Source organism: Rhamphochromis sp. 'chilingali' (assembly GCF_963969265.1).
Source record: "Rhamphochromis sp. 'chilingali' genome assembly, chromosome: 16".
NCBI lineage: Eukaryota > Metazoa > Chordata > Actinopteri > Cichliformes > Cichlidae > Rhamphochromis > Rhamphochromis sp. 'chilingali'.
In genome coordinates this window covers 9,722,814-10,008,829 of record NC_137943.1, presented here as the reverse complement: position 1 = coordinate 10,008,829, position 286,016 = coordinate 9,722,814, and the positions used below count along the sequence as shown (strand labels likewise).

The window sequence follows — 286,016 nt, the reverse complement described above, 5'->3', positions numbered from 1 at the left end:
AAAAGATACAGGTGCATTAAATGTGCATTTAAACTACAAAAAGAAGAGAAAAGAAGCTCAGATTTGTATTTTTTTTCACTAGTGATAAGTGCATTACCAAAAGAAGTCAGCATACCTCATCCGTTATTTGGAGTACAAGAGTGCTGCAGCTTATTGATGTGCTTTTTAAAACTCTGTCTAGAGACTGCTGTGTACTGAAGTGCAGCTCATCCCGGCTATGTGGAGTATAATGTAGGTCAGATGTGTGAGCTGCAGTGCCAGTTCACAGCGATGACCCAGTAACGAGCCCTCTGTCCTGCTTGCTGTCAGCCCACCTTACCTGGCACAGAAGGTTAGGCTAGTCCGTCTGTGTCATGCAGGAACATCCAGCTGTCTGATCATCTGCTGGATCAGCAGATGAAGGCATCCAGGATGTCATCGTGTTGACAGCTGGTTTACCAGTATAAGGTCCAAAAGGAGGGGGAGAACAGCAGCCGTTGATGATTTTCATTAAATTAAATAATTATTCATTAAAGACTTTTTTAAGGGTTAAGGCTGTGTCTGTGGTGATATTTTACCCAACATAAGCAAGTCGGTGGAGCTTTTAATTATTCTGATAAAGTCATTTTGCACCAGTTAGCTCAACTTGTCTCTTTGCAATAGAGAACTTGACTTAACTGGTTGTCAGCTGGTTGTATTCTGGTTATATTAGTAAATAAAAGCAAGCTTGCAGAGCGCTCATGGAGTTAAATCACAACTATGCCAATATGTGTGGAGGAATTTCTGAATTTCTGTTACAGGTCTATGAAGTCTGTGGATGTAGATAGCAGCAGATTTGCAGTTCACCAGTTTATCATAAGATCCGCTCTTGCCTTTTTATCGCCGTCTTGACACGCTAAAATCGCTTTGAATACAGCAGTATTTCTGTCCCCGAGTTCGAAGCAAAGACTGTCACATGACTGCAATAATTTTAGTCATGCTGCGGCCTCCAACCAAAGACAATAATTATTTAATTATTTTCCCAAAGCCAATCAGAGGCTTCCTTTAGCAATAGAAGTGTAGAAAGTTGTGGTTCAGTTCAGTTGAAAAAAAAATGAAACCCCTATCAAGAGAAAAATCCACTGACTGATTTCTCACAAAGGCTGAAAACAGCTTGGTCCTTTAATTAATTAAAGCTGCAGCTACAACAGTGTAATATAACCGCTCCAATCAAACTATTTGAGCCAGGGTTGCACTAATCAAACCTGTCCCAATTTTCAGAAGCAACATAAAAAAGAGAGGCTTCTTCTGTCGCACACATATCTGCTGCTTTGATTTCACAGGAGGACCTTAGTCGCTTTAATTAAGTGCAAGAATAAACAAATTCATACGTAGACCAGTTCATAAGGTTTACATATGAATTTGTGTATGATATAAGGTCTACAGTGTAGCTTAAGCTGGTGACTCAGATGAATTTATCCTCAGCGGCACAGAAATCCAGGGCCGATATGCGCAGCTGTGAAACCTAATGTCTCGAAAAAGGTCATCCTCTGAACATTGCAGTAAAAAGCGTAGATGTGGGGGGTCTGTGTGTCCTTTTCGTCACACCTGTTTTTTCTCCTGTGATAAATTGAATTAGCAGGTGGTACATTAAGCATCTTATGTTTAGTTTATGATGATAACACTCCCCCCCAAACCTTTTACACCTCAGTTCCTCAGTCCCACTTTTTCTGGCGGATGTTTAGTCTCTTCCCTTTGCTCCACCTTACTCCTGTACCTGCCTGCAAGGCTCCACGGTGGCTCTGTGTGTCTGTCGACTTAACGCTGAAGCAAGGCTCTAATCTGCCATTAAAACGGGGGTGGTGGGGCGGGGGTGGTGGGGGGGGGGGGGCTTACTGGTGTTTCTCTTACAAATCCACTTCCAGAAAACCCTGGCAGAAATGCTGCACCACATCCCAATGGATTAGCAGTGGGGCTACTGCGAGAGACAGAGGAGAGGGGACAGGATATAAGAGAGAGGGAGAGAGAGGAAGGAAGACAGAAGAGGTGTGGAAAGAAGAAGAAGAAGGAAAGAGAGGAGAGGAAATGGGTTGAGAGGAGGAACTTAGAGGACAGGAAAACGAGGGGATGGGAGAATAAAGGAGGAACAAAGGTCAAAATAAAATGATGTGATGGAGGAAAGGTGAAAATAAAAAGACAAGTGGACAGGTAGACAGCTGCAAGGACAGCCGAAAGACAGACGGAGGACCAGAAGAACCTGAGTGAGAAAATGAAAGTGTGGGTTTTTTTGTTTTTTGTCCAAACACATCATTTGTGTGCGTGCTTACGTGGGAATGCTCAAGAGGGAGAAGTGAAAAGGAAAATGACACAGAAGGGGAAGGGTGTAAGAGCACAACAAGGAGGACAAAAGGTAGAACAGGGAGTGAGAGAGATGGTGGTGCTGCGTGGGTGTGCTGGTTGTACAATGACAGTTTTGAGCTGTAACGTTTAATATCTGCTATCCACACAGCGTTTACTTAATGTTGTGGGCAAATATCAGTTACCGACAGGTCCCTGCTCTGCGTCTTAACCCCTCTCAACCTGTTCAAATATAAAACACATTTACTCTTGCGTTACTCCTCCGCTCTACCTTTTTTCTTCACTCTGCTTTTGGTTTAGCGACAATCAGGCTGCCCGGCCCTCCCGGTGTCACAGCCTAGGCATGGGTGACACCTTTCTGAAGGCTGTCCATCTGTGGTGGGAACACCGGAGAGCCAGAGCAGGGGGCTGAAATGAAGCGCTCCTGACAGGCAGATGGCTCAGCTCCTCTGTGCCAGGACTGTGCCCAGTTTCCTCCAACCTCACCCCACCCCACTCCCTCTCTTGACTCAGCCCATCTGTGGATTGGAGTTGAGGGGGCAGGAAGGTGTCCTTCCCTGGACTGACCACCCAATATGCACGATGCTCATTTTGTTCTGGTTCTTTTTAATATGTTAGAGGTCGGTCGCAGCCTAAATCACACGCAAAACCACCCACGCACATCCAAGTAGCTGCCCTTCTAAAGGTAAGCGAAAGGTCTTTCTTTCTTTCTTTTTCTTTTTCTTTTCTGCCCAACACTCTTGGCTTTCCGTGGGCAGTTGCCATGGCTACGGCAAAGTAAGCGACCACCTGTGGGCTCGCTTCTGATGTAAAACGACGGGAAAAAAAGGCGAAAAGAGACAAATCACCAGACTGCAGACTGATTGACCGAGAGTACCCTGGAATGAATCCAACATTTCGTCTTCTCTGATGTTTCAGTACATTCAAGCAGGCAGGTTAAAAAAAACCCAAAAAACCCCCCAAAACATCTTGATTCAGCAGACAGCAGAGTCCGCTGATCAATCAGATAGGAGCTCAGACACAGTGGGCACGGCCAGCAGATTTTTCAGCCCGGGTCAAAGCAGCCCAAACCCCCCAGAGCAACTCACTCCACAGATTCTTCTCCTGCTGGACATCAATCTTCAGAGCTGCTGTCTTGGCAAAGAGCAGATTTGATTTCTCCACTGAACAGTACTCAACCCTTGACCTCCCTCCCCCCAAAGGCATGGTACTTCCAAGTAGTTGCTATGGTTACTGTAAATCGGGTGGTGGTAACGGTTGCAGCCCTGCAGGATGCAGAGCCACTGTGAACATTACAGGAATGGATATAAATTTGTACAAACCCCTTGCGAAGTGTAATTGAATGTAGTCGGTGAACCCACCCCCTGCCAATAAATTACCTGTTTATTTCTGGCCTTGAACAAGGTGACTGCCTGCAATATGTGCCAGTGTTCTGTGCAGCACGATGCTCCCAGCCTGGTCAGGGGTTGGATCCTGTTTAAAAACTCAGTCATGTCTGAGTGCTCTGCAGTCCCGTGCAGACGCAGCGTGTTTTTCTGTGCACGCGTGTCCACGGGAGCGTGTGCTCTGTGTGTACGTACATGTGTCCAGGCGTGCGAGTATGTGTTGACTTGGTGCCAGTGGGTTCCTCGTGCCAGCACCGCAGTCTGGTGAGGCAGAGCGGCATGTCGGCTGCACAGCTGCGCGCGGCCAGCTCCCATTGGCTGAGGTTAACGAGGTAGAGAGCACATCTGCATCGGAGCAGGCCACGGATGGGTGAGAATGCAGCGAAGGCTGTTTTAGTCTCTCGCTCTAACTAGACTGTGTGTCTGTGGTAGACTGTGTGTTTTTCTCATGTGCGTGAGAACGTGCATGACTGTGGATTTATTTTTATACCAGGAAGGGTGGAAATGTGTGAATGGAGTGAAAATATAGTTTATTCCAGTACAGGATTCAAAACATTCACTGCATGTACAAACAGATATTCTGTAACAGCGTAAAGACCTTATAGCAGGAATAGATCAAAAGTTTCCATCATATAAAAACTTGAATTAGTTTGGCTGATACACGTTGAATGTGTGTACACTTTCCTTACAGGATGGGAACTTGCAGCGAGTTGGATCACTGCACCATTTAAAGACGTTTACGATCATTTTCTGTGATCTGTGGCGCTGCATCGTCTGGTTAGGTTATACACCAATAATGCATAACATTATGGTGGGTGTTCATGGATCGGACTTGATTGTCAAGCACATCTTGTTGCTGTGCTCCTCAAACCATTCCTGAACCACTTTTGCTTTGTGGCAGGGAGCGTTATCCTGCTGAAAGAGGCCAGCAACAATGCTTAAGCACATGGTACGTGTCAAAGTAACATCCACCAAATTGTAAAAGAAAAGGAGCTTCATCAGATCAGGCCACCTTTGCGTATTGCTCATCGGTCCAGATCTCATCCCGAAATTCTCATTGTTTATGCTTTGGTAGTGCACAGGGGTCAGCATAAGGACCCTGACTAGTTTGCAGCCATGCAGCCCTATTAGCAGCAAACTGTGATGCTCTGTGCATTCTGACATCCTATCAGATCCAACCACACAGGCCAGCCTTCCCTCCCCATGTGCATTAGAGGGCCTGGGTGCCATTGACTCTGTCCTTGGTTCACCACTGTTCCTTCCTTGGCCCATTTTTCATAGATACTGACTGCTGCAGATGGGGAACACCCCACAACTGCTGCAATTTTGGACATGCTCTGACCCAGTTGTCTAGCCATCACAGCGTGGCTCTTGTTAAACGTGCTCAAATCTTTATGCCCATTTTTCCTGCTTGAAAAAAGTCAACTTTGAAGACAAATGTTCACTTGCTCTCTAATGTTTCCCACCGACTAACAGGGGCAACAATGAAGAGATAACCAGTGTTACTCACTCATAATGTTATGCCTGATCAGTATATATCAGCAGTTTTTAAAAAGTCACTTGCAATATGAGTTGCAATCAAAAAGTTCAGGGGCTTACTAGTAAAAATCAAAAACCTTACCTTATTTAAATTTCCTTATACCTTCTCTTGTACCTCTTGTGCTTTTTTTTGGCCTGGTTTTGCTTATATTTCTTCATGAAAGTCCTCTTCTGATCAGTAGTGCGTATCCAATTTCACCCAGGAACTCAAAGTTCAGCAGAGAACAAGCAACCTCTGTCTCAATGTGACCCAGGTTTCACCTGCAGGATCGTCAGCATAGTTCAGCTGCTGTTAGGTGTTCTTCTGCAACCCAGCAGGTGTCATTAGATTTCAGTTTGAGACTGAAAGTGGCCCAGCCCTTTTTTACCTGGAGTGGCACATCAGGTCAGAAACATTGTTCTTTTCCAACATGATGGTTGTCCATCCATCCATCCATTCACTTCCGCTTATCCTTTTCAGGGTCGCGGGGGGGGCGCTGGAGAATATCCCAGCTGTCATAGGGCGAGAGGCAGGGTACACCCTGGACAGGTCGCCAGTCTGTTGCAGGGCCAACACACAGGGACAGACAACCATTCACACTCACATTCACTCGCACATTCACACCTAGTGGCAATTTGGATTATCCAATTAACCTATCCCCACAAGCTGCATGTCTTTGGACGGTGGGAGGAAGCCGGAGTACCCGGAGAGAACCCACGCAAACACGGGGAGAACATGGAAACTCCACACAGAAAGACCCCGGCCTGATGGTAGAATTGAACTCAGGACCTTCTTGCTATGCGGCAACAGTGCGAACCACCGTGCCACCGTGCTGCCTGGTTGTATACTGTGAATTTGTCACCCAAGGTCAGACTAAGTTCTAGTTTAATGCCCCCAAGGCATACAAGCGAGTACATTCATCAAAACAAGCTGAACTGTGGTATTAACATGTGTTGGTACACTATATAATTTTGAGGTCAAACCAACAAAATCATGAAAGGAGATCCAGCACACATCACAGAAGCACAACGATACAAATGAGGACTTTCACAGTCACTCCTGGAATTACATGTGCATCAGACAACTCAGCTTATCACAGCAAGAGGTGCAGTCATGCAAAGGGAATCATTTAAGTGAGCAATGACGAAGAACTCCTTGCATTGTTACATACATACAAGGTCTTAAATAATCAGGCCCCATCTTATCTTAATGACCTTGTAGTACCATATCACCCTATTAGAGCACTTCGCTCTCGCTCTGCAGGCCTACTTGTTGTTCCTAGAGTATTTAAAAGTAGAATGGGAGGCAGAGCCTTCAGTTTTCAGGCCCCTCTTCTGTGGAACCAGCTTCCAGTTTGGATTCGGGAGACAGACACTATCTCTACTTTCAAGATTAGGCTTAAAACTTTCCTTTTTGCTAAAGCATATAGTTAGGGCTGGACCAGGTGTCCCTGAATCCTCCCTTAGTTATGCTGCAATAGACGTAGGCTGCCGGGGATTCCCATGATGCATTGAGTTTTTCCTTTCCAGTCACCTTTCTCACTCACTATGTATTAATAGACCTCTCTGCATTGAATCATGTCTTTTATCCTGTCTTCCTTCTCTCACCCCAACCGGTCGCAGCAGATGGCCGCCCCTCCCTGAGCCTGGTTCTGCCGGAGGTTTCTTCCTGTTAAAAGGGAGTTTTTCCTTCCCACTGTCGCCAAAGTGCTTGCTCATAGGGGGTCATATGATTGTTGGGTTTTTCTCTGTATCTATGAAGCGCCTTGAGGCGACTTTTGTTGTGATTTGGCGCTATATAAATAAAATGAAATTGAATTGAATTGTTACTGAACATTTTTGGGAAGCTTCAGCTTAAAGATGAAACTTTTGCAGAGCCATTGCCCCGTATCCCGCAACTATTGACCCAAAAAACAGTGGGTTGAATGACTGTACTCTGGCGTCCCCCTCCTCATCTGTGAACTGATCTGCATGAGAGTTCACGCTCGTTTCTGCATGTGCTGTCCTGTGTACTCACTACTACGTCCAAACATGATTGTGAGTGCACTCGGTCATGAATAAATATGCTTTTGTGCTTAATGGTGCTGCAGCACACAGTAGTATCTATCTAGGACAGTAGCATGTCGTGATTGTTGTTTACACAGCCTATTTACATTAGAAAGCCCCGTAACAATAAGCAGTCTCACCATGTAGAGCCGATAGCCGGGGGTTTTCACGTTGAAGCCCATCGTCCTTATTGTCTGCCTCACCCGGGGAGTGTAGAATTAACAGATTAGCCAACTGGAGGGGTGGGGTGGGGGGCCTGGTGGAGGAGAAGAAAATGCCTGCATCTACTGTTTGAGTTCGAAAAGGAAAAGCAGCCGTGATTGTTTGAGCGAGCATGTATGAATTCATATGTCTATTTGAGGATAATAACTGAAATCGTATGCGCACGGCACCTGATGAATGTAAGCAGGCCTTGATAATGTGCTAAGCCAAGTGTCTTCCAATCTGTCTTGACTATTTGGGATTTATTTTTCAGTCTGCGTGTGCGTTTGTGAACTGACACACTATGAAGTGACATGCATGTGTGTGTGTGAGATAGGAAATCAGACGGAGAGAGCAAGCATTGAGATGTGAAGAGAGAGGGCAAACATATTCCTCTTTACCTTGGATCCACTGGCTGAGTCACTGCAGATGGAGGGCATTTTTCATGCTGCATTGCTACACAGTTCCCTTTACTGCGTTATTTTTTATGACACTCCTCCCCAAGGATGCTGGAGTCTTAAGGAGGCCTCTGACTGTGATTAATATAACAGCCTTCGATGCTGCCTGACATTTGAGATCTTCTCCTACATCAATGCACATCTGTCTCATTCTTCACCAGGCGGGTGATGGCGGCAGCCTCGCGTCATGCTAGGGGAGGCATGGTGGTTAGCAGAATATTCAAACCTCCATCTGGCTCTTTTTGTCTTTCTTTCATTTTACCCCCACTGTCTTCTTCTTTTGCCTCTCTTCCTGTCATTCACTGCTTCCCTCAGATTCGGTTTATCTCACTTCCTTTAAACACACAGGTAGTGTCTCTCCCGCTCCTGCTGATTTTTCACGTGCCTCTGATGCTTCTGTTCCCAGTGGGTTCTAGGTATCACTCTTGGTTGGCCGGCTTAAATAAAACTCAGCCATCAATTATCAAACAACACTTGTTTGTCCCGGGAAACTTGCTGGCGTAATTATACAGCAGGCGTTGGAATCCAAGGGGTATTTTACTGCAATGTATCACAGGAACACCCCCCACCCCCCCGTAGAAGAAATCAAAACTGGGTCAGAGCTTCAAAATATCAAAAGAGGAGCCTTATTATCATTTCTGTGTATTGTTAAGCTTCGTATTCTGCCAGAGAAGAACTCTCTAAACAATAGGATAGCACATCTAGGATGGAAATTAGGATACAGTGGGAGGAGAGGGATACCAAGACTCCAGATGTCAGGGAAGAAGGCTCTGTCGTGGTGTGTGTGCTTGTGTCCAAAGCAGCCTATCGCTTTTAACACATATTCAACGTTTCAGTGGCTCCTGCATGGCGTTTAAAGCCTTCAAATCTCGGTCCCTGCACCATTTACCTCCAGAATCTTCAGGGAATATCTTGGACCTGTGTACGTGCAACAGATCTAAGAGGGTAACACATATCTCTTTGTGTATATGTGTATCATGTAAAGTACACGTGGGTGGTTAAATATATATGTCAGTTAGACACAAGCAATGTGCAGCAGCTGCACCCATCTGACTGCTTGTGCTGAGGAGTGTGATGATGCAAAGATGTGTATAGTGCCTGTGAGTGCAGTGAAAGGGAGGTCTGAAGGCATTTGGATTGTCTTGATGGAAAATCAAATGTTCCCCCGTTTCTCTCTTCCTTCACCTCTACTTTCTGCAGTTTTCTTAAAAGGCAGGAAAATTGACCAATCCCAGGGACTCGCTTATCTGGTATCGAGTCTTTGTAAGTTTGATGTTTAGTCAAAAACAATGTATATAAAATATGGACTACAGTGACTTACTTATTTATTAGACAGTAAAAAAACATGGATGTAGCTTCCAGGTTCCATAAATGAAGCCAATCCACAAGTTACTTACAGCTGCATTCTATTTGAAGGCCAGGAGGTGGAAACACCTGTGGTTGCAAAAAGACCTCTGGTCCTAAAGAGTCTATGGAAAAACAGCTTTCTGTCTTGACCTGTGTACACACTTTCCTTTTGAGTTTATAGGCTCAGTCACTCACTTTAGGACATACTGAACAAAAATTAAGCCTATTTTGAAAATTTCAGTCATGCTGCGTTTCAGAATGTATAATTGTCCTTGGTATGAAACCACAAGCTCACTGGCTAGTAATCACAAGTCAGTAGCCAATGAGTGTGTGGTTTCACAATCAGACTATATCTTTTTTGCAATCAAGATGGCAGAAATGCCCATCTCAAGGCTTCAAAACAGAACTTCAGAAACCAGTGGGTGATGTCGCCATAGCTACATCCATCTTTTACACTGTCTGTGATGCTGAGTCATTGGCTACACTAACAGGCTTGACTGGCAGAGTGCATCCCTAGACTGTATGGAGGAAAGGGAGAGACACAGATACCTGTAAATTGCTGATAAACTACACATGAGTATTAAATTACTACAATATGGAGATCACACTTCTCAGCACAGATGCTAACAGACCAATTATACAGGAAGACATGAGTGAGGTATAATTATTAATAATGCTCTAAAAAGTACCAAAACCACAAACAAGATTGAAGCTGTCAATCAATGCATCCATGCTGCTAATAGTGCATAAACTATGGCCTTACTAGAAGTCTACTGCACCACCAGGTTAGCACTGTTGCCCCACAGCAAGAAGGTTGGAATCCATTTGCCAGCTCGGACCTTCCTGTGTGGTGTTTGCATGTTTTCTCCAGAAACTCTGCCTTCCTCCCAAGAACCCGCATTTTAACCAGTGTTGGGGAGTAACAGAATACAAGTATCAGCATTACATATTTAACCTCCTAGGACCTGGCATCCACATATGTGGACATCACAATTTGGGTTGTCTAGACCAAAATACTACATTTTGCTCTACAAGGCCTGATATCCACTTATGCGGACATTATATTGCCACTGTTCTATTGAAATTTTAAACAAATATCCTCATATGTGAATATCATTTTTCTCAGAAACAAAGATTAGGTCAAATAAAATCTGTTAGTTCTTTGTTTTTACATTCATCAGGTGCCAATCAGCCCAAATATCAAAGAGAAATTTAAAATGCATACTATGGAAGAGTTCAGGTCTTAAGGTTAAAATACAAAATATGAGTAACTGTTACTGTTACAGTTACTGTTTAAAACAGTGATAATTAGAATACAGTTACTTTCTTGGAATTATTGGATTATACTGCGGTCTTTCCGTTTCATATGTTAGGCTATCCCCTCTCTAATTGTGGTAATTCCACGCATTGCCAGAAACCCAAACAAAACACAAAATAAGAGGCTTTAATGTAAGCGTCCTGTTAATGTTGGTGGCGTCAGTTACACAATGAACCCGGAAACGGCACAAAAGTTTCAGCAGTGCACGGGCAGGAATGCATTCCTTGGAAATTCCGACACCACTTCACATTGAAAGAAAGGGATGGGCAAAATCTGACCGTGCAATGCAAACTGTTTCCCAGCAACCAAGTTGCTCTCAGTGTCAAAAGACTCCACCTCCAACCTAAAGAAACATCTGGATCAGTAGTTTAAAACTACTGATCCAGATGTTTCTTTAGGTTAGTCAAGTCACAAGTCTTAGAACATTTTTTCAAGTCAAGTCTAAAGTCATAAAATTAATGACTCGAGTCTGACTCGAGTCCAAGTCATGTGACTCGAGTCCACACCTCTGGTACATTCATGTAGTTGTAAAAAGCATGACAATATAGTAAGTGATCCAAAGTATTTAGAATACGTTACAAATTAAATTTTGGGGCATGTATTCTGTAATCTGTAGTGGAATACATTTTAAAAGGTTACTTTTAAAATGTCGACACTAGCTTAGTCTTCATTTTTCAGCCAAAATTTCATGTCATGAACCAAATCACATTTAAGACAAAAAAGGAACATCATACAGGGAATTGTATTGTGAGGTTAACTATTCAGATTTAATTCTGTTTGAACACCTATATCAGTATTGCAGTGAGAGTGTGGATGCAGATAAGTGGAAATGCCTGCCAAAAAAAGGTCAATCAAAGAAAACAAAAGCCAAACTACACACCAATCAAACACCTGCCTGCTGGGGAGGATGGAGTGAGTCATATTTTGTTAGCAATATTTCATCTTTTAAGTATCATTGTGATCACTGTGGAATCCATGTCCCGAACAAGGATTGTCTGAATCAAAAAAAAAAGGTCAAATCTCCAAACTACAGACACTTTTTTCCCTTCCCACTGGCTTCAAAGACCAAAGGTCTCATCAAGGTGGACATTTTTGCTGTGAAGTAATGGCACGCGCAGCAGGCAGTGTGGGAGGTTTATTTCCAAAAGGGGAAAGGCACAAGTTTATCTGCGGTTCCCTTTCGTCCTGTATTTGCTGTCTGCAGTTAGTCCTTCTCTGATGCATTGCTTTAAAAGGCATCAGGGAAACCCGTCTCTCTCTCTCTCTCTCTCTCTCTCTCTGTGGATTCAATTGACACTAGTTTGTGTGTCTTGGGATTTTCGGCATGTGCAATACACACACACCCACACACACACACGACCTAAAAAAGCGTATCCGCGCACACTCTGAGCCACACGAGGTGAAACACACATACACAAACACACCCCCTCTATGCAGCACAGTAAACACAGTGATTTTGGCTCCATTTTCTCCAGGGTGGTGACAAGTCCCCCCCCTCTCACATGGTTGAAATGAAATCCAATTATATCCGTAATGCCTCTTCAACTGTTCTTCTGCTTTGAAGGAGTCAGCTTCCTTGAGTCACCACTGCTGGACCCGAATGTGCTCGGCAAACCAGTGATGCGCAGTGGTGCAAATGTGCAGTGGAGACAGATGTATTGCGTGTGTGTGTGTGTGTGGGTGTGAAACAGCGGCAGAATTCTTCTGTCTAAGTCAACTAAGTGACTTAACTCCCCGTCAAACTTTGTTACTCTGGTAAGTGTGTCGCGTTGTTAGTGGGAATGGCTGTCTATTTGCATATTTTAATTAAATAGCAGGAATTTAGAATTAATCACTTTCTAAATTTATGGGCTAATTATATGGTTTTTGTCCTTGACATGTCAGCGTCACCCACCCGTGAATAAATTCATCACGGCCAAAGTTACGCTGACACCTGCAAACTTTGCTTCCTTCACTTACCCCTCAATTAGCCTCTTTTATGCTCTCTTCTGACACAATAAATCACATACTGTCACATTGTCTCTGTCATAGCGCCCCTGTGACAGCCCGATCGCGGAGATGAGTGGGCGGAAAATGCACGTACGGTGTGTGCGCACGTGCCCCTGCACGTGCACGTAAAGCGACTTCTGCACACCCAGTGCACTCGCTAAAACAAAAGTAAATAAATTAAATCAAATACAGGCCCTCTTTGATAAACTGGACATGGACGAGGTCTCGCGTGTTCCCATGCCCCCCTCCCCGAAGGAGATGCTGTGTGTTTGGGGTTGCCGATTGAGCAAAGAGCGCGTCGTGTTACCTTTTCACGAATAGCGCTTAAAATGACATGAAAGGGAGATCACCCTTTTTGTCAGTTTAGTTCAGTTTGAAGAGAAAAGTGATCAAACTTGTGCAGATGAGGCTATTAAACGTGCACAGCTTAGTTTGTATGTAAACACGTGACATCTGCAGTGTCTGCGCTTCATTTACACATCATTTGCACACGGCAAACAACCAAATTGGTGCTTGGTGTGCACGTCTCCCCGCGCTGTATAATGTCGTGAAACAACAAGAAGGGATGCAGAAGCAAGAAAAAGGAATGCAAATGGCCCAGAGTGGAGCCAAATTTCTGCTACAGTCAAGATGTTCACCGCAAATAACTGACATAAGATGTTTCTGCACGCTAGCCTGTATCCGAGCAGTGTACAGAGGCAATGTATCCACATTGCGCTTTTAATTAAGAATGCGAGTTTGGCAGATGGGTGTGAATCCAAGTTCCTTTTCCAACCCAAAATGCAAACTGGCACTTGTCATTGTCCATCTGCTTTATTTCCTGTTCTTGGGATTTAATATCAGCGGCTAATAAACCCTCACACCTTGAGCTTGAGCTCCCACCATGTGTATCCTCCACGCTGAAGCTAGACTAACTGCTTCCATGCTGCCACTTGTTATTCTGCATACAGTATGCTCCAGTGTGGTTCAAGTGATGGCTGGATATAAATTCCAGCAGCATCACAAAAATCCTCAAATCCCCCCTACCACCCCACCCATCCACTTCATTGCTGATAGTTTAAAATTCAATATTCATGCACGGTGGGAAAAAAATAAAAAATCCAAGGTTAGTTAGAAAACACAGACGCCTTGTTACACTGACACTAATATAAAGCTGCGGTATGTAGAGCTTCTTTCGACCTAGATAGAAATCGAAGACGGGGTTTCATCTACACAAATTAGTGCGTGCATCTGGATTTGCATGGTCTGATTATTTCAAGATTTATCAGCAAGATTTTCTCCAGACCTCTTTGACCTTGAAAAGACAGCTGCTCTGACTGCACGAGATTAACAAGCCGGTGTTGTGGTGTTCTTGGTTGAGAAACAAAAATGGCTTATAGCAAGACAACAAGGGTAAAGGTGTGGCACGATACTGAAACAAAGTTAAAACCCCCCTGAGCATCGGCACTGCATCTGTTCAGTTGCATGAATCCTAATGCTGATTCACTACCTTTTTGTGGTTTTTCATTTCTTGACTGCTGCTTCAAGGTCACAACACTTAATCCTTTGAGACTGAAGGATCCAGTAATACTTAAACAGTATTAACTGATTTTTTTCCCTGTTTGTTTTGAGCAATATAGGGCAGTGGAGCAAGCTGTTTTCAGCAATGACATAAAACGTGGATATGTCACAGATGTTAGCAAACAGCTGCCTTTTGAAAGCACACAAAATTTAATTTGGAGACATGCTGGCATGCAAATGTTTCCGCTCAAGCCAAAGAAGAAGTGCTTAAAGAGCGTTTCCTGCCTCCCATTTCCCGCTGTGGTCTCAGTATGATCGTGTTGAATAGGACCATACTCAGACCACACTGACTCCGTATGATCTCAGTCAATAAGTTATGATTTTTTTTAAGTTTCTGGGTCTACATTGATGGACAGTTGTGGACTTTAACAAATAGTTGACTTGCATACATTTCCATACTATACTTCCCAACAGAAGCACTACTTCCAAAGACATGCTAACTACCACAAAACAGAAAAAACAAAACAAAACACTACTATAAAATGATATTGGAGGATGGATGAGTCCATTAACTGTTTAGGAAATACAGCCATTTTTATGCACACTTTCTCATGTCTTAATGCATTCAGTCTTGTATTTAATAACTCTATCGGGTTGAGATCCAGTGACTGACTTGGCCATTGAAGAATATCCCACGTCCCTCCTTTGAGAAACTCCTGGGTTGCTTTTTTCCATATGCTTTGGCTCATTATCCACTTTTGTGACATGCTGTCTGATCACTTTTGAATCTGAGCAGAGAGTGCAGCACTGTACACTTCACAATTCATCCCGCTACTTCTATCATCAATCACATCATTAGCAGCCATATATTCCCATGCCATATTACTGCCTCCACCATGTTTGACAGATGACGCGCTATACTTAAAATCACGAGTTGTTTCTCACCGTCTCCATGCTTTTGTCTTCCTATCATTTTGGTTATGCATAAATAAAAGTATGGTTTCATCTTTCCACAACTGTGTCAGCTCTTTGGATGTTTCTTTTAGATTTTGCTTTTCATTTCAAAAATGTACCAAATTCTTGATTTGACAGTCTGTGTATAAAAAAAGCTGTAATTTTTATAAACCCACTTCAATTAAAGTTCAAAGTCTCGCCTTCAATCCCACCATGGTTTTATGATTCAAAATCCACCATGAAAGCGTGCAGAGGCAAAACTAGAAAAAAAGGTGCCTTTGAGCAAAAAGCTATTGACCTAACTACAATAGCAGTGCAGTCCCAGCTCATATACACAATAAATGATAGTCACATTGAACAACTTGCTCATTTCCTTCAATAATAAATATGAGCACTACCACAGGTGTTCTGTCTCAGTCCCCTGAGAAGTGTGCCCCCTAGACCCACAGCCGATGGAGTACATCATGATTACCCGTGGTACCGGAAATGAAGTGGCCCGGGGTGAGAGCAATAAAAGGAGTGGAACTTCTCAGCAGTCGGAGTAGTCAGAGTCAGGGGTCACATGTCATTTATCGATGTCAGGCTTTGCCCCGCCGTGCCTCTCTGAATGCTAATCGCTCACGCTCTGCTGTGACAATACGATTAGACTTGATTAAAACAGTCTATTAGCATAGAACCCACAGGCTGGGCAAACATCCTTCTTTCCTGGAAATCATGCTCACTCTGAGTGTCGAAACTGCAACTGACTGGACGTGCACTTATTGTTCGTGTTTTTGGCAACCTTCATGCCCAGAATCAGAGGCAAATCAGCACTGTGTTGGTACAATAACCTTTTTCTTTGTCCTTGAAATACACATCGTGACCCCGAAGCTGCCGCTCTGACTCAAACAGGGAACTAATTATTGATCAGCTTTCATGCCGAGGTTTTGCAAGGTAGCCACCAGTTACCCATCTCCCCTTAGGGAGCTGACTAATCATTTGCCAGGGTGCGGCGATGAGAATTTTGACTTAACTAATCTCTGGATTGAATGGAGATTAACTGCCACGTGGGGTGACGGCTCTCCTCTTTGTCTTTTTTGTCTGGACGGGGATCTGTTCTCCTTATCTTATCACCCTGCCTCATTTCTCCGGGGCAGTTCCCTGCCGTTATCAATTTGGCTCCATCTACATGGAAATCAAAGCCTTTCCAGAAGTGGAATACGATTAGGGAGGGGGGAAAAGTCTAATCTTTCCCCTTTTGGTTCATGCCACCAAAAAACCTACGATGAACCGAACAAATGAACAACAACAAACACTTCCTGTTATTCTTAATTTAGGGACTGTGTGCGTATTTGCCTAAAGAGAGCCTGTGGAGAGGGGTTTATTAATGCTGACTGGTTGACAGTGGTTGGGAACAGGGAACTGGGGAATTGACAATGGCTGCAGTGGACCCTTTAATCATTTGTAACTCTCAGTTTCACTTCGGCTCTTTATATAACTTCACTCTTCTCTGTGGATGACTGAAGGGTCATCAATAAGACAAACAATAGTTGCCCAGAGACCAGTTGTACCACATATTTTTGACATTGCCCCCATCTGATAACATGTGCTCGCTGCAGGTGGACATTCAACCCACAGCTGCCAATGTACTGAACCATAATTTCCCCTTTACAGTGGAGGTGGATGAATGGGTGAACAAGGTGGCACAAAAGTGACGAGTTCCTGCATAACTCACGAAGCATTTCAACTGCGAGGCTTCTTTTTGTCTCTGGGCCTTGGAAATGAGGATTAACTCTCGCCTCACAGGACACAGCTGCCTGATTCCACTCCTGACACTGACCTCCTTTGTTTCTTTTTAATGACCAAAGAGTAGAGGACTGTGTGTGTGTGTTTGTGTGCTTGTTTGTGTGTGTGTCCAGTAGCAGGGGTGTCCGATAAAGAGCGGGAGGTTTACAGAGGGGATTAAAACCCAAACAGCAGCTTCCCTCCCTGGTAAACAAAAGTACATGGGGATGTGCAGTGTGTGTGTGTGTGTGTGTGTGTGCGCCACCGCTCGTGACACCAGACAAAAAGAGGAAGACTGAGTCCATCTGTGAAAGCAGCAGGATTAAGCTGTGCTCAAGCCAGGAGCTACACGTCAATCAACCGCTAAGTGTTTGTGCGTGTTCTTGTGCCAATGTGCATATATGTGTGTGTGTGTGTGTGTGTGTGTGTGTGTGTGTGTGTGTGTGTGTGTGTGTGTGTGTGTGTGTGTGTGTGTGTGTGTGTGTCACATGCACAACTGTACACCCACATACATGTGCTCTTCTGATCCCACAGCGAGGACCCCAACTTTGCTGAATTCGTTCATAATCTGTGGGATGGAGCGAAGCCAGCGATACGTCCGTCACCCAACATAAAAAAAGAGAGAAACTTTATTTTTTGTGAAATGTGTGAAGTTGGCACCCGAGCATGAATCGTATGTGGCTGACATCTCCTTCATACTGTAATGTGGGATGAAGACGATGCTTTAAAGTGCTTCAAAAACAAGTTTGACAACAAGAGGGCCGACAAAGTACCGAAATAATAATAATAAAAAACATAAATTCATTCTGCAGGAATGTTCTACATCATTAGTGTACAGTCAGTCCCCCCAACACAGGTCACCCCCTCTCAATGGTTGCTGGTGCTCTGTCTCTCTTTGAGAAGCTTGTTGTCTCCTTGTCAGGACCCCCGACTGTTTGCCCATAATGCACCAGCACTCCTGCATGGCACCCTGTGAGGGGTGGTGGTGGAGGGCAAGTCAGAAGCCTTCAATGCGCGGGCCACAAAGACCAAAGGTAGGCGTGTGCTTGGAGAGGTGGGGGGCTTGACCTGGATGTTCCTCAATAAAAGGACCTTGAAGGCAGGGGATCATTACGCCTGCATGAGCCGGTGCGTGAACCTGGCTTTCTCCCCTTGACAATCTTAAGGGGTAAATTAAAATCAATACAGCCTATGATGAGGCGACTGCAGTGAGACAGGGGTGAGGGAAGGTAGGAGGTGGGGGAAAGAGGGAGAGAGAGTGAGCTTGGACTTGATGGATGGCTGGTTAAAGGGGGATGATCAATTACCCTGATGGATTGCTTTTTGGGGATCTCTGAAATGAGACAGATCTCTGCTCTTTAAAGGCAAATTCAGAAGGAATGGAGGCTCCACTCCAGTTTGCATGAGAGCCCTGCAAGGCAGGAATATTATTCACTTACATCTTTGTTGTTGTGAGAAGTGGCAACTGGTCCCTCCTCCTCTCCAGAATCCTTTATTTTTCGAAAATGTTTAATCCCCTTCGTCCCCTCCCCCCTCCACACATTCTCCCTCCAACGGATCCCCTCTCTACATTATTCTCTGTGCATTTTAATTTTTTTTTCCTTCTTCTGTCACCGGGGGCCCAGTTTTTCCCCGCCTACTCTCCTCATTTAAGCTTGAAACTAGAATACTGGAGCCAAGAAATAGTTAATCTCTCCGGCTGCTGCTATGATTGGCCGCTGTATTCAGCGCTTCAGCCTCCTTGAATGAGAAATAGGGGTAACCAAGCAACTTCAGTGCTGGGGAGAAGAAGATAAAAAAAGCAAAAAGATGATAGGGCTTTACGGGATTTTCACAATGATGGAAGAATTTTGAAGCTGTTAACAGAAGAAAGAAAAAAAGAGGAAGAGGCAATGTGATTTCACCTTGAGTGTCCGGCAAATGGAATTAACAAATGGATTTTCTTAAACGCGCTTCCTCCCTCTCTCTCCCTCTCTCGCTCGTTGAGGGGGGGGAATAGAGCGCTCAAATGAAGGAGACACAGATGTGGATTAAAACGCACAAATGGGACACTTCAGAAAAGCATCCACTGAGAAAAGGTGAGTAACATCTCAGCTTTTCTTTCTTTTTTTGAGGGGTGTGGGATGAAGAGGTGCTTCAGCATTAAACTGTGAAACTACAGAGCTGTTTAAGGATGCAAGGCAGCTCAGCGACATGTCAAGATTTATGGATGGGATGCGTTGAACGAAAATGGGTTGCGAACCAGTCCGCTGTGGATGACCGGGATACAAACACACACAGAGTGAAAAAAAAAAAAGAAAGAAAGAAAAAGGGAAAGAGAAACAAATGTGATCATGAAGCTGTGAACCTGATCGTCGGTGCTGCTTTGATGGATTTGAACGTGGAGTCCTCTGAAGCGCAAACGCCGGTCGCCTGTCAAATAACCCGCTGTCCCACGTCAAATTGCGCATAAATTACAAAGTGACGTTTGGGTTTTGATTGTTTTTAAACGATTTCAGCGGGTTAGCTGCTCATAGGGGCTTTTGGCTGTAGGATTTCGTGTAAAGGAACAAGTGTGAGAACAGGCGAAATCTTTTTTTCTCTGCCCACCACGTCTGTTGCTCTCGCCCCCCTCCACAATATTCAAATGAAGAGATGTTCTGCTGCAACAGCAGTAAGTCATCCTCAAACGAGTGCGTGTTAGCCCGCTCCGATGCTGAGCGAATGGATGAATGATGACGCATATGTTGATAAATGTATTGATTTCAGTGCGGAAGCGGTCAGGGAATGCTCCGCGGGCTGCAGTAGTAGGGGCTGAGTACCTGTGGATGAACGGTTGGATGGGAGCGCACAGCGCACAACGGCGCCGGTCTGTCCGGCAGCGGTGAGCAAAAATGTGCCAGAAACCAGTGCGTGGGCCTTCAGTGTGAGTCCTCCGGTCAGCAGCGACGTTCGTGGGTCAGTGTGGAGGTGGAAGCATTCCAGTTAGTCTTGGAAGACGTGGATGAGGTGGGTGGGTGGGGGGTAGCGTGAGACACGACTTCCATTTGCGTCATTTAAACATTTTTATTTTATTTTTTATGTTGATTTTTAATATATGTCTGGATTTGTAGGACTTACTTGCGTTGTATAAGAATGGCTAAACTTTGGTTATTTTATTTTTTAAAAGTCTGTTATCATTCTTGGTTCTATATTTAAAGATAACCCTAAACAGCAAGGTCCATCCCTAGTCCAGAGGCATTTCTTAATTAATTAAAAAGAGCCAAATATTGACAAAAATATAGTTTTTTCTGTTAACTCATTCAATAGAACAGGCTACTGTCCTGGCTGTTTATTATTTTGTTTTTCCCAATCATAACCTCTCAAACCCAACCCCCCTCCCCCTTTGGGTAAAATTGAATTGGAGCCAGTGTTACCAGTTCAAATGCAAAGTTCATTACTGGACCATATGTCAGTCATGATGCTCTGTGTTTTCTACATGGGTGCTTGTATGAGAGCAGCCGTAAATGATGGGAAATGAGCACTGTAGTGGAAATGTAGTAACACAGCAGCCATCAGCTACAGATCAGGGTGCTGCTGAAACACTGTGGCTCACCTGCATCTTGTTCATGCCGTGGTTTGGTGGGATAAAAGCGAAGGTCTGGGGCTAGGATTCTCATGCTGGTGCCAAAGTTCACTGGCGATTTCTGCAAGTCGCCCAAACTATCCTTCGTAATCTCCTTAGTGAGGATGCTCTGCAACAGAGCCTAAGCTGTGCTCAGTAGGTCGATCGTGGGATGGATGTGTTACCACTCTCACACACACATGCTATAATTTCCGGTTGTCACCCCCAGACATTTCTTTGCAGCCCAGTGTGAATTGTGGTGCTTAAGATAGAGCTCAACAAAACACTAGAGAGCATTAACTTCTCCAGTAAGGCCTTCTTTGTTGAGACTCCCAGTGGAATCAAGGCGCTTCATTTAGCTCCTGAAAGCGAAAGCAGCCGGTGCATATGGTGGATATAGCTTATCTAATTAAGACCATAATGAATTTTCCCCTTTTGCATTTGGAGGAAAGGTGGTTTGGGTATTTCTTCTCTGTGTTAACTCTTCACGATTGCATTGCAACAGTGTTGGAGCATTTTCAGCCTGTTGTTGTTTTGCACTTCTTAAATCTTTGGGCTTTTTCACCCCTTTGCCGTACCGTGCACACTCTGCTTCTCTTCTTTTGTTTCTGCTGGAAGCCTGGTGGATTATCGCATTTGTAGTTTCTCTTCATCTCGCAGCGGCATTCCCTCAACACGAACTACCAAGTGCTCTGAGGTAATGCAGTTTCAGACTCAGACACATGACTCCCGGAGTGGCCTGAATCTTTTATAAAAAAAGTAGCTTTAATGAGCAAGATTGTGCCTGAGTTCTGATTTTTGCTGGCGGCCTTATCACATTTAGTCTGTTCATTAATAAAGATGTGGCCCCTGGCAGAGGCAGGTCAGAGGTGACCTCGCTTGCAGGAGTTGAACAAAAGGGGGGAGATTGCTCTGATAACGGTGTATTGTAAAAAGCTGAATGATGCACACGTCCCCCCCCCCCCCCCCCCCCCAACCCGCCACCCTCCTGGGAGTGTAATCACCATGACAGGTGCAGGGAGAGTTGGGGCAACTTAATGTGTCAGAAGCAAGAACTCAGACTACTTGGTGTGAAATCAAAGAGCAAAAAAAAAAACAAACGGCCTTCCATTTTACAGAGTGCCATGTGCTGCACTAGGTTTTGGGATGAGTAACTTTGTTGAGTTTACATCAGCAAACTGGCACCATCTTGAAGTAATCCAACACAACCCCCCATTAAATTGTTTTGTTTTCTGCTATTTTGATGAACAAACAAAGTGTTAAATACTAAACTTTAAAGGTATTGGAAGGAATAGCAAGTATAAGTTGGTTGTCACATTACACCGTGGAATCTGTCAGTATCACACATTTGACCTGACAATATGTCCATTTTTGCTGTGGTCAGTTTGTGGAAAGCACACAAACTTTGAGGGGAGGACACATTTTGTGATTTTCTTGGGTCAGAGTTTTCATGTTGTTGTTTCTGTATTAAAAAATCATACAATATTAGGCATTTAAACTGGACTTTTATTAAAAAGTTGAAGGTAATAGCTTTGATTTGAATCAGTTCTTCACTACCCAACCAAAGCCATTTGGTAGCTAGGTCTCACTGTTACCCTGTGGTTGATTCTTTGTTGACAGAAAGGTTTTTGTTGAGCCATAAACCAGAGGAAGTATGGCTTTGTTGTGTTGTCTGCTAAAACTGATCACACAAAGACTTTATCCCTGAAAAACAGAGGTGTATGTTTGTCATGACTGACTTGTGTGATGCTGAGGGATGTATAGGCTTGCTAAATCACAACAAGCAACCTTATGGAGATCCCAGAAACTTTCCTTACCTGGTTGATCGAGCATGCATAAGGACTTAAATGGAGAGCAGTCAGTTTGATATTGATGCAGTTCATTTTTCTTCTCACTTTTACACCACCTTGCTCACTATTCCTCTGGTTACCTGTTGGAAAATCTTGCAAAAGAAATCTGTTTGTCTTTTAAAATATATACAGAACTTCTGGCCTTTTTTAAAATTATATCAGTGATACATCAGTGGAATTGGTTCTCTGTTGTTTTTGTGGCTTTTATAAAAGTGACATTATTAAAGCACTGAGAATACCTTAATTTCACTGCTCATAATACACAATAATTATCACTTGTTTAAATTCACATTTTAATTACAAGGTGTAATAGATGGTGTTCATTTCTAAATTTACATTTAGAAACACCATTGATAACTATGGAGACAACCAACCCCAGTTGGTGTTCACAACGTGTCATTGATGGTTAATTACTTTGTGATACAATTGACTGCAAAAATGAAAAGGATACCCATGTTTAGCTAGCACCATAAGCTCTGATTTAACAAAGGAATAGTTATTGAAAGCTATTCAATGATCAGCAATTCATGCAAGAGCAAAAAGTGTAACAACAAACCCTGGTCTACCCTACTAGCTGTTTGGCTAATGAGGAACTTGGATAGCACCACAAAGTAGTGCCTTCCTTTTTTGTTTTATAGTTGCAGAGTTGAGAGTTGCATATGGTCACTAATATACATTCATTCCATCCATCATTGTGACTAACAAAGAGCAAAGCACAAGTACTGAAGTCTTCATTCCCGCGCCGGATAAACTTCTGTGCTAACAAGCTAGTGTGCAGCCAGTGGAGCCAAGCTAAAGCTAGCTGTTGCTGTTTGGTTTGAGTCTTTATGCTAAGCTGAGCTCACAGGCTGCTGGCTCCAGCATCTCATGCAGTTTAAGGTCATGTTGCCCTTATTGATTTTTTCATCTAACTCTCAGCATGAAAGCTGTTTTTAACGTCCTCTAGGACAGCCGTCCTGCTAAGAACCAAAATATCAGGCTTGGACAGACTTCACATCAGCAATATCATGGTAACAGGACTCGCTTATTGAACAATCTCTCAGTAGCATCAGCAAGCAGTCATACAGAATATAAAATGCGAAACTGGAAAATGTTCAAATGAAAATACTCTTTTTGGACCTGTTTCAGTATAAAAATTGGAAATAGTCCACACTTTACATCTTCCACAGGACAGAGGCTGTACTGCCTTGCAAGTTTCTGTCTCTCGCTTCATAAAGAGTATCTGAATGGAAAAGCTAATTCTGTTTATGCCTTATTAATACATATGTTAAATTGTTTCCAATTTAGCTATTATATCCAAAATTAAAGAAAGGCTGAAGATATTAAGCAAATAAATCCACTCACATTTACAAACAATCAAACTTATAAACTTCTCCATCCAAAACTATCTCATTGTGATTTAGACAATTGTAGATAAATATGTACATTCTGCAAAAACAGCAATCGAGTACTGCTTTCCTAACCTCTTGTCACTTATCACACTGATCCTTTTGAGCTGATAATGAGGCAGTGACCCTAACAGTATAAACAGTTTCACTGGACTCAGATGGGGAAGTGAATTACCAGTCAGTCATACAGTTATTTCCATTGTGCAGAGGCGGGTGGCTAGTAATCCCTGTGCCTTGGCCTGTAACATCTGGTGAGTGAGTGAAGTGTTCAGTGTGAAGCCAGCAGTGTCAGCCTGCCTCCTCTGTTCAACTGGGGCAGCCATCACTGCCCGCTTCACTTCCAGAGGACTGGGCAACTTCAATGCATCAATGACACCAGCCATCACAAGGGACATGTAGCATGCCAAACCAATGATTCATTAGGACTCAATTAGCTGGGAGGCATGGGGCGCCCTGCCATATGCCTCGAGGTTCAACAGCAATCTGTACCCACTCTCCGTTACTATAATCTCAACTGTATTTTGGCACTGTAAAGTCTGTACATGTGTGCTGTATCAGTGGTGTACAGTAGCAGCACAAGGGCTGCAGTCTGCTCTTTTCCGCAGAGGCATCGTCTTTGTGCTATTAAAACAAGTCAGTAGCAGAGTTTTAGCAGCTCTGTTTCCAGCCGCCCAGCTTTTGAGCTGGAAATGAGTCACAATGACCTTCAGCTCAACTCATGTTGCGCCAGTTGGCACCGTATGAAATACTCATCCATCTACTGAAGTATGAGACTGTGGAGCTCCAGATACTGTAAATCTTAGGAGGTAAGAAAGGCCCTCGCTCAGTATCGACTTCTCTTCCCTTGCCAAGAGGCGGCATGCGCTGCAGACAAGATCTATCCGCCCTCAAATCTAGTTTGTCTTCTTATCTGTGCCAAGGTAAAGGACCCCCTCACCTCATTCCACATGCCCCTGCCACTTAATCAAAGTGTTCCATAAACAGAAATAAATGAAATCAGATAGGAGCAGGAGGCAACCCCTTCGGGGTAAAAAAAAATCCATTAATCATCAATACTTTTGAGATTTGAAAAGCAAATGCTCATAATTTTCTCTATTTTACATTGATTTGTAGAAATTTTAGGTCAGACGTCCTTGAAGGAACGGCTGAAGCAGGTGTAGGGCTTTCTTTAGCGTATATATTTAAAGTGAAACCTCCCATGCACATAAGGAAATTAATGTTGGTCACACGCCTCCCTCCCTCCATATCTCCAGCGTTTTTTCCGGCATATGATGGGACGGCTTAGCTGCTCATCCAAATCACATTTGATTGGATAAATTTATATGTAGGGCAGTGAAAGCAGGATGAGTCACTGAAAACACTTAACAAGAAAGGGATTTTGGTAAGGCAGTGTTCTCCATACAAACAGGTTTGCATCTCACGTGAACATCTTTAGCGGAAACCGGCCATCGTTCAGGAGGTTTTGTTGGTTTGGCTTTTGAATTTTCACATTTTAATTTGTGGAGCCTTTTTTTTTGGAGCAAGAAATAGAAAATGAATGCACGTTTTTGCGCATTAAAGGCCTAACGTTTCAATAATACCAGCAATGAGTGAGGATACAGGCAAAGTAAGTCAAGTCGGAGCCACTCTGCCCCAGTTGTAAGCACGTGCAGCCACCCAACTGCACTCCTCCAGCGTTTTCACCGCATTACCCAGAAACGCTGCGTTCGCGTGACCCAATTTATCAGTCTCTCCTCCCCATTCATCTGCTCTCACAGATGCACTACAGGAGGCTCCATAAGAGCATCCATCACCTCAGAGTAGTGAGATCCTTCAGTTTCATCCCGCTGGCCCGTTCTACAACCCTGTTCCCAACAGGCAGGACAGCGGGTCCATATGTGGCTGGCGATTATAACAGAGTGCCAGGCTGGCCGCAGCAGCCTCGTGTTTCAGTCTGTAAAATATGTAATCAAATATAAGCTTAGCCATGTTTTTCTTCCACTGACAGTCAATTTAAATATTGTCTCTGCCACATCTCCTTACTGCTGTACTTCTTCAGCCCCCTGGAGATAATTGGGCTGTTTAGTTCAGCCCGGAGGAGCTATCAGATTAAGTTTTCATGTGATTTCATCTCCCTCAGATTCATGTCTTTTTTTTTGTTGTTTTCCCCAGTGCTGCCATTTCAATTTACAATTTTGGAGTATCTGAGAAGCTAATTTTTTTTCAATTCACGAAAAGGAGAACTTTATGCCTCTTATGGGAGGCTGTAGTTTGTGTTTCCAATACTCGGGATGCCCTCATTGGTATAAAAAAGGGAATCCTCACACATCTAAAGAAGTTTCAGCAGCAAAGGCTACGCTACAGCATAACCTTCAGGATTCACCGGAAAGCTGGTGTATTAGACTGCATTAGTATCTTTTTGTAGCGGATAAACTGACTACTGAGTGTAGAATGTCTTTCATGTGGCCAAGCTGCTACACCGTAAAGATGTAGAAAAGCATAAACAGCATAAATAGATGCTGTAAAACTGCTGTAGCTCTTGCTGAGATCAAGAGAAATCTTCAAAAACCCAAAGTTCTCATTCTACCCTTAAAAAACAAAAAAAAAGACAGAATTTATATTCATGCGATCGAATGAGAGTACCACCTGAGTTATGCTTTTATTTTATCAGCGTACCGCGTCTTTTAATAACCAAGTCTGCTAAATTAAAAGATGCTGGTGCAGAACGTCTCGTAGCAGCGCCTGCAGGGAAGAGCCTCTGTATTTTTTATTTTTTTTGATGTGGAGTTGCACCGAGCAGCGAGCATCTGGCACAGCGGCGGCGGTCAGCATGACGCCTTCTGACGAGACCCTTTAGATCACTTCTCATCAGAGCATCGCAGTTGGAGACCACCCTGATACTTTGCTCTAATCAGCCGTCAAGTGTCATATTCAGAAGGCTTCACTCAGGCTTGTATCCAGCCTCCACTTTTGGTTTATACAAAACAACACCGAAGGAGCAGCTCCTTGGAGAGAGAGACGACACTTGTGTTGCTTGTGTGTGCATGATGTTTTTTTTGGGGGGTGTTTTCGCGATCTGTGCGAGATCCTGACCTTGCGACGCCATTGTAATGAGAGGCAGTGGAATATTTCACTTATCATTAGCAGCATGATTAGCTGCCAATGGGCTGTGCCTGACGTGGTTTAATCCTCCCAGTCTCCAGAGTGCGATAACATATGAGATGACAACAGTTTCACACCTCCCGTGGTTCCATACGTCGCAGCAGCCTAATCACTCATGTGAGATTAATGAGAGACGTTGAGGTGTGGTGGGAGATTCACTAATTACACCCGCGCATGCTGTAATGTAGTCGGGGGACTGGAGAGTTTGTGTGTCCGAGTGTATGTGTGTGGGTTTCTTAAGCTCTTTTTAATGTACAGTTTTATGAGATACCTGTTACTCCTTAGTGGGCGAGGGTGACCTCGAGAGGAAAGAAGAAATGGCTGTGTGGGGAAGTGGAGTAACAAAGTCAAATCACTGCAAAATATCTTTAAACCTGGAACGTTAACAAGTTGTAGTGTAGAATTATTAAAGGTGCAGTTAGTCATTTTTTCGAGGGGGGGTTATTTCGATGAAAAAAGATTGTTGCACTGATGAATATGTGTGTAATTACGCCTTCAACAATCTGATGCATTCACATAGAAAATGCACAGGAGCGAGTGCAGGTTCCTAGCATATTTGAAGTGGCTAGGAAGGACATCTACCTTCTAATCACATTTCACATATGTGGTTGTTAGAAACATATGTGGTACGCAAAGGAGAAGAAAAGTGTTGTATCACTTGTAGGGACATAAAATTCATGTCTGCGTGAAGGTTCATAGCTACATTTTATTGTTAGAGACGGAGTTCCCTTTAGCAAAGAAGCAAAAAATGCAAAGAAAATGAAAAGAAAAAGAGACAACACCAATAGCATCACACACTCAAGTGTGCATAAACATGTTTGTTTATTCCCATGCTGTCGCACTTACTTATTGTGAGCAGATTAGATTAGATTAGACACATGACTGTTCAGGCTCTGGACTAGATTATAAATAATAAACTGAATATAAGTTAACATTATGCCGGCTAATTTTATGCTCAAATGTCCTAAAATCACACTTTCCCTCTGATAAATTTAGAGTTTATTTACTAACCATCAGATTCCAATCTTAGATCTACTTCAAAGGCAGTTTTGCTAATGCTGGCTAACAGCAGCAAAAACAGCAATGCTTACCAACAGAAAAGTTCAACATATCCTCATCAACTCACCTCAGTATTGCTGTTATTGGTCAGAACTGAGCTTCACTGACTAATCAACTCATGTATGAATCTTTTACAAAGGTTCATAACCTCTTTCAGTGTAAATAAAGGTGGCTGTTTCCCACCCAGCATTGATAGTGGACTGAAGCCTACATAACAGGAAAAACCTCAAAGGCAAATCTGGTCGGTCTCTTTGCTATCTCAGTACACACATTACAGACAAATGGCAGCCAGAGGTTTTGATTTAACTGATTTGATTTAAGTGTTGATATTATTCAAATAAACTCATTACAAAAAGTAAGGACATTTGTGTGTTGTTACAGCGATTATTATGTTGCTGTAATGATTGTTCAGCAGAGTTGAATATGTGGGCTGAATAACTGACCTGGAAAACTTCTCCGTTATCCAGGTCATGATTGTTTAAGGAGCTTGGAAAGACAGAGTATGGACTACTTTAAGTTTCTTGAAGATGTTTTTTTACCTCTCATCCAAGAGGCTATGTCAGTTCTAAAACCAAATGGTGGATCTTCCGAGATCTTTAAATCCTGGGACTGTCTACCATTTGGTTTCAGAACTGAGGAAGCCCCTCGAGTGAGAGGTGAAACATCTTCAGGAAACTTAAAGAGGTCTAGACGCTTTCTTTCCAAGCTCCTCAATCTGCTGCTGAACCCACAGATGCATTACAAATGTGGCACAATTTAAGTGGAAATAAACAGGCATTCCAACACAGTAAGATTTATCGCCAACAAACATTGTTACAACAAAGAAATAATCCACCAAACTCAATTTCCTTATTTTTTGTGCTAAGTTAAAGTAAAAATATAGTGTGTACAAAATGTATTTTTATACCAACAGAAAGAAACACACCAGCTGGTTGCAGTCATCATGGAGAAGTCGTAATTTAACGTTTTTGATCTCTCTTGTCTGACTAAACCATACTATAGATAGGAATATGCATTTGAATTAGGAGGGGTAAGAAAATAAAACTTAGTTGACTGCAATCTGCAATCTACTGACATATATTGGTGAAACTTTACACACTGTAATCACAGGAATCTTTTGGGCAGTAGATTTGGAGGAGCAATCAAATTAATTGCGGCACTTTTAAAGCAGAACAAGGAATGTTTCAGAATCAGAATTCAGTTCCACCAGCTTGATGTGCCATAAAAGTGACGCGTTCGTGTGGAAGTGATTCGTAGTATTTGTGTTGGTAAGAAATACCAGACCTTCAAACTCAATACCAATACACAAGAAAACACCCAACACTGCTTTTCAGACTACAAAGTGGAAAATGACACAACGAATGACATCAATGATAAAATCTAATCTAATTATTAAAAAATCAAATCAATCCCAGACTTAAGGAGAAATCACTTTTTAGACACAAATAATTGTATTATCCTGTTAAGTCACACTTTCTGTTAATGTTATAGACAGGCAGGACTGATACGATATACTGCCCAGCTCCCATTTTATCATTGCTCTTTTACTATTAACCAAAGCTGCTAGCATCTATCTGAATGATAACCTAACTGGCAGCTAATAAGGCTATGCTAATAGCACTGGTCTTTTGTTTGCTACTGGGAATTTCAGACCTGCTCAGTTTTTGTTTTCTACATTGATTTCTGCTATGAAATTCAATTTAAGCTTGCGTGTCATGTTTTTGAGATACATATCAATGACATTTTGACACTTTTGAATATTAACATATATGGAAGTTTAGCAATTTCCCTCCAAAATTGTTGAAATGTGTTTAATCTAAAAGCAGAGCAGAAGATGACACTAGAGATCCGTTAAAACATATTTCTGTCAATTTGACTGAAAATAAAATTAGGTCAGCGTGCTAAAAAATGTTTGAGGCACTTGCTTTTGTCCTTGTACTGCACATCCTTCTCTCGTTGCAAGCACCAGCGGTAGCCACCTCATCATACTCGGATCAAATGTTCACTGATATCGTTTTTTTCGTCGTGCTTATATCTGAATGAAATCTTTCCCCGCGTTCATTGCTGACATCGCCCAGGTTTGGTGAAAAAACGTTGAGATGAGAATGTAAGAAGTGGCATTCTGGGACTCATTAGCTGGTACACGTTCAGCATGCTATCACAAGCTCAGCGTATCTCTCTGCTCTGTGATTACCAAGAAAATTCTGGGTAACCTGCACAAATGTTTCCCATGTTTCTTTTCTTTTGAACTCATCATGAAGAATCAGTTCACACATTTCAGTAAAAACAAACACTTTCCTTAATTTTGATGTCACTTTTCTCGAGATCAAAGTTTTTTTCTTAAATGCTGAAACACATCGCCGTTTCTGTCCAGTCATCCGAGCTGTCTAACACTTGGATTATCATAACTAAACAACTGAACTTTGCAGGAAGAGAAGACGGCACTGTTGGTCAGATGATTAACATCTGATTACCTAATCAGATGTTAATTTTTAGAATCAGCTGGAATCTGAGTAGCATTTTTTTACCACCCTGGTTTGCATATAAAAATTGTATTTCACTTGCTTCGCTTTCAGCAGCTTAGATAAGCCAAATCAGCATTTAGATTGAGATTTCATCTTGCATCCAGCAAATGAAAGTCCAACAAATACCCTTTTCTAGCTCTATTTCTGTTCTCCACCACTCGAAATGGCAAGTTGCTACCTGTTTCTTTCTTTGTGGTCTGCTTGATGCTGAGACATTAGAGTATAGTGGGATTTTCCAAGCGCACCTCTGTGCTGTAACTAAAAATTGCACTATGGCTGTTTTCACACATGAACTTCGGAGGTCAAGATATTGTTTGGAGTAGTCCTTTCTCAAATCTAAGATACCTTCTCACTCCTGAACATACCTCCTTTTGTTGTGGCTCCTGGTTGACTATTCAGACATGTTCTCACATAAAACTCCTTCTGGTAATATAAAATTTGGGGCTATGGCGCATGTGTGAAAATGGCTTGTGAGAACGGTGAGAGTGGAGCAAAAAGATAAACCGTTTAAATCTCAGTAAAGCTGACAGAGCAGCAGGTTTAGCCGATAATTCTCTGCAGGCAGAGCTCTATGAGAAACCCACCTTCACAATATTATTTAATGGTATTTTTGAAATGTAGACAATACTACTTCGTGACTAATATTATTAATCTACACATGTTAGAGATCTGAAGAAACTTTCAACAAATCTTTCACACATCTGTTGATCATTTATTTAGATCTATACAAGGACGTACAAATAATATTCCACATTACTACAAATCACTTCCACACGAATGCGTCACTTTTATGGCCGAACATGAAGATGGTGAAAAGGAATTCTGGTTAAACATTTCTTTCTTCTTTAAAAGAAAGTGCCACAATTTATTTTGGTGCCCCTCCAAATTTCCTGCCCAAAAGATTCCTGTGATTGAAGTGTGTAAAGGTTTCACCGCTATTGCAGTCAACTAATTTCCGTTTTCTTACCCCTCCTAATTCAAATGCATAATCCTAGCTATGGTGTCTTCTATAGGACACCCATTTTAAAATGTATTCCACTACAGATTACAGATTACATGCCCCAAAATGTATTTTGTAATGTATTCCGTTATGTTACTCAATGAGAGTAACATATTCTGAATACTTTGGATTACTTAACATATTATCATGCTTTTTACAACTACATGAATGTACTATTGCTGTGTGATTTATTACTATTACTGAAGGCTATTCGCCATACAAATACTAGATTTTTAAATCTTAATATAAAATGAGTAACAGTAGTGTGGACACAGCGATCTCGTATACAAAACTATTCTGTACGTATATAAAACAGGTCCGCGGCTCTGAACCGTAGTAAAGGGACCTCTGGCTAATACCTCGGGTTCGTGTCGGGCTCGTAGCTGAAAAATAGCTTTACTTTGTTGTCTGGGTCAACTTTGCTAGCAAGAGACAGGGAGAGGCGTTGAAAGGCTGCTCCAACGGAGCTTATTGTTTCAGAGGAAAACTCGAACACAGCGTACAGTCGAGTCTTAATAGCTTACTTACAACTGGGCTACACTGCCCATGAGGCTACATTATTTAGGGCTATGCCTGTAACACTCTGCCTATTGCCTTCATATTAAATAATTTTTTGAACAATAATTTAAAAAAATATTTCTTCACATCATTATGCGGGCTGCAAGTAGAGATGACATGGGCCGCGAGATTGAGATCCAGGCATTAGAGCCTCTTAATGCGTGTTTTGTTTGGGTTTTCATCCGGCGTGGAATTACCAAAAATAGAAAGGGGACAGCCTAACATATGAAACAGGAAAAGACCGCCGTGTAATCCCTTTATTTCAACAAAGTAACTGTATTCTAAATACCACCTTTTTAAACGGTAACTGTAATGGAATACAGTTACTCATATTTTGTATTTTAAATATGTAACGGCGGTACATGTATTCCGCTACTCCCCAACACTGAGGACAAGCAAGTTTAAGTTAGCCAAGGGAGCTTAAAAACATTAAATTAATGCTACTCCATAATGACTGAGGTCAGCCGGTGTGTTCCTATCACTGCTGGTGTAAAAAATACATTTGATTCATGTTTTTTTGCCATTTCAATTTCCCCCGCAAAAGTCTCAAAAATGGTGTTGAATATTTTCTTGGGTATTCGTATTGACTTTGAAGTTCTGTTACTGTGCCAAACCTAATGGAGCCAGAACTATTGTGTTCTTTAAAATCCTAACCATAAGTGCAATATTGTGCCCATCTCAACTTAGGCTTTAGCAAAATGTTGTGACAGCAAGTAGAAACACTAAAAACTTTCATCTCAAGATGGATGTTTTGGGTTTCCCCTCAAGTTCATTAATGTTTTCTTGCAGACCACAGGTAAGGCTTTTGTGCTTGATCATGAGCACTTTAATCTCTGCTACACAGGACTGTTGTTGGGAGTACTCCTCATATACCTGTCAATGATTCTGCATTAAACGTGCGTCTTTTAAGATGCGAATAGTAAGAACAACAAACCGTGAAACTAGTTTCACGAAGAGGCTGCTTGTGTATCTTAATTATACCCATGACCCATGTGTAATTAAAGAGGACACCTTTTGGCTATTTATTTAGTTCAAAGAGAACACAGAGGGAAGAGGGGGGAAAGCCCTAATTGTCTCATTAATTACTCTCCACATGAAATAATGACCAAACCAAGGTATCCACAGCTCTTTTGTAACTGACAAAAGAGAGCAGAGGAGGGGTGGCAGCAAAATAAAACATGCTTTAACCTCTTTTCACAAACAGGCATTGTGTTGGAAGAGAGGGAGACAAAGAAAAAGAGGGCAAATGAGATCAGGGGCAGGAGGGAGGAGAAAAAAAGAGGTAAATACGCAATTGAAAGAATAAAAAAGGCTGAGATTGAAAATTATAAATACAGAGCAAATCAAAGAGAGGGAAGCGAGACAGAAGGAGAAAATATTGGCTGTGAGGTATCGTGGTGTTTGTCCAGGCTTTCTGGACTCTGCCCAGTTCTCTCTCCCACCAACATGGTAAATAGGCTGTTTTAACACACTGTTCAGGCACTGAGACACAAACAAACCAAATCAACACTAAATTAAAGACTCCTCGGGGAGACCACAGACTAACATCAGAGGGGGTGCTTTGGAAAGCCAGATTCAGCAATTAAGTGTTCCAAGAGAGGTCCTGGAGTCTCGCGCCAGTTTCCAGACCTGCTATATTGCCATGGCTGTAATTAGATGAATAAAAGAGGAAATGTAGTGTAGCTTGTTTTCTTGCTTTTGTTTACTGCTACCATTGGGAGCAAGTGACACTTTATTAGCCTGAATATGTCTTTTATTGAGGCAGTAGAGGCCTAAGAAATGAAAACTTCCCAAATAAACCCCATTAATATTTGCATCTTGAGACCTATGCTGTGAGTGTATTTCTTTATTTATCTCGTGAGATACACACACAGACACACACACTCACCCCCTCCTCATACTTGTTTGATCTAAAATGGGCCCAATATCCTCCAGCTAAGCTGGTCAAAAGGATAATGCAGGGGCACTTTGAAGGGCAGCTTCTCACTGCCCTTTGCTTGCCAGCCACGAACATGCTGGAGCCACGCCTTACTGAGTGCACAGCTCAGAGCCCTTTACGGGCAAACTTTAAATCTGCACAGCCAAGCAGCTGCGTAACAACGCTTATTTATACCCTCAACTGAATTTTTTGTATGTATTTTCTTCCCCCTACTTCACAGCTCACACACTTCACTATTCTATCATCAGAGGCCCTCAGTCTTGTCAGAGAGAGGTGAACTAATGGGCCGCGGCTGAGCAGCCTGAGCTCAGAGGCTATCAGTTCCCCCTGGAAGGCCAGGAAGGCAGAGAAAAGGAGAAAGGGGAGGTCCTTCTGTTCTTTAGCCTCTATATTTCTTCTTCTTCTCCTTGGGATCACCAACTGCCCTCAGTCTGTTGGTTATCCCTTCCACCACACTGGGCCTTGCTGTCTTTAGAGCAGGGAGAGTGGGACTGTTTGGGGAGGTTAGCACCAATAAGCTTATAAAGACATAAAATTAACATTGATCAGAATTGTAACTATGGTTAAGGAAGTGATTCCTCCACACGTATCTTCTGTACTGCTATGTCCCAACACAATGCAAAGCAGCTTTCTCAACTCTACTCCCACAGAGGTCCATTATCTTGAGACTAGTGTTATATCCTCATAATACTGTGGCTTATCTGAAGAAGAAGCCAAGCAATAACAGTTGCTTAAGCAGCTGATAACGTGAAAGTTAGAGGAAATGGTCTTGCACTCATTTAGAAGGTCTTATTTTGGCCTCTATTAAAGAAGCCCTGTGTAAAGCTGGAACATCTTTCTATTTGTCACCGACTGAGAAAAACGGTAGCTGTTCAGCACTGTAAATAGAGCTCAGTTGAACCAAGTATTCCTTTAACCTTAACTAGAAATGGCTTTGTGAACTTCTGCACAGGTAAAACTTTAACCATTAGAGATAAAATATTAAAAGCCGTCCCACAGATGTGCCTTTAGGTACAGCAACCCTAATAACTACTGATTCTACTTGGATTCTTTCGCTCTGATCAGTCTGCATTATTTTCAATAATGTCTTCCTTTAAATCATTGATATCCATTTTAGACCCCATTCCTAAAAGACTGGTCAGGTTTCACCATTAATAATAATAATAATAATAATAATAATAATAACAGACTACATAGCAGGCTTTTAAGGTGGCAGTAATGATACAAATACTTAAAAAGGCATCACTTGATTAAGCTGCCTTACCTAATTATAGACAGATTTCTAACCCTTCATTTATTTAAAAAAAATGTTGAACAAGTAGGTGTAAAACAGTTAACTGATCATTTATAGAGGATTTGATTATTCAGTCAGGATTTCGAGTCTTCTTTACACACAAAGGTTTATTATGGAGTTCCACAGGGTTCTGTGCTAGGACCAATTCATTTTACATTATGCATGCTTTCTTAGGCAATATTTTTAGAAAACACTGTATACATTTTGAATGCTGAACAGATAACACCCAGCTTTATTAATCCATGAAGCCAGATGAGACAAATTAACTAGTTAAACTACAGGCATGTCCTAAAGACATCAAGGCCTGGATGACCTCTGATTTCTAAATTCAGATGTAATACTCAGTCCTAGCTGGGACTAGAAAATGAGAGCACATTTCTCCCCTATTAGCTCATCTTTAATGACTCACTGTTAAATTCAGAAATGAATTTAAAACCCTTCTCTTTATATGGAAAATATTGAATAATCAATCATATCTTAAAGACCTCATTTGACCTTATTACCCTAACAGTTCAATATCCTAACAGAGAACTTCACTCACAGACTGCATGCTTACTTGTGGTTCCTAAACTATCAGGACAGACGTAGGCTTAAAACTTGCCTTTTTTGTTAAAGCTTATAGCTAGAGCTGGATCAGGTGACCCTGAACCATCCCTTAGTTATGGGCTAGGCTGCTGGAGGGCTTCCCATAATGCACTGAGCATTGTTTTCACTCACTTCTTCTCGTTGTCTATGTGTTTATACAGAACTCTGCATTTAATGATTAGTAATTATTAAACTCTGGCTTTCTGTCCTGTAGTTTGCCTTTTTTCCTCTCTCTATAAAGTCCTTAAAGTACAGCCTTGCAGAACCATTTCTATGGTGGACCATTACTCTGAAATGCTAACTTTGAAATCTTTAAACATTTTCCCAGTGGCCTTACAGCTATAACTAAGTTTAATGTGATTAACCCTCAGAAAGCCCTGAAACACATGGTCAGAAATGTTAATAGATGCCATGCTACCATGAAGACCCATGTACCAATGAACCACTCGCTAATCAGGAATCTAATTTGTCCAACAAAATCAAATTAACGTTATCATAGATTAAAGGGCCATCAGACTAGGATGACCTTGTTGTTGATTGTGAACCTGTGATAAGGCCTCTTTCAGAATAGAATAAAATGTCCAAATAAAAATTTTCCAGCAGAAACAGTCGGTCGGTCTGTACAACCGTAGATAACACAAGTTAGCACAGCGAGGCTATTCTGAGAGGAGCTTTCCTAGGCCAGGTTGTGACAGTTGTGTCCCACTCCATAAGCTGGAGGCCATTTAGTAACAAAGATGACCAGCGCGAGGTGCCAGAGCCGGTCTGTCGAACAAATGTTCCACGAGCCCCGGGCCACACTAGGCTCAGCTAAGAACAGACAGAGATGGTCCTGGGGACGGGGCCTCCCCGCTCCTCAGCTTCAACGTGCAAGCTGGAGTGCAGGCTGCACCTTCCGTCGGGACCACTGTGAATAGAGGTGTAATTGGCCATATCCAGTCATAGATGGGTGTTCAACCTTTGTTGCTCATCAGTGGCAGGATACACAGAGGCTTGTCTCACAATATGAGGTTGATTGTGCAGTCTATTAAACACCAGTCTCAGGAGGAAGTGTTTCTCCTTGGAATGCTGGAGCTTAGAAGAATCTCCAGAAAGATCTGATTCAAAAATCGGCTCGTGCTCAGTGATTGCCTATTATATCCCAGAGACAGTAAACATGATTTAAAAATTGATCACGCTTAATTAATTGCTTTCCTCAGCAGAGACGACTAAAGAACTAGACTCAGTAAATTGTTAGAAAATCACAACCTTTTGTTTCTCAGAAGCATAAATCAAAGCTGTAAATTATAGTTTTTATTTCATTCCAAACCAGTTATCATGTTATGCAAATTTCTGGTTGTATGATACATGCAATAATTATGTAATTATGGAAAGCATTTCATCCTAATACAAAGAGTCTGCATGACAAGATACAGACACCTGCATGTCGCCCAGAGGGTCTTTTTGAAGAGAAGGTAAATGTTCCTGTTGAAACTAGAAGGGCTGAATGCATTGTGAGCGTCGTGTTAAAGAAGAGTCAACCACACAGTAGGTTTGTGATGTTGATTTCTATAAACCATTTCTATAAACCAACAGGGTGAATATTGAGACACAAACAGGTGATGCACATTTCAAGAACAGAGTTTTGAAATTCAGGCAGATAGAAAAAAATGCCAGCAGGGGATTAGTGGAGGAAAATAAAGACATGCATGAAGAAATGAAATTGACTTTGCTCAAGGAAGTTTCCCTTTACACGTGAGAGCAGCAGAACAAAAATGAACAAATTAATAAATAAGTGGTGGCTTTTGTTGAGGGCTTTTAACATCCCCTAGCAGTTGAGAGAAGCAGGAAAAATGAGCGATGCTCGTTAACTCTGACCCAAATCCTAAGAGACAGTGGGAGCTGTTAAAACACGGAGCAGATTGGGGAGTCTGCGTGACCTAGATAGCATTGGTTTTGAAAAGCAGCCGTACTTCACATTAAATCGCTCCTACGTCTAATATAATGAGGCATATCTCCCTGGTCGGTAATGAAAATTACATTCTGATAAGGTTCTTTGTGACATAGAAAATACCTCTCCCACCACTGACACTCCGAGGCTCTGTCTGAGACGCAGTTGGTAAAGTGCGCCTTCGTCTGGACTTGGGTGGCATTATCTGGCTCGTAAGCGCACATGAATTGTGACACATGGGCTAGACATCCAGAAGAGAAGCGGTAGTGATGAGACAGCCAGTGGCCAACTGTTGTTCAAAGACATTATATGTGTCTACAACTGACTTTGGAGACTAGTGGATTAATGTTACACTCACACTGGGAAAAACAGTGATTGGAAGCCATGGTATGACCAAAAGTATTACAGCTGTGTGCAGTGAACTTGTGTGAAGTTGCATATCAAGGGAGTATATGTGACCAGTCGCAGTCACCTACCATCTTCAATGCATCTTTGGCGTGATGGTAGTAACACAGGAATAAGACAGAGTCAGTCTGCTCTCAGTTTGTGGTCAAATCAGGTCAAGTTGGTGATTATATGCAATCTATTTGTGATAATATGGTAACTGACTGTAAGAAAGTCCATCCAAATAGTGATAGATAGTGATGTGGTTGCTGCAGGGCAGCAGTTTAACTACAAAATGACATAGGTTTTTACTTTTACATAGGAATATAATCATAGTACAACCTCTTAGCAACCAATAGAGCCGAGTCCCATGCTGCAAAGAGATGTGTTGAAAATGAGTTGTGCTTGTCAACGTAGACTGACTCAATTCATTTCAGTTCAGTTTTATGTATGTAGCCCCAAATCACAACCACAGCCACCTCAATGTGCTTTATATTGTACGAAGAACCCCAACAATCAGACAACCCCCAAAGAGAAAGCACTTGGCGACAGTGGGGAGGAGAAACTCCCCTTTAACAGGAAAAAACCTCTGGCAGAATCAGGCAGCCATCTGCCATGACCAGCTGGGGGTGAGGGGAGGAAGACTTATACTGATTTGCAATGTGTGGGCAATCTGTCTGTGTTAATGAATAAGAAGGTAATTATTTGTAAACCTTAGCCAGTCTGTCTGAAAGCGTTTGCATTTGAACTGTTGCAGTACTAGAGCTTTCATAGATAAAGCTGTTTTATTGAGCTTGTGGGCAGACAGGAAACACCTCTAGGCTCAGACAGCACTTATATAAAACAAATGAAAAAATTTATTTTCTAGACTGGGCATAAAAGATGGACACTGTGACTGTGCCACTCATGCGGCAGTATTGCATATATTAGTAGGCAAAATTTGTCCACTGGATACATTGTCTATCCAGATATGATGATTAATAAATAGTATGAAATGTTTTGAAATTAATCATAAAATGACTAACTGATCACACTCCTACTACACAGACAATGTCACACAATGTCACGCAGGACAATGTGTGGCCGGTGCTCGATGGGCTCCATCTCTTTTCAGGACAGCATAGGCTCAAGGCCTCTTTCTCCAACAATGGCACGTCACCATGCCAACAGAAGCTGTGCCAGCCACAGCGTCAGCTTGGCTCAGCCACCGTGTTAGCAGTGGATGATTCAAGGGCATTAAAGCACAGTGTGTGTGTGTGTGGGGGGGGGGTTCTAGTGTATTGGTGGCAGTGCCAGGATTCCCACCACAGTTTGCTCTGAAACAGCCTGTCATTCATTGCTTTCCACTACTTCCCCTCCTCTCATGCTGTTGGCCCGAGCTGGGAGCATTACCAATCCATCTTCTGAAAATTTGTTTTGCATGCACAGAAGCACCGGTCATGCTCTAATGTACTATATTTACTCAGAAGCAGAACATAAAAAACAAGAACATCAAATATTTCCCCACAGGTCTTCTTCAAGGGTGGGCGCCGAACAGCAAGCATTTGCTGCACTCTCATTACGGACTGATGATCCAGAAGAGATAATAACATCTTTGTTGATTTGTTAAATTAGTTCCTGCCATTTCGTGTCTTAAATTAATGTTGTAATGAGTGATCAAGGGGCATGTGTCTTTTTAAGTTCTTACCACCTCCACCTTAAAATTAACCATCACCCCCTGTCTCCTTGTCTTGCAGTGCTCAGTGCAAGTGACTGTGATGGGCTGTCAAACCACATCTAAAGTACTCTACCAAAGAATAATATCCACTCCTGACCTACTCTGAAGAAAAATATTTCATTCGATCAATGTCGCAGTCTCCCCCGCAGGGGAATTACTGTTGAACAATAGGTGAACCCTAAGAAAAGAGCAACACTGGACCATGTGATACTTGACCTTCAAAGAAAGAACTCAGGTGCACTCCAGAAGATGTCAAATCGGATCTGAAGCAGCTCTCAAGAGGATCGCCCAGCTCATAATTCAAGCACTTTTTCATGTTTTGTTTTATCATTACTCAAACACCATGGGCCAAAAGTGACAGAACGTAGTTATTTTGGCTGGATCTTCATCTAATGAGGAGTACCAGACATCTCACCATGGATTTGAAGGAGATTTTCTTCACCAAAGAGCAACAGTGAGAAACATCAGAGTGGGGGGGGGGATTGGACACTGGAGGCTTGGAGGATTAGCTTGGAGTGCTGCTAACCCATGGTGGATCTGCTGTGAGTGGGGAAAGGGACTCAGCGGTGGAGGATGTCAGCAGAGGCCGAACTCCAGCCGGGTGTCAAAACCAGCCAGCGAAAGGAGTCCAGGAGGATCAAAGGTATGTTCTTACCTTTGCAACACCAGAGCGTCTGTAACATAGATGCTTGTAATATATCAGGCTTTATTATGTTTGTTTGTCAAATGAGATAAAGGTCTGAGATATAACGTTAAGGGAAAAGTACTCAAAAGACACGAAACGTGACATGACGAAATGGGAACCTGAAAGCTTTCTTATCTTCATCAGGTGGTGAACGTAACTTTTCACCTTTTGGTGAAACATCTTGGATAGAGTTAAATAACGCTGGGCTGCACGGAAAAAGGCTTCACTCAGTCAGGTTTGCCGAGAGGCTCCCTGTCTCATCCCGGGGATCCAGATGTAGTAACAGCTATTCCATGTAGCCCCAGGCTTCGGTAGCGACGTGATTTAGGTGTCATGGACAGGGTAATTCGCACTCTGTCGCTTTGATGAACAGCATAAGTGAAGTAATAGGACGAGGCATTCTCAGAATGCTCACTGGGAGATTGAAATGGGATTGAAAAGGCTGAGAGGGGGGAGGAATGAGGAGATAGAGGGGCAGAGAGAGTGGGATTCACAGGGAGGGAGAGGAAAGTGAGAAAGAAAAGGATGCTTTCTCTTTCTTCTTCCCCATCTTCATTTTGGCTTTTTTGTTCTCATTTCTCTGTCCACAAATAAAGCCACTCCCAACTAGTCCTGTAAATCTGGCTTCTGCGGGCTCGCTGTAACGAGGCCACGGGGCCAGGTCCTTTGCGGCTGTTTCACTGGCTCTGTCGACTTGCTCAGATAAATGGCCCGCTGGAGGAGGGCCCATCGATTTCAGTTAAGTGGAGGGGGGGGAGTAGAGCGAGGGGGCAGTTGCACACATGGCCATGTGGCTTATTGGTGGGGACTATCAGCACAGGCTATCAGCCCCTGACTTTACCATGCTAATCACATGTGCTGCAGGGACTATTATCACAATCAGCAAACATGCTATTTAGATCCATATAAATGGAAATCAGGCAACATGAATACAAGCAGACTGTCACGCAGCATGGTGACTTTGAGCCAGCTGGGGCGAGGTGAAGGGCACTATCAAGAATCAGGCTGATGACATACAGAGGAGGGGAGAATTATTGGCCACCATGTACATGTCATTTTTTAATAAGTATTTCCAAAGTGCTGTTAAACAGAGCAAGAAATTTTTAACACAGCTTGTCCAAACATCATGGTTTTATTTTGGATGCTTGCATTATTTAGTTTACACACAAACAGAATAATGTCACAAAAACCCCAAACTACAGGTCAACAGGTCAGAATAATTAGCCCTCTTCATGCTAAAAGTCAGTTATGTGGCCTTCTCGCTGGATAACAACCTTAACAACCAACAAGCTTTGTGTTTTGGGTTGTTGTCACGTTGGAAGACAAAGTGATGACCCAGACCTAGTTTTGGTGCTGACTGCTGGAGGTTTTCTTTCAAAATCCTTACCTGTCCTTTATTTTTTCAGTGCCTTTTTAGTGTGTGGGCTGGCAGCCACATGCCAAATGGTTAGAACGCAGCGTTCCCTGTTTGAGTCTCCCCCGTGGCCCTTTGCTGCATGTCTTGCCCTCTCTTTCTCCCTCATTTCCTATCTATCTCAATTTACTATCCAATAAAAAAGGCCAAAATTAAAACTATTTATCCTTCTTTCTTTATGATTCCTTCCACCTTGACAAGTTTCCCAGTTCCTAACGCACTGAAGCCTACCCACAGCATTATACTCCCACCATCGTGTTTCAGTGTGAGGATAATGTTCTTTAGGTTTAACTGATCTCCCATCTTTCTCAGAGAGTCTCTGTGGCCAAAGATCTCTAGTTTCATCCCATCTGACCAAATAACGTGCTCCCAGTATGCATAATCTCTCTCCAGGTTGTCCTTCCTGTAGTTGTTCTGGGTCTTTAGAAACATCTCTCTCAAGTTTTCTTTCCTGAGTCGTTGAAATCTTTTGTTTCCTAGCTCTGTATATACTCTATATCTGGAAAATAACACAGGGGGATAATAATATTGACCCTGGTTATTTTGGTTTTTTATCTGAAACGGTTCACTGAGAAGGGACTGAAAAAGAGATGATATCTAGTGAGCAGCAGTTCTCTGTGTGAAAATGCTTTGATAATGTCGGAGGTCAGAAGAGAATGGCCAGGCTGTTTCCAATAGGAAGGAGAAGCTAACTCAAATACTTACTTGTTACTACCAAGCTATGCAGAAGAGCATCTCTGAACAGAAGACCTCATCACATGTCATGGGTTACAGTTTGTTCGGACTCAACAAAATTGGATAACAGAAGACTGGAAAATGTTGCCTGCTCTGATGAGTCTCAGTTTTGGCTGCAACATTCAAATAGGCTCAGAATTGTGGGTAAAACATCATGAAAGCATGGATCCATCCTGCCTTGTATCAACGATTCTGGCTGGTGGTGGTGCAATAATGGTGTAGGGGAAATTTTCCTGTGACACTATGGGGCCCTTTGTGCCAGCTGAGCATTGTTTAAGCACCACGGCTTATCTGAGTGTTGTTGCTGACCATCTCTTTTTGACCACAGTGTACCCATCTTCTGATTGTTGCTTCCAGCAGGATAACCCGCTATGTCACAAAGCTTAGATCAAATTGGTTTCTCGAACATGACAATGAGTTCAATGTACTCAAATGACCTCCAGATCTTGATCCAATACAGCACCTTTGGGGTGTGGTGGAAGGTGTGATTCACATCATGGATGTGCAGCAATCCTATCTGCAGCAACTGTGTGATTCTATCATGTCAATATGGACCGAAATCTCTGAGGAATGTTTCCAGTAACTTGTTGAATCTATGCCACGAATAGCAAATAGTAATAGTTGTACCTAAAAAAGTTTGTGGTGAGTGTCTGTTTATGTTGATATTGGATAAAATATCTAATCCAGCTTCATTCTGGACCTGGAACCACAAGAGGGCATGACAGTGACAGCCTCATTTATATTTACTGCTCCCCTTCTGCTTTCCCATTCCCATCAAGTTAAGCTTATTTGCAGACTGTTGGACAGATAGACAATGTCTTGCTTTCTTTTCAAGATTGTAAGTAGAACTTTAGAAGTGAATTTAATGAAAGGAAATGACAGAAAAGTAAAGTTTTGGTCAGTCAGAGCAAGAACTGCAAGCCATGGGCAGATAGACAGACAAAATATTGTGTTTTTAGTTAATGACCTTGATGATGTTGTTGTTTTTTAGCAGCTTTGAATTAATTTTATTATTTTTCATCATCTAGCACCTATGTTCCAAGTGCTATTTCCCTGAATTGTGCAAGGACAGGTTTAATAGGCTGTTAGCTTTAACACTAGGTTTAAAAAAAAAGGAAAGAAAGAAATATTTTACTATGAAACAAGAGAATAAATGTTCCTATTTAGCCTTTCAGAGACATGATTCATTCCAAAAAAGTCTCATGGCAGTTTATGACATCTCATCTGCAGAATTACGTTCCTACTGCCCGAACATTCGGTGGTGACCTGGCAGACTACTAGGGGTGCAACGATACACAAAATTGACGGTTTGGTTCGGTTCAATACTTTGGTGTCACGGTTCGATATTTTTTCGATACAAAAAATGTTCATGCCTTTTTAATTTGTCATTTATTAATATTCTGAATATATATTTTTACTCAAAAGTGCAGTTTTTAAATTTAATGTTGCTGAAACAACAAAATAATTAAAAAAATAAATCTATCTGATCGAAAAATCACTCATCTTTGGAAAAAAGAGTTTATTACAGAGAAATGGCTCTTTCCAAAATAAAAGCTATACTATACGCTTCTTCTGGGCTATATTCTCAGCAGCATATTAAACATATCAGGTCCCCATAAGGAGAATCATGTGCTAACGGCTGTCTAAATGACTCGGGTAAAGTTTGTAGCATGCGTGCTTGTTGTTTTTGTCTGCTTCCACTTGTCTTTGCACTAGGATGATGTCGGCGTAAATGTGCTGTCATATTCGTTGTGTTCCCACTAGTGCTGTCAGCGTTAATCTCGTTAAAATGACATTAACGCCATAACGCGGCAAATCTCTGTTAACGAGCTACCGCGGATCGCCCCGTGCGTGGGGCTGGACGGCATCAACACGTTAACAAGCTAACTGTGCTAACACACTAGTTCCCACCAATTGAGCATTGCATGGCACATCCGACATACTGTTTTACTTTTGTCCATGACGCGCTTACCTTCAGGTTCATACTTCACATGAAAACCAAAATAGTTCCAAACACCAGATCTGAATGAGGGTGGGGGAGGTTCAATTTGCCATGTTGCAACGAGCTTAGCGTCTGTCTTGCTAGCTTGCGCTGCGCTCAGTGGATCTGCGCAGTGTTGCCAACTCCTCAGTAAGGAAAATCGCTATTGGCTGTCCTTAAAGTCGCTAGAAATCGTTAAATGACGTCATCGCCTAATTTGCATTGGTCATGCTAACATAATTGTAACCTACGTTGTTGGAGAGAGAAATAACATCATGGAAGAGACATAAAGTGAGTAAAGAACATTCTAAATGCATTTAGAATTTATTTATAACTACAAATTAAATTTATTTTAGCAATTATTGTTTTTTTTAATGTCACAATTCCAACCCTGCTCCTTTATCCGGGCTTGGACCGGCAAAAGTGACCCGAAATAGGCACTCTGGTGGAGTTACTGTGTGTGTGTGTGTGTGTGTGTGTGTATAAGTAGTTTTAAACCTCGTGATCCACAAAACAGCATAACAGTAAAAGAAGAACTGACTGCGTTACAGTCAGTGTGAGAGCAGCGGCTTCGCTCATGCGCGATTCATTTGCAGTTCGGACGCATAGGTGTGAACATCTTCTGCCCTGATAGCAGCTGGGGAGGACTATTCTCCACCGTGAGCACTTTGGAACGGGCGAGGTACCCACGGCAGCACCGCTGCTTGTTGAGAGTAAAAGCGATACCCGCTTTCACGTCAAAAAGTCGTCATAAATAAGTCCAATTACACCAGAAAAAGTCGCCAGATTTGTTGCTAGTTGCTTTTTAGAAAAAAAGTCGCTAAGGGGGTCTGAAAACTCGCTAAATATAGCGACAAAGTCGCTAAGTTGGCAACACTGGATCTGCGCTCGACGGTGCAGCCTAGGCGGAGTAGTCGAACGCAGATCCACTGAGCGCTCAACACAGACAGCATCGTCAGAAGAAAAGTTGATAAAATAAAATAAAAAATTTGTATTGTTCGATACATATGCGTACCGAACCGAAAGCGCTGTATCGAACGGTTCAATATCGATACGAGTATTGTTTCACCCCTACAAACTACATCAAGTTGTATATTATGGATGCAAAAAATAGGGAAAATCTTTGAATCCTTTCAAAATGCCACAATATTGCCACTCACAGAATAGAAATAAATTGGAGATAAGTTGCCCATTACAACATAAAAAGATTTGCCCCCTTAGTCATGTCCTGGTTCATCCACTAATGCATCATAGGCCACTTATTATTTAATTGCTTCTGTATCATTTTCATAAAATTCCGATGTATTTGTGATGAATGCGAAACAATTTAGGGTGAACTTGGTTTTTTGCGTGTCCGTTTTGGTTTTGGCACGCACTTATATCACTCTTCATTCTTCTCAAAACGGTGAGGAAAAATTCAATCCTGACTGCAAAGTCTGCCGTCATAAAATCCAAAGCTCCCCTCTACCCATCGTCAGAATTGCTTTACATGCGTGACTTTACTCTATCTCCATAGCAACTGTTGCTCTACCAGTGTAATCTGTGCACCGAAAAAGAGAAAGAAAGCAAAAAAGATTCATTTCAAAAAGAAAAGCATGGAGTTGAGGACATGGAAGACACTGAGAGCAGGGGAGAAAAGGGCAGAGAGCAGCTAGCAGACAAGCAGCAGAGTAAATCACTGGTTGCCTCCCATACTCTAAGAGGCAATACAAATACTACCCATTCAAATCTATTCAAACACTATTTGCCAAGTCATTTGCAGGTATGCATTTTCCTAACTGTGTCTTGACGTTGCGTCCCCATCAGCTTGGTAATAGCATCATGGAGCCCCCCCTTCCTAAAGTATCATCCCCACAAAATGCCAGCCTGCACACACCGTCTCCTGTGTGTGACTCCACAGCGAGTCACTGATCTATCTAGTGAACTGACAATTTGCACAAAAGCCTTCATTAATCCTGAAACTGCTTTATTGATCAGCCGTTTATAGCCAAACCCTCAATGCTGCGTTTAGTGCCAAAGTTTGGTCGAAGAATTTTCAATGTATTTGTTTATTTTTACATCAGTGAGGGCTGGACGGGGAGAGCACGCACCGCTGTTGAGATTTGTAAATGTGCTTCTGTGTGTTTGCTGAGGCTTGTGAAATTTCTTTTGCGCACATGGGGGGAGGCAGATGGCGCGGACAGATTTTGCTTTTCTCAGACGAGCATTCTCTTCGCTGCTACTTCAGCCTCCTGCGCTGACAGGAAATACCTGTCTTTTTATTTCAGAGAAAATATCGGCTGCTATTGCATATTTCATTATAGCTCGGAGGATGGTGTGTGTGCGTGTGGATGTGTGTGTGGCTACTGGCAAACAGCGACTTTAAAGGAAAAGGACAGGAAGGCACAGATACACACCCAAAGAGGTTCAAAGGTTAAGCTGCCTCTATGCCCAGATCCCCAACAAAAAGTTTCTTGTTGCCAAGTCCTTATATCTGGAGGGGCACTTCTGACTCTCCATCTGCCGCCATCTGTCCCTTTGCTGTCCCCATTCTAGTGTGGCAAGAAGACGGATGCAACACTGTGATCAGACACGAGCCCTGAAACAGTATGGAGCAGGGCGAACAGTAATTGTTCTCTCCATGGTCCTGGTGCAGAGCCTGCGTGTCACGTGGGAGGATTGTAGCGTTTGATTTAAAGCCTCTGACATCCTGGATTTTAATGCCCGACTCAGTTTTTTTTTTTAAATAAAATCTTTGTAAGACTACTGAGAAGCAAGGGATTTTGGAAATATTGGGAAGCAGGAGACGAGGTCTAAATTTTAACCCTGGACACATGCACTTCAGACCACCAGGCACCAGGACACATAGAGACAAACAGCACACAATACTTCAGGCAATCCACTGTCAGAAAAATTATGAGCATCAGCCTTACGGGCCAGAATCATTGTGAGGACCATTCAACCTTGGGTAATTGTAAATCCAGAAAGCCAGAGGAATATGTGTCACCTCCCGTCACGAACCCATACACACACACACACACACACACACACACACACACCTTCTCGCTTCTCCTCTCTTACAGTGTGTAACAACATGAAACAACATGCCCCTCAGCTCTTTAGTTTTCAAATACAGCACACTCGCTCATCTGGATCTGAACCCAGAGCACGTAGTGAACAAGTTACGCCACTGACTCAAGACTCTCATTTGGTATGCAAGGCCTATTTTTTTTTTTTTTTTTTTTTTTTTGAGGATCTGTGCATAAATCTCTAAATCCTTCCTGAAGTGTGAGGAGGGCCGTATGCGGTATGTAAAGAAACAAATGGCACAAAACATTTCGTTAGCTTCATAGCATAATTGCCTAAGTCATTTGACTAAGTCAATGACTTAGGCACTTATGCTATGAAGCTAACGATTTGGTTACAGCTCATCTGAGAGAGTTGCACTGAATTGGACCGATTGTATTTAAAATGCATCTGGAGCAGCATGTATTTTACATTACATTACAGAGTATATGACTCGGTAAAATCAGGGTGGAATGCATAATACTGCGCAAACAAACTGCGGTTGCTTTGTGAGCAATGATAATTACCTTCCGGGGTTTAGCAAATAGGACACGTGTGGCTACAGTTCGTATTTTTAGGGAGTTCGTCACTAAATCTGAGCGTCCGTTTCTTCACACGCTGCGGCTGATGTTCAGATGTGCCCATTAGGTGTATAACTCCTCTGGCAGTGAAATAAGTCTAAATTAGACCCAGATTTGACAGTCGCTTGCTTAGAGACTTTAATGACTTTAGCATCCTCAAGCCCTTCCCCCTTTTAGAGAATTGTGCCCTCATGAATTAGTGAAGAAGTGTGCACAGCCAAGACAAGCACTTACATTTCACTAAGATGGGGTGGTGGGTGGGTGGGTGGGGAGAGAGACGCTTCTTAATCTGCCCTTTTCCGTTGTTTCCAATTTTTGTTTTTGACTTGGAAATTGCAGAAACGGAAGACGGGAATTTGGTTAGATGTGGCAGGCAATGGCATTTCTGGGTGGAATAAGCTGATTTTGGCGTAAATGTGACTTTGGAGCACAGCCTGACAGCCTCTGTTAAGGATGTTACACCTTGTCTCGTTGTCGCCCACAGCTTAGCCAGCCCCTTTAATGTGCTGCTAACTGATGTACTGCATGGTCTCCTGACCTAGATTTGAATGAGGAAGAGACTTGAAACTGTTAAATTCTCCAAGGTGCCGGTGACCTTGATTCGAAATCCCTACTATCTCTTTGTGCGACTGCTGCAGGGAGCCGGTGTTTTGCGAGTGACAAAGCCCGCACAGGTTATACAATGTAGACCTACGAGATAACGCTTGAGGCTTGAACCCACATAATCAAAACAGCGAGCGATGAGACAAAATGAGAAAGGTGTCGGTATCAAGGAGATGTCAGGGTGGCTGGAGAGACAGAATAATCAGGAAGAAGGAGGGGAGGGGATGACAGTATAAAGCCTGAGGCCATCCAGACACACACGTGAACACCCCCCACTGCCCCCAGCGGCTCACACCATCAGCCCGCCACCTTCTTGCCACCACCCTACATCCATCACACAGAGAGGGCTTGGGTGGATTGTGGGTGAGCGCTGGACCGAGAAGATTCCTCTCAATAGGAGCCATTCAGGCTGGTTTGTCGCTACCAATAGCACCCATGGGAACTCCAGCCATGGGTAGCAACACTGGAGTAAGCACCCCCTCCCTTCAGTCCTGCCTTTGTGTGTGAATGCCCTACAATGCTCTGCGACAGGTGATTGTGGCGCTGACTGTTTTTGATGTTCCAGTTGTTTTCTCATTTAGTGCGCCGGCTTTATCCAACTTCATTTTCAATTTCAAGTTCAATTTTCTTTCCATCTTTGCGCGCCGCTGCTAATTTTCTATTCTTTCTGCGTTTCCTATTCCATAAATATTAACACCGGAGCAAAGAGACACACGCGCAAATACGCATGCACCTATGCACAGACACCGCATGCAGAAGCCCACGTACCAAATGTGTTCAATTCAGTTGAGCTCACACGTCCTCATTTCCTGTAATCACTCTCTCGTTCTTATTTCTCCAACTCTTGTCTGTTTCTCTTTCTCTTCCTCTGCAGGTCAGGACCGCAGTGAGGCGGGGCTTATTAAGCGTTTCCGCGGAGATGGCGTGCGCTACAAGGCCAAGCTGATTGGGATTGATGAGGTGACAGCCGCACGTGGGGACAAGCTGTGCCAGGACTCCATGATGAAGCTGAAGGTGCAGACTTCTTTGTGTGTGTGTCTGAGTCTGTGTGGACATCACTGAGCATCTTCAATCATCTCAGTCAGATTTGGAATAAGCATGCTCAGACATGGCTGTGTTGTCTGTTGTTGAATGAATCACAGGAGCTTGTCTTATCCTGTGTATGACTCACTGAAGGTTTGAACTGACCAGATGGAACAAATGAAAGTCCAGCCTTATTATTCCACAGTGTCCTATAGAAAGCTACTGTAAGGTTGGCTTGTGCAAAATGGAAGCGGCTTTCTACTTTATTTTAATAGGCTGCTTTATTTTTAGTGTTGCTCAAAGCACTTCGCATATATTCATATGTCTTTGTTTTTTCTTTACCTCCGGGGCAAACTGGCTCCCTATTCTGAGAAATACTTGAATCAGTATATCAGTTAAATAAGAGAATTTTCACTTTTCCGCATGTGCGAGGAGAGTAACCATCCCATCCCCCCACCCCGATCTGTCTCCTGTATGTTTTCTCGTGTCACTCACACTCTATTTTTACAACCAATTTCATGATGTTACACTTGTGGCACATATGCAAACTGCGATAACATGACCCAGATAATACTTCAGCTAGTTTTCCTTGCAAAATATTGAAAGTAAACTAGCTCAAATTCAGCCAGAGAGACAGAGAGAGTCAGAAAATGCCTGCATAAAAAGTGGTGGATGAACGAGTTGGGTATTCTTGAACTTACTACATAATCTGCGAGTTATTTCTATTATTTTTAAATGGGGAAAAAGTGTCAGAGAAGTAAGGTAAATGGTGGGGCTGTGGAGAAGGCTTTATTGGGGATCAGGGGCAGCTCCAGGGCTGAAATCCCCCCCACCTACAAGCAAGAGGAGAGCGCAGCAGGAGTGAGGCAAATGAAGGGGAGGGTGTGGGACACAAGAAGCAACAACAAACAGGTATGAAGGGCAGCGAGGATTATGATAGGAAGGAGACAGTTTGATGTATGAACTTCTACTTAAAAGGAATTACCTCTATTAAGTCACCTTTCATGAGCTTCTCTCCTCTAAGTGACTGAGCCTGCACATGTTGGATAGACAGATTGGTGAAAATGTTGCCTCTGTTTAGGTTTGTCAATTTAATTTCATGTAAAAGACATAGTAATAAAGACAGAGTACAGAGTAAATCATGTCTATCATTATAATCAGATGCTTAAATCAGGTCTATTTTATTTTTCAGCTTTGTTTTGAATTTTTAGACCGTGGACAGCTTTAGCTTTTGTGGCTCCTGTTGTTGTTGTTTTTTGTTTATTTATTTGTTTGCAGCCAGAAAAAGTGATTATTATCACATGAGTTGTAGTGGCTATTAGCTGATGCTAGCTTGCTTATCTATGTGCATCACACAGACTTGGGTATCTGCTGATGATAATAAGGTTCAATAAAAAAATTATAATTTTACTCAGTAAAAGTGTAAGAAAGACTCTTCGGATGGGCTCTTAGTACTCTTAACATTTCAGCGAGCCATCTTTTTTGGTCAGATAATTAGATTGAGAAATATCTCAGAAAGCATCAACACCAGAAATGCAGTTAAGAGGTCCAGTTCAGTGTATATTAGCTGAGCTGAAGCCTGGCAGACAGCTTGCAGCAGCAGCTGTCTGTTCACCTGCCATTCAAAATGGCCACAAATTAGAAGAGTTATTTACAATTCTTCCCATGCACAATAACTATACCGGGTGAAATAAGGTAATAAGATATTTGAAAGAGACAAAAGAAAATCTTATAGAAGACTGGAAATGCAGTATTATTTTGCTTCAAAGTGTGGCATTTTTGGACAATATTAATGTCTTTGGGGACTGATTCACTATCGAGCCATGAGTTCTGTTTGAAGAAGTTTAGTTTTTGGTATCATTTCATTGGCTTCTTGTCTGTTTTTAGCGCTGAAAGTTGCTGTTTCTTTGAATTTGGCAATTACAGTGATCTGTTTTGGGGGAAACTGCAGCAACTAAACATTTTGAACTGCCTGATGATTTTAAGATTCACACCTCTGATGTGATTCTTATCTTTGGTAATGGTCTTATACAAAATTGATGAATAAAAACCTGGCTTCTCAGAGACAAAGACGATGTACTCTATTGAGGTGTACTGCAAATAGACCGTTTTAATGTAAACCTGTATCATAAAGGCTCTGGTTTTACATTAAAGGAATAAGACAAATGAATGGCAAGTGATATTTATCAGTTGAGCAAAGAAGCAACACGCAAGCATCACTGCAGTAATTGGCTACAGGATAAGCAGATGAACTGTAAATGCATATTCTCAATGACTTTCCTAGAGCTTAAATGTGTGGGAAGCCCCACTGGAAAAGCAGTATAGCCAGAAGGCAAAACCTCTCATTGCCCATACCCTTTTCAAATGATACAGTACTTCTAATAAAGCAACTTTTTCACTGCTTTGATCAGACATTTCTGCAGTGCCCTCCATATGACTCCGGTAGTCACCAGCTCCCAGCCAGTTACAGTCAATGGAGCAGTCGATACAGAACTGCTATTATCTGGACAGGGGATAGAGAGGGGGTACAGGTCTCTATTGAGCTGCCGTTCACTGCTGTGCGGACTAATCCGCCAAATGGGGATGCCGATGACTGATTGACAACATCCATTGACTCTCCTGCCCACCCGCCTCTTTCTCATTTGCTTTATCTCTTTCCTGCTCCTGTTGCTTGTTCTGCTCTTTATCCTTCGCCCTCTTCCTTTATGTACTGTTATTCCTTCAGCTTTTTACTGTATAGTTATTTAAAGCTAGCTCGAAGGTGATCACTGCGATTCAGGCTTTGTGGTTGTGTTATCAGCTAGGCTTTCAAAGAACTTCTCCTCCCCCTCACATGCCCCACCAGTCGTAGCAGATGGCTCCCCTGCCCCGAGCCTGGTTCTGCTGAAGTTTTTCTTTCCGTCAAAAGGGAGTTTTTCCTTCCCACTGTTGCCAAGTGCTTACTCATAGGGGCCCATCTGATTGTTGGGGTTTTCTCTGTGTTATTGTAGAGTCTTTACCTTGCGATTGCCATTGTGATTTGGTGCTATATAAATGAAACTGAACTGAATTGAATTGAATAGCATTGATGCAGTTTTTCCAGACATACTGAGCGCAGAAGGCAAGCTTTTTCTACCCTTATCTCATCTTTCCTCTTCTCCTCTCTTCTATTTTCTCCCAGGCGTTGTTCTGTGAAAGACATGTCAAGCACACAGGTCGCATCAAAGGGAACACGGTGGAAATTTTAATTGTTTTCTTTATCAGAGCTGAGAATATGAGGAAAAAGAAGCTGGTGAGATCCATGGGAAAAACATACTTCAAAGGCTGGATTGGGTGTTCAGTCAGCACTATGTGAAGTTCCCGAAGCGAGCTGACGTCGGTCAGCGGCGCGATCCATTCTGTCAGCAGATCTCACCTTATTGTTGTTAGCTAGCACTTGTGTATTGCCACGTTGAGGTGTAGCACACTTACTTCAAAAAAAGGGAGAGAAAAATGGTTCTAAAGGGGGAAATGGCAATAATAATATAACTCGCTGCACAAGGCGATGTGTGAATTCCTCTGAGAGTGAAGCTTCAAGAAAAAAAGAGCACATGAAAGAACATCCTGTCCTATCACACTTTATGTAACTCCTGTCACCCTGCCCCCAATCTCTACCCCACATCTCCCACTGCCACACTCACCTGAGTCGGAATAGAGGAAGGCTTCATCATCTTCTTTTATCTCCTCATGTCGTTCCCTTTAATCTCCTGCAGGGAATGGCTTCCTCGGCACGTTCCAAAGGGGAGCACAAGCAGAGAGTCTTCTTGACGGTCTCTTTCGGCGGGATCAAGATTTACTGTGAAAGATCAGGGGTGAGTATCACATTAGCGAATAGGCCCGGTTTGGCAGGGCTGCACTGCCAACCTCTGTGCCAGCTGCTGTACCGTGAACCTACAATGCAGGACATCCAGAGGGCAGACGCTCGTACGGCTCAGTTCACAACGGCTGCTCGGGCCGCCATCTTATAAGCCTGACTCCCACAGTTGACATATTCTTGCAGCTGCATTACCTGTAACACATCTTTCAATGCGTTGACCATATTTCAATCTCTTCTCCAAATGTCAACAGAAATCACGAAATAGCATGATTCATACAGGACAGTTTGCCCTTTAGCCCCTAAAAGTTAAACTTGACAGCACTGGATTGTGGGCCTTGCATTTGCTATACAACCCAAAGCCAAGTGGTTTACTCCAGTGCGATTAGGAGAGTGCTGCAGGACCTACTTAAGATCACTCAGGCCCAGTCTTATGGCGATGATATGAAATGGACTGTTTCCGCCTGCATCCTGGCTTCCACCCCCACCCGGCAGACTCAGAGGCCTGCTGTTCCATTACAGGATGATCAAGGGGCTCGCTTCTCCCCCGTCCCGCGGCGTAGTGTTGGCTAGATAGGCCCACTCTGCTCATCAGCGCTAACCGATAATTAGCACTCAGTTCCACCCCTTAATGATCATTGCCGCTAATGCTAATTACACCGCCGGCTCCACCTCAGCTGTCATTAGAGCTAAACTGATAATTATGCAACAGCGCTTGTCCCGTGGCTGCCATCTCCCGCCCGACCACCAACAGCCTACTCCTCACCCCACCAAACAAAAAAGCCCCTCATCTTTTTGATAATATCTCTTTTCAATGTGACTGGTGGTGATAGTAGTACGTCTTTCGCCTCTAATGAAAAAGAGCATTAAGCCTCCTGCCACGACCCGCGCAGCTCACCAGCTTTTTGACATGCTCATTTGTTGCTCGGAAATCATGCCCCCTAATGCTCCTCTTTTTATTTACTGATTACTGGCAGTAAATAACACTCCACACTTAATACCCCTCTTGACTTATTTAGGTGGAAATGGGGATCGCTAGAGCACAGGCTGCGTCAGCGAGCATTTAGATGGAAATGCTTCATGTAAAGCTGATGTGATTTGCCACTGAATTGAGTGCCCGAGTCGTATTAGTTTTGTATTTTACATTAATCTGAGGCATTACCGGCGCCGACACACATGGCGCCGAATATCGGCTAATATTCAAACAAACGCTCCTTCCTGGTGTCTAAGCACATATCTTCTAAGAGAGGAGGAAGCAGATGGGTGTGAAGAGCTGAGTTACTCCTATATACTTACAACCCAAAGTATAGTTTTGCAACTGCTAATATCTCTTGCTTGCTAATTTGGTGTTTTTTCGTCGAACGGCAACTCGAGTCTTGCTGATATCACAATACAGCACAAAGCTAAAATCATGCCACTGGTTTATATCTTTAATGAATGCTAGTTCTGTAGCTACATTATCCATAAAGTTATATGCAGAGATGAGAGCACTCTTTGAAGCACACTCTGTGTTGTGTTGCATTTGGCTCAACAATATGCAAAGATGTTTTAAGTAGCTTTGACCTACTTTGTCTCCCAGCACAGTTTACAGTACTGTGGTCTTTTTTTTTAAGGGAGGATTTTAAATCATACATCAGGTTTTCATTTCTGCATCTTAAAGTAGAAGAAGACAAATAGGACACGTGAAACAGAAGACCTTTTTTTGTTTAGTTTTAGCTAACACTTTCATATTTTTTGCCATCAAGGTGCTCCTTCATCACCACTCAGTCCATGAGATCAGCTACATTGCCAAGGACACCCGGGACCATCGCGCCTTTGGCTATGTCTGTGGGAAGGAGGGCCACCACAGGTTTGTGGCCATCAAGACCGCGCAGTCTGTGAGTACTTTTCCCCACGAATATTTTAATTCTCAGTCATATTCTTTACATTTGGCAGAAAAGAGAATAAGTTTGACTTTGACTCTGACATGTTAGTTGATTAACTTGCCTACAACTCTGTTTAAGTTCTCATATTATGAACAGTGTATTTCATATTTTAAGTAAAACTATTCTTCTAGTTATCAGAATCAGAATCAGAAAGGGTTTTATTGCCAAATGTTGAGCAGGTTTACAACATTAGGAAATTGCTGCGGTACTTAGTGCAAACATACTGTCAGATAACGCTTAAATAAATATAAAAATTAGAAATTAAAAGTGCTAAGTAGATAGATATATACATGAGTAGGGTCATGTGTTAGTGGTGGGAACAGTCATATGGTTATTGTTCATGAGTCCAACAGCAGAGGGGAAGAAACTGTTCTTATGGCGAGAGGTTCTGGTGAGAATGGACCGGAGCCTCCTGCCTGAGGGGAGCAGGTCAAATAGACTGTGTCCAGGGTGAGAAGGGTCAGCTGTGATCCGAGCTGCACGCCCCAGTGTCCTGGAGGTGTACAGGTGCTGCAGAGATGGGAGTGTGCAGCCAATCACCTTCTCAGCAGGGCGTACAGTTTCTGTTTGTCCCTGATAGTGGCTCCAATGTACCACACGGTGATGGAGGAGGTGAGGATGGACTCGATGATTGCAGTGTAGAATTGCATCATCGTCCATGTTGGCAGGTTGAATTTCTTCAGCTGCCTCAGGAAGTACATCCTCTGCTGGGCTTTCTTTATGACAGAGGTGATGGTGGGCTCCCACTTCAGGTCCTGGGTGATGGTGGTACCCAGGAAGCGGAATGAGTCCACAGAGGTGATGAGGGTGTCAGTCAGGATGATGGGGGGGAGTGGAGCTGTGTGCTTCCTGAAGTCCACAACAATCTCCACTGTCTTCTGGGCATTCAGCACCAGGTTGTTGCGGCTGCACCAGGACACCAGACGTTCAACCTCCCTGCTGTAGGCAGACTCACCCCGTCCGAGATGAGTCCAATAACGGTGGTGTCATCTGCAAACTTGATTAGCTTGACAGACTGGTGGGTGGAGGTGCAGTAGTTAGTGTACAGGGAGAAGAGCAGAGGAGAAAGAACACAGCCCTGAGGGGAGCCGGTGCTGATGGTCCGGGAGTCCGAGACATTCTTTCCCAGCCTCACATGCTGCTTCCTGTCCGTCAGTTATGGATGATGGAGTACTATTAGTACTATAGTATACATATATGTATGTATGTATGTATGTATGTATGTATGTATGTATGTATAGATAGATAGATAGATAGATAGATAGATAGATAGATAGATAGATAGATAGATAGATAGATAGATAGATAGATAGATAGATAGATAGATAGATAGATAGATAGATAGATAGAGAGAGAGAGAAAGGTGATACTTTGATTATATACCATCTATTGCTAACCTTTTCTTAATTCAGTCCTTCACCATCATATTCCAATTCTCTCATCCAGGCGGAGCCTCTCATCATTGACCTGCGTGACCTCTTCACACTCATCTACGATATAAAACAGCGGGAGGAGATGGAGAAGAAGGCCCAGAAGGACAAACAGTGTGAGCAGGCAGTGTACCAGGTAGGATTTCCTGCGTGAAGTCTTTGCATTTTCTTTTTTTGTTGTTTTCCACTCAGTTTCATTTCTAATTCGGAGGTGAGATCACACGTTATAACTCCGCCTGCAATTCATTCACACAACAAATATCTTAACACGTTGTAGCTTCCTTTAAAGTGCGATGCTGTTTTGTGTGTTTGTCTGGACCATTGATTTCTGTTCTGAACATCTAACTACAATGGAAAAGCAACAGGTTTTGCTGGTTTGATTTTATCATTATTATTATTATTATTATTACTGTCACGTCTAGGAAATATGTGTTGTTTTGTCTGTGATGTGCCAAATTACTGTTTGATTAAAAAGCAACGTGCTGTCAGTCTATAATTGTGCCTGCTTGCAGGAAATGTCACGCTGCGATGAGTGTATTTTTTTGTTGTTGTTGCTGGTGGTGATGGGGGTTCTTTTTTTATCATCTTCTCTCAATTTATTCTCTAATGAGACTGAAAAACAAAATGTGTCATCTGCCTTCTGTTCCACACACACAGACTATCCTGGAAGATGAAGTGGATGATCCAGTTTACCAGGTAGGTCCGTAGGCACTCAGAGCGGGAGCTAAACACTGCTGACTTTGATGCTTTCTAGCTGTTTTCACTTTTTAAGCTTGGAATAAATATATAAACAAATAATCCTTAATTTATATCAGCCACTGACATGCTTGAATTAATGATTCATAAATATTGCACCATTCCAGTAATACACAGTAGACCATCTAGTGGACAGTTTTGTTCAACCATTCAACACCCATTTGCCAGTGCAGTGTTGTAAAACCATATTTTTTCAGTTGATCTGTGTCAATGTTCTGATTTCTTCCAAAGACATGCCCCCCTCCCCTTGACTGGTTGTTATTCCCGTCCCTTTTGCCCTGTGCATTTATTTGGCTCAACATTTTTTTCTCTGTGTTTGCTCACACTGAATACAGACAACACTAACTCTTACTCTGAATGCTATGTTCAGTGATACGTCCAACCACCTCCCAGTTCACCTCTGTTCTTTGCTCTTCAAGTATGTTTTCACGTATGATCATTCCATTTGCAGCTTTCAATTTATGTTGATGTTGGTTGACAAAACTCCAGCCTGCTCCCAGAAGGAACTGTTTGACATCTGGGGAAACATGCTTAATTGATTTCTTGCGAAGAGTTAGATAAGTGGACCAGTGCAACTCTCATGTCTGTATCACAGACAGTGTAAAAGCTAGACTTAGCAAACATGACTTCATTCATTGGTTCCTAAAGTCTTAGGATCAGTTTTACGAATGCGTTGTGCCAGCACAAATTGGGTTTAGGCGTAAAAACAAAAGGTACTGTTGGCATTTACAAAGACATCACAGTGACAAGATTGCGTGCAAGAGGTGGGAACTATACTTGTTGCACATGTAGTTCTCAAGATGCAAAATATAGGGACACAAATATTTAAATCAAGTGCACAAAATGATGTATTAATGTTTGTGACATGCAAATTATTGCTAAGTGCCAAAAAAAGCACATCTTATTTTTGTGCTTGATATTGAAATCAACTAACTGGGTTTAGAGAGCAGCGCAACTTTTGTAAATCACCCGAACAACTAAGCACACCTATAAATGCTATTTCGGCATTGCGCTCATGAGCTACTTTAACCCATTTAGTTAATCTGGCCCTTAGTTTTGAAGCCTCGAGGTTGGTGCTCTCACCGTCACGATATTGGTTTAAAAAAAAACCCACTAACAACCATATGACCAGAGAGGCAGGTCTCATTGTGAACCTGCTCGCTCACTGGCTAAAAAAACTTGTAAGCCATTGGCCAATAAAAACAATACTGATAGTCCTCCATTCTGAAACATAGTATAACCAATATGACCTGAAATGAGCGACTCAGCCCATAATGTCATCAGGAAAGACTTTGCCGGCGCATAACAGCTAATGACTTAACTTGTTGGCCATTTTGGTCACACTGTAGGGTTACTGTTTACAAGAGGAAAACCTGGTAGCTGGGGTTTGATGTTCCTTTTGTTGAAGTTGCTTTTTCTCTCACGACCAATGGTTTCATGTCCTGTAGGTTCAACATCACTTTTGAGCATTTTGTGGGCTTGAAATCACACATGAAGCCAATATAGGCTCTGTAGTCTTTTTGCAACCACAGCCATCTGGTGGCCTTCTGATAGAATGTGGCTTTGAGCACTTCCACTGGCTTCTCAGCTTCAGAGGATCTGAATCTGTGTTATCCTGCCTATGGTCTGAAAACAGTACCCAAACATGGAACTACATGCCAGTTAGCTTAGCATAAAGAAGTAATAGCTAGCCTAACAACCTGGCTGGGTCTAAAGAAAAGAAATTAAGCTTACTAGCACCTCTTAAGCTCCCTTTTAAAAAGTAAATTGTGTTTTTATTCCTTGGAAAAATCAAAGGGTAAAAATGACATTTTTGCTAATTTTTCCTCTTCGCTAACTGTGCTAACTTTCTTCAGGTGCTGTCAACCAAAAAAACATCCTAGATTTTTTTTTTATAATTCAGTAATTGATATAATACATACTATATAACTTATATCATTAATTAATGTGCTTGTTGCCTGGCTAGCTCTTTTCTGGTCTATATGATAAGCTAATTAGCTGGCTTCAGCTAAGTATTTACAATTGCCAGTGTTATAAAGTTGCAGTTCTCTCATCTTACTCTACACGCAAGATGACTAAGCACATGTCCCAAGATGTGAAACACTTCTTAAACGTTAAAGGAATTAATGACAGATTTTAAGACTTCATTAAAGGACATTCAGACCAGTAGGTCTTTTTTCTCTGGAAGAGGTGGAGCATTTCTGAGGTTGAAGTAAGACCTCAAGCTAAAACCTCTACACTGCCTTGAACTATTGCCTGACCTGTTATACTTGTGCTCTTTCCTCACACCTCACTCTTTTTTTCTCCCTCCTTTCATCTTCCCCATTCCTTTTTCCCATGCCCTATTTTTATACACTTCATATTCCTATCTCATTTCATTTCCCACTTGACGCCATCCTCACTCCTGTGTGCTTTCATGTATTCTTGTCATGTTTCACTACCTCTGTCTTTCTGTTTTATATACCAATCTGTCTCTCTCTGCTCTCTCTCTTCCATCTCATTATTATCTGCACCTATACGCCTTGCCCACTACTTCTGTTCTTTAGTACATAGTGTTTGAGGCTGGACACGAACCCCTCCGTGGCCCCCAGTCAGAGGAGAGCGTTTATCAGGTACAAAGACAAACATTGCCCCCCATTCTGCTTCCCTCTTCATACCCTGTGATAGATAATACAAACAGTACTAATATTATAACTTCGTAGCACATCTTAAAGAATTTAAAAAATGCCAAACTTTCATAAGTACATCAAGCTAATGTTCCTGACGAGGAAATTCTGTTGTAAAATTCCATGCAAACAAAAAAAAAACGTTCATGCTGAATATCATTACACGATGAGCACCAGCAGATCATATTAAAGATGATTACCTTGCAAACAATGATATCTACTAAATGGTAAAGGCTAATGCTGAAAAGTGTCATAAAGATGATGAATAATGTTGAAAATCTCGAGGGCTGTAACTTTAAAGATGCTGGCATTGAAAAGGCATCAACTTTACGTTAAAAAAAATGATGTCAGAGTCAAGGTCAGTTGTTTAGTCTGAATAGTTCACCCACAGCCTGTATAACATTCTGCTTTTATATATCCAATACGATGACCTTTTGGTTTTAGACCATTTGAAGCTCCAACTAGGACTCCAGGGAGCTGGCGTATGGTTTAATCCAATTCCCCAGCCCCCCTTCTCTTTCGCCCTCTCTTCTCTTCCTCCTCCTCTTTTTGCCTCTCTGTATCTTGCCTTCTTCTGAAGATGAAAGATGCAGAGAGAGTGAGAGATTAATCACTTGCCATGCCATTTGATCTCAGAGTGAAACAAGATCAATAGACTCGGGGAAAAAACGTAACCAAAGTTAACCAGTCGAAGGAGCGTGGAGGAGTGGGGGGTGTGACAGATGAGTTTAAGAGCAACAGATAGTTTGGATAATTGTGAACGAAATAAACAGAACAGGCCAGAGCTCAGGAGGTTTTTTTCTTTATATATAGCCAGATAAACTAGTTGAGATGTGCTGTTGCTGATTAACAAATACTCACGAGCCCAGCACATACCTTTCTCAGGCACTGTTTGCAATCGATATTGATTTAAGTAGAATTGATTTGGTGCCGCAACTTTAAAATCTGCATAATCCTATTGCGCTAAACGATGAAAACGCATCTAAATAAATGGCCCAGATAGAAATTGATTCCGACATGTTTCAGCTCTTGTAAGTTCTTGTTCTTAAATACTCAGCCAAGAAAAAAAAAGGTGTTGAATGTGACTTACGTTTGACTCGACCTCCAATCCAATGCAGGTCCCAACCAGTCAGCAGAAGGAAGGGATCTATGATGTCCCAAAACGCCATTTCATGACTGTAGGTGTTTTGTTTTTTTCGAATTATTATTTACTTTTCCTATTTTTCTACTTGCAAACCTCTCTTTAAGATGCTCTTGTAGGAAGTGCCTTAAGCCACCATCCATTTCTAGTAATTTAATCTGCTGTTATCTAATGGTTTCAGTTATGAATTACAGCCGACAGGCTTTTAAAAACAAACTTCTCGAGACAAGGACGAGTCACACAGGGGTGTATGTGTGTGTCTGCGTCTGTTTTTTTTCTGTGACAACAAAGCTACTGATCATGATAAGCATGCTTAAAGAATCGAAACTAATTGATTTGTCAACCAAAAGCATGCATGTCAGCAATTTCACACAACGTTAGAGGACGGGTCTCATAGCCAAAATCTGAATCTTTGCACAATCTGATTCATGTCAAGACAAAGAATCTGTTTGCTGGTCCCAACTGACTGGTGCAGGGGGCTGATTAGATAAACAAAGGAGTGGCTGCTTCATCTTCCTCAGAGGTCGAGGACGAGAGGTTTGTAGGTGGGGGTGGGTGTCGGGTTGAGCTGCATGAGGTGTAGTTGCAGTTACATACTATCCAAGGCCGCCAAACACTCATAAAAGCTTTACTTTAACAAATAGCATCTGACCAGAGAACAGCATAAAAAGAAATGCACTTTTGACCCCATCCCCCTGCCATGTCATCTAACTGAAAATATATTTCATCTCATCTTGCTAGGCTTTATGAGTTCTTCACCGCCATGCAGTGACTACGCTGTTACATCTCTCAAGTCGCTTGTAAAGGATAAAAAACATTTATTCAAACCAATTTTGTCAAGCATTAACCCAGTAAGAACCTCCATGTAACCTCTGAAAACAGCTGCGTCAAAGTGCTCTTCTTCTCCTCCTTCTCCTCGCTGTTTCTGTGCTTGTTGCTCAGCCTATCAGACAGATAAACTGTCCCAGCCCCTGTTGCTATCTCACCTGAACAGCCCATGCCAGTATATTAAGTAGCAGCGCTTCCATATCTCTAAGTGTTACTGCTTGTCTGTTCATTCAGTTGGAGCTTTCTGAGAGCCTCGAGCTCCCCTGATGTGTGTCGGTGCCGGCGGGCAGAGATCTCTGTGTACAGTGTTTATCTCGCTCCAAATTCTGACTCATTCTATCCCCCTCGATGGTTTCGAAATGCAGTTACAATCGGTTATGTCCCAGCTTATCGGAGGAGGACATAAACGCCCTGTCGGCAGCAACGTGGATTGCTGTGATTCCTCCCCCTTTTCCTTTCTTTAGTTTGACCACGTTGTGTTTGTGTGTTTGTCTGTTTCTTTTACAGCATGTAAATCCTGTGTGTTTTTGTGAATCATTGTCTGCTTGTGCATGGCCCCCCCTCCCCTCAGAGACATTTCACGCAACCTAGCCATCTCATAGTCTCTCCCATAGCTAGGTCTCCTCTCCTTTAAGTAGTGTGAGTGGAGGACAGAGGGGACTAGAGCAGGGGTCACATCTGCCTATAGGGTGAGGTGGCCTCATTGCCTCGGTCGGGTGGTTCCAGGAGCTTCTTCCTTCATTCATTTGATGATATAAACACAGTCCCCCCGTGTATGTGCTCACAGAGGGAAATCAGCATGATAAAGCACCCCGAGCTCTCATGGGAGGGGTGGGAGTGGGGGGGCTCTTGATTGGCGCACATAAGAATATCTAATCAGAGTCTGCTTTACAGGGCTGAATAGCCTTTTACCCACTCAATTATAGCGAGCTACGAAAGATTCATTTTAGATCCATTTTCTGATAATGAATCGAGGGGACAGTTGTTTCTTGCCATCCGCGGCACAAACTGCCTTTGTGAGTAACATTCACTTCCCCGCACCTACCCACCCATGCAACCACCGTACCCTATCCGGAGATGAATTTAAGGCTTCATGGTTGTGCAAGTCTCATTTGCGTGATGTATCACTGGCCTTTGTCTTTCTCTCTCCCTCATTCCTCGGTTCGACTGACAGAATATCAACCACTTTGATCTTTTCGGCGACATGTCAACTCCTCCTTCGGTGAGTACTATAACACAAACCCTCTTTCTTTTTTTTTAGCTCCAACATGTAATGTCATTTAATTTCATTAGGTTATTTACTGAGATCTAAATGACCTGAATATGTGGCAGACACTGCAGCCAAAGATATTGTGACTTTTAGGTGACTTTGATAGCACGGTGACATCTGTGCGTGTGTGTGTGTGTGTGTATGCATTTCCTCCCAGATGCCCCCATCACCTGCCAACACACTGGACCCTAGCAGGAGCAGCCGCCAGCAGCAACACACTCCTGCTGAGCTGTACGCCCCCTTCAGCCCCACCTCTGTGCCATCAGGTATCCATACCCAGGCTGAAACGCTTCATCGTTTTCCACAATGCGAGAAAAAATAAAGAACGCTGGTGGCGACGTGGCTCTTTGATGTTCATGACAAATCTTGCCAAGATTTAGCAGTGAGCGACTTTAAGGACCGCACACAGAGATGCAGTTTAATTAGGCTGTAAACCTGTGGTGAGATACAGCAAAGTGGTGTTACTTGAAGGACCACTACAGTGATTTTGCATACTTTACTGAAACAACTGACATTGTATAAAACTGAAGAAAAAAAAGATGTATCATTTAACCAGCAGCTCGCTGAAGAGCAACATCCTTTTAGATGCAAGAAACAACAACCTTCACAATCATTCTTTTCACAGTGTGTCTGTCTAAGATAACAGTGCTTATAATATGAAGTCAGCAGGCCTCATGCAGGAACATTGTTGTAGTTCTTATTTATACTACATGTGCAGCACTGGTTTCCAACTGGATTGTACATTGATTGTACCTCTGTATGTTCTCTAATATACATTTATAGCCAGCCATCTGTCCGATTTTGACTTGGTTTCATTCACAGTAAGATTTAAAGAGTAAGAAGGAAAAATTAAATTTAAGTCATTCTGATGACTTGGAGCACTACAGCAGCAAACCATTTTCAAACAAGTTTGTGACTGTACTATCACAAATAATAGCATAAATGTGACAAAAATATGATTTGGAAAGATTATAGTGCCAAAATGAGGTCGACAAGAAAAGTCCCTGTGAATCTAAGACTGTAAAAAGAATGATCTCCTCAAGTGCATCTCTTTTGCTCTTATGTTCAGAGTTAAATAGCTCATTTTTAAAGATTGGAAGTATTTATAGATTAGTATCTGTCATTTTAATAATGTGCACTAAATTGGTAACCACGGAGACCTTTAATCGTTTCCTTTTCTTTTCTCTGTCACTCTTGTTCCTGTTTCAGGTTATATGACCATGGGCCCTGTGCAGGCAGCACAGTGGGCTCAGCAGCCATTTCCTGCCCAGGCTCAGACTCTGGCCTTCCCTGTGCAGGCACCTCTGCAGGTGGCTCAGGTCCTCCCCAGTGGTCAGCCGGTCATCTGGAGCCAGGCCAACATTTTCCCTGCTACACAGCAGCAGTGGGCAGCTATGGCAGCCTACATGCCGGCCCAGACAGTGGGCGTGGGGGGCCACGCCATCCCGGCCGCCATGCTCCAGGGCTTAGTACCCATAACCACAATGTGCCCCCAGGCCTGCGACCTATCAGCCCCATCCTCAGCCATCACCAGCCCCCAGCATACGGCCGACCCCACCCTGCTCCAAAAGCAGCTCAGCCTGGGTAAAGAAGGCCTCGACTCAGATGCAGGTGAGGGTCCTTCTACATCGGGAGCAGCTGTATCAGTAGAACCTGGTGCTGTATCAGCAGGGGTGAGCAGGTGCGGCACCCCAGGCCTCATGAGTGTACCGGACACACTGGTCTGCAGTCAGCTCCTGCCACCTCCAGCTGCTACGACCCAGGAAGAAGAAGGGAGCTGTAGCGACCTTGATCTCTCTAGGATGACTCTGAGCCCAGGTACATCGACTTCACCGTCTACTGAGTCTCGTAAGTGTTTTATATTATTTACCTTCTACATAATTACTCAAACCGGCAGCTGTGCCACTTTATATGACTAGCTCAATGCATTTTTTTCATCTTCTCGATCCCCTTTTGAAAAAGGTCAACACTTTGGACAACAGTGGGCTTACAAATGTTTGATTTAGTTCTGTGCAGATATTCCTCCATAGAGAATAGAAGTATTTTCTAAATTACTTATATTATTGTAACAATTATATGTACTACCTTAAAATAAGTTACATGCATATATGTTATATGCATATAGTTTTAATACATGTAATTTTTTTAAAAAACTGGCTGCAACGACTTGGCTAACATTAGCTAAGAATGCTAAGTCATTAATCAATGAAAATACCACATATAATTGTACATTTTGTAACATAGTATGACCAAAATTTACAAAATACTTGTACATGTTTTATATTCACTGTGGTACAAATCAACACCCAAGTTAATTAGCAATTAGCTACTTAATTAGCTAATTAATAAGCAATTAGCAACTGGGCTACTGAACAAATGTTAGCACACTAACATTGCTGTACACCTGCTAAAAATCAAAAAGCTAATATGTTAGCATGCAGACATTAGCATTCACCTCAGTTTTATATAGCCTACATAATGTCACAAAACTACTAGCATGTCTGTACATTTTGCCTTGTGTCTTTACAGCTTTAACCGAAAAACTCTGTTAACCTTAAGAAAATGAAGAGGGTTGTCCTAAGTTTTATAGAATGTCAAGTACATTAGATAAAAAGGATAGGTGATGACAAGCAATAAAGGTCATAGTTTTAAACTTACTGCTTCCCTATAAGCACATCCATGCTACCAGCCACGATGCCAGAATACTGACAGAGCAGATTAGCACAAAATCCATCTATAAGTCCTTTTACTGTGTTCTGTGAATATTTTTCTTTCATCTTCATGATTATGTTCTTTTCCTTAGCATCCACTCCAGCCCCACAGCAGAGCTCATCTTCAGACTGCCCCCCTTCCCAAGGCAGTGACCCACCCACAGATCACTCCCCTGTTGACCCTGAGGGCAACTCCAGCAACGCTAAGGAGGAACAATCGGTGAGGACGGCCCCTCTGGGGGTCATGTCAGTCATTTAGATTCATAGATTTTTCATAGAACAGCTGACTAGCATGATGCTACAATCCATTACTGCCACATGGGTGACCTATTCTCAATTATGTAACATGTAATTACGCAGATTAGAATGTCGTGATTATTATGGCCAAATTCGATGAGAGTTTAACCTTTTTTCTAGAAAAATGCCAAGTCAATTAAACACGAAAGGTCAAAAATGATTTAAGTGCTTTGATTAGATCATGTATAATAAGGCAAAATTTCAAGGTAATTAAACTCGATGTCACTTTCCTAAATGTTTTCCTGTTTTTCGGGGAAATGCAGGAGGTTTAACAAGCTGAGGATCGCCTGATCTTGACAAACACGTCACGTCTAAAGGAGAAATTTTATTGTGTTTTCTCTCTCAGGGCTCTGCCGTTGTGCCCAGCGAAGCTGCTGATCCTCCACAGGATCAGACATGTCCACAGGAAGACAGCTAGAGAACATCAGACAGTGAGTTGGTATTTCATGGTTTCCTTCTTTCTCTGATTTTCTCAGTTAAATATCAGCTGTCTTCACATTGTTGCATTTGGGTCCTCTCTCCCCAGCTCCTCTCATCCTGCTCTTCCCTCTCTCTGTCTCTTTTTATTATCCCTGTATTTTCACCTGTCAGTATATCTCCTTTTTCCGTGTGAATGAGTGGCCAGTTGAGAAAGGGCCTTGGTTTAAATTCTGTTTCTGTCCTCCAGCTCTCTGCTTCGTCACAGAAATAAGGAAGGCACAATGTTGCCACCTTGTGACGAAAGTTGTAACAGCACTAGTGCCGCTAAGTGATTTTGAAATTATTGCTGTTTGTCTTTTAGGGTGATGGAAGCTCTAAAGGCCGAAACATGAGCTCACGAGAAAAAGAAGAAAAGAGAGATGAGCGACTGTGAGCAGCAGCATCTCACAGCCTGAAACACAAACTGCTGTTTTTTTTTCAACCTTTAAAGGATATTTTGGCAGTTATTTAATAGCTGGCTATCCTAGGATCTGCTTTCCTCCAGAGGCCGCTTACTGTACTGTACTGTACTCCAGACTTTGGCTTCATCGTCCAATCAATTGACCTTTCAACCAGGAAGTGACCTTTTATCTTTGACCGAAACTGACAACAGGAGGTGATTGCGTCCTCCTGTTCTGGATTAATGAGTTTATATCTGCAATGATGTAAAAGACAAAAGAAAAAAACAACATGGTTACACTGATGATGCAAATTATTTTTTGGAAAAGAGAGAGGAGCAGTGTCCTACTGGATGCGGTTGACCTTCAAGTTCGTCAGCTGCCACCAGCAAACACTGTGCACAGCAGGAAGATTTGCCAAATGTTCTCATAGCGTCGCTCCACCGACTCAGCCATTTGCATGAACAGACCTAACATGGGTTCAGCGGACTCGGCTGTGAGCAGAGCTGATCTCCGCAGCTTCCTTCTAGGCCTGCAACAAATTTTTAAAAAAAGAAAGGTTATTTCATTTTTGTTTTTATTTTATAAGCTGTGAATTCTCGGTTGATGACGCTGAGTCACTGCAGATATCCACATGACTCTGAGGCATCAGCATGGAAATCAAGATTTGCCAAACATCTATTTTGTAAATAAGAATCTTCCCAGTCCCCCACACCCGAGCCTCTGTGCCATAAGATAGCTCTCTGCCTCTTGGATGCCAACTACCTGTGTTTCTCTCAAACAATGCCCTACCAGCACCTCCTTCTTCTTTGTTTTCTTTTTTTTTTTTTTTGACATCTGGACATTTGTTTCACCTTTTTCTTTTCTTTTTTTAAATTTCAAAAACTGTCTTCTGTTCAGTTAGTGAGAAATGAACTGTGAATCTGTGTTACATTGTCATTAAAAAGAAAATTTAAAAAAACTACTAGACCCAGTTTTTGCTCATTTTGAACTTGAAATATGACACGAGCGACGGGGCCGGAACCACAACCGCTTTTTCTTTTTTGTTGTAGTGATAGGACGCTTTGCTTTTTAGATATTTGACATTTCCAACTGAGGTCACGTTGTTTACACTTTGCCTGTCATCTAACCGTATCTCTGGTTTAATAGGCGAGCAGAATCAACTCATCCTGCACTGACGTGGCTCGATCACGCCAAGCTCGGAGACGGTCGATAGCGTTTCAATGCCTTATCGCGTTTCTTTTTATCGTCTTTTATCGTTTTCTTTTTGATTTGTCGGTGTATACAGTAAGCAGGTCATTGTTGTGACAAAGCACTTAGGCATACTGTAGGTCTGCTCCACTGAAGTAAGACGGTTGAAAAGACAGGCAACTTTATATAATATGAACAATAGAGATATCACTATTAACTGCTAGACTTACAAAAACAAATGGTAACTGTACCCCTGCTTGTGTAAGAAAAATGAGAAATAGTCCCAAAATATTTTGTAAATTTTATTTATGGAATTAAGAATTGTCATGAAAAAGGAAAAAAAAAAAGGACTTTTGTACGTCTATGACTTCCCCCATACACTGTACCCATGCCACTGTTCAGTCACAAATAAAATACCATGTGATTCCCACCATTGCCTTTGCTTTTTTTTTTTTAGTGTGTGTGTATGTGTATGAAAAATTACATCTCCATTTTTACAGATTCATCCATATTTAAGCAAGTATTTTAGAGGGGGAAACATTTTGCTGAATCTGCAAAAAACTCATTATCTGGTTTTCGAAAAGTGGTGACTGTTTTAGTGACAAATCAAAAAATTGCTATTGTGCAGTTTGGTGTATCCGAGTTTTTTCTCCTTGTCTCCCTTCGTTAATAACGGCTTCCTGATAGCCACCCTCCCACTGAGGCCATTTCTAATTAAAATTCAATGAACAGTGAATAGATCAGCTGAAGATTCAGATGCGTCTTTCAGGACATGTGTCGGGTCTTTCTGGGATTTTTCCCCCAGCGTGACTTTCAGATACTGTTCGTCACTTTCTTCTGTCTTCTATTTGTCCAGTTTCCTCAGATGTTTGAATAACACACTGCACACCATGCTAAGCTAAGATGTGCCATTTTTTGCTGCTCCTTATTGGTGCAAAAGTATGTCTGTAAAACTGTACTTTGGCATTTTTCATAGATGCAACTAAAGAAATTGGAACAAAATATCATTTAAATGCATTGAAATATCCATAGGTCAGTCTTAAGTGGTTTAACAACAACGACAACAAAGCCACTCATGTGAAAATGATCAGGTACATAGACAGGACTGGAAATAAGTGGAAAAGTAACCAATGTAAGAAAATGTCTAAAGACACAATTTAATTTGCTAGGTTTTGTTATTCTAGCCCAGTTTGAATGAGTAATAGGTCAGTGTTAGTGGCTCAACAAACAAACAGAAAACATTCCTGGAAAAATGGCCAGAAACATGGACTGGACTGAAAATGAGGAGAAAGAAGAACTTTGAAAGACCTTTGGAAAGCCTGGAGAACTATCGCTCAAGACCACTTTAAAACATTACAACAAAGTCTGGCTCCTTCAAAACAAAATAGAAAGAAATTAGGGGTGGCTCAAGACTTTTGCACAGGAGTGTATATACTTTACTACTGTACTTAAATGTCTGCATGTGACTTAGCTTCTACCACTACTATCTTTACAAAGCAGAAGCCTAAATTTTGAATGTATAACATGACAAAGCAGCCGTTGCACACTCAGTGTGAGTAATGGCAGTTTCTTTACTTTCATTGCTTTTCACTAAGTACAGCTGACTCCTGTGGTTGTGTCATTCTGTGAAATCCCGCAAACCAGTCAAGATAAATAAAGCTTAAAGGTCACACGTAGGGAAACATGATTCAAATGACTTTGCTGGAATTTTCTTCATTACAAACTCTTGATATTTCACCACTGGCATATTTTAATGGAAATACTTTATAGGCATCCAGATTCATTGATTCCTACAGATTATACAGACTAAGGTTTATGAAAACTAAAAATACATCCATATAATTTGGGCTGACCAAACCTGCAAGCTCTGCAAATTCTATAATGTTTAAGTAAACTTGAGGTATGTGTCCCAGCCACACAGACAACACCATAACATTGGCTTTGTGGCCCTGAATGCCTGCAGTATTCTGACTCCAGCTCCACATCTGACTTTAATGGCAGCAGTTCATATACAGTCCATTATTGATCAGGCTTTGTTTACATAGAGAGCAGAGTGTCTTCTCCTCATTCACAGTCAGTCACAACACACAAACATGCTTTCTGTGGTGATACAGAGCAGTGCAATCAATTTGCACAGTTGTCTACTCCACGTTACTTTGAGTTTGGTGCTGCTAAGGTAGGAGATTTATTTTTTTTAACTGCAATGAATTGATAAGCTTATTTTTCATTTGCTGAGTAGGTTCCACAGGAATTAATTGTTGTAACTATTTATCTGTCAAAGACCAGCTGACAAACTAGGAAGTTTAGAAGCACCTCATTTGACACTTAAATCTGTGTTCCTTTCACAAGCTATTATATTTTGATCAGATGCTTTTGAAAAAAACACATGACCTTTGCTCCCAGTGCCGCATTGCTCTATTTGTTTTGATGTGATTTTTAATCTGCATGTAACAGTAACTTTGCAGTGGCCACAGGAAGCAATGAAGACCCTAGCAGTCGTCAAGCCCGGTCAGTGGGTGACTCAGTGGTAATTCACCCAGTGGATTGCATTTTGTCAGAGTGGAGCGCATGGTCACGTTGTGACGTCTGTCAAAAGAAGAAAGTAAGTATAATGGCTATGAGATGTTAGTTAAATCAACAAGAACATACAGTGAAATCTGCAGAAATATGACTGGATCTCATCAGACAATCTGATTCATGCAGCTATGCATAAGCTAAGCGTGTGCTGCCTCACAGAGCAGCTGACCAGTGGACAAATACAAGCAGAACTTTAGTCTGAATGCAATGCTTTAATAAAAAATTAGAAAAAAATACAGTCATTGTTAGTCCAAGAATGTGGAACAGCCTGTGATTCAGCCTCATGTGAATTTACCCCCAACAGTGGTTGGTCATTGGTTATACTGTAGACTGCTTTAGAGATAGGGCAAACAAAAAGAGGTATTAAAGACTATTTAAAAGAATTTGTTTGAAAGTAGATGAGCAGAGCGTACTATTATCAAGTCTGAACCATGAAGCTTCAGGCAGCAGTCGGCTAATAGTAGATCATCTACAGTGGAAACGGCTTGCCTGGTTTAGTCCAAATGTAGAATTTGCCTAGAAGACCTATATATTTTAAAAATAAATCTGCTAAATTATGCTAAATATAAAAATGCTAAATTAGCAACTAACTTAGCATTGTTTCAATGGGAATTTTTGGCAAAAGGCAAATAAAATATGTTTCCTAAAATATCAAAAGTTGAAACAAAATCTTTCATCTCAAACTCAGAAATCAAGCAATACTATTTTTAGTTTAACTAACCCACAGAATTACTAGCCAGATAAACTTCTTAAATCAAATGTTACATTTCCACAGATTAGCTTAATTTAGCGTAGTTTAGACTGGATGAATCATTCCTATGGGGCTAGGATTGAGAGCTAAATCTGGAGCATTCTACATTTTGACACTTGTGACCTGTTTTTGTGAAAGCTGAGAGCTCAGTGTCTGGTGAAGGACTCAGCTGATATACTTCAGTGCTCTATTTTATCCACTTTACAAGTAAAGGGATTAATAACCTTGACATGACAAAGTGGAAAGAGCCTGCTAATGTGATTTCAGCTGATAGCTCCCCGGGAGCAGTTTTCAGGCCACCGTTATTGGATACTGGCAAAATCTCTTGTGTTTCTGTGACCCGCAACATCACAGTATCGCTATGCCAAAGTGGAGCAGCCTTCTCAGTTTGGAGGGGAACAGTGCAATTCCCATGCCAGGGAGGAGGAGGCCTGTAATGTTCCAGCCCGCTACACTTGTGACAGTGTTCCTCTCTGTGAGGGCTTCCTCTGCACCCAAACAGGTAACTCCAACAGTCGGAATAGAAATCACACAGCAGTAGTTTTTCAGTGTTTAAGAATTCACATTGCATGGACGTTACTGTTATGTGTTTGATATAATCAAGTCTTCTTTCCAGTCAGAAAATTTCAAATTATCTAGCAATTTAATTTTTACTGGGTTCAGCCACTATATAATCGTAAATTATCTATTTTTAAACAAAGTTTTTGACTGTCCAACCTAGATACAACTTAAATTTTACGGATTGACCTATTTTCTGAGTGACTAGAAAAATGAGATTGTGGGGGGAGACTTGTGGGGATAGGTTAATTGATTAATCCAAATTGTCACTAGGTGTGAATGTGAGTGTGAATGGTTCTCTGTCCCTATGTGTTAGCCCTGCGACAGACTGGCGACCTGTCCAGGGTGTACCCCGCCTTTCGCCCTATGACAGCTGGGATAGGCTCCAGCGCCCCCCGCGACCCTGAAAAGGATAAGCGGAAGCGAATGGATGGATGGATAGAAAAACGAGATTGCAGCACAAATGAACATCCTCCAAAGGGTGACAGGGGGTCAGCAGGGGTCTTGAAATAGAGCGGCTAGTCCTCCAGGATGCAAGGAGCCAGTTGAGGTGATTGAGACATCTGACCAGGATGCCTCCTTAGTGCCTCCTAGGTGATGTGTTCAGGGAAGAGGCCACAGGGAAGACCCAGGATTCACTGGAGAGATTACATTTTGGGATAAGTTGTGACTTTCCGGAGTCAATATTCTTTATTTGGAGCAGAGTCCAACTTGCTTTATTCCCTAAGCTTAGCAAACTGATGACCACCACTTGACAAAGAGACATGTTGAGAATCAAATCAACTCTTCATCTAATTCTTATCTAACTCTTCACTTGAAAGTAAAGATCCACTTTTGAAACACATTTTTTTTGATTTTATGTTACAGATAATTTTGCAAAATGGATCCAATTCTGCAAACATACTTATTCTGCACACTGCCTGTCTGGAAAGAAGTCATGGTTTAACACCATATATTCCTCTACTCTGTCAGGTCGCTGTATTCCTAGAACTCTGCAGTGTAATGGGGAGGATGACTGTGGGGACATGTCAGATGAAAATGGCTGCAGGAAGGTTCCCAAGCCCTGCAGGCAGGAGGCTGAGGAGTACTGGGGAATCGAAAACCTTGCCAAAGGGTGAGCTATGTTTCCACTAGTCTGTCTCTTGTGCAAGTCCAAATTATTGTTATTACTTGTGTTTTATGTACTTTGTACTTCTATCCAAGCATGTTAGGGATAGCTCAGTAGGTAGAGTGGTGGCCCCATGATCGGAAGGTCGGGGGTTCGACTCCACTGAACGGCTACCCTGAGGTACCCCTGAGCAAGGTACCATCCCTACACACTGCTCCCCGGGCTCTGCACTGGTGGCTGCCCACTGCTTCACTGGGTGAATGGGTTAAATGCAGAGGAACTATTTCCCTATGGGGACTAACACGCACACTTTACATGTTACTCTTCTAAATCCAATCCATGCACAGAATTATTGCTGTTCTTTCAGAATAAACATCTTGAACAGTAACCTGGAAGGAGTGGTGCTTGATAACAGATACTATGCAGGCAGCTGCCTGCCCCACTACATCCAGGACGTCAGATTCAGGAAGCCCTACAACTTACAACAGTATACCTTTCAGGTGAAAAAGCAGACAAACACACTTCTGTCCAGTATTGTGGTCTAGTATTCATAAACGAATTCATTTACTAATGGTTTGTTGAAGTTTTAAAACAAAATTGTTGCCATGTTGCCATGTTGCTATGCCATTGTTATATCATTGCAGTATCATCTGTGTTCAAAGTACTCTTAATATGACTATTTGTTTTAAGTTTTTATTATTTTTTGAACATTTAAAGAAACAGTAGGGGTCCGAGGCACTTTCCAAAGTGTTAAAATAAGACGAACACAGGTCACAAGCCCAGTGTTTAACACTGAAGCCTGCTTTTTCTAGCTCTGGCACCTCGCCTCTGTCCCCCAATAGGCACAGTCTTGGTGATCTAGGAAACTTAAATTTCACCCAGCCCTCCATATATTTTAAAACATTTTCCCATATTGGGGAGACCAGTGGATATTCCCACATAACTTGCACTAGCTTACCCTTTGCTTTTTATGCACTTCCAACACAAGTCATGTTTACTAATTTTATAAAGTCTCATCTGTGTGTAATAGTACCTGTTAAGAATTTTATATTGGATAAATTTACCTCTAGCTTCCCTTATGTAAAACCCATTTTCAGAGATGATTGAATCCCATGTTCCCTTATCAAAGGATCAATCCAGATCTTTTTGTAAGTAAGGGTGTAAGTAAAATGAAATTCTCTAGAAGATTTGTCTCCTGAGACAGCTTTATTTTATCTTTCAAACAATCTCTAATGGCCGGGTCCTTCCAAATTAAACTTTACTGTCAGATCATTAAAAGACATGAGCGTGTTCTCTTCTTTTAAATCACTTTTTTGTGCCATTGTGGCCAGTAAATTGTTTGTTTACCTTTTTTAATTTTGGGGTTGTGCCACAGGGGTGCACATTTTTGAAAGTATGGGGACAGATTAAAGCTCTTGTGAATCTTGCCACGCCATTTTTGAAAACTTTAAAATAGGGTTTTCTACTCTACACCCTTTGTTGTCTTGTTTTTGAGCTAACACCTCAATGGGGGTGAACAGAAAGGCCAGTTCACGCTTAATATGACTAATTAACCATTACCATTTAGTTTTCACACAAAACATTTAATTTTTTTTTTGTCCACAGACGAGAGGCTCCTATGATTTTAGCCTGCAGGCTTTTGAATCCTACTCTGACTACATGGACTACACCATGAAGGAGCGCACTAGCAAAACCGTTGTTTCCATCGGCTTTGGCATTCCAGGAATTTTCGAGTTTGGCATCAACTACAATGATAACAAATACAGCAAGTCAGTTAAGAAACTTCGCAGTGCCTCTGGGACGGTGAGGTGTCATGTTTTGGGTTGTTTTTAATGCGTGCAGATCTCTTTACGTTACCTTGAACTTCTCACTATGTTTTCAAATATCCACATATCCAAAATGTATGTTGTATTCTTAACACAGTAGGCATTGTGATAACTTTGACCTGCATTCTCTGATGCCCAGACAAACAGCTTTGTGAGGGCCAAGGCAGAGCTGGAGTTGGCCCAGTACATGCTGAAGCCGGATGATTTAATGCTACACCCCGAGTTTCTACGGCGCCTACGCGCCCTGCCGCAGGCTTATGATTATGGGGAATACAGGCAGATTTACAGGGACTATGGCACCCACTATGTCACCGAGGCTGCCCTCGGAGGAGACTATGAGCACACCATTATTTTGGACAAAGAGAAGCTTGCAAAGACAGGTAGGAGTCCTCAACAAGCTTTAGTTAGGCGTTCTCAGTCAGTTGTTTCCATATTTAGATGACATGACAAGAAATCCTAGACCGTTACTGTTAGAAATAAGCTGTCAACACTTTAAGACTGTTTGAACTAGTCTTTGCTTTATTTCGTGAAAGAAATGGTCTCTGAGGGTTTTTTTCTCTTTATCCCAGAATATTCTTTAGAAGACTACAAGAACTGCGTAGAGGCAGGTTTAAAGGTTGGCGCAAATATAGACGGTATCTATTTATCATTGGGGTTTCACGGAGGATCCTGTGATGGCCTGCTGAACGAGATGGGAGGTGGGATCTCCTGTTTGATCATAGTTCTGTCAGTCTGTCTTACATTGAGCAAATAAGCTTAAGTAAGTAATTTGTCTCTTTCCAGAGGAGAAAAGGACTGGCAGTGTGGTGGAAGACTTTGTTGCTATCGTAAGAGGTGGAAGTAGCGAATCCGTCTCTGCTTTGTTGTCCAAGAAGCTTCCCACCCCTGAACTAATGAGGCTATGGGGTGAAGGTGTGCGGTTCAACCCTGACTTCATTCGCCAAACGGTGAGTTCAGTTCATTTCAGTTCAATTAAATTTTATTTATATAGCACCAAATCACAGTAACAGACGCCTCAATGTGCTTTCTATTGTAAGGGGAAGATACTAAAATAACAAAGAAAACAACAATAATCAGATGAACTTCTATTAGCAAGGAAGAGCCAGGCTCAGGAAGAGCAGCCAGCCTGGGAACCCCCCAGCAGCCTAGGCCTATTGCAGTTTTTCTGTCTATTGCTTCTATTTTGGCTGTGCTACATGCTGGAGTCCCACACATAATACTCTACAATGGGTGTGTTTGTTTTTGTCTATATTTTTTTTTTTTTACATGAATGCAGTAAATAGTTCATTTTGTTCATTTTTTTTTTTAAATATTTCTCAGCTTCAGCTCAAAAATGTGATGGAATTATCCACACGGCATCTGACCTCACTAATTGATGCATGACAAGCACTGGCACAATCACACAGTGGCAAAGTACAAACCGAGCTGATCAATGGCAAGAGCAAACACAAAATGATGCCAAAAAGCAAGTGTGCCAAAGACAAATAGGCTGCCTTGCTGCAGCACAGTCAGGTTTCAGCACTTGTGGAGCTTCCCAGTAAGCTCAGTACAAAAAAGGGAGAGAGTTTTATTTGGACAGTAAAAAGATCCTGGATTTAAAACAGTATTTATGTCTTATTAGACACGGCCACTCCATGAGCTGGTGACCTCCAGAGACTTTTCCCAGCATGCTGTCCTGAAAAGAAACCTGAAGAGAGCCCTGTCAGAGTACTTGGCAGAGGCTAGTCCATGCCGGTGTGCTCCCTGTCGCAACAATGGAGTGGCTGTTCTGAAAGGTAACCCAGTTGTTGTTGTTGAGCAACAACTATTAACATGGAGTGATTCCTTTGTTCCATCTCCATCATTTATTCACAGAAAACTCAATGCACTACTTTGTATCATAAGCTACTTATGATAGCTTTACTTTGATGTAATAAGGATGTGTCTTTCATCAAAGACTCAAGAAGTAATTGCAACATCTTAGTACAATCCCATTTTTCTACTGTTTTGTTTAAGTTTCAGCTGAAACAAAATCTAAATGCGATATCTGGTGATGATTATAGTGATGGCAAATAGTGACAGTGAAGGAAATATCTTTTCTTCTTCTTAACAGGTACAAAGTGTGACTGTGTTTGTCCTTTTGGCTATACTGGAAGAGCCTGTGAGATCACTAATAGGAAAAAAGGTTAAGACAACTTTAAAAAATAATAACAATAATAATAATAATCTGGTAACAGTGTTGTATTTGTTTTATTTATGTCCACTAATTGTGCTGAGACACTGACAGGAGGTATGGTTTGATCCGTTCTGACAGAAATAGTCATTGATGGCAACTGGAGCTGCTGGGGTGCGTGGTCATCCTGCAGCGGAGGGCAAAAGACAAGAAGTCGACAGTGCAACAACCCTCTACCCAGCAATGGAGGCAGGGCATGCACAGAACTGCAGCAAGAGTCTACTGCCTGCTTTTAAAATCCCCTGTCAAAGATGCCATAAAGATTTATAAAAGAGATGTTCAGTGTCTGGTACATTTGTCTTGTATTTGACTGTCCAGTGTGACATGATGATTCTCCTTGACAATGCTTCATCTCCCTATTCAAGTATTAAAAAAAATGTTAACCCCAATGGATTATGTCTTGATTCTAGGCCTCGTCTTTGTATTTTTTATCCCGACCTGTTTCAGATACTTAGCTTCTGTTAACAAGATTCGACCGTCAGATTTAAAGTAATTCACAAAAGTACAATACTGTGCAGCTGGAGGTGCTGGAGGTGCTGGAGGTGCTGGGGTGCGTGGTCACTCTGCAGTGGAGGCCAAAAGACAAGGAGAGAAGTGGTAAATGGACTGGTTCTTATAAAGTGCTTTTAAAAAATAAAAGTATATATATTTATTTATTTTTGCCATACTTGAGCGCTCAAAAAGCTTTTTACAACATGTCTCATTCATCCATTCATGAAAGCACTTTTCTCTACGGCTAACACTCACAAACATTAACACTCAAATGGAACCATTTGGAATAATTTGGGGTGCAGCATTTTGTCCAAGGATACTTTGGCATGCAGGCTGGAGCAGTCCAGGATCAAACTCCCAGCCTTCCATTTGGTAGATGATCTGCTTCTACCTCCTGAGCCAAAAAACACCCCACAGTGGAAAATACGTGCAGAGATTTATTGAAACGTATGAAAGGATCATAATAAATACAGTATGTAAGGCAAAAACAGAGTTTGGACAGTCTTAACAACCATTTCTCATTGGTGAGGATCAAATGTCTTTCAGATACTTTTCATTTGCTGTAGATGGTCTTTTAGGCAAGTTACTTTTTCATTTTTCCTCCACTTGTTTAGTTTCCTCAAATTTTTTATTGACACACTGCACACTGTGGCAAGCTATGGCAATTTTTCAGCTAAAGACTCTTTGGGAATCAGCTTGTTGGTGCAAAAATACCATTTTATGCCTCTCAACTTGTGTTGTCTTTGATATTCTTCATCAAATTGAAAAATAATTAAACAAAAGAAAAGAGAACAAATTAATGTTTTTGTGACAGGCTGCCAGTAACAGTAGGGTGCCTAATTTATCATTTAAAATTTGTTCTTTCATCCTAAATTTTAATATCGTTTCATCCCTTGAGTTAGGTGTCTTTTTTTGCTTACATGACTCAGGTCAGTGTTAAGTGGCTCAGCAAACAATAAAGCCTTCCTGTGAAAATGGCCAGGTACAAAGACTGGACACAAAATCTGCATGAACATACATTTATTCGGAAAAATACAGAAATTCCAATTTTCTCTTTTATTTTTGAGCACTTTAATGTTTCCAAAGGAATACAAAAAATGCTCACTAAGTAGTTAACACATCTTCACTCAGCAATCTGAAAGAAACTTGTGTTTAACAGGGCCAAGTCTGAGAAGCAGAGCCCAAGCAGGTGGCTCCGCCATTCTGAGGTGGAGGATTATTACACACTCGTGTCCTGGTCTTCCTCCTCGATGTACAGGGTGACCAGGCCCCCCAGCAGGACCACGATCCATCTGCCTTGGTTTCTGTTGATAAAAATTAAAGGTGTTGATTATGAACTGTAGGGTGTAGATCCATTAACAGCTAAATTTTTGAGTTTCACTAACAACAGATTAGATGACTATTTGAATATGAATCAGTGGAGAACTATCACCGCAGTCGGTTCATTCTAGCTCAGCTATTATGTTGCTTTGGGCTACAAAAGGCAACAGTCTGCAGTAAAGAGGAGCCGCTCCCTTTTTTCCAAGGGGCCACTACAGCAGATGGAGCCACACATTTTGATTTGGCAAAGATTGCGTGCCTTATGCTCTTCCTGACACAATCCTGCCATCTAACTGGGCTTGATGACTGGCACTAAGCGCACATTACCTTGTGATCCTCCTGAGGCTGGGTTTGTGTTTGCTTCCCTTCTGGAACCAGGGAGCTTTTGGATTTTACGGTGAATGTGTTAACCACTACACCATGCAGCCACACAACAGTCACAGTACTGGGTCGTGTGACCCAGTGTTTAAGTTTTATTGTATTTTGTTATTCATTTGTGTTCTAGTTTCAGTTTAGTTTCTCAAATTAATTTCTACGATGTCCAGGTTGCTGTTCTAGTCCTTTGTTTGTGTTTGTTTCTCCTGCTAAACAGGTGAACATAGATTCAGGAGCAACAGGACTTAGTGCTACTAATTCTTTGATTTTATTTATTTTTTGCTGTGTTTTACTTGCATCTATTTGAAAGAGTGAGTGTAAACACAAAAAATTTATTTTATATGATGGAATATGCAGAAAATAGGTTTAAATGTTAAACAAATTCCTTCAAATCAAATAATGTTATATATAATTTAATTTTTGCTTGATGCAATGTGCATAAAGTTAAAAGATTAAAACTAATAAAACAAGGTTTTAAAAGAGACTTTTTCATTTGATTCAGTTTTATATGATGGATTATTCAGAAAATAGAATTGGGCTGAAAGGTCGGTTGCTTTATTCAGTTGTGTATCATGTTTTTAAAAAAGTAACTAGGCAATAAAGTAACTAATTACTTTTGAAAATAAGTAATCAGTAAAGTAACAGGATTACGTTCTCGACGAAGTAATCCGTAATTAGTAACTAATTACTATTTTCAAGTTACTTGACCAACACTGGTCATATACAAGTGAAGCTTGTCTGCTGAATGTTAAAAAATTACGACTACAATATTTGTCACAGTTGTATTTTTACTTGTTTCTAATGTCTTTTGAAATACTGTGTGTGATTTGAACATGTTCAGCTTGTTCCTGTTTCTTCTTCTCACCTCTTCGGTTGGTCTTTTCGCAGGCATACCCCTGGTAGCCTGAACTACACATGCAATTACAAGACGTGCCTGAGAGGACAGGAATCCCATTGTTGCTGCAGGGGGCACAGCGGCACGGGTTAAACTGCTGCAGATACTCATCAATGGCTCGCTGCAAGTTGGCCAGTCTGTCACCTACGTGGTCAGCAGCTGTGCTGCTACGTACAAGCTCATGAATCGGCATGATCTAGTTTACAGGGCATGTGGGACAGAGACAGGACGAGAAGAAAGAGGAAAGTTCATTACAAGAAGATGTCAGCAGTGTGTTGAGAGAAATGACACTCAGATTTATAACATTTGTTGAAGAGCAAGATATATAATTCATCTTGATTCATACATAATTTAACTTTACTGAGTTACCTCATAATCAATGAGTGCTGGGTTATATTTAAGAGAGAACCCCCACTTCCGGTACATGTCAGGGTTCCTGATGGCGTTCAGACCAGCGCTGCTGTCTGTGATTCCTCCGCTTACTTTTGTGACAACGTCCTCAATAATAGCTGAACTACCTCTTCTATCTGTGCATACAAAAACAAATCAAAAGAAACTATAACCCTGTTTTTGTAAGAAATGAAAAAAAGTTACAAATAAAGCAATTTAACTAGTTAATTTAGATAAAGACAGAATTTCCATTTTTCACCTTCATTGAAATGTCCGTCTTTGTTGCATAATTTCCCTGACAGCTTGGGCTCTATTGCTGCACTGCTGCCAACTGGAATACTCAAACCAAACGAGGCACCAAAGCATGAACCAGCTTCATCAGCGTTAATATCTGTAAACATTGGGGAAAACACAAAACAAGGGTTACTTTACATCGCATGTGATAATGTGGTAGGGTACTCTGATTACAAAATGGAAAACTGCAGTACTTAGGTTTTCCAGTTTTGTTTTGTTGACAATCATGACATGTTCCACGGTTCCACCCATAGTTCCCTCTGTGATATAGTGGGTGCCAAATGTGTTGAAGAAGCGAGAGTACATCCCAAAGTCGTATTCCTCTGGGAGCTCCATGAGTGAAACATAGAAATCTTCATGAAGCATCAGCTTATTAGTTCTCATCTTGAAGCGAGCGGTTTGCACTTCTGAATTAAGCCAAATGAAACCTAAATCCTGAGGGGGAAAAAACAATATAACAACTAGATTTTGCACTTTGAATGTGAAACAACAAATATACAAAGAAACAAAATGTGCCACCCTTCACTTCTTTATATTTTGTTTCTGTGGCAAAGGGGTCTGGGCCAGACTTGAACCCAAGGTGCTCCATTGAACCTTGTGGTTGAACATAAAATAGTGTTGTTGTTGGGTTTTTTTTACTAATCAGGTGATTGCCAAAGTGCTTTTAGCTGATAACTTTTTCAGTTTGTCCTAAAAAAAAAAAAAAAAACTAGAGGAAGAAGTCTACACAGATGAACGATGTCTGAAAGTTATCTTCCCAAGAAATAGAAAAATCCAGCAAAATAGGCGGAGCTGAAAGATGCGTCTTCACTAGATCCATTTGGATCTTGTTGAAATTGATGGAACTATGAACACAGACGAGTACTTTCATATTTTGAGCTACCACACAATACCATCTGGGAAGCATCTGATAGGTAACAGGTTCATTGTTCAGCATGACAATGATCCCAAACACACAGTCTTAATATAACATAACATAATAACATATGTGAATTCTGACCAGTCACAAGAGACAGTTTCACATTGACCTAAGTAACAATTTCATGGTTCAAAGAGTGCACCACTCCGTCTCTTTTTTTTCTTGCCTTGTCTCACCAATATGACAGAAACCATATGGATAAGATGACATTTCCTTAATTACACTTTGGATCTCACATTTAAATGAATGGAACGCTTACTTTGGTCTTCACAGATCACAGCCAAAAATAATAATGATAGCTTTTGAATTGTTTTCTTAATTTGTACATGCGTGTGCTTCTCTAATTATGAGGATCAGCCCAAACTACTTTGGTCCATTAAAAACCAGAATCCTGACAGCATGCCTGCCTCAACATTAACATCACTGAAGCAGTGTGGGATAATTTTGATCATTTTCCTTTGAACGTCCTTCCAGAAGCCTGGAACTATTCCTGAAAACTACTCAAAGACATCTTGTTTAGAGAGTTTAGACTATGTTAAAGAGCAAATGGTAGTCATACCAAATCTTGACTTTCAGACTGATTTGAATTGTATACATTTAATTGACATATTTACCATTTTAATCCCAAAATATAAAGAAGTGAAGAGGAGCTCAATAGTTCCACACAGTACTGTACAATCTTGCTGACACTATATTCTTGTTTGACCACTGAAGCTAATGCTAGGTAGAGTTCTTAGCTTAAGGTACCTGTTGAGCTAGCTAGCTAGCTCAAGCCAGTTGGATTGAATGTGACCTCTTATAAACAATCTAGTTAGCCATAGGTTAATTATTTGCTGGTAGCCTCAGTAGCTAGAAATACCGTAAGCTATTTAACTCTAAATTATTTAATGCTAAATTAAAAACGAATTAGCAGTGATTTCAAATAATGAACATTAATATATTTTAACAACAATATCAACAGTAATTGTTTTCATTTAAAACATTTTAATATTCGGGTGAAAAGAATATACCTGGCTTTCAAACTGTGTTATGTTATTGAGAAATGTATTTTCACTGCTGCCACCCAGTCCCACTTCCACATGGGAGATTCCAAATGTGAAGCCACTTTTGGACGATGACACTGTTTTCCTTGCTTTCAGCAGGCTCAGCATGTCATCAAAATATTCAGAAGAGCCCTTTGATGATGCTTGGGCCTGTAACAGGTTAGATATGTTAAAATATTTTTGTAGAATAAAATAAAACGAAAAATCAGAACATTACAGTACCATAAAATGGTAAGTATGGTAGTTGTATGGTTTTCTGTAGTTTTTTTCATCTTCATTGTAGTGCAGGTTCTCGCAGAATGCATCATACGTGAATTTTCTCCATTCGCCATTATAGACATATTCACACTCTCCTCCAAAATATCTTGGGTCAAGTACATGATCCATTAATTCTCCACTTAAAACATTATAGCTACAAGAAAGAAGAACAGTGCAAATTAAGAAATTACATTCAGATACAGATTTATCCTTTTTCAAGACAAAGAAATAGTGTGATATAAATGCATATCAAAGGTTCAATTGGACCGGCATTTTGGAGCTAAAACTGTTTCTGGAGCAAAGTATTTTGTTTTGGGGGGGTCACAGGGGTGCCTGTCAGTAAGAGGGTCCTGGGTTAAAATTCAGGCAGATGTTTCTGTGTGGAGTTTGCATGTCACCCATGCCAGCGTAGGTTCTCTCTGGGTGCTCCAGCTTCCTCTCACAGTCCAGAGTAAGGGATAGGTTTATTGTCCACAAGTGGGAATATGAAAGGCTGTCTATCTCTCTATGTTATGTATACCTTGCTTTTCATCCTATGACTGCTAGGAGAAGCTCTAGTGCCCCTGTGACCCTGGAAAAATAGATGGTGGAGTGAAATAGTCACAGTTTTACAGCAAAGTAAAAAAATATGTCTTTTAACAATTCTCAACTACAGAAGCAAACTTTAAGAAGAGGTACTTAATTAACGTATTACATAAATATTGATCACCAATTACCAAGTGATCACCAATGGGTGTGAATATTATCAGGGTTGTGATGCACATTTATCCCAGCTACCATAGAGGGAGAGGCAGGGTAAACCCTGGACCTTTTAGACAACACAGAGAGACCGGCAACCATTCGCGGTCACATTCACAGCTATGGGCAATTTAGAATCACCAATTAACCTAACCCCACTCCCTGCATGTCTTTGGACTGTGGGAGGAAGCTGGAGAACCTGGAGAGACACCCACGCAAATATAAGGAGAACATGCAAACTCCAATCAAACCCAGGACCTTCTAGCTGTGAGGCAAAAACGCCACCGTGCTGACATTGTTTGACAACTCCTTCATAAAAAAAAAAAGCAAAAAATGCTTTTATTGTGGCAGGGTCATTTTAATGCAGTTATTTTATTTATAAGGTCTTGAAACAGCTTTGCATTTTATTGTTCACACAAAATATATTATGACTTGAGGTGGCAAAACTGAGTTCTTTTTTAAAATACACACGCAAATAATCTGCTAACAATCTTTTTACTTGCTGTTATATTTTAGGTCCTATTTTATAGCAACTTCAAAAGGTGCAACTTTTACTTTGAAGGCAAAATGTCAGTTTCTGATATGCATCGCATGTGTTTTTTCTTTTTTCTTTAATTAGTTTACAGATAATTGAATAAGCTAATGGTTCAGTGAATGGTAATCCACATCTTTATCCAAAACAAAAAGGAAGGACAACTTTAGAGTGACCATTTTCCTCAAGCTACTGGTTGTGATTAAAAAATAAATAAATAAATAAATCTTAGTATAATACAGAAAATCTCTGTTTGCATGTTTGTTTCTTTGGCCACCAACTCGTCCTACACAATCAGGAGTTGAGCCACCAAACTTGGCGCACAGGTAAAAATTAGGCCCCTGAGGTTTTAATCAATAGCAGAAATTATGCTTCATCGTGTTGCCTAGCAACTACCCAGCAGCATGGGTAAAATGTTGCTGGGTAGTTTTTCACATTTATGCACCTAGAATATTTTGTAAAAACATGACATTATTTTTATTTTACCGCAATTTACCACATTTATATCCATAAAGGGTGAATTATAAATTGTACAGTGTCATGTTGCCTGGCAACCACCTAGCAATGAGCTAAAATTACCTATTTTTTTTACATTTATGCACCAAAAAAACCTTATAAATGCATTTTAATCATTTAAATCTTAGGCCACAAGCAGGCCAAACAATACTGAAAGGTGGCTTTCACCAGGGTCACAGCAGTATGCCCGTTTCAAGGCATAACAATAGACAATATAAAAGATGGCTGTAGCCACTGAGATGCCACTGACTGCTAATGAAGTCACATATTGTACAACTTTCCATAGGTGATGTAAACTACATGTGCATGTGCATTCATCACAGCACATTATTCACCCTTGCGTGCCACGCTCCGCACCAGGGATCGGTATGAGGGTGGAACACTTGTCGTTTCTCTGGTTAACATTTTCACATCCATCCTCATCAGAAAAATCATCACAGTCTGGCTCTCCATTACATTGAAGCGAATGGCTGATGCAACGCCCTAGAAACAAAGTAAGTAAGGACGCACATTTATCAGAATTGACTTCCTGACACACAAATGCTTGCAGCATGCCATGCATGCTAGTGAAAAGACATAGAGAAATCACCTTCAGCATTTGTTGCCTGAATGGTCGTAGATGGTCCTTACCTGTTTCTTTGCAGGTGAAGCTCTCTTCGCAGTAATCTGGGACCAGACACGGCGTGGCTGATCTGGGACACATCTCCCTCCTCCAGAGTACATCAGTACACTCAGTCCCACCAAACTGTGAAGGTTTCTCTAAGTATCGGAAACTGAACTAAAACCAAGTTCAAAATGAGTTAAATTCTCTGAATTCATCCATTCATGCTCATAGTAGAAGAATCGTAAAATTAAAATTGTACAACATTTGATATTTATTGATGAGTTATAAAGTTATAAGAGAGCTTCCAGGAACATCGGGGACAGAGTACAGCCACGGCCCACTTTATTGACTCTCCTGATGTGATCTGAGTTACTTTGCAAAACAAACTGTGAAATGTCAGTGTTTGGAAGAAAGTTGCAGTAGCAAAGTATTGCACAAGCCAGCCATACCAAGCACTGTGAACAACATTAATCATATTTAAATGTTTAGTGAAAAAAGCATAATCACCTTTCTGTCTGTGCAGGAGTCACATGGTGTCCAAGATGACCAGCTCCCCAGTCTACAGTCGATAGGTGTCGGTTTGTTCACAGCTCTGGCCCTCCTGACCCACATAATTATTATTATTATCTTAGTTCCATTTGTAAATCCCATTGTGCATGAGATATGATAAATAAAAGCTATTAAGGTGTAAATGCAAGAAGTGGTGAGGTGAAAAATACTGTACCTGTTTTTAGCTGTTGTCCATGGCGTCCTGGATGCGTCAACAATTGTGTCAGAACTGACAAACAGATGCAGTGTGCATAAACCAAGGAGTAAACGAAGGAATGTCCCCATAGTGAAAATAAACAGCGATTCCTAAAGACTCAGAGCCACATCGCAAATCAGATATTGTGATCCTGAAGGGGTCCTGAGGGGACTCTTGACACTGTTGCCTTGATCAGCCACAGTAAATGATTGATCAAGAGTAAACACATGCGATTACAACAGTTAGGAAAGTTTTTCTCTGTCTTTTTTTAAAATCATCTATTGCAACCTTTTTCTATGACATACTTTACAAATGTGAAACTGAACCTTCACTGTGTGCAAAGTTGATATCCATTTATTTAAATTATGATATGTAATGAAATTTTCCGATACCTCACCGAATTTCATGAATCTTCTTGGAGAGGTGAGAGGTTGATATGGACAAAAGAAGATGCGTTAAAATTAAAAACTGTAAGTGGAAAATTAGTTATCGTTATCAAAATAAATCCCTATCCACGCACGTTGCGCCTTCGACGCTCCTGATTCGTTGATCGAGGAAACGTGAACGCGCACGTAGGTCGAGTGCAGCACGCAGGTGCGTCATTCAGCGGCTCTTTCAAATTGTTTGTTTTAGCCTTCACCGTGATTAACCAGAGCTGTTAGGTCGCTGTTTAAAAAAAATAAAGTAAACAGCGTCTCGGTATTAAAATTGAAACCGTCTTTCAAATGCTCGGTCCTTAACAGCGATGACAGACAGAAGCTACAATGGAAGAGGTAAAGTTACAAGGCTTTTATAGCAGGTTTAATTAGCTAAAGGGCAGTTAAATAGAAAGCTAATTTACTTGTATTGCTTTTCTTTCTGCTAATGTGCTTCTGCTGCTGCTTTACTCTTTCTAACACACGAGTATGGCTTACTTAACTGATAGAACGGGGAAAAAAATACTTTTGAAATAAAATCATCATTTTTACGACCAACCCAGTTAAATATATGAAAGTCGTTTCGGTGCTCACAGTGATAGCAGTTTTTCCTTTTGATCGCTTTTGAGAAACATGGATGTCTTAAATTTTCTACATCTATTATTGATTAAAACAATATATGAAGGCTTAATCTGTTCAGTAGCATCTTAATTAACCAACAAACACTTGGGTTTTAAATGACCAGCGACTTGTGGAAAAAAAAAGCCTCGCAATTACCAAAAGGGTGTAGTTTTGTTTTTTCGGGGAAAAGAAAGAAAGCTTAAAGCAGAGACATTAAATTTAGGTGAGCGGATTACTACTTTAAACTCTGCAGTTAGAAAAATAGTTCTAAAGTACCAAAAAAAGGTACCTTCACGTGTCATTTGTATGATTGGTAGGTAAGGTAGGATTGGAAACTTAGAAAGTTTATTTTCATTCCTGTTTCTCAGCATATGCAAACATTACCTGTTGAATTATAGCAATTTTGTTGGACAGATGGAACGCAAAATTATTTCAGTATCACTTTCAGGGGAGTAAATGAGGAAAAGACGTCTTTTGTAATTTTTGCAGGCTTATCTCTTTACCCCTTGAATGCTGAGCAGCAGCAACCCTTGAAGCTTTTTTTTTTCTTTTTTCTAAACTGAGCAGTTTCTGTCATATTTCGGGCCTGCTTATAGAAACAATGACTGGGTTTGTACCAGAGGTTAGTGAGGGTGGTCTCTGCCCATGTAGCTTTCCTTGGAAAACGACAAACTCTTCTAATGGTTGTCACACCACGTCTTTATAGATATATACTGAGGTGTCAGCGCTCGTCATTAAGGGTTCAGAGGAGGGCATCAAACCTTGTCTTTATGAGGGAAAAGAGTTAAAATGACCATATAACATCTCTTATACTTCTGTGCTTTCTTTTACTTACCTTTTTTTTTTTTTTTTTTTTTTTTTTTTTTTTTTATTTAGGAGGGACCAATCAACTTCAAAGCACTGAGGGCCAAATTTCAGGAAGAGGCTCTCCTGGCTCAATCCAAAACCAGCCGTCCAGCTGTTGCTGAAAAACCCAAACAGATTCTTCCACCTGGAGGTCACTGCACTGTGGTTAGCAGTATTAATACTGCTGCAGAAAACAAGACACCAGCGCTTCCTCGTGTCATTTTCAGAGATGCACTGCGACTGTCTGGAGGCAAGAGGCCGATTTCCTTTCCGCTGCAACCTCAGCGGACCTCCCTGTCATCTCAGCTTACTAATGGAGACGGCACAGCAAGGCATTCTCGATACATGCCGCTGGTGCTTCCTGTCCTGCCCGCAAAACATCAGAAGACAGAAACACCATTCAGGAGAGAGTACAAACCCGAACCAGAGTTGGGGAAGGAAGCCTTGCCACAAACTAAAGTCAAGAAGAAGGCTTTGCTGCTTCCATTCAAATCAGTCAAAGCATCAAAGGTCAGTGCGGAAAGCGGAGATGAGCCCACATATGGTGATTTGACCACCAGACCGTGTAGCGCTCCTGGTGAGTTGCCATCAGTGGAAAAACAAACCACAGAGGATGGGGCTTCACTCCAAAGTGACCAATCAAACAGTGAATACCCCCTCTCCAGTCCAGATGTCCCAGTCACCCCTCCTTCAGCTGAGACCACAGTCGATTCTGACAATAAAATTATGAGCACTTTGGAGAGGGCCAAGAAGAAATTCTCACGCCAAAACATGTTGATCTCTTCCAAACCCAAGAGCTTGCATTCCCCTGACAACACAGGCAAGGAGTTTACTCCACCACCGAGGACCGCTGATCTGCCCACCCCCCCACCAGTGTGTCTTTCACATCTGGCTTGTATCTCAGCCCGGCCTTTCTTCAAAACCAACAACGCTTTATGCAGTAAGCTATATGCAGAGTGACAAATGTCAAAATCTGCAGTTTCATCATGTGTGTTAATGTTATAACATAAATTTTTATATACATTGCTAATACTATTCATATTTAATGCTTTTCCCCCTCAAGAATCGGCACTGGATAAGCAGCTTGGCAGAGAGAAATCTGAAAATATGCCAGTGAAGACTGTTGAACTTCATCCACCATGTGTCCCACTAAAGAAGCCTCTGCCTGATCTGAGAACACTGGGGCCAGTGCCGGCAAAGCCCCTCAGACCTCCATTAGTAGATCTCAGCTATTACCATGCGCCTCTGTTTACTGGTATGAGAGTCTCACGAAGTCTACAGACATGGCCACTGGGAGCAATAGCAGAGAATAGATTTGCGTTAAAAACCTATTAGAAAATGTCAGCGAAGGTTAGCTGATGCGTTTTAGCAAATTCTGTCCTCTCTTGCTGTCACATAGACAGTTTACCTGCATCTCAAACTGCGCATTAGGTGTCAGAATAATCTGACAAATTACTTGGGCTGCGATCAGTCATATTAGAAAACATAGTTGACAACAAAAGGTTTCTTGATCTTAAGAAAAACCTGATTAATGTTGGAAAAATAGGAAAATGTAGGTTTTATTTTATTTTAGGTTTTAACATCAGCTGCTGTCTATATAGCGTCAGTTAGAATGATTATTTATTAGCAGTACTCCTAATAACATCTCAGGTTAAACAGATGCATGTTGGAAAAGGCTATCAGTCTGTTTATAGAGATTAATGTTTCATTTCTTCTTCTTTTTCCTCTTTTTGCATCTTCAGTTCTGTGGCCACAGTTCATGTGCTTAGTCATCAGTGACTTAGCATTATCCTCTCTGCAGTTCACATTATTCCTCTTTTTGTGGTGAGGCCTAACATCTGTTCAAATACTGCTTTTACTTTCTTATTATAGTGGTGTCACCAAACGTTAGCCAAGCAGAGTCTGAGCACCCACCCGTCTCCAACCCTCTGCTGGATGCCCCAGAGTTTCCAGACTTTGAAAATACAGAGATGGAAACAGCAGAAAGTGGAGGTGTTGATGTTGCTGCACTAGAACTGGAGGCCTTAGACTTAGTCGGCGCTAACCCTCACACAGCTGTCGACGCTGAGCATCCACAAGCTGACTTGTCAGCGCACGATCCTGTGGGGCCTCGTGTGAGCTCCATCATCCAAGATCTGAACCTTGGAAGTGAAAACATAATACCCCTTGATCCAGCCAGCTTCTCTGAACCAATAAACTTGTTGGAGTTCCCAGAGCCTGCTATACCACAGCAGAGGTCCCAGAGCAAAGAGGTGCTTGTCGATTCTTTTCCTAAATCTCCGTCTGATGAAACTGATGTGGGAGTTGCTGAGTGTCAGTCTTTCCCAGAGGAAAGAGAGCTCAGTAGCCACTCATGGTAAGTTTTATAGTAACTGGAATCAGTTTTTTTTTCCTTCTTCATATAACAGTGTGCTGTTTATACTTTCCCCTTACAGTGGACATCAACAGGACAGTTACTATGAAACGTATACTAACATATATGAAGATGTTGAGAATATGAACAAATTCACTTTGAGCCAAAACTCCACCAAAAGAAAAGGCGGACTGAAGAGTAAGTACTTCACACACATTTTATTCTTAAAATAAAACCATTTGCAGATATTTATTCTCATTTATAATCACTGTTTGCTTTTGCTTTTTACAGATCCATACGTGGACCACCAGCCAAAGGTAACTCATTTTTAAATCGGAGTATATAATCATCTTAGCAACTTTAAAAAGTGTATTTTACTGTGTATTTTTGTATCTAGTGTTGTCTTTTTTGGGTTTTTTCTCAAAAGGAGTCATGTGTTAAAAGGCAAAAGAATCCATGGTATGCTTTTTCTTTTTTCCCGTCTTTCATTCCCTCCTTCCCTTCTCGTAAACATAATACCTTTGTTCTGTTATTGACACTGTGACATCCATTCCCTTCCTATGGTTATCAAACTGCAGGGTTTGTGTATCGGGTGAACATTTGGCACATAATCATATGCACAGGTATGTCAGACATGTAAATCTTTTTACTTAACATGTGATTTAAAAAACAAGCTACTCAAATCCCTTTTTTTCACATTTTTCTTAGCATGATGAACACTCCCAACCCCGCCGACCATAAAGAACAGAAGAAGCGGGAGAAACAACGATTGGAAAAGGAAAAAAAGGAGCAAAAAGAGAGGGAGAAGAAGGAAAATGAAATGAAAAAGAAGTTCAAAGTAAGGGGGTGATTTGTTTTGAGATGATGACTTTTGATTTTAGTTTCCTTTGGTTACTGTTTATTCAGCTTTTCTAAGTCACAGTTGGGAAATGTTACTTCCTGAATTTTTAGGGTTTTTTTTTTTTTAATAAAACTTCAAACATAGAATCAGTGCAGCATCTCTTCAGAGATGTAAAACATTTTTGTGCTTTACTTTTTTTGCTGCTTAGGTATTTGTAAGACAGTGCAGCTCATTGCTAAGATGTGACTCCTATAATGTATAACAGATGGATGTGGCTTTAGGGTCTGAAAAAGTACCATATACCTTTCTTTCTAATAGCCAGCAGAGGGTGACACCTGTGTTTTCTGGAAATAAAAATAAAAAATCCTTTCATGTATAACCTCAGTAAATGTGTTCCTGATGTGATCAATTTCACTAACTAGAAGTCTAATTTCAAGTCTTTATGAATACAACAAAACAAATATTTGTTTTCAGTTTGCCAGCCTGTGAGTGTGTGACATCCAAGGACAGCTTCTGAAAGTGAAACCAATGCAGAAAGTGTTAAAAACTCCAGTACCTGTAGGAATCCCCATAGTCTCGTGTTAAAATGTCCAACTTTACAGCATTAAAAAGCTTGTTTACAACCTGGTAGAAAAAACAGTTTTCACTGCTGTGGATAGTTCACTTGCTCATAACAACTCTGAGTGGCTAAGTCGATTTTACAGGTGTTCAGACACCGACAGCTGAAGCCGATGAGTAAGTGCTTTGTAATCTTAGCAAGTGTGTGTGTGTGTGTGTGTGTGTGTGTGTGTGTGTGTGTGTGTGTTGCAGCCGCAGGGTTTATGAATGCAGCTTGCTCTCCAAGCTTGCAAACATTAGCAGATTAATTGGCACTCCAGCCTCCGTCCACCCAAAAAGAAAAAAGACAGGGCAGTGGTCAAAATGTTAATATTGAACCTTAAAACTCTAACGTCATTGTTTACATACAGTCTTTTACGTGACCTCGTAGGTGACGGGGGACGAAGAGCCGATGTACCATGCCAAGGTGATGGTGGCCAGTAAAGTCCGCAAGAATGATCTGCCTGTGAAGAGCGGGGACACGGTCAGCATTATCCGCACCACCAACTGCCCCAAAGGCAAATGGTTGGCCCGAGACGCCAACAACAAGTGTGAGTTCACTTTTGTGTTATTTGTAAGTGTGAAATAAGAATGGCTTAATAGCATCTGGACTTTAAAAACATAGCATGGATACAACAGATGTTGATACAACAGGAGTGTTTCCACATTTGGTGTCATTACTTTGCTGCTCTCTCCTTGCAGATGGTTATATTTCAGTGATGAATGTGGAGCTAAATATCAAGGAGATGCTGGAACTCGGCAAGAAGGCTCAAGCAGCAGGGCGAGGAGGCAACGTGGAGGGAGATAACATAAGTATTGGAAGCAGGTACTGGGTAGCACACTGATCAAATTTTTAGTTTCTCAATTAAAAACAAAACAAAACAGTGCCATGATTCACTTTTTTCTTTGTTTTTCAGATCCTCAAACCAGCCTTTTCTAACAAGCAGTTGTAAGTTTCAGGAGGCTCTGTATGACTGAAACTTAGGCTGGATCCCAGCCAGCATCACTTAACTGCTGTCATCTGCTTTACGGCCGGGTGTTATTTTATGATACTGATGGAATTCATGGGCTTTCATTAGCATGCTTGTCAGGCTTCATTGTTTGTTTTATTCCTTTTTCCTTCTTCACACAGTCACAGATGACAGCGAGGAGTGGGCCTATGAAGATGAGACCCTCTCACCATTCAGTGAGAGCCAGTAAGATGTTTGGCATTTATTCAAAGCAGCTTTTTGATCAGTGTCACTTCTAAAAATGACAAATGAACATTAAATATTCTTTCTCTTCAATTTGGGTAGCAGCTTTTCTCAGCAGACGGCTTCAGTGCCCGAGACGTGTGAGTACATTTTTATGTCCCGTCTTTTTGAAGTTGAAATGGGCCAACAGAAGATGCCTACCCACACCCCCACCCTCTCCTGTTTAAAGGGAACTCTGGTTGTTTTATGCAATGGCAGACTGCAGCAGGGCTTTGATGTGCACTTTTACCATATGTTTTTCTTACTTCCTTCCTCTTCAGTCTGCATTTTAACTAACCCCGTTCCTGTCTCGCCCTTCCGCTTACACCTCTGCCCTTCATTTGTTCACTTTGTCAGCATGTGTTCATGCTGGTGCCCAGAACACACCGAATGACGCCAACTTGGATGACCTGCACTCGCAGTAAGTCTCAAACACGGATGTCAGAGCAGACGCATTATTTCCCTTTCAAACCCTTCATAAACATTACTGCACTGCTTCTTAGCAAGGGTATATATACTGTGTTGTGGACTAATTTATGATCACTTACTGTGTTAATGAGCAGGTAAATATTAAAGGTGGAAGAGGAGCAAAAACAATATTGGGACACATTTTACAAGGTCCTTGAAGCTGTAGCGATACAGGGAGTGTTTCTAGAGACCTCCACTGATTACAGGAGCGACTAAAGACTATCATCCAGTGTGGCAATGATAAACTTAAAAATCTTAGCTGATTAACAGTCTGCCCGAGAAAGGCGAATCACCAAACCGAGAAACCGGCTAACTGCTGGGTTCTCTTTTTGTTAACCTGTTACTTGTGTATGATTTTTCTTGATTGGCATCATTTTCTTTTACAAAATGATTAAAAACTCCAATTATAATTATCTGTGAGGTATTCCAGTTTATTCTTTTGTGCGAGCAACTGTATAAATCTAAAAGCTATTCAATTTGTAATCACATCCGACAAAGGGAGGGCGCCAGCTGGTAAAATATTGGCCAATTTACTTGAAATTTAAGCGAAACAATTAATCAGAAGAGAGAAAAGCTGCTGATTGTCTAAGTGAGCAAAGCTTGAAGTCCAAAATATTGGGATATTTTAAATCCTAAGTGGCAGAAATGGTTAAATAACCAACGCTTGCTGTTTTATTTAACCTACTTATCAACATCTTACTAATACACAAAGGATCGCCACTATTAATTTTTGTTTGTTTTTTGTTTTTTTTTTTAAACTGTGGATTTGTAACATAAGTTTTCTTCTTTTTTATGGAACACTGAGTTTAGGTTAAGCCTAAAACTAAATTACAAAAATTGACTTTGATAGCATTGCCTTGAAGGCTTTTACCTTAGCTGAAGGAAGCTTTTTGAGCCTTTTATAACCAGGCTTTTACTTTGAAACCTCAGGCCAATACAAATTTGATAAAACGTTTTGTCTTCTGTTCCAGGAAGTACAAAAAGTAGCCTTTAATAAAAAGCTCTGCTTCAGGGAGGTGTTGTGTTGGGTTCTACTCACCCTGCACAGTCTTGTTTCCGTGGAAGAATTTGGAAGCTGGACAAAATAAAACAACTAATTTTGCAACATTACTTCTGCTCTTCAGAATTAAGCATGAAGCCCTGCAGAAGTTGGCAGTCTTCTTTCACCACACCAAAGATGAACTTGGTGATGTCCATGATGATGATGATGGAGCAAAGTTTACAAGGTTTTATTTTTGTAACCTTTAACCTCAGACACTATTTATGCAAACTTGTCATGTTTCTAGCTGCTTGTCTTTATATTCAACAGCACTGTTCTTTCCTCTTCTTGTGTCCTGTTTAGCCATGAACCTCAGAGTAAGTGGTGTGTTGTTTTTGTTTTTCCCCTCCCATTCTCTGCCATGGCTCCACTGTTGTCACCACATGTCGCCCTCACTGATAATATGCATATGCATCTGGTACACTAGCTGCACAGGGGCTCAGAGGAAAGCACTCCAAGGGATCATTAACACCGCCCAAAAGATCACTGGCTGCCCTCTCCCCACACTGGAAGTTCTACACAACGCCCACTGTTTTAAAAAGGCCCAAAACATCATAAAAGACACCTCACATCCTGGCCACTCCCTGTTCGAACTGTTGCCCTCAGGCAGACGGTACAGGGCAATCAGAGCAAGGACTAATAGACTCAAACACAGCTGTTATCCAACTGCAATAACACATCTGAATACTACAAAAAAATGGCCATCACGCCACTCTTGTGTTAATCTATGCACGGTCTGAAGCATGTGTGTGGGAATGTATGTGAATGTTTTACTGTTATATCTTATTAGTATTTTAAGTATTCTATCTATTTTATTTATTGAATTTTATTGTTTTATTTATATTTTGATATTGCTAGGGATGATGCAATGATCGGGGACCATTCTTAATTTCGTTGTTCTCATGACAATGACAATAAAGTTTCTGATTCTGATTCTAATGGACAAGCTAAACACGGGAGACTTTTTCCCTAATGGAAAATAACTTGAGAAACCTTTATCTGCTTTAAATGACCTGGAGTCATGCTGCTGTTAGTTATTTTGCGTTGCTGGTTGTTCAAAGCTGATGTGACACTTGTATCTGTTCGTCTTTATCTAGACTTCTTGAGTGCGGTTGAGGAGCCTCCATATCCGTAAGTGTCTCCTGTTTCCTTCTGATCAGAAAGCCTAACTTTGTTATTATGACAAACATTAAACTGAGTACCCATAGAAGCATGTACTGTAATACTTAGAAAAAACATCTTACCTAACCCTTTCTCATAAACTGTTGTAATGCCCTGTGTTCTTCTTGACAGTGAACAAGAAGTTGACTTCACAGAGCTGGAACTTCTTCCTCCCCCACCGCTATATGCTGACACCTAATTATCACTTTATGGAGATTGATGTTATGACTTTGACCCTCTGCTGTGAAGAAAAAAACCCTCATGAATACTAATTGAACTGTGATATCACCTACTTTTTGCGAATAGTAGTCGTTTGTTTTTTTTGTTTGTTTTCATTACTCTGGAAGTCACTGAAATGAGTAATGGTGCACATATTAAACAGTTACACTTTGTCTAAATACCAGTAACAGTTAAGTGTTCACTTGTGGTTGCTTAGTTATGACTGTTTCCAGAAATGTTGTTTACATTTCTTTCTTTCTTTTTTTTTTTGCTGTTGTTTCAGTGTAACATCTAATAAATAGTTGACATCGAGTTATGCCTTTATGACACAGTTTGGTTTTCCTATCCTGTTTGTGTACAGTCTTTTCTTATGACTGAGTTTGAGGCAGTGGTGGGGGAACTCCAGGCCTCAATGGCCGGTGTCCTGCAGCTTTTAGATGTGTCCTTGATCCAACACAGCTGATTCAAATTGCTAAATTACCTCAACATGTTTTGAAGTTCTCCAGAGGCCTGGTAAAAAACACATCATTTGATTCAGGTGTGTTGACCCAGGGTGCAATCTAAAATCTAAAATATGCAGGACACTGTCACATGAGACCTGGAGTCCCCCCCTCTGTTAAAGCATCCCAGTACTGAGGCTGTGCTTATCAGGGTTACAAATGATATCTTAAGAACAAATGATATGGGCAGGTGTTCTATCCTTGTATTACTTCACAAATGTGTTCTTTACCTCACGCTGGCGTCCTCAGTCCAAAGACATGCACGCTGGAGTGAATTGTTGTGTTCATTGATATAATTGAATAATCTGGGCTGGATTTAGGTGGTGGCTGTGGCTCAGTAAGTTAATTTTGTCAACTGTAATTAACTTGCATCTATTGCAGTGTATTTAAGAGCATGTCAGGCGTAGGTTAAAAGTACTTTTTAATGAATGTTTGTGTAATAGGTGAATGAGGATGGTACCAAGAAAGCACTTTGAGTGCTCAAATTGCTTCAGTCCAACTGCAACCCTGAATTGGATGAGCAGAAGAAAATGGATGAGCTCAAAGTTTGCAAAATCAAGGAAATTTTCCTACTGGTTTTTCCCTCCATCTATGAGTTATTTAAAGTGGAAAATGAGAACTTGCTCCAGAATTTGAAGGAGGAAAAAAGTTTATTTTTCTTTGCTTTGTTGCTGCTGTTGACTGGGGCGCCCCTCAGCCCTGAGAGGTGAGTGGGGTGGTGGGAGTCCCCACCGGGCACATGAAAGAGGAGGAGCCGGAGGAGGGGTTTTCTTGAAAGGCTGTGACAGGACCTATCCCTGCAGAAACGAGTAAAGGATGGTTAGAGGAAGGTGAGCCATTAGTGAGGAGCGAGTAGTTTCCACAGTGTTTTCCAGCTGACCAAAGAGACTCGCGTGACTGCTCCTACTTAGGATTCCTGTAGAGACACGTGTTGTAGACCGAGAAATAAACTCCAACAGCAACCAATTTATTTTTATTCTGCTTCCTCCTCCTTTTTTTTAACCAAACACGCAAACGCTTTAAATGCAACGCTGTCTGATCTATGAGAAAGCCATGGCAGCCAACACGAAGAACGGCGGGAGTTCGCTCAACAACAACAACTGCAAAGACCACAGCGGGAGGAAGCTGCTGGTCGGAGTGGATCTGTTCTGCCTGTTTTTAGGTAAGAGTCGCGTCACGTTACTGTGGGCACCTTTGGCGGGAAGTTTGCGGCTTCTTGCTCGTTTCATTGTTACTCCTGGCGTGTTTCAAACGGACAGTTTCTCGCTCGTGTGCGGCTGCCCCGGCTTATACTCGATACCAGGGATGCCGAGCTCGTTTGATGTCGTGACACTTTCTTTAAGAGAAAACTAGTTTTTTACTGCACATTTCATTCCCGAGGCTTCTCAATATAAGAAAAAGAAGTGCAGTTTCACGTAGAAATGCTGCAGCATGTCAGTGGAAGAAAGTGGACTCTGCAAGACTCTTTGGGCGGAAATTGTAAGAAACAAATGTGTGAAAGTCCGCCCAGGCTGTCCTGTATTAATAAAGCTGAAATTTTTGGTAATTCATTCATTGTATTTATTTATTTTCTGTGGAGGCGTAAAAAGAACAGGCATGTAGATTGTGGGGAAAACTGAACTTTACTGTCATTTAATGATTTATCGGTAGCTTCATTGCTGTAGTATGTATGGCTGTGGGGGAAAGTCTTAATAATCAGTAGAAAAAGCTGTAGAAAAATTCTGAATATTCAGTTTAAAGGTCAAAATGTATTCCTTATTTTCCAAAGACATTCACATTAAAGTCCTTCCCAGGCCGATTCTAGTCCTCAGACCATATGTTTCACACCACTGAGTAATAATATAAATGTCTTTTTCCTGTAGTTCATTTGTGATATTAAAACACTGCATTTGTATCTCTTTTCTTTATGTCTGCTGTAAAAATGTGTATTAAATAAGACAAAAAGTGATAATATCACACGTGATTCTGCCACACCAGCTTTCACAAACTTTGTAACTGAAGCAAAGCAGTGGCTACTCTGGCCTGTTTATTTAGCTATTAAAGTACATGTGGATTTCCAAAAGTTACATTAGCTTAATCCCTAAAAAATGCAGTCCAAGTGGAAAGAAATTAATAAAGTGCTCCGGGAGGGATATACATTTCTTTGGTCTCCACCCACACCTGTGTGGACTTCTGCTTTGACTGTTCATTTTATTTTCCAGAATGGCCCACATTCCAAAGCAGCAGGAATTCTTCAGATCTGAACATCTGGCATAATATTTCTGTGTGTGTGGTGTAATTAAGGGAAGTGGTGAAAAGGTCAGAGCTGAGTGTGTGTGTGTGTGTGGATCCATTCTGGTCCTGTGATGTTCAGCAGCTGCACACACTGGGTGAAACATTCAGAACATGAAAGTCCCAGTTTTAAAAGTGGGGAGGGTGCTGTGTGGTTCAGACCTTTGACTTCATTTTCTGCTGTGATACAACCACATGTTTGCATTGTGTTGTTCACTGGAATATTGGTGTAAAGTCATGATTGCAAACACCGCAGCAGTGGTAAGATAAAGCCGCAACTATACTGGATAGCAGTTAAGCTATATTTAGTTTAAGTGTAATTTTATTTTTTGTATCTCTGTGGAGGGTAAATCCCCGTCGTTTCTTCTCTATGTACATAACTTCCCACAGAGAAGCTTGTCAACAAACCAGTTTTTTCTGGCTAAAGATGTGGCTTGAACAGAGCAACCACAAGGAGGAAACGTCTGGCCAGCGCTGGTTAATCACCACTTCTCCTTCATTCTCACACACTGATTTGTACTTCTGGGGAAAACTGCATCCCAGGATATTGCTCCCCAGCTCTGTCATGCACTGAGTGAATGTGCTCCCCATGGACCCGTCAGTGCATGTAAAGATAACAACAGGGGAAGTCGGCTGGATGAGAAAGTCATGCTGATTCAGTGTTGACTAGAACTGAATTGGGAGAAGGAAAAAGAAAGATGCCCCTCAATCAGCCCCGGGGCGAGGGGGTGATTGGGTTCACGTTTACTCTAAGCTGTAGCAACTGACTCTCCAGTTAATCGCGTGATCACGTTTACACGTGCCTTCGCCCAGCTTCACAACTAAGCTGGTGATTGGCGGTTAATGGGTAACGATCTGAATTTTTTACCACACTTTTTTTTTTTTTTTTTTTTTTTTTTTAAATCCCTTAAGGCCTGCTCACCAGAATGAGAAAAACAGAGAACCTCACTTTCATAATGCGTTTCATTACTAATTGTAATTGGATGCGTTGGAGGCCAACACAAGCCTCTACAAGCAAAACTGAAACTAAAAGTGTCTTTGTATTTAGAATTTGGTTAAACGGAGCCTTTGGGAATAGTAAACATGAGCTTTCTTTCTGAAACGAGTTATTTCCAGTTAATCCAGTTCTTTCCAGGAACCCGTAGGCTCCTAGATTCCTTCTTGTGACACAATTTCCAAAAAAAAGCTTGACCCACAGACCTTTTGGAAAAGAGAAAAGCACTGAGGTGTTCCAGTTTAATAAATGTTTGTGTTAAATGAAATTGTTAGTCCAGTGTGGCAGTCAAGATGTGAGATTCACATTTGATTTCACTGGGATTTTCATTAAAACCCAAGCAGGCAGACCTGCGCCAACCCCCCACCCCCATGCTGAAATTGTGAAGTAGCTCAATTGCTGTGTGTGTGTGTGTGTGGTGAAAACAACTTCATCTGTGTATATGTCACAGCTGCCTCAGACGTGTATGTATACTTTTTTAGGCCAGCAGACAGCGAGGGATCCCTGCAAGTGGAAAATGTGCGTCTGTTTGTTTTTAATAGCCGTGTTGGCGAATGCCTCCTGGAGTATAGTGAGGATTGAATTCGGAGTGTGCGTTTACCGCATATTTATTCTAGTTTCCACAAGGTGTGGCTGCATGGAGCTGTCAGATCTTGATGATGTGTCTTCTGCCGTGTTTCGACGTTACGCCGCGCTCATTCGTGAGCTGAAAAAGTCATCATCGGTCTTCATTTACGGGGTTGCTTATTTTCACATTTTGTCTCCACAGTTGTTTTGGAGAAGAGGTGCGAGAAGGAGATCATGAACTGCAGGAAAAAAAAATCTTCCAGCATTCTGCTTGTTTTTTATTGTCTTTGGGCCGATGCTGCTAGTGCGAAAGGCAGACTCACGGCTGCTGACTGGTGTTGTTGTTGTTGGCAGTGATGAGGACACCCTCCACCCCCTCGCCCTCCCCCCCTGACTTTTAGATGAGGGGAAAAGGAGGGGAGGGAAAATCCCAAGATGCCACACTCACTGCTGATGCTGCAGCTCTGTTTCGGATGCAGGGGGTCAAAGGACTGTGGAAGAAAAACCTGAGGCAAGCAGGGGTCACATTTCTTCTTTTCTTTTTTTTAATATATTCCAATCACCGCTTTGGAACCGTTGACCTCACGCTGGTTCCTCAAAAGCTGTGACCTCTTAAGTTCATCAGGCCGTTTGCCATCCATTGGTTTCTTTCCATCAGTCTCTGGCCTTGTGGTTTGTGGGTTTGCAAATGTGTTTAGATGCAGTCGCAGGGGTCGGGGCTCTCGGGTCAATGTGCTTCGCATGTAGCATTTTGAGCTTCTGTGCCCTTTTTTTTTTTATTTTTATTATTATTATTTTCCCTCCCTAAATCCTTTGTATCAGCAGTTTGAACAGACTAAGTCCCTGCTTTGGAAAGGCTCGTGTTGCTCTTTTCATAGCCAGACTAACCAAACTGAAGGGATCAGACATGCAGGATTTAGCAGACTTTAAACTGCAGTGTATTTTTACAGTTCCAGAGCTGTTAATATGTCCCACCCTGCGCTTTTTCTTTTTTCTTCTTCACTGGACCTGCTTCACAGCCGCTCCATCCAGGTGTTTGGTTGAAGAACAACAGTGAAAGCGAGAGAATTAATAATGTGAATCCTGCTGAATGTGGCAGGACTTACCCCGGCATTCAGGGTGCCGGAGTTCTGTCTGTAACCTGAGCCCAGCCCACAGCTGAACCTTCAAAGGCACCCCCGGGTCAGCTGTATGTTTGTGTGTGTGGATGTAAAGGGGCTCAGCAGTGACTGGAGCATGTGTTGACATTTATTTTGAGAAATTGTGCCCGCTCCCCCCCAAAACGACCACCAGTCTGCTTGTTTTTCTTTGTGTCTGCAGATCGCGGACGTCTTCAGAGAGTGGCTCGAAAGCTAAACGTTGCTTTGAAGTCGTTTGAAAGTGTGTTTTCCAAATTCTGTCCGAGATTTGAGGCCTCCCCCTGGGTACCCTCGAATATCAAAGTCCTCGCTGAAGTCTGTTAGGAAATTGACGGGGAAAATAAGCTGTTTTGGGGGGGGAGGGGGTTGGCTTGCATCTTAACTACGCCCACTCTGTTTGTTGTCGGAAGACAAATAAGATCTTTTTGGCACTTTTGCCGAAAAACACGCAGTCTATCGGACACAAACACCTCCCCCGAGGCGTCTTTTAAAAGGGCCTTTTTAAGAGTAAGAGCACTTCGGCAGGAAAGGAAGGAGGACTGATAGCGTGTGTTTTTTCTTGTCAGTTAACTGCAGCATTGCCTCCTAAGAACAGGGCCCATCTTACCCTCTTAATGGGAACTTGAAATCATTTGATGCTATTCTCGGCTCAAGCGGTTCACTTAAGTCAAGTGCAAAATGGTGATGATTTGATTTAATGGTTATCATTTTTTCTTCTTTTTACGATAACGGGCAAACGGGATGCGATAAGCTCGTAAACTTACTGTAAATGTTTTAAATGTGTTTTGTTTTTTCTCTCTGTTGATCCAACGTGTCTGTGTTTGTGGTCCTGTGTCTGTCCAACCATGCAGTGATGCTCGTTGCCGTGCTGTTGCACAAATTTCCCTTCCCGCCTTACCAGAGAGGATTCTCCTGCAGTGACAGCAGCATCAATCTGCCTTATAAGAACAGCACAGTGTCCACTGCGCTGCTCACGGCAGTGGGCTTCACTGTGCCTGTGGTCTCAGTAAGTTCCTGCGCGGTGAAGTAAGAAAACGAGAGAACACGTCGGGACGCTCTCAGTTCATTACCGGCTGCACTGTGACACCTTAGGGGGGGTCTGATTGGTTCAGCAGCCTCTCACTCACTCTCAGTGGTTTTGTCTCATTGACTGTAAATCACGTACATTACCGCCAACCATTTTCCACTGCGCGGTATCGTTAACTTTTAGATTTAATTGCTACCCTTCAGGCTGCCTCGGTTTCCATTTATTTCACTGCTTCAATAAAATTAAATATTTTACACGTTTAGAAATGGGACTATATAATAATGCAATTACCAGCAACTCCCTAAGATGATCAAAGAGTCATCTAGTCTATGAAATCTTAAATGATCCTAAAAACACACACAGTTTCCCACACTCTTGCTTATGTACGTTTTTAAAAAGAGATTTTCAATTCACTAAATTTTCTGTCGTCTGCTGGGATTTGGATATATGCGTTATCCCAAAAATAGATATCTGAGCTCGTTTTTCTATCAGAGAATAAGTCAGTTTTCAGCTGGCTTGGAGAGTTACAGATAAGTCTGAAAGCAGTGATTGTCCAAAATCCGTCTTAAAACGTGTTGTATTTTAACAAAACTGGAATAATTTCTCCATCGGTTGTGGATAGCAGCCACAGAATGAACTGAGCCGGTCCCACGTGTTCGCTCGTTACCTCTTGCTTGTATCCGCGTCCTCCTGTAATTTGCGTGGCATTAACCCAGCACCTCCGTCTCTCTTTCTCCCTCTCCCTTTCTTCTCCATCACCCATCCCCACCAACCCTCCTTCCTCTCTGTGCCGCTCGCTGCTTCTTCACACTAGCCGGCCTGCCTTTCTTGGTCATTGAAACCAGCGCAGTTCAGCCTTACCATAGAGGGTTTTACTGCGACGATGAGTCCATCAAGTATCCGGCCAAAAACGGAGACACCATTAGCGACGGTGTGCTTAGCGCTGCTGGCATTCTAATCTCCATCCTCTCTGTAAGTCCTCTCACCCTGACCACTAATGTCATCACCTCCTCTCATGTTTTTGCACCTTGCCCATATACTAGCAGCACCGTTGAACTGCAATTGATGTTAACCACATCCTTTGTCATCATCCATCAGTCTTTATTCATTGTTACAGCCAAGTGTCCAGCACAGACGATTTGTAGTAACGCTGATACACTTTTCCAGCTGTTAGATTAGAACAGTTGTGTTTTTCACCAAGTAAACCTGCAATCTTCTCTGTGCGCTTTACTGTATGTGCTGAGAAATGCGGGGTTTATCGCTGGGCTTTATCTTACAGTTGATGCGTTCTGGCCATAAACTGAGATTGTCCCGGGAGATGGCTGGAACGACGACTCCTCGTACCTGCACCATCACACCTTATTATTCGTTTCACCCCGTTCTAGATAACAGTCAGTCAACATTTTCTCAGGGCTTTGCCTTGGGGGATGAGGGGTGGGATTTAAGATGATTCAGGTGATTTGAGTAGGTTTTTGGAAATTCCTGTGAGAAAGCGATGATGACGAACCTGTGCACATTTCCTGGATATCAAATTTTTATTTGCCACGATGATGAAGCCCAATGGCCCTTTCTGCTCCAGATAATGTTGCTGCTTCAGGTTTCAGATGGCCATCAGCGGGCCCTGCAGAGAGAAGCCTAACATTTCACAAACACCTCAGAGTGCACAGCTGCACTGCGGCTCAAAATAATCCAATAGAAACGCTTATAACTGCATATTTTAATAGTGCAAACACTAAATATATCTTAAGCTGTCATCCTTATGAAAATCAGGAGAAAATATTTTAGGTATCCTTTCTGAAAAAATCCATGAATAGTTTGGAATTAGGGTCCACAGAAAAATCCCCAAATAGGCGGAAGGTCGACTGTGAAGATTAATTCTATTGTTCTAGTGCATTTCCAGTTCACTAGTTACGTAAACGGCTATTAAACATTACATCTCAGCAAACTACAAACCTTCAGCAGGCATTAAAGGCCTCACACTGGTGATCACAGTAAAGGAACTGTGGTACGATACCGTAGATTCTTTGATCGTGGTTTTAGAATTGCGACAGGATAAATGCACACACAGTATTTTAAACAAATACCACTGACATGCAAGAAAGTGAGCACAAACATCCAAATCACACACAATAACGGATAAATAAGACTAAAATAAATGGACAAGCAGCCTGGACAGGAACATGGAGCATACACACATTAATGATAAAAAGAATAATGATGATGATGATGATAATTCTGCTCAGCGCTGCTGCAGCACATGCTGTCACCTGACAGAGCGACATGTCGCCGGCTGTCATCATCTCGCCCTGCAGTCACCAGAGCAGACTCTGGGCCCTCAGGGGCTTTTAATGGTGAGGAGACCTGGCTGTGCAATTATGGTTGATGCAATGGTTGTTTGGTTAAATACTGTAATTGCTGGGGTGGAATTGTGGCGAAAGCCCCAAACAAGAAGGCTCTGCCAAATATCGCATTTTCCCCTGGCGCAACATGACTTTAAAATCCACGTTTTCTTTTTTTTCTTTTTCCCCCCCTGGAGCGTTCTGGCCAACCTCTGTTTTCTGAACCAGAAGGCGCAAACATTAAGCCATTTAGTGCTTCATTTCCCACTATAGAACTAGAATCCAATGTGTCGTAAATGATTTATGCCCAACTTTATTAGAAGGGAAGAAAACACTGTGTCACTTTGGAAATGCGAAACTTTCGACATAAGCCACAAATTAGTGTCCTGCCCCACGATTATCTTTGAGGTTTCAGTGCAACAGGCATAGATTCTCGAATGCCAGCTCGTTCGCAAAGTATAAAACAAAACAAATCTCTCAAAGAAGGGGAACCAGATGTGTTTTGTCCCCCTTCCCCTCTTTCCCATGAAAGCCGCTGAGCTGTGTCGAGCCGGCTCTAAAGGCCTGAATGGTGGGAAAATGACGCGCTCGCACTATCAGCTTGTTAAATCTTCTTAAGGGGCTATCCCTCCACAGAGAGACTTTCCCAGAATCCGACTTATTTCTGTGCCGTTCGAAAGAATTTCTTATGAAGCTGAGACACTAACATGAAAACAACTCACACGTCCCTTGTGAAATCTGAGCTGTTTCGGTAAGGCGGTCAGCGGAGGGGAAAAACAAACGTGCCCCCGACGTGCGCCTGTGGAGTCTGGCCTCCAGAATCAGACACAGCACCCAGCTCAGCGATTCTCCTGATTAGAACCACCGGGGCCCGGCCCCTCCTCCCTCCTCCGATGCTGACTTCCATCCTTCCACTCTCGAGCTGAGACAACAGCGGATGAGGAGGAAGGGGAGGAGGGAGGCTGAGGGGGGACTGCGAGGCGTTTTTGAGCTCCAGCAGCTGTTTTGAGTTACCTCCTCCTAAACACGCCTCACTCCATCAGTCGCTGGTTTAGACTGCGGTCTATTTACACACTTCTAGAAAACTATACAAGGTGGACTCGGTCTGACACCCCCCTCCTGTCGTCTCACTGTTGTTATAGTTGTAGAATGGCACAGGTAAACACTTCAAACTCTAAACAAGCTCTTCTCGAGCCCCTTCTCAAAGAAATCACTGCATTCTCGTAGCTGTAATAACAACATCTACAGTCTTAATAGTTAATAGTGTGTTCATTATTTATTTGTTCTGATATTTAAAATATAAATGAATAGAAGCTCCCTCAGGAATAGGTCTTTGTTGTCTTTGTTACCAGTCGTGTCACTGACATTGCTTTCCCGTCTCTCCCCCTCAGATTATAATTGGTGAGAGCTACAGGATCTACTTTTTGAATGAAGGCTCCAAGTCTTTTGTGGGGAACCCGTACATTTCCGCTCTGTACAAGCAGGTCGGGGTGTTCATCTTTGGCTGTGCAGTCAGCCACTCCTTCACCAATATCGCCAAAGTGTCAGTGGGCCGTCTGCGTCCTCACTTTCTTGACGTGTGCGATCCTGACTTCTCCACGGTCAACTGCTCTCTGGGCTACATCACTGACTACCAGTGTCGGGGCCTGGAGAGCAAAGTTCAAGAGGCCAGGTATAACGGGCAAAGCTCAAAATGTTCTAAATATCCCAAATAAAATGCTTGATTGGCCGCTGTGTTTTTTAAGCCGTTTCAACATGCTGACTGCCATCTGCTCTCCTCAGGAAGTCTTTCTTCTCTGGACATGCATCCTTCTCCATGTACACGATGCTTTATTTGGTGGTAAGTTTCTGACCTTTTTATTCTCGTACCATCTTACTCATCCTGTTATTCTCTGCATGAATACTCAGTATGTCAACGTCTCTCTCTTGCAGTTTTACCTCCAGTCTCGCTTTACTTGGCATGGAGCCCGTCTGCTTCGCCCTTTAACCCAGTTCACCCTCATCATGATGTCTTTCTACACCGGCTTGTCCCGCGTGTCTGATCACAAGCACCACCCCACTGACGTGCTGGCTGGTTTCGTACAAGGAGCCCTGGTGGCTTACTGCATAGTGAGTGGCTGTGATGCAAACTAGTGCACTAGATTTGTTCAGAAATCGAAGAGCGCTCAGGCTAAATCTTTCTAATAGAATGATGCCGTTCTAGTGGACAATCACCTCGCTTTTATTTTGAAAGTTCAGTCGTTGCTAACCAAAAAGCCCACCTTGCGTTTCTCTAGTGGCTTCTTTGCCCACCAGGTTGGTGTTGTGGATGTCCTCACTCTCATTAAGCTACTTAACAAGAGGGGATCTTGTCCAATCGTTAGATTTTCTCCAACTACTATCCTACTCCTGCATCACCACAAATGTTTATCTGTAGAAAATGATGCTTTTTTTGTGTGTGGATGCTGTTGGGGTCTATATGTTAAGTCTTAGGATGACAGTGAGCATTATCTATGGAGCGTAAACTAAAGGTTTCCATATCAGTATGTAAGAAAATGACAATGGTAATGATGTTCTATATTGGGTGAGACTGTGCCTTGTAAATGATGCAAAGATTTTTTTTCCTTTCATCATTTAGACGCACAGTCGGTTTATAATTTATGTTGCAAAAAGCATGTTTACAAGTGGAAAAAGCAAAGGGACCACATACAGAACCCTGAGGAACACCAAACTGTATTTCTAAAGGACAGAAAGTACGAGTGAAAGTAGGAGGAGTAAGACTTTAAATGGGAGGAACAAAATACATTTGTCTAGTACTGACATACTCATAAAAATCCCTCCATGTAAACAATGCATTGTCTATTTTCTATCTTACATTCTTAATGTTATTTGATTACATTTTTAACATTTTGCCCCTTTGCGATGCTCAGACGTTAAAGGAGTGTTCTCTCTATGCTCTCCACAGGTCTTCTTTGTGTCAGACTTGTTCAAGCCCAAAGGAAGACGCTCTACTTTGTCTTCAACCCCTCTGAAGAAAGAACTTGTTCCCACCGTAGACATCAGAGAGCGGAGCAACCACCTCATCATAGCATAGAGAAGGCTGCAGAGTGACTGTATATAACCCTGACCTGTGCCTTTTTTATTTTTTTAAATTAAATCACAACTACAGCCACTAGTCAATACTGAATAATGGAAACTTCAAAGATCTGGAACATGCAGACAAATCCAGAGTCTTGAACATCTCACTGGATGAGAAGACGCTGCGGAAAAGCAGTTAAGCGACTTTAGCTCTCTGAATGGAAATTTGTCTTTATTTCCCCTCCGATTTACCAGACGATCTCAGAGTGGAAAAGAGAGCTGACCTCCTTTTGATTAAGAGATCCTTGTCCCTGTTTTGTGTTATGAAGATTTCTGGAGATGTCAACTGTCAGCTTAGAAATGGCAGCTGTAAACAAAGCTGTGCGGCTTTCTTGCCTCAGCTGCATCTATGAGTCCCGGGGTGCTACTCTGCTCCTGCCACTCGCTCACTGTGTGACCTGTCCTAACAAACCATGGCAACCAAACAAATTCCTTAATTTCAGGAAGGATGTTGTTTTTGTTTGGTTTGATTGCAACACAAGCAGTCTGTGTGATTTATAGCACTAAACTCGGTATTCTTTGTCACCACTTGAATGACATAAAGTGAAGCTTTTGGAAAGCTTTGTAAGCCGTCAAGTTTAAAAAAAAAAAAAAAAAAAAAAATGTGCACGATGTAATGTTGCTTAGAAGCTGCACATAAGTAACAGTAGTTGGGAAGTACAGTGAAGGCGTATGTTTTGGATGTGGGCCTGTTTCTGCTGGGCAGGACAAGCCCACACTGAGCCATTTAATGAAATGCCTGTTGTATGTACCAAGCGGGTACTCGTGTGTGTGTGTGTGTGTGCGTGTGTGTGTGTGTGTGTGTGTGTGTGTGTGTTCAGTACATCTGTATATGCACACATACACCTAAAAACAACAAGATGCGCACTCATAGAGCAGCAGCTACCCGTTTCAGGACCAAAGCACAATTTAGTCATTATTTTCAGCACATTGTAAATAACTCAAAGTCATGTAAAGTAACACAAAAGGGCTAGCAACAAGCTAGGGCTAGCTCTGCATTATATAATAGACGACCATTTTATAATGATGCCAGTATATTTGTATGTTTTTAATGTAATTACCTAGCACAATGATAACTGTTACCACTGGGTGAAATATCAAAATGTCATCCTAACTCGACGGAGTTGAAACTTTAGTCTGACATGTTTATAAATGTACTTTATATAGAATCTGAGCATTCTTGTATATATTTTTAATTTTTTCCCCCACGTGTTGTGTTGTTCGTGCTGTGCGTGTGTACAGCAGGCATTTTGGTGAAATGTCCACTATGACTCTGACACCTGTGTAAATGGAATACGAGCTTCTTGAAGAGGCAGAGCATGAATATTAAGTTTTATAAAAAACAAAGCTCTCTAAGCAGACAGCTTCAGTACTTTTTTTTTTCTTTTTTTTTATAGAGTTTGAGTATTTTTCTAACTTTGTGAAATTTTGTACGATGAAACTGTGTGACTATATCAAAATAAAAATGTCTTTAATAAAACGCCTAAAACCAAGAGCGAGAGTGTGTTTGGTTTGTTATTTTACTTGAAGACAAAAAAGAAATTCTCCGAAATTCTCTTTCTTTATATCTCGGTATAGTCGCTGGCAAGCCAGTGCGTGTGATGGAGCGATTTTTGGGTGTGGGGCAATACTAGACTTCCATGCGCAGCTTCCTGTGGGGGAAATGGTGAACATTCCAGGCTTTAACCCCTCTCCCCAATGGCTCGCTGGAATAATATAGAGTCCACACAAACTATGGCAGAGCGGTAAAATACATTCACATGTGAAAACGCTTGCAGGCTATATAGTTTGCCTGCCCTTATATACTTCTATGTTGCCTGTAAATGTATATGTTATCCACAGGTTGTGCTGTTTAACTGTACGTTTCTTTATGTGCCAGCATGTTCTCCTGAGCTGCTGAGGCACGACACCCAGAGGGAGACCAGAACTGATTAGTTTAATAAGCTGCAAAATGTGTTTTGTTTATATGACTATGTCAGGAGTAATGCTATTGTGTACCAGCTGCCTTGTGTTATGCTACTACTAAATTACTGTTTCCAGTGTCTTAATTTGCCATGAGACTACACCATACTGTGTGTGTGTGTGTGTGTGTGTGTGTGTGTGTGTGTGTGTGTGTGTGTGTCCACTCTGAGCTAGGCTACATTATGGGTTATTTTTAGGTATTCTATCTGGAACACAGTCCAAAACAAAACATCTCAACAATTCCTGAATGGATTCACATAGCTGCAGTACAGACCTTTTTTGTACACTGATACTCCTTTCTGCAGATCTGGCAAACGGGCCGTTGCTGGTTCATGTAAAAAGCATTACTACAGCTGTGTTACTGTCACCAGAAACTCTGCATTTAAAAATCGGGCATATTTAGATGCTGATGGGATTAATAACAGTGTTAAGGGCTTGAATCTAACAGACGTCTGTTTTCACGTAAATGTTCAGCACTCCAACTTTGAATTACAGTTGCTCTCTATAGAGAATGAACCCAGTTATTTATGGTGGTGATCATCACAGTGTAAAACTAAGGCAGGAATATCAGTCTGTGCAGAAATCATAAGCCATTTTGATACCATTTCATTGGCTTTGCTGCAAATGAAAGTGACAATAAGTGCACTGGAGAGGCAACAACAAGACCCCCGTCAAGAAAGGGAACAGTTCCTCTTTCTTAAATATTGCAGATTTGTTGACTGCACATCCATGATGAAAATCTCCCATTCCAAAGGTGCACAGGCACCTGTCTGCAGCATCCAAATGTGCAGGTTTGACCTGTCACATGATCATAGATGCACTTTTGCATGCCCTGGTTGTAACAAGTGGTTATTTGACTTACTGTTGCCTTCCTATCAGCTGGAAGCAGTCTGGCCATTCTCCTCTGACCTCAATGAGGCATTTTTATCCAGAGAATATTTCCTTCTTTATGGGCCATTCTCTGTAAACCCTAGATATGACTATGCAGGAAAATCCCAGTAGATCAGCAGTTTCTGAGATATGTTCCGCCCTGTCTGGCACCGACAACCACGCCACATTCAAAGTCAGTTAAATCACCTTTCTTCACAGGTCGTCTTGGCCTAAACAAATTGAGTTGCTGCCATGTGATCACTTGATTACATATTTGTATCCGAAAGCAGTCGAATGGGGGTTTTTTTTTTGTTTGTTTGTTTGTTTGTTTCTTTCTTTCTTGAATGTGATTCAGAGGCTTTCTTAATCAGAAGCTCTCAGCTCTGAAATACTGAAATACTTTCATGTGGTTTGGAGGGGGGAACAAAAAGAGAAGTTGCTGCTGTGTTTTCCCACTGTGGTTTAACTCCTGATATTTGTGAAGTAATTACTCTGTGTGACTTACAAATTCTTCCCATGAACTCTGCGGCAGTGTTGTGGTCGGTCTGAAGTCTTGCTTCTTTGTTGTTTGCCCCCTGCACACACAGAGACTTTAAAAGCCATCTAAGATTATTTGTCATGCAACTCTTATTAGCGATGGTGTTTCTGGTCATGCGTGCACAATGTTCCGAGGGCATCCTTTCAGATGTTTTTTGGTAGTTTGGACAGAAAAGAAAAACAGCATTTGTGTAGTTGTAGTTTTTTTTTTTTTTAAATTAATGCAGTTAGAAGAAAACAAAACCTGGTCTATTCTTCGACAAAGTTTGGCCTTGCTGCTCCTTCCGTCAACTTTGAAGCCTGTCGTGGAGTTTGACGCCACATGATATTATTGGCAGGACTTGCTGAGGTCACTGGTCCTCTCCCTCTGACAGATGGAGGGATGCTGAGAGGAAGCGTGGCACACCCTCCGAGTGCCCTCGCTGATAAGTGACCTCATTACGGCTCCGCTGGGCATGTTTTTCTTATTCACAGAACAGAATGATGACGGCTGGCTCCTCGGGGGACCTCGGCTTTTGAGCTGTGCCAAGTTTTCTGACTTTCTGAGAGTTTTTCTCTTCTTGGCTCATGGCTCACATTTAGTTTCAAAGACAATCAGTACCAGGCTGAAATACTCACATTGCACTGAAACACATTGCGTTATCTGATGTCTCTATACCAGCAGCTTGTGAGAACATTTAAAGACCAGGTGTTTTTAACATGTTATTATGTAAGCTTATTTTACTCATGCTAATACAATACAAGCTAACGCCCCTTCTGAAACCTCTAAGCGCTAATGTTAGCCATAATATATTGCGTCCATGCCCAGAAGCTCTTATTCTTGGCAGAATCTTGGGGTTAAGTTCTGCTGCTGTAAGCAGTTTTCTGAATACGTGTCTCTTTCCTCTCTCCTTGTTTCTCTCTTTGTTCTCCTTGTACCTGCAGACTGTAAACATCAGGAGGAAGGCCAAATAACATTTGCTATGTCAGGACCCTCAGCCCAAAACACTATATATAAATATATAGACTACTTAGAGTTAGTAATGTTAGGATTGTACAGACACTACTGCTTGTTCCTGAAGTTTTTGAGACAGCTCTCTTTGTCTGTGGAAGTCACGTCACGTGTGGATGGCTGGCAATCATTATGTTTTTTTGATAGTGTCTTTTATTGCTTGTGATGGGGTGCTGATGATGATCGAACTATTGATCTGAGACATTTGTCTCAGATTCTGACATGTCCCAGCCTCAAAAGCGAGGGATGAGACCGATCAGATCTTTGAATGCTTTGAAAAGGAATCAGTTGACGTGATTCGGGCATTTGAGTTGGAATGACCCATAATCAGGTTTTCCGAGGGATGATCCGTTTCAAATTTGATAACATGATTATGAGGTGGATTTTGCAGTTTTAGCTACCCTAACAACTACAACACTAATAGAAGGAATGGTGAAAACTTACAGACGATTGTAAGTTTCATTTAGTGGGAATTTTACTTTACTTTTACTGCTTTCTATCAAGTCAAATATATTGACCTCCATAAAATCTCAATACCCAAGCAACATGTTATTCAAAGCCATTAGTCACAGAAAACCTGCCTCTACGTACCCCAGAAACATATTCCATCCCAGTCCCAACTCCTCAAACTGATTTCCCAATCCCAAATCCCAAGGCCATGTACTCCCTCTTATTTCTTTCTCCGCTGAAGAATTTGAACAAATTACCTCCATATGTGTCTGAAGGAGTCCCATGGGAGGAGGGCCAAGAAGAATATAGTGCTGACAGAACACAAACACTGACTTCATCAAACATTGCAGGCATGCTCTGATGCTCACCATATGCTCACCTGGCACTAGCAGGCATTTGCTGACAGCACAGCAGCATCTCACCAGTGAGGTTCTTTATCTTCTTCTGCCACATGTTCAGTATCTGAGGAGCGGAGGCGCGCGGAGGCTGGTCATGGTAGCTGCTATCACCGCTGAGGCAAAACATCACCACACAGCGGAGGGTCTGTGTTTATACAAGCCTTCAAATGATAAGTTAACAGTGAGAAAGCAAAGATTGAAAATGTCAATCAAATTTCAATATTTCTTGTGTACGTTAACAAAATCGCTCTCTGTGGAGCCTCAAAGAAGCCGAGAGGAAGACCGAGTATACGTTTCCATTGGTGACTGACGTTACACCTCAGGTACTGCACTCGGCTCACTGAAACCTGTATTTCCACTGGCACCTGGCCAGAGGCTTTTGACCTTGTTCGCTTTCGTTCTCATGCCATTTGCCGGTGACCTTTCAGGCAATGAAAAGCATGCCTCTGGAGAAATATCGCTTACAGAAAGCCTTCGCCGGTTTTAAAGAGAAAAATCACCTAATTAAGCGCAGCAGTAATTCATACAATCATCAATGTGTCTGGAGCTACGGTCCTCCCTCTGCGCTGACCTCCACCATTAGGAATGTGTGATTCAGCAGGGCAGAGAAAAGTGGACTGCTCCTATCTACTGAGTGCCAAGCTGTGCTGTAACAGAGCTATGGGCTGATCCAGAGGGACTCCATCAGCGGGCTCTGCCTCCTCCCAGGCGTCTTTAACAGCACAACATGCACAGATAGATTGAGGGGGAGGATCTTTAAGGATTTGGCAGTAACAGCCTTTCTGAGTACCAAAAGTGCTATTGCACTGAAGGCTGTTTTATTGTGTTGTGTTCCATTTGGACCCTCTGCTCAGCTGTTCGACTTGTTATTTGATGGTGGTTAGAGATCCTTATTAGAAATCCTGGGTGCTGGTTTAGCTCAGTGGGTGAGCAGGCGACCATGTGCCGGGTTTGAGTCTGATCTGCATGGCTTCCCATTTCTCTCTCCGTGCTTTCCTGTCTATCTTCACTGTTTCTATCCGATAAAGGCAACACACACACACACACACACACACACAAAAAAGAACACATTCCACATTAGACTGAACAGTTATATAAGTTACCTTATTGCTGTTCTGCTGGACAACATTCACAAGAAAGCACTGATTACTAAAGTCACCCCATGGGAGGCCAGCAGATTGGAATCAGTGACTCTGAGCACACTGGAATTTTGATTTCTTTGCTCTGATCATCTAAACCTAGCATCAGCGTCTTTTTACTGGAGGAGGTAGACAAAATTCTGACAAAGCAACATGTGAGTCAAGTCATGCAGCTGACTCACATCTGGGAAAAGAGATGGAAGGTGATGACTTAAGCCTTGGAAATGAAAGTAGCTCCCAAAGCATGCGATAGCCTCAGTCTCTTCTCGTACCCAGCGCTTATTAGTGACAATGGGTCAAACGTGTGATGTGAAAGTGGTCACCTTCAGTGGAAAACCCACAGGAGATTGTGTCCATCAGCTGAACGGTGTGATTTTCTTAATCTGATTATTTTGGTTTTAAAACCCACAACTTGACACTTCACTGTCCTCGGTTCACCCTCCCTGCTGTCGTTGGCTCTGTTTGCAGCTTTTAAACCCTAATGCACTCTACAGGCAAACCTTAGCAGCTCAAAAGCCCGACGTAACCCTCGGCACTCGACGAAGAGTAAAACAGAGCAAAGAGGGAGAGAATATTGGACATCGTTTACAGACAGCTCCAGATCAATGATAATGTCAGCATTCCCACGAGTGGCCAAAAAAATCAATAAATGCAGTTAGAAAATAATAATAATACAAGAGGTGGGGATATTGATAGTTTTTCTGAAATGAGATGCTATATGTATTGATCAACTGGTGGTAGCTATATTGATTAAGTTGTTCATCAATATTTCTGTTGTTGTACATCTATTAGTGTAGCCTCCTTTAGTCTATACATGCATGTAATCTTGTTTATTGCTTATTTAATTAAGCTAGTAATAAAATAAGTATAATACATATGGATTAGTGCTTTGGTAATCTTCTGTGGACAGTATATTGATAAGTCTGGTGACTTGATGTCTATAATGATGGATTTACTGCAGTATGCATCACTAAATCGAATGAAAAAAGCAGAAATGTAGAAGTAAATGTCCAATTTCTACTATGAATTAGCTAATGTGTCAGCAGATACAGCAGTATTTGCAAGTAAAAAGTAAGTGCAATTTTGCAATTTCATTAGTGCAGCATCCATTTCAAGAGCAACATCCCAAAGTGTTTCAAAACAAAATGCTAGAACATAGAAAAAGTCTAAATGTTAAAGGGTCTAATGCTGGACTTCATTGGACTGTGTTGGTTTTAGCACAGTGTAACCAGTAAACTGTACTGCTTAACGTTTATCAAAAGTAGTATCAGAAGGGACATCAAACCAAAATATCTGAAATTCTTTCCTGTGTTGGAACTCGCATCAGTTCCCAGAGGTTTAAATGTTTTCTTGGGAAGGATAGGAAGATCTTTCCTCTGTGCACTGGATTCTCCAGCTCCTCCTTACTCCAGGCGGTAGAGATCCCTGAGTGATGCCTGGCCTTTCTCCGGAGCTCTGGGAGGAAAATCCTGTTTAATGTCTCCACAATAACATTCCCTGGGGTTATTTATTCAGGAATGTTAATGTGCTTAGAATCTACTAGCCAGTATGGCCTCTGACACAGGCTCCTCTGGGTTTTCCTATCAAGCATTCAATCAGGCCGCTGCCATCTGTTTAAACAACAAAGATTGATGCAGCAGGAATCTATTGATGACCCTGCAGTCAGACAGTGCGGCTTATCAGTGTGTGCACAAGCCTGCCCGGATGCTCATCCACGCAGTGTGCGCTTCTGCCTGTGTTTTGCTTCAGTCTGACATTGTAACGTGCAGCAGGAAACAGAAGCAGTTTAATGTTTGCGAGGCCTTCTGTAAAAAAAAAATTCACGGACTACTTAGCATGCCTGTCATGCATTGTAAATGCTGTGTCCTCTTCCAGGATTTGTGCTTTATGTCATGGTTTGACTGAACACAACGCCATTACAGGATGTAAATGGGCCTCTCTTTACATGTGAGCTTCATTACTTTTCCACATTCATTTAATCTCTCTGTAGGTCCCTAAGTGGAAACAGATGCACAGAGCAGCGTGATTGCTTAACTAAAAATTCATGCACTGCAGGAGTTATTAACTAACAGTTCCCCTCTTTACACTGCACCTTTACTTTACAGTGTTTAGGCTTACTGTGAAATCCATAAAATAAATGTTTTCAAACACACACTTACTTGACTTCGACATCAATAATGCTTTCATATTTGCTATAAGGCGCCTCCAGCAGTGAGGCAAAATATAAATGATGCCATATAACTGATCATCAATATAAGCTAATGTTGTTATTTTTAAAAAAAAATGTAGTTGCACAAAACAAACACCACAACAGTTTGACTTACCGTCGTGGGGGTGGTTTTAAAGACTAAAGAGAATGAAAGTTTATACACTTGCAGTTAAGAAGAAGGTGGGAACAAGAAATAATCAATTGAAATAAAGCATTATGAAAATTAAATTTTTATGATATACAGTAGCAGGCACATTTTTTGAGCCACCCCAAATTTCTTTATATATGCTAGGAAAACTGGAAGTAGGTGCAGAACTTTTTGAATCAAGTACAAATTTATATTTAAATATAGTGTAAGTATAGTGTAAATCTCTACAATTCATGAGCATATAATGGAGGCAAGAGGGTGCACAACAACGTAGGTAAAACTGAAGTGGCAGAGAGAGTTGGGACTTAACATATCTGATGAGGAATGGTCACAAATCTGGAAAAAACAGCAGGCAACAGCATATCTCGTGTTTGGAGACTGCATTGCTGGAAAAATGTAATTAGATTTTTTATAACACCCAAAATTAGAAGCAAACACACTTCATTACCACATCCGTGTTGGAGAAGCTGTGGAGATGTAAATGTGAATCATTCCCATGTGTTCTGGTTCTGTCCCAAGATCGCAAAATCTAAGTCTTGTACATTATTATATCTTGGTGTCATTATGGAAAATGTGTTGAAAGAACATAGATACATATTAAAAATTATGATCAGGAAGCACCGATAAGCATGCCCAATAATAAGGCTCCAGGTCCAGACGGCTTTCCTGCAGAATTCTACAAAGAATTCTGGACGATTCTAGCACCAGTTTTTTACAGAACGTTGTTGGAAATCAAAGAAAAGGGCAGACTTCCATCAAATATGAATTCTGCAAACATTAATCTCCTGCTAAAACCAGGCAAAGACCCTGTATATCCCTCAAGCTATCGTCCAATATCCCTTATTAATGTAGACCTTAAAATAATCTGCAAAGCTCTCTCAAAGAGATTAGAGAAAATAACCCCCCTCCTAATTCATCCTGACCAAACTGGTTTCATAAAAGGTAGGCACTCATCAACAAATACACGCAGATTACTTAATTTGATAGACTACTCATACAGTAAAAACCTAGAAACTACAATACTCTCTTTAGATGCAGAAAAAGCATTTGACAGAGTTAACTGGAAATTTCTATTTGCAACTTTACACAAATTTGGTTTTGGATCTTCTTTCATAAACTGGTTAAAAATATTATATAATTTCCCAACAGCTTGTGTCAGAACAAATGACCAAACATCCTCCAGCTTCTGTCTCCTGAGGGGCATCAGGCAGGGATGCCCACTCTCCCCTTCACTATTTGCAATTTTTATTGAACCACTAGCAGCAGCAATTAGACAGAATTCAGTAATTAAGGGCATAAAATGCAAGAACGTGGAACATAAAATCAGCCTTTATGCCTATGATGTGTTACTATTTCTCCAAAATTCACAAACCAATATCTCTGGGGTGATTGAATTGATAAACTCTTTTGCAAGAATATCAGATTACTCAATTAACTGGTCAAAATCTACAGTCCTCCCGATTAATTGCTCCCTCCATAATTCCTCTTCTACACCACTGCAATCGGGAAATATAAAATATTTAGGTATTAATGTTTCTCCCAAGCTTGCAGATCTAACTAAATTAAACCATATCCCACTTTTAAAGAAGGTAGAAGGCGATCTGGCTAGATGGAAATGTCTACCCATATCACTCATGGGAAGGGTCGCTGCTATAAAAATGATGGTCTTACCAAAAATAAATTATTTATTCTCAATGATCCCAACTAAACCGCCACAAGATTGGTTCAGATCTCTAGATTCATGTATGTCCAAATTCCTTTGGAAAAATAAACCCCCACGTATAAGCTTAAAAACACTACAAAAGACCAAGGATAAAGGAGGACTAGAACTGCCTAACTTTCAGCACTACTTCTTAGCCAACAGGCTTCAGTTTATCTCAGGATGGCTAAAACACACCCTCTTAGATGAACCTTGGCTAGATGTAGAACAAGCACTCTGCAATAATCTAGAGATCTCAGACCTACCATTTATCAGCTCAAACATCCAACGACATGAATGCTTTAAAAGCATCAACATCAGCTCTTCTCTGACAGCATGGTGGGAGTTTCTAAAATTGACGGCATCTTCATTAATCCCATGCAAACGTACACCTATCTGGAACAACCCTGACATATTACAAAACAATAATATGATAAACTTTTCAGATTGGAGTGATAAAGGAATCAAATATTTAGAACATATATTAGAAGGAACAGAATTTATTCCATTTGACGGACTAGTTACACAATATGGGATCAACAAGAAAAGATTTTTAGAATATCAACAAATTAAATCCATAGTAAAAAAGAAATTTAAACCGGGTCAAGTTGAACTACAAACACCACCAAGTGTGGTTCAATTTCTTACTCTTAAAACCCCCAAATTACTATCCAAAATATACAGAATGCTTTCTAAAACAGATGAATCAATATCACTTCCTATTGCAAAATGGGAAGCGGATTTATCAGTTAACTTAGACCTAAACTTCTGGTCTCAGATTTGCTTAAAAACCTTTCATCTAATTAGAAATCCCAGTCTTCAATCAATTCAATACAAAATACTACATAGAGTGCACTATACAGGGCATCGGATGTTCAAGATGGGCTTTACGTCTACCAACAACTGCTCACACTGCCAAACCAATTCACCGGACAATTATATCCACGCTCTTTGGTTTTGGCGCAAGATATGTGAAGACTTATCGAAGTGTCTGAAATGTAACATTCCAACTTCCCCCTTAGTGTGTTTGTTGGGCAGCTTAGATAATGTCACTACAGATAAGAATGTAGCCCATATGGTTTTCACTGCCCTATGCATAGCCAAGAAAACTGTCCTCATGAACTGGAAAAATAAAAATAATCTTAATTCTAACCAATATAGAAATTATCTATTAGATTACATTAGTCTTGATACAGCCTCTGCCACCACATCAGATCAATTTCTCTGGGCTCCTTTGATCAGCTCCATCACCTAGTGGGGGTGGGGGGTCATAGTTTGGCTCCTACCTCAAAGCACACTGTGCGCTGTCGATCTTACGTGCTGCACAATAATGTTTAATATTTAGTATTTACTGTTATATTCCCATAGATCATCGTGATGTTGTTTATTATATCGCTCTTTTTTTCCTGCTTGTTTTCTCTTTTTTTCTTTCTCAACAGGTGATCCAGGTGATTGATATATGTATTTTTTGTCTGTTTTTTTTGTTGGTTTTTGTTTTTTGCCCTTTATCACCGTCCCTCTTCTCCACTGTTTTTCTTTCCCTCTTTCTTTCTCCCCTTTCTTTTCCCCAGTCAGGTCTGTCCCGTATTTAGCAAGTGAAAATAAAATAAAATAAACAATAAAAGGTGAATCAAATAGACCATTACGGCAAGGCTGGAATGGTCCATTTGGTAAAGTAAATCCGTTGGGCAGCTTTCTTCAACTTTAGAGAATAATTGTGATGGCAAAAAGAGCCAAACAGGACAGGCAAAAAAAAAAAAAAGTATGATTGCAGCCTGTAAAAAGGCAATCACAAGAAAATGGTACAAGATAGACCCACCATCGCAGGATGAATGGATCAAAATTATAGACGAAATACAAATTATGGAACAATTGACTTACAGAATAAGGACTCAGAAAGATTCAATACCATCACAGTGGGAGAAATGGACGGATTACATAAACTCGACAGGATAAAGACCATCACACTGATAATGAGAAACAATCAAATTGTAGAAACATGGTGACTCAACACCTTTTTATACCTGTTTTATTTATTTATTTATTTTTCTTTTTATGTTCTTCTTTGTTGTTACCCTCCATCTCCCCTGTATAATGTTTAAAGAAAAACAATAAAAAGAAATGATCAAAAAATAAATATAGTGCAAAGCTAAAAACAACATGGATTCATCTCTCCATCAGACGCATCACCACGGATCTTGTGTAATTTGGCGTAACCTTCAAGAAGAAAGTACCATCAGGTATTTTCCACAGTGTATTACATGGTGGATCAAAATCTGATGGTACTTTTTTAATCAGTTTTCACAAGATGCCCAACACCACTGGCTGAAATGCAGCCCAAACCATGACACAGCCTCCACCGTGTTTTACAGATGGCTGCAGACACTCACTGTTGTACGTCTCTCCTGACCTCCTCCATATGCATTTACAATGATTTGAAAAAGTGGTATTTGCATTTATCACTCTGTAAGACCTGCTGCCGTTAACTTTAGTCCAGGGTTGGTGTCATTTAGCATCAGCATTTTCTCCCCGCTATCCTTTTGTAAAAATGTCTTCTTGACAGCCAGGCACTGAGACTTTCTGAAGAGGCTTTGGCAAACTGAAACTGAAAAGCCAGATGCATCTCTCAGGTCCTGTGTCAGTCTTTGCTTTCAGATACTGTTAATCTGATGTAGACTTTTTTTAAATTCCTGCTAATCGTCTTTTTCCTCCAGTTGTTTAGTTTCCTTACATTATTATGCCTGTCAAATGGTTTATATTGAATTTAAGAAATGACAACAAACTATGTGTTTTTTTTCCACAGGCCTCCAAATTATGGAGGCCTGTTCTAGGTCTGGTCACGGCAGATGGCCCCGCCCCTCCCTGAGCCTGGTTCTGCTGGAGGTTTCTTCCAGTGAAAAGGGAGTTTTTCCTTCCCACTGTCGCCAAAATGCTTGCTCATAGGGGGTCATGTGATTGTTGGGTTTTTCTCTGTATTGCAGGGTCTACCTTACAATATAAAGTGCCTTGAGCTAACTGTTATAATTTGACGCTGTATAAATAAAATTGAATTGAACAGAATTGTAAATTATGCATTAAGACTTGTGTACAGTATTGTACACACCTACATTATCAAGGGGCCATTTTCTTCTCCCTCACCTACACAGACGTCATTATGTATCATAGCTGACTGCAATGCATGAAGTATCACAGAATCACTGTGCGATGTTTCTTTGTTTTCACCAAAGCTCAACAGATAAAGTCCCAACCTCTGTGCTAAGCTAAACAAGAAGAAGCTTAATGTAAGAGTGGCAATAATCTTCTCATTTAAATTCAAAACTGAGGGAAATATACATTTTTTCCCCCAAAATGTTGAACTTTTTCTCCCCAACATTAGGATTTTACAGTCTTCTTAAATATCTTCTATACTACATATTTGACATGTGATGATTTCCACACTTTCAAGCTTATTTTTCTTTGCAAACTTGAACGAACAGCTGAGCGTTTCCTGGTCTTGTTGTGCCGTAGGAATCCAGGGATCCTCGTCCTCAGTGATTGGCTTTGTTTGCATGTGACTGCCTTCCACCACATGAAGCAGCAGGATTTCCTGGCTCGTTCGCCTCATTTGTAATGCTGTTTTTCTGACCCTCGACTCAAACATGTTTGCCCTAGTTCATGCTCATTATTTGGGGATTTGAGCTCTAAGGATGTTAATATATCTTTTTTCCTTTCTTTCTTTTAACGATCAGGGTGACTCTCTGCAGTCAGGGTGATGTGGTTTTAATTCTGCTCTTCACATGTTTCAGGTGTTTGAGGAAAAGAAAGTAGGGTAACTGCTGTAACAAACCTCCTGCCCTCTTTATGATCCACAGTAAATCACGTTTAATTGCAATGGCAGAAGCAGTAAAATCATATCTGCTCGTAATGTTCCCCTTTCAATGATATCCGCATTTTGACCATTTTTTAATGTTTACACAACTTTATAATTTCCCTAAAACTGGAAGTCAGAGGCCCTGACTCATAAAAAAACAACATAATTCCTTCGGTGCGCAACTTTTTTATGATTAACCACTGCGTCATGTAACGCTAACTTTAGGGTCACTCGCACATTTCCTGAAAGAGGTGGGCAGTAATTTATGCCCCCGTACACCAAGTGAAACCTGATGTTTATTCACTCCTCACTTCAGCTTCATGCTTTTTTTCCAGTCCAGGAGGCTGCAGAATGCTGTGTCACATTTGACAAATTTACCATCAGTGTTAATGCTTCTCTCTGATGAAGTCACTGAAACGTGCTCGCAGCAGTCGAGCACCTTTGTCAACAAACTTGGACATTTAATGGCCGAGCTTTCCTATAAAGTTACAACAACTACATTCTCCTGGTATACGCGATGACCTCATGGTGTTGACTTAGGCTCAGTTTTCAGGATTTGACAGGCTCAGTGGTGAAACTTGATCCGTAATCTTAAGAAAACAAAACTTGTGATTGTAAATCCCTGAAGTGCAAAGATATGACCTGATTTTTCAGACCAGAATGTGTCACCCTTTTATGGAGAGCTTGGAAATGTTGAATACATGCTGCCATCTGCAGGCCATTACAGAAAATCTAGTTTACATTTGAGCTTCAGCTGATGCTCTGTTACAAAGGTCAAAAGAAGGTCTTATTTATAGTTCTGATTATTTTCACTGAATTAAAGTGTTTAACTGATGCACATTGTAAAAATACAGCAACTAAGTGGTTTAGAAGGTGAGAAGAGGTCATAACGTTTTGCTTTAGTAATGCTCAAAGATGGCACACGCCATTCTACTGGAATGTTAATCTTTGATATAAACCTTGCACTCGTGGTTAATGCCAGATGTTAATTTTGTAATTTTGTTGTAGGTTAAGCAACATCTTTTTTTTTTGGACAGGGAAAAAAAACATGTGCATTTATCTTATTAGCCCTGTGACAGACTGGATAAACAGAAGAGGTTGGATGGATTTATCTGTGCAAAAATTCATTTTTCAAGGAATATTATGTAGTGCAACTAAAAGCAAAAACAAAATAGCTATTAAATTCTTACATTTATGCTTCGTGATTCTAAAAATAAATTAGCAACAATGACAGCAACACATTTCTTTCTACAAAAAGTCTTGATCCAGCCCTCATGACTTTTTATTTCCCTTCTAAGCAGCAACACGTTCCTGTTATTTCTAAAGTTTTTCAATCATTTTTAGTCCAGTCCTTATACCTGAATTCTTATAGATATGTCTTATGTGCTTTTTGCTTCTTTGTTTGTTTGTTTGTTAGCCACTTAACACTGACCTATGAGTAATTCAAGCATAAATAACTCATTATAATCATTAGATTCCCATCCCCTGTGTAATACCATCTGGATAGTATCTGATTGAAAATGGCTTCACAAACCCACAGTGACACACACTGTTAGTCATGCAGTAGATTGGCCTCCCCAGAGCCCAGAGCTCAACATTACTGAAATTTACAGTAATTTCCTGTCATTTCTATTTACAGCACAGTTACTGTAAATCTCATCTGCAGTAATTTGCAGTAATGTGGAATCATCCTGAAAACATCAAAAGAAGAGTTGCGTTTCTCCAGAAACCTGGAGAACTTAAAAAATTACAAGGAAGCCTGACTAAGAGAATTCTGTCTGTGTTGGAGAATAAAGGTGGTCGTACCAAATATTAACTTTCAAACACCTTAGAAATGTGCTTACTCTGTTTTTATATGAATGATTTTTTGTGGTTGAGTTTTATTTTTTGAAGTTTCAATAAATTGTTGCATCTTTTCTTGATTTTCCTGACAAAATGTTAAGAAATAAGAGTTGGCTCAAGACTTTTACACGCCAGAATACCTGCGTGTTAAAAACACAGTTCTGATATTGAATTTGATCCATTTATACAATTTCTATGAGGGCAGTAATCCTTAACAGCAACTACTGTGACTCCTATATAAAGTTTACCTGAAATGGTCACTATAACAACAGCGTCGTCCTGGTGGCCGCTGAGCAGCTCCAGTAAAACCAGTTGAGGTTTTCTGTTCCACTGCTGAGATTTAAATGTAAAGGTGAGTGAAATTTACGAGCCTCTAAACCGTGGCGTAAGCCGCCGAGGGAGGTAAAGCTAAAGGGCAGAAGAAATTCATCTTTTAAACCACGCATGAGATCATGACTCATTCTTTAACATAAACACTGTGCTCCCAGCTCATGCACAGACATGAACATTAGTTGTTTGGATGTGGTGGACACTTTTCGACACTTATTTTCAAATGAAGATCTCCAAAAGTTTTGAACTGCTGCTACTGCTTTGTATGTATGTTTATGTATTTTGTTAAATTCCAGCACCATCATTGCATCATTACCTTGATTCTATCATACATGAAACCTTCTGAAGTCTTGGATCTTGTTAATTATGAGGTATTGGCAGGTCCAGGTCAAGTTTTATGAAGCATCACTAACATGTTTTCTGCACTTTGCTTCACATTTTTAGTTAGGGTGATGCTGTATCATCATTGCATATTAAACAGGTATTAAACAATGCATTTTCTGCACAAAATCTTAGATGTGAAAAAGCAACAAGCATATAACCATCGGTCCAGTTTTAAAGAGGCATGAATATGGGGCAAAATGACAGCAAACAAAAATAAATCAACAATTTTAGCAGCTGGCAGATGTCAGCTTCCTCCCTGCTTGTTTGACCCATCTATGAGTCTAAAAAAGTAGGTTGTGATTCCTTCCACTTGGGGCTTTGCAAATCTTGAGCACTTAAAGAGCCCACACAAAGCTTTGGGGTTTTTGTTTTGTTTTTTAATTGCGTGAAATCTATTTGAGCAAAACACTTCAGACAGCAATGATGATAAACGAGAACAACGTCACTCCAACAACACACTCAAAACAAACAAGTTCATACTAGCAGAAACACAACAACATGCTCAGTGGAAAAAAATGGTAAGCAACGCTAAGCTTTGCATTCACTAGCAATCCATTAACAGCCCGATGAAGTACAGCTGTGGGCGATCCGATTTTCAGACTGGATGGTGTTGCCACGAAAACTGAACCACAGTGAAAGAAGAGGCCGGAGGAAGGTCAGTGGGCTGATTAACTAATAGTTTGGTAGGTAAGTCAGAACCTACCTACCAAACTATTGCAAGCTTTACAACAAATGCAAACATTTTGCAGTAATGGGGTTTCCACAAGCTTTGCATTTTGGGAGATCTGTCTCATTCTTCTCAGCAGATCTGCTCAGCCTTTGTTAGTCTGGGTGTCAGTCACCTGTTAACTGTCACCCACAGATGGATCTTAATTTCTTGAAGTCCAGTTCCCCATGCCCCTGCACTCTGAAGTGCTTCTTCTATCTGTATGGTTCGGTTATTCTTTCCTCATGTTCGTTCATGAATACGGCAAGGCAGGAGGAAAAGAGCTTAGACGAGGTTGACGTGAAGGAGGACATGCAGAGGGTGTGACAGTGAAGGAAGAAGAAGAAATATTTCCTTAGTTTTTAGAAAAGCATCCTCATGGCATTATACCAGTGCTACATCTGCCATCCTTCACCATCAAGAGGCCTGCACTTGCCTGTACATTCATTTTCTTCTTATCAGAGCACATTTTTGGCCATGCTCCCATAGATCTTTAAATGCAATTTAGAGAACTATGGGCAGTCTTGTGAGTAAAAGCTGTTACTTAGAATTGTTTCCATCTAGCACTAATCTCGCTTAGCTGCGTGTCTAATAGGGAAGGACAGTTTGGCTGAACAATAACATAAAAAATAATCTGATGATTCCAAAGGTTTATCATCTTATACTTCACTACTTAACCAGCTTTCACTGGTTTCATACCATAATCTAAGCTGGCAAGGTCTTCAGACACTTCCTTTGAGCTCATGAACTGTATGAACTATGTATACTGAGATTAACCAAATGCACCACTGAAAAGTGTATTATCTTACTTTTTTGCATTGATTGTACTTAATTGTATTTTTGTATTTCCTTCATATGTACCTGAGCTGAGGTGACGCAAAAATTTCCCTGTTGTGGGATCAATAAAGTCTTATCTTATTTCTATCTTATCTTAAAAACACAGGAAATCATTCCTGCCTGTGGTTATCTTTCTGTTTTTAACTTTATATTTTATATTTTGTGTGTAACATATCGGGGATATTTCTATATTAGAGCTATTTTGTAATATATTGTATTATTTAATATGGTACTTACTGTCTTGGAGCACGTGTGACCACATATTTGCTCTGGGATTACTGAAGTATTGTGTCATTCTGGTGTGCACTGTGTACTGGGAAAACTAGTCAGTGGAATTTCCCACAGATGGACTACAGTCAAGTTTGAATACCTTAAGGCTTAAAAGAAAGCGAAACCAGACTGTTTACGAGTAATCTGGAATAACAGGTAAAATACATTCAACCCATTTAAAACTCAACCTGGAAGTAGGGGAGACCGGGGATAGTTGTAACGTGGGTCAGTTGTAACACTTCCAATTTCTCCAATCAGGGCTGAGTTTCAAATGATGTGACTCATCCTGTGCATGCCCAATTCAGTTCTGCTATCACATGTGAAAAATCAGCACATTTTGTCAAACACAGACAGTTTAACATGAAAAAAAGTAAATTGTATGCCAAAAAGTAAGTTTTTCTACTTTATTTCAATTTGTGATAGCATTATCTGCTTTGCAGTTAAACTCATCAAACTTAAATTGTGTTATTTGTATGTCTATGGGGATATATTCTGTGTAGGTCTTTAGAGCTAATGTTTTAGCCGTTGGCTGTAATGTTAGCTAGTTCATGGCTATAGGAGTCTGGGTCAGTTGTAACAGCAACAGTCTGGGTCAGTTGTAACAATAATGCAGATGTTACAACTTACCACACTATTACTTTAACTTATATTAAACAAGTTGGGGCAACGACATCAGCAGAGAGAGGTTCACTGGTCGCTTTTGTATATGCGGTTAATGCCATTGGCAACACAATTCCTCCACTGTTTGTGTTCCCACACATACATTATGCAGACCTCTGTGTCAGAGATGGACCAGTAGGAAGTACTGGTAGTGGAACTAAATCAGGATGGGTGCAAGAAACAGATTTCCTCATCTTTCTGAAGCACTCTGCAAACCACACCAAGGTAAGCCATGATAAAAAGTAATGGAATTGCGATGCTGGTGAACATCTACATTTTTTTTTAGCTTCATTGTTATGTTCAAAATTGGTGCAAGAGTTGTAGGTTATAATGCCCACTGAGCCAATGAGGCCAAACTCAAGGAAGACCAACCAAAATTAATGAAATATTCAGTTGCAGAAAATTCCATAATTTGTCTTTTTTGGGGGGTTGGAATATGTTCAAAAGTTAGATTTCTGCATTTTGTCACACACACACACACAGCTACATAAATGGCTCTAAGTGCATTCATGTGTTGAATAAACAAAGATTACATGTTAATATTTTGTTAGTACCCTTATTTCATTGTGTTACATTTTACCCCAGGATATGTTACAACTAACCCAGACTATGGGGTTAATTGTAACATTTCACTCTTCGTGTTTGAGACCATACCATACAATGGGTAATTGTGCTGCAGAGAAAATAGCTGCACTATTTAATAGCAGAGACATGTAAATACTTTGCATTACATTTTGAATCCACTACCTTAAAAGAGCTCCAATTTACAGACAGAAATGTCAAAAATGTTACAACTATCCCCGGTCTCCCCTAAGTGTGTGTGTGTGTGTGTGTGTGTGTGTGTGTGTGTGTGTGTGTGTGTGTGTGTGTGTGTGTGTGTGTGTGTGTGTTTTTAGATTTTAAAAATGCCAGTAAAGTCAGTCACGTGATCCCATATCTTTACAGGGTATCCGGCACGCTCTGGTCTCCGGCAGCTCGGTGCTCGCAGGTGTTTCTGAAGCTTGTCAGTGTGAAATTCCTGCCATTGTTTGAGGAATGCACAAAGGGCATTTCCACTTTCCGCCGTCATGTTCCGGGCTGCATACCTCTGTAATAGGCTGTGAATGGTGACGGCAGTCAGCTGCCGCACTTGGTTTGTTCGTTCATACTTCCAGCGTTTTCGTAGATTTTTCTGCGCTCCCGTGACAAGTTTTTGTTTGTTTGTTTGTTTTCCAGTCGCGATCATGCTGAACTGTGGAGCGTTCAGGAATATAACCCTCGGACTGTGCTGTAAGTCGACAAGTGCGGGCTGGTTTGCGCGTGTGTGAGGTTTAAAGGGAATTTACGCTTAAGTGTTCCTTCCCATCCAAAACCAGCGATCGGGATGGCAGAGGGGTTATTCAGGGATTACTCCCCGGATCTAACAGAGCTGGAAAATAAGATCGGGATGAAGACACCGGAAAGTCTTCTGACCTGGATGAGAGATGCTCCAAATTGTGAAGGTGGCCGGAGGTCTGAAGTGAGCGGCAGGGAAAACCACAGCGCTGATTTCCCCGAGGCTTTATCTGACAAAATTAACAACTTAAAAAAAGAGCTGGTAAACATTTCTGTGCTCACTAATAATTATTTCCTGTGTGTGTGTGTGTGCGTGTGTATTATATGATACAGGTATATTTATAGAAAAGATTCCAAATGGAGTTTCCATCATGCGTTTTAGTGACTCACCATTACCTGTGTATTTTTCCTTACTTGGCCAAAGCTAAGCTACAACCTGTACAACTTGTTTAGCAATCACTGTGACATGTATGAAGTGCCATTCTGAGCCACTTCACAGGCAGCAGTTTATTTCTTATGACAGTCACTCTTACCTGTGTTCTCACCACACCTGTCAGTGCCACATTCTGACAACAGATTCCTATGTTGACTCCCACCACCTTTGTTCCACTCTAATGCAATTAAAATGAGCATGATAGTGGGGTGGAAGGAGTGGAGAAGTTCATAGTACGCACACACACACTTGTTTCTTCAGTTACACCTTAACACTCACTAACTCTGTGGCATTTAATCAGAGATGGCTCCGTTCTGCCGATGTAAGGATCCTACGGCAACTGGTGGCTTTGAACGAAGGGATCGAGACCATGCGCTGGCTACTGGAGGATAGGGGCCCTTTAACCAGTCGTGGCAGCAGTTTAACAGGAAGCCTGAGCAGCCTGGAGAATGGGCCTTTGATGTCTCCCTGCAGGTGGGTAACCAGGTGTCCCACTCTCTTGTCTCCATGCCCCACATACTAAGGCAATGTCTCACATTTTAGTGTGCAAAAGAGAACACAGAGACATACAGTGTGATTTGTTTTTTTAACGTTTTTATTGTGATTGCTGCAAGCATGCAACTTTAACAGCTTTAATGTTTTCAAAAAGACTGTTGGGATCAAGGTGTTAAAAAAAACCCTTCTATTTTTGCTTCCAGGTTATTTGTTTTACCAATGTTTAATCTGCATACCTTTGACATGTTTTATTTTAAAACTATGTGTCAGTGTTACTAATGTGTCCCACACAAACATATTTTTTGCCCCACATTTAATTTATTGTGTTCTGGTCACCCAGCGTGTTACCTATTTAGTCTTTTGTAGATTAAATGACGATGTTAAATATGCGTACAGCTGCTAAGAGGATACACTAGGAGTAAGGTAAAGCTCTTGAACTAGAATTTTCTTGCATCCCTGCAAGTATACACAAGTGGCAGTTTCCTAAATTTAGTAGCCTACAGCATGTTGGCAAAATAATGCAAGATTTTCTAAAAGCGGTTAAAGGGAGAAGTTGTGGATCAAAGGATAGTCAAGGACGTTTGTGGCAAATTAGAAAACTCAACTGGAAAGACATAAATCACAAAATTGGCACATAAAATGCTGGCCATGATTTTCAGGCCCTTGCAGAAGAGGTCAAAAATTATGTGTTGCTGACCCATCAGAATAGACTTTCCTTGAGAGAAATGAACTTAAATCCTGCCTGTGACTGATGCATTTCTGTTTCTTTTCCCACAGAGAAAACCCAGACTACCCTGAGGAACTGACTGAAATAATGGGTGAGAATTCAGAGAATTCAAACCCTAAAAGCTATGCTGACATTCTCAGTTCAGACTCTAGTGAAGGAACATCTCAGAGTCCTTCCGGCTCCGAATTTTTGATCAATCATTCTGCTCCTGGAAGTTTTGGTCAGACATCATTTAGTCCAGCCAGTGGATTGAATGATGAACAACCACAGGACGTTTTTCTAACGTATTTAGCGCCAAAAGTAAAAAATCGTGGCGACACAATCAGAAGAGTTTTGCTTAGATCTTTCAAACCAAGAAAAAGCTTGGACGTGGAGACTTTTGACCCCACTCCACTTCCACGAGAGACACAGACATTACACCAACCTCAGGAGAGTTTCACAGCATCTCACACCAATATTATAGAAAAGGAAGACAGTGAAACCAGTGAGGAGGAGGTTTTTCTAGGCTATGATGCCCGGTGGTCCTGGGTGGAATCAGAAGATGATGTGACATATGTATGACGACCTCTGAACACAACTTTGATTTATGATCTTTGCTTTAAAGCTTTTCAACTAGTGATCTGAGACGTAAAGGCACTTTGGCACATTTTTTAGAATAAGATTAAAGCCACTGACTAATGTGAAGTTTCTCTGTGTGTCACTATATACTCTGTGTGTTTGACTTGATATTTTTAAATCATTTGTTATAAATATTAAATAATTAGAAATGAATGATGTGATGAAGGTTTCAAACACCTGAATGAGATCTGAGCATCAGATTTTGTGTCTTTGTTGTGTAACCATCGGGTCTTATGTTTTGTACACTCTCAGAAATAGGGGTACCAAAGTGTACCAAAAAGGGTACAAATGCTTGTCGCTGGGGGTGTTCCTTTTTGAAGGACATTTCTGTACCCTTTAGGCTTGGTACATTTTTGTACCTTATGAAGTTGTACCATCTGAAGTACAATCATGTACTTTCCTAAGACATAAATGTACCTTGAAACTATAGTACAGAAATGTTCCCTTGAAAAGGGTACAATAGGGTACCTATGAGGGTACCCCCCCAGCGACAACCTATTTCGTACCTAAAGAGACAAAAATGTACCCCCAATAGTCCAAAATATTTGGTTATTTAACCATTTATTTTCAATAATAGAATCACATCAAAGCATTTAAACAACCACAGGAATACATCCTTGATTACATTTGTATATTGCCATAGGACATAGGTGTCAAACTCTGGCCCGCGGGCCAAATTTGGCCCGCAGCCTAATTACATTTGGCCCGCGAAGCCATACCAGATTACTATTAGAGCTGGCCTACTGGTATTATACAGCTAATATATACATTGTTTAGTATTAAGCTTTGCTTGTTCCACATTCAGTTTTTCACCAAAACTTGTTTGAGTCCATAAGAAGAGATTCATTCTTATATCTGGAGGAAGATATTTTTCAATAAATATTAATGTTAGCCCGCGACCTTGTTCTAGATTTGAATTTTGGCCCACTGTGTATTTGAGTTTGACACCCCTGCCATAGGACATGTCAAGAAAAATACATTCATTTAAAAAAAAAAAAAAAAAAAAAAAAGAAGAAAAAAGTAAACAATCACATAAAGACATTAAACACCTGAACACAATGTTTTGACGGATCACAGAGATGGCATGTATTTAAAAAAACTGTCCACACAAATGTTTTGCTCTACTTCAACAAGCACGCACATACATACGCACGCACGCACGCACACGCACACATACATACATAAAAATGTTCTTGCAATCACGTCACACAGAATACCTCAAGGACACAAACCGCTTATCATCAACTTAATAGGTGTCTAGAGCTTGAAAGTCTAATTCATTTCCTGGATTGAACAGGATCCAGTCATTGTCAACTGCCACTTGGTAAGCATGGAAATGACATTCACAAGTGCAAGGAAGTAACAGTTTCCCACACAATACCCAACAAGTATCAACATTCAAAATATACTTGATTTTAAAGAATTGAGGTATGGCTTCAGTGTGTACATGGCCAACTACAAAAACATCCTCAAGTTCATATTTGACACTGCTGACCGATATAGCAGACACACGCTGAAGCACTTTATCCTGAAAATGCACATCTGTAAAACTTTTGTTCATTTCCAGAGCATTCTGTAAGTCACCTGGCAGAGATGAAAATGGCACACTGACACTTGTGCTGAGTGAATGTTCAAAGTCAACAGGCAACTTATCTGAAGAAAACTCCCAGCACTGTTTCATTTGATGACGATTGCTAAGAGTTGCAGTGATGTTTACAAAGTTTTTGCATTTACTCGCTAGATTTTTGAAATATTGATGCTTGCTTTCATATCTCATACACCACAAAGGGCGAAGAGGACCATACATCAAAATCAGCATTGGGTAGTCAATAAGGTAGTGACACTTGGGTGGGGGCGTATTTAATAGAGTTGGTTAAGTATCCTGGCGACACTTACTGGCAGGGGTTTGTCTCCCTGGTCTCCTATGTTGACAATGCAGTTCTGAAGAAAGACAAGTGTTTTCTTGAAGTATGCAGGGTAGGTCATGTTGAACACGAAGAAGGTGGAGAATGCTGAGATGTAGGCCTCATCCAGCGAGCGGCACGAGCAAACATCCACTCCTTCAACTGTCACAACACGGCGACACTGTCTTAAGAGGGCAGTTGTCCAACTCTTATCCTTCATTCGAATGGTTGGGTATGGACTCGTGGGAGTATTCTGCAGAAGAGGAAGAAAAACATTAGTATACAGTATGTTTAAGCAATATGTGCCAAGTGGATTTTCAACAGATTCCTCAAATTACCTTCTTTATTTGCTAGAAAACAAAACTGTCTATTCTGATAACCTGTAAACATGGCCCATACTCCAAACAAAAAGCTTCTTGACCAATGACTGTTGTGGTAGTGTTTGATAAGCTGCTAAAGTTTGACATAATATTCAAGGGCAAAAGCAATCACCCCTGACAGTGACAGTACCTGTGAAGAAGAATTTCCCTAAGGGGACAATAAAGGTCTATCTATCTATATAAACACCAGACAAAACCCAAGAGCACAGCAGCACTGTGGATTAACAGCAGTGTTTCCCCTACATTAGCTTAGCTGTGATGCTGAACCGCAGCTGAATTCAGCTCCATGCCAACAAAACCAAGAATGAAACTTGTGGCCAAAGGCTATGCATTGCATCATGCATTTACCTCTCCAAGGATGATGAAATCTTCTATCTTCTCCTTGAAGATGGATGGCAAGAGAAGTGCCCCCTTGAAGTCAATTCCTAGGTCATACAGATGCAAATGCACTTCATTAGATTTTGATAGCATGCAAATTCCCATTAACATGCTCTTCACATGACACTATGGTACATCAATTATCTTTGGAAGAGAGAGCAAATGAATTGTCACAAAATTTACTATTTGTATGAGGTCAAATTAGCACCTGTAATGTCTTCAGCCAGTGCATTCTCTCTTGCCTCCATGTAGACCTTCTTCAGTGGCAAATCCTTGGTCATTTGAAGAACAGCAGTGAAGTTTTTGCTAAAGTGGCGACAGATGTTGTCTTGGCAGGGATGCATTAAATCAACCTCATCACACAACTGGAAATGAAAAGAGCAGAATAGACAAAAGAATGACATTTTACATTGAGGATTTAAACTTTTGACATGTTTAAAGACACAGACTGGAGATAAATGTAAAGTGCTTTAACCCTTGAACAAAAATTCTAAAGCTAATAAACAGATTGATTAATCAGTTAGTACAGAAAATAATAATAATCAGATTTAGAGACAAAAAAAAAATCATTAGCTGTTTCCCCAATCATCTTAACAATTCTTGGGTTGCAGACAGTGTCCCTACGCAGAGCTTACAGTTCTCATATTCGAAAATCCCAAATCCCACTAAGTAGGTGGAATGGTACAAATGTGTACCTTCCATTGTTTAAAATCCCTTTGAGCGGGAAACACGTTAGATGGGATGAATTTTGCTTAGAGAACGATTTTGTTAATACCTATATTTACATACTAGCATGTTTTGAGAAATTATTGATTTTTTTACATTGTTGTACACGGTTAGTGACTATTTATTGATAAAACACTGGAATACGGCGGGCAGACAGACGTTGAACATTCCACCAACAGTCTAAATAGTCCACATTTGTACCTTTCTTTGTTTAAAACTTAGCTAACTGCTAGCATTCACCCATGTTAAAGCTAGCTCTTCGGACTTTTGCTAACTCTACTGTAAAATTACACGTTGTAATTTTTATAAAAACACAAAATCACACCCGACTTACCTCTAAACCTTTGCGCCTCGTCGTCTGACATCAATGCCTTCTTCCATCAACTTTTTAAGGAGCTCCTCCGTGTCGATAACCCCCTGAGAGTCATTTTCTGCGTCAACGCTAGTCAGCGCGGAGGCGGAGCACTCATCGCTGCTGGCTTTTCAGCCTTTGGGATTAATGCGCGTTGCGAACTTGATACATGGACATTGTGGTATTAATGCGTTTGGAAACCGTTATGCTGTCTTGGCGAACTATATTTGTAACTTACAAAATGTAGTCACCGTAACATAAAAATCTGCTTGACATTTTAACTTCCAAAGAACCTCGGTTTAACTTGATGTTGCAAATTCCATAAAAACCTCCCAATTAATGAACAATTCTAGGATGTAGTAAAAGCGAAAAAGTAAATGGCCAAACATAACAGTAATATGATTTCACGTTTTTGAAGGCTACAACCAAGATTTAAAACATTAAAAATTATAACTGAAACTTAATAAAATGGAAATGGACCAGTTTTTTTTAACATCATTTGGTTGTGCCTGCATGTCATTGTGTGTGTTTTTAAAATATAATTTAACATAACTTACACAAAGGTAGGTTACAGATATTCTTTGCATCATAGGATAATTTATGTACAGAGGAGAGGACCAACAGATTTGATTATAACATGTAGCTTTTATGAGCACACTCACATCTCATATGAATTTTACAATTAACCAGGCCCATCCAGATTTTCCCATGCTGACCCATTACCACATTCTGCCACTGTCACTGCAGTACAGGTCAAAATGGTACAGATTTGTACTTTATTTCAAATTGTACCTTTAAAGGGGCATTTCTGGACTTTTAAAGACCAGTATTGTACTTTTAAGGGAACATTTTTTTTAAATGTACCTATAGGTACAAAAATGTTCTTCTCTCGTACCTCTATTTCTGAGAGTGTATTTGTTTAAGTAACTTTGCTTAGCAGTTTTCTTATCTTGAATTTTATGGACACTGTGCTTTCTTTCCTAAATCTCTTGAAGATAGGGGAAAAATAGCAGAAGGTGATTTTTTTTTTTCAATTTAGAGTAAGGCTTTTTGTATTTATGAGCCTAATATATCTTTTTTATATATAATTGCCAAGACAATAAAAGTAATTTATTGGTACTCTTGTTTGTTTCTTAGAAGAAAAGCCTGAATGTTAAATGTCATTATTGGTGAAATAACTGTTGTGTCCTTATATAGTTGGGGAATACATTTTTTTTAAGGTAAAAAGCATCGTCTAACTTGTTAAAAGAACTCCCATAGGTACTGCGGTGAGTTTGGATTTGGTGACTGCTAAAGCTGAGGCCTGTTTGACATCACTTTCAAAGTCACCAAACCATTCAGGGACACGTTTTTGCCCAGCAGATGGAGGCATTTTCATCCAGGAGCTCACTGCCATCAGGACATGTTTCTGCAAAGGTTAAGGGCAGGTGGTCTTTCACAGTGATCTGCAGTGATCCACCCCTATCAACCAATCCAAACTACTCACAAAATGCCATCACAGCATAACAGAGCCGGGACAATCTAGGATCACAGGAATTTTTTGGTCCCGCCTGCACAAATTACACCTGTCCTGAGACTAAATGTAAACTTGGTTGTGGAAAAAGTGGCTACAAAAAGACTAATTTTAATTGCCAAAGGTAACAGTTCATATAGGTTAGAAATCCACTTTTTTATTTTGCTGTATCCCTCTTACTATTTTAATCAATTTGTTTAACCTCAGCATATTTTAAAGAACAACAGGAACAGGAAGAAACCAGGCTCGGGAAGAGGTAGCCAGTTGGAGGTTAACGCGAGAAAGATGGGGCAAAAGACATACTGTGGAGCAGAGGCAGGGATTAAGTTTTAAGCCTAAAAACTGAAGGCTCTGCCTTCCATTCTACTTTTGAATATCCTGGGAACCACAAGTAAGTCAGTAGTCTTTTTATTTGTTTTTCTTTAATTTATCGTGATAATCATATGTCCATTGTTAGTGGTGTAATACGTGTTAACGCAAATCCACAATTGATTATTTTGAATTTTTTTTTTTTTGCTTTATTAGCAAAAGTCAGATTTTTTCCTTTTTTTATATTTACATATTGTCTCTAAAAACTAATGAAATTGCGAGGGAAATACACAAGCCTTACATAGTATGTGTGTGTGTTATTCTTTCCGATAGGACGTAAACGCAACGTGACGTCATGTAGAGAAAACAGGAAGTGTTTCAAAACGTAGGGATGTCTTCTCGGGGAAGGTAAATTTGCAAGTGCAGGTGGATACGGAAGATGTAGCGACTCGGATAGTTGGGAAGGAAACATGAAAGTTTGGTTTCTATGTAGTCTCCTTTTCGTTGCCCTGACGGATTGGACATCAGGAGACGACGGTAAGTGTTTCGGGCAGAGGTCACACAAAGTCCGACGTATTAGCACTTTTGCTAGCAGTCATGGCTGGCTTGAAGTTAACTCGTGAAAACACATGAGAGACGCACTGAGCTGCCAGCGCTAGTCAGTGAGCTCACAGTATATCTATGCAACGATGCTACTAACTGGTTATTTACCCTGGTCAAAGAAAGCACTTTGTTTCTACTGGTGTATAGACATGTTTAGCCCTCATTGTTTTTGTTTTGTTTTGTTTGTTTGTTTTTAGTCTTATCTTGTCAAGTGTCCTGTATGCATTTCCTTTCTCCCAAGAATGTAAATATGTAAATATTTCTTATTGGAAATGTATAGCTATCTATATAGTGTAATTTATTTTTTATATAAGGTCAACAACGACAACCTACTCCTCACCCCACCCCAAGACACACACACTCTTAATAAACAAAAAAAAAAAGTAAACACACAAAACCCCTTCCTTATACTGCCTCATATCTTGGTAGTATGAGTAAGAACAGTAGATCATGAGCTCAGAAATGTATGTCTACTTCTCAAGATTAAAAATGTATATTTAAATATATTAATGACAAAAATAACCCAGCTAACTTAAAAGCCTTAAGCAGCGTGTGACACGACTAACTGCCAATGTCTGCAGAGGGGATTAAAAATCCTAATTAAAGATGAAGGCGTTTTGCTGGTTAAACTAATGACATTCAGTCAGTCAGCCAGGTGTTTTATGCTAAAGTGCTGGCGCAACCTGGTTAATTTGCCTGTTTTGTTATACTGGACGTGGTCAGAACTGCCATCAGTGCTCTATTATGAAAGCTTTCCTTGCCACTGTGCTATAGGAGTTATTAATAAGGAGTTATTAATGAGTAACACTCCATTTTCTCTACATCCCACATGTTGGCCAAGGTTCCTAAGAGAACAAAACTTATCTGTTATGATGCTACATCACTGAAGCCTGTTTACTTGCCCGTGCCAGCTGTGTTGCCACACAAAAAGCATATCGTAACTGGTCTCAGAGCAGTGAAAGCTGGGCCAGTAGCAGTTAGATGCTGGTCTCCCTTAAGTTTAGAGTCAAAGACCAGAGATCCAGAATGTGTTATGTGCAAATGACTATAAAAAAGGCTGCTGGCCTCTCAGCTTGTCCAGCTCCAGTCACTGTTAGTGGGGAACAGGGACTCGCATAAAATGGAGACAGCTACAGTTTCCTAAGAACACAAAACAAGCGCACCTGTAATAGTTAAGTGCAGCCACAAGATGTAATGTAAAGGATGAATGCACACACGTGAAGAGCTTTTTGACAGCACTGTTTGAGATGAAAGGGGAGAGATAATTGTCATTGGTAGGTTTTAAATATGCCTATTCTTGATTGGACAAGGGGAGCACTGCTTGCCTTGCTTGTCCTGACGGAATGCCACCGCTTTAGTGTGCGTCTCCATGTTTTGAGAGAAACTCCAAGATGATAAGGTGAAAGACTGTCTTACTATTTTTCCTGCAGATGGGCAGGTGACATTTGTGTCAGAGCTGTCATCCAAACCTGCCCAGAAATTATCAAAGTATGGCTGGTACGGGAATGCGAGGCTGCAGAGGTTTCACATACCGGAGGAAACCGCCATCGCTCGCTGGCTCTTTTCTGTGACAAAGGGCCACAGTTTCCACTGCGGGAGGCATAATGTCACTATGTAAGCTATGAAGTTTATTAATAATGACCTTTTGAGACTCCTTATAATGTATTTTATCCCCCCTAACCTAACCTTATGTTATAACCATTTTGCAGCTATATTCGATGGGGTGCCCCTCCTGTTATAAACCCCACAGGGCAGGAGTTTCCCAATACGACACTGTGGACCCCCTGTTTGTCTCTGACTTTACCTGTAATCTCAGAGAACTCCACAACTTTTAACCTCTCTGACCCTGCCCCAGGTGATTGGTACGTTGCTGCTCACTTGCCTGAAGATGATGGCCGCATTGAACAGAAGGTTGGTATAGAGCAGCATATGGTGCATGTTGCTGCTGCTGATGCCACAGTTAGGTTAGCCACAATTTTTCTTCCCTGATCCAGTGCATTAAAATTTCTGTGACGTTACCAGGAGTATATGGAAGAAAGAACTGGTTTAAATTTTCTTGGCTGTTTCAAATTGTCATCTAATTTTAACAATTATGTAACCTTTGTACTTGCATGAGGGTGAGGGGGGGCAGGCAATGTACATTGTTAGTATTCTGGTCATGTTACACTAGTACTCACAATTTCCTTTATCACTCTAACTTGATATATGGGAGCAGTTTTTGGTTTCTTTTGGTTTTTCATGCTAAACCGGCTGAACCACGTTCTTTGGCTCTGTTCCTCCTGCAAAAGAGTTTTCTTACTTATCATTTGATCTGTTTACATTTTATCTTAAATCTCTGCATTGTGTTGGTGTGCATTAGTTTCCTATTGTTCTCCTGTAATCACCTCCTCTTATTCACTTATTCAGACTCTGAATGGCGCCCATCTGTGTAAGAAGAAGTGTGCAACACAATGTCTTTATTTATAGACCTTTGTTGTCTGTCCTTATCTGTTAGGGTTTTCCTTCCTGCTCCTATTTCTTCCAGCCTCAATTGTCAGTTAGGAGAGCAGTGGACACACCTGTTTTGCAGAACGGCATATTCCTGACACAAACTGCAGCCCCTGACAGACCTACACGCCTTAAGTAAGAAGTGCATGTTTTATTTCCTGTATTTCCAGTCTTTGCACATTTTTTTCATGCATCAGTCAGAAGACCGTAAGTGAGTGTATTTTGTTCTCTTGCTCTTAGATTGTATGTTCCTGAGTTTGCCTCTTCCCTTTCGGTTTCTGTGGCTGGCTGTTCATCAGAGGAGGGAACGGAGATGGGAAACTGTTTCCTGGTCCTCAGGCTTGGCTCAGCTTCTCTGCAGCAGGGCCCAATAACAATGAACTGCTCAGGGTTTAGCTGCTCTGCAGCTCTCTCTAATCCACCTTGGGACACCTGGATACGAGTTGTTATTGAGAGCACCCGAGCCAACCGTACTGTTACCTTCAGCGTTGTCTCAAACTACACAGGTGAATTCAGAAATATGTACACTGAAGTATGTACACACATTACACCTGTGTTTGAAATCACTCTTTACTCACTACAATATATAAACTACGCTGTGGACCCAAAACATCCACCAGTACCTTAAGAAAAATAGTCTAAAATATGGTCACTCTCTCATTGCATCATCATGAATGAAAAGAAAAAAAGAAGCCTGTCAAAAAATAAACCCACATTTCTTTTCTCTTCCACTTTGACAGTGAGCTCCAAATGTTTAAATAAGAAGTGCTGAATGAGTGCATGATTCCAGACACAACCTGTATTTCTGTTCTAACACATTTTCTTGTGTATCCATTTTGCTTCAGTGGGATGTAAGCCAAAAAGTCTTGGCCTCAAAGCAGATGATGAGATCTTTAAGCTCCATGGCAACAGCAGTTATAGCAACTCCTCATCATCAAGCAACAGTTCGGTGCTTGCAGACACAGGTGTCTCCAGCAATAAATCGTTTTCATGGATGTCACAGTTGCTGGGGTCAGCGTGTGTGTGGAGCATCCCTGTGCTGTATGAGGAGGTGGATGTCCTGTCACTGCGATTCACCCCCGTTGGTGGAGCCAATGTTAGCGTTACAAATACACACCCCACGCTGCTCACATACCCCCTGCACGCGCACGCCAGTGGTGGCACACTCAACCTGCAGCTCACACTCAACTCTGTGAGTAACATTGAATCGCTGTACTTGCATAGACAGATTGGAAAGTCACAGAGTTGAGCTTCTGTGGAGATTTGCGTTGATACATGCGTCTGTGTTGTGTTTTTTGTAGACTAACATGACATTGGGGAACAGCAGCAGTGTGGTTGCATGTCTCTCTCCCTGGACTCCAGTCCTTGAACTGAACCACTCTCAGTCGTGTCGCACAGGTACAGTAGCACTGATTCAAATTCACACACATCAAACACCAGAAAACATTGCTTATGCCTAATTGATCAGAACGCTTTGATGAAGAATTGCATACAAATGTCTTAATTTTTGTAGATAGATTATAAATCAGCTGAAAATTTTTCTGTTTAAATTGTTTTTACATAAAGTTCAAGTGGTTTTCTATTACAATTCACTTTGTTATCATGGCTTATTTAGTGTAGCTTTATGGGATCTCTTAAAAGTGTTTCATCCATTTGTCATAGCTGTGGCTCAGGAGGTAGAATAGGTCATTTTCCGATCAGAAGTTTGGTGGTTTGATTACATGGTGCATGTCAAGGTGCCCTTGTGCAAGGTACTGAATCCTGAGCTGCCTAAGATTCTTAGGTATAGAGAAAAAAAAGCAGTTTTGTTATTGGGTGAATGACTAGGAAGTAATTTGAGTACTGTTGAAAAGTTCTATGCAATACCAGTTCTTTTATCATTTCAAACAAAATCTAACACAAAAAGGTATAAATTTCAGAATTCACAGTGGGTCTGATTTTTAGATGACAATGTGTCCTGTAGACAAAACAGTATGTTGTTGATTTGATGACAGATTTATTTGGAGGTTATGGTGTTGCTGTGAATGCCAGCGTTCCTAAAGCTGTGGTCAGGCTGCCTTTTCCTCAGTCAGCAACGTGGTACCTCACCCTGCAGCTTATATGCAACAGGTAAGTACACACACACACACACACACACACACACACACACACACACACACACACACACACACACACACACACACACACACACACAGCAGTAGCAGACTGTGTTCAGTTATTCAACTTTTCTTGCTTCAGATATTTTTGAAATGTACACTAAATATGTACCAAATCTTACATTTTAGAAGTTTGAAATTTGATGAAATGAGGTGTCATTCATTTATTCATACTTTGTGTGTGTGTGTGTAATGTATGTATAATATTACATGCATGTGTTTGTGCTTTTTCTTGCAGCAGTAACTGTGGTAACGCATCAGTGGTGTCTGTGACCCCAGAGGTGTTCCTCAGTGCCTGTGTAGAGGACTGTGGGTTATACGGTGAATGTAGACTTCTGAGATCTTACAGCTACCTGTACGCTGGATGTGTATGCAAGGCTGGTACGCCCACACACACACAGGCACACACAGTCCGTCTCCCCTAAGAAAAGGCCTTGTTAAAGTTGTAGTAGAAGCACTAAAAATATTAACCTATGTCTTGATGCATGTTCAGTCATCCAGGTAAGGAAATCCCAAAAAGTCGATTCTGTTCATCTGGACGTTTTCAGTTTCGTCACTCATCCAAGTGACTTCTTCAGTCTCAGCTGACTACAGGTTTCCCCAATCTTATAAACAGTAAATTTCTTAAGGTACTGTTTTTCAGCAATTCAGTTTTGAGCAATTTGACTGAAAATCCTCCAAAAAGCACAGAGTCAGCTGCTCAATGAATGGGTGAGACAAACAAATTTTTACCGTTGATGTGCTAAAATCAACAGAAGAGCAGATCCGATAGAGATTTGCAATGCTTCTAGATAAGAAAATTCTTCAAAAGGTGTTTGAATTCACTGACAGCATGAAAAGTCTGAGACCAGGCAACAAAGGACGTTTGACCTTTTTGTTGTGTGTCGGAAACCAGAGCAAAATACGGAGAGTGTCCTCAGTGGCCAGAAGAGAGGAGGACGCCACACTGAGGATGTGGACAAGTGGGTGAACAAATTTGTCTGACAGACAACTCATTCAAGCAGACATCCTTCCAAAAGGGTTGAACTTTTGCTGTGACGCATTGAGAAATCCCACTAGTGGACTGATCACAGCCATTCTAAACAACAACATTGCAGACATGGAAGCAGAGCAGCTATGGACTAAAGTTTTGGCTGGTCTCAGCAACGCAAATCCCCCACCATCCAAAATCAGCACAGAGGAGAAGAAGGCACTCATATCGCTTAGTAATGACATCAACAACATCATCGTCTCAAGGGTAGGTGGACAGTTTTGCTAAAGCAGAAAGACTATCGTGAGAAAATCACTGAAGAAGTGGAGGTAATTCATAAGTGATTACAGGATGACCCCAACCTCAGCAACAGGACCACTCTCAGCACCGACCACGTGTGTTTGCTTTTGGAACTGTGTTTTAATTCCACCTATTTCACATATAAGAGTCAGTACTACAGGTAGAAACATGGGTGTGCCATGGTGTCCAGTTTCACCCATTGTGGCCAACTTTTACATGGAAGAAGTGGAAAATAGGGCTTTGTTATCCTACCCTGGAACACCACCAAGTCATTGGTTCAGGTATGTGGATGACACCTTAAGATGCGCCACAATTCACTGATCACATTAACTCGGTGGACCAACACATCAAGTTCGCCAGGGAGGATATGAAAGTGGCAGGGTAGCCTTCTTAGGCTGTGAGATTTCATTGGGGACATTTAAAAGTTGATGTAAACCTACACATATGGATCAGCATTTAATGTTTGACTCTCATCATCCACTGGAGCATAAACTGGCTGTCATTAGGATGCAACAACACAGACCCAACACCATCCCCACAGATACAGCAGCCTGAGAAGCAGAAGAACATTGTCACTGATTAGTGGTTGTTGATCTATGGTCGTGATAATTTGTATATAAGTGATCCAGAAACTGACCTCACAGCCTGTTGTTCATCGGTGGTGTTAGTCTCAGTCATTGTGCAAATGTAGTGTGTATAAGGGTGTGGAAACCTGCAGTCAGCTCAGACTGAAGAAGTCACTTGGATGAGTGAACAGAATCAACTTGTGTCACTGCAGCTTATATTTCACTAATATTAAAATATTTCGAGATCTCCTCCTTAAAAAATTACAGTCATGCATTTATTTATTTTCACTGTGTGCAGGTTGGAGTGGTTGGGGCTGCACAGATGATTCAACAGCTCAGTCGTATAGTCACCAGCTGTTAGCAACTCTGTTGCTCACGCTCAGCAACTTGGCTTTCCTGCCTGCCATCGTGGTTGCAGTCAAACACGGTTACATCACCGAGGCCTCTGTCTACCTCTTCAGCATGTTTTTCTCCACGGTAAAACATTCAGGAACATGCATGTACCTTTTTATACATGTAGACATACTTACGAGTGTGTTTCTGATACATAAATAGGTTTAAGAGTCGATTGTTATTGTGTGGGTTTGTGTAAGAGAGGAGACGGTGAGCTTTCCTGTTTCTGCTCTATTACACATTGAACTTTTAATAGCTTTAATATCATTTTGGCATAGTTTGTAGGTGGTACTGAGATATTCAGTAAACTTGTCACCAATAAAGATGATACAAAAATAGTAATAAAAAAAACCAAGATGAGCATCAGCAAATAATACTAATCTTAGTTTAAACGTTGATATCTGCCCTTACTGTCATTGTTTCCCTCTTGTTTGTAGTTCTACCATGCTTGTGACCAGCCGGGCATTGCAGTAATGTGTATAATGGAGTATAATACTCTGCAGTACTGTGACTTCCTAGGATCCATCTGCTCCTTCTGGGTCACCATCCTGTGCATGGCTCGCATCAGAAACGCATTCAAATATGTAAGATGCTGATTCCTTCCTCTTCTTTCATACTGTTGACACACTCTGCTAAGGATTGGTATGTTTTAAAAGGCTGTGTGGGTTTTACTCGCCCCTTTGTGTGTGTAGACTCTGTTCATGCTCGGGACTCTGCTGATAGCCATGTCAATGCAACTGGACCGCACGGGCCTGTGGAACCTGCTGGGCCCCATCCTCTGTGCCATACTGATCATGGTCATTGCCTGGGTAAGAGACGCATTTTCCATCTGTTGCAGATGTTGATTATATTTTGGACTGTAATAAAACTGTTTTTCCTCTTCTTTTCTGTTTACAGGTGCGCAAAGGGGTCCATCGACGACATTGTTACCCGCCCTCTTGGAGGCGTTGGGTCTTCTACCTGATCCCGGGGGTGTTGTGCGCCTTAATCGGCCTGTGTTTGTACACTTTTGCTGAGACAGAGGACAACTACTATTACACACACTCGCTGTGGCACATCCTGGTGGCGAGCTGCGTTGTGTTACTGCTGCCACCAAAGAAGAAAAACAGGGAGAAGTTTGGCTGGAGCAGTGGCTGGACCCTGAACTGGAGCTGGAGACCCCGGGTTTGTGGATACACTCTCTGTGAAGGCAGCAAAGATGAACTCTACACTGTCACATAGTAGGTCAGGAGATGCTATGTCTAGGTAGTGGCTGTTTGACACCCTTAGACTTACACGAGCATCTGATCCCTGCTGGTGTTGACATTTTACAAAAAAGTTTCCAAGCAATGTATTTTAAAAATCAAAGTGGACCTATATTCTCTTGGGTCCGCAGGTTTCTTATTCATAATTGCATTAAATTAAGTCTTAAACAAAACATGCACAAACACATTTGAAACCTCCACAGTGGACTATTTGATCAGCGGTTCATTGCACCAGCTTAATGTAGGGTTGAGCAACAAAACCTTAGACTTTATGCCCAGGCGTTTATGTGCTTTGCGTATGTTTCACTAGTGTAGGACATTAATGTTTGAAATATTTATAAAGAACTCTTTTAAGTCTTTATATTTAGTCTATTGACACGACTATGTTTAGATCCATTCGACACACGCTTGATCTTTAACTAACAGGTAGTTTTAATGCTAGCTTTTTTTCACGGCTGCTACGCTCTATTGTGCAGTTGTCCAAGTGCAATTCGCAAGAAGACAAATTTATTAGACCATTTAAAACAAAACAACACCTTTGCCAAAGTCTGCTTATTACATTTTTCATGCCTTAATGTTCAATTCAGTCTCCTAAAGGGCGTTGGACTCACAATTGACAGTTTTATAGTATCAAAATGACCACAGCTAAAACCACAGGTAACAGCATCTTTTCATTTGCCCGTTCTTCTTTCTAGCACCTACACTACCCACAATGCAATGCAACACTTGCACAGTCAGTTGTCCCAGTAAAGAGATTATCTTTGACTCCATACACAAATATATAATATGGTACTGTAAACAAATTTTAATGTATAAAGTCAGTGTGATTCCTTTTTAACTTGCGCTTAAGTTTTTGTCCAAATAAAAACTGTCTTGACCCTTATCGGCTTTGCCGTCACCCCAACAGACTTTGAGTTAGATGATATAAACAGGTGGGGAAATGTAAGTGTAAAGCAGTGTAGTAAATGTTAGCATTGTAGCTTTACATCACTATATCTGAATGTTCAAATGTGTAACGTGTATCTGAACATTTTCTACCCTTAAGGATGTTTATAGCCGAGTGTGTTATTTTTGTGAACTAATGAAAAAGACTTGCGCACAACTTTGTAGTTGCACACATGTTTGAGTTTACACAGAACTCCTCTCCTAATGAATCTACCAGTTTAACTTAGATTATAAAGTGATATAAACGGAGAGCAGACCACACTGTCATTTTTAGTGCTTGCTGTAACCACGGTAACAGCACAGAAGACTCCCCTTTTTATTCTTTTATCGTTGCTCGCATATTTTTCTGACAGGTGCACATTGCAAAACAATGATGTCAGACTTTTGGCAGTGGAACTTTTCCACACCAGTCACATGGCTGGCTCTGTTTGCTATTCTGTTTCTAAAAACTATTCACAGTGATAATAAAACGGCTTTACTGATGCTAAATCCTGTGTAGGTCTACATTGTTCCCCTCAGACGATATGTCAAATTCAGTAAGAAAATTGGTAAAGGATGTCGCCTACAAGCAGACCTGGCAATGGGATTGGTGTCATTAAAATCATAACCAAAGTCGTCCCTAGTTATGGGCTACATAACTAGGGATACAGCTCATAACTATAAATGTGAGTTTCACAGATAAAACTGAGTTCACTAACAAATGCATCTTTTACTGGAAGTTATCCATGCAAGTCTCTTTCTTTGTTTACAGATCTGCTTGCTGATACAAAAAAGGTCTCACATGTAAATGTTTTACACATTCAGATACGGTAATACACAGCCAGCGTACTTAGGGCCCCGTTTTGTTTCCATATTCCGTTTGATTTTCATAATCATTGGTGAACTAAGTAACGCCGTGTCCTTCTTTTAAGCTCTAATTCCGTTAAATTCTACTCCAAAACCACTTCCTGTATTCACCTGACGCACCTTATGATTAGATGCAATGTATATAGCTACTGATATTACATAGCAGAGCAATCCAGTGTTCATAGTGTGCAAAGTGGAACTTATTGAATGTATATTCAGAATTTAGTCTTGTGCCTCTTTGTGTACTTTGTATGCCTGAATGTGTGTTTTGTCTCTTCTACCAATAAGGCTGCTGAATACTTTCCATACTGTTTTATGTAAGATGTACACACTACTTTACACTTTGTCTAGTGTGTTGCATACTGTAAGGGTTTTGCACTTGGTTTAAATTGAATGTTTCCTACTAACACTCTTGCATTCCCTTACTTTTATTGTTGTAATGCTCTTTTTCTCTCATGTATTAGCGCGAATCACATTGTTGAATAAGTAGGAGGATGAATAGGATTTCTTCAATCGCAACACACTGTTGCTCTCTTAATGTGTAAACATGGAAAAAATGTAATGTTCGGCATCAGAAATGATTTTATTTCCCTGTACTGTTAGTCTGTCAAAAACCCAAACAGTATTTTAACCTACCAAAAATAAATCCATGTGTAAAGAACATAATTTCATTTGTTGTCAATGCTTTTTATGTGGCTGCTCTTTTCTGTTCCTAAGGCGAAGACACTCCATCGCCAGCACTTATACTTGGATAGCAGAGAAGGGATGGGGAACAGAGGGAAGCAGATTATCCTAATCCTCAAAAATGCTGAAAGTGTGTGTGTGTGTGTGTGTGTGTGTGTGTGTGTGTGTGTGTGTGTGTGTGTGTGTGTGTGTGTGTGTGTGTGTGTGTGTGTGTGTGTGTGTGTGTGTGTGTGTGTGTGTGTGTGTGTGTGTGTGTGTGAGTGAGTGAGTGAGTGAGTGAGAGAGAGAGAGAGAGAGAGAGAAAAAGTATTTCCCCCTTTCCATAAATAGCTTCCCTCCATTAGTAAAATTGATGGTCCTGCAAAGCTTAGAGATCAAAACATTAAGCTGAACTGCTTTGGTGTGGTTAGCGTGTAGACCTACCTCCGAAAAAATGTGAAGAATTTAAAAGCCTGTTTTTGGTTGGGGGTTTTTTTTGTTGTTGTTTTTTTTTGTTAACACGTTGTTGCTGTTGAGTTGCACTTCAAAAACTGTGGAATCTACACTTTGTGTAATATATAAACTTTTTTCTCTGTAATCCTGTAAACTTTGGAGGCTTGGTTCAGATCTATAGAGCTGAATGAAGCTTTCACAGGCTGAAAGAAACACTACAGTCACACTACGGATAACCTTTGTTATGCACAACAGAAAATTATTGCAACTGTGTGTTTGTGATTTTGTTGCCCATGAAATGGTTCCTTCAGAGTTGGGGACCAGGTCTGTGACCACTTACAGTTAGTTGGCGTCTTTTGGTGCATTGAGACGGTAATGAGACAAAGCCAGTCTATCAGTCTGCAGCCGAACTAGGCAACTGCATGCAATCTGCAATACTAAATTGATTAACCTTGATAAATGTGCAAAACCCAATAATAACCACAAAATAGCTTCAGTGCTTGAAATGCAAGCATTTGGCATCAAGCCGAGTTGAGTCCTGTATATCAGACTAGTTCCACTCATCAGTGCAGACTGACCTGAAGGTGATTGGAGTCAGCCTGAGTCAGACTACGATTGTTTGCAGGGTCTTAAGGTGTAGATTTTATTTTACACATTACTGTCACATCTTCAGACTTCAGATAAAATGTGCTGAGAAGGAAAAGGGTGCTCACAGCTCAGGGATCACACCTGCCACAAAGGATCACAGGCTGTAGTTTTTCCAGGAAACTTGAAAACATGTTGCTTTGGTCACATGCAGCCAGTAGAGGGAGCCAGCACAGAACAGTTATTATTATAAGGAAGTAGAAGCAACAGAAGTGTTACAATAAATAATGCAAATAATGAGCCTTTTAGAGCTCCTGCAGGTAGCCATAGGAAGGGTTAAATGACCGAAGGTACAAATTTCAGGGGGAACATTTGTTTATTTATTTTCTTACTTTACTTTTTCTGGGGATTTAAAAACTTAAACCATGAAATCGATTAGCAGTGTGTGGTAGAAAGAGAGGAAGGAAAAGGTGCTCTAAAACCTGGTCGCTGATCCACACACTCACAGGTACTCACAGCATGCAGGGCTGAGGCTGGAGCACCACACTAACTGCTGTTGTGACATTTTATTGAGTTGAGAGCATGCTTGAGAAAAGTGAAGCGCAACGACAAACGCAATGTGCAGCTCCAACTGCACAAGCAAACTGCCCAACAATCACAGTCACACTGAGGCAGATCTCTGAAGAAATATCATGTTACCGACGCCTTTACCTAAACCGGCTCAGGATTCTATAGAAAAAGAACACTTGATATGGGGATCATAGGAAAAACTATTCAGCACACTGTGATGGGATGAGGATGCAACAATAAAGGGTGTAGAAAAAGCTCTTCTCTGTGGTTCACTGGTTGTCCTTCAGTGGCATGCTGCTCAGGTGTGCCATGACACCTGTTTCTCAAAGCTCTAGTGATGTTGCTGCGGCGTATGAGAAGCTCTGTTTGACTTTAAAGAAAAAACTCAGACAACAGAGAGTAAAGCGACCGAGTCTTTCTCTCTTTTTTGGGTTCTTTTTTTTTGGCCTGGATCAGAAATGCGAGCCAGCTGCAGAGTTGGCACCTGCCCCCTTGGCAAGGCCTTCTTCCTCTGCTGCCTGGGTGGCAGTCTGAGCAGGGGAGGGGCTAGAGTGCCTCTGGCGTCTCATGAAGGGGAACACACTGACGGGAAGGAGAAAAGGAAAATGCGCTCATTAAATGCATGCTTAAATATGGATAGAGGGAAAAAAAGTAGGATGAGTATAAAAATGTCACCTTTTCTTGGTTTCCTGGGGGACGATGGCTTTGGCCAGCATGTTCTTGTACAGGTCAGACTTGAGATACCTTGGATAGGAGTCCTGGGAACAGACACACATACACAAAAAGAAGCTTTTAGCTCATGGGAAAGAAAAGATGGACTTCCACATGAGTCAAAAAAGTATGTTTTTTGTTTAAATCTGATGTTCAGAAACAGGAAAAGGCAAGTCACACATTTATTGTACCCAACCAAAGATTTGGAGAGCAAAAGGTAGAAAAATAAAAATTGCTTTCTGGCTTCTTTTTAATGCGTTAATTTACTTTCCTGCTGAGGGTAAGAAGGAAAGATCAATACATTCTCATATGTCATGCAATATGAAGCCAGAGCAAAGAGGTATCCAGCTTAGCTTGGCATAAATACTAAATACACACTGAAACAGCTTGGCTCTGACCAAAGGTGAAGCAGCACTTCTAAAGCTCACTGGTAAGAAACTGATATTGATCCTCTCGTCTGACAAGGAAGCAAATGAGCTTTTTTCCCAAGCTGTATTCCTGTAAAGCAGGACTCACCTCAAAGCACCATTACAATCTAAAAAACAGACTGTGCATACAGTAATGTGCAAATATCTTGAGCCACCCCTATTTTTTTTTATATTTTGCTAATGTAAGTAGGTGATATAGTATGTAAGGCAGAAAACAGACAATTCTAACAAGCTTGAAAGTCGTTCTTTGGTATGTCCACCTTAAATCTCCAACACCGTCTGAACTTTGGGGAGGCCAGTCCATGCCTGATACTGTTATACAGTTTGTGTTTTACTATGCAAGTGTAATTTTGCTGCATTTGGGATCATTGTCACGCTGAAAAACAAAGTCATTGCCAATTAGCTGCTTTCCAGTGGTATTGTAAGGTGAATCAAAATTTGTGCATAAAAGTATTTGAAAATGAAGTTTTCACTGATTTTTAGTTCAGTTTGTGTGTCATTTAGCAAAGCTCGGCCTTTTGAGGCTTATTGACAGCCAGGCTTGTGCTGAAAAGGCTTCAGTGCATAGTAAATGATCGACTACATGGCCAGATGCATCTCTCGGATCCTGTGTTGGGTCTTTGCTGGACTTTTTTCCTACTCCTCAGGGGCATGGCTTTCACATACTGTTCATCTTCTGTAGTTTAGACAGGTTCTTTGCTAAGTTGTCTGTCATGTGTATAAACACTGGTTCATCGCTTGAGAAATTGCCTTTGTGATGCTTGAGTGATTCACAGGTCAGTGTGAAGCAGCTTAACAAACAAACAACATTTCTCAGAAAATGGTCAGGTACAAGGACTAGATTGAAAATAAGTAAGAAGCAAGCCAATGTCCAAAGAAAACCCCTGCAAGACCTTCAGAAAGCCTAGAAGAGCAATTGATGAAGACCACTTTAAAAAATGACAAGAGTCTGGCTTCTTAGAAGCAAAGTATAAAGAAATGGTTCAAGACTTTTGCACATGACTTCATAACGTTGCATAATTTTATTATAATTTGTGGGACAAAGGAGAGAGATCCCGTTTAATAAATACAGAAAAGCCACGTCAGGTGAAAAAGTATAAGAAGGATCTGTGTTCCATATTCATGGCTCGCGCTTGCTTATAATGCATTTTTTATGGTTGATGGTAAGTGCTGTTACATAAAGGTACAGTGTGTGGGTGGGTGAGTCAGAGGTCAGACCTTCTTCATGAGGAAGTAAATGTGCATCTGCGCGTCGTCCATGACAAAGCGGTGCGGCCGTTTGATCCCCTCTAAGGTTTTATCCATTGTCTTGCTGTCGATGTTGACCCAGCGGGCCGCTCCAGGAGCCAGGAAATTCCTGGGTTACATAAAAGATGAGGTGCTTATCTTATGAATATGTAACACATGCATGTGTGACATGGCTGTCCACTTACTTGTAGATGTCCTCCACTTTCTCTACGATTTTGGAGCTTTCTCCATGTCTGATATCCTCACACGCCTGCCAGAAATACAGGTTCTCCGCTGAGAGCGGAGAGACACACGGTGAGGAGCTGCGTGTGTGGTAAAACAACACTGATGCAGGAAAATGTGACACACGGCAAGAGTCTTTTTATAGCTGTGGAAAGAGTTCCTACTGTACGCATGCATGGGTGAGCAAATCCCTCTCCTGTGTTTTGCTCATGCCTCCCTCTTCTCCACATCTCACTCTTAAATGTGGCCCTTCCTCTCCTCCATTCGTCTACCTTTTAACTTTGCCACATCTGTTTGTGACCTCTTCTGTATTTGAATTCTTCTTCTAATGATTTAAAAGATTGTTTTAATTGATTGCTGCGCAGCGCTTCAGCCCACGTCTCTGGTGTTTATACAGGACACATAAATATATTGAATCTCTTTTTCCACTGTCTCGTCTTTTCCACCTCTCACCGCCGGGACTGGAAAATATCATTAGGAGAGATAATCAAATTCGGAATAAAGCTGATGTGAAAAACAATTAAATAGATTTTCCATGTGTAATATTGTAACAATCTATACTATATTCCTCGTATTTCACGCATATTTTACACCTGTTATGCTCATTTCCAGCTGCAGTTTCAGCCTCGACAGGGACGTGGCTGAAGACAGGGTATGGGAGGACACCTCTGGTGCCTGCCAACATTGTGTTGTATTGATGCAAACATGAACTGAAAGTGCAGGTGGATACAGACATTCAGACCTGCTTTACTGGGAAAATGGGTTATGGATCACTTTAAACACAGCTATGCAGACACAAAGTTTTGCAGTTTTTCCTCTGCAAACCACCAAAGTGCCAGGTCTTCATTGCTCAGACAGCATTTAATGATGTCCATGGGTTCAAGACTTCAGGTGGTCACTGACTAAATCCATGTAATAAAAACAATCCGTCTATTCTCTTCTACTTATCTTTGTCAGGGCCACAGAGGAGCTGGAGCCTAACCCAGCTACCGCAGTGCCAGAGGCAGAGTGCACCCTGGACAGGTCGCCAGTCTGTCGCAGGGCTAACTCATAGAGAGAGACAACCATTCACACCTATGAACCAAACCCCACTAACTGCGTGTCTTTGGACTGTGGGAGGAAGCCCGAGTACCAGGAGAGAACCCACGCAAACACAGGAAGAACATCCACAACAACTCCACACAGAAAGGCCCTGGCCTGATGGTGGACAGTGCTAATCACCGCACCACCGTGCCGCCCTACAAAAACAATCCTCATATTTACAATTAGTTTTGTTCGTACAAATTATTTTGAGCCTCTGAAAATGAGGGCTAATGTTTAAAAATAATTTTTGTTAAACTCCTTGAATTAAAGCTGAAAGTCTACACTTCACTCACTATTGAGTGTTTCATTTTAAATTCACCATGGTGGTGCACAGAGGGGAAACAAACTACAAAGTCTGTATCTTTGTCTAAGAAATTATGGACCACAACAGTGATAGTGAACATAATAATATGAATGGTATAACAAGTGCATTTTGTTTTTTTATCCTCCAGTATTCAAAGCTGAATGCTCCATATTTGTAATCGGTTCCCTCGCTCCTGTTTCTCACCACTGAATTCCTTCTCCAGGTAGGTCATGAACTCCCTCCTCCCCATGGCATCGTTGAGGAGCTCCATGAAGCTGAAGCTCCAGCGTTCTACTCGTAGGCGCGTCGGGACCGGCACTCTGCTCAAGAAACGCACAAAAAGCAGAAATGTTACGCTGGATGTAGGATGCTGAGCTCATTTGTAATGTAACACGCTGATGTTTCTGTAGCGCTTTCATAGTCTCAATTACTACTTAGTGTTAAATAAGTGTAAAGTGTCTTAGTGTAAAATAAGGAAAAGCATGATAAGTTCAGTACTTCAACTGTGAGAAAATATATATGATCTAATGCGCTGCTGCTACATGACTCGATGAAGTCTTGAACGTGTGGAGTACTGTACTGTGTGGACTGGTTATAATCTCTGCATTGTCTCACATTTCTGCGTTCATCGTCCAGTGCGCGGTGTCATCAGAGATCCAGGGGTTACTGGGCAGGCAGCCTTGCATAATGGGATCGTGGTTCAGGTACTGCTCGCTGTATTTCAGAAAACTGCACATCCACGCACAAGTGCAGTGGCATGCGCGCACACAAGAACACACATGCACGCACACACACACACACACACGGTATTATTGTATTAGTCCTGCAGATCATAAGAGTTAATGGCCACTAATTCCAACTCGCCCCGGGAAGCATCCATTAGTGGCTCTTCTAGAGGGAGCGCTAAGCTTTATGTGCATGTGTGTGCGTACTAGAAGACGCCGAGTTTGACCCGGGCAATCAGACGTCTATTATGTGTGTATCTGTGCGTGTCTGGATGTGAGCCTTTAGCAAACTGACACATACCCTTCTAGGCAGATGGATGATTTTACACGGTTTCTTCCAAGAGCCTTTCTACAGGCTTCAATCTGCAAACAAAGGCAGGAGGAAGAACCTTTTATGTGCTCTATACACTCGTACTTAATCTGATGGCATCTAAATTACGCGCTGTACTTACCTCTCTTTTGTAGTAGTCACTGTTCTAGTTCTGTAAAGAGTAACACAGGGTCATCGTGTGAGGTCACACATTAAACCTTTATATAATGTATGTTACAGTTATAGAAACATATACATTTGAGGATAGCTGCCTTGTGACCAAATGTGTCACAGACACACAAACAGTAGCATTAAATATATAATTTTACAAACAATGACAGCCTAGTATGAGATTACAGACTAACATACTGAATTAGATTTCCCATTTGGGACGACAGACGCGACTGACTCTACCCTGTCATCTCAAGTCCTCGACTTTTTAACCTTGATTTACAATCATGATTATTATAATCATTCCTAATACACTGCAGGTCTGCGGTAAACTTACTTTCAAACGATCCCAGTGGCAAGAAAGAACAAAAGGTGGCGATTAAACACAGAGTGAAAAGTTATATCGTTAATGCATTTTTTTTAAAGCAGGAAGTAGAGAAATACAATGAAGTCACTGACCAGTGTGACTCTGCAGCTGAAGTTATTTGGTCGCTCCAAGCCTGTGTCCAACACGTTATTAACCCCAGGCTGTAAAAAAAGAAGAAAAACAAAAAATAACATAGTAAAATCTAAGTACAGTGTATTTGATGCATGTGTCTATACAATATCTGTGTGTGTGTGTGTGTGTGTGTGTGTGTCTGATGAGATGTATGTGAGCGAGCACTTAGCCTCCCTAGAAGTTTCCACTCCACTAGCTCTGACTTTTAGTCCCAGGTTTCTTTCTTTTTCTCCAAGCCCTCGTCCCTAATTCATAAGGTCGAGACAGGATGGAGTCCCTCCTCCAAAACCCTTGTCCTCTTATCCACCCGCCTCCCATTATCCCTTTCATCTTCCCCTCCCCTCTTTCCCGCGGCATGCACACGCACGTGAACGCTTTTTCCTTCCCCTTTGGTACTTCTCTCTGCCTGCCTGCCTCTATCTAAGAAAAAGATGTGGAATATGATGATGATGTTTTTCTTGCTCTCTTTGTTTGTCCCTCTGTTGCTCTCACTCTCTCTATGTCAACTGAGGCTCTTACCGGATAGGTTGAATATTTCATGCAGAAGGGAAAAGGGACTGTGGGTGAACTTTAGTGGGACTGCTGTCTGCTTTTATGCTGGGATACAGCTTTAATAGTTGCCAAGTATAGAGATGATCATGTAGTTGTGCTGTAGCATAGCATGTACAGCACAGTACAGTTGAATACAGTACAGTGTTATTGAGTGTACCGGGGGTCTGTTGATGAGCCAGTAAGCCTGCTCCTGACACTCCAGAACAATGCGGTCAGCCTTCCGCCTCTGTTTGGACGCTCTGAACATAAATCACAAGGTTTGTTCGTGCACGCTGGTAAACGCACGTGTGTGTGTGTGCGTGCATGTTTGCGACAAAGTGCACCTGAGTTGCTCTCTGGCTTGCATCACAACAAAGTCCCAGGTGTGGTTGATCCTCTTGTGCAACAGACTGTACCTTTCCTAAAAAAGGAAAAGGAAAAGAGGGAGGAGAGGAGGAGGAATGATGACACAGACTTCTTGGCCCAAATTTTCCTGGTGCATATTTCATAACACAAACAAACACACACAAACACACTTTCTCTGTCATTTAGATGCACAGACATGCATACCCACATGATTTCCTCACCTTCTCATATTCCATCAGTTCGCCTTGTTTTCTTATATTCTTTTTAGCCAGATAGATTGCTGTTGGGATATAAGAAAGAAAACAAAGAGAAAGAGGTGAAATCAGAGGTCCAAAGACCTGCACCTGTGTTTATTAGATGTTATAAAGGCTCCTTTCTGCCTTCAGCTGCTCACTTATTCACATGGGTCTTCACAGCAGGTAGCTCCGCATATTTGATTTGGGATTTTTTTTTCCTGGGTCTCCTCCTGGTCTCAAACTGGGGTTCTCTTATGAATGTATAAACCACTAAAGTATAAAAACTCTTAGTTGTGTAGGATTTTTTCGCAAAGTGTTTCATATAAATAATTTTTAAAAAGAGTGAAAAAGACAGGAATTGTAGGATATATGTAAAAAAGAGCTTACATGTTCGTAATCATGATTATATAATGTTTTATATATGACATGTCCACTGGGAAGTGGACATCGTCCCTCAGAGATCACATGTATATTTAGAGTTTTTTCTTACCATAGTCCAGCTCTGACGCGGGCCACCTGGTACTAGTCCAGAAATAAGGAGTCTGTAAAAAACACAAACAAAAAAAAAACTAACTAACTAAAAGCAACATTTTTCTTTTTCCTTTTTCTTTATTTTTTTCTTGACTGAAACTGATGTTGAAGCAGTTGATGAAAAAGCAGCAGACTGGCAGATGGATGAGGGATTAGGAAGTGGGCTAATGGAGTGAGAGTGAAAATGGGAGATGGGCACTAATAGAGAGAAGGTGATGTTTACTGAAAGATTGATGGAGGAAGGGCCAGGGTTGTAGAAAGTAGGCAGAATGGACATACTGAGCGGCCTGACCTGGAAGCGGTAGGGTGACTCATCGGGCCGTAGCACAAGGCACCTCGGCTCTTTGAGGGGGTAAATGTATCCATATTTCACCAGCATGTTGCCAAGGTGCAGAGACTCTGTCGAACACCACAGGAGAAGTCTCAATCATCTCACCAGATTGTTATTCAGGTTTTTTATTTATCACCATGTCATGTCTGATGGCACCTGAGAGGGGATGCTGATTTCATTAGGACTAAAGCTTTTAGACTGAACTGACTAAGTAGCTGTGACTGGAAAAGAGCTGTTGGCACTGCACTTTTCTTTATCACACATGCGAGCATTGTCAACCATCTCTCATAAATCAAGGCTTTGCTCCAGCGATGGAATGCCTCATCAATCTTCAGTCTCTCCTCATTTGTTAAAGAGCCCTACTTTTTTGAGTGACAGCTCCCAAAAAAAGCCGTGGGATGCTTTTTAATCAGCTTCTACCACTCTCTCTCTGTCTCTCTCTGCCTGACTCCACTCTTTTCTTTCCTGCTGCTCGGAAGCAAAAGGGACCAGCGGGCTACTTTTTTCCCCCTCAACGTCTAATTTAGTTGAAAATCTCCTGAGGTGGAGATCTCTTTGGGCACACTAATCAAACTCAGATCATCAGGTGAGTTAATCAGACCCAGTCCCACAGGGGCTAACCCCATTCCTGTTTACTGGAAACATCCTTCCCTACGATGCACACACAAATAACTACCTACCGCGTCAGGCACCATATCCTGGCAACACACCAACGACACACAACATGCCGCTCACACAGAGACAGGAGAAAAACAGCAGATACGTAACAGTCAACAATCAAGCGCACATTGTATGCATCTGTACACCTACCCTCCTCGCTGATTCTGTATTTGTGTGTCAACCAGGCAATTATATCATGGCCTGTAAAAGAATGGAAAGAAACAAGAGGGGAAGTGAGGAAAGAAGTTCCTCTCCAATCTTGGCAAAGCACACGGGATTCTCAAAAAAATGAATGCTGAATTATGTATGACTGCTGGGACAAAGTCAAGCTGCAATGTACCTGTCCACCCAAGCGCACTGATTCTAATGCATACTGACACAAGGAGCATACTCACACACACACACACACACACACACACACACACACACACACACACACACACACACACACACACACCTGTCATGGCGTGTGGAATGACAGTTATAAGAAGCCTCTGGTTTCTCATCTTCATGCCCATGTCAGGGTCCTGCATGGCCACTATCACTTTCTCCATCTGCAAGGGAGACACACACACACACACACACACACACACACACACACACACACACACACACACACACACACACACACACACACACACACACACACACATATGTAAACATGCAGCTGGGCAACAAGAATTGGACCACTACACGAATAATAACAACAACAACAACAACAACAATAATAATGATAATTTTACCTTAATTTGTTTTTCTTCTTTAATCTAATGAAATGTGTTGGATTTGTTCAGCGCTGGATTTCCAGGATATTCTGTGACAATAAATAAATACAACCAAAGAGAACGTGATCAAGCAGTCTTACCTTTCGAAAGCATGCCATTTGCTCCCGATGACACCCTCCTTTAGCCAGGGTGTTGATGGTCATCTTGCGGGATGCTTGGGATCACTCGACGGGACGGCAAAGTGCAAAAGCAAAGCGCTACCGGGAGAGCGAGAGAGAGAGAGAGAGAAGAGAGAGAGAGAGGGAGAGAGAGCGAGAAAAGAGAGAGAGGGAGAGAGATGGAAACATCAGGCTGTCCCGTGCCTGCCGGGCGCGCGCGCGGCTGTGTAGATTAGAGAGGATTACAGGTCAAATAAATTTTTACTCAAGAGTTTCGGCACAAAAGAGGCAACTAGCTTTTCTCTGTTTCTTTTTACAGATAGGCTACATGACGAACTGAAAATGAAAAAATATAGCTGTATACGAAATGTAGGCCTTACCAAAGCGTACCATATCAAGTTCTTTCGCTGTTATTTGAATATTGACCTTTTTTTTTAAATAGTTTTATATTTGCAGAGAGCGTTTGGCTTGTGTACTGACCTGATAAGGGTAATAAAGATAAAGACACTGCATATTAGTATGTTCTGTGAGCTAAATAGCTAAAAGGTTGAATAAAACATGTCAGGTTGCTGAAATGTGTTGAACGGATTACATTAGTCAATAAATAGATGACTAAGCAAGCAGCCTTGGTATTTTTTCATTTTATGCCATTAAAAACAATAAACTGGCCCTGACTGTATGAGCTAAGAAATACATTTGCAGTTAAACAAATTTTCGTAACAAAAATTCTTAAAGATGCTTTCTCCGCTTACACATATTAGCATATCAGCAATTACAGTCATTTCGAAATGAACTGGTATTTTGTATCTTAAAATATCTATGACAGCAAACACTGGTGCTTAATCATTTATGTAGATTAAAATGGTTAAATGTTTTAATGAGGATGTATTATATATCCTTAACCATCATTATATTTATAACAAAGTAGCTACATATTGTTACGGATTTTGTTCCCTCTCTTTACTATATCCGTAGATGTGATTTGGTCATATGGTTGTTTGTTTGTTTGTTTGTTTGTTTAGGCTCCTGCGCAGTATCTTAGCTGTTCCCAGGACTGCGCTCTTCTGGACAGAGATCTCCGATGTTATTCCCGGGATCTGCTGGAGCCACTCGCCTAGCTTGGGAGTCACCGCACCTAGTGCTCCTATATATATATATATATATATATATATATATATATATATATATATATATATATATATATATATATATATATATATATATATATATAGAGAGAGAGAGAGAGAGAGAGAGAGAGAGAGAGAGAGAGAGAGAGAGAGAGAGATGTGTGTGTGTGTATTCTAATAAAATAGATCAGTCAATCAAACAATGCCCTATCCCAATGTATGATGTGTCATTATGTGGAATTAAAGATAAAATTATGAGAGTGAAATATTTTTGGTTTTTGATTGGTAAAATAATTTAAACAAAAATAATTTAATTTAATTTAATTTAATTTAATTTAATTTAACCCTCTGATGCATAGTGGTCACTGGAGTGGACAGCTACTAAAACGTACATATCTCTTTAATGCATTGGTTTCTATGGTGGAACTGCATATTAGCCTCTAGAGTGCTCTCTGCTGCCATGCTCCATTGAGGTCAATTCAGTGTTCAGTTAGTGCAACTGCAAGTAAATTTCCTCTGAATCAAAGATGGCAGACAAACTGTCACCCCTGCCGACCACTGCTGGCATATCCTGTCAATCCTTCTATGCTAAAAGAGCCCAACAGGTAAAAAAAATATGATGATATGCAGTAACATCTAGGGAAGGATATTATCTGTTTGGAATAAGAAATTGTTATGTCTAATATGTAGAAAACTACGATTAACCATGTGTCCACTGTAGTGGACATCATGCATTACCCACTATATTTTTTTAACATAAGTCATAAATTGTCTCACTGTTTTTTGGGACTGTTTTGGTTATAAGTAAGCATATAATTGTTACATTTATAAGCTACTCATTTAAAATGTATATTTCTGTGCAGATCAGCTGTAGTTTGAGTTACTATAATAATTATTTTATCATATTTTGTAGACTTCAAATGCAGCAAAGAATAAGGCAGCGTACAGAATAGTCCAGGAAATTCCATCCAGCTCCAGTGATGATGATTTCATTGATGAGTGCAGTGATGATGAGTTCAGTGATAAGTCCAGTGATGATGAGAGTGGCTGCCAGAGCAGAACAGAGACATAGGAACTACGGACAGCCTAGGTGTGATGAACACAGAAGTGTTTGGAGATGCAGAGACTAAGATGTCAGTTTGTGTTTTCTTCCAGCATGCTACTAAGGGCTTGGTAATACTGTCCTGCATCGTTATAGAACTGTGTAGACTCAAAAATGTTTCTCTTGTTGGAGATAGTTTGCCATATTCAGGTGTAGGATTCACAGCTAGGACTGTTGATTGGTTTTGTTATTTACGTCTAAACATTGGGGCCTTATGAGTTGAAAGTTCCAAAAAAATTGCTGAGATGTTTTTCAAAGGATACAAGCAAACAAGTGTTTGTATATTTACAATAGAACACAAGGTAATTAATTTTTATAGTAAATTCACAGTATTTCATGCTAAGTGCTCAGGCGCATGTAGTCCACTGGAGTGGACAAGTTTATAACTTTATAAAAAAAACATATTTTTGGGGAAAAAAGAGTTGAACATTTTTTTTCATGTCCTGAGAAGAATAAAAGCACTTAAGAAAAAAATCTTGACCAAGGCTTTCATAATTCATGCATCAGAGGGTTAATGCGTTGCCAGTTTACATACACATGATTAAAGACAATGATTGAACGTCAATGGCTGTCATTTTTGTGCCACACAGGCTTCCGTAGAAGCAGGAAGCAGTTCCGTCGTCTTTTAAGACCTTTCGTGGTCCTGTTTTCAGCTAATTTTTTGAAAGGAAATAAGAGCTTTTGCTGAGGTAAGTGCTTAACTCCTGCTTTTTGAATACTGCCGGGTTAACTGTAACGCGTAAGCTCTGTAGCGAAGGAAACAGCTAGTGTTAGCTGCCAGCTAACACTAGCTGTAGCAGGATGGAGCAGACCATTGAGGAGACTCAGTGTGGAGCTGGTCCACTCCAAAAGTATTGACACTATAGACACGGCAAAAGTCATAGGCATAATTTAACTTGAAACCAGAGTTTAAAGAAAATCACTGTCCACTGTTCCGTCATTTTGGATGATAAAACAAGCTAATGTTTTTGTTACATCTAATGTGCTTTGTTTGTTGTGTTGTTTTCTTTCTGTGGCACATGTCACAGTGTGTCAAGATTAAAAAAAAAAAAGTCTGCAACATCTTAACAGCCCACCATGCAGTGTTGTTTAAAGCCTTCAGAACCACTGTTACTTCATGAATTAAAACTGTTTAATACTTTCACAGATGGAAGAGATACAGCCTTGTTACCATGGACTTTTCATTAATACACTTCACTTCTGATCATCATATTTAACGTCTTTCACATTGTTTATGTGCCTCTGTCAGGTTACAGATGGGTGACATCCGTCAGTCATTGCTGCCTCGGGATGTGCTGAGTGCAGCCAAGGAGCTGCTGTACCACCTGGACATTTACATCTGTAACCTGGTGCAGTCTGGGAGGCAGCCTCCTCAGGTTGACTCAAAAACCCTGGAGCTGGTTGAGGAGTTCATTCTACATGCACCCAAAGATAGAAACACCACAGCCAGGGTAAACTGGGACCCCAGAATGCTTAAGCACCAATGTATAATATGTAAACACACAAAAGAAATCAGTCAATAACTCAAGTGTGTTTTTTTGTTTTGTTCTTTATTTCAGAGAATGAGTGCTCTTCAGGAGCTCCAGCTGTTGGAGATCATGTGCAGCTGTTTTCAGGAGCAGAGTCGTGATGCTGTCCGTCAACTTATGTTTGCTGCCCTTTTTAATCTCCAAGGCAACCAGGCAGATGAAAGCCGCATGGCACTGCTGGGCAAATTGGTCTCCATGGCTATCGCTGTGGGCAGGGTTCCTATCCTGGAATGTGCTGCTACCTGGTTGCAGGTGAGGACTCAATCACACAGCCCTGTGTTGTTAGTAGTGAAATCATGAGGTCAGGGAGAAATGACAAAAAAACACAACCACAACAACTGTTCTTACACTAGACTTTGATACGTGACAGCAGACATCGTTGCATCTGGACGATGTATTGCTTCAGTGATGGTGCCATGTGTAATTTGACCAGTTTCACCAGCCCTTATCACAGTTGGAACTTTGATGCTTTAAGGTCTATGTTTTTCTCCTGACACTGTCTGGACCTGATGTGTCAAGAAAAGACTGCATGTATGTGTCCCTGTACTTTGGATGTACTAATCGTAGGCTTCTGATTATGTTTGTGCTGTGCAGAGAACCCATCGTGTGTACTGCGTACGCTTGGCGCAGGTGCTGGTAGATGATTACTGCAGTATGGTCCCAGGCTCTGTGCCCACCCTGCAGAATATCCACAGTGCAAGCCCACGCTTCTGCTGCCAGTTCATCACTGCTGTCACCACTCTCTATGACTTCACTTCAGGTAAAAAAAAAATGCATGTAAAAACATGGAAACTGTTTGAAAAAAGACTGACACGCCTGTGTTCGTTGGAGGAACATCTGATATTTAACATTTTTGTGTGTGTTTTCAGAGGAGCTCACCCCCCCACTCGAACTCCTCCAGATGATAGTATCGTGGATTCAAGATGACCCTCATCTAGTCCTGATCACCTTCCTGAACTCGCCCATTTCCGGCAGCCAACCGATCACCTCGCTCGATGTCACACCGTTAGGGGGTTTGGTGCGCTGGTGCATAAAAGCACCGCTGGTCTATAGCAGAGACAAGAAGCAGGCGCTGACCAATGGAAGCTCTGAGAATGAGCCAGAAGTAGGGCCTCTCTTCTCTGCACTCCATTTAAGTGTCCTACAGGTTTGTGTTTGTGTTCAGATCCATTCAGTAAAAGACACATTGTACACGTAAACCCTTGTAACGTCCACAGAGAAGGTCATTAGCCATCTCCTCCTCCTTCCTTATTTAGGTCTTAATGCTTTTGCCCAACATACTCAACGAGAAGGGACTTTTTGGTCGCCTGGCACTGCTTCAGATGGAGTCCTTGGCTGCTCTGACGTCCGATCTTTCCCGACTTTTGGACCAGGCTGACAAACACACGCACACGTCCTCCGCTGATACACTTGCACTGTCCCAGCTGGCCCTCGACCGGCTGGCCCAAGCCCTGCAGGTGGCCATGGCCAGCGGAGCCCTGCTCTGCTCAAGAGGTAACAGTGTGGAAAAATGGTGTCGTGAGTGCCTGTACATTGTTGTGCCTGAGACTGGAAATTAATGTAATATTCAGCTATTCAAATCCAGCTCCATGTATGGCTTCTAAGTTCATTTTCTAAAAGAAACAAAATGACAACAAAAAAACACAGCTGTAGTTACAGTTAAGTCTGCCATGAACTCATCTGTATATTATTCTAAGCAAGTATTCTAGAGTCAAATATGTGGCCACCTGTCTGACAGCTAAAGCTTGGTCCAAACTGGGTCATGTCATCATGTCATGTGATAATGATCCCAAATAAAGCAGCAAATCTACAACAGAGTGACTGAAAAACAAAAAAAATTAGACTGTTACAACATCTCAGTCAGAGTCCAAATGTCAGTCTGAGTGAAGAATGAGCCAAAGTTCCTCCACAACAATGTGAGAAACTGTTGAAGTCATACAGAAAATTATTACTTTGAGTTATTGCTGCTGAATGTGTCTCCAACAGCTGTTGGATCACGTCTTGTACTTAGTTTTTCACTACTGAGTAGAGTCCTGTGAAATCTTTCTCCTTCCTAGTAGATGGGTACATAAACTTGTCCCACGTGTTGCAATTACTGCTTTATTTTTTCTCTTAGCTTTTAAGTTAAAGACCTAAAAAGATTGAGTGCATTAGTATTTAAAGGCAAACTGATTTTTAAAATGTCACTTTGAAGGAACTTTAACAAATGTTATATATGAAGGAGCTTTTAGAAAAGAATTTAGTAGCTAGGTAACCAGCTGTACTTTGTCTTAGCACACTGTCTTTTCAAACATAATGTTGTCTTCACAGAGGACCTGAGGGCCATCTGTTCCCGACTCCCCCACAACAAGTAAGATCCAAGAATTTGTTGTTTAGTACATCATTTCCCTTCACAATGTGATATTTCCACAGTGTTGTCGCCTACACTGTGCTTCAGCTTCAGGGTTTGTTTGTTTTTGTTTTTGTTTTTAACAAAATTACATAAATGTACCATGTTATAACCAGCACCCTAGACTATATAGGAAGCTGGTTAAGGACTGAAGTTTAGGTGTTGAAGTGAAATCGAACAAACTTCCCCATTGGAAGAAATTTTACCGCTAAAGCCATTCTATTTAAACAATGCAGTATCTGTGCCTTTAACCCTCGGACGGTTTAAGTCCCTTTTTTGACTTAAACCGTCCGAGGGTCAATTTGATTACAGATTTAATTCCTGTGATTTTGGTTTTCTTTTGGCTTCTCATCTCAGTCTCATCTTTTTGTGTATTTGTGTTTCCAGTCTGCTCCAGTTGGTGCTGTTTGGCCCGGTGATGTACTACAACAACATCCACACATCTCCGCTGGCCTATAGTCCGCACGCCGCTCATTCACCCATCGCCCCGCTCCCTGCACTCCCCACACACCGCGCACACACCCCGCATGCGCCACTTGCCCCACACCCTTCCTCTCACCCTCAGTACCCAGCTCAGCCCTTTATGACAGGGATGCCGTTCCCCTTCCGACCCAGCCACTGAGAGAAAAATCCCTCAAACCACTGGCAGATGTTCATGTGGACATTTGGTAGTATGAAGTGAGTGTTTGTGTGCGTGGATTAATATGTGTGTTTGTGTAACTAGGGTTTATTGTCTGATGTTATTAGCACCTTTGCTTCTGAGAAAGTCTGTGAGGCTTACATGTTTGTCCAATAAATATTTTTTTACCTCCATCATGGTGGTGTTCTTTTTACCAACTATTTGTGGTCACTGTTGTCCTGTTTCCAGCAGGAAACGCTGAGCTTGTATTTCCAGGTGGACAGTTAGAAACTGAATCATCATTACAGGAATTAACCAAACCACCTGTTAAAACATGACGTGACATGTGCAAGTGCAGGCATAGAGGCAACTTGACTCAGAGTGTGGACAAATGAGTAAAGGTAGACTGTTCGGCGTGTCCCAAACTCAATGTGCTTCATTACATAACTTGGAGATGTCAAGAGTTTTTGGAGCCCTGCCCTGTGTGCATAAGTTCGCCCTGTTGCGGGGCAGATAGCATATCATTGAACTGCAGCACCTCACCCTTTTCAGAGACCCCAGCTGCCTTCATGTAGGATGAGAATTGCATCATCTGCGATATTTTCTCTATAGCAGAAGCAATGGGTGCCTTTAACAGAACAAAAGGTTAGGATAGGGTTGAATATTTTTGCTTCACTTCCTTATAACGTGCTTAGAACGAAGTGAATAGTTTTCAATCTATTCATGTTATTTTGATCAGTATTGTTGCCATTGTTAGCCCTTGTGCTTCCTTTTCTGTTCTTACTGGAATTGCGCTAACAGAGGTGCACGTAGATTTCCTTCATTCCATCCTGGAACAGGTGCGAGGATACATTAAGTCTTGAATCCGCTCCAACAGAGTGTCAGCATGTGGCGACAAAATGGAATCCAGTTCACAAATGCATTTCGCCACAGCTTAAGGCTGATTGTAGTATGTTCATGCATGTGCTGACTGTTTGCCCCCCCACACACACACATCTCATGGGCGGAGGCAGTGATAAGGATAATCTCTTCCTAGAAAATGATGCTTTACTGTTGGGCCTTCAAAGGTGACACACGGAGATAGTATTAAAGTTAAAAAGGCGGGATCGATGAGAAAGAGCGTGTGAGCTTTGTTTCTACAAATGATAATGAAACCGGCCGGGCGGACTCAGATTTTGCATTCTAGTGTGTGGTTTGGTGAAAATGTAAATTAGAGCAGAATGCGATATGTCGCATATCATCAAGATATGTAGTTTCTCCTTTTAGCAACACTCTGTCTTCTTTGTCCTGATGAAATAAGAAAGGAGTGTATGGCCAACATTAAATAGCTTTTCTATTTCCGATCATGCAACTATTTAACCTCATCAGATATTAGATGTTCCAACATTTCGTAGGTAACTGACTCTACCAGCTTTTTTTATGTGTTACTGCCATTAAATTTCAGTTTCAACATTTGATACGTTCTTGTACTAATTAACATTAGAAAATTATGCTGCACCATGTTGCCACACATGCTGACCATAGCTAGTTTCATCTGTGCTCTTACTGTAACAGATTTTTCCGTCGGGGTTTCAGAGGATATTTTGGTTTGTGTTGGTTCAGTTCACCCTTGCCAGAGGTGTGACTGTATGGTTGGGCTGGACTGTGTGTTAACAGCTGCAGAAGCAAGGTTTCTGCAGGAACACCGCCTCAGTCACACAGATGCACCACCACCTACATTGGGGCTGATTCCCTCAGAACTGCAAGCTAACCATAAACTAGATGGCTGGACTAGTTTATGTGGTGAACTACTTAAGTGGTGAACGTCTGCAGTGCCTGGACTAAATGTTACACTAGGTTTTCAATCTTTAACTGTGAACTCGTAAAGTTCATTCATGCTTGAAACAACATATCAGCAAAATAAATCATGGCACAAAACGACCTCTTCCCCTTCTTCACTTTGCTTTGCACAGAGTGCAGGTGTTCAGTGGTTCTGCTTACACTTCCTCTCTTACAAATACAGCAACAAGTCTGGAAGTCACCGGCAGTTTCGGCACCTGTCGATCTGAAGGTATAAAGTAATAAAAATCAAACTGTCACTGGAGGACTCAAAGAATAAAAACAAGTATCTTTCACCTAGTTTTTGTGGGGGGACTCGTGTAACTGATTCTATTCTCTGAGTGAATATGTACAGTACATGGCATCAAAGCTGTCATTAACAGGTTTGCTCTGTCATATCCAACAACACAAGCGTCTCTGAATAAAGAGCTGTAAGTCGGGCTGTAGCTGCTGTGGGACCACCCTCATTTGCTTTTCTCAAAGACAAGGATCAATGCTGCTGACTGTACATCCTGCAAAGCTTGATCTTATAATTCACTTTAAGACAGAAACAAGCACAAAGAGGACACAAAGCAGTTATTTTCTGGGCATTTAACGGTGATATGGGAAACTCAGGATGATTCTTTCCCATATCGTCCTGAAAGCTTCCAAGAAGCTCCTGAGATGAAGGTTTCATTAGCAGCAGTGTGTAAGTTTGAAAAAAAAAAAAAAAGCCGTGCTGCTTTTCAGTTTGGAAAAAATACACCTAGAAAGGATATTATCTTCTCTCATTCACTGTTCTGCTTACTGGCTAATTTATTAAGTCTGTATTAATGTGTGCACAGTGATGCATGTTAGAGGAGGAAAGTCCCTGCTACCTGCACATCCTAAATATTAGTGGCTTGTAGCATTTACCTGAATCACCTGCATGCTAGCATTTCCCAAACAGCCCTTGGAAAAAAACACAATGTATGAGGCAAAACCTCGATTTTGCCACGGTGATGCACCAAAAAACAAACTCTTCATTCATTCATTCAAACTCTGAAATGAAATCAAACCTCTGCAGGTGAAACTGTTAGTGGATCATAAGATGCATTAAGATCTTCTTGGAGCCAATGATGTGTGAACAAACATGGGCATTGATCCATATCACTAGATATCAAATTAGTTTACTGAACAAATGGCGGTAAAGAAATTTATTGTACCATAGTGCACTTTTATGATGGGGTAACATAATATTCAGAGGTGTTTCTGAGCTGCAAACAGGCCAGCACAGCACCATTTTTATCTGTGACCACATTATTAAAGCCAAACATTCCTGACGGCTTCATCAAAATCGGAGTATTATGAGCTTCATAAGAAACACAGAACTGATCTCTCAGGTTGGATTTGGATTCCATTTGATTGTACAGGTGTGCATGAAAACAGGAGTGTATTTTATTCAGAGAAACAAATGTCAGCCTTGTGCAGTTACAGTAAAATTCAACAGTCTGCAGGATTCGTTCTCCGAGGAATGTCGTGTCTGCACAAATTTTCATGGCAGCCCAACGCCTAGTTGCTGAGATCTCTCTATTAAACCTATTCAGGAGTCTTATTTGAAAGAAAGGAAGGAAGGAGTTGCATGAGGTATTTCTTAATGATTTCAGAAAAGCGGTTGAGTCTTACAGCCTCTCTCCGTGTGCACACTGAACACGTGTGCCTTATTAAATGTTTCGTTTTTTAAATTCCAGACATCTTGTTTTTGTCTTGTCTTTTTTTCTGAGAAAACATTTCTTCCTCTCTTCTTGCACAGTTGGACTATTGTTACAGACACCACACATTATTACCCGATGCCTCACTTTGGATCAGTGTGCCAAGTAATGATTAAAAGAGACAACAAAGGCCGGCCTGAAAACAATTCTTACGACAACTTTACATTCTTGGCTTACACCAACATGGAACTACAACGACGTCTTGCTGTAATAAATGCTCTTGAACTTTCAGAACTCTAAATCCTTAAACGTGAAAGCACCGTTTCCCATGTCCACTGTTTTGTATAGAGAGAGATATATACACAGTAGTGTGCTTCTGAGTCCTAGCATGGAATGTTCTCAAACAAGTGGACTTCCAAAGCAGGTGTGACACAAAAATGTGGGGAAATGATGGTGTGGGAACATTATTAAAGCCGGCGCTCTCGTCACTCAATGACTGCTTTCTGCAAAATACATGTAAGCAGCCTGATGTTGGGCATAAACATGCAATTACTTAAGTCAACCCAAAAGAGCAATTACAGGGACAATTTCACAATCGCGCTTGTTTTGGTTCAATAATCAATAATTAAAAGTGATGGCAAATAAACGAGATTGCAAAACCAGCCATCAAAAAAAGTTTACAAAGACCTGTTTACAAAGATTTACTAATAATTTACCATCAGTGGCGACTGCTTCGCTGCTGCCCACCCCAATGCCCAATCCCAGAGGTTATTGATTGGTCAACCCTGTCTGAATGAACATGACAGTGAGTAGTATAATAACCAAATTATCAATGTCGTCTCCTTTTTTGGCTACTAAAGGCCAGACAGCATCAGTCTTTGCACTGAATTATTTACCAACTTTGGCTCCAGTGGAAATTTCCAGACTTTGCACTCCTAGTCTTAGTGGTAGAATACTGCTCTGTATTAATTCTGAATATAAAGCATTGTCTATAATGCTTTATATATAAAGCAGAAATGGGAAAACTTCAGACACTGACCACAGTCAATGGACCTTCACGTCTTGTCTTCTTCTAGACATTTTCACAGCTGCAGCACAAAGACAACACTGTTTTTGGACTGTGGGTGTATGACACACCCCCCCCCCCCCCCCCCCCCAAACACACACACACACACAGATAAAAAAAAACACAAAAAAAACAGTCCTGACCGCTATCATGTCTGCTGTTCCTCATTTCAAGGTTTCAGTTGATGGAAGAAAAGCCACGATTTATCTGGAAAGGTCATTCAAGGTAGACTGTGGTTTTAAACACAACCAAAATACTAAAAATACCAGAGGGAAAAAAGTACAGTTATAATATTTTATTAGGACATTTTAAAAGTATATTTACTTACATAGATATAAATGGTAATTTCTAATTTTCTGGTTATAATATTCATTCTAGACTTTATAAACTATAATTTTGAAGGGTAGATATGGTACAAGGCCACAGCGCAGCACACTATGATTCTTAAAAAAAAAAAAAGCTGAAGCTATTATAAAAAAAGCTTATCCAGCAGAATTCAGGATTGGATTTCAGTAAAAGTTTGCATCTTCCATAATTTGCACTTTAAACGTACAAGTAAAGATGGAGAAGCTTGGAAGAATATTATTAGTCTTCTTTGACAACTTTAATATTGTGAGTTATCAAACACACATACACACATACTTGGTTATGTTCATTAGCTTCTAGAAATATTTTATCAAATAAGTAGTCTCCATCACTGACAGAGGCCTTCTTCCATCTGTATGCATTTCTGTTTTGTGTGATTTGGAACATTTTAGTTTAAGTTAAAGATTGGTTGCTTTATTATACCACATAATCCCTCATCTACAATAGGTTATTCTTTGTTAGTGCCTCCTCATACTTATAAATATATAAACACAACTGCATGATGAATACCTTCAGAACCAGCTGGTATTTGCAGAAAGAATCTGGCATTATTCATGTGCCATGCAGTGCAAATCCTCCTCTCTTTCCTTTTACCTTTCTTTTAGGAAGAAACATGCTGTATATTCCATCCTCACATTTGTGGCATTTTTGACCTTAATAAAAACAATGAACACACATTGAAATTTTAGTTAAGCTGATCCATAGATTTTATCCAAATACTTTTTGTGTAAACAAAAGCAAATTGAAGCAGAACAGCAAATTTCATGTTCTGCGAATAATCTCCTTGTCCCTCTATTTTGGTCTTGTCATTTACATATTGTTGTTTTTCCCCTTCTTTTTTAATAGTTGATACTATTTTATGTCATTTTGTTGCTTTATAGTAAAAATGTTTAATTTGGCTGCATTGATTGTTGTGACAAAGACGCTTCCAAGTACCACATGCACAAATGTACATTTGTCAGAAAAAAACGTCTACTTTTTGTGAAAGAAATAGAGCAATACTTTACGATGAAGATTTCGTCACAAATTAAAGAAAAAGCGAGCTTATTGCCGTCCTGTCGTTCTTTATTGCCCCCTTTCCTTCTCTGTTTCACAACACCTACTGCCTCTTTGATGTCCATACCTTGCTTTATACTGGCTCATAGTTCGATTTGACGGTAATAAAGGCTGCAAAAAAGAAAAATGGGCGCTTTGACGTTTCCGCTGTGTTGACGTCACGCGTGCGTAGATCCTGCACGGCCAATAATAAGCGGGGTAGTTGGTGAGTGCAGCGTAATTCCTGGCTGGAGGGTGGAAGAGCGCCGACCGAAGAAGGAACCGCGTGTTACACAGCAGAAGGTCACTCAGGTTGGGTTGTGCTGGGGAGAAGGTGAGCTTTGAAAGAAAAGAAACGATAACAGTAAAAAAAAAAAAAAAAAATGAAGGCCTAGCTACACTATTTCAAGTCGAGCTGGGGAAGTGTTAAAGCTTATTGTAGTTAAAATAAATAAGACTCGATGCAGATGGCACATGGCCATCTTTCGCTTTCCTCAGAGTGCGATGTATTAAAATGTTTATATATCTCATATTCAGTTTACTGATGTGTCAAACTTTGAGCAAATTTGCTAGCTCCGTATCCGAGCACGTGCACGTAGGTAGCCGGTGTCTTCGCGAACGTCACCTGTCACTTTGTCTCGCGAGCTACACGCTGCAGCTTGCAGGGCGCCATAATGAAGCAGGCCGGTTGTCACGTCCAGCCAGCATTGCGGAGTATTGTTCCGGTGTAAGCTAACGCCAGGTCCTCGTAACGACCCGTTCCTGTAACGTGGAGGTAACCGGGCCAGTGTCGAGCCTTCTCATTGACCATGTCACACAAGCTACTGGCGGCTAAATATAGGATAATGAAGATGCACGTGGTTGGGAGATTTTCAGGAACTTCTCAGATAATCTAACTCGCTGGTCTAAATAAAGGTGACAAATTGTCTCACATAAAACACGTGAAGCTGGCTCTCGCTGTGGATGAGTTCTCGGAGCAGCAGTGGGTGAACTTGACAGCCCTGTAAACTGCGAGCTGTCATTGTCTTAATGGGTGCAGTTTTAATATAATACTGCAGACAGTACTCTGTAGTACTGTTATATAGGTATAGAGGGCTAAATTGTGCCGAAGAGACACACGCTGCGGTATTAGAGTAGAACCCACAATAGTGAAAGTGAACAGGAAACAAAACTCTCCTGAAATCTCTGTTTAGTAAATTCAAGGTCATCCAGTGTCGCTTCTGATGGTTTGAATTCAGAATTTCCTGCTGTTTAAAAATACTTCTTAAAAAAAGGATTTGCTTCCCCTGCTTTTCCCCCAGTGTGACTATCACATGATCTGCTACTCTACAATAACTCCTATACACCGCTTACCTCACATGTTGTTCTTTTCCTCTTAGGAAGCAACATTTAGCTATATTTCAATATATACAGTCTAAACTATAAAGTGCGTCATTTCCTGTACATTGGTGAATGGTCAGGTAAGTTTCTCACATGCTGGTTTTATTTCAGCTATGGTTAACTCTGTGCTTGGGTGAGGTTTCCACCTAATTGTGTGGTATTTGGATGTGTAATTAACATAGGGGGTGTAGTGCAAGTGCATTGTGGTAATTACATTATTTTATGAACTAATTGTGCTTTAAGTAATGATCCAGTACTAGATAACTATTGGGTTTTTTTTTTTCTTTTCTTTTGGAAGCTGAATACACATAAACAGACAAGTTGCATAAAGAGCCCTTGACACACAGGAGGGCTTTAATTCCCATAATGACTGTTGTTATGCTTATGTCAGATTTAAGGTGGCAGTGGCTAGTAATTTTAAAATGGTCGGTTAATCTGGTGAATGAGAGTGACTGGTTCAGTTATTGTGTAAAACATTGGTGTGTTCCAAGCTTTTTGTCCTTCTCAATCACCCTCATCTTTACAACAGCTCTGTTCTTGTTGCCAGATTGTGCCTCATGATGAAGCAACAGTTAGCCCTTTTTTTTTTCAGACAAAGGGTTTTGTTCAGTTCTGAACTCTGTACGAGGAAGTTGCATTTGTAGAGCCAGACTGTACTCCACCTCTCTGACCCTGACAGTGACATTTCAATTTTTTGCAGGACTGTGCAGTCCTTGAAGGTTGAACTTGAGGCATACTCTATAAGGAGCTGTGTCTGACAGCTTGAATGTTTTTTGGGAAGATAAACTTGTAAAAAGAGACAAAATGCTGTGTTGTATTTTGTGGAAAAACACAAAATAACTGGTGAGAGTGGCTCGCTGTTCCAGATCTTGTTTTAATAACCTTGATCATGGGCTCACAGGGGGCAAATATCTCCTGTTACAGCTTGGTGTGTGTGTGTGTGTGTGTGTGTGTGTGTGGGGGGGGGTGGAGGACCATGCCTGCCAGTATCCTTCTCAGAAGGGTGGGACACACACACACTATCTCTTGGGCACACACACATGTTCAAAAACCTCTTCAACGGTGATGCAGCTTGTGCCTTTTGGCTATAGTTATGGTTCAGCAACTGATGTACAGAAGTGGGCTTCTCCTGTGATGTGAAAACGCTTGTTTTTAGTAAAGTGCTGTTGAAATTGAACATGAATTCTTGATTTCTATTTAATATTAATATCCATATGTTTCCAAGTCTCAAAGAGTAGCTAATCTGATTAAAGGATCGGCTTAGCTCAGAACCGGTATGCTTGGTATGTACGGCTGTAGACACGGCTCTACCCACCTTAGAGATCAATTAGCTTTACACGGTGACTAATCCTTGCCTAGTTCTACTTTCTAAAGCTCACATCAGTCACACTTAAAGTTGTGAGCAAGAAAAATATAAGGCTGCTCATTTGTTGTCCTTTTTAGAGCTGATTTTACTGCTTTTCAGTGTGGTTCTGGTTTATTACCCTGAAGGTTGTCTAGGTAGTCCTGCCAAGCCATGCTCTAAAGTTACCTCATAGTGCTGAGAATAGACAAAAGTGTTTCCTGAACAACTTGACCGAGGGCAGGTTCCAACTTGTCTGTGCTTTCATTTGCTTTGTGGAAATATTAAGCTTTTTATCTATTCTGTCTTGGAAGCTTGCCATCGAAGTCTATTAAGGTCGTGTTCTTCTGCTGCAAATTAGACCGAGCCTGCCCGCCCGCCTGTTTGTCCCCTTGGCATTTGCCCACACAGACCTTCCACACGCACTGTCCAGTTAGACATCTCGAGCTCCCATCTGTAGCTGCAAATCGGTCCTAAGGATAATTATAGGATTTCTCCTGATTTGTGTGAACAGCACACATTATATTATTAAACACTTCCATACCATTACAGAATGCATCAACCCGCGACTGCACAATTTATTTGTATGCCAACTCTCGGACCATGTGGATTTCAAGTCGGCGTCAACAAAACAATGTTTTCAGTGTTTTTAATCAGGCCAAAGTTCAGTGACCGTGATAGTGATTTAACCCTGTGATTCTAAACTTTTCACACAGTAAAATGATCCACTCTTGATGAGACAAGATTTGAGATGGCTTGGTCTTTTTGTTCTTGAGGGCACAGCTAATGGAAGAGAAGTTGAGCCATCAATTTTTATTTATTTATTTATTTGTTTAAATATATTTTTTAAATAAGCAAATCCCACAAAGGCCTGTTCTGATACAGGAAAAAATGTTAATGTTAAGCAATCAAAATGTGTGTATTCAAAATGTTTCTGTAATGTGGCCATAGCTTATCAACAAATATCCTTTGTGTGCTGATGGTTGGGAAACTTCCCCTGAAATTGTGATTGCAGTATGACTGTTGCAGCATTGTTTCACATTGTCTGCATGTGGTTCCTATGAAGAGGAACTCCACTTCTTGGATTTTAAAGCTGTTCAGTTACATTTTGGTCAGTTTTTTGTTTTTTTTTGTTTTTTTTACCTTGTAAAGCATAGCAAGACAAAAAGCTATGCTTTTAGGTCCTTCTTTATCATGCTGAGAATTCCAGTATTTAAGATTGTATGTAGAGAACTTGTATTTTGAACCTTGTTGGCTTTGTTAAATTGACACCTTGCTTTGTTTGGCATACGATTTTGTGGGAAATCAGTGGTCTTGCATTCAGTTGGAGTTTGCAGGGGTCTCAGATGGTGTTTTTTGACGGACACTGGCCTTTTGTGCCTGGAAACGGCACTGTTTTTCTAGTTAGTAAGATAGGAAGCCCTGTGGATGTTTAGACAAGAGGTGGGGATGTATTGTTTGGACATCACAAGTAAAACTGTAACACACTGCTCGCACTGTAAGGGAACTGAAATTGAAGCACAAAGAATTCAAGCCGCACACTACGTGAAGAAGAGGGTTGGTTCATTACCCTTTATAGATTCAGTTGTGGCTGCATTCACCAACTCTGCAATGTTTAACTTATTTTCTTCTTCCTTATCTTTTTAGAATTCTGAGAAGCAACAATGGACCAAGCAAGGTCAACAATATCCAAGATTGTAAGTATAAGTGTAAACCCAACAATAACAGGCTTTGCTTTAAGCTTTCATCCTAAACGGGACATCATCATTTCCACACCTGAAATGACTGTTATTGCAAAAATGAGAACTTGCATGACCAGAATTTAATTTTTATTCTATTTTGGGAACAAACACAGGAAGAACTTGATAAATGCAATTGTTTCATATTCAGAAATGCATTGAAATGTTAAACTGTTAAATTGCATAATTAAGTTTTGTTTTAATTAGTGAGTGGTTCCTCTTGTTTGGCTAGCCACACTGAAACTGGAAAGTCCACCAGTTAGCTGATCTTTGGGTTTGTAAAGCACTTATTATAAATTGAGATCTAGAACTATTCTTCAGTCAAATCTCTGTTCGGTCATAAAAAAGCAAAAACCCTTTACCTCTTGTAAGTCCAAGCAAAGATCCTGAAATCAAACCACTGCTGTTCTTTGGGAGTTACTGAAATAATTTAATCTGCTTACCCTTTTTCTATTTGTGATAGTTTAATGGGGAGCCCCACTCCTACACACGATTCAACTTGACCCAGAATATGGAGGGTGACAACAGTCAGGTGGAGATGAAGCTGTCATCTGAAATAGATGAGGAGACTGGGGGAAATGGCGTTGGCGGCCACCTGAATCACAACTCAAATCGCACACCCTATGTGGCTCAAAAGTTTGGACGTACACCCAAGAACCTCTGCTTTATGGCAGCTACAATCTTCCTCATCTTCATCATTGGTAAGAGAGGGAGGAAGGAAGAAACTCTCTTTAATTTAGTGCACAATAACTTGAGTGGTTCTTTGGGGATCTGTCCTGTTGGATTGTGTGTTACTTGTGAAAAAGTGGAAGTTCACTGTCCGACAGCTATTTTAACATAATTTTCCCGTGTGTGGGTGTGGTGAGGGGACTTACCATGTGTCATTTTATCTGGAAAAACATGGCTTAGCTTTGAGTTGTCATCTGAGTGAGACACTTCAGTCAGGGTTTGGCTTGCACCACTTAATTCAGTTGATCTGTTCCCATCCCTTATCTGGAATCACTGCCACTTTCAGGCTATTTGATTGGCTACCTGGTCCATCGGAATAAGGATTTGGCTCCCACCTGTGCAACCTCTGCTCTCCGCTATGAAGACGTTTCTGTCGCCCATGAGACCGGTGCTGCTCCCCTCATGGACTGGGATGATGTAAAAAAGCTTCTTGCTGAAAAACTGACTACATCCAGTATGGACGCTGTCCTTGGGTGAATAGAAGCTCCATGCACTGCACACATTTTGTTATGTGTGTTGTATTTTTAACAGTAAGTAACCAGTTTTTGTTTTCCCTGTCACAGTCAGCTGACCAGTAGCAACCACCGGGCTGGTTCTCCTGGTGATGAAGATCTGGGGAACAAGGTGATAACAAAGTTTAAGGAGTACGGCATGAAGACCTGGACTGATGAGCACTTTGTCAAGGTTCAGGACCCCCCAGCATCTGGATACAACAGAATAGTTTTCAAGAACGGATCAGAGGAACGTCCAACGGGTTTCCTGTCCTACAGCGCCAGTGGAACAGCAAGGGTAATCAGAAGGCTAAATTATGAGTAGGACAAATGTACAGTGACACTTGCAGTGACATTTCTGTTTCTGATGGCTCCAGGGTGCAGTGCTGTATGCCCATTATGGACAGGAAGATGACTTGAGGCAGTTAAAGGACATGAACATCAACATGAATAACAGGGTGATGCTGGTCAGAGCTGGAAGGATCAGCTTTGCTGAGAAGGTGGGTGGTTTCAAAATAAGATGGAACATCATTTGAACAGGACTTTATTCCCTGTGGTACTTGTCAATATTTGTAGATGTCCTCTGTTCTTAACCTTCAGTAGAATTCCATTAGAATTTTCGTGTGTGTGTTTCTGTACAGGCAAGACCTTCCGAACTATATGACCTTTTAAGATCTGCAGATTTATATTTTCATACTTTTCTCATAATCTTTCTCCTCCTTTCCTTCATCTGCCTCCTCCATCACTGCATTCTCCTTTGTCATCTCCATCTCATCCTCTTTCTCCCCAACTGAATCAGAATCATACTTTATTAATCGCAGAAGAAATTATGTAAACAAAGCCTCACGTTTCCCCTTTTTACCATGAAACTTCGTTTTATATTATGTGATTCATTCGAATAATTTTACTGTTGGTGATCTTAGCTTCCCACTGCCTTGTTTCTCTGCTTATAGGTAGCCAATGCAGCCAAAGTGAACGCCTCTGCTGTGCTGATCTACCCAGACCCTGCTGATTACTCGATCGGCGAGAGCACTCCACTCTTTGGACATGTGAGTGAAGACAGTTTTTACTCCTCAGGTGTAAATCACCTGGGAAAATACTCAGATGAGTACACTGAAGGAAAGGTGAAGACTGTTGTTTAAATATGAAATGAGAGGACAGATGTTTGACATGTCGACAATACACATGTTGTGAAGTGCATTTAAACCTAGCACTGTTCATAAGAGGAAGTAGTTGCGCTTCCTCTACCAGTGCAATAATCTAAATGATAACCACAATAATAATTGGGTTCATGTGTTTAGTTTGATTAAAGCTACCTTTGAAAAGATGTCATGATCCACTCAAAGATCATCTTTTCATCTGTCTGATTCCCACAGGTCCACATGGGCTCTGGGGATCCCTACACCCCAGGCTTCCCCTCCTTCAACCACACCCAGTTTCCACCTGTGCAGTCTTCAGGCCTGCCAAATATTTTGGCTCAGACTATCACAACAGGCATGGGAATGAACATTCTGAGGTAAGACTCACAAACATCATACTGGTATCAGAAAGATGGTTGAAGCTTGTAATAAACAGGGCATCAATAAAGGGTTGATGTTTGTCTGCATCCAACAGGCAGCTCGGGGGTAGAACTCAGCCAAATGGTTGGGGGAGCATCAATAGACTCGGAGATGAGAGCGATGTTATTACTGTGGAAGTCAACAATGTCCTTACTGAGAAAAGGATAAATAATGTCTTTGGGGTCATCAAAGGCTTTGTGGATGCAGGTACAGCAAAGATGAGTAATGAGAGAGATCCTGTGATCAGGAAATATGGAAACGATGCGAGTGATGAATGTCCTGTGACCGTCTGCAGATCGATACGTGGTCATTGGGGCCCAGAGGGATGCGTGGGGCCCGGGCTTTGGAGCATCAACCGTGGGCACCAGCGTCCTCGTAGAGCTGGCGCGTTCCATCTCTGACATGGTGGAGAACGGTGAGCACCTGTCGGCAGCTGATGTTTGGTTTTTAATTTCCAAATAAAATGATCCTGGATGTACACTTCACGTCAGATACTGAGCAGCTAAAGAACATGCTGGCTTCATGAGTTTGATTAATTGTGTTTCCACTTTGATAGGTGGATTCAAACCGAGGAGGAGTATTGTGTTTGCGAGCTGGAGTGCGGGAGAGTATGGGAGTGTTGGCGCCACCGAGTGGTTGGAGGTAAGAAGTGCATGGCAAAGGTTCAGATTAGCTGCATTTTTCTTTTACTCAACAAAAATAAATCTTCTCATTGTACTTTTTTTGCGATTTCCTTCATCTTTGGTGCTAAAAGAGAGACACACCCCCCCCCCCCCCCCCCCCCCCCCCAAAAAAAAAATGCATGAGATATCAATGGAAAGCCCAGGATGTCTTCTTCTTCGTACATCAGGATTTTATAGGATAGCTCAAATAAGTCAAAAGATGTAGACCAAAAACAAATGCCCATTAAAGAAGACGTAAATGAATAGACTTATTCTGAGGAGGATAATTATTAGTGATTGTGCTCAGTCTCATTCATATATTGGATATTTCTTTGTTCCAGGGTTATCTGTCCTCTCTGAGCATGAAAGCATTCACCTACATCAACCTGGACGGCATTGTGACAGGTATTTACTTCCATGGATGCAGACTTCTTGTACCCCTGGGGCGATTGTGGCTCAAGAGTTGGGAGTTCGCCTTGTAATTGGAAGGTTGCCGGTTTGAGCCCTGGCTTGGACAGTCTCGGTCGTTGTGTCCTTGGGCAAGACACTTCACCCGTTGCCTACTGGTGGTGGTCAGAGGGCCCGGTGGCGCCAGTGTCTGGCAGCCTCGCCTCTGTCAGTGCGCCCCAGGGTGGCTGTGGCTACAATGTAGCTTGTCATCACCAGTGTGTGAATGTGTGCGTGAATGGGTGGATGACTGGATATGTGAAGCGCTTTGGGGTCCTTGGGGACTAGTAAAGTGCTATACAAATACAGGCCATTTACCATTTACCCATGAAGCTGTTTAATGTCAAACTTTTACATACACATGCAAAAAGCATCACTTATGTTTGAGGATAACTAAATATTAGTGGTCTTGTTATTCTAGGTCAGAATGGGTTTAAAGTAGCAGCCAGCCCGTTGCTGCACAGCCTGGTCCAAAACGCTCTGAAAGAGGTAACTCCACAGCTGATCTCTTCTGCAGAAATAATTCTGTTGGTCAGTTTTATTTGTAAAATAAAACAAGAGTTTAATCAAAGTATTTGTTTTCTTCTTAGGTGAACTATGACAAGGACAAGTCTCTTCTTTCTCAGTTTGGAAAGAACAACTGGGAGTCTGCTATGTGAGTCCGTCTAATTAAAGATAACAAAGTATAGCCAGTGATGATTATCACAGCCTTCTTGTTTGAAAGTAGGCTGTCATTCTCACTCTTCTTTTTTGTGTTTGATTTTGAAGTCTGGAGCCTCTGAGGATGGACAGTGCTGCGTATCCTTTCCTCGCCTTCTCCGGCATTCCCTCAGTCGCTTTCAGATTCCACTCTGGAAGTTCAGTAAGTGAATTCTTCTGTACTACAAGTTCTTAAATAGTTTCTGAACTCTTTTAACTAATGCCAACTTTGTAGATCTGAGAGTAATTCTTAAAACATCCCGTGTGCCTCCTCAGGACTACCCGCACTTTGGCACAAACCTGGACACCCGAGAAAACCTGAACTCTGTCACAGCCAGCCAGGTTCCTCAGCTGGCTGTGAGAGCGGGCCAGTTTGCAGGTCACATAGCGCTGAGGCTGGTCCATGACCACCTGCTGCAGATGGACCTGAAGAAGTACAACCAGCTCATACGCAGCCACGTGGTTCAGATTAATGGGAAGGTCAAGGCTGTTCAGAGGGTGAGTGCTCACCAGTGTCCTTGTAAATGAAGATAGTATTTACCTTGTTGAGAGCAGGGCTGCAGAAATCAGGAGCAACTTGACTGTTGTCGTGTTTTTCATCACTCAACTTAAAAATGATCAGTTTTGAATCAGTTTGTTTTGCCTGGTTACTCCTCTCATCATAGAAGACAAAGCTGTGGTCAGGTCTTGAATGTCCAGCTTACTAACTTGAGTTTGTGGGAGAAAAGTCATCCCTGCATGTTTGTGTGCTTGCAGATGCAGCCCCAGCTGTTGCCCAAAGCTCTGACAGTGCGGTGGTTGATCATGGCCTCTGGCTCCTACAGCCGTGCCTCTAGCGCGCTGGCAGCCGACATCCAGAACAGCGACCTGGAGGACATCGAGATGTGCCGCGTGATCAATGACCGCATCATGACGGTAAGGGGGAAAAAACTCAGTCTATCAAGTTTAGTTGATTTCACAAGCTGCCACCTCTGCTTTTGATTAGCTGAAATTACAACTTTAGTGTTGGTTTAGCTACCTTTGGATCGTATATTAAATGGGATACATCACATTTTAATCACAGTCAAGTGTAATAGTTGATGTAGGTAGTCTTCAGTGTCTGCTTTCTGCTTTTCAAAGGACGGGACTGTCCAATAAATTTGTTGATAACGTTGGTTTTTATCCAGCTCTTTCATGATGTCCGTCTTCTTGCTATAGGTGGAAAGGAACTTCCTGTCACCCTACGTTTCTCCCAGAGACAGCCCCTTCCGTCACATCCTGCTGGGCTCCGGTCCCCACACCCTCAAAGCTCTGACCAACCACCTCGACTCTTTGACGACTGCTGACCCCGACGCAGACGCCGAGCTGTTCCGCAACCAGTTTGCCCAGGCGACCTGGACCATTCAGACCTGTGCCAACTCCCTAGCAGGGGACATCTGGTCTCTGGATAATGAAATCTAGAAAAGTCCTTTTCCCTCCCTTGTTCATGGTTTGGCCCTCTTATTACAACAGGCAGTGCTGTTGTGATTAATCACCACGTTTTCAGCGGATATCTACTAAGTCATCATATTGTTTCCACGATGTTCATTTTCCTTTTATCTAAAATTCTCTTAAAGCCAAACATGTTGCAAAGTGGTTTTTAAGCCTTCTGCCTTAAAAGGACTTAACCCTCTAAGAATCTTGAATTTGAACATGTGGTATTTAGTTATCACAGTCTTAAATCACATGGTGCTAGTAATGTCAACAAATGTTATGTGGAAGTACTACTTTAAATTGGTGTTACCTCTGAATGAGTTGGATTTTTTTTCTTTAATTCCAGAACAGTATCAGGTCAGAATCACAGTAAAGACTGTTTGCCAGCTCAGATCTTTAGACCACAGTATGATTACAATAAGCTAATGACTTTTTATTTGTTTACCACGAGGCAAACTGCTGGTATTTCTGCTACTGCTGCTGCGGCTTGGTGTTCAAGCCTGAGCTGGTTTCTATTGGTAGCTAAAATATCCCATACTGTGCTGATTCTGCTACACAACTCAAGTCAGAAAATAGATGCAGCTGCTGAAAGAAGTGCAGATTGATTTACAGCATGCAGCAGCAACAGTGCACACAGATTTGGAATAATCGTCTACTTTAAATGGGGGAAAAAAGTCCTAATTATATGCAAGAATTGAATTAAAACAAAAAAAAAACCAAAGTGATCTGAATCAAATACGAAACACATTTTTTGGCTTTGGAGCTAATCTGTGCAGACCTGTCAAAGCAGGGGAAAAGGTCCTCAACCATGTGGCACTGAAACGGAAACCGTATGTTTATTTATTGTGTTATTTATTTATCAGTGGCAGGGTTCACTATAAATAGTTTTTATTCACGTTTTATATAAAAAAAGTATAATTATCGGGGGCAGTGTCTTCCATAATTATGACAGTTATACTGTCGAAATGACAAAAGCAGCATCTGCTAAAAGAAGTGTACATGTGCACCGACAGCTGGTACACAACAGTTTTTCTTTCCCCTCTGTCAACTGACACTGAACTGGTCTCTGAGCAATGCCAGCTCACACATCACACCTGACAATATTTACCCGTACCTGTCCTTTGGTGCATGTACACTTCTCATCTTGATGGCATTATCGGGAGCAGTGATTTCCATAATGTGAAAAACTGAAGGTAGTTTTTGCCTACCAGTGTGTGCCGTATCGGAGGCAATGCCCTCCATATTTCACTGTAGGGGTGGATGTTTTTTATTATCGGGGACAGTGTTTCCCATAATGTGTATATACAGTACAAAGCTACACATCGCACACGTTTGCATCTTTGCAATCCCATCTGGCGTTCCATGCTAACTTCTTCAGCGTTTCTCTCTAGACAGGCAGGTTGGCACCCAGAGCACCTGATCACAGATCAGTGTCTGTGTCATTAGTGAGGCCAAGCAGCTGATGTGCTTGTTTTTAGCGAGACGGTCTGTTTTGAAGCGAACGCTGGTCTGCTCTGGTCTTTTCTTTGCATATGGAAGGTGTCTTTGCTTTAAGGAAAGCACAAATGTGTAATGTGGTTACAACAGCGTGTCTCCATAATCAGCCCCCACTCTGTGTTATGGAGTTAGTCTAATGAATTAAAGTTCATTGTACCTTCTCTTTTGATGAATTCACTGAGATTTCCTTGTGCCTCTTCTTTTGTTTCTGAGCTGACGAATACTTGGATTGTTTCGTTTTCATGTATCAGGGTTCAGTTTATTTTTTTTTTTTTCCTGTTTCTCTAAGAATCAAACTGGTGTTAAAACAGAGTTGCTAGACAGAAAACAAATGGATGCGAGTCCATTTCAAATGACTGAAAGCAGGATTCTGTCCAAAACCCATCTGACTGATTGTAGTTCATCAAACTTGTTAACATGATGCATTAACCATTCGTCATTTGAGTGATTTTACCTTAATCCTGTTGGTTTATAATGAGGCAGGTTCTAGAAATTGCAACTCCATTTTCAGCACTGGCTTGTAAGAATTAGCAGATGAGTTTTGGATCAAAGGGGGAAAATGTAACCCTTGTTAAAGAATGTTTGAAAATGCTCGATTATTATTGTGCGTGGTTTTCTTTTCTTTGTTCTTTTTCCTTTCTCTCAAACTGTGCGCACATTTGCTTTGCTTTATTTTAGTTGTTTTGTTTCATTGCAGCAATAAACAATCACAGCTATTGGAGTCTTAGTTTCATTATTCATTCTCAATAACATGGACACTTTGTCTTGTTTGTTAGGCTACTAATAAAATTTGGCACTGTATTGTACATTAGCTTATTGCTTTAGTTCTTAAAACAAAACTACCAGTGACCTTTTTCATTATTCGGTGCCTTGCTTAATGGTGCTGGTGATCATGGTTCTCGTGGTCATCTGGCGTCCTCTTCAGTCTCTAATTCCCCCACTGAGGGTTTCTCTTGTCTTATCAGAGGTGGGTAGTAACCAATTACATTTACTTTTTTTCCAAAAAGTAACTTTTTGAGTAGTTTTACTTGAGTAATATTATTATGAAGTATCACTACTCTTGAGAAATAATTCTGGCCATTCTACTCAGTGTGAATAACTTCAGTAAAGGAATAATAAACATGTTTTAACCAAAAATGCATGAGACACAGACACAAACCTACAGTTTATGTTGAAATGACACTTCTTGTTTGTACATAAGGTTTGTTGTTTTAATGTTATTCTATCTGCTGAGCCTGTTGTGCCATTTGGAGAGGCAAAGCAACACCATATATGTCAGGGTTTCTGGGTCTTTGACCCAGTATTCTTAGTTCATGTTCACCGTTTATATTCTGTCTGCTTCACCTCCTGTTTTATTGTGTTAGCCTTGGTCCATGTGCATTATGTTCCGTCCTCTTCCCGTTTATCATTAGGTCATTATGTTCAGCTGTGTACTCACCAGGTTCTAATCTCTCATCACTCAGCCTGTGTATTTATGTCCCTCAGTTCAACCAGTCCAATGTCGTGTCATTGATGTTATTGTGATGTTGTTCTCGCCGCTGTTAGGTTGTCCTCTGTTCAGTTCCGTCAGGTCAGCCGGTCAGTTGTCAGTCAGTCTTTCATTCATCCATTCAGTCAGTCGTCCAGCCGGCCAGCCGTTTCCTACTTCTGTTCTGTTTGTTCACTCCGTTGACAATAAAACACCAATCTTCACCTACCTGTGAGTCCAGCGTTTGGGTCCTCCTTCTTTCGTCCACGACCTCATCCTGACAATATATTTATATTACCTTCTGTAAATATTCGTTTAATAATGATTTGGAAAAGTGTTTCTTCTTAGATTTATTGTTTTGTAATCATGTTATTTATATACATTTCTTTTTCTGTCTTTAGTGCAAATTTTGGTATTTTAAACATTGTTCTTGTCTGATTATCTAATTTTTTTTTTATATTAAATCAGATGTTATGATCAGTTACTCAATATTCAAGTAGCCTTTTTTTAAATAAATACCGTTTTACTCTTACATGAGTAATTTCTTGGATGGCTGCTTTTTACTTTTACTTGAATAAAACTATGTTAAGGTAGTGCTACTTTTACTGGAGTACAATTTTTGGCTGCTCTACCCACCTCTGATTGTCAGCAGAGGCTCTACTTTTGGCTCTGTATGATGTCACTGAGAGCAGCAGCTTAGCTACACAGCAGCCCCACCACCTGCTGTTAAACCTTTTTGTCTGTAAGCAGCAGCCAATCAGTTGGAAAAAGCCTGCCTGTGCGTTGTGCTGACCCCAGGCCATGTGCGACACTTTGGTTGTTCCTTACCTTTTTATTAAAGAAGTGTACCAACTCACTGTTTGGTTTTTTTTGTAAAATTCTTTTTTTCCATTTTATTTTTGTTTATTTACTTTTTTAAGGGAAATTCCAGAAAAACTTTGTAGCTCTGTTTTTTAAGGCCACTGCTTTTGGTGATTGACCTACCTACTTGTGTGCCAGCCAATGCACAACTTGCATGAAAAACAACAGAGATGCAGAAAGCAGAGTTTGAACAAAAAACAGACTTTATGCATTAATTTACTCAAGTCTATGTCCCAGGATAGAGCTGGATAAAATGACCAAAAACTGCAGCCCATTCTCTGATTAGGAGATTATCAACGAGTGTTTGGTGGCCTCAAATGTCCTGAGAAAAAATAAGCATTTGAGAATGTACCCAGTACCATTGAAGACAGTTAGAGCTGAAGAAAACTTTGTTTTTTCTTTTCACTATTCTGAAAACAAAAAGTCAGAATTCTCACACTAATCTCACAATTCTGACATTTCTTGGCATTTCTGAGGTTTTTCAGAATTCACTGAGAAAAAAAGTGAGTGGCCCTAATCCTTGACCTTTCCAGGGTGTAACCTGCCTCTCACCCCATGACAGCGGCGATAGGCTCCAGCCCCCTGCGACCCTGAATTGGATAAGTAGAAGAAAATGGTCCGTCTTTTAAAATGCATGTACAGCCATTACAAGCATACAGACTAATTTCACTTTAGGTCAAGTTTACACCATTACAGTGTTACCCAGTCAGTATCACATCACTTTGTTGTTGAATTTCAAATTAAAAGTCTGCTGAAATGTCATAAGTGCAGTTTTTTCTTCACATTCAGAATGCCATTATAAGGAAACCTCGTGTTTCCACGGACTCATTTCACTTTAGATCAACAGCACACACTCTCACCGTCTTACTCATTCAATATTAGGTCAATCTGGTTTTTAATTTTACTTTAAGTGAAAAGTATACACCTTCACAGTGTTACTCAATTAATATCAAATTATTTCAAAAATAATAGCAGTTTGAAATCTGACTTTTTTTTTTACCTGAAATTCTGAATGCCATTATATGGAAATTTAATCCCCCCACAGCAGTTATCTGATTTATAGTTCTTACTTTGTTACGCTCTCGCTAGATCCTTATTCTACATGGAAACGACACCAGCATTCTTCCCTCTATGGTTCACCTTTTGCAGTCATACCGCAAATCATTGTGAGCAGGGAGACAATGTCAGGGTTTCAGTGAAGTTCACTGAGACAAAGTCTACAAATGAACAAAAACACTTTACTGGTAGTTCTGTTGTTTGCTGGGTAATTTCCCCTGAATGTGTATTTTAGCCCGTCTTGTTTAGATTCCTGGCCAATTCTAGTTACACGCAGTGTCTGATAACTATTAATCTACAGTTAAACTTGACTAAGGAGATTAAAAACCTGAAAGACAAGTTTCATTTCGGTAAAAACTGAAATGGAGCTTTTTGCAATTCTGGAGAACAGAAAGAGTAAAAAGGTCCTTCCCTGTCCACCACCTCCTCTTTTAATATACAACAAAATCAGGAAGCAGATCCCCACTTTCGTTTTGCCACCAAAGACGGTGACCATCCACCTTTTTTAGGCTCTCGGGAATCTCAAATAGTAAGTTCAGTTTATTAACTCTTGAGGAGACTGTTTGACAAATTGTTGATATGATGCTGTTTTATATCAAATTGAATTGAATTGAATTATCTTTCTGCTTTATTTTCACTATTCAAGCAAATATTTTTTTGGATGGTTTTCTCATACATCATTATCTGTGATGTGTTTTGAGCACACAGGAAATATATGCAGGTTAAGAGACAAGTTACCTCAAGAAAAAGACTGGGAAGGTGAAAGTAGGGCTAGAAAGAGTAGATGATTGTGAAAGTGAAAGGAGACAGCTTTCCTGTGTTCATAGTTTTTGAGAGCCTGTCATCTGATTTTAACACAGCAAAAATGCATTTAAATGATGAGTTATTTGTTAGAGGCATGTTTATGAAGAAGGAAAATTACTTTTTTGACAGCGTGGGAAATCATAAGCTGGCCTTATGACTTATGATGTCGTTTGGAAAATACAGAAGTGATATATTCTGATTACCATGATTTTTTGTTTTTGTCAGTTTAACAGTAAACCACACTTCTACACATGATTCGACCTACCCAGAATATGGAAGATGACACCAGGCATGTGGAGATTATAGAGTCATCTGGCATAAATGAGCCGTTTGAGGTTGGAGATCACCTCAATCACAAGTCAAGCCGCAAACAATACGTCCCTCAAAAATGTAGATGTACACCCAAAGTCCTCTGCTTCATAGCAGCTGCTATCATCCTCGTCTTCATCTTCGGTAAGAAAGCAAGTTAAAAGAGGAAGCTGTGGTTTTGTAGTCAGTTGAGTCACTTAATTCAGTTGATCTGTTCCCATCCCTTATCTGGAATCACTGCCACTTTCAGGCTATTTGATTGGCTACCTGGTCCATCGGAATAAGGATTTGGCTCCCACCTGTGCAACCTCTGCTCTCCGTTATGAAGACGTTTCTGTCGCCCATGAGACCAGTGCTGCTCCCCTCATGGACTGGGATGATGTGAAAAAGCTTCTTGCTGAAAAACTGACTACATCCAGTATGGACGCTGTCCTTGGGTGAATAGAGGCTCCATGCACTGCACACATTTTGTTATGTGTGTTGTATTTTTAACAGTAAGTAACCAGTTTTTGTTTTCCCTGTCACAGTCAGCTGACCAGTAGCAACCACCGGGCTGGTTCTCCTGGTGATGAAGATCTGAGGAACAAGGTGATAACAAAGTTTAAGGAGTACGGCATGAAGACCTGGACTGATGAGCACTTTGTCAAGGTTCAGGACCCCCCAGCATCTGGATACAACAGAATAGTTTTCAAGAACGGATCAGAGGAACGTCCAACGGGTTTCCTGTCCTACAGCGCCAGTGGAACAGCAAGGGTAATCAGAAGGCTAAATTATGAGTAGGAGAAATGTACAGTGACACTTGCAGTGACATTTCTGTTTCTGATGGCTCCAGGGTGCAGTGCTGTATGCCCATTATGGACAGGAAGATGACTTGAGGCAGTTAAAGGACATGAACATCGACATGAATAACAGGGTGATGCTGGTCAGAGCTGGAAAAATCAGCTTTGCTGAGAAGGTGGGTGGTTTCAAAATAAGGTGGAACATCATTTGAACAGGACTTTATTCCCTGTGGTACTTGTCAATATTTGTAGATGTCCTCTGTTCTTAACCTTCAGTAGAATTCCATTAGAATTTTCGTGTGTGTGTTTCTGTACAGGCGAGACCTTCCGAACTATATGACCTTTTAAGATCTGCAGATTTATATTTTCATACTTTTCTCATAATCTTTCTCCTCCTTTCCTTCATCTGCCTCCTCCATCACTGCATTCTCCTTTGTCATCTCCATCTCATCCTCTTTCTCCCCAACTGAATCAGAATCATACTTTATTAATCGCAGAAGAAATTATGTAAACAAAGACTCGCGTTTCCCCTTTTTACCATGAAACTTCGTTTTATATTATGTGATTCATTCGAATAATTTTACTGTTGGTGATCTTAGCTTCCCACTGCCTTGTTTCTCTGCTTATAGGTAGCCAATGCAGCCAAAGTGAACGCCTCTGCTGTGCTGATCTACCCAGACCCTGCTGATTACTCGATCGGCGAGAGCACTCCACTCTTTGGACATGTGAGTGAAGACAATTTTTACTCCTCAGGTGTAAATCACCTGGGAAAATACTCAGATGAGTACACTGAAGGAAAGGTGAAGACTGTTGTTTAAATATGAAATGAGAGGACAGATGTTTGACATGTCGACAATACACATGTTGTGAAGTGCATTTAAACCTAGCACTGTTCATAAGAGGAAGTAGTTGCGCTTCCTCTACCAGTGCAATAATCTAAATGATAACCACAATAATAATTGGGTTCATGTGTTTAGTTTGATTAAAGCTACCTTTGAAAAGATGTCATGATCCACTCTAAGATCATCTTTTCATCTGTCTGATTCCCACAGGTCCACATGGGCTCTGGGGATCCCTACACCCCAGGCTTCCCCTCCTTCAACCACACCCAGTTTCCACCTGTGCAGTCTTCAGGCCTGCCAAATATTTTGGCTCAGACTATCACAACAGGCATGGGAATGAACATTCTGAGGTAAGACTCACAAACATCATACTGGTATCAGAAAGATGGTTGAAGCTTGTAATAAACAGGGCATCAATAAAGGGTTGATGTTTGTCTGCATCCCACAGGCAGCTCGGGGGTAGAACTCAGCCAAATGGTTGGGGGAGCATCAATAGACTCGGAGATGAGAGCGATGTTATTACTGTGGAAGTCAACAATGTCCTTACTGAGAAAAGGATAAATAATGTCTTTGGGGTCATCAAAGGCTTTGTGGATGCAGGTACAGCAAAGATGAGTAATGAGAGAGATCCTGTGATCAGGAAATATGGAAACGATGCGAGTGATGAATGTCCTGTGACCGTCTGCAGATCGATACGTGGTCATTGGGGCCCAGAGGGATGCGTGGGGCCCGGGCTTTGGAGCATCAACCGTGGGCACCAGCGTCCTCGTCGAGCTGGCGCGTTCCATCTCTGACATGGTGGAGAACGGTGAGCACCTGTCGGCAGCTGATGTTTGGTTTTTAATTTCCAAATAAAATGATCCTGGACGTACACTTCACGTCAGATACTGAGCAGCTAAAGAACATGCTGGCTTCATGAGTTTGATTAATTGTGTTTCCACTTTGATAGATGGATTCAAACCGAGGAGGAGTATTGTGTTTGCGAGCTGGAGTGCGGGAGAGTATGGGAGTGTTGGCGCCACCGAGTGGTTGGAGGTAAGAAGTGCATGGCAAAGGTTCAGATTAGCTGCATTTTTCTTTTACTCAACAAAAATAAATCTTCTCATTGTACTTTTTTTGCGATTTCCTTCATCTTTGGTGCTAAAAGAGACACACCCCCCCCCCCCCCCCCCCCCCCCCCCCAAATGCATGAGATATCAATGGAAAGCCCAGGATGTTTTCTACTTCGTACATCAGGATTTCTTTTTAGGATAGCTCAAATAAGTCAAAAGATGTAGACCAAAAACAAATGCCCATTAAAGAAGACGTAAATGAATAGACTTATTCTGAGGAGGATAATTATTAGTGATTGTGCTCAGTCTCATTCATATATTGGATATTTCTTTGTTCCAGGGTTATCTGTCCTCTCTGAGCATGAAAGCATTCACCTACATCAACCTGGACGGCATTGTGACAGGTATTGGTTGCCATGGATGCAGACTTCTTGTACTCATGAAGCTGGAATGTGCAGAAAATAGGTTTAAATATTAAAGAAATTTCTTCCAGTCAGAGAATGGTGCATATAATTAAATTTTTGCTTGATGCATAAAGTTAAAAGATTAAAACTAATAAAAACAAGTTTTAAAAGGAGACTTTTCCATTTGATTACATTTTGTATGATGAATTATGCAGAAAAAGTAGAATTGGGCTGAAAGATCTATTGCTTTATCACCTATTCAGGTTGTAAATCGTGTTTTTAAAAAGTAACTAAGTAATTAATTACTTTTGAAAATAAGTAATCAGTAAAGTAACGGGATTATTTTTTGGGGGAAGTAATCAGTAATTAGTTACTGATTACTTTTTTCAAGTAACTTGACCAACACTGCTTATGTTTGAGGATAACTAAATATTAGTGGTCTTGTTATTCTAGGGCAGAATGGGTTTAAAGTAGCAGCCAGCCCGTTGCTGCACAGCCTGGTCCAAAACGCTCTGAAAGAGGTAACTCCACAGCTGATCTCTTCTGCAGAAATAATTCTGTTGGTCAGTTTTATTTGTAAAATAAAACAAGAGTTTAATCAAAGTATTTGTTTTCTTCTTAGGTGAACTATGACAAGGACAAGTCTCTTCTTTCTCAGTTTGGAAAGAACAACTGGGAGTCTGCTATGTGAGTCCGTCTAATTAAAGATAACAAAGTATAGCCAGTGATGATTATCACAGCCTTCTTGTTTGAAAGTAGGCTGTCATTCTCACTCTTCTTTTTTGCGTTTGATTTTGAAGTCTGGAGCCTCTGAGGATGGACAGTGCTGCGTATCCTTTCCTCGCCTTCTCCGGCATTCCCTCAGTCGCTTTCAGATTCCACTCTGGAAGTTCAGTAAGTGAATTCTTCTGTACTACAAGTTCTTAAATAGTTTCTGAACTCTTTTAACTAATGCCAACTTTGTAGATCTGAGAGTAATTCTTAAAACATCCTGTGTGCCTCCTCAGGACTACCCGCACTTTAGCACAAACCTGGACACCCGAGAAAACCTGAACTCTGTCACAGCCAGCCAGGTTCCTCAGCTGGCTGTGAGAGCGGGCCAGTTTGCAGGTCACATAGCGCTGAGGCTGGTCCATGACCACCTTCTGCAGATGGACCTGAAGAAGTACAACCAGCTCATACGCAGCCACGTGGTTCAGATTAATGGGAAGGTCAAGGCTGTTCAGAGGGTGAGTGCTCACCAGTGTCCTTGTAAAAGAAGATAGTATTTACCTTGTTGAGAGCAGGGCTGCAGAAATCAGGAGCAACTTGACTGTTGTCGTGTTTTTCATCACTCAACTTAAAAATGATCAGTTTTGAATCAGTTTGTTTTGCCTGGTTACTCCTCTCATCATAGAAGACAAAGCTGTGGTCAGGTCTTGAATGTCCAGCTTACTAACTTGAGTTTGTGGGAGAAAAGTCATCCCTGCATGTTTGTGTGCTTGCAGATGCAGCCCCAGCTGTTGCCCAAAGCTCTGACAGTGCGGTGGTTGATCATGGCCTCTGGCTCCTACAGCCGTGCCTCTAGCGCGCTGGCAGCTGACATCCAGAACAGTGACCTGGAGGACATCGAGATGTGCCGCGTGATCAATGACCGCATCATGACGGTAAGGGGAAAAAACTCAGTCTATCAAGTTTAGTTGATTTCACAAGCTGCCACCTCTGCTTTTGATTAGCTGAAATTACAACTTTAGTGTTGGTTTAGCTACCTTTGGATCGTATATTAAATGGGATGCATCACATTTTAATCACAGTCAAGTGTAATAGTTGATGTAGGTAGTGTTCAGTGTCTGCTTTCTGCTTTTCAAAGGACGGGACTGTCCAATAAAGTTTATGATAATGTTTGTTTTTATCCAGCTCTTTCATGATGTCCATCTTCTTGCTATAGGTGGAAAGGAACTTCCTGTCACCCTACGTTTCTCCCAGAGACAGCCCCTTCCGTCACATCCTGCTGGGCTCTGGTCCCCACACCCTCAAAGCTCTGACCAACCACCTCGACTCTTTGACGACTGCCGACCCCGACGCAGACGCCGAGCTGTTCCGCAACCAGTTTGCCCAGGCGACCTGGACCATTCAGACCTGTGCCAACTCCCTAGCAGGGGACATCTGGTCTCTGGATAATGAAATCTAGAAAAGTCCTTTTCCCTCCCTTGTTCATGGTTTGGCCCTCTTATTACAACAGGCAGTGCTGTTGTGATTAATCACCACGTTTTCAGTGGATATCTACTAAGTCATCATATTGTTTTCACAATGTTCATTTGTTAAAAGCGCCGTATGATGACAATAAGTCAATGACTTTCTATAGTTTACCATGAGGAAAACTGTTTTTTTTTGTTCTACTATTGCTGCTGCGGTGTTCAAACCTGAGCTTTATTTTTTTTTTATCACTAGCTAAAATATCTCATACTGTGATAGATACAGAAATTTCCGATTGATTTTTACAGAAGCACCAGTGTATAAAGATTTGCAATAATCAGCGGCATTAAAAATAAAAACAACAACAACAACAAAACAACGCAAAGCCCTGATTATATGCATGAATTTAATAAAGTGATCTGAATCAAATACGAAACACATTTCCTGGCATTGGAGCTAATCTGTGCAGACCTGTCAAAGCAGGGGAGAAGGTCCTCAACCATGTGGCACTGAAACAGAACCCACGTGTTTATTTATTGAGTTATTTATTTATCAGTGGCAGGGGTCACTATAAATAGTTTTTTAATCACCTTTCATATAAAAGTATAATTATCAGGAGCAGTAATTTCCAAAATGTTAATAACAGTAGGTAGTTTTTTTAATATTATGGTGATACTGTTTCCCATAATGTGTACATTCAGTACAAAACTTTGTTTTCGCACACGCGCAATGCGCCTGTTCAACTGAAGAAATTATTTGATTGGTTGAGTAATGTCACGTGGGATGGCTTATAACGTACGCGTTTAACCCGTTTGCTTCCTGTGTACGTCGAGTACCGTAAACACAAAAGAAAAAGCTGCGCACATTAAAAATAACCTTACCGTAAGTTCGTGGAAAGCTGCGCAGAGTAAAATATAAACGATCTGGTTCCACACAGAACGTCATCTGGGTCCAGATCCGGACCGCGATCCGCCCATTGCCTACTCAAGGGTTAGAATAAACAATGTAAATAAAAATATTGTCGTTAGAAAAGATTAGAGGAAGTATGTTACCACTGAGCGGTGACTCCAAACTCGTGATCTCGCCCTTTCACGCCCATTTCTTTCCCAACTGCGCTAAAGATCTTCCTGCTCAGAGAACTGTGTCCCCCGATTTATGATGCTGACATCGGTCACAGAGAGGCAACAGTCTGACACAGTAAGTTCGCCATGTAACACATCAGAGAGAATTTAGATAAGGATAAGCGTAAAAGTGTTGTGCATTTGTTTCATTTGCTCATTAATTTGGGAAAACACACTCTGGTGTAGTGTAGTCTGTGCCGTGGAAAGAGCATTATGTGGCTGTTTGATCACGACTATGTACTAATCAGATTAGTTTTCAGATCTATATTTCTCACTGTGTAAGACACGGTCTGAGTGACTACAACGACTCTACGTGGAAACAACATCAACACCCGTCCGTGTGCTGCACAGTTTCTGCAGTCATAGCGCGAATTGTTTTGACCTGGGAGCCGAGGTCGAGGTTTCAACTACTGTTTGCTGAGCAGAAAAAGTTTTATTTATTATTATTTTTGTTGTTGTTGTGCAATTCCTTTCGTAATTTCCCCTTAAATGGCCCACATGTCACTGCAGTATGAATGTTGCAGGGTTTTTTTCAGCTTCCATCTGTATTTTAACGACAAGAGGTGCATTTTACGCCCTCCAGTTTAGACTCATTGTCCACTTTAGTCACATGCGTTGTCTGATAACTTTGAATCCACAGCAGAATTCTGCATGTGCGTCCTCTATGACAGTCCTCAGCCAGCAGTGGAAAGCCTCTAAGTGGCTCTGCAGTGGAAAGCCTCTAAGTGGCTCTGCAGTATCACATATGAGTTAATGAAAAACAATCCTGAGTGATCAGAAACTCTCTTCTGTAATCTTGTCGCGGGTGTAGTGTTTATGTGTTTGACATTATGTGCACGTTTAACAGAAATAATATTTCTTCTGATAATGCACGTACCTGTAGATATGATAAGAACTGTACAGGGAAGCATTACTACATAAGACCCCAGACCCATTTTTACTTTCAAGAAAACTATGGGAGAGTCAGTGTTAAAACTTTAACAGAAACTTTCCTCAACGTGTAAAGAGGTTTCTTATGGGCTAAAGAGATTCTTATGATTAGCTTGTATAGATTCTGTCCCATAGCTTAAGCTCCTTATACAACTTGCCTTTGACTTCTTAACAGTGGAGGAAATAATTATTTGATTTGTGATGAATCTATAAGGTTACCCACTTCCAAAGAGAAGAACAGTCTGTACTTGTTATGGTATTTTCATTTTAATGAAAAGAGACACAACCACAAATCCACAAAAAAACACATTGCATAAAAGTTATAAATTTATTTGCATTTGTCATTGAGTGAAGGAAGTAGTTGATCCCCTACAAACATCCAGAATTCTGGCTCCCACAGATTTCAATCAAACAATCAATCAATTACAAGCACTCCTGATCGCAACTCTTTATGAGTATAAATCGACCCAGCCCACAGAAACAGTTTATCCATTCCTACCTCGCCACCACGATGGGCGAGACCAAAGAGTCGGTGGTGTCATTGTGTGTCGACCTGTGCAGGACACTGGCCTTTTGCTCCCCTGCCAGCTCTGCCTTTAGGATAAGAAGAATCGGACCAATGACAAGACATGGGATATATTCTTTGGATGTTCATGCAAGTAAAAAGCAGCAACCCACTGCTCGCACTGTGAGGGATTTAAGTTGAATAAAAAGTTACATTCACGCACCACCTGCCTTTAAGTCTCTTTGGAGAATAAAATGCCTGTCATTTAAAGACTTAAACTTGGCTGGAGTAGTCTAACTTTTTGGTTTATCTTCTCAGAATCCTCTGAAGCAGCCATGGACCAAGCAAGATCAGCGATGTCCCAAATTGTAAGTATTCAGTGAGTGTTATAAGATAAATCTTAAAATAACAAGCTTAGTATTAAGCTTGAATCCCTCCCTTTATTTATTTATTTTTCCATTTCCACCTCTTAACTGAAAGGTTACTTCAAATATACATTTCACTGTGCAGTATTTCCTTTGGCACAGGGACACTCTACCAAAATCCAATTCACAAACCAAGACACTTTTCTCTTGGGGGATAACACAAACTAAATCCAAATGGAAAATCTGAATCTAACTTACCACCTACCGCATGTAGCGAATCACTAGCCTGCTAGTGCACTGCACTGAAACTGCTCTGGTGTAATGACTGACCTGCTTAGAGGAACTGTCGAGGCCGAACACAAGAACTTCAGTTTTTGGCACTGAGATGGAGGAAATTTGAAGACTTTCAATCAGTAATGACAGTGAAACATTCACTGAGGCAGGAGGGACTGTTGAGGCTTTTGGATTAACAGAAAAGTAAAACAGTGTATCGTCAGCATAGCAGTGGTATAAATACCTTTGAAACTGTTTAATCGAAGACTCGTGGTAACATATATTAAGAAAACAGAACTGGATCAGTGGGCATGCTGTCTATGATTCCCACCCAGGTTCTATATTCTTTGGTAGTTACTGAAATAATATGTTTTGCTTACCCTGACCTTTTCTGTTTCTGTTTTGTTAGTTTAACAATGAACCACACTCCTACACACGATTCAACTTGCCTGATAATATGGAAGGTGACACCAGCCAGGTGGAGATGATACAGTCGTCTGACATGAATGAGGAGGTTGGAGAGAATGGCGACGAAGACCACCTTAGTCACAAGTCAAACCGCCAACCACACGTGGCTCAAAACTTTGAATGTACAACCAAGAGCCTCTGCTTCATGGCAGCTACCATCGTCTTCACATTTGTCATTGGTAAGAGAGGGAGAAAGGCATAGTTGGCATATTTCTGTTTGTCTGAGGAGATGCATATGCCTAGAAAGTTACATTTTTTTTAAACATTTTCCATGTGTGTGTGAAAACTTACAAAGTATAATTTTATCATCTGAAAAACATAGCCCAGCTTTGACCTTGCATTCATCTGAGCAACAATTTGACAGTTTATAGCCATGAATTTAGTCTGGAGGTGTAAGCGCTGATAGTGTACAAACTTTAGGTCTCTTGGTCCCTCACTGGTATTTCAAAATGCTGACTCTGTGCTATGGTCTGGTCTTGGGTGTGTTCCCTTTCCTTATTAGTAATTGTTTCCTCATTTTAAATGACTACCACGTTCAGGCTATTTGACTGGCTACCTGGTTCATAAGAATAAGGATCTGAATTGCTCCTGTGCACCTTCTGAAGATGATATTACCCATAAGACTGGTGCTGTCCCTTTCATGGACTGGGATGATGTGAGAAAACTGCTTGGTGATAAACTAAATACATCCAACTTAGAGATTGCACTAAGGTGAATAGAAACCCCACACATTGCATGTACAGTGCTGTACAAATTTTATGTGCATTGCAGTTTTAAAAGAGAATAACTGGGCCCTGTTTTCTTGCCTCCATTTGTTTTCCCTGTGTTCGTTCACAGTCAGCTGACCAGTAGCAACCACCGGGCTGGTTCTCCTGGTGATGAAGATCTGGGGAACAAGGTGATAAAAAAGTTTAAGGAGTACGGCATGAAGACCTGGACTGATGAGTACTTTGTCAAGGTTCAGGACCCCCCAGCATCTGGATACAACAGAATAGTTTTCAAGAACGGATCAGAGGAACATCCAACGGGTTTCCTGTCCTACAGCGCCAGTGGAACAGCAAGGGTAATCAGAAGGCTAAATTATGAGTAGGAAAAATGTACAGTGACACTTGCAGTGACATTTCAGTTTCTGATGGCTCCAGGGTGCAGTGCTGTATGCCCATTATGGACAGGAAGATGACTTCAAACAGCTGAAGAACATGAACATCAACATGAATAACAGGGTGATGCTGGTCAGAGCTGGAAGGATCAGCTTAGCTGAGAAGGTGGGATGCTTAAAAAGATGCAAAAGTTGTATTAGTAAACTATTCAAACAGGAATTATCTTTCCTGGGGTGACTTGGGTAATATCTGTGCGTGTTGTAATTCCTTGCAAATCTGTCATGTCCCTAAATTGCAATTTGAAAATGTCAAAATATCAAACAGAAGTTTTAGTCCAGTTTAAATCTGGTTTTGGTTTTGTTTTTTGTGTGTGTGTAAAAAGCTTTGACTTCTCTACACTTTTCTTCATCCTCTTTCCTGCATGAGGCTGTGATGAAATAAAGCTTGGAGAACATTTTGTGCATAAATTCAGGAGAGACTGTTTTGCTAAATGGCACAGATTCACACATAGAAGTGACATGTTTAAATCTATCAGATGAACAGGCTTAATATGTGGCAGCTGATGTGACAGGGTAGGCAATAGGGTACTTTGTAAATCTGAGGTCATACTAGTGATACCAGTTTAGTGATTGTGGGACTTAAGTTTACTTCTTTTTGCATGAAACACTGCAAAAAGATGGATGGATTCATGCAAAAATCTTTACTGTTGGTGAACTTAATTTTCCATTGCCTTGTTTCTCTGCTTATAGGTAGCCAATGCAGCCAAAGTGAACGCTTCTGCTGTGCTGATCTACCCAGACCCTGCTGATTACCCTATTGGAAATGATACTTCACTCTTTGGACATGTGAGTGAGGGCAGTTTTAAAATGTCTTGGAATAAAACCCACTGAAGTGCTCTACGTGCTTAGTTTGTTTGATGTTCTCAAGATTCAAAGAATTGGAATGCAGTGGGAGCTTTTCTGGAGTTTTGAGCAAGTGAGGGTGCTACCAAACAAATCATAACTCCCTGGCAATTGTTTAATTCCTGGTCATACAGTATTGCTGGTAGGTTCTGTAGAAGCATAGACAAAAAGACAGACAGGGAATATGAAGACTGATTTGACATGTATTACAAACTCTAAAGTCTGTAAACCTAATACTGTTGCTAAGAGGAAGCAATTGCACTGCATTGTGTTTTTCTTCTGATTCCCACAGGTCCACATGGGCTCTGGGGATCCCTACACCCCAGGCTTCCCCTCCTTCAACCACACCCAGTTTCCACCTGTGCAGTCTTCAGGCCTGCCACATATTTTGGCTCAGACTATCACAATGGGCATGGGAACCAAAATTCTGAGGTAAGACTCACAAACATCATACTGGTATCAGAAAGATGGTTGAAGCTTGTAATAAACAGGGCATCAATAAAGGGTTGATGTTTGTCTGCATCCCACAGGCAGCTCGGGGGTAGAACTCAACCAGATGGTTGGGGGAGCATCAATAGACTCGGAGATGAGAGCGATGTTATTACTGTGGAAGTCAACAATGTCCTTACTGAGAAAAGGATAAATAATGTCTTTGGGGTCATCAAAGGCTTTGTGGATGCAGGTACAGCAAAGATGAATAATGAGAGAGATCCTGTGATCAGGAAATATGGAAACGATGCGAGTGATGAATGTCCTGTGACCGTCTGCAGATCGATACGTGGTCATTGGGGCCCAGAGGGATGCGTGGGGCCCGGGCTTTGCAGCATCAACCGTGGGCACCAGCGTCCTCGTAGAGCTGGTGCGTTCCATCTCTGACATGGTGGAGAACGGTGAGCACCTGTTGATACTTTATACATGCTTCTCTTAGGCACTATCATGGGAAAGCAGATCATTCATTTTCATTGCTATGCAAAGGATACCCAGCTTAATGTATCAGTGAAGCCAGATGGCACGCACCAATTAGTTGAACGACAGGAATGTCTTAAAGCCATAAAGACCTGGCTCTAACTTCCTGCTTCTAAATGAAAACCAAGGCTATCATACTTGGCCCTAACAATTGCATTGTCTTGGAATGAAATAAAACTTTTAGATATCTTGGGGTTGTTTTTGACCAGGGTGTGTCTTCAGTTGTTTCAAAGTGCTGGACTGAGAATACTGACAGGGACTAGAAAGAGAAAACATTTCTCCGATACTGGCTTTGCTTGACAGGCTTCATGTTAAATCCCGAATCTTATTCAAAAACCTTAACATTCTCAAAAAAGGTCTTGAATAATCAGGCCCCATCTTATCTTAAAGACCTCACAGTTTGTAATTACCCAGGCTGAGTACTTGACTCTCAGTCTGAAGGCCTACTTGTGGTTCTCACAATATTTAAAAGGAGAATGGGGGGCAGAGCCTTTAGCTTTCAGGGTGCTCTTCTTTGGAACCAGCTCCCAGGTGGATTTGGGAGACTGACACCGTTTCTACTTTTAAGATTAGGCTTTAAACTTTCCTTTTTGCTACAGCTTATAGTTATGGCTGGATCAGGTGATCCTGAATCCTCCCTTAGTTATGGTGCTGTGGGCCTCCCATGATGCACTGAGTGCTTCTTTACCCACCTCTTTTTCTTCCTGATTGCTGCTCTTGCTGTTAAGAGGGAGTTTTTATTTTCCACTGTCACCAAGTGCTTCAAGTCTGATTGTTGGCGTGTTCTCTGTTTTACTGTAGGCTCTTTAGCTTGCAATTTGGCTGTATATAGATAAAACTGAATTGGACAAGGCAAGAGAAAATAACAACTCCTAGACATAGAATACAGAGTTCTTTCATTAGTGAATTCTGAGACAAACCACCTGGCCTTTAACAAGCTCTTTTTCTAAGAGATAAAGAAGGGAGGATGGGAATAAGGAGGTGGTCTCTGTGGTATGTTCAACCTTGAAGTACCAGCCTGTGATTCTTACACATTAATTTTTGGGTCACAGAGAAAGAAAAAGACAACTAGTAAATGGGCCTTCTATAATCTCAACATATCTTTGACAGGTCCATTAAACACTAGACAGTTAGAATCCTTTAGTGATATAAGTTTGCACATGGTAGAATACTACATGTAGTTATTTGCATTAGGAAATGTTTAACCATATATACCTAGAGGCACATAATCAATGGTGTGTGATCTTTAGCAGGCTTGCAAGCTTGAGGTGCACTGAGGAATGCACTGTCCCACTATACGATCAACGCAGCCATGCCTATTCCAGTTTAAGTGCCTTCTTTACATATAGATGAACTGTTGGATTTTCCAGGCCAGCAGGCCAAAGGAAGTGCCCGTGGAGTCACAAGAAGAGGAGATGAAGTTTTAAAACAAAGGGCATTGCATAAACAGGGTCCTTTGTATAATATCATCAAAAACAATATCCTGTAAATGCTAACCGTAGTGCTAAAATTCACAACAGGGGAAAAAACCAAATGAATAAGTAACAGTAATGAAATTGATGTAAACTTCACATCAGACGCTAAAGTTTGTCACTGAGCAGCTAAAAAACGCGCCGGCTTCATTAGTTTTATTAAATGTGTTTCCACTTTGTCAGATGGATTCAAACCCAGGAGGAGCATTGTGTTTGCCAGTTGGAGTGCGGGAGAGTATGGGAGTGTTGGCGCCACCGAGTGGTTGGAGGTGAGAAATGCAAGGCAAAACTGCATTAATAATGAGTGTACTCTGTTCATGTAAATACACGCTATAATAGCTTAATTTTTCATGTCATATATTCAACAAAGTGGTGGAAAAATTTCTCAGAGATTTTGGTTCATATTGACACATTAGCATCAAGCATTTGCTGCACAATTGTTCAGTTTCATCTCACATCGGGTTCATGTTTACATGCATAAATTGGCTTATTAGAGAGCAAACATTTGAAAAGATGTACCTAACAAAGTGGCTGAGTATAAATTTATTTTGGATATTTCTTTGTTCCAGGGTTATCTTTCCTCTCTGAGCATGAAAGCAGTCGCCTACATCAACCTGGACGGCATTGTGACAGGTATTGGTATTGTGACATGGATGCAGACTTCTTGTACCCATGAAGCTGTTTAATGTCAAACTTTTACAAACACATGCAAAAAGCGTCACTTATGTTTCAGGATAACTAAATATTAGTGGTCTTGTTATTCTAGGGCAGAATGGGTTTAAAGTAGCAGCCAGCCCGTTGCTGCACAGCCTGGTCCAAAACGCTCTGAAAGAGGTAACTCCACAGCTGATCTCTTCTGCAGAAATAATTCTGTTGGTCAGTTTTATTTGTAAAATAAAACAAGAGTTTAATCAAAGTATTTGTTTTCTTCTTAGGTGAACTATGACAAGGACAAGTCTCTTCTTTCTCAGTTTGGAAAGAACAACTGGGAGTCTGTTATGTGAGTCCGTCTAATTAAAGATAACAAAGTATAGCCAGTGATGATTATCACAGCCTTCTTGTTTGAAAGTAGGCTGTCATTCTCACTCTTCTTTTTTGCGTTTGATTTTGAAGTCTGGAGCCTCTGAGGATGGACAGTGCTGCGTATCCTTTCCTCGCCTTCTCCGGCATTCCCTCAGTCGCTTTCAGATTCCACTCTGGAAGTTCAGTAAGTGAATTCTTCTGTACTACAAGTTCTTAAATAGTTTCTAAACTCTTTTAACTAATGCCAACTTTGTAGATCTGAGAGTAATTCTTAAAACATCCTGTGTGCCTCCTCAGGACTACCCGCACTTTGGCACAAACCTGGACACCCGAGAAAACCTGAACTCTGTCACAGCCAGCCAGGTTCCTCAGCTGGCTGTGAGAGCGGGCCAGTTTGCAGGTCACATAGCGCTGAGGCTGGTCCATGACCACCTGCTGCAGATGGACCTGAAGAAGTACAACCAGCTCATACGCAGCCACGTGGTTCAGATTAATGGGAAGGTCAAGGCTGTTCAGAGGGTGAGTGTTCACCAGTGTCCTTGTAAAAGAAGATAGTATTTACCTTGTTGAGAGCAGGGCTGCAGAAATCAGGAGCAACTTGACCATTGCTGATATATCAGTATTGACATTGATACAATGATGCCAATACAAGTTTTTAACAAAGGAAACAGAGAAGAGAGAAACACACTTCGACCATGTTATGAGTGTTGATGTTACATAGTTTGTCCACCAGAGGGCATTCTGAGATTTCGCTGTTGACAACATGTAATTGGAATGCCAGAAACACAACAACTATCTGATTACAGGCCTGTACTTCAAAGCGGGAATTCTTCCTATCCAGGTAACTAAAAGGTTTCTGTATTACAAAGAAGTTTCACTTCTTCTTCATTTTTATTTATATGGGGTCAAATCACAACAGTCGCCTCAAGGCAATTTATATTGTAAGGTAAAGACCTTACAATAATGCAGAGAAAACCCCAACAGTTAGACGATCACCTATTAGATAGCACTTTGCGACAGTGGGAAGGAAGAACTCCCTTTTAACAATAGAAACCTCTTGCATAACCATGATCAGAAATATGCTTTCTCTTTCTAATCCCTGTCAGTACTCTGGCTGCAGCATTTTGGATCAACTGAAGGCTTAATTCCAGTAGTCCAACCTAGAAGTACTAAATGTATGAACTAGTATCAACATTACTTTGAGTACGATGTTTCTAATTTTAGAGATATTGCACAAATGCAAGAAAGCAGTCCTACATATTTGTTCAATATACACACTGCGGGACATTTGCTGGTCAAAAATGACTTCAAGATTCCTCACAGTGTTACTGGAGGACAAGTTAAGCCATCTATCCTAATGGCATATCCCAGCTACCATGGGGAAGTATACCTTGACCAGGTCAACAGTCTGTTGCAGGGCTTATGTAAGCATGTGTTATGTAAACAGAATTGGTTCTAACACAGAAACCTGTGGAACTCCATAGTTAACCTTGGTGTGTGAAATAAGACTTCCCATTTACATGAACAAATTGTATTGTATTAGATGGATATGATTCAAATCAATGCAGCACACTTACAGCATGCTCTAATGGCTGAAATAAAATATTATGGTCAGCAGTATTGAACGCTGCACTGAGGTCTAGCAGGACAAGAACAGAGGGCATAAGAAGATCATTCGTACCCTTCACTAAAGCTGTTTCTGTGCTGTGAATTCTGAAACCTGACTGAAACTCTTCAAATAAACAATTCCTCTGAGATGATCACTTAGCTGTTTTACTCTTTCAAGAACCTTTGAGATAAAGGAAGGTTGGATGATAGAGATGTGATAGTGAGTCTGAGAGGTTAAGAGTTGAGATATTAGGTCTAAGTCACACAGTTGGCATTTTGCCGGCATTTCTTTTCTGTCTTCAAATTGACTAAACTTTATTTATATTGTAGCTGTTTTCAGTCTTATAGTCTTCAGTCTTAGCCTGGATATGCTGAGTTTGCTTTGGGCTCTGAGCAGAATCGGGCAAAGCATAAACCAGGGGTGCTCACACTTTTTCCGCATGTGAGCTACTTATAAAATGACCAAGTCAAAATGATCTACCCACTACAAAAATCCAAAACATATACTTATTTATAAATATATTGAGGATTCTTTATATCTACAATGTATTATACATGCATAACCGCAATATCCAATATTTCACAACACAATTAACTATGTAAATTTTTTGTCATTACCTGAGTTTACTCTGATGACTTGCACTGAATTGAATCAGCCAGGGATGCATAGTCCGGACAGTAGCTGCTGACGGCCAGGTTTAAGAGAAAAAACCGAGAGCTAAAAATTGGAGTTAACTCGCTGACTAGCTTGTCAGTTTTACTACACTTCGCGCCGCTGTTTGCGCATGCGCAGCGACCTAAGCGTCAGAAAAAATCTGATGTCATCTGACTGGCTTCCCTGTATCAATCAAGTGACGGGATGGATGATAGGCTGGCATCTATTTTTTTAATGCCATGCGATCTACCAATACTACCTTTGCGATCGACTGGTCGATCGCGATCGACGTATTGAGCACCCCTGGCGTAAACGATTAATCCAAGACTTAATTAGAGTAAAAGAAGATTATTTTGAAACTACATTTTTATTTTATTAATTAAGGACTCATTAGCAGCTACATAAAAAATAAATGTTATATTTAGTTAAATGAAATCTATTTATCTAGTTGAATGCAAGTTGAAGAGATGTAGAGTAACGTCACCTCTCTTACTCTTTTGCCCAGACACTGGTCAGATCTTGCACGTCCAGTTACCAAATTGAGTTTATTGTGAAAACTAAATCACTCCTGCATATTTGTCTGCTTCCAGTTGCAGCCCCAGCTGTTGCCCAAGACCCTGACTGGGCAGTGGTTGGTCATGGCCTCTGGCTCCTACAACCGTGTCTCTAACATATTGACAGCTGACATCCAAAACAGCGACCTGGAAAACGTGGAGATGTGCCGCATGATCAATGACCGCATCATGACGGTAAGGCTTCCAACACTCAGTAATTCTTCCTGAGAAATTCTGTGGAAAATATGGATATATCTTAGCAATTGTTGCTGTTATTGTAAATATTTCCTTCTTTTGAACTGATAATTATTAATTCAACTGGTGAATCAACACAGCTAATGGGCTTATAAAGTGGAGACAACAATAAAGCTAAGCTGCTATCTGAGCTTTTGGCCAAAGGATTTCATATATTTTAGTGTGGTTTAGCTACTTTTGTGTCATATTTAAAATGGAATACGTCATATTTTATTTTACTGCATTACTTTTTATCTACTGTAAAGCGCAATAGTATTCAAGGTAGTTTTCTTTTTAGCTGCTAATTGCCTCCTTTTATATGACAGAAAAGTCTGGTGACCCAGAACACTTTTAACAAACTCCTCCATGTTCCTCCTCCTGTTACTATAGGTGGAAAGGAACTTCCTGTCACCCTACGTTTCTCCGATAGACAGCCCCTTTCGCCACATCCTGCTGGGCTCCGGCCCCCACACCCTCAAAGCTCTGACCAACCATCTCGACGCTCTGAAGTCTGCCAGCCCAGAGGCCAACGCCGAGCTGTTCCGCAACAAGCTTGCCCAGGCGACCTGGACCATTCAGGCCTGTGCCAACTCCCTAGCAGGGGACATCTGGTCTCTGGATAATGAATTCTAGAAAAGTCCTTTGCCCTCCCTTGTTCATGGCTTGGCCCTCTTATTACAACTGGCGGTGTGACAGCCAGTATGATGGTGTGATTAACAGACAGTTTTTTAATGGATTTCCACAAAGTCATCACATCTGTTCCACAGTGTTCATTTTCCTTTTTCTAAAATTTTCCATAAAACCAATATATGATATGTCATGATAGAAAATATGTGAGCCTTCCGCTTAAAAATACTTGCACAAAGAAAAAAACAAATCTTGAATTTGAACCTGTGGTATTTTAAATATCACGATCTTCAATACTTTGGCCCTCATCATGTCACGCCAATATCATAGCTACAAGCCACTGAGCACAGATGGTTGGTGTGCCAGTGGTTGGAAAGCGGTCCTGCCATCTGAATCCAAAGACGCTTCTGAGGCACCGCGTGTTGAACGAGTTGAGTCGTCTCATTTAGGTGATCCAGGTTTCATGTCCATACAGTAAGGGGCTGTTGACACAGGGCTGCTACACTTTGATCTTTGTGTGGTCAGTCAGCACTTTATTTTTACACACCCTGCAGGACAAAAAGGCCACGATAGTGTTTACCTTCCTGAGTCATCAACTGAGTTCCATATTAAGTGAGAGGGTAGTGTTGATGGTAGAACCCAGGAAAGTTATTTTAACTGCACGGGTGCAGATATTCATAGTGATGGAGGGAGGGGTGAGGCCATCTTATGCACAGATGTTCATCTTTTTTCTGGCTGACAATGAGCCCAAACTACTTACTCAAAGATTAGAGGATGCTCGTCAGTCTCTGGAGGATAGCCTCAGTGTGGGCCACGAGGGTAAAGAGCATCTCCCTGATTAAGTACTATCCTGACTTTGGTCTTCAAGCACAGAAAACAGCAAATGTGACTATGACTTTGACCTTTTTGGGTAAGGACTAATTAGGATCTCATTGTGTGCATATTTAGCTAAAAAAATGACAAATACTGTAGGAGGAGTAGCGATTATTGATTATGAAAGGATGGACGGACAATGTATACCTCTGGCTTAAGCTCATCCTTTGTCCTATACCATGGAGAACATCAGTCCTTTGGCTGGATGAAATAAAAATGAAAAATAACCATCACAGTATCACTTTAGCAAAAGCATCTCAGAGTACCTGATATTAAAATCAGAGGCCAGAGCTTTTTCATGTGATGGATCATCTAAAGAAGCACAGTTTCTGAACCATCGTTTCAGGTCATGATAATTCACTATCATTACCAGCTGTTGCTAATGTCTGGATTAGCTGGGATGTCTTCTTGTCCAATATTGTCTGGAAAACTTTAAGCTAACTGCAGTGGTTTCATCCTGATTTGTTTGAAAAAATAATAAAGGTGGCACCTCACTCTTCTCTTTTTATTGCATTTGTTAAACCTGCTTCTGCTTGTTTCACCTTAAAGTATAGCAATTTTAGCTAAAATTGGAAGAGACCACTAGCCTCAACAGTGTAGGGGAGTAGGGCACGTGAAGTAATGGCTACTGTATTCTACCAAAGATACGATTTTACGACAAAAAATGCACTTATTTGGGTACATGGTTTCAAGGTGTAAGGTTTAAGAGCCCATTTCATCCGGCCCAGCTGATCTGTTCCATCTTCAAGGTCTACTATTGAAGGAATTTTGGCTTTAAAGAAAGGAGTGTTACAAACACTTACCATGGCCACAGCATTGTGGTCCAGTATTATTTCCATAACTAATCACCACTCTACACTGTGGATTTAGTTTGAATGAATAAAACTACATTTTACCTTTTGATGAATTTGTTGAGATTTCCTTTGTTCCTTTTTTTTCGTTTCATGTCTCCAATGGAGAGCCGAGCTTCTGTATGCTGAAAGAGGTTCAGATAATTTTCTTGATTTCTGTTAAGATCAAAAGTTGGTGAACTTGGAAAAAAAATGTAAAATTCCTTTGTGCTTGCAAATTGTTAAAATATTCAGCTAAAAAAACAAATAAACTGTGAACACATTTTCTTGGCCTTACAGTTTTCTTCTTCAATAAACACAACTATTTGAGTTTTGCTTAATTATTCACATTGAGGTGTAGTAGAGGTGAGTGGACTCATCCAAATATCACTAGTATCGATACCAACACTGTTATTGGTATTGGACTGATAGTAACACTAAGTATGTAGCCCACTGAAGTGTGTTAAATGATTTAAAATAAAAATTAACCTCAAATGTGCAATGTAAAAAATGCCTATTTTATTTATAGCCTATGGAATATTTAAATGACCGAAGTCGAAAAACAAAGTTTTAAAATAGAAAAATTATATATTTTAAACTGAAGCATGTAAAAGATCCTCGATGGCGTAGAAAGATAAAGTAAAGCTGGAAATTGGCTGAATATGTTCCATTTAAATGTAAATTTGCAAAGTCTGACTTTATGCAACTTAATAGTTAATAAGTATTCATGTCAATGATTAATTAGTTTTTCGTTTCTTTTTTGTCTGTATTAAAGCCCATTCATTTAGTGTCCTTTTTCAAAATGATCCCGTAAACACAAAAAGCTGCTGTGACACAATTTGACCGGAAGATGGACACAAAGTAAAGAAATCGTTAGTGCATCATTTGGCATTTGTGCTTTTTCCAGCGTGTTCAGGCAGGTGAATCTAATTCAAATCGGACCGTCAGCGGCTCGTAAACGTTTTATTCTCAATGACTTTCGGAATAACGTACGTCCGAAAAAGATTTTTTTGTTATAAATGAGCTGATTTGTCATAAAAACCTATCATCTATGTTAGTTCACAGAGTGCGTTCACCACCACCAAATCATAGCGCATTCTTCTAATGACTTGGGCAGCTTTTAATTGTATCAGGTATAAAATCAAGGGGAACAGGAGCTAGAGGTCCTACCTCATTCCCTATCCCTGTTGTTCTCTTTAAATACACCCAGTTGTTCTTTGTAGGAATCTCTGTAAGTGAAATATCTGAACACGTCCACAGAGGCTTCATTTCAGTTTGCAGAGACAACTGTCAGCAAGGTGGTAGCATGAAAAATCTAAATGGGAGAATATTTCTTTAAGAGTGGGCTGACAAAGTGAATGCGCAACAGAGATATGAGAAAATAAAAGACGTCTCACTTCGCTACTTATTCCTGCGGTGAAACAAACCAACCTACAAAAATGAAACACTATGTAGTGCTTTAGTAAAAAAGGGAAATGACTGGCAGATCGCTTGAAACATAACTTGATAGATAGATAGATAGATAGATAGATAGATAGATCAGGCACTCCTCACTGTGCCTTTAGTGGCTCTGCCATTTTTAATTGTATGTCATAATAATGTAAAGCATGACTGTGTTATGAAGCGATACTTATCAGCTAATTAATGAGCGAGCAAGCAAGGTGACTATTTCCTCAGTTCTATAATTAAAATATCATGAATGAGACAATCAGTTGACTAATTGGACCTTATTTATTTTTAATAAAGCCTTCCGTATTTTTGCATGTTTTTTTCATTTTAATATATATTTTAAATGCCTCCTTATGCAAATACAAATAAATTAAATAAATAAATACACATAAATTCAGATAAATGAAACAATGACTGCTCTTTAATGGAGTTATCCATCGGTAAACGTATAGAAGATCTTTGTGTTGTACAAGGACAGCGCAGAACCGACGCCAGCAGCCTCTGCATTCATACCCGGGCAGTATTTCGGATACTGCTGCTGTGTAAGCATTCAGCAAACTTTCATCAGCTTCATCCACTCCACAGGACAAGGAGCTCTCGGGGATGCCAGCACCTCTTCATTTGTAGAAAGTTTTTTGGAGGCCAAATCAATGAAATAATAGTAACATTAAAGAGAGGGCTACAGGAGCGTAAGGTGACAGGAACCGAGACTGACAGGTAGGTGCACTCATTAAACAGAAGTGACTAACAGAGTAGTAAACTTTACTTGCAGTCTTCATTTAGTTGTGGAAATGTTAGCGTCGCAGTTAAAGTTCAAGTACTTAGTTGTCAGACGGCTACTTGTCCAGGTCCTCAAATGCAACGCGAGCCGGTTAAATAGGCTTGGTGGCGGGAAGGAGGCAGCAGGTGAGAGCTGCTGTGAGTCTCTGTTGTGAAAGCCCGGAGCACTTTAGTTGCAACAACGCAGGTCACAGAGGGGGCCAACCTGACCATCTTGTACATGTACGTGAGTTTTATATGCGGATAGCTGTCTCAGGGTCCGGGCAGAGGCTCAGGCGAGGAGGGCACCCAGGTGTGCTTAGTTAGCCTAACAGGTCCTCTTTACTGAAGCAAGTCACATGGAAGTATGAAAAAGGCAAAAGGTGATGTCAAGTGTCTATAAAATGTCTATTTTTCTTAAAGGTAGTGTGTTTCTATACGCGCACTTGACCTGTTTCTGCCTCTTTAACTTGCTTACACAGCGATACAAACATTTCTGTTTAAGCTCTGACTTGGATAAATACAGCACACCTGACCAGTGAAGGAGTCACGCAACACATGATATCAAAGCCTACACTCACTGCAAATGTATAATTACACAGTCCAGAATGAGGAGTCTGTGTAGGGATTTCAGCCAATGCATTCAAATAGTTAAATAAGATCCGCAAACATCCTCCAGCCCTTTGCTTGTATATAAGGCGCGCGGCAAATGAAAGGAAAAACCGTGATAAAGTGTCTTTAGTAAGTTGTTTCAGCTTTGATGCACATTGGCATTGATGCTCCTAAGAAGTGAAACACAATTCTTCCAAAAGATGTTCCATAATTTAGTGTTTTCATGACATCCATAGGTCCTTAAATCGTTTTACATTGATGGTCACATACAGCTCACTTTGATCTTAAGTGGGCCGAACCACTGATACACCCCTTTCAGTCAGTGTAAAGACCTTTGATTACACATTTAATCCCTGAGATATTTAAATATAAGACAAAGAAGTGCAATTTCAACAGCAGAGCATACATTTTTGACTTTTAACTGTATTTTCATCACTTTTCCTGCTGATAAATACATCTCTCATAGCCATTCTTACTAAAATAAAGTAATGAAGTAATAGGTATACAGAGCTGCCAGAACTTTTTCTTGAATTTTGCACATTTATTTCTTATGATTTAAGTGTGAGGAGCTGTGCTGACACATTTCCTTGATTTATTACAGCAGTACTTGTTTTCTACACGTTTAAACTCGGGGATTAAATGTGTAGAAAAAGTGAGATGCATGTTTGAACTTGTAATTCTTTTTCCTATATTAAGATATGAGGTAAAGGAGGCTTTCACTAGTCTGGCCCACTTAAGATCAAAGTGGGCTGTATGTGCCTTTGCTGGTACATAGTGAAAAAACAATAACACTTCTGTCATTATTTATCATTTATTTAATTACTTTGGTGTCATATGGACGTCACCGGGGATGTCTTTATCCTTATCTTTAGTAGGAAAAGCTGTAAAACCCATGAAAATACAGTTACAATTTTATGCCCTCCTTCACATTACCGAAAGCTATCCAGTGGGCCAGATTCGTGTCTTCTTTGTTGGGCCAATTCTGGCCTCCGGGCCTTAGGTTTGACACCCCTGCCTAAAATCATTCATTGCCACCTCATACCATACGGATGGTTGTCTTGTCATCCCATCAAGACAGAACAGTTTCATTATGGGATGTTGAAACGGCTTCTCTCGTCTCGTCAATCAAACCAACCCTTAAGAGTAAAAAAGAAAAAATGCATTGAACTTCACAGAGTGAAACTATGCAGCTCAGCCTCAGCTCTTGTTCCCACTTGCTGTACATTATCTTCCCGTCTTCCGCTTCTTTCTCTCACCCACATGCGTGCAGACATGATGAACCCCGGTGTCGGATAGGAGGCCTGAGGGCAGCGGAACAAAGCTCGCTACCCTCTGCACTGTAAATCTAACCTCAGCTGACCCGGCCTCTGCATACCACAAAACACATACACGCGATACCTCCATTATGTGTCCTTTCACTGCAGATGCACTCTGTAGGCTTCATGTCTGCACTGCTCACACACGCCTGTCACATCGCACACATTCTGCTGTAATAGCTGTCATTATCTTTGTAGCCTGTGAGGAGGGTTTATAGCTTTATGCTTAGCATTATGCAAGGCATTTGCACATAAGTGATTTTTTTTTTTTTTTTTTTAGTGGCCAATTGATTTTAATGGTTTGACAGTAAAATCAAAATGAGCCTCTGTCTGCTGACAAAGTCCAGGTCCTGTTTTGACATCTGTTATTGTTGTAATTGGATGTCACATCAATCATGAGTGTGAACTCTTATTTAATATACATCTGACTATAAAAACGCATTATCCTTTTTATGGTTTTTCTTATTTTCTCACAGGCGATATGTGAGTGATACATAAGACTGATAGCAATATCTGGGGATTTTTCTTTTTCTTTCAGACACATGAAACAGTTTTGCTAAAATTTGTTAGGGATTTAGTCCTTACTGAAATAATGTAACACAATTTAGGTTAAAAAATCAACTTGTCCTGTTGTCACGTATTACTTGTTTATGCACGGTCTAACTTCTTGTTCTAAACCTGCTGCCAACAGGGAAAAGTTCCCTCTGGTGGACAAACCACTAATAACATGTTTGAAGGGTGTTTCATTTTTTCTTTTTAAAATTTTCATTCATTCGCTGGTAAATGAAAATTTATCAGAAAAAAACCATATTAAAATGTTCAGTTTCCAGTTAGCCAAGAAGCTAGACTTCAGACTGGCCTGGATGCTTTGGCTGTGACTACATCCTGTTTGCGGCAGGCAGCCAGTCAGAATAAAGGTGACTCAAAAGGAGCGGCGATGGTGCGAAAACTGCTTCTTTTAGATCGTAGATGCATTTGTTCAACACGGAGAAGATTAGAGTCACCCTTGCAGTTTCAGTCAGACTTCCTGTGGTACAACTGTTGCTTGATCAGTATAACTGTGGCCTTCACACATTATTATTATTATTATACAACAAGCTGGGGCAGCACGGTGGCAGGGTGGTTAGCACTGTTGCCGCACAGCAAGAAGGTCCTGAGTTCAATTCTACCATCAGGCCGGGGTCTTTCTGTGTGGAGTTTGCATGTTCTCTCCGTATTTGCGTGGGTTCACTCCGGGTACTCCGGCTTCCTCCCACCGTCCAAAGACATGCAACTTGTGGGGACAGGTTAATTGGATAATCCAAATTGCCACTAGGTTGAATGTGAGTGCGAATGGTTGTCTGTCCCTGTGTGTTGGCCCTGCGACAGACTGGCGACCTGTCCAGGGTGTACCCCGCCTCTCGCCCTATGACAGCTGGGATAGGCTCCAGCGACCCTGAAAAGGATAAGCGGATGGATGGATGGAACAAGCTGGGGCTCTCTTTTTTACCGACCGCATATGTGTAGCTTTACAACACACTGAGTCTGTTACTGCACATAGCACCTGTTTGATTCGTGTTGATGTGAAAGTTGAGGTTTTTCTGAAGGAGATGCACAGCTGATTGGGTATAAAAATCCAACTCCAGCTAGTTCTGTAAAGCCTTTCCATTAATACACCATGACTGGTGTTAACAGTATGGCTTGCACATTTTCCATAGCACTGCTCAGTGGTTGCTATTTGCAATTATAAGTGCAGTTGATTACAGTACACGTACTATAACATATTCAGTTACATTTGCATGAAGCAAAACCACATTAACTCCAAAAACTAAGTTTAAAAAAACAGTTATGCTTTAACACTATAATTTGCGTAGAGAAGATTATGATTCCTCGTATCTCCTGCCTGCACCTTGACCTCCTCACTCCTCTGGCTTAAATTTGGCTACAGCTGCTTTCACTTTTAACATGCTCAAACTTGCAGGCAACTCTGTAGCATCACACACTGTTTGAAGAAGATATTATCAAACCCTGGCTCCCACTGAGTGTACCTTTTTACTCTATGGTGTCACATATGTACGTGCTGTCACGTAAGTTGATATTGTTTTATGCTCTGCTGATGAGAAAGTCCTTGTGCTTTGCAGATCCACATGCTCTCAGCAGCTGATAAACTTAAATACTTTTTTCCTTTTAGTTTGCTTTTGTATCGTGTTGTGTTGTTATTTGTTAAGTTTCTCATCTAATTACTTTGAGGATGTTCTGTTAGTTACTAAACTAGTAGGACGTGGATGGCAGTCATATGACATGAATACCTTTAACTGACACAAAATCAGTCATGCTCTTCTCCCTCGGGGCTGATCTAGTAACAGACAGGACACATTTGTACAGCTGCCTGGGCGTAGAAATTGAAAGAACTAAAATTAACGTGGCTGGTCTCTCAAATGTGAGGTTTTGATGCCATTTACCTTATTTGTTTAATCCGTTTTTTGTTGGTACTAACTGATTTTAATGTATTCTGTATGTCAACTTGTTTTATGTTATTTTTATCGCATTTAATTCTCCTTACTCTAATTAGTGCACAGCATTTTGTGACCCCTTGTTTGTGAAAGGTGTTTTATAAATAAACAACACTTACTTATATTTGGTTATATATGGGCATTTGATGGGATGTTGTAAGTTACTATTTTTCAGGGTAGCTAATCAGAATATAGTTGCTTAACAGCAGAGGAGCCAAAACGGCTAGTTTCAGGCTTTGGAAGCGCTGACGAGCTGCATCTACATCAAGTATAAGAAAATGTATTGTGGTGGGAAACACTACACACCTCATTGTTCAATATTGTCACAATACGATATTATTGCAATTTGTGATATTTTATGATATGCTAAGTATAACATATATTGCAATTTATCGCCTCTTATCAACTGCAAATTATGTCCTCAAAGTTGAACTTTGTCAATATCGATTTTATCTAATAAAATAATGCTTTGTTGCAAAATGAGATCGTGAAACCTACCGACACTGTCGCTGAAACCTGCCATAAATGTTGCCATAAGACAAAGTCTGCTATAGGTCTGCGATCAGTCTTTGATTGAACTAAGTCAAGTTGGCAAATACATGCAATCTGTTTCTGATAATAAAGCAATTAAGTTTGATAATTGGCCGACAATCACGTTTGCTGGTGTCTACATAGACAGAAATTCACATTTCACAGTTACAATTACACTTAGCAACCTTCCTGTTCTATAGGAGTATAACTGGAATACAACCAGATGGCAACCAGTTGATCCGAGTCCCCTAAAGTTGTGCTTTAAGACTCATTCAGACTAATGCCAACATGTTGATGTTGGCATTAGTCTGTATTTATAAATTAGATGGCAATTATTTGCAAACCTTTGATAATCTCTCTGAGAGTCCAAGGGTTGCTGTCCTATTTTCACTTGTGTGACTGAGTCATTACCTTGCTCTGAATAAGGAGATCATTTTGTCACGCTAAGTGTGGCCAGTGTTGTTTGGCTAATGTTGTTTAAGGATCTGAGCATGTGGTGAGCCTTTGCGTTCATAGTATGCACAGAATAATTTATTTAAAAAAAAATTGATATCAACATTTGGTGTCTCTGTAATGATACAATATCGCCACACAAAACACTATGCTGTATGGATATATGTATGTTTTTTTCCAACCCCTATGAATCATGCAAAGGTACTGTAATAGACCTCAAGACTAGAATTATGTGATTAAAAATAAGCATAATGGGTCCTGTTTAACTTTTAATTTGCCAGGTCAGAAGTAAGTGTTTATCTTAATTGCTAGTTCCAGGATGACATTCAAGTATAAAAAAATAATAAATTTAGTTTAATATTTAATTATGCAACGATTGTAGACGTAATTAAGCTGTAACTGATCTCGGCAGCATCCAGTCCCACGCTTTGTCACTGAACATCTGTGTGTATGTGTCAAAGAAACGCCTGCTTAATGACGTAACAAATTCACTGCTTGGACTGAAATCTCTACACGGGGTCTTGTCGACGTGTTTAAACTAATGATGTTTGCATTGAATCGGTCATCGCTGCTCAGAGACGGCATGGCTATGGAGGACTGGATGGGTAAAACAGATTAAGAGGAAGCTGTTGTCAGTACTGGCTCGATGCCGAGCGAGCAGTTAGTGCAGGAACGGTGCCAAATGTGTTCAGTGCCAGCTCCCTAACAGGATGTTGGAGTCTACATGGGTGTTGTGCCACCTTCCTGCATGAGGAATAAAAAATCTCAGTAAATACTTGATGACTCAGAGTAGCGCAAGGTGTAGTTTAGACTGCATGTCCGAGTCGGTAATTAAGAATGGCAGATGGGGATAAGATACTGAAGGCAGTGAGCAAACAGAAAAAGCAGAATTGGTGTGAAAGTATTTAGTAGCAAAAGTGCGTCACATCTTAGTCTAATATGCCAGAAATGAGGAACACATGAAAACTGAAATGCGTTTTTTTTTTTTCTTCAGTAATCATGGGGTATGCAGTTTGTTGTTAGTCTGGTTCTCATATACTGTCCTGGTGCTGTAACGTACTCCACTGTTACTAGATTAATGTTAGCATTAGACAGGGGTAGGTGTGAGGGATGTTGAAAGTGAGTTGAATTTGGGCTCTTTATTATGCTTGTTAGTAACAAAGTACTAATGCCAATGTACAAGATGTTAGTCAGCAAAGGTAGCAGTCACTGTGGTTGTCTAAGTTGGTAAGTGTCCTGCAAAAGTTTGGACAGTAGCACAAATTGTGTTTCACTTTCACTACACTTTGCTGCTTTAGCACTTGAAGTACATCAGCTTTTCCTTGTCCACTTTTTAAGGACTGACCATGCAGAAAACACCTTTGACGATCCAGGACCAGTATGGTGACAATCTGCACATTTTCCAACATGGTGGAGGGCTATGTCAAAAGACCCGGAATCTAATTAATGTTAATTGACATTTTTAGGTTCATGGCCAGGAAAGTCCTCAGATGTTAATCTGATTGAGAATCTGTGGTCAGTCCTTGAAAAGTCGATGGAGAACCAGAAGCCCACAATTTGTGATCAACTTGGAGCGCTGTAGGGAAATGATTGCTATCAATCAGGGTTTGGCCCAGAAGCTGATATTCAGCATGCCAGAGTTGCACAGGTTATGAAGAAGGGTCAACACTGTAAACACTGACTCTTTGGAAAAATTCCATTTATTTAAAAATTTTAAAAGTCTTTATAATCTAAAAGAAAATCCAAATCCAAATGACTGACTATTAATTCAGCCCATAAATAACAGAAATATTAAACATGAACATGCTTTAATCAGTTCTATTCATAGGGAGGAGACTGATTTACTATAGCATATGTTCCAAAACCCACTAAAGATATGTATGTGCGTGTGACAGCAATAGAGAGTATTGGGTTTCCTGTAGTGTCTCCTATAGCAAAGATAGAATGGTTTCAATACTCCAAACCCCTCATAGTGTTTCCTCTTCCTCACTGTCTGCCAGAGAAAGTGTTGCCCTCCCGTGTTGTATCACATGACCCCCAACTGCAGCTTAGCTCTGTCCAGAGGGGAGTATATATGTCCAAGTGTGTGAGCTTTCCTGAAGCTTAATGAAATGAATAGCTTAATTTCATTTAAATTAAATTACATTTTAATGTAGTTTACATGAAGCTTGTATCAGGAGTATAATTACATTTTTAGGTTGTGTGTATATAAAAACTAAAGGCTTCTATTGTCAGTGTGTCAGAGTCTGTATAAATGATGCAGCTCAAAACACTTGTTTGGTGAGTGGTGACATTTTGACTTCATCAGTCGGGGGAGTCTGCATGAAAGAAAGGCTTTACTGTTGACAGTATAAAGCATGAATCAGCACTGACTCTGCTTTAAAAGGACAGGAGAAGCAGCGTTTCTATTCAGCCTGTCGAATCCCAGTTAATTATGAGCTTATGTAAAAACACAGAGTTATTAAATGGGAAGATTTATGTACTAAAGTTAAGTGCTACGACAACATTTTAGCTCATTTTTTCTGCTTACTTTTACATTCTGCTATTTAGTGCTTAACTATAACTAAGCTCGTAGAACAATTGTTTGTGCCTAAATGGATCAAAAGATTTGTTTCAATGGAGTCAGAAGTATTAACTTGATATACAATTTCATCCACAATGCTAACTTCCATTACATAAAATAAAAAATAAACCTTTTTCAAAACACTACCCAAAAATGATAGCTGCCTTAACTTGTGGTCAATCACATGTTCAACTCACCAGTTAGTCACTATCTCAGAATGTTTGAGTGATCGTTCTCGGGTCATAAGTCAAATTTTTATAAATGATTAAGAGTATTTAGCCATTCTAGCATTTCTAAGAAGATTTTAATAGGGTTAGCAGTAGAGCTACTTTGAACCAGACGCTGTCATCACTGTGCTAATAAATCACTGTGGAAAATGTCCAGGCTAGCAGGAATGATTTTGTTGTGTAACGTCCTAGTTTTGTGTTGACATGCTAACATTTGCTAACAGCTAATTTGAGTGTGTTACTTTTTCATGTATTTGGTTACAATGTAAGTTAAAATATCTGACCTAGTGATTTTAAAAAGACAAATTTCTGTCAGCTGTAAAAGTTACAAGGGTTTCTGTTTCAGGCAGTCATTAATTTGGTAACTTGAAGGTACAGTGTGTAAAAAATCACAGTTCAGCTTCAGTTCTGTTTTCTTACTGCTCCTAATTAGAGTGTGTTGTCCTAGTTACGGTGGCCGCTGTAGGACAAAAAAATAGAAATGTGATTTTTAGGATACTTAAGCCTGATATTAGCTTAGCTGGTATAATGTTAGCTTATAACCAGTTGCTGCTGTTTTTAACTGGCTTGTTGTTAGCTCTTTATACGGCGTACTACGTATGTACCCAGTCTCTAGATACATAAATAAAACGCTATTGGTACAGCAGGGACCAGTGTATTCAAGATGGTGGTGCAACATGGCAGCTTCCACAAACCAGCGGCCGCTCCTATGCATTTTTAATGGATTAATTCCAAGTTCATAACAATGCATCAATTTGTTGAAAGATGTAATTACACACTAAACAAAGTATATTTATAGGTACAATATCCAGTTTTTCTTTCGAATAATCTCAAAAAATTCTAACTGTACCTTCAAATCAACTTAAATTGACTGTCATTAAGTAGTGAACAGAAAACCTCTTTTGTTTATACTAGAAGCTTCCGTAGTTGGTCCTCTCACCTCAGTTAGGCACAAGAACTGCTGCTCTTGTGCATTTGTGATGTTATAAGTGGCCTCTGTGCTCGGCTGTGTGTGCGCAGTTTATTTCTGGCCGTTCCCGCACCCTCTAGAGACTGGGTGGTGGTTGTGTGACTTTATATGCCAGGGTGAGGGCCACAGCCATAAACTAGCTTCTCCCTGTTGCGTAACAAAAATGTAAAGTCCCCTGGGGTGGTGCGATGTTGCCCTCTGGCACTTTACAATTTTTTTTTGTCAATAGAAAAATGAGTGGCTAACTGTTTCAAGCCCCTGACACCAAAGATAAATAATTGACCTTCCCGTGGCTATTTATCACTTAAAAGCTGCCAGACTGTTGAGTGTGCGTATTTGTTTACAATTCACGCCTATGAGCTTGTATGTGGTTAGTGTGTGTTACTTTTCTGTTGCAGTGTCCACAGTTACATACGGGGTCTGTTTTCTCAGAGACAAAGGAGTTGCTTGTCGGGCGCATGCAGGCAAAAAGAATAGCCTGGTGTTCCTCCTCTGACACTGTAGGCTCCAGTCAGCTACTTTACTAGGTGGTGGGTGGACTGTGTCCTCATGTGTCTGTGTGAATCGCATTTTATTCATTCATACTGCCTTCTCCTGCAGAGGGCCCCTCTGGCATTCCTACCCCAGCCCCCAGACCTGGTCTGGAAAAATGCCAAGTCATGTCCAACATTGGAAGTTGCTTCCGGTAGTAGACTGCTCTAGGTATTGATTCAGCGGGGAAGAAGCTCATGCTTCTGTTTTGGAGTTCCATTAAATCATTTCTGATAGATCCAGAATTGTGCTCATTAGTATTTTTGCAGAGTCATTAAAAAAAGATCTAATTCGTCTGACCGCGTGCGGTGTTTTGCAATCAGGGAATGTTAACTCAGTTCAGGTTGGTGCCAGCACTCTGTTTGGTCATGTATGTGTGTGGGTGGATTTGTTGGAAAGAGTTTGACTTCAGCTTCACCTTAGAAGATGTTTCATTTTCAGTGAAATAGGCTTTCATTTTCTTAAAGTTTGTGCTGAGTGGTAATAAATGTGTTTTAAATTTGCCATTACATAAATCAAGTCAACCACAAAGTTGTCATTAAGTATTATGTTTTCAAAATTAAAACATAATGCTCCTGGGAAGGAAAATTCCTAATGTAAAGGTTTATTATTACCCACAAATGTAAAGTCTTGGCCCACATATAATTCCTCGTCATAGCTATAGTGATGAATTACTGTGGAGAGAGAGAGTGAGCTAGAGAGAGAGCTAGGTTGATGCTGGTGTCAAGGTTTGGATCCTTGGAAGGTAGAAATGTGTGGAAAGATCAGAAGTGACCACGTCAAAGGGACGGCTTAGGTTGGAGACAAAGTTAAACAGTTAAGGCTGAGATGGTCTGGACATGTGCAGAGGAGGGACAGGGGATATTGGCCAAAGGATGTTAAATATGAAGCTGCCTGGAGAGTACTAGGAGTAGGGTGAGATGGAGCCAAATGATCCGCTGTGACGACCACTAAAGGGAGCAGCCAAAAGAAGAACTGTGGAACCAGCTCTAGAGTGGACACAGGGCAGCGTAATGATGCAAAAACGAACTCGTCCTGAAATAAATTATTTGTTAGTTATGAAAGAACCTTTGTTTCATACCGTATACCTAGAAAATTTTAAGTAAGTAATTAAGTAATTTCCTGAGTTTTCACAACTCGGCTAACAACTCTTTCTGGCATCGCTACATTAGGGAGCTCTGAGGGTACACAAACATCCACGGTGCTAGTGCTAGTAACATTTCATGCAAATACAGCACATCTGCATTTAAGCAACATTCAGACTCTTTGTAATGCTTAATGAAGTCAAAACTTGTTGAAGCATATCCCTTTTTTTGTTTGTTTATATATTTTTTTAGGCTACTTCAGCAAGGAAAAAACTCCAAGGTCTGGTTTCGTCAATGGATGGAGATGAAATCATGTAGGGACGCACTAACCCTGCAGTGCCACAGAGTTGTAGCTCAGCATAATCTCACCTCAATGGATTGGGGCCCTCGTCTGTATGCGTTTGACCTTCTTTCGTCAACTTGAGAGAAGGATCTACAACGACAGAGCCAACACTGGAAAGAAAACAGTGTTTCTGTGGGTCAAATAGTGCAGGTAAGAAACTTCAGTGCACGTATTTGCTCGTACCTCCAGTATCTTAGACTATAGCACTATTGCAGTGCCCATTGCATTTGGGTGTGACTGTTTTTATGCCTAGTTTTCATCATAGTGTACATTGCTTCAGGACTTCACATGTTTGTGTCTTTTTGACACACTGTGTCTGTGTGTATGTGCTCACTATGCAAACATGAGGTCATGTCAAACATTGACTCTGCTTTGGTCACCAACTCATGGAGGTCTAAAATTGAACTATTCACCTTTTGAAAAGGATCAAATTCCTCAGATAATGTCATCAGTGGTCATAATGTTGATTTTAAGTGTGCGTGTGTGTTTTAGTTGAAGATAGATGTGGCTGACCATTTCCTGTTTCATAATGCTTTTGTTTGTGTAACCAAAAGGGATCGGTCACGTCCCAGCTTAGTTTGTTTTTCTGGTCGCAGCCACTGAATAAGAATTCTTAGCTGATGAGGTAGAGTTAGGAGGAAGTGAGAGTCACACTGGTGGCTTTAATAGAAACCCTTGTATTCCACTGCCACAAACACAGACCCACACACAGGATGCCTGCCAGACACTCCCAAGCAGGTGTCTGCAGAACTCAGCAAAAAGAGAAATAATAATACTTCTTATGGTTGAGTTGTTCTTTGCTTTAATGAAAACAAGCCAAACAACTGGATGTTGCTGTCAGGTTTGGTGTTTCTTTATCAGAGGCAGACTATAAGCAATGCAGACTGTACGCACAATTAAGATGACACGTGTGCATTCACACTCTCTTGATTCGGGACTGGAGTGTTCTTGGCTCGTGCGTGTAGAACAGCACTGCACTGTTTTGAGTCCTGTTCATGGATAAGGAGAGAAGATGAATTCTGATTGTAAAACTGATTGAAAACATCACATTTCCTTGTCTGAAACTCCACTTGGTGCCTTATTTTGCGAGTCACTTGGGTTCTGCTGAGATTCGCGAGTTCATGTCATGAAAGAATCCGTCTGGCCAGGCCTACTGGTCAGTTTGGACCAGCCGGTGGCAGCTTAGGATGCGTTTTAGTGTGACAGTAAATAGATACCATCACCTACAAGGAAAAAAAGATTCCACAACGGATCTTTTTGTCGTGTTCCAGATGTTTCTGTGTAACAAACCATCACCTGCCTTAGGTTTCCTTTACATAGTAAAATGTCTAATGGAACAACAAAGAGGCCTGAAGTTAATGAGGTTTTTGATCCCATATCTGTTTAAAGAGAATGAGAGGTGGAGGAGAGATAGCTTGTGATGCTCTTAAGAAAGTATCCTATAGTTCCTGACAAAAAAGTGATTCTGTGGCCCTGATTTGATTAACAAACTCAACAGAAGGACAGAGGAGACGTGGACAGAGATGGAGTAAGCATGTGGACGTCTAGAAATGGATATTCTACTCTATTCTGGAGCAGAGAGGTAAAGCGGAAGCTCCCAGAATAGTAGCAGTGATCAGTGAGTGTGCTTTTTGTGGAGTGTCTCTGAATGCTTGAAGGGGCTTTTGGGGCCCAGACTGACAGAGAAGAACTTGGAGGAAAGGGAGCCTCTGGGAGTCAAAGTGTGTGCGCCTGTGGGTGTGAGACAGTGTTATTCTAACCATGAACTTACATCCGGCTGGCACTCCATACACTCCCACCCCCGCTCCACTTCTCAGTCCAACTACCTGCAGGCGAGTTGTCACATGACCCGCTGTTGGTTTCATTCCTCCTCTGGCTTTTCCTTTTCCTTTCACCATTCGCTCTTTTAATAATCCCTTCTCTTCTCCTGATCTACAAGTATTACATTACCAGACCCCCTGAGGACTGGCGTGCTGTCTGTGACTTCCTGGTGTATTGTATGTCCGGCCTGTTGTCAGTGCGTCGGGTTTCCTGACTAAGTGTCCCTGTAATAGATCACCTTGTGACACTGGTAACACAGTCGCACAGCTCTGGGGTAGAAGACTTGAGCCTCCTTATAATCTGAAATCAGTCTCTAAAAGATAAACGTCAGGGTGCTGACCTTCATCTTCATTTGATTCGTCTTCTTCATACCTGTGACAGGATTAATCACTGAAGTTTCAGGGCATCCAGGAACCAAGAAGTCGACTTCTATAGGATAATAGCTTAGAAATGTTTATGGAGTGACTAACTGGTGGCTTGTTGCATATCATATAACCTTTCACATCCTGCCAATGGAAAGTAACAAGGAAGGAAAGTTTTAGCATTGCCAGTTTCTTTTGTTTGGTCCATTGATCAGGAGTTTATGCACTAGCATCAGTGCAAGGGTTGCCACGCTATCCACCAGCCCCTCTGTTCATCCACCGTCTGAGACAAGCCGTTTCTGCTCCCTTGAAGCCATCTTTCTGCTGATTGGTTGTCCTCAGTTAGTGGTTGGGGGATGCTATGCTCACAGCAGGAACTGTGGGCTTTCACATATGTTTATTTGAATCTGTGGTCATGTGTATTTTAGCATTTTAACAGTGTATGCACGACTGTGGAAAAACCTACAACCCCAATTCCGAAAATATTTGGATGATGTGTAAAATGTAAATAAAAGCAAATTGCAATCATTTGTAAATCTGAAGTCCAAATTTCACAATAGAACATAAAAAACAAAAAATGTACCTTTTTAAGAAGATTTTGAGTGTTTTTCATTTGATGGCAGCAACAGGTCTCCAAAAAGCTGGAAAAGGAATTGGTACTAAAAAGAAACAAAAGAACATTTTAGAACTAATTAGTTTATTTGTGAACAAAGCAGTAACATAATTGGGTATAAATAGCATGTTTGGAGTTTCTCTTATGTAAATATGAGCAAAGGAAAATCTGAAAAAACCCTCCAAAACGTGAAATTGTAGAACATTTTCACAATAAAGTTCCTCAACAAAAAATTATGAAGACTTTGAATATCTCATCATCTACAGTATATGATGTCACAAAGAAATTCAGAGAATCTGGAGATTTTTTATAAAACACTGCATTAAAAACGGGCACGATTTAGTTGTGGAAATCAGCGCAGGGACTCAAGATGACTTCCAGGAATCACCGTCTGTGGAACATGGATATGATGGTTTGGAGGTGAATCAGTGCCCATTGAACTGGCAGCTTGAAAATCTGGGAAGACACCATCAGTATTGAAAGCTATATACAGGTTTTAAAACAACAAAGCTCCCATCCAATCAATGTATTTTGCGAGGAAGGTCTCGCATGTTTCAGCAAGACAATCCCGACCCTCATATACTGCAGCTGGTAGAAGAGTCTGGGTGCCGAAGTGCAGCCAAGAGCTTTCACAAAATGGAAACATTTAAAAGAAAATCAAAAAAAGTATTATCATCTAAAATATGACAAAGAAGACACAGGACTGTTGAGCAGACAAGAATGGGAAACATTCGTCTCCCAAAAGTCCAGCAGATGGTCTCCTCGGTTTACAGACTCCTGGTAAAAGAAGACAGGATGCTACACAGGGGTAAACATGGCCCTGTCTCAAAAAAGTTGGAACGTGATGCTGCCATCAAATTCAAAGTGATAGTAAATTTTTTAAGCTTAAACATTTGACTTGTTCTGCGTGGAATAAAATATGAGTTTATGAGATTTGCAAGTTTTTATTTAGGTTTTATTTACATTTTACACAGGATCCAAACTTTTCTGTTACTGGGTTTGTATTAGTTTCAACTGAGGCATACATAGTTTAGTCTGCATGTGATAATACGAACTGAAGAATTCACATTGTCGTCACACACAGAAACGCACACATGGCTGCAGTGTATAGAGTGTGTTGTGTTCCTTATCTTTCACTCTCCTGATCAGAGGGACTGGAAGAGTAGCTTACATATTGACCATACACACCCACACTCATTGCACATGATGATGCAATTCTTCTGACAGGTCCTTGACAAAGCCTACATCTCACACTGCTTAAATATGTCTTGTTAAGTATTTTTACAGAGATGACAGTTTGAAACTTTTGATATTTTGTAAAAAATCTTTATATATTTATTTTAATGTTAGAGGTGTAATGTTGTGGTAATGTTGCAGTCCTTAGTGTGAGCTTGTTTGTGAGGCCTTGGTGAGTGTATCAGTTGAAATCATTAAGCTGGTATTTTACCTGTGATCTTTACCAACTTAAAGGATAAGCATGACATCCGTTCTAGGCTGGGTGGTTTTGTTTTTCTAAAAATAGAAGACATTGCATCCTTCACAGCTGCAGACAGACATTGCTAAGAATGATTAACATCTGAGTTTGAGCAATAATCTGTCATCTATTGTTGTTTCTACTGCTGTAGTTTAGTTATTATCTGTGCTGTCGTCAGAAATATCCCGAAAATCATCATCTCGATGAAAACTATATGTAATTTTTATTGTATGTGTTTCTGACACGCACACGTGAACACACTGTGTTAATGTTAGTGAGTTTTGTCTGTACTTAAGCAGCATTTGAAATATATGGATGGCTAAATATGAATTAAGTCATGTCAGTATTGTTTTTCTTCCTCACACTGTCTTTAAAAGAAGAACTTTCAGGTACAACAACTCAAAAACAAAACAAACAAAAATGCTTTGAGAGTGACTTCCGTCACTGTCTCACACTGCCCCCCTGTGGCCTGAGGAAGAAATGATAAGCAGACCGTATGGTTTCAGTTAACCGAATGGCTTCATCCAAGCACTTTGTTACACGTTAGAAGTAGAAAAGTGACGTCAGCGCCAGCATGTCGTGCTTAAAAAGAGGACATTTAGTTTGGATTAATGCATTTTTAAATGTTGTAGGACATTTATTAAAGAATTGATAGATGAATAGTCAGTGGATATGCAGCTAATTAAATGTTTTTCTTTTAAGATGACATTTGTTGACTTCAGGCTCTCATTAAGTGAGAATTTATTAATTCTTCTGAACTGCTGACCATAAAATGCATATTTTAAATACATTTAAAACCTTTGTTTATTGGAAACGATAACATTTTCATGAAAACAAAAACAAATGGATTAAGTAATAATAAATTGTCACTTAATTATTAGCCAAGGATAATTGTTACAGTGTGTCAAGTGCATTCAATGAAGCAGTAAATTTTGAAACTCTGTACTTTGTACTGTAGTTTCCGTAACAGAAAGATCGATTTAATCATCTTCCATGTTGTCTAACGTTACGGCTCAGCTTAAACTAAAACTTAGGATCTGCATTCTGTGAACGCCTTGTCTGGCATGTGAGCTGAGGCTGTGAATGAGCTGGTATGTTTGGTGTCATTTCAATGTCTCACACACACACACACACACACACACACACACACACACACACACACACACACACACACACACACACAGTCAAAGCCCCTGGCATGATGTATGGCCAGGCATCCAGATGGCACTGAGCGCTTTAGCCTCTGGTGCTATGCATACTTCCTCACCTATGACCTTGGCACAAATGCGCACATGCAGATTAAGTGAGACCCGAGAACCTCGACCCATTCTCTGCTCCCTCTGATCCTGTCCTCCTTTTTATTTCCTTTTTATTTTTGTGTGTCCCAGTCACACCCATGAAGATTTACAGCTAAATCTCAGTCATCATGAATTTTTACTTACATTCACAAACCTGAATTCTGATCTTAAGTTGTGAATATGTTGTAGACGTTTCCTTAAATGATTATTTGCAGCAGCGTTTTTATTTGATTAAAAATGCTGATTGTAATATTGGTAGTAACATTACTTTTGAAAAACAGCAGTGAAGAGGAAGAGGAAGCTCAGATTTACCCAATGTGAAACTAAGACATGCGACATGGAATTGGGGGGAAAAGAGGAAGGGGAAAAACTATTGAAGGAGGTTAAAGTTATGAGTTTCAGTACCATGTCAAATGTTCACAAGGCAAAATATAACATGTGTGTTTGTGGGAGTAAAAATTATCTTTGTTTTTTCAAAAGAATTGGAGGCTCTGTGAAAGCAATATGTATTTGCTTCATGTTAAATTCTATCACAACTTATTTATCGTCCTAACCTAGCATCCTTATCAGCTTGAGTTACTCTAAACATGTGTGTATGCCTGGTCAGAAGTATGCATGAAGTAGAGAACAGGATGCACATGGTTTATCTGGCCTTCAGTGTTGTTCTGCACGTTTTAAATGACCCTCTTAAATCCCAGCTGTTTGGGCTGATGGGACAGTGGAAAGCAAACACCACGCGCACTCGTGTGCCCCTTTAACACTTCCCAGAAAGACAACATGAGAGCTGAGGATTATAAAGCTTGGAGGTCTATCTGTCTCTTAGTCTCAGTCACACTCACACACACACGTTCAGTCTTTGTCTCCTCATCGCTCTCCCACATGCACACACCTCTGTCCGCAGTGGATTTACAGAGCATGCCTGCTCGCCCGTGATCCATGTGAAATGGAAATCTTTCTACGAAAGGGGTGATTAGAAAGGATTTGTTGAGGATAATATTTCTCATGACAGCTATGAAATATTGTGAGTGAATGGAAATCATTAAAGGGCTTGAATCAGTGCCCAGCTGCGATTGATCCTAACAGTGAGTTTGCTGTGTCAAGGCCATGGGACAGGCCATATTTCAAGAACACCATTTTCATTAAGTTTCCACTTTTAGACTTTTACTGCTCGAAACTCAAGTTAGCGGCCGGTGGTGACGGCTTACTGAGAGAGAAGAGATGCTTTTGTTCATAGATGGGAGAAAACAAGTGGGAATCACTAGACGCACCATAATATGATGTTATCACGACACTTCACTGACAATATGATATTGTTGCAGTTTTTAATATTTTGCAATATGCTGAGTATTGTGATAACATGTATTGCAATTTAGCAAATTATGCTTTCAAACTTCTTTTTTTTTCCACCCCTAATAACCAGGTGGATCTAAACCAGTGTTACAGGTAAAGATTGTACTATAAAACAATAAAAATGCTAACGGAGCCACTGTGCCACATATCCACTGTCGGCACCCCAGGCCATAGCTTCATCAGCTTCCTCTCTGGTCCTTGCTGAATCAACATTTTCCAAGCAGCAGTGAACTCAGCATTGCAGCAGCAGAGCCAGCAGTCAAAGTTCTTCTTTAGTATCGTGGAGTAGTGAATCATACCATAGGATTTACAGTGGTTTTCACAGTCAGTGAGCTGAAGTCATCTTTTAAGGGGAAAAGATTTGGTCTCTGATGAGAAGTTGTGGGTGGGTGGATGTCGCTGCCATTTACTGTAAGGACAAATGTCTTCTTACATGGGTGCTTCTTACTGCTGGGAACCCAAATTAGCTGTAAGCAGAATTTATCTGGGACCTTAAGAAGAAACAGGTCTGTAATACAATGTAACACTAACCCACGTTGCATGTCTAAAGAATTAACTTTGAAATGGTAATTCATTATTAGAATATTAGTATTCCTTTACAGGTAAAAGCCTTCTTTGTCAGGACTCAGTGTTTTATTGTGGAGAATAGAAATCACACTGACCATTTGACAGACAATAGGTCTGTTGGTGGAAAAATATACTGATATTAGGGAACTAAGCCAGCAAAGAAGATCTTGTTAGCCTGTGTTCTTTTAATTTTTTTAAATTAATTAATTAATTTTTGCTGCATGTGATCATTCATTTATTTGTCTTGCATTGATTGTTTTTAACCGGCAAGAACTGGCAGTTAATTAATCGTGAGGAATAGAAATAAGGGGTCATGTTTTGTCTGAGCTGTTTGCCGGTGATTCTGAAAAGACAAAAAGAGAGGTAATGTGAAGGCGCTGCACTGTCGTAGAAAAAGCAACTGTGTTATTGAAAGAGGAAGTCAAGAGTGGCAGAGAAAGTATATGAAACTGGTGCAGAACGTGTGAATAGCGAGACAGTGGTGAGGTGTGCAGTAGATGTGACGGATGAGTTGAAGGTGGGGGTGCGATTACATCAGAAATGAGCTCTGGGCACCTTCTTGTTTGCGATGGTGATGGGCTGAAGTAAAAGAGAGCCTGGAGAGGTGGAGTTATGCTATGGTGAGAAGAGGAATGAAAGTTAATAGAAGCAAGATAGAATACATGTGTGTGAATGAGAGTGAGGTGGATGGGAAGGTGAAGATGGAAGCAGCAGAGGTGGTGAAGGTAGGTCAGTTTAAATACCTGGGGTCATCCAAACCAAGATAGTGTGAACATTTAAATATGTTGAAGAATGAGCTGCCAGACAGAAGGGAAAGAGGAAGACCACAGAGAGAAGCTGTTGTTGTAGTGAAGGAGGACAAGCTGAGGAGGATGCTAGCAATAGGCTGAGACAGAGGTAGAAGTAGAGGTATCCCTTTCATTGAACCGCAGGTAGATACATTTCAGGTGAAGGCTGCCGGATAATTGAGAAATCTTAGTCTGACAGTAAAAGTGGTTTTATGAGTCACATGGACTTTTTTTAATGATAAGATGCAGACACACTGAAGCCATACATTTAGTTTTGATAGCTGATGACCTGTCGTTCTTTTTAGAATCTGTAACTAATTCAGAAACTATTCTGCAGATTAGCTTATCTATGACTTGGATAGGTACTATCACTTGGACATCTGTTCATGCAAATAATAAATATAATACAAATTCAAAAGAAATGTAATACTTTCCACTATATTACTCACACACTCATACAGTGCACCAGAGCTATACTGTCAGTTACTACCCTGATTATGTTTCCACCATACAAGCCCCACAATCAGGAGTAGACATTGGGGATTTCATCCAGCTCCTGTTGAAAAGCTTAGTGTTGCCCCCAGAGCCTGAAGCCTACCCACCAACAGTCATAAAGAGAGGAGGGACCCAGGATTTGCAGTCCTTTTAGTCTTTCAGGATGCTTAACAGTCTCTTAAAGGTAGGTTTAAACAGGCTGCGATGCCTGGGCTGGGAACATTTTATCATTACACCCACAGCTTGTCTGCTGTGCTCTCCATCACGGGGACAGAGAAGGCGTTTACATGTTTTAACAGGCTCAGCTCTGTCCCCCCTTGACACACACAGAGTTAAGCCCATTCAATAGTCATTCAACACCTCTCCCAATGCATGCTCCAAAATCCGTAAAATACACTCAAAAAGGAAGTCAGCCATCAACAAACAGAGAAAGAAAGGAAACTGAGCTTGGAGCCAGCTCCCTCTTAACTAAATCATTAACAGCCTATTGCTTATAAAAATCAAGTCACAAACTCAAGATCAAGGGGGCTAAAGCGGCAAACATACTGTAGCATAAGCTACTTATCAAAGGATAAAAACAATGAAAACAGTCATTTTCACTGCAATTTGATGTCACTGTGGTGTCAACAAACCACTTAGTCTTCAATTAAGTTAAGCTCAAAACAAAGAAAGTTGTTTTTGGCTGACTTGCTGTAGACTGCTCAGACATGAATGTGCCAAAAAAAACAAAAAACAAGAAGAGCAATACAAGAAATATATTATGCAAAACTGATGTCCAAACGTCCAAAAACCAGACGTGGCCCCGAAACGGTTTCACCGCAATTCCTCACAACACCGAGTCAGCCCATCAATCTTTAACGTAAAAACAAAAAACATCCATTTAACGTAACCAGAAACCTAAACCTAGATGGGCTTCTTCACAAGGCTATCGTCTCAAACTGATGCAAGTTCAATTCAAGACAGTAAACAGCTTTGCTGGAGAACAGCTACACCTGCTCAGAACTTTAAGGAAGTAAACTTGTAAACCAAGCTTAACAACACATGGAAAAGAGAAACATTCCTAATCCACACATAAAGGCAGACAAAACTTTACGATGGGTGCTCTGGCTGAAGGGGTCACTCCACTGATCAGTATTTAGACTCGGCGAATGAGGAACTTCCTGTGCTGGCAAAGGCGAGGTTACGAGGTCCAGAGAACAGTGTCACAAAGGTCACTGCTTCCTTGCTCGCTGCCATTTAAACTTCCTGAGGGACTTGCTTAGAGGCCATTTCCTATTATTTAATGACTCTGGCCTTAGAAGCTCAAGATCACACACACACACACACACACACACACACACACACACACATATACTTCTAATGGTGGGCCATAAAATAAAGCCCGTATGTGACCAATCCCTAAATCTATCCCTAAATCTACTATGTCTTTTCAGAAATAGCTGTTCTGTATTTTACAGGAATTTTAGATGTGAGGTCTGACTGAGGTCAACTTATTGGGAGGGCTCAGTCCCCAATGGTTATGGCAGATGTTTGTATCCTGATACAGATTCATTCCTATAACCATAAAAATGGGTCAGCTGTCTTTTTGAAATCACAGGAGTCCTCTTATTTTGGTAAAAAAGTCCCACTGTCAGAACATTCTTTGAAGCTATCTTTGAAATCCTCCTGTTAGTTGAAAACAAGAAGTAAAACGGTACACTGGTAAGCCAGGAAACATTCTCGCGTGATCCGGTGACAGTAGTGCCTGTGGTTTTAGGATTAACTAGAGCTGCTGTCATTTGAATCCATCTCCATATTTTGCATTTTGCTACATCATGCCTGACTCTTATCCTGAGAAAGACGATCCAACGGCCCTTTTGGCTGGTCCACTACGGGTTAAGCTGTGCCAGTGGCAGACATGCTATTAAGAGTTTGACGCAAAAGTTTTCCCAAACAAGAAACAAATGATTTTTCATTTTCATTTAATCCTTTCATTTTTCCATGAAAACAAGCCCAACTCATCCTTTACAATCTTCCCCAGCAGCAGTCACCACTGAAGAAAGAATGCTATTTCTCTGGACGGTGCCAAAGACGCAAGTCAGCTTTCTCTTGGGCCTCATTTCATGGCAGTGTCATTTGAGGCATGAGGGGTCAAAATCAAGGAGATGAAGCGCTTCTACTTCTTGGCCCACTAGCAAACAAATTATTAACCCATTAAGGCATGTTGGGTTTGTTTTTTCCTGAGACACGTTCATAGAAATAAGCTTTGATACAATTAATTTAGGTGGCTAAGAAAGAGCTTTATACAGGGTGTATCAAAAAGAAACATCTGACTTTAAAGTGCTTTAAATCCGCAGCTGTTTACTGGTAACAGTCGAAACATGTACTGGTAGAAAGCGAGGATTTAAAAGATTCATGTGGTGGTTGGGACGAGTTATCGTATTGATGTGTGCCATGTATCTGGTTGGGGACACACTGAGCACGTGTAAACGATGCAAGTTTTGTATGTAAAACTTTACATGCAAGCGTCTATGCCCATTACTTTGAAACATATAGCCTTTTGAATTCTTTTTGATACACCATGAATCTTCACCAGCTGAGATCATCAAATTATACTTTCTCCAAACAAAACAGGGTCCTTCCTTTATTTAGTTTATGTAAAACGTCATCAGGAGCTTAACTTCTCCTAAAGTAGGAAGTAGAAAATGTACATTTTGAAGATGTGAGGTTAAACTTGAAAGAAATGCTGCATCCCAACTGTTAGAAATGACTTCCGTTAAGACTCTGAAGAATCCAACCAGGGCTAGAAATCCAGAACTAACTAGTGATCTATATACTTTCCTTCATTTCACCATATTTTAAAGAAGCATCATGAAATGCTGACAGATTAAGAAGCTAAGCCTGTTTGCACTAAACTTGTCCAAGCTTAGCGTTTACACACACACACACACACAAGATGAGTGTATTCTGATGATGCTGGTGAATGAGCAATGCACTTTGTATTATCCACATGTCCAGAAAAAATGCAATCTTTTCCTGCAAAACAAAAGCTCTACTTTTAAGGTTGACGGGTGCTTATCATCGGCTACAAACCGATTTTTTAAAATTCAGGTTGGTGCGGAAAAATATTTTCACAGCGTCCTTCATCGTTGCCCTTCACTCTTATCAGTCTGTGGAGCAGCCTATAACTGAGTGTGTTAACTTCATCAGGGGGCAGCTGGTGGGCAGCAGTGACCCGGCGTAACACCGCAGCTCAGCACCGCTTCATTTATCATGGCCTCAATTCACCGCAGATCCCTTCTGTTTTCTCGTCTCTCCTGCGGCTCAACTTTTCTTTCACTGCCTCTTACTTTGGACAGTTTATGCAGTTAAACATTTCAGATAAACAGGAAAGGTATCTGCTGTTACTCAGCAGTGCTGTGTTGTTTATACTGCACTGTAGAGGTTTTTTCATTTCGTTCTGTATGCCTACACGTTTGACATGATTCAAGAAAGTTAGAAACTGAATGGACAAATGTATCATTAGACACTTTAAAGAGAGAAATACACTGATGGAGGGCTCGCTGTATGACCCCATTTCAAAATGTGCGCTTCAGCGCTCTGTGAAAGTCTGCATGGAAAAATTGTTTAGGAATTTTAGAAAAATGTGTATCAAAGTAAAACATGCTTAAAAAATCACATTCATAACTAAATGGTACCTGCAGTCTGAGTTTCTTGTGGAAAGTATGGATGCCTGCTTGTTATCAACCCACAGTTTGAAAATCCAATACCCAGAGTGGGTATTAATCAGTGGATACTGCGTTGCTTAGTTTAACTTCTATGAAAACACCATTGAAGCACAGTTTTAGAGAAGCCTGTGCTGTCATACATCTTTCTTTCAGGGCAGACTTTCCTTACTTTAGGAAAACAAACATACCCGCATGTATTGCAGGAGTTGGCATCTGGATGCTGAATTAACCTCCATCCATTCCAGACCAATTCCCAGGCTCTGAACTGCTAAGCAGTCAAAATCCTCACTTTCAAAACTACAGCAGCTGGTAACCTCAGTTCTCAAATACGTGCAGAATGTTGTTAAGATCATAGGTAATGCAACACTGTGAATCCCACCCGTCATGACTATTTTTAAGAAATGTTGTTGGCCATTAAGGTTGAAAGCTCTTGAGATTTTTTACTCCACTAAAAAAATAAATTCATATAAAGAGGTTTCATTTAAGATTGAGCTGTAAGAGGGATGGAATAATAAAACACGAAACACGAATCCATAGCAGGGGTAAAAGAGGAGAGGTCAGCATGTACTGCTAGAGTATGAGTTGATATTACTGCCCTATAAATACACTAAAAACTTGGACACAGTAGGTGTCTGAGGACCTGATTTATAATAAATGCAGAATCGCTGACCTACAGTGTGTGTAACTGTGTATTATGTGTGCATCCAAATCGTATCGCTTACATTTGCAGAAATAATTATGCGCAAACCATGTGTTTCTTTGGAGGCGTACGCATATCACGGCTGATAATTGATTTTATATTCAGTTCTACTCTTCCAGCAATAATGGAAATGACATAATCGAGATAAAAGGTTTATTCTGCAATTTTTTTTTTCTAATGCAAGTAAGGTAAACCACGACATTTTGGATTTAGATTTTGAGCGAGAAACAAGAAAAGAAAAGAAAATTGACAAATTCTAACTTTAAAAAGTGGTGACGTCATGGTGACGTCAATATTGACCAAAATAATAATTTTTTAACTTCAATTACGCAGTCTTGCTGCTTTTGTTCCACTGCTGTGTTGTGTTGCGTGCCTCTCAAACAAGTCTGCTTCCGGAGGACCAGATCACAGAAAAGAGGAAGAGGTGGAGGAATGAGAGCAAAAAATGAATGTTGTGCAGTGGGCCGTAAATAACTGGCCTAAGGACATCAGCAGGACTGGAGTGGAGTCGGAGATGGAGAAGAGAGCGAGAGGAGGCAAAACAAAAGAGGGGCGAGTTTTAAGGATATGAAAGTGGAAGGAATAAAGAGTGACATGGACTGAGGGGAGGAGGAGATCATGCATGCGTAAACAAATACTCTGTGCTGTCCCAGAGTGCTTTAAAGATTTTTTTTTTTCCTCAATGGCATCAGTTGGAGCGATGGGGAAGTGTCGTGTGTGCGTACGCAGATGCACATGCGTTGTTCTTTTATTCTATTTTCCTCTTCACCCAGATGTCCACACAGCAAGGTCCAGATGGCTTGGATGTCCTCTATACTGGAGAGCTTTACACACACAAACACAGACAAAGCAGCATGGCCATGTTTTTCTCCCTCTCAGAGGGAAGATTAACTCTCCTCATTAGGGCTCCCTCCGCCTCTCCACCTCTCGCCTGACACTCTCCTCCCCCTCCCTTTCCTGTTGGCTTGACTTATTCTCATTGGCTGCTTTTATCAGGACCACAGCTGAGTGGATCACCGTGGCTACAGAACACTGGAGCGGGGAGGAGGTGGGATGGGTTGATGTTGCCACGGTAATAGAAGAGGCGACCACTCGCCAAATCATCGAGTGGGGAAAAAAAAGTGGAAGCGTGTGGAAAGCGGGTTAGAGGGTTAGGGCTCGAAAGGAGAGGAGGGGGGGAAAAACAATAACAACAGGCGAGGGATTAGGCATCGACCGAGCAATCAGGAAGTCCATTTAGGACAAAGCAGAGTCCAAAATGCTCCCAGACTTCAGTCGGCATCGTTAGAGCCGAGCCGCTGGAATGAATAAAAAACCACACAAAGAAGGAAGGAGCTAATTCAGGTGAAATATGAAAGACGTCACCCGGACGACCGCTGCCACTGCTTGCTGTGATTTTTCACTGCCGATAAGTAAGAGGAGGTAAGCTGGTCATGGTAGTGCCTGGGGCATGGAAATGGAAACGGAGAGAGCCGTCGCTGGATATGAGGAGCATGCGTCAGCATTAAGGAAGGGTGAACAAGAGTCAGAGAGAGAGAGAGAGAGAGGCAGGCAGTGACAGCAGAGATGAGCACAACTGAGCACAAGAGAGAGATTGAGGTTAGAAGCTGATGTGAGGATACAAGCGGAGCCTGTTAGACTTTTCACCTTCTGTGCCACACCTTGGCTTCATCCTCCTAACACTCCCACCTCTTGACTGCAGCAACTCCAAGGACCCAGGCTGGAATTTCATTGTCTGAGGGACAATAATCCTTGCTGAATGACTTCTGAATGATCATTTTCACACCCCAGAAGCTTCTTAATGCTGCTGACATATGAAAAGGACAGACCGTTCAAGAGGATTGCATTCTGTATATCTTCTCAAAAGCGGAGCTACTCCTGCCTGCACGAACTGAATTGAGTTATTCATTCTGTATTAAGAAGTATTGTTTGCAGATTATCAGCACAATTACACTTCTGAAAACTGTTTCCATGAGGATCAGCAGCTTTGTTTTCAGAGACTAGTCAGTTCCTGTCACAAAGGTGTGAAAATGAAGAACTCATTGTCCAGCCATTTTAAACGAATGCTGACTCAACCTAAACGATGAAGACAATGAAGGTGGTATTACTGGATGCAGGAGTGACAGCAGAGTTAGCAGAGTAATAAGACGTATTGTGCCAGGCGTTGCGGAATAATGCAACGCCGCTCCGTGAACGACGCCCAGAATATCGCACTTGTCTTCCTGCATGGATGTCGACGCGAGCTGACTGACCGACTGAGTGTGTGGGTTGCTCACTGGGCTGGAGCAGCAGCTATTTGAGGACACGTAGCACCCGAACAGGTACCGGCTGGGTCTCAGAACTCCACCATGGGGGAGACGGCAGAATACCAGAGACTGCAGGAGACAACAGAGTCGGATTACCAAAGGCTGCCTAGCGATGATGAAGAGGTAGACCTGTGCAGTTCCCTTTATTTTACAGTAGTAGGTAATAGTAGGTAATGGACTAATTTCAGCCAGCAGTATGAACCTGTCAAAGGGAAATGAAATGATGATTTATGCTTTCGTAGGTGTCTCTGTATTTCAAATCATTGCCATTGTGAGCATTTATCTTGTCTTGTTCAGTGTCACACTGGCCGTGTCATGTCCAAAACACTTTGGTGAATGTACACAGCTGTTTTCCTGTGACATGGCTTTCATTCCTCAGTCAGTGTCGGGCCGGGTTTCCCGACATTTCAGCATCCTTTTTCCCTTCGTGTCAGTTTGCGTACTGATGGTTTAGCACCTAATCAGGTGATCAAGGTGGTCCATCATTTTTAGTGTTAAATAATGTGGAAAATTTATAAGCTTTTTTTTCCTTCCCCCAAACAGACTCTTTGACACATCAGAGCATAAGGGGTAAACAAAGACAGGTGTAACTACTGGATGCCACTAAGTTTACTTTAGTTTCAGTGGCATTGCGTGTTCATTGTCACACTATCCCGGCTTGCTGAAACACAATATTACAACGGCCATTGTTCTTAGTAACACCTGTGGCAAGACATACGTCTGCTGAGGGGAAAAAAGTCTGGTTGGATTGTGCGAACATAACTCCACTTCATAGATCTCCCAAAGTGCTCATTCATCTGTCAGACAGTACTAGCTCTTTTACCCATGTATGTCAGTAGCGCCCTGCTCAGCCACCACGTACCCACGCACAACACACGGCGCTTCTCGCCCACACACGAGGCCGAGTTATTGCATGCAGAGCCATGAGGTCACTGATGAAGTGCTGCAGAATGAGGTTGGTGAGAGGCAAACTATGACATTTTATACCCTCCCACCTATTCTGCAAAGCCACACACAAACACACACACACACACACACACACTATTTCACAAATACTGTGAAGGCCCGACTCTTTTTTTTGTTTGTTTGGCTTTTAGGCTGGCCGTTTAATTTCCACATCAAACCATTGTGAAACATCTCTGTTGCCTTTTTTTAATGTTTTCAACATCAGAAGAAAATGTGTAGAATCACTGAACTCAGAGCTAGATAAATAAGTTCACCAGGTCGGTAATTCACCGTTTTACCCTTTTTTGTAGAGATGTTGTAAACTGAATAGTTTCAACAGTCTGCAAGGGCATTACATGTCAGGGGTGTGTGTTGCTGTCATGTTTAGGCTGGAATAGATTATTTAAAATTAGGAGTTGGCTTAAAGAAACAAGAAAAAACTGTCTGGTATACAGTGTTGATAGTTTGGTCTTTACTGTATTTTCAATGTGATTAAAATGTGGCTAAAGCAGTTATTACTGGTAACTAAAACTAATTTTGAAAGAACAGATGAAAGTACAATAAAGGTAAAAATTGGACTTGAAACGTATTGTGAATAATAATAAATAAACAAAAAAATACAGTTTTATTTATATAGCACATTTAAAAACCTGAAGGCACGCCAAAGTGCTTCACAGTAATACGGAGAAACAACATAAGTACAGATCAGGCACTAGCACAGACAGAATGGAGGCACTAATAGACCTTAAGAGTTAAGTAAAATGGGTATCAAACCTCAATACAGGAGGAAGGTCAGATCGTGAATACAAAAATATCTACTAAGAAGATAAAAACAGCAGTAAAATTAATAATAAAATAATACATTAGATAAAAAGTTTAAAAAGGGTATTAACTGGTCAGGAAAGCCAGGTTAAATAAGTATGCTTTCAATCTTGATTTAAAGGATTGGACAGAGTCCGAGGCACGAATAGAAGCAGGGAGATTGGGTGCAGCTGAGGCAAAGGCACGATCGCCTCTGCTCTTCAGTCTAAACTTAGGTCTAAAACACACGGGAAATGTTAAGTCTTTGTTCATTTGGTCAAATATTTGAAATTGTGATATGTAAGCTGCCTGCACAATGTTTCTTTTTGTATTTCTTTTTATACAATTTTTACTGTAATGTGTATCCTAAACTTCTTAAAGTTATCCTGTAACAAAGTAAACAAAATAAATATCAAAAACGAATGAAAGCTTAACTGAAATGTGTAATTTCTACCATTAAATGTAAAAATGAAACAAGAAAATAAGAAATTAATTCAAAATTTAAAAACAAAAAATCTAAATTTAAACAAAAAACTAAACACAAACTGAAAATATGTAAAAAAAAATAAATAAAAATTGCCTGATTTCAGTATGGTGAGAATTACAATTTGAACTTTTTCAAAATGGATGTTATTATTTATTTATTTATTTTTTACTAATTTACTTATTATGTTTGTTTAAACATTTTATGGTGACTTGTGTTTAAATGGAATTGGGTTCAAATTTGACTCACTACCGCTGCTACTTCAAGCAATGCCCTGCGCTGGTCTTCCCTGACATGTACTGGGTTTCAGCCCTCCGGGACCTGCTGTTGATAAGCAAATATAGGGAGAAGATAAATGAATGTGTAGATGTGTGCGGCAGTTTAAATGTGATACTGTCCTGTGTGTGTTGAGGATCTGTGTGCTAGTTGAGCAGAGTTGAACCGATGGACGCTGCAGCTGTTGTGCTCTGTTTGGGGCTGAATCAGATCAGTCTCCTTCCACAGCTGCAGCTTTGTGCTGAGTACAGCGGTTTTTCTAGGGTTAGCTTTCAGCGCCACAGCCTGCAGCTGCCTCATCTTATTCTGAAACTGAGTGAAAAACACTTAAGGGTAGATGTACGGAAAATGTAGGTGTATGGAAAATACTTATTGTGTTATTAGAGTGACCATTTTATTCTCCACACAGATATCTTATGGATGTTTTTCCCCCTGTGGAGGATGAAGGGATTAGCGGGCAAGCCTTATCTGAAAATGATGAATTTGTGTCGGCCGTGAGTATGGCTGGGCATCCACTGTGTTTGGAATAATATGAATGTAATAAGTAATTTCTTTTGATTGAGCTACCTGCTGTGATAGATTTTGAGTTTCATTGTTTTGTGGGGGTTGTTTTTTACAGTCTGGCATTATGCATATTAGGTCAAGCTACCAAAACAACATTTGTTGACAAAACACAGCACATATGTTCCTGAAAACTGGAAGTGATGACCTGGAAGCAGGCCACTGGCATCCAGAGCTCTCATCTTTCTCATAATCGAATTTCCCAGAGGAACCCACCCGAGGGATTAATAAAGTTCTATCTTATCTTATCTTAATCTGTTCATGGGCACATTAACGCTCACAGCCTCACACCGCCTCTCCCCTCCTGGCTTTGTGAGTAATGAGTTCCTGTGGACGGTAAAGGGATTTAAGGAAAACGTAAAAGCCAGACCTTGGGAGATAGTTGCTATCTGTGACATTAGGAATGATGGATCTCTGTATGTCTGTGCATGCTGTCCTCTGTCAGAGGTTTTTGTGTGTTTGTGTAGATATTGTTCTAGCACAGTTTCTAAAGTGATTAATGTAGTTCTACTACTCCTTCTTCTTCACTCTGCATTTTTGGCACCCGGCACCCAAAACGCAGTTTGATGTTTTGTTACCAAAATGTTGGAACTTAGTTTAGAAATACACCGGTGCCCAGTAAGCTAACTTAATTCCCAACATAGTGCCTCAGGATGAATCTAGTCGGTGTGCATGCCTTTGCATGCCTTCCTGTATACAGTGAGCATCATATTACAGAATCTAGAAGTGTGTGTGTGTGTGTGTGTGTATACCTGTTTACACATCTGTGTGGGGACCAACAGCCACTAGTCAGCACTAAAGTGCCTGTCCTCACAAGTTTGATGGCATTTTTAAGACTCAAAATGTAGTTTTAGTGTCAGAGTTACAATTAGGTTATGGTTGGATGGAGGCTAGTGTTAGGCAAACATTTTTGATGGTTAGGGTAAGCAGCTGGAGAAACATTATGTCAACTAGATGTCCTCACTAAGATATCAACACAAGAATGTGTGTGTGCGTGTATGTGCATGTGTGTTTCAGTACTGTAACATAATAGAGCTCACAGCATGTTGTTCTTCATAATCTTATTAGCTAGAAAGGTCCTAATCTGATGTCTGGTCATGATAATGTAATCTTCACGGTCAAACATTTAACTTGGGCTTTATAGTATTAGTGTCCTTTTGTAAAGCCACTCGGTCAGACTACTTTGTGCATGCGTGCGAGGTCAGACAGCAGTCTTAATGTAAAGCTAGTTGCAGTAAATCTGTAAAAAAAAAATCCAAACAGTTTTATCTAATTGAATAAATTTCATTGATCTTGATAAACTGGTCACATTTAGCTTCCTCCAGGGTCGTCACCACAGGTGATCAGGTTATTGTGATGTGATATATGTAGAACTTGTGTGGAAAAAGACGGCATGTAAAAGTTTATTTAGCTTACTTTAGCTTTCTACTTTAGCTTTATTACCATGAACATTGCACAGAGGTGTATTTTGACCCAAACTAGGGCGTAAACCAAACCTCAGTCAAACCAAACAGACAGTGAAAACTGGAAAGAAAAAAAAAATCAAGAAAATCGACCAATTAGCAACTGAAATTAGGTGTTTACTAAACTATCAGCAACTGCTTTTATATCAACGGATGAATGAAAATTAAAAAAGATAAAGAAGAGATGGGAGAAAAACCATGTGTTGATGTTGCATAGCTTGTTCACCAGAGGGCACTATGCAACTTCGCTATGGCACCACGCATGTATGGACGCCCAACCAACCAGCTGATCTGAGTAGTGTAAATGAGTAAGCAACTACACAAAATAGGTGTTATGGAAATCTGTTTGATTTTATAAAGGAAAAAAATACTGGCCAATATATCAAAATATCACATGTTTAAGTCACTAAATATTGATATTGTTTGACACAAATGCCATCACTACAGTCATATTGTGACTTACTGTAACTACATGGTAATGCCAGATAGAGCCCTGGTTTTAAATGCTATCTGGTTCTGATTTAAAAAAATGACCATAGTTTTCATCCAATTCATCCAAACTGAGATTTCAGTTTGTTAACTTTAAATTTCAAGATATTTACAATTTTGAATCAAAATTTTCTTCACTTTCAGCATTTGAATCCTAATTAACTCTTGAACTTATTAGGACGAGACTTTTCTCGTTATTTCGGCAAGCAATAAAAAAATTGATAATAATTTTTTGTCTTAATCACCAGCCACTAGTTGTCAAGACACCTCGGGGCTGTGGCCCCCCCACACCCTCTAGCAGATTATTACAAGAAGGAACCTTTTAAAAAACAAAAAACAAGCGCGTCCATGCTCACAGGTGTACACACGGGTGATCACACCCACAAACTGCACCCTTTTTGGCTCCTACCTCAGGGCACACTGTGTTCTGTTGGTCTTGTGTGCTGCACAGTGGTGTTTAGTGTTTGGTATTTGCTGTCGTATTCCCATGTATCATTGTGGTGTTGTTTGTTCTGTTGCTCTTGTTCTCTTCTGCTTGCTTTCTTTTTTCTTTCTCAGCAGGTGATCCAGGTGATTGATATATGCATTTTTTTCTTCTCTGCCCGTTCTGTTGGTTTTTGTCTTTTGCCCTTCTCCCCCATCCCTCTTCTCAGCTGTTTCTCTTTCCCTCTTTCTTTCTCCCCTTCTTTCCCCCAGTCAAGTCTGTCCCGTATTCAGTAAGTGAAAATAAAAGAAACAATAAAAGGTGAATCAAATGGACCATTACGGCAAGGCTGGGATGGTCAATTTGGTAAAGTAAATCCGTTGGGCATCTTTCTTTGCCTTTAGACAACAAATCTGATGGCAAAAGAGCCAAACGGGACAGGCAAAAAAAAAAAAAAAAAAAAAAAAAGACACCTCGAGGCATGGTAAAATGGGCTGTTTTTCCTTAGTTGGATTTTGTTGCCACTGGTCATAAACTGGCCCCACATAACCAGAAAGGCAACTGATAAAAGTTTGAGTGACCTGTGTAATCCCAAAGTCTTTTTAGAGTGGAAAAACAAATGCTTGTCACACACAGAGCAATGAAAACCCCTCATATTAAGATTTGGTGCCCCCTAGTGTTCATATGGCAACAATACATATTGACTTATGTTAATCGTATTGCTCTAATCTCCTTAGTCAGGGGGCAGCTGATGGCTCTCTCACACATTCCTTCCACTGATTTCTAATAAAACATCAGATGAAATTGGATATTTGATGGTACTCTACACAAACGCTGCATTATCACACACACAGCTTCCCGTTTCACTAAACTGCCACACTGGTGTCGCCATATTTCCTCTTCTTTTTATCCCAGCCTATCTCTTTATTTGTTTTTTATTTCTTTAATTTAACAAAAGGTAATTAATAATGAGTTCTGTTTGAAGTGGTTTAAAGCTATTGCTTTTTTCACCTTCATTACTGTTGAATCATGTTGATTAATCAATCCAACTGACACTGACAACTGATAATTGTTCAGTGTTGTTTCTTTTGATGAATTAATGGACAACATTTTGTAAAAATCCAGTTATGTCTTCCCCCCCCCTTCTCACCGTCTCTTCTCCCCTTTGGTTTTCTTTCTTTCTCTCCCCCTCTTTCTCTCATTCATTCCCCCTGTCCTATTTATTAAAAAAAAAAAAAAAAAAAAAAAAAAAAACAGAATATAAGATCATGTCTGTAACAGAGCAGGAAAAGTGAGCTTACAGTGCCACCATCTGGACAGACAGGCTCATTTCAGCTCTAACTGTAGCTGAGTGTTGATGTTCAAACTGCAGCATTTCTGTGAGATTCTTTGAATGTTACTTTGTACATTAGGTGAAGCTGTTGCTGCTGTGATGCTCCTCCTCTATAACACTCATAAATCAGCATATTACTGTGATATATACACTGTTTGTACCTGTTCTATTTATTTCCTGTATTTAACTTATTTAAATCTGTTCTGAGGTCAGATAACCGGTGGAAAACAGATGTGACGACAGAGCTCATATAAGATGCTAAAATACAACAGAAACATTCATGCCACTGTTTTACATCTCAGATGAGTAGACTAGGACATAGATGAGTCAGTAAAAATATAAAATACAAATAAAAGGTTCAGTTCTCTTACAAAGAAATGAACTGGAAGTGATTTTCAAAACTGATAAAGAAGTGCTGCCATGTTTCGCAACAATAACTAACGTTACCTGTCATAATGTTTTTAACCAGCTGTTGTTGTTGACTCAGCTGTCTGGAGACACCAGGGTCACATGTTTAATAAGATAAGATAAGATAAGATAAGATAACCTTTATTAGTCCCACATGTGGGAAATTTGTTTTGTCACAGCAGGAAGTGGACAGTGCAAAAGTTATGAGGCAAAAATTAGGATACAATAAGAATAAATACAGTACACAACTGTACAGAATAGAATAAAATACTATATACAGTAGAATAAAATAAAATAAATATACAATAAGATAAAAATAGAATACAAATACAAATGTGGGGAGGAAAGACCTGCGAAATCTCTCCGTCCCACACTGTGGGTGCCGCAGTCTCCCACTGAAGGAGCTGCTCAGTGCTGTCACTGTGGTTATTGTGGCAATAATCTGCTTATTGCCACAATAAATAATTGTGATAATACTGAAACCTTTGTTAGAGAACTTACACTCACACATTTCTGATCATGAACAACTATCAGCAAATAAAGATGTCCAGTATTGGTGTTAAAAAAAAAAAAAAAAAAATCCAGTTATGTTAGTAATGTCCTTCTTTGTCCTGCTGCTGATTTTCAGGAATGTGGGCTATTTCATAGCATCTGTTTCACAGTCTTGTGAGTTACATAAGTGCTCCAAAGCAAACATTACTTCCTTATTTATCATATCACTGAAGCTAACTTTACTGTGACAAATTCTATATTGGCATCTATTAAAATACGGCTGATGCAAAAATCTGAATAGTCTAGGGAGGTAGTTATGATATTAATTGGTCTACGTGATCCTTATGATTCTGGATGCTTGACTCATATAGTAACTATAATATACTTTAATGCAATGCTGTCAAACAAAAGCAATAGAGACTCTGTAAACTAAGAAATCCAAACGGAAGGCATGGGGATTTTTAGGCTGTTCTACTTATATAAAAAGTTTGGTATCCTTAGTTGGCTTGTGTTAAGGTGATGACCATGAGCTGCGACTTTCCACCTGTGTGAGGGCCTTGTGGATTTATACAGTATGGATGTAGGATACAGTAGGCCATGTTCTCTTAAAGTTTTGGCTGATGTCATTCTGATCCCTCTCCATGTGGGCAAGGGGCACAGTAAAGAGACTCCAATGTGGATATCATCAGCTAGCACACTGTTCCCTGTGTTGATGACAGTATGGCCGCCTGCCTTTGCCTGGCTGACTTCGTTGAATCTATTATAACGTCACTCTAAAGTGAGACAATTTGTTCACTTACACATTACAGTTAAAAATAATAATTTTTATAAATCAAAACATTCAAATAAAGTCATTTAGACAGCTGATTAAAGTACACAAACTACACAAATAAATTGGTATGCAAACTCACGCTGCACAGCATCACCCGCCTCTGACAAAGGCCCGTTTTCCCGTCTCTGATTAAACTCCAATACTTCATGATCAAACACCATTTGTAGTTTTTATTTCCATCCCATAACACCTCTGCCTGCTCGCCTTCTGTCCACCCTTAGATTAGTAAACACAAAACTTCCTAATTCAAAGCAGAAGTGTGTGGAAGTAAATGGAAGAGAGAGTAAGACAGAGGGAGCGTTATAAAAAACTAAATCTAGTGAAAAGGGAACAGCTAAGTCAAAGTGTGGATTGATGGGCTAGACTTATGAAAAACAGCACAGCGAGCGAAAGAAGGGGGAGGAGGAGTGGTGAAATCAGAAAGGCAAAAGTTTAATAATATCTGCCCACGGAGGCAGACGTGGCTTATTGCCACCACTGGTCTGAAAAACAGCCGCTACGGGTTTGTTTATAGTCAGCGTAGTGGAAGAGAGATAACATTTTTAGAGGATTAGAGGCAGGAAATAAAAGGCAGCACCAAATAAAGAAGAAAATGCAAGAGTTTGGCCAGATCCTCAGGGATAAAGAGGAGGGACAGAAGGAGGCATGGGAGTGAAAGAGAAGGGATTAATGAAGGAGTGAAGAATAGGGAGGAGAAGGGAGATGGCAGGAGTTTTAGTCAGCGCAAAAAAGACGTCACAGTGACAGAAAAGGAGTGTGCGAGTTTACCGCGGTTAAGTGACCTGAGCAGGTCTTATGTAATCATAATTATATTCATGTGGGTTTTTTCTTCACTATTACTGTAAACTATTAGTCATCCACTAACAGATATCTGTAAATCTGTTTTGCACATCGTGTGGTTCATACCTCAGAAATTATTCATACACTATTTCATTGTCCGAATGATCCTGGTGGTTAATGATTGGTGCTTCGAGTATGCTTCTGGGTTTGTTAAGCAGATACTCTTACACAATGCGTTGGTTATAAGTGATTAAAGATCATAACAAATAGATTTAAAATGAAACTTGGAAAAAATATATAGTAGGAAAATCTACTCGTAAATCATAGAGATAATGATTGCCATTCAACAATACATTTCAGTTGAGAAAATATTACACTAAGCAGGTTGGGAAATTCTGCAAGGCAACAGAGGGAGAAGCTGGAAGAGCGCTTGGGGTGTGTGTGTGTGTGTGTGTGTGTGTGTGTGTGTGTGTGTGTGTGTGTGTGTGTGTGTGTGTGTGTGTGTGTGTGTGTGTGTGTGTGTGTGTGTCTTTGGGAGGTTGCATCACAGGAAACAAGCTCCCCCTCCTGCAGTTGAATGTGACCCTTTGGCCCTGGATCAAATGCTCCTCCGGGCTGAATACCATGAAGCCTCTGTCCTCTGCACCACGCTCTGCTCTGCACTGCACGGACGGCAGGAGGAGGGTGGGTGGGGGGTTCGGGGGTCAGGACAGATAGGGTGAGGAGTGGAGTTGCAGGAGGGGGCAGGATAAAGGGGTAGAGAAAATTTGGCTGATGCAGAAGTGAGAATTATAAGCAGTCAACATGAAGCTCAAGCACATATGCTACCTGTAAACAAATGCAGACTGGCCCCCCTCCCTCCCCCCGCTGGCAGACATGCATGTTTTTAAAGCCTAAAAAGTGGAGCCGGAGACGCCGACTCTGGCTCGTCTGTTTGTGCTGCCGAGGGGATTGAATCGGGCAGAAGACGCTCCTATTTTTAGTCCCATGCGCGATGGAGGGATCGAAAAGCAAACAGACAGTATATGCACAGGCAAAGCAGAGAGAGCGAGACGGAGAGGGAGAGAGAGGGAGAGAGAGACAGAGGCAGTGAAAGGAAGGGAGGAAGAAGGAGTGACTTATTTGTGAAGTTCTGCAAGTTTGGATGACTGGCTCATTGCTGTCTGAGGAGGGCACATGGCTGGACTTGGGCAGAGGGCAGAGCTGGGAGGCTTTCTCTGCTAGAAGCAGCAGCTTCCATTCGCTCTCCAGCCTTCTTTCCTAATATTACAAGCCAGTTTGAGTTCTCTTCTGCATTCTCAAGTGCTACATAAATGCCTCTTTGACTTCTTGTGGGGAGCTGAAGCAGTAGAAGGGGCTTAGAGGAGGATTGACCCCGCCATGGAATGCTGTAGATTTGCATGCAGGGTTTCAGGAAGTTTTTCTTCCCCTTCTCGGGTTCATAGGTTTGGGTCCGGATCCAAAAACTGTGTGCGCTTCTTAGAATTCCCTCAGAGACTCAAACCAAGGGTGCTGTGGCTCTGGTAATGATTTAAAGGACAAGCAACAACCACGGGCCATTTAAACGTGTATGCACTTTATTTGCACCTACATTCATCCCAGACGAAGGAATTCAGGATGCGACGCTTTGACAAGCTGAAAAAGACATTCCCCTTCCTGGCACGCTTTCACGTATATCGAGTAAGTCTGCTCTGCTGGATTGTCTACTCTCCATATTCCATTGAGGGGATATCTTCTTTAGCATGACATGGATGCTTGTAACTATAGTCAGAGTCATGTGGTTTAATTAGTTGTTAGAATACATGAATCATGAATATGGTATGGTGGAGGTCAGTTGTCTCTAACTCTCTGTGTGTGTGTGTGTGTGTGTGTGTGTGTGTGTGTGTGTGTGTGTGTGTGTGTGTGTGTGTGTGTGTGTGTGTGTGTGTGTGTGTGTGTGGACTCTCCAGCTGGTCTGAGGCTCTCCCCAGGGATGGTTGTTATTGCAGCAGGATGTGAGAGCAGAACCGATTTAACACAGGACATGATTTTGGCCAGAAGGTGTAGGTTTGTGTGTGTGTGTCTGTGTACGTGTACATGCGCCTGTGTGAATATCAGCACCACCTTGAGGAATTCGTTCAGGCCAAAAGTATTTCTCAGCAATGACACCATGTTGTTTCTCTGCATCTAAATTCCTGCATCCCTCATTTATTTCTCTTTGTTTTCCTCCCTGTTTGGTCGTTTTCAATATTTTTTGAAGTAAACGCTAAGCTTGGACAAGTTTAGTGCAAACAGGCTTAGCTTCTTAATCTGTCAGCATTTCATGATGCTTCTTTAAAATATGGTGAAATGAAGGAAAGTATATAGATCACTAGTTAGTTCTGGATTTCTAGCCCTGGTTGGATTCTTCAGAGTCTTAACGGAAGTCATTTCTAACAGTTGGGATGCAGCATTTCTTTCAAGTTTAACCTCACATCTTCAAAATGTACATTTTCTACTTCCTACTTTAGGAGAAGTTAAGCTCCTGATGACGTTTTACATAAACTAAATAAAGGAAGGACCCTGTTTTGTTTGGAGAAAGTATAATTTGATGATCTCAGCTGGTGAAGATTCATGGTGTATCAAAAAGAATTCAAAAGGCTATATGTTTCAAAGTAATGGGCATAGACGCTTGCATGTAAAGTTTTACATACAAAACTTGCATCGTTTACACGTGCTCAGTGTGTCCCCAACCAGATACATGGCACACATCAATACGATAACTCGTCCCAACCACCACATGAATCTTTTAAATCCTCGCTTTCTACCAGTACATGTTTCGACTGTTACCAGTAAACAGCTGCGGATTTAAAGCACTTTAAAGTCAGATGTTTCTTTTTGATACACCCTGTATAAAGCTCTTTCTTAGCCACCTAAATTAATTGTATCAAAGCTTATTTCTATGAACGTGTCTCAGGAAAAAACAAACCCAACATGCCTTAATGGGTTAATAATTTGTTTGCTAGTGGGCCAAGAAGTAGAAGCGCTTCATCTCCCTGATTTTGACCCCTCATGCCTCAAATGACACTGCCATGAAATGAGGCCCAAGAGAAAGCTGACTTGCGTCTTTGGCACCGTCCAGAGAAATAGCATTCTTTCTTCAGTGGTGACTGCTGCTGGGGAAGATTGTAAAGGATGAGTTGGGCTTGTTTTCATGGAAAAATGAAAGGATTAAATGAAAATGAAAAATCATTTGTTTCTTGTTTGGGAAAACTTTTGCGTCAAACTCTTAATAGCATGTCTGCCACTGGCACAGCTTAACCCGTAGTGGACCAGCCAAAAGGGCCGTTGGATCGTCTTTCTCAGGATAAGAGTCAGGCATGATGTAGCAAAATGCAAAATATGGAGATGGATTCAAATGACAGCAGCTCTAGTTAATCCTAAAACCACAGGCACTACTGTCACCGGATCACGCGAGAATGTTTCCTGGCTTACCAGTGTACCGTTTTACTTCTTGTTTTCAACTAACAGGAGGATTTCAAAGATAGCTTCAAAGAATGTTCTGACAGTGGGACTTTTTTACCAAAATAAGAGGACTCCTGTGATTTCAAAAAGACAGCTGACCCATTTTTTATGGTTATAGGAATGAATCTGTATCAGGATACAAACATCTGCCATAACCATTGGGGACTGAGCCCTCCCAATAAGTTGACCTCAGTCAGACCTCACATCTAAAATTCCTGTAAAATACAGAACAGCTATTTCTGAAAAGACATAGTAGATTTAGGGATAGATTTAGGGATTGGTCACATACGGGCTTTATTTTATGGCCCACCATTAGAAGTGTGTGTGTGTGTGTGTGTGTGTGTGTGTGTGTGTGTGTGTGTGTGTGATCTTGAGCTTCTAAGGCCAGAGTCATTAAATAATAGGAAATGGCCTCTAAGCAAGTCCCTCAGGAAGTTTAAATGGCAGCGAGCAAGGAAGCAGTGACCTTTGTGACACTGTTCTCTGGACCTCGTAACCTCGCCTTTGCCAGCACAGGAAGTTCCTCATTCGCCGAGTCTAAATACTGATCAGTGGAGTGACCCCTTCAGCCAGAGCACCCATCGTAAAGTTTTGTCTGCCTTTATGTGTGGATTAGGAATGTTTCTCTTTTCCATGTGTTGTTAAGCTTGGTTTACAAGTTTACTTCCTTAAAGTTCTGAGCAGGTGTAGCTGTTCTCCAGCAAAGCTGTTCACTGTCTTGAATTGAACTTGCATCAGTTTGAGACGATAGCTTTGTGAAGAAGCCCATCTAGGTTTAGGTTTCTGGTTACGTTAAATGGATGTTTTTTGTTTTTACGTTAAAGATTGATGGGCTGACTCGGTGTTGTGAGGAATTGCGGTGAAACCGTTTCGGGGCCACGTCTGGTTTTTGGACGTTTGGACATCAGTTTTGCATAATATATTTCTTGTATTGCTCTTCTTGTTTTTTGTTTTTTTTGGCACATTCATGTCTGAGCAGTCTACAGCAAGTCAGCCAAAAACAACTTTCTTTGTTTTGAGCTTAACTTAATTGAAGACTAAGTGGTTTGTTGACACCACAGTGACATCAAATTGCAGTGAAAATGACTGTTTTCATTGTTTTTATCCTTTGATAAGTAGCTTATGCTACAGTATGTTTGCCGCTTTAGCCCCCTTGATCTTGAGTTTGTGACTTGATTTTTATAAGCAATAGGCTGTTAATGATTTAGTTAAGAGGGAGCTGGCTCCAAGCTCAGTTTCCTTTCTTTCTCTGTTTGTTGATGGCTGACTTCCTTTTTGAGTGTATTTTACGGATTTTGGAGCATGCATTGGGAGAGGTGTTGAATGACTATTGAATGGGCTTAACTCTGTGTGTGTCTTTGTATTTTTATCAGAAACTGGGCAGCAGCATGCAATGTGAGGAAGGGACGGAATGGTTGCTGGAACTGCTGATGGAAGTGCAGCTGCAGCAGTACTTCTTACGGATCCGAGATGACCTTAACGTCACACGGCTGTCGCACTTTGACTACGTAAAGAATGAAGACCTGGAGAAAATCGGCATGGGTCGACCCGGTGAGACACAGTACCTGCGTGTATGTGTGTGTTTTTGTCAGTGAGTGAATGAGAGAACCGCAGTGTTGTTGTGCCAAAGAAGCTCATCCAGATGTTCATTTGGCATGTCTCTCTTGTGTTTAAATTTGTATTCCTGCTAGTGGCTTCCAGTGTTAGATACTTAGTATAAATGTTCCTTATTCAAAGGAAAAATCCTACGGTTTATCTCCTGTACTCTTTGTCCATAATTTGTGATCTAAAAATGAACTACATCCCCATCAGCTTCAGTTTGTCCTGTAGTTTTAGTGCTAATTAGCAAATGTTGTAACTCTTTCGTGCTAAATTCAGATGCTGAATATATTTAACATACATTATAAGTCTTAAAATATTGATGTTGGCACTGCCTTTGTTACCAGGCTGTAGACTGTAGAAGTAGATATTAGCTTTTAGCTCAGAGCGGTGGTTTAGTGTAGCTAGATATCTGAAAGCATGGCTGTTGTTTAGTGGCTTGTTTTTATCAACTCTTTCAAGACTGGAAATGAGCGCAAGACACAGAATTTCTGATTCCAAACTACAACTTCATAAAATCATCATTTACTGTCTTCTCTGCTCATGTGTTTTATTTCCTAATAAAGCAGTACTGGCCTTTCATAGCTTAATGAGCAATTTTTATATTTATGATTACTTTTGTTCTCTGTATGCATCTATACATAGCCTTAAGTATGACTCTTGTGTTCAGTAATGGCACTGTGTCATTTGGCTCATCCTTGATGTTGCTTGAACAAATCCTGCATCACTAATGCATTTAATGTCATTACAAAGTCACAATTTGTAATTAGGTACAGTGAGAGTGGATATTAAACTGTCAGATCTTTTGTCTGCGGTGTGTATAAAGTGGATCACAGCAGAATTGTTCTAAATCCAGTTACTGAAGCCCTCAGGGCCTGTGCTTCACAGCCGCTTAAGACTAATTACACCCACTTCGCATGCTCATATATTCCCTCACATGTCTCTCCACTGCACAGCTCACTGCTCTCTGGCGTTTTATTATCTTTTCTTCTTCCTCCTTCCCTTTGCTTTTTGCTCTTTGTCTCATTTCATATCAAAGCTGGGTGTTTGGTTTTCTTCCTGTTGTGGTAAATGTGTTGAAATTCATTATGGTATACCCTTCTTTCACTCAGATTCCTCCTGATGGATCCTTGAGCAGTTGCAGTCCTCATTTGAATGCCTTGCCACTGACCTATTGCCTCTTTTTGTTTCTTCTTGACCGCAGGGCAGAGAAGGCTGTGGGAGGCCGTGAAAAGGAGGAAAGCCATGTGCAAGCGCAAGTCCTGGATGAGCAAGGTGACAGACATAGACGAGCACAGCGCACATCAGAACTCAGTATGGTGCACGGTATATTTGGCAGGATGTCGCCACTGTGGAATCCGTCTGGGTGTAACAGTGTGGATACATGACCACAGTAACCTGCGCCCTCCGCGCAGATATGATCAGCACCCCCTGAATGAATTCTGGCATCAGTACGTTGTAATCTGAGGGAAAGATGTTAACATAGTCGTATGTGCTTAAAAGCAGCCTTTAACTTAATACTGGCTGTTAGTAGTGCAGAGGTTTTAAATCAACCACAAACATTCGTGATTGTGGTGAGGTGTCGCTAAGAGAAACTTTCCTTTCAATTAGCACATTTTTTTTAGACCTGTGATGATTATAGGAGAGTTTTGTATTTTTTATATAAAGAGTAATTTTTCTCCTGAGGACACACGAGGAGGGCCAGTGAGTCCATATTCAGATATAAACATACACACACTTACAAGGCTATTTTTGCTAGGACATTCATTGACATTGCATTCCCTAGTTCCTAATCCTAAACTGAACCATGCCATCTTAACTGCCTTAGCCTAACCTAATCCTAACTTAAGTGCTGGCCCATAAAAAGGGCCTTTTAAGCAAGGACCAAGCTAAAAAGACCTCATTTTCCAAAATGTCCTCAGTGTAAGGCTCCCAAACTCAAAGTAGTTCTCATAAAGATAGTTGGACACACACACACACACACACACACACACACACACACACACACACACACACACACACACACACACACACACACACACTGTCACAGCCAGCTGAGGAAGCAGATTACTCTATCTGAGGATAGTGCCAGAGGCGGAGGCAGACAGGTGTAATTTTAGATGGCAAACACCGTCCTGTGAGAACCACGGCTACACTCATCCAACACATGCGCACCCACACAACTCTGACGGCTTCTCCTCAGTATCCTTCTCGATGGTTAATTCCTTTGAGTATTTGCGTCAGCATGTGTATTACATACCTCGCAGTTTTTGTCTTTTAATTACCCTTTGAGTCTTTTATTAAAGGAAAGTGAAGAAGTAACTTAAAGCAAAAAAAGCTCTGTCTCTTTAAGGGGAATTTAATAAGACAGCATTTTGTGAATGCAGCTTGAGCCGCATCTGTGTGTCACCGACTCTTATGACTCCACTCGTGTGTGATTGTGTGTGTGTGTGTGTGTGTGTGTGTGTGTGTGTGTGTGTGTGTGTGTGTGTGTGCGCGCCATAGTCAGAATTATTTAAATATCCAGCCCTCTATTTGAAACGAACTAACCACACCGTGACCACACAGAGGTGGTGTCTTTCAAAAAAGGTCTGCAGCATTATGTCATGTCTGGTCCAGTGTGAATGTGAAACCACATACCGCTTGCTACTGTTTATATCCAGCCAGTCAAATATGTTTGGCACTAGATATTCATTGACACCTCTTTTTTACTGATGACATAATTTCTGAGTACTGACCTTATGTTCATGAGCCAATAAGAGATGTTTTTAAGTGAATCCGACATCACTGATTTGATACGTAATGTAGTATTTGTGTTACCACCGTAGGAGAGGCTCTTCTAGTGTTTTATCTGACCTGTTATCGGCTTGATTTCATCCCTGCTAGCTAATATCACCACCAGTTTCTGTGAACTCCTATTTTGGTAAACAGTCTAATTCAAGTCCTCTAAACAAAGGCTTCCCTTGGTGGCGCCAAACGGCACACATATTTTTATGGGTTCGGATTTAGGAGACTGGCAATGAATCATTAACACACATGGACACACACACACAAATGCAGGCATACAAACATAAGCACACAGAGCCATTCAGGTCACTTAATCTAATAGGGCTTCTTAATGAGTACTTCCTAACAGCTAAGTTATTCCTGCTGTGTTGTTAGTACTTAAGCCAAGAGGCAGGAAATTTCTAAGTATTTTGTGTGTGTGCAAAAACATGTGTGCTCATGTTAGTACATGTGCATGGAATTTTATTTACTTTTTCCACAGACTTCATGATGTTTTCTTTATGTGTAAGCTTCATTTTAAAAATTTAAGCCATTAAAAGACCTCGCTGCACACACAAGAACTTGCAGTAATGGTTTTGAGACTGCTTGTCAGACTCTCACCATGGCACGAGTGTGCTTTTCAACCACCTGCTATTATACATAAATTGAAAAAGGGGGAACCAGGATGTAGAATGTTGCTGTTTATGCAAAATGTTAAATTATGCTCATATTTTTATGTTCTAGTGCCCCTCTCTCTGCTTTCACACGTCTTCATTTTTGTCTGTTTCTCTCCAGGTTTTTAGTGGTAAACGTCCAGATGGAGGAGACATACCCCAGCAGGGTCAACCGGCTTCCTCGTTTCGTAAGCTGTCTCCCACACCACCTCTGGGCGTCGGGGAGGGAGTCCTAGCCACGCAGCCCAGTGGTGGCACTCTCCTCGACGGGCAGCAGCAGGGTCTGACCTGCCTCATCCCAGAGAAGGACTTGACGCTGTTTGAGAAGCTGGGCGACGGCTCATTTGGCGTCGTGAAGAGGGGAGAGTGGTTGACACCTGCGGGGAAGGTGGTGAGGAGGCATATTGTTATACCATTTATCCACAATTTAAAAAACAAAACAAAAACATGTTGGAAATATGAAATAACTGGAGTGTGCTCACACAGTTCTTTTGCATGAAACATGTTGCTTGTTTGCATCTTGTCTAGGAACAGATAAAAGCAGGCGCATGAATGTTTGTTTTTTTTCTTTTGTTTTTTAATGGGATTTTCATGAGAACTTTTTAGACACTTTGAGTATGAGGAGAAGCAGAATCTGATGTTTGAACTCATCATTTTTTTTTAGCTGAACGTGGCTGTGAAGTGTCTGAAGACAGATGTGCTCAGTCAGCCCGACGCTCTGGAGGATTTCATCTGTGAGGTCAACGTCATGCACTCGCTGGACCATCAAAACCTGATCCGCCTCTACGGTGTGGTGCTCACACACCCAATGAAGATGGTAGTGGACACACAGAAATGCACACGCACAGGGAAAAATATACAGACAGATAAATGCGAGTGCACATAACCGTTTACAGTAGCTGCTTTAACTCGGGGCCGATATTCTCTGTGTATACTTGCCACATATGCAAATGCGAAAGGACAAAAGATGCTTTGAGTTTGTCCGTTCTTTTCACCCATGCTCTATTTCTCTTTTTCACCTGCATGCTGTAGGTGACTGAACTGGCACCTCTCGGTTCTCTGCTGGAGCGTTTGCGCTGCGTTCGTCCTCAAGGCCCAGTGTTGATCCACACTCTGTGTCAGTATGCTGTGCAGGTGGCTTGTGGCATGGCTTATCTGGAGCAGAGGCGGTTCATCCACAGGGACCTGGCAGCGAGGTAGGGTGCAGAGCTTTGGTAGAGGCAAAAAAAAGGTAAAAAACTACTGAAAAACATACATTGCTCACATTCAGGAATAATTTTTCTGCTGTGGTGAATTATTTATATTGCCTCTCCTATTCCTCCACCCAGAAATTTACAGGCCATTAACAGGAGACTTGGCCCATAAGCACAATGAGTCACTGGCTGGAAGCACTGGGTGGTCCAAGTTCTTGGTCTTGCCAAAATTAGACACTTTCACTTAAGTGCTGACACTATGTAGAGGTCTGGGGAAAAACCTTAATGGCCGGTACAAATGAGTCACTTTACCAGTTAAAGCTGTAATAAAAGGGTAATGACTACACACAGCTGCTGCGTTAAGGTTTGCTGAGCTCTCTGGGCACGCACTGTATCCTGTAGGCTGGAAGCGTTCTGAGATAAAGATCTGCTGACTTTCTAACACACCAAAAAGTTCATAACAGATAAATCTCTTTATCTGTTATGGCACACCATTTAAGCTGCTTTAGCATGTCCACAAGACCTAATCAGTGACTTGTCATATCTGTCACTAACGTCTTGCTGTTTCTCTTCCTGCCTCTGGCTTTCATGTCTGCACGTGGAAAGACAGGGAACTGAACAGACCCAAACTACTAGAAATAATAGTTCTCTTTACATATTAGTAGATCGAACTAAAATATTTATTTACTTGTAAATGAGTTTAATCTTTTTAGTCATGCTCAGTTTCAATAGATCCTACATCTGCAGTCTTGTGCTTGGCCTATCAGTAAAATGCATACGGACCAAGTCTCCTCTACAGTTATTATTGAAATAGTTATTATTAAGAACATTAGTTCTACATGTAGAAGAGTTCGTTCATTTAATGTTTTCCAGCTTGAAGGTTCAATTTAGGATTTCCAGCTAATTGTTAACATCACCACCCTGTCTGCAGGAACATCCTGCTGGCCTCGGCTCTCAGAGTGAAGATTGGTGACTTTGGCCTGATGAGGGCGCTGCCTAACAACCACGAGCACTATGTCATGCAGGAGCATCGCAAGGTCCCCTTTGCGTGGTGGGTGGAATGAACTCATTTCATTGTTGCTTTGTTGTTAAAACTATCAGCCAAGGCAGAATTTAGAAATCGTTTTTTCAAAACAAATCCTTACACCAGGGAAACACCCCATTTAAATCCCTGCTCCACACTTATGCTCAGACTGTGCACAGCTGGTTTATAGACTGTAGTGTATTGTTTTTCATGTTACAGGTGTGCCCCAGAGAGTTTAAAGACCAGAACCTTCTCCCATGCAACAGACACTTGGATGTTTGGAGTCACCCTCTGGGAGATGTTCACACACGGTCAGGAGCCTTGGCTGGGTCTTAATGGTAGTCAGGTAAACGCACAAAAAGGATCAACAAAAACCAAACTTCTGAAGCCAAAATACATAAATTTGCTCATATAGACAGTGATTCATATACCGTAGCTGTACTCTTTTGTCTTTAGATTCTCCATAAAATTGATAAAGAGGGTGAGCGCCTCCCTAAGCCAGAGGATTGTCCACAGGATATCTATAACGTCATGCTGCAGTGCTGGGCTCAGAAACCTGATGACAGACCAACTTTTGTTGCTCTACACGAGTTCCTGCTCGAGGTGGCGTTAGCAGTCATTTAACCATCGCTCTAGGATTTAAACATGCATGTTTTCTACATTCATTTAACTTCTCTGTTGACATCATGTTGTTATTATATAAATTTACCATTAGCTCCACCTAGTGGTGCCATTTCAAAGAAAAAAGTGAACAGGCTGCTTATTAAATCTGTTATATTTTTTCTGTCTTTGTCTCTTTTTTCAGTCTATGCCTACAGACATGTGTGCTCTCCAGGACTTTGATGAGCCTGACAAACTCCAGATCCAGGTCGATGACATTATCACCATCATAGAGGGGAGGTGGGTGATAAAAGGTCTTAAAATAGTAATTAAACCGACACATCAGGGGCGATTCTAGGTTCAGACTTGTGGGGGGGCTCAGCTCCCAATCCTAATGGATTGCTTTGTAATTAATAATGACGCAATATGCTGTTTGCAAATTTAATCAACCCTTTTCGCATGTGCAGACCTTCAATTGGATAAACATTACAATGGGATCTTCAAAGGCAACCTAATTAGTTGGGGGACCTGTTGTTATGTGTGACGATAATTCAGTGTCAACAATCAGAGTTTTCAATCTTTTCCACACGTTTTAGGGTGGAGCCTTTAGTTATCAAACTCGATACAAAGGCTCAGTCGTTAAAGAACCATTTGTGGCAAAGCAGAAAAGATGAAAAACGTGCAAAAAAAAATTTCAGCCTCTTAACAACATAGAGGCAGTCCACCAGCTCATCAAGCACTCACTCAGTACAGACACTGGAAAATCACACTGCTAGTCCATAGACCTGCAAACGAAGCAAACTGCTAATAGCTATTTTATATTAATACAAACCCTCATTTATTAAGCAAACTCAGCATCATATATCAATATGCTCTCTTTAGAATGTCCACTGGCATTTTTTAAGATAGACTTTGTGAATAATGGCATTTGATATTGCTCCCTCATTCTTGCGGTTCTTCTACAAGCTCTGTCTTTTCTCTCTCCAGCCTCCTCACTCGACTAGAAACTAGAAAATAACAAAAATATAATCTTATAATAATAATTATTACATCAGGCACAGAAAACAGGAAAACACACTGCTTAGTTATGTGAACTCATCATTAATGAATGTGGGTAAAAGAGAAGCTACAGCGTTATCATTTCTGGTGAATTTGACTACATGTCCACTCTTACCTGTTTCTTTTTGCTCTCTTTGCTGTCTTCGTCTCTCCCTCTCTATCCTCTCTCAGTGTTTGTGCCGTCACCCAAAAGTTAAACGTTACTGTGAATAAAAGACAAACTGATCTACATGATCCATATCAGTTTATAGCAATATTCAAAGTGAATACAGGCTGCTGCTGGACATAGACAGGCATTCACCTTTTGACTTGCTGTCACCTGGATCTGATGCTGTACTGTAAACAAACACTGGAGCCCAATTTGACTAGAATAGGAAAATAAATATTTATCAAAGTCAAATAATAAAGTACAGCAGCCCCTTGGTTGGCAGCTCCTGATATACCAGCAGACTACTGTTTTTATTTTATCCTGTAGTGTTATAAATAGACAGATAGACATTTGAAGATATTTCCAGAAAACAATACTAAAATACCCTATTATTAGTACTATTAATATTTTTAGGGGTGCTCTGATTACATTCGGGTATGAGTGAGCACCCCCCAAATGGGTCTAAACTCTCCTCTGCAACATACCAACCCCACTACTGATAAATATTGTCTTGAATGCAAACACAGTGCAGTGCAGAGAAGTGTGCAAGGCTGCACTTCAGAGTCCTCCCACAGTCCAAAGATGTGTTTGTTTATCAGCAAGTCTACATTGCTCGCGGGTGTGAATGTGAGCGTGAATTCAAGGTTTTCCCCCATCTGCCACTCAGTGTCAGCTGGTACCAGCTGCAACCCCCACATTCACCTCCAACAGATGGGCCTGTAGCTAATGCAAGGATGGAGTATGGGCTGGAAAAAAACACATCCTTGACTCTCAATGTCAAAAAGTGGCAGTCTGCTTTCATACCCAATATAATTATCTGTCCTAATACGTTTCAGGGCAGAGAATTATTGGTGGCGAGGTCAAAATAAACGCACCCTTAAGGTCAGGCAGTTCCCCAGGAATGTGGTGACTTCTGTAGCAGGGTTGTCTGCACACGACATCAGTCGTCCACTCAAGAACAGCTTCATCCACACAGGACATGGAGACACCAATCCCCATCGCTGCTGGGGCTTCCCTGATAGGATCGATGAGTAAGAGACAGCTTTTGTTTATTAATTTTTCAAGCTGAGTTTGATTATTTAATGAACGTGAAATGGCATTCATATCATGCATCTAGAAATGTTTTAAATGGTCTTTCGGTTGGGCTGCAGTGATAGTAAGCACTCACCAATAGATGGCACTAGCGGGCTGCTTAAGCTGCTTTTGCAACGTGATTGTACAGCACCTGCTGTGGGTTAGTTATATGCAGTCCACTGATGTTTCCTGCATTAACATGTCTCATTCTTGCCGACAGTTTGTACCTCGGGAATCCCATGGATCCTCCTGACGTTCTGGGCTTGGACCTCAGTGCTGCACAGCCCACACAGCTAGCAGGACGAGCTAAAAGTGAGTGAAAGAGCTCTTTATAGAAATGTATACCTGTATGATGTATAACTGTTACCAAAAAGCTTGCCTCAATACCTCTTCAGTTCAGTGACAGACTGAGCAGATGATCATATTCCTAATTTTTAAAGAGTGCTTCTTTCTTCTTCTTATTTCCATTATGCATTGCTGGTTGAAATTTCAAGATCTGCTGCTGCTGTGCAAAAAGACACTGAAGAGCTCGCTTTGCTTTTATCCTAATAAAGCTTTCAGATGTAATGGCGCTTGCTGTTTTTATTCTTATCTTAATATCTTTTACTGCTGTCATTTCTTCCCCTCTTTGTTTCTCCTTTGCGCTGGTGGCATCTGTTATTATTTTCCCCAGAGGAGCCTCCTCCCCGCCCTCCTCAACCAGCAGTGTTAATCAAGAGTAAGTCTGGTTTCTCTCAGCAGCTCTTCACCCATTGCTCCTGCCCCCTCTGTTCCCTCCTAGTTCCACTCCTCAAAGGTACATCTCAGAGTTTTTCATCTTTTCTTTGCCTGTCTTTGCAGTGTACCCCCCCCCCCCCCCCCCCCCCCCCCCCCGTTCTTTTCTACACCTTTGTCCCTCTAAAAGGTGTGCAGTGTCCTTGCTATGCATTGTATTCTCCAGTCACACCTGGCGAGTTTTTTTGGAGCTGTGTGTCTTGCATTTAGTGGTATTAAGTGATCTTAAACAACCTTGGTGTCAATGATCTCTAAACTGCATCAAGAATATGTTGTGTTTTCATCTCCAGAACCTTCCTATGACCCAGTAAATGAGGAGGAGGATCTGACCTCTGCGGGACTAAAGAGATTATCACTTCGCAAAACGGGTTCTGTGAAAGGCCTCAAACTTAAACCGGCCGTGTGGGTCTCTGCTTCCAAACAGGGAGGTTGCAGGACTTTAGGCTCAGGCCAGAACACTAACAGTGAAGTGTCCCTCATTGACTTTGGGGAAGAGTACCCAATATCCACACCGTCCCCCTCTCCCGTGGTTGAAATTCCGATTCCTCTATTGGCCAAGTTGGCTTTGGAAGCAGAAAATCTCCTGGACAGGACTCCACCTCAAAGCCCATCCAAATCATTGCCCCGCCCCCTTCACCCTACGCCAGTAGTGGACTGGGATGCACGGCCATTACCCCCACCCCCAGCTTATGACGATGTAGCACAAGATGAGGATGATATGGAGGTAGGGCTACACAATACATTTAACACTGTGTCAAAATTTTATAAAAGTGGAATTATTTTGTCTTTGTGTTGCCTGAAGTAATATTACAGTGAGCTTGTTTCTTTCTCCGAAAGGTGAGCTCCATCAACAGCTCGGAGCAGCAGAATGAGGCAGAGCATAGTGATGGCCGCAATCCAGAAGAAACTCTGTCCTCTGGGCAGAAGGTCAATGATGAGGCTCTAGTCTCCAGAGGTTCAGACAGACAAGGTCTGGAAGACAACCTGTTTCTCCCCAGCAAGCACAGCCAGAGCCTGTCCACCTCTTTTTCACAGTCTGCAGAGATCTTTCAAGAACTTCAACAAGAGTGCATGAGGAGGCTCAATGTACCGGCAGCAAGTGCTCCTCGTTCGTGCTCGCCATTGCAGAGCTCAGTCTCGTGTCCCCAGACTCCTCAAAGTCTCCAAACCCATGAGGGACAACAGCAGAGTGTCCTTTCCTGTAACGAGGACCGACCCCAGATCCCCCCACGAGTTCCCATCCCCCCTCGCCCCATAAAGAAGGGTGACTACACCTCTGGCCGCTGGTCAAGGGACCTCTCCCTTTCTCCAGTGCCGACTGAAACCACGGAAAACGTTTCAGGTGCAGGACAGGAACGACCACCTCAAATCCCTCCCAGAGACCCTTTGTCTCAGCCTGGATCAAGAACTCCAAGCCCAATGGGTCTGGTAGTGGGTTCCCCCCAGCAGAGGCTTTACTCTGTCAGCCCCAACACAATGCAGGCTGCCATTACAACCTGCCCACCCCCACACACCTACAGCTCCTACCTCTCTACCTCTCCGGGTAAACTCATGCCTACTACACACAGCTTTGCTTCGGACCCCAGATATGCTGCACCCAAAGTGATCCAGGCCCAGGTGCAGGGGAAGGACGCTGCTAGCAAGGGCCCCTGTATCCTGCCTATCGTCCGTGACGGGCGTAAAGTCAGTAACACCCACTATTACCTTCTGCCAGAGAGGCCACCGTATCTCGATCGATTCGATCGCTTCTTCAGGGAGGCTGAAAGCCTTCCTGCCAACGATGTGGAAGAAAAGCATGTACGGCAAGCCAACACAGCCACGGTCAGACCAATGGTGGTCAGCAGTCACACACTGCAGGGGCACACCCAGGTGCAGGGGCTGGTCCAGCCGGGTGGGGACCTGAAAGCCAATTTCTCCTCCAATAATAACAGCAATCTGGGTTGGCCACGGTCAGGGATGAAGAGTTCAGTTAGTCTTCCTCGCGTCTCTTCAGACGGGCTGACAGCACCAGCAGTCACTGCTTTCTGTACCAGGACAGACGGAGGAGGGAACTCAGCTGATGGGGTCAAGATGGTAAGGTCTAAGATGGATGAAGTGCCTCTAAGAAAATGTTATTTGAACTGCAAAGTACTTAAAACACTGAAAGTTATTAATGATTTACATCTGTATTGAAAGTGCAGAGGTTGGCCATGATGGATATGAAACCCCTGCAGGAAGATGTGCTGCTTGCTACATATACTTGTCCTTGTTCTTCTTAATGCTACTTTTTGTCATTTGGTAAGAAATATTAAGCAGATAGTCATCTGTTTGTAGTTCAGTATCACTGTTGTTAAGGCAATCCTTATCCTAAATCCCTTATCACACATCAAAGAACTAAAATATGAGCCCATTGTTCGGTGTAATTCATTAGCATCGGTCTAAGAAGCAGGCTTTAGTCTGCAGTGCATATTTCATGACTGGCTTGCTTGATTCCTCTCAGTTGTAATGCTGTTTTCTGGAGCTCCATATTCATTGTTTAAATGCTTTCTGTAAGGAAGAGCATGGTGGGTGTACGGCGGTGTGTTTCCTTTCCTGTTGCACTGACAGCAAGAGTGAGGAATTAAAGGTGATACAGCAGCTTTTAATGGCAGGATTCTGAAAAGATCAACTTTCTATTTCGCCTTCAAATCATCGTGACAACCAAATTAAGAAACGGTGTAATTTTACAACTGGAGGCAATCTTTATTAATGTGTTATGCATCAAATGTAACTAATTAAATTGGAAATTGAATGTTTTATATGCCTTTTAGTAGAAAAATTGTTAGCATACATGTTTAAGCTTTTTCTTTTGCATTCTCAAATATTTTCTCATAACTTGTTAAAAATACACTAGCATTCGTTATGAGACAAAGGCCATATAAATATTTGGTGAGAATCAGATTTCAAAGAAGAAACTTCAAAGTTTCATTTGTTTCTTTAGGTTGGTCAATTGATTCTCGCGCTGTTCGAGTTTGGCTGGAGTCAGAAGCGCTGTGAACTCTGAAGGCTTTCAGGCACTTGGCATTTTGTAGTTGATACAGCTGCAAAAAGTAGTGCAGCAAGAATGTGAGCTATCTCAGCTGCATTGCAGGGGAGTTCAGTGCAAGACAGAGTATTATAAGAATATAATGTATATAGCGCCTTATGAGTTTACTAGTAATATCTGCGTAAAACTGCAGTGATTGGTAACATGAAATTGTTAACATGGGTTTCAATCAAGTTCATGCGAAGAGAAGTACTGACAAAAAAAAACTGGTGATTATGCTGCCACAGTCTCGGTACACACAGGAACACTGTGTCAGACTTATCTTCTTGAAATTTGAGCAGGCTTAAGGTGGTTTTTGAAAAGAGATGTGAACGTTTAAAACTTGATCTGTGCAGCGATGCTTAAATCCAGCTGAGATTCTTATCATGTTTAGCAGTAAATCCACTGTTCACCTAAAGGATGTACATGGAGCTTTAATCTTAGATGATTTCTTCATCAGAAAAAGATACCAAAAGATTACTGAGACCCCAAAAAAACAAGAAGTGAGGAATCGGGGGTTTAAACTTCAGTGTTGTTGTGTGTCTCAGGTGCAGGAGGCGGTTCACGGTGTGACGATGGAGGAGTGCCAGGCTGCCCTCCAGAACCACAACTGGAATGTCCAGCAAGCTGTGCATTATCTAAAGGTTTGTGCATTTACTGAAAGCTAATGCATTTCCTGCCATAGTTGGCACACTATGACTGTTGAGTTGTTTCAGAAATTATATGTTACTGGTTAACTCATAGTAGTGTTGTATGGAGGCCTGAAAATGGTAAAAAGTGAGAAGGAAAAATGTTCCTTTAAGCTTCAGTCATTTTTTTAGTTTTTTGAGATACTTTTACTGACTTTTTATTAATTTTTGTTTATTCCCCTTTTCTAGTGTTGTTGCATATTGAAATGTTATTTTTGAAAGGCGTTATTTCCAATTTGCACATGACTATATGCATGTAAAGTGTAATAACTGCATATATGGATCATTAGTAATAAGTATGGCTACAAACCCTAAATGGAAAATTCTGTTCGGTGTTTATTTTTAATGGTGTTTATTTAAATCTTTACTTTGTCATAAGATGAAAAAAAGTCCGTGTAAAGTTTCAAACTAATTCATTTTAAATAACAAAAGTAAAAAAGCTCAATAGCAAAAGGGATGTAGTTTGTTTTTAAGGTCAGGTTCCATAGTCTTAAAGTACTGCATACACACAACTGGCAGAAACACCTTTATAAAATAAAACTGTACAAATACAGTGGGGCAAAAAAGTATTTAGTCAGCCACCGATTGTGCAAGTTCCCCCACCTAAAATGATGACAGAGGTCAGTAATTTGCACCAGAGGTACACTTCAACTGTGAGAGACAGAATGTGAAAAAAAATCCATGAATTCACATGGTAGGATTTGTAAAGAATTTATTTGTAAATCAGGGTGGAAAATAAGTATTTGGTCAATAACAAAAATACAACTCAATACTTTGTAACATCACCTTTGTTGGCAACAACAGAGGTCAAACGTTTACTATAGGTCTTTACCAGGTTTGCACACACAGTAGCTGGTATTTTGGCCCATTCCTCCATGCAGATCTTCTCGAGAGCAGTGATGTTTTGGGGCTGTCGCCGAGCAACACGGACTTTCAACTCCCGCCACAGATTTTCTATGGGGTTGAGGTCTGGAGACTGGCTAGGCCACTCCAGGACTTTCAAATGCTTCTTACGGAGCCACTCCTTTGTTGCCCGGGCGGTGTGTTTTGGATCATTGTCATGTTGGAAGACCCAGCCTCGTTTCATCTTCAAAGTTCTCACTGATGGAAGGAGGTTTTGGCTCAAAATCTCACGATACATGGCCCCATTCTTTCTGTCCTTAACACGGATCAGTCGTCCTGTCCCCTTGGCAGAAAAACAGCCCCATAGCATGATGTTTCCACCCCCATGCTTCACAGTAGGTATGGTGTTCTTGGGATGCAACTCAGTATTCTTCTTCCTCCAAACACGACGAGTTGAGTTTATACCAAAAAGTTCTACTTTGGTTTCATCTGACCACATGACATTCTCCCAATCCTCTGCTGTATCATCCATGTGCTCTCTGGCAAACTTCAGACGGGCCTGGACATGCACTGGCTTCAGCAGCGGAACACGTCTGGCACTGCGGGATTTGATTCCCTGCCGTTGTAGTGTGTTACTGATGGTGACCTTTGTTACTTTGGTCCCAGCTCTCTGCAGGTCATTCACCAGGTCCCCCCGTGTGGTTCTGGGATCTTTGCTCACCGTTCTCATGATCATTTTGACCCCACGGGATGAGATCTTGCGTGGAGCCCCAGATCGAGGGAGATTATCAGTGGTCTTGTATGTCTTCCATTTTCTGATGATTGCTCCCACAGTTGATTTCTTCACACCAAGCTGCTTGCCTATTGTAGATTCACTCTTCCCAGTCTGGTGCAGGTCTACAATACTTTTCCTGGTGTCCTTCGAAAGCTCTTTGGTCTTGGCCATGGCGGAGTTTGGAGTCTGACTGTTTGAGGCTGTGGACAGGTGTCTTTTATACAGATGATGAGTCCAAACAGGTGCCATTCATACAGGTAACGAGTGGGGGACAGAAAAGCTTCTTACAGAAGACGTTACAGGTCTGTGAGAGCCAGAGATTTTCCTTGTTTGAGGTGACCAAATACTTATTTTCCACCCTAATTTACGAATAAATTCTTTACAAATCCTACCATGTGAATTCATGGATATTTTTTTTCACATTCTGTCTCTCACAGTTGAAGTGTACCTCTGGTGCAAATTACTGACCTCTGTCATCATTTTAAGTGGGGGAACTTGCACAATCGGTGGCTGACTAAATACTTTTTTGCCCCACTGTAAAAGGAACAAAACATTTTATTGCTCAGGCCATCAAAACAAAGATTGCATGAAAATCCGTTACCTCAGCGGTAAACACTTCAGTGCTTATCGGGTTCATCAAGTCTCAGGTCAGTCGTTTGTGTAATAACAGGGTGTATCTGCAAATGGACACAGTCAGTTACACTTTTACCCTATAGGCTCATATCGAGATGTGATAAGAGAACTTTATTCATCCTTGAGGAAAAGTTGCAGTGAGCAGCTACAAATGAAAAAGCATGTAGACACTCTGATATGTTTAGGGTGGGTTTTAACACCGTTTTAACTGGCTGTGGTTTTGCCCAACGTGGCAGGATGGACAATTTGTTAGGACTTCAGTAGACACAAGGGAACACTTGAGTGTTCCTTGATGGTGGTGGAAACGTCTGTGAGACACAGAAAAAACTCATCCACGTGGTTCAGATTCTGCTAAGCTACAGGAATGTGTTTGAACAAGCTGAGCTTGTACAAAGACAGAAATAATTTTACACTCACTGGCACTCCATTCAGTAAAAAAGATGAAAGTTCTTCACCTTGAACTCTCTTTAACAGTCCCATCTTTTTCCCTCTTGATAACTCTTTGGTCACTTGAACAATGTCTTGTGACCTGCCTCTCTACAGGTAGAACAGTTGTTCTGTTTGGGCCTGAGGAGCAGATCAGAGTGTCTAAAGCTGCTGGAGATGTGTGACTGGAACCTGGAGGTGGCCAGCACTCACATGCTGGATAACTATGGATCTACAACAAGGCAAAGGTAGTGTTTCCTACGATTTTGCAATGATTGTGACTTCCCAGAATGCATATATTACTTTGAATGGACCGTACTCTTATATTACTGCCCAGCAATTACTATTCATCTTCCTTGACCCTATCTAGGAGCAAGAATCTACACTGGAGGGGGAAAAAAAGTTCCCTTCATTCAATTTGACATTGATGCTCATTTAATAGTTTCTAGAGATTGTTACTAGAATTTTAATAGGAACTTTATGCTGACATAATGCTATTTTTCGTATCTCTTTGTAAAACATATAATTAAAATCTGCTTCCTAGTGGAGCTGCTGAGATTGTTACTGCACATTTATTTAGTATATATATGGAAAATGTAAGCAGGCAGTATTGTGATGCAATGCTGATGTGCCGTTAATGAGATAGAGGCTCATATGTGGCTTCTAGATTTAGGAGGTGTTGGAAGGGGGGAGGGCGAGGGGGTGTAAGCCCTTAAAAAAAATAACGACGCACGAGTTGAGCTGCAATAACATGACTTCAAACAGCAGAGGGAGCTATTTTGTAGCAGTCCGTTCACCATTTGAATGTGATTTGATAAAGATAATTGTGGCGGACATTTGCACGTCCCGCAGGTTTATCAACATGTGTGCTCCGTTTCCCTCAGCGGGGAAGCATTTCATGCCTGATAAAGGAGCTGTGTGCAACAGGCACTGAAGTGCTTTTTGAGATCAATCAGACTGATATACTGATGCTCGCTGTTCAAACATTGATTTATAATTTTTTTTATGCTGATTTAAACACATCTAATAGATAGGACGAGACAAACTGAAATGGTTTGTTTACATGATTTCAAATGGTGCTCTATATTTGTCTACATTTGCTTCAAATATGTAGTATTTTGGGGGGGGGGGGGGTTGTGAAAGAAGTGGGAGCCAACTGGCAATAGCTCTTTGTGTTGCATTATTTAGATGAATCTCCCGCCTGCTTGTAACTCTTCCTTAATGCCAGCACAGTGTTTATCTCACTTAAAAGCCCCAAAAAAGGTGAAGTCTTGTCCAAGACGATTAGCACTTAACATTTCATGATTCATCATTTTTCCCCACCTCTAAAGCTTCTTTCTGTTTGCAGACGGTGACAGAAATCTCAAGCTGCTGAGCTCTGACTGGAACTTCATCCGCAGTAAAACATCATCAGAGATGAATCATCTCCTGACCTTTTTTGTCTGTTGGTTCAGTCACACTTCCAATCAAGACTGTATTAGAGACTCAGAAATTAAGCACAAAATACCAAACTTCATTATGGCTGTGTTTGTACTTAACATGGATGTGTAGGGTCATACTTTTACTTTGGTGTGCCCACCCAAGGGCAAGAAATGACTGTACTTGTATTTTCAGGACCAGCGGGTTAGCCTGAAACGTCTCACAGATTCTGGGTGCTGCCACACTCAGACGTCGTCTTGTGAGCTACTTGCATAGAATAAGAAATGGTTTGAAAGGAAATGTAAAGAGGCCAAAATGAGATGGCTAGCGCAATATACATAGGAGCACTTTCAAAAACAAAAAAAGTCTTTGTGTTGTCTCAAAGCAATGCACAGTTTACTGGAGAGCTCACACGATGTACAATATCAGCACTGAACCTAAGAACTGTACCGTGTGCGTACAGTTCTTTAAAGCTAAACCTCCTGTATTAGCAGCTATTGCATCACTTGGAAAATAATTTGTGAAAGCTCGCACAGTACCTCTGAAACGTCCAAGCACAATAACATAAGCCACTTAATTGGCTGACAACTCTGTATTGTACAGGAGATTATTCTGCCCATAAAAGGAAAGTGAAAATATGGAGATAAGCATCGAATCAAGACAATTCATGGACGGCAGAAGAAGTTTGTACACTTGTACACCTACATTCGAGGGTATATACAATATGCTCTTTATGAGGAGGCATGCATGTGTGTATGATATTGTTCAATATATCTTGAACATAGTCCTCAGAGATGAGAGAAGACTGTTATTTCTATTACTTGTGACACCATCTTTTTAAAAATATTTCATTCTCTTCTGTCTCTATTGCCACATGTGGCTAAAAAAAACAAACCCATCCAGTGGAAACTTTCTTCACTGCAGGTTTAGTCTTTCCTCATTTCTTCCCTCTAAGCACTTTTCGGTTGATGCGCAGGATTCTGTGTAGGCAAAGTCCTGCCAGCGTGCGGTTTTCTCCGTGCACCCAGAATACACCGGCAGCTAATATCAGCGGTGTAGTGAAATTTACCCCAAGGCACAGATCCCATCCCATAATCATCACTTAAGACCACAACTGTGATATTTTGGTCAGCAGCTTTAGGGGTAATAATTTAATACTGAGAGGACGCGTCTGCTCTGGGTGAACTGACTGCTCGATGACATGGTACTCTCTTTTTTTTTTTTTTGGACTGTATTGTCACTGCAGCAGAGCCAGTTAACAGGGAACAGTTGGGCTCCTCCTGATATTTATTCTTAGTATGTGGGGATGACACCAGTGAAAGGAAGGAAAATCTACAGTAAGGTAGACTGAATACTTTTGTGTGGTTGGCCACATAAAAGTATTGGTTACAAAAGTAACCAATGCTGGAAAGCAGTGCTTTACATAGTTTTTAGTTAACTCCCGTGATCTCTGTGGTGCTCCTCTTTAAACTGTCTTTGCCAAAATATCTATTTTTCTTTCTGAATTACATTATATTACATATAAAACACATAATATGTGTGTTCATGTGTGAGACTGCACATATGCTCTGGCTTTGGTCCAAACCAGAGCTCAATATGTCTACAAATCTCCAAGGATGCGACTGAAAGAAAAAAAAAGAATAAAAAAGCTAACATAGAGTCATAACAACCTGAAAAATTAAGAGGCTTTGAAATAAGTTTTGAAATATATTTTTTAAAGGATGTACAGGACTGATTGTAGAAACTTCCAGTAAAAGCTTTCTCCCATGTGCAATAGGGCTGCTGTCAATCCTCTAACCTCCCAGCCTGTCCATCAGTACCATCCAGTAGCAAAAGCAGAGATTTTATCTGTTATAATCTATCCTGCTAATTGAATAAGAAAAATCAAAAGAAAAGCTGTTTTTTCAGTGTAAAATGTTTGTTGACTGTTTTTCTGACCCAAAGTGAGATAAAGTTGTCCTTAAGCACTGATTCGGGGCCAGTTTTGCCATTTTCCCTTTAAAGTCACGCGGTGAAGCTGACTGTGAAAGCAGTGCATAAGGACAGCTGCATGCGAGTGCTGCCTCCTTAGTCTGTTCACGTGTTGTTCGTCTTCATACCGAGCTGCTGTAGTTGTATTAGAAGGACTGAAGTTAACCTTGTGGTGTTTTGGTGAACCCAAAGGAAAGTTCTCCTGTTGGGGTGTTGAAACTCTGATGTTCTGTTTCTGTTAAACAGTCAGATCTGTTTTGGTTTTTTTCCTGAATCTGTGTTCATTTAAAAATCTTTATTTTTTATTGGTTTTGCTGTTTCTGCTTCAAATTGCCATATTTTTTCCTCATTTTGATGTATTTGCCTTCCCAGAATGTGTTTCATTGTAAATGCCTACTGTACAGTTGGTTGTTGTTGTCATGGATGGAAATGAAGATCATGCTGCGGAATTTATAAATGTATTTTTTACTAAAGAATTAACTATTTTTTAACTTGTTTTGTTCATTGTTTTTACTGAAATCCATATAGTGAGCTCACAATAGCTAAGGTGAGGTGAGCAGCAGCAAGATTCAATTCAGTTTAGCTTCATTTATATAGCGCCAAATCACAACAACGGCCACCTGAAGGCACATTGTAATGTACGGTAGAGACCCTACAATAATACAGAGAAAGCCCCAACAATCAGAGAACCCACAATGAGAAAACATTTGGTGACAGTGGGAAGGAAAAACGACTTTTTAACAAGATGAAACCTCCAGCAGAACCAGGGTCAGAGAGGGGACGGTCATCTGCTGTGACCGTCTGGGGGTGAGGAGAGGAAGATGGTACAAAAGGCATAATGTGAAATGCAGAGTGGTATATAAACAGAGAGAGTGACAAAAGGTGAATGAAAAAGACATGCTCAGTGCATTACGGGAAGCCCCCAGCAGCCTTGGCCTATTGCAGGATTCAGGGTCACCTAATCTTGCCCAAACTATAAACTATATGTTTACTAAAATCGTCACAATGATGAACTCACAGCTGTCACTTTAGTAATAGCTAAAGTGACAGCAAGCTTAAAGCATAGAACAACAGAAGGTACAATAGATGAACATAACTTATTTTATGGGTTCGGTATATTGATCAGAACAATTAGTCTGGTGAATTAGTCATTCACTCTTCACGGAAGATTATCCAGGATGTACTTGTTGACCAATGACTCATAAATCACAAGTTGGTAGCCAAAGAGCATGTGATATTGCAGTTGGACCACCACTTCATCTAAACACCAGGATGGCTCAAGACTTAATAATAAGAAGTCAGCAATGGATTTTTTGTGGTTACGCCCATATTTTATACTGTCTTTGAAGAGAACAGAGCAGGCATTCATGACAACAGATATGACATTAAGTCAGACACAGCTGTAAGGAAGAGCTGGATTGGAGAAAGGTTGCAGTGATGCTTCTGCTGTAGGTGGGATTTCTGTGGCTCTACCAAAAGATATTTACACATTTGATGTTACACCAGGAAAAACAATTTCCCATATGTGTTCCATTTGAGATCTGGAGACTGCAAAGCCATAATAAATTCTTTCATTTTATTTTCATCAAACCATTCAGTTACCTCTTGCACCCTGTTGGTATATATACACTGGCAATTTCATTGGGTGCATCTATTCATCTGCTTGTTAATCTAATTCAAGTGAATCCCACGGCACCTACTCAGTTCATTAAGAAAATCCATGCCAACATGGTCAAGGCGTCTATTGACTTGCAGTTCTGTAAGTGCAAATGCCTCGTTAATGTCAGAGGAGAATGGCCAAACTACTTTGAGCTGATAGGAACAGTAACTCCTATAACCAACAACTCATATGCCACCAAGGTATGCAGAAGAGCGTCTCTGAAGACACAACACATCAAGCCATGAAGCAGTAGCTCACCACGCTGGGTGCCACTCGTGTCAGCTTAGAACAGGAAGCTGAGACTACAATTCATATACTCATACCAAAAAAAAAAAACTAAAATCAAACCGATTTGCTCAACGTGACGGTCAGTCCACTGTATTTAAATGGCATCTACCAAGTTGTCACCAATCCAATACAGCACCTCTGGGATGTGGTGGAACAGGAAATTCACATCACAGAGCTGAAGATAAGAAATCTGCAGCAACTGCATGATGCTGTCATTTCGATATGGACCAAAACCTCAGAGGAAAGCTTCCACCACCTTTTTGAATCTTTGCCACCAAGAAATTATGGCAGTTCTGAGGGCAAACCAGGGTTCAACCAAGTACTAGTACGGTATACATAATAAAATGTCATCCCCACCTAACATACACAGACATATAAAAACTGATTACATATTTCACAGACAAACTATGTTTATGTGAGAGACATTTCAGACGCTGCCTTTTTCTGAGGTTTTGAGTGTAAACAGTAGTTTGAAACCTGAGTTGTGTTTATTGTAAACAGCACGATTAAGGATAATCTTTTCCATGAGAGGTTGGACAAAGCCAGTGGAAATGGAAGAAATCACTACACTGAGCAGGCAAGGTGAAACCACATCCCAGCAAACACTTCAAGGGATGAGGGGAGTGTTTCAAATGAAGCACAACATCCGGTCTGATGGCAGTAGAGAAAGGTGTTAAATTGCTTAAAATTGCGCCCTTTGAGCAGGTAATGTCTATGAAGGAAACAGCTTTGTGTGTGTGTGTGTGTGTGTGTGTGTGTGTGTGTGTGTGTGTGTGTAGGAGACAGAGAGAGGGGATGAAAAAAACTTCACTAGGACAGTATGTAAGTCGAAAACCCAAAACTTATTTTACAACATTTCGTCGACCACCTTACTGTCTTACTTGTAAACCCAGTGCAAACAAAGAGCTTTTAATGTTGAAGAAGTGAAGCACGGTCAATTGGGTGAGTCAATCAGCTGATCCCAATGCATCGACTGCAGATCAGTGGCAGAGACGCCACATCAAACAAGAGCCAAGGCTGTGTGAAGTGAACAGGAAAGCCTCACCAGGGAAAAGACACAAAGCCTCCGCTGATAACCGTGAGTCAAAGAACTCAGAGCGTCACAGACTGCAAAGCATTTTCCACAAGATGTCTTATGATGACTTTTTTTTGTACTTTATGCACTGTATCTAGTTACTTTGAATCATCAAATTTTAAAAGCTATATTTGGTTGTAAGCCCAATATTTTTTGGTATATTACTTAATAAGTGTTAAAAACCCTGAACCTAATTATTTCTTTTCTTTTTATTATTTCTAATTATGAAATTATTTCTATGAAGAAAACAAATGAGATCACCAAAGAAAAATCGGCCAATAGGTGCAGAGAAACTTTACACAAAAACATCAGCATGCTAAAAAGAAAAGGTCAGGGGTTATTGAGCCAATAGAGGTGTGATTGCAATGCCAAAGAGCTGGTTTGAGCCACTCTTCAGTCTTCACATTTCTGAACCACAGTTAAATAGTTGGTGGACACGAGCTGCCATTGTTGAATTGATCTCCAGGATTAGTAGTTATCAACGTTTTGGGGGCTAAAATAACTAAATATAGGTTCCAATCAATAAAGACAATGTAAATCTAAGTTAATCAGCTGTGCTGTGGATTAATATTCTCTTCCCTCAGCCTTGCGCTGTTACATGTGGCGGATCGATCCGAGTCAATGAGGCCATGTTGATGCCCGTGATTATAAATGTTCTGACAATGCAACGCAGGCGAGAAAAGAAATCCCAGGCGTTGGATGTGTTGACCGTATTGATCCATCACACAAACCTATCAATTCACCTTCATCTTGTATATTCGTGTCAGGAGCTGCAGCGCAGAGCAGTTAGTGACTGAGGGTTTACAATCTGTTTCCAGTGCGTTAGGGTTTAAAAGTGCATATAACTGGCTCGTTTGTTTATTGATGTTGTGGCTGTCTCATGGGCAATGAAACTGGACTACAGAATATAATGGAACAAAGCTGCCTATAGGATACACTGTCACAAATTTAAAAAAAAGCATATTTGATCTTTTTTCCTTCTACATCATTCACTGTCATGTTTAGACGCTCTGCTTTACTGCTGCACACAGAGAAGTCCCGCTTGCTAATGAGAGCTGGCCCTGTACGCCCTCTATTCATCTTGGCGGTGTGTGTGTTTGTGTGTGCGTGTACATTATTGTTTCTCAGTCTCTATGTCTGGTGTTCCAGTTGTGTTGGTCACAGTAGCAGAGGGTTCAGAGAGGAGTCCCCTGAGAAATTGTCTCAATTGAAGAGGGTAAATAAAGAGGGAAGAGAGACAAAGTAAACCCAGCTGGGAAGCCTCCAAAAGAGCAGATAAAGAATGTAACTTTTGCCAAAGGAAAAAACAATCCTCAGGAATGTGCATTTATATATGTGTCAGTGTGTGTTTGTGTACCGTTTGCTTTAGAGAATATGATTCCGGTATCTGCCTTTGCTTTCTTCCCCCCCTTTTTCTTTTTTCTTTCTTAAGAAAAGGTATATTTTTCTCCTTGAAACCTGTCGTTTTCTCTCCTCGCCATCTCCTTTGTAGTTCGGAGTTGAAACTTTAGCTCGGAGCTGAGCACACACACTGTAACACAGGAACAAACCTTGAGTGCGCGATGGATCGGCTGGCTGTGGAGCAGCGAGAGACAGAGTAGTGACAGGATGACAGGGTAAAGAGAGATGCACAGGAGAGATGCTCGAGAAGCTGGAGCAGGGAAGAAAAACATCACAAAAGATGGAGGGACTGGAGACTGGACTGAGGGAGAAATGGAGGTGCACTACCTACATGGATCCCTCTATTTCTTTTCTTTCCTTCCTATTTGTGTCTCTGACACACAAACACACATTTGCTTCTGCTTCTTTAAGTAAAGCTCTTCACTTCAATATATATTATGTATAAATAATTTCTCCATGTATGTAACTGTTGTTGGACTGAGCTACAGACTTGTCATTTGCTTACTGATACCTAGTTTTGCTATCACGAGGATACTAAGAAAAACTAATGGGTCCTGACTGGAGACAAATTCTACAAATGATACTGACGACACTTACTGAATTACTTTGATGGTGAGGATGTCTTTAAAAACCTCACGTTTCTCAGCCACATTATGAAGAGTTCTTGCCTCTTTATTCCTCTCCCCATGTAGTACGTTATATCTTAATGATGAGGTCATTTTCCTATAATTACGACATGTGAGTGCTGTCTTTTTTAAACTCTTATTGGAAGATAGAGAAACTCATGGTGACAATAATAAGTTGTCACTTCTGCAGTTTGTAAATTGACTCCTGGCTTGCTCTAGACCAAGAAGTGTGAAACAGCAATGGACAAATGCAAACTGGTTTGTAATTAACACTTCAGTTGTGAATATTTTTAGGTCTTCTTCTGCAGTTAAAAAAAGTTGCCCATTTAGCTCACTGGAAATTGTACTTCTCAAAAAAATTAAAGAACACTTTGCAAAAACACATCAGGCATCACTGAGCTCCTGGATAGTCTGAGGTGCAACCTAGTGGTGTAACATAAGGTCCCAGAGGTGTTCTGCTGGATGAAGGTCAGGTGAGCGTGGATGCGGTCAATAGTATCAATTCATTAGGAACTGCCTACATACTCCCACCACACACCTGCTCTCGTCTGTGAAAAGCACAGGGTGCCAGTGGTGGACCATCCAATTCTGGTATTCTATGACAAATACCAGTCAGTCTTCTTGGACCCGAGCAGTGAGCACAGGCCCCACCAGAGGACATTGGACCCTGAAACCACCCCCATGAAGTCTGTTTCTGTTGGTTTGGTCAGACACATTAACAGCACTGTCCTGCTGGAGATCATTTTGTGGTTCTGGCAGTGCTGTTCCTGTTCCTCCCCGCACAAAGAAGCAGTTACTAATCCTGCTGATGGGTTAAGGACCTTCTACGGCCCTGTTCAGCTCTCCTAGAGTAACTGCCTGTCTCCTGGAGTCTCCTCAATGTTCTTGAGGCTGTGAAGGGAGACACAGCAAACCTTCTGGCAATGGTATGTATTAATGTGACATCTTGGAGGCACACGTTGAACAACTGGTGCAAGCTCTTTAGGGTCCAGGTAACGCCTCAAACTACCAGCAGTGACACTGACTCTAGTCAAATGCAAAACTATTGAAAAACACCCAGAAAAGATGAGGAGGGAAAATGTCTCCACCTTTAAAACCATTTCTGTTTGAGGAGTTGTCTCATTGTTGCCCCACTGGAGCACCGGTTATTAATTTCATTAACACCAAAGCAGCTGAAACTGTTTAACAACAGCCTCAAATGACCAGATCAATATCCCAGAAGTTTAACTGACTTGATGCTATACTTTGATTTTTTTAGGCACTCTATAAAATACAAAAACAGTAAGGTCAAACAAATAACAGCATGAATACAGGCAAATCAGCACAAAAAGTTGGACTGAAAGAGGCTAAAATGCCAAATAGCAATGAGGAGCAGTGCAGAACTAGATTTAGAGTTTTGGTAATATAAAAATTTGGATTCACTTGAAGACAGTGTTTAAAGAAAAACAGATTTATTTTCTGGAATTTTCAGTAACAGTACAGTAAACTGTGTCCTGTCCTTAGATGGACCGATCAGTAAAGCTTAGGGAGAAACTGACTCCCAAGTCTACTTGGGTGGCTGAGTTTTGCCATTGAGAGTGTGGACACAATAATGAACCTCGACGCCCACAAGAGCAATTAATCATGGCCATAGGTAGCCTTGTGTTCAACGTCTCTGTGACCTTGTAGGTCATTATATGATTATCTAACCTTTTACAACTAATGAACTTTTAGCTTAGTTGAATATGTGCTGTTTAAAGCTTCACCTTTTAAATCATAATATTGACTCACACTGAAATTAATCCCAATAGTGCTTTGAACATCACATGATGTTCATTATGTCGAGCGGTATGTCCTGTCATTTGGCATAATGAGACATAAACATGGGAACATCAGCTGTGAAATTTTCAGGGACCCGTTATGGGGCGCATGAATGACTAACATTTGTACGTTACGTGCACGCTCCCACTGCCGACCTCCAGTCATGGATGTAATTGGATTTCTGTAGGCATATTGTATGGAGCAGGTGCTCGTGTGAAATGTGCAGGAGCGGTGGCTTCAAGGAAGGAAGACGAAGGGGTGTGATGTTATTACAGTCACACAGCTGCAGGTTAAAAAGACCACACTGTCTAAGTTTTTTTTTTTTTGTGCCGCAGCGACTGCTGTCTGTTCATGTAAATTAAACAGGGCGGCTCCATGTTCTTCAAAAGCAATTGTGCCATAATATAAGAAGGCAGTGACATTCATGCGTATCCTGTCTTCCTGCATAGTTGCTTTAATGACATTCCTGTGCCAAAAAAACCTCTCACAAAGCTCCTTTATATGTCATTACACTTTCTGTCAGCCAAGCATTTTGACAGCAATTTCTACATACTAATTTACAAAATGGAGAAAAATGAATTCCTTAATGACAAATTCTTGACTGTAATTAGTTAAGACGTGTATTAATAGTGGAGAAAAAGAGAAAACTTTATCAAATGCACTGCAGTTTTTGTCAAGGCATGGGGGAAAAGCCTTACAGAAGATCACATGGTAAAGAAAAAGAAATGACAGGAGAGGAGATGGAGGAGGAGTGAGCGTGATGAGGGAGGATATACTGTTTGCAGGAGAAGGTGGTGAAGGGTAAGAGGAAGAAATGGGAGCTTTTTTTCCTTTAAAAACTGGAGAAATGAGGAGGAGCAGCTGATTGGGGAGATGTGAGGACTCGGATGGTGGGGAGAGAAATGGGAAAATGCTTCAGTAAAAGAGGGAAACGGATCCCTCGAGGCCACTGGTTTAGAAACTGACCCTTCAGTGATTTAGAAATGTGGTCCAAACCAAGCTACAGTACATTAGCACAGAAAAGCCTTTCAAAAATTAGCCATTATAGACCGCTGGTGCAGGAAGTAACAAGTGCAGAGGAGAAAATGACATTTTATTAAGAGAGAGAGTTTTGCTGCTTTCAGAAATGAAGAGTCTTAAAACATTTTTTGATGGAAAAGAGTCGATAGCTTGTTCACCTTGTAGAGGGCTACAAAAACTCAAATTTGATTTGAGATTTCTCCCTCACAGGTGCAGTGGGGGAGAGGACAGAAATATTACATTTGATGTGTGTTTAAAAGAAAAATCATTTCTAAGGTGACATTACTTTGAAAAGATTCTCACCCATGATTTTTGTCAGATACGCCAATAAGAAAAAGACATAGAAGAAGTCTCATTCTACTGTTACTGAGCGAGAGGCAGTGTGCATCCTAGCAAGGTGGCTGAGATCTTACTGCTTTTCTTTTCTTTCTGCCAGACCGTAAGTATAACTGAAGCAACTGTGATTTCCATTCATCCATGCAAGATTAAGCTAGTTTTATAAGTAAATCATAGTATGACGCGTACTTTTAGTCTTGTCTTGTCAGAGAAACTTTATTAGTCCTAAAGAGAAATTGAGTTGTCATAGCAGCAGAGATACCACAGACAACAAAGCAAGAAGTGTAGAAATAGAGATATAAATGTAAATGGACACTAGTATTAAGACTAATGCTTCTGAGACATTAACAGGTAAAAGATGCTGGTAGGTATGCAAATACACACCGTGGCGTGTCGGAGAACAGTGAGCTGTGTATCGTCTGGTTCAAACCGAAGTAGATGAGTTCAAGAGTTTGATAACGGCAGGAAGTAATAACCTCCTGTATTGTTTCTTCAGACAAAGCTGAAGTTGTAAAAGCTAGTATAAGGACTGTAAAGCTAATATATGGAAAATAAACATAACGTTGATAAAAAGTTAATTTTTTATTTTAACTTCTTTTGGGGAAGAATTAATCTGCTCCTATGAGTTTATAAGAAAAAAGCAATCCAAACTATTAAAATGGACACCAAACAAAGATGTTAAACATTTAAAAGATTAAGGGAAATTTTGAAATACTATATATAGGTGTTGGGACCTAAAGTGAATCACGACATTGACACAAACACAAAAATAACTTTCAGGTTTGAGGAAGACTGAGAAGAAAAACCCAATGCTTCTTGTGTGTGAGCTTCTCCAGAGGAAGGGGATGCGTCTCTCATCTCTCCCTCTGGCTAGAAATCTCTCTGTGTGAAGCTTCTACTCCCTCCACCGTCTTTTTTCCCAGTGTGAGATGATCCAGGTACATCATCATGGGACAAGCCTGTGGTCCACAGAGCTAATCAGCAGCTAAATGTGACGTTTAACCCCAGTTAAAGAAAACATTTAAGTAGAAAACTTACATAACTTTCTTTTTTTTTTAAATAAAAAAAGATTATTTGAACGCAAAAAGAAGATTGCTATTGTTTATTTCCGGAAAATATATACTGCTTTACTGTTTATTAAAGCTTTCTACTGTTAGCAACTTGCTAAGCCAGTCTTAATTTAACCACCACCGCAACAGCTATGGTTCAATTAATTAAGACTAAGCAACGCTTTTTTGAATCTGGCGACAAGGCAGGGAAACTTCTGGCTTATCAAGCCCGTGCCGAAGCAACCTCTAAGCTAATCCCAAAGGTCAAGTCTGCTGCTGGTGACATAATATCGGACCCAGAGGGAATTAATGAAGTATTTGTAAGTTTCTATTCCAATCTGTACACTTCAAGTTCTCCCCCTCTATCAGAAGAAACTCTCCAAAATATACATTTTCCAAGAATAGATAGAGATCTGACGAAAGGATTAGGGGGACCTATCACTGTAGTAGAGGTACAAGAAGCCATTAAATTCTTAAACACAGGTAAATCGCCGGGCCCTGACGGTTACTCTGCAGAATACTATAAAGTCAATTCTGATCTTATGGCACCGTTGTTGAAAGATATGTATAATGAAGCCTTTTCAAAATGTCAATTACCCAAGACTTTGTCCGAAGCTACTATTTGTTTAATCTTGAAAAAGGATAAGGATCCCTTGTTGTGCAGTAGTTACAGACCAATTTCTCTTTTAAATATTGATTTTAAAATACTATCTAAAATCCTCGCACTTAGGCTACAACGTGTTCTGTCACAAATTATCGCCTTTGACCAGACGGGGTTTATGGCCGGCAGGCACTCATATGACAATTCAAGACGCCTCTTGAATATTATCCATACATCGTGCAACTCAATTCCAGAGGTTGTGGTATCTCTTGACGCGGAGAAAGCTTTCGACCGCGTCGAGTGGAGCTTCCTCTATGAGGTGATGGATAGGTTTGGCTTGGGGGCTGACTTTATTCTCTGGGTTAAGCTACTATATTCCTCGCCATCCACCTGTATTCGTACTAACAACAACTTGTCTTTGCCTTTTCCACTTGAGAGGGGCACTAGGCAAGGGTGCCCTCTCTCACCCCTCCTATTCGCCATTGCTATCGAGCCTCTTGCAATATGGCTGCGTTCAAGGCATTACAAGGTTCGGTGTGACTCACAAACTCTCCCTTTATGCAGATGACTTGCTCCTGTACATTTCTGACCCTCTAAACTCATTCCCGGTGCTTTTTGACATACTGGACCAATATGGTACACTGTCAGGATATAAGGTCAATTATCAAAAAAGTGAGTTGCAACCCCTTAATTCCCTGGCCAGAGCTCTTCCCCACTCAATAGTGCCTTTTAAGTGGACAGAAACCGGATTTAGATATTTGGGGGTTTTTATTTCCTCTTCTATACATAAAATGATGAGGGAGAATTTTCTATCCCTACTAGAAAATGTTGGGAAAGATTGTGACCGTTGGACTTCTCTACCATTGTCAGTGGCAGGGAGAGTTAACCTGATAAAGATGAGTGTCCTCCCAAAATTCTTGTATCTTTTTCAACATGTCCCGATTTTTCTTACCAAGGCATTTTTTGACAAGTTAGAAAAGATTCTGTTACATTTCATATGGGGAGGGAAACAAGCTAGAATTTGCAAGTCTATTCTTCAGTCCTCTAAAAGTGATGGTGGTCTTGGTTTGCCCAATTTTAGACACTACTATTGGGGAGCTAACATACAAAAACTTTTACAATGGGTTCATAACGACCCCCCTGTAACAGCCTGGGTACAAATGGAAACTGCATCTAGCTGTTACTCATTATCATCAATACTCAGCTCATCACTCCCTTTTTCTCCAACCCTTGTTGGGGATAATCTAATAGCTAAGGAAACAGTAACTATTTGGCGACAGTTCAGAAAATACTTCGGGCTACTTGGACCGTCTTTGCTAACACCTTTATCAAAAAATTTTAATTTTGCACCTTCAAACACTGATGCGGCCTTTAGTAGTTGGAAAGATAACGGACTTAGGACTGTTAAGGACTTGTATAGTCAGGACACCTTTCTATCTTTTGCTGACCTATCGTCCAAATACGACCTGCCTAACTCCAACTTTTTTCGCTATCTTCAGGCTAGAAATTTTGTAAAAACGCAGTTCCCTCACTTTCCCAATCGGCCTCCAGAAACAAATCTGGATATCATCCTGCAGACGAACCCTCATCAAAACAGACTGATATCAGCCTTGTATAAAATACTAGATGTTTTGGTCCCCAAATCCATTTCTCATATTAAGTTGAGATGGGAGGAAGAGCTTCAGACAACCCTGCCAGAACAGCAGTGGGATCGTGCTTTGAAATTGATTCACTCGTCTTCAATTTGTGCTCGTCATGCTTTGATTCAGTGTAAGGTGGTCTATAAAGTACACTATACAAACGCAAAATTATCTAAAATCTATCCAACCATCAGTGATGCCTGTAGCAGATGTGGACTATCGCCTGCCAACCATGTCCACATGTTTTGGTCATGTTCGAAACTGAGTGCATTTTGGAGGAATATATTCGACACACTTAGCCAAGCATATGGCCAGACTGTCCTTCCTAACCCACTCTCTGCAATTTTTGGCATTCCTCCTGACTTGAACTTATCTGGTCCCCTCAAACAGGCCCTAGCCTTTACCACTTTACTGGCCCGGAGGCTTATTCTGTTGAAGTGGAAGCTTCCCCACCCCCCAACTCATGACCATTGGGTGAGAGATGTACTCTTTAACTTAAAGCTGGAAAAACTTAGATTCTCTCTAAAAGGTTCTATTAGGGAATTTAATAAAATCTGGAAATCATTTCTCTTGCTGGTCGACACTATTACTTTACTTCCTGAGTCTGCAGTGAACTGAGCGAAGCTACATTATAATGTTTTTTTTGTTTTTTTTTTTTAATCTTATTTATACCTTATCTATTTGTTTTTCCTTTTGTTTTGCTTGGTCCTTTCTCTGTTATTTGTTTTCTCTGTTTTTGTTTTGTTTGTTTTTGTTTGTCTGTTTGGTTACGGGGCGGGGGGAGGGGGGGGGGAGTTGTGGTTGTTGTTGTTGTTTTTTGGGGGTTATGCTTGTTATGTGTATGGGTCCTGAGGTGTTGGTTTTTTTTTTGTTTTTTTTTTTTTTTTGGGGGGGGGGGGGGGGTTTGTGTGTGTGTGTGTGTGTGTGTGTGTGTGTGTGTGTGTGTGGGCAGAAACTGGTTTTCTGCAGTGCTTTGTCTATTGTAGACCTGGTAGGGGGAGAATTTGGGTTGGGGGGTTGGAGGGTATAATGGACATACCACTGTTCTGAAATCAAGATGGACTTAGCTGTTGCTAACTTTGTATGTCATTGTTGAAATTAATAAAACAAAGTTGAAACTTGCTAAGCTAAGTAGCTAGCAAGTGTTAGCTGATAATCCCCGGGTCTGATCATGAGGCTGGGCGTTTTCTTCTAATGTAGTATGTGAAGTTCTCGGTAGTGATCGTGTTTATGATTATCACGATCAAACCAACAATAATTACTCAGCTCTAATGAAAGCTGACAGTGACAAACTTTTTAATATAAATCCCCTGCAAACAGGTTCTTTAAATATTTGTCGTTCTTGACTAAAGGACCAATCAAACTGCAACGTTTTCTCTTTTATAATGACCCATCTGCTCATGTATCGTGTATGTTTTTGTAGAACTTTGACGCCACCGTGCACCTGCCACTTTATTAATGAGCTCAAGCCTAAAAGCAAAAGAATAATGTTCAGACACCTGTGCCATCGATTAAGCCGAATCACTGACAGCGTTTAAGCATTATTTGTATTCCAGTGTTTGCTGGCTGCAGTCAGTTTTCCCATTTTACACACATACACATGCAAACAATCCATCTTCATGATCATTATATTATCAGTTTGTCTGCCTCACTCCCCACAGTGGTTGTATTAGACTGTCATAAACACAGTTTAATATTTATGCAGTAACACACAGTGTCAGTACACTGTGGAAAGGTTGTTGGAAATGTGTTTAGAAGCGTTATTTGTACTAGTCTCATGAACCTACAGCCAGTGGTTGGTTCACAGTAATGTAGAAACAGAAATCATCATCATCTCGTTCCTGCTTTCAAAGTATGGATGTGCAATTAATTTTCCCAAAGGGGCCACAATTAGGGCCTAATTATAACATCTTCTCTTACTGGTAGTGGTTTACTAAGAGATTAAATCAATGTTGAACAGAATGTGTTCAGCTTATTGCTGAGGCCCTCCACAACAGTCCCAGTTTCTCACAAGGCCCTGTGGGGGAATAAATTAGCCACCCCTGGTCTAAAGGCTGTCAGACTGAGCAGCAGCACCTCCAAAGCTCACTAATCATTATCTTTAATCGTCAATCCATTATGAGACGATGGGCCCTTAAAGGGAGAGACTTATGAAAGCCTCAAATCTCTTATACATCTTTGCAGTATTTACAACTTTGTAATTTGTATTCATTTTATTGTTAATTTAGCCCATTCGTGATCTTTTTAAGGGCTGTTTTGTGTCTGTTTGTGTTTTTCTTGAGTGTGTTTGCGATTGATTTTCAGTTACTTCCTGTTAATTTTGTTTCTCTGACTGTTCTCAGCGTGTTTGTGGCCGTTTGACTGACAGACACTTTAAACAGAGTCCAGGGTCGCTGGGACCTTTAACTCCTTAAGCCGTCAGTCCTGTGTCTAGGTTGTTTTATGCTGTCTCTTCTCTGTGACTCACCAGAGTAAGGCTTGCTGAGTTTTCCTCCAATCATTATGCTGAGCTGCATTCTGGCTATAGCTTCATACTATGTCTGAGAGAATTAGCAATCTTATCTAGCTCTAGGCAATAAAGTATGTCCTAAAATGTCAAACCATTGCTGATTGAAGCTCATATTATTTTCTTACCTGTCAGTCAGACATTTTTGGGCTTAAGAGTTTTATAGTAGATTCTTTTAAGTTTGGTAATTAAAATGAATCCTCAACAAAATAATTTTGGTAGTTCTAAAAATCACTGAACAGGTTTAAATAGTTTTACGTTTCCTGCTTTTCTGGTTTAGTCAGTGTGTTTGTTGTGAGCCTCAAATTGATGCTGACTTATGATTCCCCCCCCCCCCCCCCCCCCCCCGACTACTTGTCATTAATCCTGGGAACCGGTCTCCTCTGTCAGACAATTTCACTTCTTAATTTCAGCTGGCATCTACATCTCACCCACAGGCAAGAAATGATGAAATGGGATGCTTATCAGAGGAACACATTGCACAACTGGACTCCAGACATCCCAAGTCTGCAATCTCCATTCTCGCTGATTTGAGCTGGAACTGGTTACCTTTCCAACCCGTAAGGACAAAATATTAACTTTTTTCAGTATTTTCCTATATTAAGGGTACATCTTGCCTGAAGCACTTCTGACCAGGCAGTTATTCAGATTGTACCATCAGAATTTCAATCACGCCAAACTACTGTGGACCCCAGAGCAAACTGAAGAGCTCATAGACTGCAAAGTAGTTCACACTCCTGCACAGACACTCTCTAGGTAAAACTCTTCTTAATGTGCACCGAGCACCTTACGCAATAGTTTTCCATTGGCAGTTGTCATCTTTTCATTCTTATTATCACTGGGAAAAAGAAACAATACACAAACTCTGTCAGCAGCTCAATGTCATGGCTCCTGAAAGCCCCTAACATAACAAGAGTCAGGATCTCTGCACCTCGTCCACAAACTTTTGCTTAGTTTAACCTAAGTGGACCAAAAGTTGAGCTGAATTCAGTTAAAAGTCAGTTAAAATAAAGTCCTTGTAAGTTCTCCTTTCTGAAAGCTGACACACAGTTCTAGTTTTTGCCTGAGCTGCAAAAATCACAGTAAATAAAGCTGTCAGAAGAGACATCACACTGTCCTGGAGTACCAAGACATTCCTTCTTCCTCTTGTGGGTCTGCATTGTCCTTGTAGACTAGACTGGTGACACCACCATAATCTGCCAGCAGAAAAAATGCTGTTCTTGAATGGAAAGGAGGCAGTAGGACCTCCATATACTGTATAACACCCACATACTGGCATCTTCAACAAATGATTGTCCTTAGTCTGTTGTTGACTTCATGTCAGGAGTACTGCAACTTTTTTGATGGTGGTTTTCTCGAGTGGTAAAGCGTAAACAGAGGTGATACAAGATATGCTCCTTAATGGTCAGACTCTTAGACTCGCCTGCACTGTCTACAACATACATCAAAGACACATACAGGAGAGGTCTGTTGCACAAGGACACACATTGGGTTAACCATCAAATGTATCTCGTGACTTGGGTGAGCACAGTGGCCAGGATGCAGTCTCAAGAGCTTTAAAAAAGGCAATTGACCGGACTTCTTTGAGTTCGTGAAGATGTTTCAGCTCTCGCCCAGAGGATTCTTGCCTCGCTCCATCAGTAGGGGTCCCCTGAGGAAAGGTGTGAGTGGGGTTG

The 286,016-nt window shown here is 41.1% G+C and overlaps 13 protein-coding genes and 1 long non-coding RNA gene across 29 annotated transcripts; 10 read left to right on the top strand and 4 right to left on the bottom strand.

Moving 5' to 3' along the window:
- The first annotated feature begins 18,410 nt into the window (after nt 1-18,410).
- LOC308412858 (disabled homolog 1-like) lies at nt 18,411-69,144 on the top strand. Of its 4 annotated transcripts, none has more exons than XM_080907495.1 (15): nt 18,411-18,874; nt 39,769-40,392; nt 49,668-49,807; nt 53,548-53,646; nt 55,394-55,525; nt 57,020-57,139; nt 57,661-57,699; nt 60,306-60,371; nt 61,544-61,603; nt 63,569-63,616; nt 63,822-63,930; nt 64,874-65,512; nt 66,468-66,595; nt 67,019-67,107; nt 67,454-69,144. In XM_080907495.1, exons 2-14 carry the CDS (start codon nt 40,323-40,325, stop codon nt 67,088-67,090), a joined length of 1,722 nt encoding a protein of 573 aa, XP_080763621.1. In that variant the 5' UTR covers nt 18,411-18,874; nt 39,769-40,322; the 3' UTR covers nt 67,091-67,107; nt 67,454-69,144. The 4 variants fall into 4 exon arrangements, with proteins under 4 accessions (XP_080763621.1, XP_080763622.1, XP_080763619.1 ...); XM_080907493.1 differs by having other exon boundaries at nt 18,413-18,874; nt 67,019-67,103; XM_080907494.1 differs by lacking the exon at nt 18,411-18,874 and adding an exon at nt 19,513-19,784 and having other exon boundaries at nt 67,019-67,103.
- Nucleotides 53,171-53,860, bottom strand: LOC308412859. The gene is made up of 3 exons (XR_013974635.1): nt 53,730-53,860; nt 53,476-53,630; nt 53,171-53,265 (listed from the first exon to the last, which is right to left on the bottom strand). It is a non-coding gene; the product is annotated as an uncharacterized lncRNA (long non-coding RNA).
- A 1,668-nt stretch (nt 69,145-70,812) lies between the features above and the next one.
- On the top strand, nt 70,813-78,133 carry c8b (complement component 8, beta polypeptide). Its single transcript, XM_080861270.1, has 12 exons — nt 70,813-70,896; nt 71,175-71,322; nt 72,403-72,550; nt 73,579-73,720; nt 74,082-74,214; nt 75,320-75,517; nt 75,680-75,920; nt 76,110-76,238; nt 76,324-76,487; nt 77,162-77,315; nt 77,633-77,704; nt 77,834-78,133. Exons 1-12 carry the CDS (start codon nt 70,814-70,816, stop codon nt 77,986-77,988), a joined length of 1,767 nt encoding a protein of 588 aa, XP_080717396.1. The 5' UTR covers nt 70,813; the 3' UTR covers nt 77,989-78,133.
- A 1,096-nt stretch (nt 78,134-79,229) lies between these two features.
- Nucleotides 79,230-87,270, bottom strand: c8a (complement component 8, alpha polypeptide). Of its 3 annotated transcripts, XM_080862064.1 has the most exons (11): nt 86,853-87,270; nt 86,636-86,729; nt 86,155-86,302; nt 85,860-86,007; nt 83,703-83,892; nt 83,448-83,630; nt 81,713-81,953; nt 81,484-81,615; nt 81,204-81,361; nt 80,805-81,030; nt 79,232-79,548 (listed from the first exon to the last, which is right to left on the bottom strand). In XM_080862064.1, the coding sequence occupies exons 1-11, from the start codon at nt 86,960-86,962 to the stop codon at nt 79,397-79,399; spliced, it is 1,782 nt and encodes a 593-aa protein (XP_080718190.1). In that variant the 5' UTR covers nt 86,963-87,270; the 3' UTR covers nt 79,232-79,396. The 3 variants fall into 3 exon arrangements, with proteins under 3 accessions (XP_080718191.1, XP_080718190.1, XP_080718192.1); XM_080862065.1 differs by lacking the exon at nt 83,448-83,630 and having other exon boundaries at nt 79,230-79,548; XM_080862066.1 differs by lacking the exon at nt 86,853-87,270 and having other exon boundaries at nt 79,234-79,548; nt 86,155-86,283; nt 86,636-86,670.
- Nucleotides 87,271-87,458: 188 nt separating this feature from the next.
- Nucleotides 87,459-96,774, top strand: LOC308383878 (uncharacterized protein). 2 transcript variants are annotated; one of them, XM_080862062.1, is made up of 19 exons: nt 87,469-87,646; nt 88,787-89,696; nt 89,820-90,011; nt 90,629-91,112; nt 91,192-91,307; nt 91,401-91,426; nt 91,537-91,568; nt 91,688-91,732; nt 91,818-91,947; nt 92,939-93,098; nt 93,250-93,373; nt 93,465-93,496; nt 93,680-93,743; nt 93,843-93,880; nt 94,137-94,200; nt 95,372-95,473; nt 95,590-95,603; nt 96,384-96,417; nt 96,580-96,774. In XM_080862062.1, exons 1-19 carry the CDS (start codon nt 87,638-87,640, stop codon nt 96,644-96,646), a joined length of 2,643 nt encoding a protein of 880 aa, XP_080718188.1. In that variant the 5' UTR covers nt 87,469-87,637; the 3' UTR covers nt 96,647-96,774. The 2 variants fall into 2 exon arrangements, with proteins under 2 accessions (XP_080718189.1, XP_080718188.1); XM_080862063.1 differs by lacking the exon at nt 95,590-95,603 and having other exon boundaries at nt 87,459-87,646; nt 91,507-91,568.
- A 1,187-nt stretch (nt 96,775-97,961) lies between these two features.
- On the top strand, nt 97,962-110,113 carry LOC308383687 (phospholipid phosphatase 3-like). Of its 2 annotated transcripts, none has more exons than XM_080861751.1 (6): nt 97,962-98,328; nt 103,979-104,136; nt 106,895-107,175; nt 107,286-107,343; nt 107,436-107,612; nt 108,448-110,113. In XM_080861751.1, the coding sequence occupies exons 1-6, from the start codon at nt 98,190-98,192 to the stop codon at nt 108,574-108,576; spliced, it is 942 nt and encodes a 313-aa protein (XP_080717877.1). In that variant the 5' UTR covers nt 97,962-98,189; the 3' UTR covers nt 108,577-110,113. The 2 variants fall into 2 exon arrangements, with proteins under 2 accessions (XP_080717877.1, XP_080717878.1); XM_080861752.1 differs by lacking the exon at nt 103,979-104,136 and adding an exon at nt 102,989-103,143.
- Nucleotides 110,114-128,950: 18,837 nt separating this feature from the next.
- Nucleotides 128,951-131,883, top strand: LOC308383838 (uncharacterized protein). The gene is made up of 3 exons (XM_080861996.1): nt 128,951-129,478; nt 129,951-130,123; nt 130,922-131,883. Exons 1-3 carry the CDS (start codon nt 129,266-129,268, stop codon nt 131,430-131,432), a joined length of 897 nt encoding a protein of 298 aa, XP_080718122.1. The 5' UTR covers nt 128,951-129,265; the 3' UTR covers nt 131,433-131,883.
- Nucleotides 131,884-133,349: 1,466 nt separating this feature from the next.
- On the bottom strand, nt 133,350-135,993 carry LOC308413046 (uncharacterized protein; the record flags this gene model as incomplete). Its single annotated transcript, XM_080907831.1, has 4 exons — nt 135,212-135,993; nt 134,360-134,516; nt 134,122-134,198; nt 133,350-133,646 (listed from the first exon to the last, which is right to left on the bottom strand). Exons 2-4 carry the CDS (start codon nt 134,493-134,495, stop codon nt 133,350-133,352), a joined length of 510 nt encoding a protein of 169 aa, XP_080763957.1. The 5' UTR covers nt 134,496-134,516; nt 135,212-135,993.
- A 1,391-nt stretch (nt 135,994-137,384) lies between these two features.
- On the top strand, nt 137,385-148,221 carry pgap6 (post-glycosylphosphatidylinositol attachment to proteins 6). 2 transcript variants are annotated; one of them, XM_080907347.1, is made up of 13 exons: nt 137,385-137,588; nt 139,085-139,268; nt 139,364-139,565; nt 140,149-140,276; nt 140,382-140,647; nt 140,987-141,333; nt 141,443-141,539; nt 142,136-142,250; nt 142,536-142,678; nt 144,432-144,610; nt 144,964-145,110; nt 145,219-145,335; nt 145,424-148,221. In XM_080907347.1, exons 1-13 carry the CDS (start codon nt 137,522-137,524, stop codon nt 145,745-145,747), a joined length of 2,316 nt encoding a protein of 771 aa, XP_080763473.1. In that variant the 5' UTR covers nt 137,385-137,521; the 3' UTR covers nt 145,748-148,221. The 2 variants fall into 2 exon arrangements, with proteins under 2 accessions (XP_080763473.1, XP_080763474.1); XM_080907348.1 differs by lacking the exon at nt 137,385-137,588 and having other exon boundaries at nt 139,126-139,268; nt 139,510-139,565.
- Nucleotides 148,222-149,400: 1,179 nt separating this feature from the next.
- On the bottom strand, nt 149,401-159,143 carry rgs11 (regulator of G protein signaling 11). The gene is made up of 17 exons (XM_080861321.1): nt 159,054-159,143; nt 158,646-158,742; nt 158,339-158,389; nt 157,490-157,596; nt 157,157-157,208; nt 156,652-156,710; nt 156,409-156,485; nt 156,243-156,324; nt 155,494-155,562; nt 155,006-155,029; nt 154,855-154,916; nt 154,444-154,557; nt 154,033-154,148; nt 152,405-152,492; nt 152,190-152,328; nt 150,508-150,590; nt 149,401-150,414 (listed from the first exon to the last, which is right to left on the bottom strand). Exons 1-17 carry the CDS (start codon nt 159,114-159,116, stop codon nt 150,285-150,287), a joined length of 1,413 nt encoding a protein of 470 aa, XP_080717447.1. The 5' UTR covers nt 159,117-159,143; the 3' UTR covers nt 149,401-150,284.
- Nucleotides 159,144-161,890: 2,747 nt separating this feature from the next.
- Nucleotides 161,891-166,025, top strand: ints15 (integrator complex subunit 15). Its single transcript, XM_080906778.1, has 8 exons — nt 161,891-161,989; nt 162,550-162,751; nt 162,860-163,081; nt 163,424-163,589; nt 163,699-163,976; nt 164,086-164,323; nt 165,140-165,179; nt 165,606-166,025. The coding sequence occupies exons 2-8, from the start codon at nt 162,557-162,559 to the stop codon at nt 165,838-165,840; spliced, it is 1,374 nt and encodes a 457-aa protein (XP_080762904.1). The 5' UTR covers nt 161,891-161,989; nt 162,550-162,556; the 3' UTR covers nt 165,841-166,025.
- A 5,993-nt stretch (nt 166,026-172,018) lies between these two features.
- Nucleotides 172,019-184,070, top strand: tfr1a (transferrin receptor 1a). The gene is made up of 18 exons (XM_080861907.1): nt 172,019-172,126; nt 176,162-176,211; nt 176,717-176,954; nt 177,269-177,455; nt 177,546-177,771; nt 177,851-177,973; nt 178,427-178,522; nt 178,850-178,989; nt 179,088-179,239; nt 179,328-179,447; nt 179,589-179,674; nt 180,036-180,099; nt 180,563-180,630; nt 180,732-180,796; nt 180,910-181,003; nt 181,117-181,338; nt 181,597-181,755; nt 182,038-184,070. Exons 2-18 carry the CDS (start codon nt 176,179-176,181, stop codon nt 182,278-182,280), a joined length of 2,316 nt encoding a protein of 771 aa, XP_080718033.1. The 5' UTR covers nt 172,019-172,126; nt 176,162-176,178; the 3' UTR covers nt 182,281-184,070.
- A 4,568-nt stretch (nt 184,071-188,638) lies between these two features.
- LOC308413045 (transferrin receptor protein 1-like) lies at nt 188,639-208,331 on the top strand. Its single transcript, XM_080907830.1, has 32 exons — nt 188,639-188,724; nt 188,815-189,040; nt 189,120-189,242; nt 189,696-189,791; nt 190,119-190,258; nt 190,357-190,508; nt 190,597-190,716; nt 190,858-190,943; nt 191,301-191,364; nt 191,818-191,885; nt 191,987-192,051; nt 192,165-192,258; nt 192,372-192,593; nt 192,852-193,010; nt 193,292-193,529; nt 196,414-196,463; nt 197,143-197,380; nt 197,741-197,912; nt 198,039-198,264; nt 198,344-198,466; nt 199,051-199,146; nt 199,496-199,635; nt 199,734-199,885; nt 199,974-200,093; nt 201,825-201,910; nt 202,211-202,274; nt 202,408-202,475; nt 202,577-202,641; nt 202,755-202,848; nt 202,962-203,183; nt 205,518-205,676; nt 206,106-208,331. The coding sequence occupies exons 1-32, from the start codon at nt 188,654-188,656 to the stop codon at nt 206,346-206,348; spliced, it is 4,242 nt and encodes a 1,413-aa protein (XP_080763956.1). The 5' UTR covers nt 188,639-188,653; the 3' UTR covers nt 206,349-208,331.
- Nucleotides 208,332-209,981: 1,650 nt separating this feature from the next.
- Nucleotides 209,982-269,587, top strand: LOC308413115 (activated CDC42 kinase 1-like). 8 transcript variants are annotated; one of them, XM_080907915.1, is made up of 19 exons: nt 209,982-210,211; nt 221,286-221,526; nt 251,002-251,179; nt 252,432-252,502; nt 254,789-255,058; nt 255,332-255,484; nt 255,700-255,863; nt 256,792-256,911; nt 257,104-257,230; nt 257,341-257,487; nt 257,690-257,784; nt 259,528-259,722; nt 259,986-260,077; nt 260,439-260,483; nt 260,830-261,263; nt 261,377-262,612; nt 264,131-264,226; nt 267,066-267,196; nt 268,297-269,587. In XM_080907915.1, exons 3-19 carry the CDS (start codon nt 251,017-251,019, stop codon nt 268,301-268,303), a joined length of 3,546 nt encoding a protein of 1,181 aa, XP_080764041.1. In that variant the 5' UTR covers nt 209,982-210,211; nt 221,286-221,526; nt 251,002-251,016; the 3' UTR covers nt 268,304-269,587. The 8 variants fall into 8 exon arrangements, with proteins under 8 accessions (XP_080764041.1, XP_080764042.1, XP_080764039.1 ...); XM_080907916.1 differs by lacking the exon at nt 251,002-251,179; XM_080907911.1 differs by lacking the exons at nt 209,982-210,211; nt 221,286-221,526 and adding an exon at nt 235,673-236,980.
- The last annotated feature ends 16,429 nt before the right edge of the window (nt 269,588-286,016 follow it).

What these genes read in the sequence shown, in the direction of transcription:
- LOC308412858 (XM_080907495.1), top strand. Translation starts at nt 40,323, where the DNA reads ATGTCAGCAGAGGCCGAACTCCAGCCGGGTGTCAAAACCAGCCAGCGA. An exon ending in ACTCCATGATGAAGCTGAAG is followed by an intron (nt 49,808 to 53,547) that starts GTGCAGACTTCT and finishes AATCTCCTGCAG; the next exon opens with GGAATGGCTTCCTCGGCACG. An exon ending in TTCACCGTCTACTGAGTCTC is followed by an intron (nt 65,513 to 66,467) that starts GTAAGTGTTTTA and finishes TCTTTTCCTTAG; the next exon opens with CATCCACTCCAGCCCCACAG.
- c8b (XM_080861270.1), top strand. Translation starts at nt 70,814, where the DNA reads ATGCTTTCTGTGGTGATACAGAGCAGTGCAATCAATTTGCACAGTTGT. An exon ending in CTTCCTCTGCACCCAAACAG is followed by an intron (nt 72,551 to 73,578) that starts GTAACTCCAACA and finishes CTACTCTGTCAG; the next exon opens with GTCGCTGTATTCCTAGAACT. An exon ending in TGGAGTGGCTGTTCTGAAAG is followed by an intron (nt 77,316 to 77,632) that starts GTAACCCAGTTG and finishes TCTTCTTAACAG; the next exon opens with GTACAAAGTGTGACTGTGTT.
- c8a (XM_080862064.1), bottom strand. Translation starts at nt 86,962, where the DNA reads ATGGGGACATTCCTTCGTTTACTCCTTGGTTTATGCACACTGCATCTG. An exon ending in GCGGAGCGTGGCACGCAAGG is followed by an intron (nt 83,893 to 85,859) that starts GTGAATAATGTG and finishes TCTTTCTTGTAG; the next exon opens with CTATAATGTTTTAAGTGGAG. An exon ending in CAGCACTCATTGATTATGAG is followed by an intron (nt 81,031 to 81,203) that starts GTAACTCAGTAA and finishes CCTGTAAACTAG; the next exon opens with ATCATGCCGATTCATGAGCT.
- LOC308383878 (XM_080862062.1), top strand. An exon ending in GAGCTCAGTAGCCACTCATG is followed by an intron (nt 91,113 to 91,191) that starts GTAAGTTTTATA and finishes TTCCCCTTACAG; the next exon opens with TGGACATCAACAGGACAGTT. An exon ending in AACATAAGTATTGGAAGCAG is followed by an intron (nt 93,374 to 93,464) that starts GTACTGGGTAGC and finishes TTTGTTTTTCAG; the next exon opens with ATCCTCAAACCAGCCTTTTC.
- LOC308383687 (XM_080861751.1), top strand. Translation starts at nt 98,190, where the DNA reads ATGCAACGCTGTCTGATCTATGAGAAAGCCATGGCAGCCAACACGAAG. An exon ending in TCTGTTCTGCCTGTTTTTAG is followed by an intron (nt 98,329 to 103,978) that starts GTAAGAGTCGCG and finishes TCTTCACACTAG; the next exon opens with CCGGCCTGCCTTTCTTGGTC. An exon ending in CCCTGGTGGCTTACTGCATA is followed by an intron (nt 107,613 to 108,447) that starts GTGAGTGGCTGT and finishes TGCTCTCCACAG; the next exon opens with GTCTTCTTTGTGTCAGACTT.
- LOC308383838 (XM_080861996.1), top strand. Translation starts at nt 129,266, where the DNA reads ATGGCAGAGGGGTTATTCAGGGATTACTCCCCGGATCTAACAGAGCTG. An exon ending in ACAACTTAAAAAAAGAGCTG is followed by an intron (nt 129,479 to 129,950) that starts GTAAACATTTCT and finishes GCATTTAATCAG; the next exon opens with AGATGGCTCCGTTCTGCCGA. An exon ending in CCTTTGATGTCTCCCTGCAG is followed by an intron (nt 130,124 to 130,921) that starts GTGGGTAACCAG and finishes CTTTTCCCACAG; the next exon opens with AGAAAACCCAGACTACCCTG.
- pgap6 (XM_080907347.1), top strand. Translation starts at nt 137,522, where the DNA reads ATGAAAGTTTGGTTTCTATGTAGTCTCCTTTTCGTTGCCCTGACGGAT. An exon ending in CTGCAGCTTATATGCAACAG is followed by an intron (nt 142,251 to 142,535) that starts GTAAGTACACAC and finishes TTTTTCTTGCAG; the next exon opens with CAGTAACTGTGGTAACGCAT. An exon ending in TCAGAAACGCATTCAAATAT is followed by an intron (nt 145,111 to 145,218) that starts GTAAGATGCTGA and finishes TTGTGTGTGTAG; the next exon opens with ACTCTGTTCATGCTCGGGAC.
- rgs11 (XM_080861321.1), bottom strand. Translation starts at nt 159,116, where the DNA reads ATGACCATCAACACCCTGGCTAAAGGAGGGTGTCATCGGGAGCAAATG. An exon ending in CGCGTCAGAGCTGGACTATG is followed by an intron (nt 156,711 to 157,156) that starts GTAAGAAAAAAC and finishes ATATCCCAACAG; the next exon opens with CAATCTATCTGGCTAAAAAG. An exon ending in TGGACGATGAACGCAGAAAT is followed by an intron (nt 154,149 to 154,443) that starts GTGAGACAATGC and finishes TTTCTTGAGCAG; the next exon opens with AGTGCCGGTCCCGACGCGCC.
- ints15 (XM_080906778.1), top strand. Translation starts at nt 162,557, where the DNA reads ATGGGTGACATCCGTCAGTCATTGCTGCCTCGGGATGTGCTGAGTGCA. An exon ending in TCCATTTAAGTGTCCTACAG is followed by an intron (nt 163,977 to 164,085) that starts GTTTGTGTTTGT and finishes TTCCTTATTTAG; the next exon opens with GTCTTAATGCTTTTGCCCAA. An exon ending in TCCCGACTCCCCCACAACAA is followed by an intron (nt 165,180 to 165,605) that starts GTAAGATCCAAG and finishes TTGTGTTTCCAG; the next exon opens with TCTGCTCCAGTTGGTGCTGT.
- tfr1a (XM_080861907.1), top strand. Translation starts at nt 176,179, where the DNA reads ATGGACCAAGCAAGGTCAACAATATCCAAGATT. An exon ending in ATGGGAATGAACATTCTGAG is followed by an intron (nt 178,990 to 179,087) that starts GTAAGACTCACA and finishes TGCATCCAACAG; the next exon opens with GCAGCTCGGGGGTAGAACTC. An exon ending in CAAAGGCTTTGTGGATGCAG is followed by an intron (nt 179,240 to 179,327) that starts GTACAGCAAAGA and finishes GACCGTCTGCAG; the next exon opens with ATCGATACGTGGTCATTGGG.
- LOC308413045 (XM_080907830.1), top strand. Translation starts at nt 188,654, where the DNA reads ATGGACTGGGATGATGTGAAAAAGCTTCTTGCTGAAAAACTGACTACA. An exon ending in CCTGGACGGCATTGTGACAG is followed by an intron (nt 202,275 to 202,407) that starts GTATTGGTATTG and finishes TTGTTATTCTAG; the next exon opens with GGCAGAATGGGTTTAAAGTA. An exon ending in AACAACTGGGAGTCTGTTAT is followed by an intron (nt 202,642 to 202,754) that starts GTGAGTCCGTCT and finishes TTGATTTTGAAG; the next exon opens with TCTGGAGCCTCTGAGGATGG.
- LOC308413115 (XM_080907911.1), top strand. Translation starts at nt 236,900, where the DNA reads ATGGGGGAGACGGCAGAATACCAGAGACTGCAGGAGACAACAGAGTCG. An exon ending in CACAGGGACCTGGCAGCGAG is followed by an intron (nt 255,864 to 256,791) that starts GTAGGGTGCAGA and finishes CCCTGTCTGCAG; the next exon opens with GAACATCCTGCTGGCCTCGG. An exon ending in CAGCTGATGGGGTCAAGATG is followed by an intron (nt 262,613 to 264,130) that starts GTAAGGTCTAAG and finishes TGTGTGTCTCAG; the next exon opens with GTGCAGGAGGCGGTTCACGG.